Genomic DNA, 268,167 nt, shown 5'->3' on the forward strand with positions numbered 1-268,167 from the left:
GCATTCTGGATATCTAGAATCAACATTCTGGATATCTACAATTTAATTCTTACTAGGAGAAACTACTATTTCGGATATCTACAATGCAATTCTTACTAGGAGAAACTACCATTTCAGATATCCAAAATTACATTTGTACTAGTCATAATATGAATTGTGGATATCCATAATTAGATTTCTACTAGTCACAATGTATTTTTGGATATACAAAATATAGTTATGGATGTCTGGAATGTTTTTTTAATTTTGGATATCTGAAATGGTAGTTTCTCCTAGTAAGAATTGCATTGTAGATATATTAAATGGTAGTTTCTCCTAGTATGAATTGTATTGTAGATATCTGAAATGGTAGTTTATCCTAGTAAGAATTCATTGTAGATATCCATAATGTGGATTTTAGATAACCAGAATGCCGTTATAGATATCTGAAACTAATACACATGCAAGCCGTTTTAACATTTAATAGCTAGACTGGATATGTATTCCAGATATCTGTAATTCAGTTCTTCCTAGTCAAAACTAACGTTTCAGATATCCACAATGGCATTCCTCCTATCCAAAACTGTAATTTAAGATATCCACAATGACTTCTTCCTATCCAGAATTGCCATTTCAGATATCCATAAGCTCATTCTTCCTAGGAGAAATGACATCACTTTTTCCATTCATGTGTATTGGGCTTTTAGTTTCAGATATCCATAATTGCATTCTGGATATCTAAAATCCACATTATGGATATCAACAATTGAATTCTTATTGGAGAAACTACCATTTCAGATATCTACAATACAATTCTTACTAGGAGAAACTACCATTTAATATATCTACAATGCAATTCTTACTAGGAGGAACTACCATTTCAGATATCCAAAATTAAAAGAAAACATTCCAGACATCCATAATTACATTTTGGATATCCAAAAATGCATTGTGACTAGTAGAAATCTAATCATGGATATCCACAATTCATATTATGACTAGTACAAATGTAATTTTGGATATCTGAAATGGTAGTTTCTCCTAGTAAGAATTGCATTGTAGATATCCGAAATAGTAGTTTCTCCTAGTAAGAATTAAATTGTAGATATCCAGAATGTTGATTCTAGATATCCAGAATGCAGTTACAGATATCTGAAACTAAAAGCCCCATACACATGAATGGGAAACGTGACGTCATTCCTCCTAGGAAGAATGAGGTTATGGATATCTGAAATGACAGTTGTTGATAGGAGGAATGTCATTGTAGATATCCAAAACGTTAATTGTTACTAGGAAGAACTGAATTATAGATATCTTGAAATACAATTTCTACTAGTAAGAATATTACTATGGATATCTTTAATTACAATTATTACTAGTGAGAATGCAGTTTTGACTAGGAGAAATGTGGTTTTGGATATCTAAAACATATATTACAGATAGGAGGGTGGTTCGATTAAAAGTTCAAATGGCTTGCCATAAAAGTGATGCCATTTCTCCTAGGAATAATGGCGTTATGGATATCTGAAATGGCAATTCTGGATAGGAAGAATGTCATTGTGGATATCTTAAATTACAGTTTTGGATAGGAGGAATGTCATTGTAGATATCTGAAACGTTAGTTTTGACTAGGAAGAACTAAATTACAGATATCTGGAATACACATCCAGTCTAGCTATTAAATGTTAAAACGGCTTGCCATATACCTGGGTTCGAATGGGAATCCTGCAAAACATAGACACATTTTACCGTATATATCTATGCTGCAAAACTTCCACATTGTAGCTTTAAACGTCACCCACCGCCACCATGTTGGTTCAGGAAGTGAAGTGAACAGATAATCCAAGTTGTTGCAGCGTTAAGGGTTACAGACAGTACAGTAGTGACATCTGCCTACATGCTGCTGCCTTTACTCGGTTAAATTCACACCTTTAGTGTTTTAATCACTTTGATGCCGTGACGACAACCAACCATTCCTTGGCGACAGACAGACAGGCAGTTTTGTTTTGTTTTGTCTCATCGGACTGTGAGTCGTTCGTTATAATGACGAGCACTCTCACGCAGAGAACGTCGGGCCTCGTCCATAGGAGGACCACCGAGGCCGACAAGGAGAGGCGATCCGACGGCGAGGAGGACACGGTGACACCGGGGGAGGAGGACGGATACGGGGACACGGGGGGAGGCGACGCCAAAGAGACCAGACTCACACTCATGGAAGAAGTTCTGCTCCTGGGCTTGAAGGACAGAGAGGTTTGGAAGGTTTTGTTGTTGTTGTGGTGGTGGTTGTTGTTTTGTTGCGCTGTCGCTCGACGCCGAAACAAGAGCACATCTACAAGCTGCTTGTAGATCTGATCTGATCTACAAACTGCTTGTAGATTAGGCTACTTGTAGATCTGCTCTTGTCGGCAAACGACACCGAGCAATCATATTAGGCTTGTAAACTGGCTGATAGCCAGGGAAGTGGGACCTGTACGTTTACTGCTGTCTGGCAGCCAGCTGAGCCCAGCTCAACGCTGATGTTAATTATATTAATGTACCGTAGATTAATTATCAATTTGACGGAAGCTGGCAACGTTATTCTTCAAGTGTGTCAATAATGCGGGGTTATAGGTTATATAGCTGATTGTGATCGTTACGTAATCTAAGCACTAGCAGAGCAGCGTTCATTTTAGAATGTATTCGTAGTACGGGGCTTGCCTGCAGCTACTACAACGTCAACGTAAGTATGTCATACTGTTTATTGTTAGAGGGAGGCTCTGTGTGTTATTCATTTATTATTCATATTCTGGTACACCTCAACCCGGAACTGTGTAATAACACGTCAACTCTAATCCGCCTCTCTACATGTGTTTGGTTTACTCCTCCTCCTCCCCAGGGCTACACCTCCTTCTGGAATGACTGCATCTCCTCGGGTCTCAGAGGGTGCATGTTGATAGAGCTGGCCCTCAGGGGCCGACTGCAGCTGGAGGCCACAGGGTTGAGGAGGAGAAGTCTACTGTCAAGGAAGGTAATAGCGAATACATGAGCTATTAGAAAAAATGTAACAACACAAATCTGGTACTGGGGTCCCTGGCAGAAAATGTTTTAGATGGGGATATGCAGACAATTACATATTAATTTGGGTCTTTGAGTCTTTCAAATGTTTTAAAACCACTGGATTAAACTGCATTTAGCAAACAAAGCCCAGATAAGCAATTACTCTTTAATAAAGAATACATACACACAAACAACAAGTCGCTTATAATAAGCACACTGGTAGGGTATCTGTCCAGCATAGTACAGGGAGTGTCTTGAAAAAAAGATGCACTTTTGTTTTTGAGGGGTGGCACTAGCCCCTCCTATATCCAACTTTGTGTGTCCACAAACTTTGTCCTACACAAACATTAAAATCCCATTGTCAATGAATGGAGAATTTTACGTCATAGTGTCTGAGCAAATAGACATAGTGCTATATCCTGCACCACCCCTACCCCTAAACTTATTTGAGAAATGGTTCTTACTATTTTAAAATAGTTCTACAAGCTCACAATGTGTTGATGTAGATCTGCTAGTTGAACTATTTTAAAATGTTTTTTCAAGATAGGAAAATATGACAAAGAAGTTAAGGGATAAAGGGTAAGGAGCACCCAAGATATGGCCAATAGTGTCTATTTTACGTCATGATGATGTACGATGATAAGAGCACCCCTCACTTCACACAGGTGTGATTTATTTTTCTTCTCTCTATTGTGAACATTTTGTGCTTGAAGTTGAGCCTTGACCCTGTGTTCTGTATGGCTACTTCAGAGTCTTAAGACCTCAGATCAGCTTTATTATCCCTCACAGGGAAATTCATTTGGTTCTTTTATTGCTCCAGACATAAAACAAAACACCACAGTAAAACAATAACAGAATGCACAGTAGACATTAACTCATAAACACTAACTCGATTTAACGTGCAAATGCGCAAGTGACCAGTAGTTAAAATCCAGATTTTAAACTAGAATGTTATGCAGACTGAATAGTTTTTTTATATTATCTACTTTCTTTCTGTGTCAGGTTGATGCTTCGACTGAATTTGGAGTGAACCCCAAACGCTACTGCTCATCTGTATTCACGTGTGTGTGTCTGTGTGTCTGTGTGTGTGTGTGTGTGTGTGTGTGTGTGTGTGTGTGCGCAGGTGATCTTTAAATCAGATGCACCAACAGGAGACATGTTGCTGGACGAGGCTCTGAGACATGTAAAAGAAACCCAGCCTCCAGAAACAGTTCAGAGCTGGATAGAGCTGCTGAGCGGTATGATAAACTTGATTTTCTCACTACACAATATAGCACATGAAGTTAATATAACATCTTATTCGTATTACCAGTACTTAACTAATATGCTTTATAGTGCCCTCACTGATGTATCAAGTCATCAGACTTTTCAGCCGATATCGATCATCATAAATATGGAGGTGTTTCCACCTAGTACATCCCTAAAACCCTAAAGGAAGTTACGTTGATGTTGTGCAAATCAGTTTACAGGCCAGGAAAACCATGTATTGATTACACAGACTCACCTTTGACACAACTCCCAGTGTTTACTTTTAAAGGTGTGATCTGTTCAGCCACCATATGAGCTAGCCAGTAGCAGTTCAAGCCTCCAAGCGACTGTAGTGTTGCGTAACAATTCCTGTTTGTATTTGCATATGTTTACCATCATTATTGCGGTCTCACACTATTGTCAAGCAAATTAACATCACACACACCCAACAACATGTCTTAATTCCTGTTAACCATTCATACCTTTCAAAATAAGTTCAAATTGCAGCATTTACTCAGATTCCACCACATCGGGCAATGTTGATGTTTATTGAAAAAAGTTAAAGCAATGGGCAGTTGGCGTGATGTCACTGGTGTGCATACCTGTGTAACTATGGACCAGGGGTCATTATGGGCTTGTTTGTGGTGGACATTTTTGTCAAAACATTCTTTTTTGCCATGTACATACAAAATGAGTGGACAATAATATTACCAGAAACCGATAAAAAGGTAGCCCTTAAGGACCATAACAGGTCTGTAACTCTTGAGTGTACACAAATGGAACCAAATGGACCATTTGTACACTTATGGGAGTCCTTTTGAGAACCGCTGTCCTAGTGGACTCATTTGACAAGGGTTGTAGCAAATCAGTGCTACAACAGTGCTATTCTGAATAAAACCTGTAGACTTGACATTCAGTATTGGTTCTTTTATGATCAAAATAATTAAGAACATTATAATGTTCAGAAAATCTAAACATTTGCCACAGACACATTTGTCTGTGTACAGACATATTGATGACCCCTGGTATGTTTGGTAATGTTATAATATATTGTGTATCACGATATGTGAGCTGAGTGAATCGTCACATGCCCAAATTATGAAAATATTTGTGTACAGAAACGGAACATAATGCAAAAAAGCTGGTTAGAATGTCGTACTAACTAATGCATCCTATTTCTTGTGTTTTAGGAGAGACATGGAATCCGCTGAAGCTGCACTACCAGCTTAGGAATGTCCGAGAGCGTCTCGCCAAGAACCTGGTGGAGAAAGGTGTACTCACTACAGAGAAACAGAACTTCCTACTTTTCGACATGACCACGCATCCACTCACCAACAACAACATTAAAAAGGTGAGATACGCTGCTGCAGTCATTTATGAATGTGTATATGCATGCGAGTACACACGCATAACAGATAAGTAATGTATAAATCACATTTGTTACATGCAGCGACTTGTCAAGAAGGTCCAAGATTCCGTCTTGGATAAATGGGTAAATGACCCACACCGGATAGACAAACGGATTCTAGCCCTAATCCTCCTGGCCCACTCGTCTGATGTTCTGGAGAACGCCTTTGCACCACTCCAGGATGAACAGTATGACCTGGGCATGAAGAGAGTCCGTATGCTGGTGGAACTGGAGCCAGAGATGGAGAGCACCAAACCCAATGCCAATGAACTCATGTGGGCAGTGGTGGCAGCGTTCACGAAATGAGAACAGCTGACTGTTTGGATTGGAAGATCTGGCTTTGGACAATGGTATTTGACTGGTTAGCAGACTTCGCTTAATGGGACAATCTGTTTGGTCGAGATGATGAGATGTTGTTGGTGGCCGGTTACACCAAATGACAAGACCGTTTTACAAGCTGCCCTCACACAGGGAGAGATGTTCTGCCATGAGTAGAAAGTGTATTCTGATGTACTCTGACACTACAAACAGATGGGCTTCTGTTTACGATGTTAGATGACAACAAAGGGTAACTTCTGCCGTCTGCTCCATTTTCTTATTCAAGGATAAATAAAGCAAGTAACATGCAGTTTATGCTCTTACTGTTGATTAGTTGGGCGCCAGTGTCTGACACCGAAAATAACCAATCTACATGGTCACAATGCATTGCAGTGCAACGTGTTGTGAGCTATTAGATTAGCTATTTTTGGTGGGAGACAATGCATAACAAAGTATAAATGAGGCTGTATTACTCAGACTTGCTTCTAGTACTTGATTCCCACTTGAATGATGCTTGATTCATTATCTCTATGAATCCTATCCTCTGACTTTGCCTGTTAGGAGGACAGAGATTATATGAGGAACTCATTTCTTCCAATACTGATGGTGGGGAGGGTAATTAATTGGCCTGGAGCAAGGAAAAAAGTTTTGTTGAATTAAGGACTTAGTTCCTAGTCCTTAATTCAACAAAACTCTTATCTTCTTTGCCACTTTGATAGGGATGCATTCTATATTTTATAGAATGTGACTAGTCTTCCATTTATATTTATGTTGATAATAGCTGCTTTAGTAGCCTGCCAAATATTTTTGCACAGTGTGTGGCCCTATCATTGGGGTACAATTTAGGGGGATTTCTTTGGGTTGAATAACCCACTTCTGAAAAGGAGAATGGGAACCATTATGTTTAGCATCATACTTTCCAAATATAAAACTCCACACAATTTAGCGTTCTCCCTGTTTGCCTTATAATAAAGTTCTGTTTCTTTGATAAAGCCAACATGTCCTCAGTGTGAGACAAAGATGCATGTACACAGTATAACTCTGTATCAGATTAATGTGCAGGGATATCTCTGTACCTATAGCCTGCATCAGAACTGACAAAGGCCTGGAGTTGGTCATTGTTAAAATGGAAAGGTGAAATGGGCTTGTTTAGATTTTATAAGGTTTCCTCAAAGTGTAACCCTTCCAGTTTTTATGCCACATATTTAGGTACTTCTCATCAAGCCTTAATAAATTAGCTTGATGTATTTGTATTCATTGTAGTCTATTCTACTACAGTGTGCTATTTACAATGTTATTTTAGGCACAGATTAAACTCAAGACTGTATACAACTAAACATTTACCAATGTTAAACCGGTTTATGAAGTTTTATCTTTAGCTAAATCAACTCTCTGAATCAACCTCGGAAAACCTTGCTTATAATGTAAAATTCCCATTGTAAGGGATTGTATTTGGTCTGACTAATAAGATCTATATAATATGAAATCATGTCACCTTTATGTTCAATGCCTATAGGTGTGAAGAACTGCTTAACACAGTTTACACTAAAGTGACCATGCATGTCATTGGTGGAGGGCTGGGGAACTTGCGGATGTAGCTACACAGGAAAGAATAATATAATTAATAGACATTTTACGTGTAAGATGGAAATAAAGTCAGTGAAAGGGATCTTGTGTCCTATCCTCTACTTATGTATGCTTTTGTATTGCCACATAAAATAAAGGATAGATCCTTTAAGTGCCTCAATTCAGTACAAATTATCTCTGTTGTCCTGTTATTCTGTTACAGATTGTTTTGTTTAAAAATTAAAAAGGATAGTAGATGCTTAACTCCGTTCAGTGTTTTTATGTATTAGTCCTAAGCTAAGGGTATATGTGTGTGTTCATTGGGGATATTATCCACTTGACCATCAAAAGCTACTTTTCTAATAAGCCACAGTGGATTCACTGGATTGATTGACTATATTCTTGCTTCTGTCACAGAAAGACAAATTATATGACAAAAGAAAAAAACTAAGACGTATATAATCTGCAGATGAACAAAGGTCCTCCACAGTGGAACGAATCAATACCTGTACTTGAATACTATGTACTTCTGAGGCAATACATTAAACATACTAGACTATATCTTACCAGAGGACAGTGGAGAAAATAAAAAAAATATTTCCCATTAAATGAGAGAAAGTATTTCTAGCAAAGAGTTGACCAGTGGTCAGTTCGAAAACATTGAGACTTAAAAAGTGTTTCAAATCACTTTTATTGGACATAGCCCCACAGTAAATGAGTTTACAATTATATTGAAATGGAAAAATATATAATTGGTCAAGGAACAACTCAGACAAAAAAAACAAAAAACAAAAAGTCTTATTTGCTTCAACCAAATAAGTAAAGCTTCCAGAGAGGCTTCCACTACTTCTGTCTTCATGGTAGCATATACAGTATACATGAAACGCATGCAACACTATGCTCCTCAGCAGAAGTTCTCATTTCCATTCAAGTTCTCGCTGCAGTTCATCCATGGATCTGCGCTGATAGAGCCACATGGTACTCCTGATCCACCGTACTCCTGCAAGTTGTACTTTGATCACTTTTGTCCAGGGTTTGCCATTCCACCTGACACCTGCATTTCTCTGCAGTAGTGAAGAGGGTCCAATTCCACAACCACTCTTCTTGTTGTCTGGATGACTGTCATTGACTGTCACTATCATTTTCTCTTGGATTGCAGTTAGCTCGTCTCACTTGAATTTGATGACATTCTTATAGTTCTTGGTCAGGATTTCCAGTAATTTGTATCTCCAGTCGAGATTGTCCCCAACTTTACGGAGCTCATGTGCACAGAGCACAACTGTTGCTGTATGATCTGAGGAAAGAAAGAGCATTAATGAAAGAATGAATGATTTTGACATACATTATGACATTACACATTGTATGGATATCAACAGCCTACACATGATGCATCACTTAATCCATTTCCCACCAAAAAAGGAATAGGCTGAAGCCCAGGGCTTATTATTGCCTATCACACATAATCTATAAAATACAAAATAAAAATAAATGATTTAATCAAAAATATCAGCTGTACTCAGTAGGCTATTTAAAAAAAAGAGAAAGGTCTTTAAAAGCAAATTTCTTAAAGTTATAATAAGTATAATTCATGGATTTTTTATATTATCATCAACGTCTGTAGGTCTAGCTACACATAGACTAAACTGTTACACGGTATATAGGCAGGTTATATTAATTAAATCTGCTGATGTAGGATACTCACCATGGCCAGTCATTCTGAAGATCTGCTTTGCTTTCACAGACACAAAAGCACAGCTCAGACTTGTATATCTCTGTAGTTCTGTCTTGACAAGTAGAACAGGTTTGTACTATTGATAGCAGGGCAGTGTTATATACTGTACTGGTGACGTCATTTACACAGTCGTGGAACCCCTTCTGTCAGTGCCAAGTCCCTCCCTGTCTTGTTACACTGTTTACAATGTTATTACACTCACTGAGTCAGTTGAAATAACATAACAAAAATCCCTTATCACTCATTCATGTCCTGTTCTTTTTTTATGTGTACCTTCATATTCCATATTTGCTCATGTAATAATATGATAAAGCATGTTGTTTGATAGTTGTCCTGCATTACTGTACATGTGGGAGGACTTGCACATTTACAGTACAAGACAACAACAACAACAACAGTGGACAGGAAATTATGTCCCTATTCTGTGTCTGACGGGCTGGATGAACTGTTGAAAACAGTTACTCAACACTGTCAGATCAATCACTGTGAACTGTCCAGTAAGCATTATAACTACAGTATAAAACAGTGGTGAACAATATAGTTGTAGTTAAAGTGCTTGGTGTGGAAGGCCCTTTAGTCTAATCAATATTTGTCATTATCCCAGGTGCATGGCCGACATCATCCTTGTGTGACTTAATTTCAGGATTCTGGGTAACTTCACAGTTCGGGGCGACTGTGGCTCAAGAGGTAGAGCAGGTCGTCCAATGATCCATGGGTCGGCGGTTCGAATCCCGGTTCCTCCTGTCTACATGTCGAAGTGTCCTTGGGCAAGACACTGAACCCCAAATTGCTCCCGATGTGCTGGTTGGTACCTTGCATGGCTTCCGCCGCAATCGGTGTATGAATGTGTGTGTGAATGGGTGAATGTAATGCACAATCTATGTAAAGCACTATATAAATGCACCATTTACCATTTACAGTTCACACAATTAAATCAAAATAGAGTTAAATCTCTCTTTGGATTTGACATCAATTACAGGCATACGTACAATACAGGTCAATGGTTTAAAATCATTGATAAGAAGGCCTGTAATCTGCATGCATGTGCCATCTGGAAATGTTTTATGACATTGTTAACTTGTTGAGGCATGTCCAGACTATCAAAGTAGTAGTAGTACAAAAACATTACATGTATCTGGAACTGTTAGTTCAATTATTTTATCTTCATTATTTGTAACTGGTGTGTTAAATAGAGTCAGACTGCAGCTATTGCACCTGTTGCTACACTTATGAATGGAACAGAACCTTAGTTAGTTAGTAGCTATCACACCTGTAAAGGATGTAACATTAGTCTACTATTTAATGTCAATATGTGAAAAATCAGTCCATCAGTGTATGAATATGTGTGTGAATGGGTGAATGTAATGCAAAATCTATGTAAAGTGCTTTGGATAAAAGTGCTATATAAATGCACCATTTACAGTTTTAGGACAGAACTTGTACGGTATGCAACTTGAATTATGTTGCTCAATTTGTTTTGGGAAGTTGTTGTCAGCCAAGTACTGTAAATAATAGTATAAAACACAGATTTGTTTGGAAAATTTACACTTTGCATAACATGACACTGCTAATGGTGATAAGACTTTCATATTTAGGTTGACTAGTTTGAAAACAGGTCTCCACACAGCTGTGGCAATAAATGTCACATGACTAATTATGGATGTAGATACGATAGGAACTGTTTGATAAGGGTGCGATTAGCAACTAGGCCACATCAACTCTAATAATGCTTCCATAATTGTAACTGGACTGGATATCCAATCAAGCTCCAATTAGAGCCATAACCCGTTAAACCACACACAGTATGCACTTTGTTGACTGGGGTCCCACAGTGGCCTACTGTACGTCTTTGTGGCCTACTCGCCTTCTTTGTTCCCTTTACACTATGTAATGTGTTTTCATTTTTTAATTTGCTTTGTATTTCCTGATGTTTCTTTGAAGATTTTGTTTAGTATTTGTGCTGCCATGTGGTTGTGGGGGGAAACATATGTGAATAATTGCTTTGAAAATACTATGTTGTAAAGAATGATAGCAGATGTTTTACAAAAACAAAAAAACTCTTCACCTGAAAGCGGGCGGTGAGCTTGTAGATCTGCTATTTTCTCTGAATGTTTGCCTATTTTTGCCGAATGTTGTTTAACCCATTGATGCCTGAGGCCGAATCTGGGAATGCCTTCTAGGGCCTGACCTAAGGTTTCTAAAAACCTTCAAATTCTGATTAATTATTTTTTAAATAGTTATGTTGCTACATGTATAGCAATAGCTGATGAGACGCAGAGAGCGCGCCGGCATCAAGGGTAGAACAACGTATACGTTGCATCAGGCATCAATGGGAACCTCAACATTCATATCATGAATGAATGACTGCAGCGAAGCAGACATTAAAATGATGAAAATACAATTGCAGTACAAAGCTTTGAAGATTTTGTTTAGTATTTGTGCTGCCAGTATTTGTGAGGCCAAAACTCACATCACAGCTGTCACACGATCCTGTAGGTTCACACTCTATAACATACGACGAATTAGACCGTTCCTCACCCAGGAATCATCCCAGCTCCTAATCCAGACAACAGTCCTGTCAAAACTTGACTATTGTAACTCTCTCCTTACTGGCCTACCGGCATGTGCACTGAAGCCTCTCCAACTGATCCAAAATGCCGCAGCTCGCTTGGTCTTCAACCAGCCAAAATTCTCACATGTCTCCCCCCTGCTCCGCTCCCTGCACTGGCTCCCGGTCGCTGCCCGCACAGAATACAATTTACAATTTACAATTTAGGCATTTAGCAGACGCTCTTAATCCAGAGCGATTTACATTAAGCAATAACAAAAGCATGGCATACATCACATACAGGCCTGGAATTTCATCCTTTTAGGGGCAAGGCCACTTGGCCTTTAGTGTGGTCAACTTTTTAAGGGCACAAGGCCAAGTGCCAGGGCATGAAGGCCATCAATTAAAAAATGATTTTCCGATGAACATTGGTTCAGAACAGTGCTTCTTAAATAAATAATCACAGCTTTAAATAACAAAATATAAGTAGCTACTGTTGTAAAATATTGTAAACATGTTTTGGGGACCCAGTCCAGAGATGAAAATCATAATGAAATGGCCTAGGACCCTGTCAGGCTGTCACCCTAGGCTAATTAATATAAATTTAATTTGGGGGTCCTTGAAATTTAAATGGCTGAGGATCATTGGGTTAAACTGAGTTAATTCACATAAAATACAATGACAGCCTACATAACTTTTGAATAAGGGCTTGGTTTAGAAAAGCCTATATTTTGTGCTAAACTAATATATTGAATAACATGGCATTGTAGAGAGGTTAGTGACAGATAAGATAATTTCTCCATTGTGGGGCTGCACCGCTGCAGGACTGAGGACTCTGCAGTAAGTCAACACAAAGTGAAAGTGCAGCTTCAAATCAGTTTTTTGTTCTTACCTGGAGACAGTGTGTGCTGTGCACAGGGGAACAATTGTTTAATTATATCCATGGTGTCTTTCTGTCGCTATCCATAATGCGACGCAAAAGTACATTTATGTTTGTTTTGGTGGGCTAGATAGATTCGGTAGATCTCCTCCTTGTATGGACAGCCACGCTGTTTCGCATTAGACAAAAGGAAATCAGCTGGACCATGTCCGACCAACGTTAATACATGTGACGTAGGACCGCCACACTGTCGCAACTGTAGGAAACATTGTTTTGTTTTGAGTGATAGTTGCAGTTTGACCGGATAGCTAGATTAGCTACACTAGTAGGCAGCGTGTGGGCTAAATACCCTCTGTTTACTCTGTCAGTGCGTGTATGTGTGGCGCGGAGGAGGAGGCGTGCGGGTGTGTGTGTGTGTGTGTGTGTGTATGCGCGCGTCATGACGACCAGCGGCAGCGGGGGTAGTTATTAAGGCAAAGTACCGCAAAATAATCAAACCACTTTGCAAATGGCAACACAACTACAACACAAATTTGTTCTGCGCGGGACGTGAGGGGAACATTGGTTACCGTAATGACTGGAAAATTGCGATAAACGGTAAAATGAACTTCTGTGGGCGCCGGTCGGGGCACCACGGCCACTGTGGCCGTATGGGCATATACTTTTTCGAGGGGCACACGGCCAAAGAGAGGGGCAACGACGGCCATGGCCGCCGTGAAATTCCTGCCCTGATCACATATATAAAAAGTAGTTATCATGAATCATGCCTAGACTAAGAACGTAACAGTGGAGTATCTATGTAAACTATACATACTATACTATATAATATATTATACATGTGTACTATAAAGTGCTATGACTACATAAAGTGCAATTCTAGAGCTGTCTACCTAACAAGCTATAAGTCTGTTTAAAATACTATCTAAGTCTACATAATGTGCTATCTAAGGGGCTAGGCTAGGGCAAAACTCTGATGTTGGCATTTAAAGCAACCAAAGGTATGGCTCCCCCATATCTTGCCAGCATGATTGAACCCTACAAACCCTCCCGCGCACTCAGATCAGCCAACGCAGGGAAGCTGGAAGTACCCTCACTAAAAACGCCGGGACAACGCTCCACACGTCCCAAACTCTTCTCCCTTCTGGCCCCAAAACTGTGGAATGCACTTCCCGTTGCAATCAGAACTGCAGCATCACTCCCGATCTTCCGCCGTAGTCTGAAAACCCACCTTTTCAGACTCCATCATGGCCCATAGCACTTACCCTACCCCCCTTAGACAGCACTTCTTAGACTTATATAGCATTTGAAACAGACTTATAGCATGTCATGTAGACAGCACAATAAGTGCATTGTATGTAGTCATAGCACTTCATAGTATATATGTACAGCATAGTATAGCATATATGTATAGTTTATATGTATAGTGTCATTATATAGATATGTTCTAGTTATAGTTTATATGTATAGTGTCATTATATAGATATGTTCTAGTTACGTTCTTAGCTTACGCATGTTTCGCGATAAATGCATTTTACACATGTGATGTATTCCCATGCTTTTGTTCTTGCTTAATGTAAGTCGCTCTGGATTAAGAGCGTCTGCTAAATGCCTAAATTGTAAATTGTAAATTGTAAAGCTATTTAAACCCTGAATGGAACACACAACCATAATTAATAGCATTGGTTAATACTGTGTTTGTTTACCCGTGGGCCTAGGCCTATACAATTTCATGTCAATATGTCTGTTGGGAAAAAAGGTCTATTCTATTGTATGAATGAAAACATAATTCTTCAGAGGCTGACAGCCAATGACATCACAACTGTCCCTCCAGGTGTAGTTGTATCCATATGCACGTCACTCTGACGTGCAATAGACTGAAACACACATACAGTAAGATAAGGCAAGATAAGATTCATTTTTATTGAGCCCATTTCATGATTTCAAGATAGTAGCAACAGCAGTGAAGGAATATTTGGGTCAAGAGACATTTCAAAAGACACAAATAAACAAATAGTTAAATCATCTTTTCTATGGATTAAAGGGCAAAGCACAATTAACAGGCTGCTCAGGCTATATATGAATCAATATCATTGTAGTAGGCCAATGACTGGCCAATTATGTAGACCTACAGTGTAACTTGAATAATGATTGATTGAATACTTTATTAACAGTTTGCATGGACAAGCACAGGGAAGTACAGTACAATACAAGGTCTGCTAAAAGGATCTCAATAACCAGACAGTGGCCTTGTGGTTAGAGTGGTTAGAGAGGTTGGGGGTTCGATCCCCGGCCGGGACCCAATGCCTCCCTGCTTGTCACTCAGCATCAATGGGTTGCATTGGGGGTCAAATCAACTAATGATTCCCCCGCTCCAAGAGATGGGTCAAATGCGGAGAACAAATTTCACTGTGGTAACGTGTGACTAATCGTATGACTTTTACTTTGAGCTGGCTCGGAGCTGGCTCATTCAATCTAGGCGAGTTAAAGGGTAAATTTAGCCCAGGTCTGATGGGCTGATGTACCATGCATGTTCATTTTCTGCAATATTTCAAAGCATACATTTATTACGCACGTTTTTGTTTATTATTTATTTACATTTTGGGGAAAATAGCCAATTTAAAATGGCCGATTGACCAACAGTCATAGTGGTGGTGGTGGTGGGGGGGCGGGGTAGGCTTTTAAAAAGGCCCTTAAAGTGTCACTTTACTGTCATCTGGAGACCCCCCCCCAAATCATGTGGGAGTCCCCCTTGGTGGTCCCGACCCATTCTATGGGCCTCCATGGGAGGCTCATAGAACTATTAATGCTTGTTTTTGGTGCTTTTTTGTTTTTTGGAGTGTTTGACTGTACTCTGTTGCTGCTTACATTTCTGTCTAATAAACTATTCAATCAATCAAAAAAAATGTATTTTCTGTTTACTAAAGAGCCTACACACTAGTCTATAGCAATGATTACATGGGGAATATAGGGCTATTTAACATTTATATTAACAAAATAATATCACTCACAGAATACAACCTTTAACCCTTTAAAACCGGGAAAGCATCTGTCCTTTTACATTTAACGTTGGCTATTCAAAAATAGCATATATATACACACAACTTCACAGCCCGGCACAGCTTGTACATCTGCTATTTTTTAGTTTTGTAAGTTTTGCAAGTGTGAGAACTACTGATTTATTTGTAGAATTGGTCTCAGGTCTTAATGGGCTATGAGTTAAAGGTGAAATGTTTAGGGGTTAAGGCCAATAAATGCATTGAATGCTTCAAAATAATCCATCCGAGACCATTTTCCGGATGGCCTGCCTGGAAGAAAAACTTCTAAGAGACAAATTTCCATTCATACTGCCTCCAAACTGTTCTGTGTTCTCAACGCCAAACCCCACCCAGTTATTAATCTGATCAATGAATCGCAGCTGTAGCATCTTGCTCCGTCATCTACAGCCACTGAATCCTAGCCAGCAGAATAGATTTAATACCTGGATGTGGTTTCGACATGCTGTGGGCAATCCATCATGGAGTTCTGAATGACGTCAATTTGTAGTTATAACCTGTCCGAAGGATGGAGACCAGACCAGAATAGAATAGACCAGGATGAGAGCTAACAGAGCGGTCAGCAGGAAGTCATCAAAGCCCCTGATCAGCTGCTGCGACACCGACAGGCCGCCTGTGGGGTTACAGGGATGTTGAGCGGTTTGCAGGGAGCTGGCCGGAAGTACCCTCTGCAGGGGTGGGATCTGCAGGAGTGGGATCTGCAGGGGTGGGCTCTGCAGGAGTGGGATCTGCAGGGGTGGGATCTGCAGGTGTGGGATCTGCAGGAGTGGGATCTGCAGGGGTGGGATCTGCAGGTGTGGGAGCTGCAGGAGTGGGAGCTGCAGGGGTGGGAGCTGCAGGGGTGGGCTCTGCAGGGGTGCACTCTGCAGCTGCAAGAGTGGGATATGCAGGGGTGGGATATGCAGGGGTGGGCTCTGAGCTCTATCCGGGTGCCGGATAGAGCTCTTCCAGGAGTCAGGCTTGTCGTGATGGCGGAAGTAGGAGAACCACTGGTAAATGGAGGAAACCGCGATGTTGCTCTTCCCGCTGGCTTGCATGTCTGTCTGGGATCCTCTGCCATTGGCACCAGAGATGGAGACGTCACAGGGCAGTGGCCTGACCAGCCACTGCAGGCTGGTCAGGTCATCCATGTTGTCCAGTTCCTTGGCCCAGGTGGAGGTCGTCATCCCCTTGGACCACGGGACTGCACGACACAGCATGGCTCTACTTTGAAAATGTGTGTGTGTGTGTTACCAGTACTGGTTTATTGGTGTCCTCTCTTGGCTTGTCCTCCTTATTGTCTTCCCTGCTTCCTGCTGGAGAGATAAAGAAAGAGAGATTAACACATAAAATAGGGCTAAAGTAGTTGATTGTTGTTTTGTACTGTTATAATTTAAATCTGCAAAGCAACTAGTAACTAAGGCTGTCAAATATAATTGCAGTGGAGAACTCGCTAAAGCTCTGGACCAGGTCTAAGGGGTCCCTCAAATGATCTGCAGTACAGTCAGTACAGTGGGGCAACCAAATCTACCATAAAACTGGTCTGATTGGTGACCAAGGTGCAGATATAAAAACACACAGCGAGACAACTGCCTACAAGCAGGAGGGGAAACAAATGTCATTCTATGAAAATAATAATAATAATAATAATAATTATTATTATAATGTTTTAATCATCAATGTGGTGCTTGAAATGGAGAGGTTATTTTTAAACCAATGCTCCTACTCCGGAACACTTTGAAAATCAACAAAATATCAATGCAAAGCTTAACGGTTCTATTTGACAAGCGAGTAGCGACAGCACAGGACGACTTGAGTGATTTCATCTTTCATGTGCTCGTAGACAACATGTTGTGGGCATATGTATTTGACAAGCGACAGAACGATAGTTGAGTGATTTCCAACGACAACATGCTGTGGGCATATCACCAAAACTCAGCCAACATCGCCATAATTGACAAGCGACAGGGTGACAGCTGAGTGATTTCCAACTACACACCATTATTTTTCAAATGTAAACTATAGGCCATACGGTACTTTCAGACAGCCGTCGATTAACGTTGTCCTCTGGATCAACGACAGGTTTGATCCAGGTCTGCTCATGAGGGGCCGAGCCGCGCAACAACGCAAGCTAACATGGAATCTACTAGGCTTTAGTCTAAAAACGAAACGGTCTAAATGATCCACAATGAGTTTTGATTGATTGATTGAAGAATTTATTAACAGTTTGCAGAATTACAGTACATTTCAAGCACAAACTCAATACAAAGGCTGTTAACTGTGAGTGGACGACCCAATTAAGCATTACACTTGTTTCCAATAGGGTCCACCATGTTCAAATCATCAAAACATTTAGAGACGTACAAATAGACACTTCTATAGACAGAACAGGAATTCATCATAAAGGAGGTAAAAAGGGAAAAGAAATATATACAGTGAGGGGAAAAGGGGGGGGGGGGGGGGGGGATTCAGATTTTACGGGGGCCAGTTTCGAATTGCAGCCATCCGTAGGTGCCCTTTGAGAGCGGTTTTGAAGGAGTCAAGGGATTCGCATGTCTTAATGACAGTTGGTAGGGCGTTCCACATTTTGGTGGCATAGGAGCGAAAATAATTTAGTCCCTTGTTTGTGCCGAATCTGGGTTGTACATGGTTCGTTGCACTCCCTCTGGTGTTGTGGGTGTGGACTTCGTTAACATTAAGGAAGTATCTAGACAGGTACATGGGTATCTTGGTGGTGTATCGAATCTTGTGGACCAGACCCATTGCAAGATGCTGTACTCTGTCGTCGACCCTAAGCCATTCCAGCCTGTCGAAGTGGGCAGGGGTGAGGTGGGTTCGGGGGGCTAGATCAAGTAGGAGCCTGACCAGTTTGTTTTGGGAAGTCTGGAGCCTGGTTTTAAGGGCCTTTGAGGTGCTGTGGTACCAGGAGGTGCATGCATAGTCAAAGAAACCCTGTACAAGGGCTCCTGTTAAGGTCTTCAAGGTGTTTTTGTTGACCAGTGAGGAGATCCTGTAGAGGAATCTTGTTCTATGGTTGACTTTTTTGATTACGTTGGTGGCCATTTTATCACCGGAAAGATTAGCCTCCAGGATGGAACCTAGGTAGGTAATTTCATCTTTACGTGTGATAACATTGTCACCCACTCTAACCAAGAAGCCATTTGCCTTGCTGAGATTACTAATAGAGCCAAAGAGAATGGATTCAGTTTTTCCCAGGTGTAAAGATAGTTTGTTATCAGCGAGCCAGGTGCAGATTCTACCGAGTTCAGAGCTGAGGGCATTTTCAACCTGCAGTTTGTCCCTGTCCGAGACCAGCAGTGCTGAGTCATCTGCGAACAGGAACAAGTTGCAGTCACAAGGGGACAAGTAACGGTAGAGAACAAAGGAATCACCGTCGACACAGCAACACCAATGTCGACCAGCCAGGCGACGACCAACAACAACAACACCGCTGGCATCCTTCCTCACCACCAGCCAACCTGCACACCCATGCTGAATATACACGCTGACGTCCCGGTTGTGGATACTATATTCGCAAGAGCCGAGCGCGTCCCAGGCAACAGCAGGATACGGAGGAGTGATCTAACATCGGCGGCAGTCGAGGCACAAGACACGGACAACACCACCATCTACAGGCGTGAAGAGTCTCCACATCCAACCACGGGGGACAACGCGGCTGGAGACGGTCCCAATCGGCCACACCGTGATACTTTACCTGCTATTTCTCCAGTCGTCACCATGGCTCAATCAACCCCACCAGAGCCCTCAACAAACCTGGACGAGGGACCCCATCCCCCACTCCCGCCACCCCACGACGACCCTCACGCACCCCCCACCCTCCCCCCACGGCAACCCGCGGCTTCTACAGACAACAATGGCCCTCCGCTCCCCTACTTCACCACGTTTCTCTGAAACTAAACTTGATGAGTCAACCAAAGACCCAGAAGTTGAAATAGAGAACTATTCTTTGATCAGAAACGACAGAAACAGGCATGGTGGTGGCGTGTGTATGTATATTCACAAAGACACTGAATATGTTACTCGTACTGACTTACAGCATGATGAAATTTAAACTGTGTGGGTTGAATTAATTTTCAAAAAGGCTAAATCGGTATTAGTGGGCACCGTCTACAGACCGCCTGACCAACATGGGTTCTATGATATACTTGAGGGGTGCTTAGGTTCAGTTAGCTTCTTCATGTAAATTAAATCACTTCACACTACAATCAAACATTTTGCAATCGACAAACCGTTAAGATCAGATCAATCAACTTACCTCAGTCAAACTGGTCAACGACGAACGTTGACTTCCAAAAAGAGAAAGAAAACGTCGATAAACAAGAAGCAGTTGAAGATGAAAGGGCACAAATGAAGAGAAAGGACAAAAACGATTCCGTTAGGATGAAAACAAACAAGTGCCTCTGTGTTGTTGTGCTTAGTGTTAACGGGTTCGCTCGGAGCTGATGCGAGATGCGTCTGAGCCAAAGAATGTCTGGAGAGCATCTAACGTCTTCACTGCTGGACCTCAGCGTTCACCTGCTCCTTGAGAACCTCCTGCAACGCGATTGGCCCGCTGCTTATGCTCCTCGCCTTCTGATTGGTCCCGGCTCTGAAAACGCTGTGATCACGCTCTGTCTGGTCACGCGAGACTACTGAACGACCAACCAGCAGAGCTCCTTCCGCCTGGCCCCATACCTCAGAGAAGAACCCAGAGTCGAGAACCTAACTACTAAACTACCGTAAACTAGCTGTTCCGTGCACGAATGAACAAGGTAGCTATGTTGTTGATTTATTATAAAAAGATGCTGCTAACTTCTTATAGTTATCATGGTTGTTTATTAACTGTTTGTCTTTTCATTCAGTCACATATGTCTTCCTTCAGTAAACCGAGTGAAGCTGTTTGTTTACTCTTGAGTCTTATTTACTAACTGTAGTACTGTGTAATGTACTGTAAAGTGTACTGTTTTGCCAGGAACTACTTTATGTGCTAGAAGTTACTGCACGGTTCTATTAGTGATGTGATTCTCTGCTGTGGGGGAAGGAGTTCCCCAGCCATTATCTCTTACTTAAGAATAAGCCAAATAGCACCCACTGAGATTAAGGCTGAAGATCCCCTCCCCCTGCCTGGTCATTTTGTCACGTAGGCACACACCTTTACGGTGTTCACAGAACAGGTATTCAAATGCTAATACGGTGGCTTTGTTCCAGTGACCGCACGGTTCATTCACACTCCGTCTCCTGCAGCAACACAACACTAACACAGTCAGCGGCGAGGCTGCTGTCTGTGTAGTGTACCGTCGGCCCGTCTGTAAAGAGCCATGAGTCGGGAGGGGAGGGGAGGGCAGCAACACCGCCGGCCAATCTCCACACTGACTTGAGACTTGACAAACAGAGCCATCTCAGGCAAAATATCCCAAAACAATGTCCGGGGAAAATGAAATGAAATCTATATTTACCCAGGGTATCTGGGCTAAGCTCAAGAACTTGTTTCCAGCCAGGCCCTGCTCATAGAACACATTTCATCGTAGTGGTTCAATGCCTTGTTCAAGGGCACTTCAGCGGTGGTAATTTTAACGTGTCGGACAGCTGATTCGAACTAGGAACCTTCTGGTATCAAGACCGCGCCGCTATCCGCTCGGCCACCGCTGCCTTCTGGAACAGAACTGTTCCTTTTCCTCAGACTACTTTTACTTTAATTAAAAGGTAAGATGCAGTGGCTGTAATTGGGTCACCCACTGCCGTTATAGGAACCTGCCGCCCCTGATGCTATATATTGAAACAATTTGTTTTTTTATGTCCTTGAACTAAAGTAGGCCTACATCAAACTGTCCAGTGTCCAGTCTGGGACCTCTGAGAGGTCAAAAAGTGGGCTAAAGATTCATTTAGGATGTATTGTGCACCCATCCATGTTAAAAGGTTGACATTGTTGTTAAGTTGGTTGCTACAGGTCTAGTGGATTGGGTTTGAATCGTAGCAGCAGCTTTGGAGGACCAAACAGCCTGTTTGGAGGACTTGGGAGTGTCTGCGAAAAAGAAGGACCCCATACCTCTGCATGGCAAATCCCATGTACAGCAGTGCATCAGGAAGTTATGTGAGGCCATAGTAACTCTGATATCTTTCTTTCTTTTTTTCCCACTTAACCCATTAAGACTTGAGGCCAATGCTACAAATGTGATGTATTCTAAATCCTAACAGTTTTCTGAAAAACATGTGTTTCTATAATCAGTGGTTCTCAAACGTTTTCATGTCCATCACCCCCAAAATGATGTGGCCGCGGACTCTCATATCAATCAAATCATATCAAAATAGTTTGTTCCAGGGACCTCCAGAAAAAGAAGATTTGATCAAATGTTCAAATGACAGATGCTTTCCCGGTCTTAATGGGTAAAGTAAAAGAAGCAAAACTGCAATATACAAATACCATCTCAATTACCCCATTTAGACCTGTTGTAACCTATGCACAAAACTAGATGGTACAAAACTCAAGGGCGTTACTGTGTAAGCAGTAGTGTAGTGGTGTTTCGTCTGCTAACTTGGCTTGATTCAAACTCTCTATAATACCCACTGATGCACCTTGAGATTAGTTTAGTCTGCAGGCGAAAGAATACTATAGTGTCCACTCCAGAACAACTTGAATTTTAGTCTGCATGCATTCACTGATCCCAATATGCAAGTACAAACAGCTTATTCTAGCATTGTTCTGGTACTGGTATATATTAAAAAAAACATATGTCCACCCAGGTACATGCATTTTCCAATGAACCAGGCCTACATATGCCCTGGAGAGGTGCCCACAAATGATAATCTAATAAACCATCAAAAGGCACCTTTCTCCTGAAACAATGCAACAGTGGTGCTGTATAACAATGTTAATGGTTTTGTTCATCACAGGTTTGGCCAGTATTCATCTAAAGTTGATCCCAGCATCAGCAGAGAATGCCTGTGGACATGATTTTGACATACAGTACAGACCACATCCATGGATCAACCTGGTGCTATGGTCCAGTATATAGCACAGATACAGGTATGTAATCTATGGGTCAACCTGGTGCTATGGTCCAGTATATAGCACAGATACAGGTATGTAATCTATGGCTCTGAATCCATACTTTTATAAATCATTTGACTATGTGAAGCGACATCGATAGGTCAGCGGACTGGGCAAACAGACACCAGTCCACTGAACTCATTGCACGCTTGTCTGGTATCAATTTACTGTGTTTAAAGAATCATATATACCTGATACATAGGGTTCCTACACAAGTATGGAAAAGTATGGAATTTAATTTCATACTTTTCCAGGTCTGGAAAACCCACAGGCCCGAAATTAGAGTCTGGAAAAAGTATGTAATTTTGAAATTCCAAATGTGTAGGAACCCTGATATCTACCTTCAACAATGTGTTGTGTGTAGGAGATGGTACGTGAGGAGCAGAAATGCACAGTAGAGATGGATTCGGGTGAAAACCACCTGAAACTCATTGAGAAGGAGTTGCTTAATGGCCGCGATGACGCTATGCAGCAACTGAACACCACACAGCAACGGTTAGTGTTTTCCCTCACTGTCTTTACTGTGAAAACATATTGTATTTAATCACCTCACCTCAGCCCTATTTAAAAAAGCTTAAACTAGATTTATTTTTGAAGACATAATGCCCAAAATACAAGGTTGAAGTGATTAACGGAAGGAAAGTTTGTGTTGGAGAGGAGATTACGTTTTCTGTGGAGCCTGTTGCGTCACATCATCACAATATTGCAGTCTTGTATTATCCTAATTAAAATTGGCTAATGGGAGGGCTGACCGACCACATATGTCTCTCACTCAGACATAACCATAAACTCTGACCCAGACATAACCATAAACAAACCCAACAATACGCCCTAGGCAGGACCACGGCCACATCACTCTGACTCAGCCATTACCATACAGGCATATATGGAGATCTGGTTGTCTAGAGCCACAGATCCGACTGCCATGCCCATATATGGTCATTTGCATATATGAGACTGACTTCAAACTCTGTGCGGATATCGGCAAGGACACAAGGGAGTGCGGTGACCGCCGTGGAGTAGTCGGGATATGTGGTTGTTCCGAATCGTCGATTCCGAATTTGTACTGATGAAAATTCATGAAATCAAGGATCTCTGATTCTCCATATATGAGCATAAAAGTAACACACGTAGACGGACAGAGATCAAATCTGACAAATCGGTGGTGCGATGTAGGTGTGAGGGCCCAAACTCTAGATGTGAGGGCAGCGTATCGGCCTGAACCTCTATTATTTCAAAGGCACAGTTGTGGTTGAGGATGTACTGATACAGTTATGCCCAATCACTCACCCATGTCTGTCTAAAATGGAGTTGGGTGTGTTTAGAATTAGAATATATGTGTACTGATACAGTTATGCACAATAATCACTCACCCATGTCTGTCTAAAATGGAGTTGGGTGTGTTTAGAATATATGTGTACTGATACAGTTATGCACAATAATCACTCACCCGTGTCTGTCTAAAATGTGTTTAGAATACTTGTGTTCCTATCTGTACCTTAGGTACCAATGTGCAGCTTGAGACCAATGAGGAGAGACGAATAGTGCGTAACAACCTGGCCACTATTTTCATCGGTGCTGCCGAACACATGTCCATTTTGGAGGTACAAAATTGTGAACTATAGATATAGCTAACTTAATGACTTGACACTCATCTGAACCTTTAGACTAGATGGGAGACACTACAGTACAGTAGATCTGTTGAATCTATCTAAACCTGACTAGAGCAGTGGTTTTCAAACATTTTCATGTCGAGGACCCCATTCCCCAAATGTATTTGGCCGTGGTAGTATAAAATGAAGTGAAATCACAAACATCTGATTGTAATGCTGTTGGTGGCATAGCACAGGGGTTCTCAACGTTTTTGGCCGGGGACCCCCGGAAATGCTTTGGCAATGTCTCGGGACCCCCGCCTCGCCCCCTCCCGACCCCCAATATAAATTGACTGCTACAATAACCTTAAACCATTTTGGGCGGGAACCCCTTTTGGTGTTTTAAGCATTGTTATAATTTAGCTATTGAAAAATAGCAGATCTACAAGCTCATAGCGCGCCACCGAGTGGCGCGCTACGAGCTTGTAGGTCTGCTATTTTTGAAAAATCGTTTTTTTTTATTAAATAATTTGGGGACCCCCCGAGGGGTCGCGACCCACGGGTTGAGAACCCCTGGCATAGCAGGAGAACAAATCAGCTGGGCAATGTAAATGAATTTGGACAGTACAAAAAAAATACATGAATTGTTGCATGATGCTAAAGGTTATCTTGAAATGCAGTTATTGTCAACAATGACATAACAACACCCAATGGAGAAGCTATAATCTGTTTACGACCCTCAGCCACCAGGGGGCAGCATCCTCAATCAATTGATAAAGGGAGAATAAACCTTCTGTTTATCCATAATGCTTGGATAAAAAAAGCTTTTGTGGTGTTGTTTTGCAGCTATAAATAGAACACAAAAAGGAGTGATTTCTATTTTTGTTTATCCCTTTCTGGAATAAAAAGCTGATATAGCAGAAGCCACAATTGTGAACAAATTACTTTTGGTATAAGTATTTTGGGTAGGCTAGAACACGATATGACTATAGAGTAAAATCGGATTGAAGTCGGTTACTCTAACTCCAAGGGTGCTCATATATAGAACAAATTGAGAGAGTACAGTTTGTAACCTAGAAATGGAACCAAATGGACACTTTGCACATTTGGTTCGATTTGTACACTGAGGGTTAACACTGGACATGTTTCTAGTAGCCTAACAATCACAACATACTGAATATGGATGAGTCCCATGCAGCAGCAGCACCGCCCCTGGCTGACATACACTCCTTTCACTTTCTCTTTTTTCTCCTCCAGATCAACATGCACGCCCAGCTGACTGTATAAAAGGTCCACTCTCACACACACACACATACCTATAGGCTATGTCCCGCAGTGCCTATCCCTATATCTCCGCACAAGTCTGAGAACATTCGGAATTATCTGCTCTGCAGTTTGCACATTTAAGGATGAGAGACATTCATTTCAAGGATTACTTTTGGGTAAGCTGTGCTGACAATCTATCTGTGTGTGGGTTCACTCGCGCCTATTAATATAAACGGCTGAGAACGGAATGAAACATTGACATTGCATGCAGACAGAAATAACGTAGCCAATGAAGACCGGTAGACCACTCTACTATGAAAGGTGCAGCTGTTTTCCTTCCGACTTTTATTCACGACATGGTGTTGTAAAAATTGCAAATGGAATTATATTTACATTGTGGTCTCAGACTATAAATTAATCTTCCTCATTTCCCATGAAAAAGTAGGGTTATTCTGGAAGAAAGTTTTATAGGCAGCTTTTTATATACACAAGCGAGGAGTAGCTATAGATCTTACTTTAAATCACATAAAATACAGATTAGGTTGGTTAGCCTAATTATGGACTGTCACCCTCAGCAAACAAATTACAGGGAAATGGCACTCCAAACATCAATTTATATCTTCTTCCAAAGAAGTTACCTGCTGTGTTGACTCAGTTCAAATTGGAAGCAGTCATTTATGTCTGTCTGAAGGGTTGTCTGGGAGAGCTACATTATACACATTTCACACAGCCCATAGCCATGTTTATAGAACCTATGAAATGTTTGTCATGCAATTTTGTCTCTTAAAATCCTTAACCTACTGTACATCCATAGTAAATGATTCTAAAATGTTTTCATGTCATGCCTGGGGGCCCCCTGGCTCCCATGGAACTCCCTCAAGGACCCCTGGGGGTCCCTGGACCCTACCTTGAGAACCAGTATTCATACAGTATGTCAGAAACGAAATGAATGAAAAATGAACAAAATCTACTATTGCATCTCCATGTTGTTGACAGAACTCTGAGCTGACCAACACAGGAGGTTATGAAACCATCATCCAATATCTCAATGAAGGCAAGAGGACATGCAAGGAGGTGGAGGACTTCATGAAAGCTAGGTAAACGAGTTTAGTTAATACTACTGATGAGGATTAGGACATTATTTTAAGAAAGAACAGAAGATGGAGTGACAGATTTGATCTTTCACAAAAAACTGGACTATGCCTTAACCCAGCGGTTCCCAAACCTTTTTGGCCATGCACCCCCTGTTACCTCCTGACCTAGCTGACGCACCCCCCACATGGAAATATAAATTGCATAAGCTATATAGGGACATACATTTCCTATTTCCTATTTCCTATTTATATGAACCTGAATATGGCTTATAGGCTATATTCTGCATATACTTGCCATATATTGGCATAATATGTTAATATATTTAAAATAAAACCATATAGCACCACCATTAGACTTTTCATGTCGCGCACCCCCTAGAACAGGGGTTCTCAACCCGTGGGTCGCGACCCCTCAGGGGGTCGCCAAATTATTTTGAAAAAAAAAAGTTTTCACGATTTTTCAAAAATAGCAGACCTACAAGCTCGTAGCGCGCCACTCGGTGGCGCGCTATGAGCTTGTAGATCTGCTATTTTTCAATAGCTAAATTATAACAATGCTTAAAACACCAAAAGGGGTTCCCGCCCAAAATGGGTTAAGGTTATTGTAGCAGTCAATTTATATTGGGAGGGGGCGGGGCGGGGGTCCCGAGACATTGCCAAAGCATTTCCGGGGGTCCCCGGCCAAAAACGTTGAGAACCCCTGCCCTAGAAGGTTCTCGCGCACCACAAGGGGTGCACGCACCACCGTTTGGGAACCACTGCCGTAACCCAACATTTAGGAAGAAGGTAGGAAGTCCGCACACCGTTCTTTAAGCTCCCAGTAGTTTATTAGGATATCAGGAATCAACATTTCGACCCCTCCGGGTCTTCATCCTGATGAAGTCCGCACGGTGTGCAGACTTCCTACCTTCTTCCTGTATGTATATATCTTTTTTCTGCACCCGTCAACATTTTTGAGATGTGCATGCTTCCCGTTTGGATGTTAACCCAACATTTCCCACTCGCTGAGTCACCCCTACACTGTCAAATCTTCAGACTTTGGATGCTGCCGGTGGCTGCAGTGTCTTCGGTTGGTCGGTGTTGCTAGGCAATTTCTAGGAGGTTTATAGGACGTTCAGGTGATAACTGGGGTCATACAAGGCCATTCCTTGGGTGTAGTACTGTAGGCAGCTGTTAGGTGTTATTTGGTGGTTTCTAGGGTGTACTACTACTAGGTGGTTATTTTGTAGTACGAGGCCAACCACCTCAAATTATTGTCTCCACCAGGCCGAAGGCATGGGGAGAGTATGTTTTGCACTCCATCAGTACAGTATGTTTTGCACTCCGTCCGTGTGTGTGTGTGTCCGTCTGTCCGTCCTTCCTTCCGTCCGTCTGTGTACAGCTAATCTCCGGCACCGTTAACCCGGTCGATGCCAAACTTTGCACACACACTCCCTGGATGCCAACGATGAACCTCTGCCCCACATTTTCCAGAACGGCCTGTTATAGCGCCACCATGAGGCAGCTTTTCACATTTTTTACCTAAAACTGCACCGATCTGCGTGAAACGTTGCATGCACACTCCCTAGAGGCCACAGACAAACCGTTGACCTACATTTTCCGCATCTGCCTTTTATAGCGCCACCAGTTGGCCGACTTTTGTAAAACACATTTTTTGATATTACTCCTCCAGATTCTGTCCAAAAATCTCACAAATCGTTACACAGTATCTCTATGGTCATGTGCTCAAGTCGGATCTGTCCGATATTTCATATTCCATCCTAATTGGCTATAATTGGCTTTCACAGTTTGCAAGATTGCCCCGTTTTGAACAAAAGCCTCAAATCATGAACGCAGCATGCAATTTACGTGAAATCTTTCACACATTTTCTTACTAGGCTGAGGAATATATCCCACCCTTTTCACATTGGCCTGTTATAGCGCCACCAACAGGTTGATTTTTGCAAAACACATTTTTGGAACAAAATGCCTCAAAAACATGTATATATTAATCCTAAAAAAATTGCCAAACATCTCACACAGTCCTATCCTCCTGGTGGGGACCTGTGCCCAGAAGGGCACTTTTTCTAGTTATAAATGTTTTGAAGCATCTTCAATGGGAACTATCTCTTTCTTAAAGTCCCCTTGGAAGAACTTCTGAGTGTTACATTCACAACCTCCCTCTGCATTCAGACTCGGTATCCAGTTAAAGATTAGAGCTTACAAAAAAACAAAACAACACTTGGTTTTGAACCAATTAATGAATTAATGAATTTGTATCTCTCACACACATTGCCAGTGGGAATGAAACGACATTGTGAAAACTATTTTACCGTACATTATTCTTTAGCCTATTATGAAGAGGTTACTGTATAGTGTATAGACCTACAGTACAGTATGTTTTACAGGTTCACTTGTCAGAGTTAAATTAACAATGAAACATTGAGGATCTTACAGTGTAAGCTACATCCAACAAGCTTCAAGCTGTTTTACAGTTTATCAGGTCGCATGTCACTGCAAAACACACCTTTCACACCTTTCAGTTGATTGATTAATTGATTGAGTAAGGGATAATATCTGCCTAGGTGGTCATTGTTGGGAGATAATTCACCGACAAGGGGTTTAACCACCGACGATAATTCACCGACACGGTGTGTGTTTACATGGCTGTCATGTTGGAAACAGCAGTAAATCAAGCAGGGCGCAGCCGTGCAGCAGGTGCTCCGAGGGTTTGATTAGGCATCGGCCTGTTATAGAGTGGAGTGGTCATTATCCAGAAATAACAGACGGCTGAATTCGGCGATTGACCAATCAGAATCAAGCATCCAACCAAGACATGTAATAAAACTGAATAACATGTAGACTATTTAAAAACATTTGCTTAGGAAAAAAAAGAACTATTCATTGATCACAAATATTAAATAAATGTAACTTATAATTATACCAAGTGAACAATCTCAAGGACTGTGTTGGATATGGTAGATTAATTAATATTTTATGATAGTAAATATTTCAAGTCACATCACTTCTCATCAATACCTGTAGAAAGTAAGGGTTCTGGTGGCTCGGCCAGCTAATGAACCTTGTGAGTCACGAGTTGAAAACCAACTTGCGTCATCATGTCTAATGTCTTGCATGTCCACCCTCGGTCTCCTTTCTCTCTGCACTCTCATGGATAAATAAAAAGCACAAGATGCAAAGTTTACTGTCTTTGATATGTTTAGTTCCTTCCTTGTTTAATAATTACCCCCAACCACACACACACACACGCACGCACGCACGCACGCACGCACGCACACGCGCACACGCACACACGCACGCACGCACGCACGCACGCACGCACGCACGCACGCACGCACGCACGCACGCACGCACGCACGCACGCACGCACGCACGCACACACACACACACACACACACACACACACACACACACACACACACACACACACAATATGGAACAGGCTTAGTTGCAGTAAAGGAAAGGCATTCTGAAGAGCAAGGATGGATAATAGATAGACATGCCGATGAGACATGTTGGCCGATATCAATATAATGAATTGCTGTTATGGCCAATAACCCATATTACTGATGTCGATATGATCTAATTCTGTATTAAAACATTATAATAAAAAAATACATGTAACAGGGTATCTGCACTGCAGGCTTAGGCAAGTCAGATTTCACTTTTATACCTTATATTTAATATTGTGAGCTTGTAGTAACAGCTCTGTTCAAGCTGTTACTTTGGGCTTGTTTATCTGTAAAGACAATCAAACCAATTAATAAATCCGTCCGATTGATTAATCGGACCGATGCCGATTAATCCAAAAACAACTAGAATCGTCCGTTACCGATGTATTTGCCGATTAATCTCCCTAGTTGTGTGACAATATAATTGATTCATTGACACATACACACAAAATAATCAATAGTTGTAGGCAATTAGTTGATGTATCATTTGAGATCAACTCTAAAATGGCCTATTGTGGACTTCTCATTTTGGATAAATGTCAAGTTAACACTGGCTAAGGTCTTGTCAGTAGCATTGTCCTGTTTTCTGTCCTGCTCTTTGGATAACCAGTACATCGACTATATAGTGCACTACATTCTGTAGCTTGGTCCAGACTAGAGTGTATCTTCTAATAGTGACATTCATCAAGCCTTTCTATTAGATCATCTCTGATCACATACTGTATGCCACTGAGGTCAAGCTGAGTTCCAGTATTGGCTGTTAGACAAAATCATCTTTTGTCTTCATATCTTAATATGATCTTTGCTTGTCATCTGCAATGAGAATCAAACTATATGCCATGCTACCTGGATGCACACGGTAATACTGTACAGACAATAATAATGTAATCATTATATGCAATGTACTGTCTATTGTGTCTCTTTGGACTGACTGTGAGACCCGGGAATTTGCATCCTTTTTAATGTCGAGGACTCTCAGTTTTATACAGTTGGAGGCCATCGATATTGTCCTTTTCTTTTTGCTGAGGTTTGCGTGATCTGCGCAAAAGGACAGTTAACCCATTTTGGGCAGGAACCCCTTTTGGTGTTTTAAACATTATGTTATAATTTAGCTATTGAAAAATAGCAGATCTACAAGCTCATAGCGCGCCACCGAGTGGCGCGCTACGAGCTTGTAGGTCTGCTATTTTTGAAAAATCGTGAAAATATTTATTTCAGAAAACTGGAGGATTTAGAAGGATTTTTTAAAATGTTGAGGTCAGGCCTAAATGGGTCAAATGATAAGGGACAATATCGGTGGCACCCAACTGTATGCATTAGGCTACAGACGCCTATTTGATATGATTTTTCTCCAGTACCCTGATCTACACTGTAACCAAACCAAATGGGCCTGTAAGGGTCAGCGTTGTTAATGGTCATATCTCAGACAGGTGCACTTGTTTTATTTCTACAGATAAAAAGTGAGTGATGAGGGAAGAAGCATAGAAGCAATTTTCGTGCCTTATTCTACAAATGGCTAGACAGAGGGTGGGGGCCGGGGCGTGGGGCAGGATGACTTTTCTTTGTCCTTTCTTTTGTCTGTCTTGTTTGTCCCGTTGGTAATTTGAAAATCCTAATACAAATATTTGAAAAGAAAGAAAGAATAAAAGTTGCACATTTCAGCTTTAAAATGTATTTCTGATTCTTTCAGGGCTTCCATTGAAGAGAAGTATGCTAAAGACCTCCTGGGTTTGTCTAAGAAGGTGTGTGGACATAATGAAATGAAGTAAGTACATTCATAGACACATTCTCAATATTATTCTTTGTACAATGAACAAAAGGTACTGAAATGAGCTGATTTAGACTAGAGCTTTCTCTAGTCTAAATCAAACAGTTCTCAAACAGTTTCATGTCAAAATCCCACAAATCGATACATATTAGACCAAGGTCTAGTGACCCCCATAAGAGAAGATTCTTTGTTGTAGATTACATTTAGTAAGAATTCTACAGCTACTGTATCAATACTGTACTGTAGGTGGAGAAAGTTAAACCTGCAGTCATTCTTATACATTCTCCCAGGGGGTAACTTCTAGTTGATGAAAGGGACCCCCGCTGGAACCCCTCAAGGACCCCTGGGGGGCCACTTTGAGAAATCAGTTCATTGGTTTTGTGTACCAAGTAATTTATTTTCATATTGTTTTTCTAGCTCACTAAAGAGATCTCTGGACATGTTCAAACTACGTAAGAGCATGACATTCTTTGATGTAAATAAAAATACAATGTTGCAGTGTAATGCAGTCAGTTTCTACTGTATATTTATAAATGCTGTTTGTAAATCTTAGAAACAGAACATGTGAGTCTATCACATCTCCAGTTGGCTCAGACCATGAGAGAAGAGGCCAAGAAATTGGAAGATTCCAGAGAAAAACAAAAAGATGCAAGAAAAAAGGTGCTTTATTGTATTATTGTCACGTGATGTTGATTATTGCGTAACTAACTACTAACTAGTGACAATATAATATGTCATAAATGCTGTTAGTCACAGTCTTGTATAATTCTGGCATTACAGATAGAACAACAGATGGAAGCTATTCACAAACAAAAGTCCTCACAGTACAAGAAGACCATGGAGGTGAGTGTTTGCTGTTTATGTGGTAGATGGGAAATCATTTTCCAATCAACAAATGCATCGATATTGACAAATAGCAAAAACAGCGGATCTACAAGCTCACACAGCATGTTGCGGGCTTGTAGATTGTGTCAAATTGTGAAAGAATTTAAACATTTTAGAGACATTTTGAATCACTTGCCAAAAATAGGGATGCCAGGTTCAAACTTCAAAGAGTTTAAGCCAGGCATGCGTTTAATGTGATGCAATTCAGTCGGGATTCGGGAGGCACTATTCCTGAATGACACGGTGGAAACCAAAAATGTTTTAAAGCGCTGCGAAATTGAATAAAGCGTTCACGTGATTCTGTTTTAAAAGCAGTGAAGACACCATTGTTGGACCATTATGTTCCTTCTCCAGCTTAGAGAGAAAGAAGGAAGTTCCATTGAGAAGCCTAGGAGTTAGAGGCATAACTGCCACAAAAAGAGGAACTATTTATTATGGATTTTTAAAAAAAGGGGAAATTGCTAATGATATCAGTGCACATTGAGAGCTTATTTGATGTAGTCGGAAAGGTCGGAAGCAATGCAAATATTTACTGTCGCCGTTACAGTACATTTAACACTGTAGGCCTGCAGGGAATCATCTGGGTCACACAGGCTCAACGGCAAAAACACTAATAAAATAAACATAAATAAAAGTTCAGGCAATGAATAATAATACTAATAAAAAAGATATATCTGATATAGTGATATTTGCATATGGGCATTATGAGTATTTTCTCTCTGTTGGTTATGGATGTTGTAGCAATTTTCAGCGATGCATCATATTACTGGGTAACTATCAGGCAGGTCTTCAAGGAACAAATGCGCACTTTGTTTTGGCTGTGTGTTATGTTGCTATGACAACTGTTGGTGAGACTCTATGAACTGGACCTGGATTTAATTGGTTGATCAACCAAACAAATATGATCTGTGCATCACCTTCCCCAACTAAGAAGACATTATTTTCAATGTATGTACTTAAACTGAACTTTTTAAAGGTTCAAGGTTCAAGTTTATTGTTACATCTTGTGTACAGGTACATAAGAGTAAAACTTATTTTTGTTTGGCTTCCTAGACAATGCAGCAGCATATAGATAGCATAACAAACAAAGGGATAGAATAAAGAGTGCAATAAAGAGCATTCAAAGAGTAAAAATAAAATAAAATAGTAACATATGTACATGTGCATGTTTTCCCTGTAGCTGTCTTTTGTGTGTGTATACCGGTACTTCTGCAGCATTTTGTTTACTGTATGCTAAATTGAAAGAACTTTTCCACAGTCAAAGAAGACATATGAAGTGAAGTGTCGAGATAAAGAAGAAGCGGACCAGAATATGAACCGTAATGCCAGCACCACCAACACCAGGCAGATAGAGAAGGTACAGTTGATCTGCAGTAACAAATAGGAACTTAGATTAAAGCAATAAGCCACGAGAGGTCTCAGGTTACCGGGTATTTTACAATGGCTGGGGGCGTAGGCAGGTCTTCTACCCTCCCAGCCATTGTAAAATACCCGGTAAGCTGGGGCCTCGAGTGCAAGTAGGCTATGTGACGGGAGAATAGCGCTTGCTGTCTTTACGGGGCCGCCTGGAGCCACACATTCACAGTCATATGAGCCGGGCGGCGCTTAGACGCCCGCACAGCATGGGTTTGCAAGGCAATCAACAAGCGCTCCCCTTCCCGAGTACAGCTACAGAGATGCGGAATCAGCTGTGAATGATATAAAGTGATTGAAGGTGTGGGTTATCGGTGAAATGTACACCGGTCACGCAACGGTAACCAGCCAATCAGAATTAAGTATCTACCCGTTTTAGAAATAGCGGTATGTTAGCCATGAAATGAAATGAAATCTATATTTACCCAGGGTATCTGGGCTAAGCTCAAGAACTTGTTTCCAGCCAGGCCCTGCTCATATAGAACACATTTCATCGTAGTGGTTCAATGCCTTGTTCAAGGGCACTTCAGCGGTGGTAATTTTAACGTGTCGGACGGCTGATTCGAACTAGGAACCTTCCGGTATCAAGACCGCGCCGCTATCCGTTCGGCCACCGCTATCACAATAACCACTTCAACTCTAAATATAATTCATTGTACGCCAAATAGGCCTACTAAAAATAGCCGATCGACAATCTCACCAGGCATCACATCGCTACTCGTTGTGAGCTTGCAAATCGTCTGTTTGCCAGTTGTCGCCATTATGTTCATTGTTGTTATTATTATGACATACCAAGAGAAGGGAAGCTAGATGCAATGCAATTATTTTGATCACCTATGGTGTGAATGCATCTTTATTCTTATTATTCAAAACCACTATGGTGACATGTATTTTCCATGTTGTTTTAGCTCCACTCAAAGGCACAGCAGGCAAAACAGAATGCAGAGGAGGCTGGTAAGCTGTCAAATCAATGGCCGGTCATATGTTGGCTATTAAAAGTACATGTGGTGAGTGTAGAATGTGACAGGAACTCTCTCAGATTTAGGTTGTAGATCAGCTGAACCCAACACTCATTACGGTTTTAGGAAGTTGAAATATGCTGGAAACATTTATAGCCAAAGTCATAGCAATTATTTGTATCATGTTGATTCTTGAGCAGCTTTCTCCAAATTAAAGGCCCTTATTACTTAAGATATGATTCCAAATATACTTTTTAATTTAATTACTAACACATAATTTACATTAGAGGATTAATACAGTCTGTCTATCAGTCTAATGTTGAATGTTTTGTTCTGAAAGAATGAAGACAGACTCCTCTGACTCCTCCCATTGTGCTCATCAGATCTCTGATCAGATACTCTTAACTCACTTGGATCGGGAGGAAAGAAAACTTGATTGGGACAGCCCTAGATGAGGGTATAACTATATGGAACCTGCTACAACATGGTTATAGTTGGGTCTAGGTGCTATTCAGCCAGCTCTTTTTGGACCAATAGCTAATGGACCAAACCACTGCAGAGTCCATGTCGGTCTATTGGGCTGGTCCAGCCATAAACGGAAAATCATGTCTCAATCATAGCACATAAAAAATGCTGGGCCAGTTAGCACCTGTGCTGTGCAAGTTGCTGTGTTATTGTATTTAATTTAAAGTGTTGTTGGGTGTGTGTGTTTACGCATCTGTCTGATTGGTAGATAGGATATACGTGCAGAATGTCACCACTCTGGGAAAAACCGCAGACGAGTGGCAGACGGAGCATGTCAAGGCGTGTGAGGTAAGACTGGAGTCATAATGCATGAAAATGCACCTCTACCTGTGAACGTGACCTGATGACTGTGTGCACGCGTGGTCTCCCTGTGAACGTGACATGATGACTGTGTGCACGCGTGGTCTCCCTGTGAACGTGACCTGATGACTGTGTGCACGCGTGGTCTCCCTGTGAACGTGACATGATGACTGTGTGTACCCGTGGTCTACCTGTGAACGTGACCTGATGACTGTGTGCACGCGTGGTCTCCCTGTGAACGTGACATGATGACTGTGTGTACGTGTGGTCTCCCTGTGAACGTGACATGATGACTGTGTGCACGTGTGGTCTCCCTGTGAACGTGACATGATGACTGTGTGTACCCGTGGTCTCCCTGTGAACGTGACATGATGACTGTGTGCACGCGTGGTCTCCCAATACAACACACCTACCTGTGAACGTGACATGATGACTGTGTGCACGCGTGGTCTCCCTGTGAACGTGACATGATGACTGTGTGCACGCGTGGTCTCCCAATACAACACACCTACCTGTGAATGTGACATGATGACTGTGTGCACGCGTGGTCTCCCAATACAACACACCTACCTGTGAATGTGACATGATGACTGTGTGCACGCGTGGTCTCCCAATACAACACACCTACCTGTGAACGTGACATGATGACTGTGCACGCGTGGTCTCCCAATACAACACACCTACCTGTGAACGTGACATGATGACTGTGTGCACGCGTGGTCTCCCAATACAACACACCTACCTGTGAACGTGACATGATGACTGTGTGCACGCGTGGTCTCCCAATACAACACACCTACCTGTGAACGTGACATGATGACTGTGCACGCGTGGTCTCCCAATACAACACACCTACCTGTGAACGTGACATGATGACTGTGTGCACGCGTGGTCTCCCTGTGAACGTGACATGATGACTGTGTGCACGTGTGGTCTCCCTGTGAACGTGACATGATGACTGTGTGCACGCGTGGTCACCCTGTGAACGTGACATGATGACTGTGTGCACGTGTGGTCTCCCTGTGAACGTGACATGATGACTGTGTGCACGTGTGGTCTCCCTGTGAACGTGACATGATGACTGTGTGCACGTGTGGTCTCCCTGTGAACGTGACATGATGACTGTGTGCACGTGTGGTCTCCCTGTGAACGTGACATGATGACTGTGTGCACGTGTGGTCTCCCTGTGAACGTGACATTATGACTGTGTGCACGCGTGGTCTCCCTGTGAACGTGACATGATGACTGTGTGCACGTGTGGTCTCCCTGTGAACGTGACATTATGACTGTGTGCACGCGTGGTCTCCCTGTGAACGTGACATGATGACTGTGTGCACGTGGTCTACCTGTGAACGTGACATGATGACTGTGCACGCGTGGTCACCCTGTGAACGTGACATGATGACTGTGTGCACGCGTGGTCACCCTGTGAACGTGACATGATGACTGTGTGCACGTGTGGTCTCCCTGTGAACGTGACATGATGACTGTGTGTACCCGTGGTCTCCCTATGAACGTGACATGATGACTGTGTGTCTCCCAATACAACAGATGTTTGAAAAGCAGGCGATGGAGAGGATCAGTTGTCTGAGGAACACGGTGTGGACTCACCTGAACCAGCTCTCCCAGCAGTGTGTGAACAGTGATGAGGTAGATCCACACACAGACCCACACTGAGCTGTCCGCTCAGTTTATTCACCTTCACAGTATACTGTCTGCTTGCACCTAACCATTTTCAGCCTGTACTGGCGTCCCCCATTTTGGGCACGTCATTATAGGTGAAAAGATTTCCTGAGATTTTCAGAAATAGCGAAAATATCGGACCTACATGATCAAAGCGATATTTTAGCTATCTAGCACATTTAGGACTAAGGTCGATTCTAAAAACACCTTCTAAACACTGACCTAAGTTTTCTGAAAATGTTCACATTCAAAAATGTTATATTGCTATATACTGCATAGCAACAAGAACCCCAAAAGGGGTTCCCGTCCAGAAGGGGTAAAACACCAAAAGAGGTTCCCGTCCTGAATGGAGAAGATAGGGCTTAAATGGTTAAAAAGAACATATTAGCGTAAGATTTATCTCTCTCTCTCTCTCTGTGTGTGTGTGTGTGTGTGTGTGTGTGTGTGTGTGTGTGTGTGTGTGTGTGTGTGTGCACAGCTCTATGAGGAGGTGAGGAGGTCACTGGAGCAGTGTGACATTCAGGAGGACATTGCACATTTTGTCAAACTTAGACAGACAGGTGACAAAATACCAGGTAAAAGCATTGATTGTTTGTTAGGATTATTATATGGCAAATGTTACGCACGCACACACACCCACAGTCCACACACACACACACACACACACACACACACACACACACACACACACACACACACACACACACACACACACACACACACACACACACACACTCACTCACTCACTCACTCACTCACTCACTCACTCACACACACACTCACACACGCACACAGCAAATGTGTCTGTTATATGTGTAGGTTTACAATGATTGTCGTCATTTCACAGCTGCAGTTGTGTACGAGAACTTCTACAGTGGGCAGAAAGTGGTTACTGTTGCCCCGCCCTCAAGGCAGCCTCCTCCAATCAGCAGGTATACTTTCCTTTAAGCCAGATTCATACTTAGTTGTGTGCTGGTGCCACGCAATGAGGATAGTGGCTCTTAACCTCGCGTCACCAGGCTTTCCACCTCGGAGGAAAGCCTGGTTGGTCTGTGTTACTAAATTGCTGTGTGATCCGGTTCGGGAGCGGATTACATCGTTACGTCATGTTGTAGTCATTGTTTTGTAGTCATCAGGCTGGAAGCCTCTATTAATCAGAACATCCTTTCCCTCAAACCGAAAGAATAATATCTTCCCCAATAAAAGCCTTGATGTGGCGTAGTGCGAGTCACGCTTTTATTGGGAAGGTATTACTCTTCCGGTTTGAGGGAAAGGAAGTTCTGGTTTAGAGGGCTACGGCCTGATGACTACAACATGACGTAAGGATATCATCCGCTCCCGACCGGATCATAAACCCGAAAAGGAATGCTGCCCAGGCTAAGTGGATCTACAAATTGACTCTACAGATCTTCTGTTTTGCCACAGAACACTGGCATAGAACTAAGTATATGTACTGCTGCTAAGTCATGATCTTTATTTTATTTATTGTTTTGTTAATTCTCAGGAGGGGACCTATTCCAGTCAACATGAACACAAACCACAGTGGTACGTTTAGCCCTTGTACATCTGATCAAGCAACCTCAAATGATCAAATTCTACGACCTTGTATGAGTGCATGAGTGGATTGACTGGATTCTGCTCATGGATCATATTTCCACAATAAAGGCTATTTCCCTCACACCATGAAAATGAAGCCCAGAGCATGGTTCTCAATAATCTGGTTAAAGTACGTAGGAGAGAGAGCGCCTGTATTCTAATGATCCAACACTGTGCATTTTGATCTTTGCTCTGATTGCAGATGATGTGATCTACTCAACAGTGCAAGATCCAGGGTACAGTTTGATCCGCTACTAACACACACACGCCACTGTAGGACATACTACAGTATGACATATTGTGATTTCCAGTCTGGTGACATTATTTGTCAGACCTGGTTTCGTGTCATGTTGCCAAACGACCAAAGACCGCCGCCTACAGATACGTCTAGGAGAATTGGGACTGCTTGCTAGAACAGTAGTGAGAACTGCCACTAACAAACATACGCAGACTGCTTTGCAAACCAATCATATCACCCACCCAATATGAAGGTCCGCCCTAAAGACTTTGGATTGGTTCTGCAATCCAGTTATTTTTTCAAAAACTCTGCAGTTGTCTCCACCCAGCTTTAGCAATGAAAGCTAGCAGATTGTTCTCAGTCTCTAGTTGAGTGAAACATTAGGAGACTGACTTGTAGGTCTAGGCCTGGCTGGCCTGATGAGAAATGCTATAGCTGTATCCTTACTGTATACCTGTAAGCACAAACACATGTTTGATTGATGTGTGGTATTATGTAACTGTGTTCTAAACAGTGTTTGTCGGAGTTGGGGTATCAAGATGCAAAAATAACCCCGCAAAAAGGGCTTCAATACTTTGTATGAAACGGACGTTCCATAAAATGTATATTTATATAATATTTATGGTCTTTATAGAAGGAATAGAGACAAACTAATAATGCTACAGGTACAGTACATGCTTCCAGACACCAGGTCACTATCTGCAGATGAATTAAGCTGTTCATATCTTAATTTCTATTGCAAGTATTTGTTACATGCACAGCAATCTATTTATTTTCTCTGGATCTTTCCTTTTTTTTAACGGTAGCCCATGGATGATGTGACTTCTGCCTTTTCAGTTTCTCTCTGGTTATGTGAGAGCTGATCTTGTGATCATATTTACTCACTCACATATTGCATAATAGTTTGCAACAAAATGATTGCAAAATTGAAACATACCCTAAAACATGTGAAACTTAACTTGGGGATTGTCAGTTCACTTAGTTAAAATCCTCTGTTAATTTACCCATTTGTAACTCGGAGGGTAAATGTTGATTAGATTTGTACACCCTTGAGTTAAATTAACACTTTAACTTTGTGGAAGAATATATAAAATATATTTACAATCATGCCTACAACAACTTTGCACTTAATTAGCCTGGCTAATAAGCCAGACCGAATCAGCCGTTGGCAAAAATAAAGGCTAGCACTTAATGCCCACATTTTATTTGTGTGTTCCTGTTTTTTGGTATTCTAACGTGTTTTTTGAGCTACACACACACTGTCACATGTGACATGCCTTTCAAAATGTACTTGAGTAAAAGTATGTACTTTAAAGTACCAAAAGTAAAAGTACTCATTGTGCAGATCTGCGACGGTTTGTGAGCTTGTAGATTGTCTATTTTCAAATGGCCGAAATGTATATAGGGCTGAAGTGGTTAATATGGTGGTTATGTTTTGTAATAATAATACAATACAAAGGTAACTACAGTTTTCAAATGTACGTGGAGTCAAATTACAATATTTGGATCCGAGATGTAGTGGAATAGAAGTAAAAGTATTGGACATTGGAAATACTCAAGTAAAGTACAAATAACCTCAAAATTGTACTTTGAATACAGTACTTAAGTAAATGTACTTTGTTACTTTCCACCAGTGCATATGACTCGGGTGTAATAGTTAGCCACAAGAAGGAAATAAGAACAAGGGCCAGATAATGGCATGACGGAGGCTCTGTCTCTCTGAGCGAGGGATTAATGATTTATCCCAGGGGTTCTCAACCCGTGGGTCGCGACCCCTCGGGGGGTCGCCAAATTATTTTAGGGGGTCCCCAAATTATTTTCAAAAAAAGAAAAAGATTTTTTTTTTTAATTTTTTTTCACGATTTTTCAAAAATAGCAGACCTACAAGTTCATAGCGCGCCACTCGGTGGCGCGCTATGAGCTTGTAGATCTGCTATTTTTCAATAGCTAAATTATAACAATGCTTAAAACATCAAAAGGGGTTCCCGCCCAAAATGGTTTAAGGTTATTGTAGCAGTCAATTTATATTGGGGGTCGGGAGGGGGCGGGGCGGGGGTCCCGAGACATTGCCAAAGCATTTCCGGGGGTCCCCGGCCAAAAACGTTGAGAACCCCTGATTTATCCTGCTGTTATCCTGCATCCATTAGCTCGTAGCACAACAGATGTACACATACAGCTCTAATTTCATCCCAGTCACCCGTTTGCCACCAACATGACTGCGACGGAGTACTATGATTAGGAATACATTTATAGAATGGATATCTCCATTAATAGCAACGCTATGCCCCTGTGTCATACATGGAAGAGGAAGTAATAATCAGACTGTTAGTATGTCTAACGAACATGTATGTACCCTGAGATATACTTCACTGACGGGGGTCCAGCGGAAGTCTATGCTTCGCCCATCCTTTTCTACTGTACACCAAATCTCTGAGCTGAAAACAGCTGATATTACAAGCCGTTGCGAGGTTGTAGATCCGCTGTTTTCACTTAATGTTCACCTACTTTGAAATGCCCAGAATAGGGATGTTATGCTTAAGAGGTTAAAGCAGAAAATATTCCTAACATCAGTATGTGATTTACACTTTCACCATGGTGTCCCGGTGTCATTATGCATGTCATTATACTGTAGGGGTGAACATTTTAACAGACCCCAAATCAGTGCCTTGTTGTTTCAGAAATATTTGTTTTGTCGTCTCACTGATGATCAAATCAGACAATTCATGTACAGACACGTATCTCATTCGAATACTATTCATTCTAAACCAGCGACTGTCTCACAATAGGGTATGTTGTGTGGTTTCCAAAGAACTCATTACTTGACAGTACTAAGATGACATACCGTCTGTACAGTATGCAGAAATACAGATCAGCCTACAACAGTGTCAACAACAGAATTTCAACTTTATAATTGCAGTATTTCTACATCTCAAGGGATCATCTGTACACACACACACACACACACACACACACACAAACAACTTTTGGCTTGGCAGGAAACAAGCAGTTTATGCACAGTATTTCCACAAATATATCAATTGTTCTTTTTGTACAAATGGAAACTGTGGAAGCCATATTGGTGGCTGAACTGCATGTGTGACACTCCTGTCACCAGCGCCCAGAGGGCGGCAGACGCTGAGAATTGTCATGAATGAATATTACTATAATTAGGAATGTGTTGGGAGTCAGGACAACTATTGTTATCAGATTACAGTTTGGGTGGCACCAGGGGTGTAGCTGGTATGTCGACAGAGAACCCTGGAGGCCATTATAGTCTGTTCTGTTATTGTGGCTGGAGAAAAACAGCACCGTCAGTCTGTAAACTTTCGCTAACTTGTAAACAATGACTTCAACGGACAACAAAATAGGGGCAACGCTGAATTTAATTCAGCAATTTACTCATAATAATAAAACATTGCTCAACGATTATGGCATGGACGATGGACCATTATGTTTGTTTGCTTGTTTCAATATCTCGTTTGTGTCGTGCTGCCCTTAGACACTGTGGGCCCTATTATGCATGTCTTAAGTACCAGGTCTTATTACTTAACTTAAGACCTGGAGGCGTGATCAATGCCATTTGGCTATTCTGAGTGGCCAAACAGCATTGACCACGCCTCCAGGTCTTAAGTTAAGTCATAAGACCTGGTACTTAAGACATGCATAATACTGCCCTGTGTGTTCTTTATGATACACAACCCATCACTAGAAACAATGGAGATGAAGTCGTTTTTCATTCTTCAGTTAGATTAATAGATTTATTTCAGCACATGAAGCAAGATCCGTATTTCCTTTGTCCTTTAATTATTTGCTTTTCTCTTAAAAAATCATGTTGTACAGTTCAGCAGCAATCGCTCCAGGTGTCCAGCACGACCAGCAGTCCACCCGTGTCCCCCGGTACAGGGCTCTTTTCTAGGCACCCTCCTGTTTTTGCTCTACACTACATATCTTAAATAGCCGATCTACAAGGTCACAACGCGTCGGGAAGCTATCCAGAGAACCGATTTGAAAACTCTCCAACTGAATAATGTATCATAAAGCAGGACACTAAAGGTGTCTGCACACCGCTGTGTTTTTCAGCATCCAGTCTGTAAGGACCTTTACAATGGGAAAAATGTCGTCTAGTTCTATAGAATGATTTCTGAAACGGTGTCTGTGTTCGATCTGTCTCCAACCTCTTGCATTCCAAGATCAGCTTGGCCCAATTCAAAAGGTGTTGAAATTCACAATCACTTTGTTTATGGAAACGCAACGCATTGTGAGCTTGTAGATTGGCTATATTCGCCAAATGTTCACCCCAGAGGAGGGACGCTAAGGTTCAAGTGGTTAGTTAAACCTTCATTTCCTCAACTGGTAGTGCTGACGCAGCCAATCCAGCCTGCCATGTGTCCACACATTGACTGAACACTGGTAGTCAAAAGGTGAACAGGATTCACAGTCACTGTTCAGTTCTATATTATGTGACAACGTTGATGATGTTCTTGGTCAGTCAGACATCACAAAGTGCTCTCCTTTTTGATCAAGTCCAGTATCAACTGAATGGTCTTCTCATCTGTTGGGACAAACAGAAAATCAGATACTGATGGTTAGGAAATAGACAGAAAACCACATACCGATGGCACCTCTAAGCCAAATCTTTAAGAGCATATTATTTTGGAAAGCATAATGTGTTACTACGTTGCTCGCTGCCTCATGAAAAGAACAGATTTTCAATAAATCATTCTCTCTGAGCAACACAGTCGTAAAACAAAGCAGGCTTTGGCTGCTTATTAGGGGTGTAACGATACATTTTAACAGCGATACGATACGTATCACGATACATGATTGACGATACGATGCATGGACGATATTGGTTCATTATGGCGATCCGATACGATGATTTGAAATCGATACAGTAACTATTTATTCTTCTATCTTCTCAAAATTGCTAAATACCATGCACAAAAATGTAGTATTGGTACAATCGATTATTTGCATAGTAAAACGATTCGATACAGATTATTTGCATTGCAAAACTATACAATACGATACATAATCAATGTTGCCGTTTTCATTTGGACATACATTTTTTTTTGGATTTTGAGTGCTTATGATTTAAAGTGTTTGGTTGAAGGTTTCATAATGATTTTGTTAAAATAATTTAGGATGTGTTACATATTACAAACGTGTACTTCACTAGTTCTCATAGTCCCTCTCTCCAAGGGGCAAAGAAAAACAATGTTACATCATTTGATTTGGGTAGCTAAAGGGAAAGGTAGTATCCGAACACTTCATGCAAAACTTGTGTTTACCTTCCAGTTGCATCTGGGGATTCTCCAGTTTCTTTTCAAGGAGTGCATCCATCAGTTTCCTCAGGTGTTTAAAGATCACACCGATCCTCACCGGAGCCTTACAGAGTGAACAGACATTGAATTAAACAATAACCTAAATCAGGGGTTCTCAACCCGTGGGTCGCGACCCCTCGGGGGGGTCGCCAAATTATTTTAGGGGGTCCCCAAATTATTCAAAAAAAAAAAAAAAATATATATATATATATATATATATTTTTTTTTAAATCACGATTTTTCAAAAATAGCAGACCTACAAGCTCGTAGCGCGCCACTCGGTGGCGCGCTATGAGCTTGTAGATCTGCTATTTTTAAATAGCTAAATTATAACAATGCTTAAAACACCAAAAGGGGTTCCCGCCCAAAATGGTTTAAGGTTATTGTAGCAGTCAATTTATATTGGGGGCGGGGCGGGGGTCCCGAGACATTGCCAAAGCATTTCCGGGGGTCCCCGGCCAAAAACGTTGAGAACCCCTGACCTAAATCAAACGTTGCGAGTAGCTTTTGCACCAGTGCTTTTGTGGAGTGAACGAGTCATATGGAGCAGCCCTCGGCCCCACCCACTGACCTGGAAGTAGATCCATCCATCCAGGGCAATGAGACGCTCTCGGTGGTGAACGTCGATCTCTCCTCCAAACAGCAGCATGGGGTAGGGTGATATCAGAGTAGTGTCTCGTAGGTAGATCTTACCATACTTAACCTGAAAATAGACGTTCAGGAACATACAGGTGTGACACATAAGTAGAGTGCAAAGACAACATGTTGTGCATCGGATTAGCCTGATATAAATCTAGCATATGTCTAAACTTGCTATAGTAGTCTTACCCATGTGTAGTCAATTAAAACAAATCTAAATAACAAAAACGTGGACAAGTAACCAATATACAACATATAGGCTCTAATGCAGCCTGACAGCAAGTCGCAGGTTTGACTCCCGAGCCAGACGACCTTTGCTGCATGTTACTCCGTCTCTCTCTCCCGGTTTCCTGTCACTCTCCACTACTAACATCGAAATAAAAAATAAAAAAACGAGCATCTCTCGAAAACAACCTAACACAAATATATATACAATATATATATAGAGAGCATCCTAGAGAATATATTAGTCTCAAATTGCCAGACGGTCAGAGATCTCTGCCAATTTTGATTGATCGATGTATTTATTGACAAAAAATAGCCTACATATAGTACCTCACCATATATTTCTACATATCTGTCAAAAGGATAAAACACAAAAAGCCCCAGAGCTTATGTCTATTGTGGCCTACTACCAATACGTTTGGAGAATTCTAAATCCAAGTTGGTGGCTAAAACAGCGATGAAAACCTTTAGCAACCAAAGTAGAGCGAAGCCTTCAGAGACTGAGGTGTGAGTCTAGAGATCAAGTCGTGTACACTACTGTACTCTCCCATCATACCTTCTCCTGGTAGAGCAGCCAGCCGTGCGTTTGTAGGTTGCGGTTGACGGAGGAAGGGTGGACCTGGGCCTTGCCTTGGGGAGTCTCCACTGTACAGGCCACCTTGTCCAGGACGTCGACAGAGGGGGTGCAGAGGACACGGGCCACGCTGTCGTACAGCCCGGCCGTCAGCGCTGCGTTCAGGACGGGCATCTGCTCCTTCCGGAGCGCGCCCGTCTGGGGCTTGGAGCGAGAGGACCAGAAACCAGCCTGCTGCATCATCTTCATCAGCTCCTGTTTCACCTCCTGGTGAAGGGAGACAATTCAAAGAGGGTTTTAAAATGGAGGAAGAGTTTTCTCTAATGGGAAGAGAATGAGTTCTGTGTGTGTTTGATCTCTTTTACCTCTATGGTAATGAGAGCAGTGCGGTTGAGGAAGTGCTTTCTACAATAGGACATCTCTGCTTTGTATCCCTCAATGCGCGAGTTCCTCCATCTGACACATGATAACACAACATAAATCAGTGATTACCAACCTCTTTAATGTCAAGATCAATTTAATCAAAAGAAAATTCAAGACTGCTTGAGTGAAGCAGTCACACCTGGCCTGAGTTGGAGTCAAATTATGGACTCATATGGATAGATGAATCAATGATGCATTAACCATTAACTGAGTTAAAAGTAAACACATCGTTGATCTTGCTCAACCAATTCAAAGAATTAGAAGTTTAATATGTACCCCATATATGCATTATATATAGTGAGGTGGTCAGAGTTGGCCAATGCCAAGGCTGCTTTGGCCAGGTTGGCCTCCTCTTTCCTGTGCATCGGTGTGGAGAACGGAGACTTTTCAGCGATGGCCGCCGCAATGGTTGCCTGAAATGGTTGCCAAACACATGAAAATGTTATGCCTAGTTTATATTCAGTTGTACAACGTTGTCAGACAGTTGTATGACGCGTATAAATCAATCATCAATTTTCAACAAATATCGGTAAAAATCAGTAATCGTTCAGGTCCTTCTTTAACCCATTCAGGCCTGACGTCGAAATTTAAAAAAAAAAGTTTTCTAAATCATGACAATTTTCGGAAAGATTTGAGGCACATTTTAACGATTTTTCAAAAATAGCAGACCTACAAGTTCATAGCGCGCCACTCGGTGGCGCGCTATGAGCTTGTAGATCTGCTATTTTTCAATAGCTAAATTATAACAACGTTTAAAACACCAAAAGGGGTTCCCGCCCCAAAATGGGTTAATGGTTAATGTGGTTAAACGCTAACGTGACATGGATGCGTTCCAGGTCTCAATGGATTAAATAACCTAAATGCCTAATTTAGAAAGATAGCAGAGCTGTTACCTGCATGCATGCAAGACACACCGGAAAGGAATGACATGAATCTAATAACGTATTATGGCCTGATGTTTGTGGGTCGGAGGCGGAGCTACTGGCGATGACAAATACTATGGCATGTTTTCTAATAATGTATTGTACTGGGATGAGTGTGCCGGTGGTGGTGGTGATACATACTATGGGGTCCAGGCAGCCCAGGATGGCTCCATAGATGAGCATCTTGCCGATCTTCACGTTGACAGGCAGGCTGGCCAGGTGGTGGCCCAGCGGGGTCAGGGCGTGATTGTCAGGGTGACAGGCTCCGATCCTCCGCAGCAGACTGACGGCGTTACTGACCGACTGTGGCTGGGGCGGGTCCAGGGCACGGCACAGGAAGTCCTCTGGGGAACCGTACTCGCACTTCTACAGAGGGCCAGAAGACAGGTGAGGGAGGAAATGTTATTAGTAAATGATATTTATTTGTAATGGTATATCTGCATTTATTTCTTTAATTCAAACACAGTAGGGAGATGGGACACTCATTAAGTCTGCTTAATGTGTGTTTGCAGGGGTTGACCGACTCATGTTTCGACAATCTTGGCGTTATTCAGTCACCCCTACAGTGATCAAGTAAAAGTAAATGTTTTGGTAATAATATGAATTTATTTACCATTATATGAAGACAGAGTTCCTCTAGTGGGACTCTGAGTATCTCTGGGATGGAGTACTCCATGAAGGCATTGAACCTGAGATCATCCATATGGAGCGTGAGGGAGAGAGACATCCACTTTAGTTAGCAGAAGAACCTTTCAATAACGGAAGGTTAACTTCTAATCTGTAGGTGAAGGCAGGGGTTCTCAACCCGTGGGTCGCGACCCCTCGGGGGGGTCGCCAAATTATTTTAGGGGGTCCCCAAATTATTTTCAAAAAGAAAAAAGAAAAAAGAAGATTTTTTTTAAATTATTTTTTCACGATTTTTCAAAAATAGCAGACCTACAAGCTCGTAACGCGCCACTCGGTGGCGCGCTATGAGCTTGTAGATCTGCTATTTTTCAATAGCTAAATTATAACAATGCTTAAAAACACCAAAAGGGGTTCCCACCCAAAATGGTTTAAGGTTATTGTAGCAGTCAATTTATATTGGGGGTCGGGAGGGGGCGGGGCGGGGGTCCCGAGACATTGCCAAAGCATTTCCGGGGGTCCCCGGCCAAAAACGTTGAGAACCCCTGCAATAACTGAAGGTTAACTTCTAATCTGTAGGTGAAGGAACCTGCACGGCATACTGCAGGATTGAAATTTCAGGTTCATCTTTCATTGTATTGCTTTCGGATGCTGCCACATGGAAAGTGGCTGTGCAGGCCACTTGTTGTAGTACATTTTAAAATAGTTTCTTCCCTCAAATCAGACACATAAATGACCTGGACCGAGACAGGAAAAAAATAGGCTTGTGAAACACCAATACACCTTGAATCTTGAAAAATATGTGAACTTTTTTTTTTGGTGGCCTGTAGATTTCAGGTCATTTCTGTCGGTTACTGAACATGTTACAAGTACTGAATAAAGGAGTTATTGTCCTACCTGTATTTGGGGTACAGTCTGAAGCAGAAGCCGTTTCGGACACGTCCCGCTCTCCCCTGTCTCTGGAGAGCACTGGCCTTAGAGACAAAGGTCTCCACCAGAGAACTCATCTGGCTGCTCTCATGATACCTGAACAACAACAACAACGACTGAAGCTCAGTGCCTGACACCAGGGTCTAAATGTCTCAATGGAAGACCTCCAACAACTATATGTACTAGTTATTGCGAACGCAGTGAGCATTTACTATGAGACCCAGCAGATCCTGTCTGTCTGTCCGTCACCAGAGGGCGCACCTTTAGCTGCTTAACGACGACACTGTCAATACTAGCCCAAAACAATAGTGCACGCACGCACGCACACACAACTTAACTTAAAAAAAACTTAACTTAAAAAAAAAATTAAAAAGGAAAAACACGCACGCACGCACACACACACACAACTTAACTTAAAAAAAACTTAACTTAAAAAAAAACTTAACTTAAAAAAAACAAATTAAAAGGAAAAACACACACGCACGCACGCACACACACAAAACTTAACAAAAACTTAACTTAAAAAAAAACTTAAAAAGGAAAAACTTTAAAAGGAAAAACTTAAAAAAAAACGTAACAAAAACCTTACAAAATTACGTAATTTATTCTAATTGTTGTTTTTGCAATTTACGAGCTGCGTTCGCTTCCCGCGTTCGCGCGTCTTACTTGTATTGAATTAACATACTCTACCACTAATGATGTTGTACTATATGAGAGGCTATGATTGTCATTGTTCAAGATAACCTACTTGTTTTCTTTGGTCTTTCCAGTATCGATGACAAACACGACATCAGGGATTGTCACACCCGTCTCAGCAATGTTGGTTGACAACACGATCTAAAACAGAGACCCAACAGAGCAGAACAGTTCACTATACAGTACAATTGATGGTATAGAATAGGCTACTATTCTACACAGGATAATATTGAAGTTTGCAAGAAGACATACAGTATGCGCCATGTTAGCTAATGTACTGTTCTGCTAGTCTGTCCATCTATCAGTACATCTAGAATCCTCCTGAATTGTGATTCGAAGGGTTGCCAATGTTTCAGTAATACTGGGCAATCCTTTGAATTTGAATTTCCATATCATTTTAACCAAATTAATGAAATAATCAATAAGACTGATGTAATTCTAAGCATTGATTCAGAATGTCCACAGAACACAAATTTGATTTGAGATATTTCCAAAACCAGATAGCAACTAGGATATAACCACCTGCAGGTCTCTGAACCCCTTTTTCTTGACTATTCTGGTAGATCATCTCAGGCTAGTCACCCCAGTACTAATATGTCTCAAATAAACCCAAATGAGTCTAAACACAACACAGTCACTTCTAGCACTGTGGTGTGTAAAGTATTCTGTAGCATTACCTTCCTGACACCTGCAGGGGGCACTATAAAGGCAGCAGCTTGGTCCTTAGACGAGAGAGTGGAGTGGAGAGCCACTATCCGGTATCTATGAAAGGGGAATCAATAAAACCACTCAAAAACAACATTTTTAGAATCGCATTCTCTACTTAATCCCCCCTTTTTACCATTATTAGACATTTGCCTAGATGGACTTATTGATGCCTTGTGTGATTTTAAACTTGTACATTTTAGAGTACCGGTAGTATAGTTGACCATTGATCTGAATGATATTCATTTCATTGTTTTCAATATTTTTGTATTGTTTTTAAATATTGTTTTTTTTTCTTGCAATGTAGCACTTTGATATTTTATGTCAAATATAAAGTGCGTTACAAATACAATAAAATAATGATTATCATTAATGTGACTGTGTGTCTCACTTGTCTTTCTCCTTGAACCTCTTGTCGGTGGACAGCAGATCGTAGAGCTGCTGGATGTGAGCCAGGCCCGGTAGGAACACCAGAACTGCACCGTCTGCTGAAGTGAACTGAGGAGCCTTGTCTGGCAGGAGAACACCACAAACAACAAGTTACAGTAAAGAACCATTCATACTGACCGCATTGAGACCTGGGGCCCATTCTAAAAATGCTTTCTAAATCAGTAGTTCTCCAAACAAATTGATTACAAAAGAAGGGGAAAAAAGTACAAGCTCACAGCCTGGCACAAAGTGATATACAGGTATAGCTTAAATGGGTTAAATATGCCAGGGGTTCTCAACCCGTGGGTCGCGACCCCTCGGGGGGTCGCCAAATTATTTTAGGGGGTCCCCAAATTATTTTCAAAAAAAGAAAAAAAAAAAAGATTTTTTTTTAAAATTTTATTTTCACGATTTTTCAAAAATAGCAGACCTACAAGCTCGTAGCGCGCGCTATGAGCTTGTAGGTCTGCTATTTTTCAATAGCTAAATTATAACAATGCTTAAAACACCAAAAGCGGTTCCCGCCCAAAATGGTTTAAGGTTAGTGTAGCAGTCAATTTATATTGGGGGTCGGGAGGGGGCGGGGCGGGGGTCCCGAGACATTGCCAAAGCATTTCCGGGGGTCCCCGGCCAAAAACGTTGAGAACCCCTGGCTTAAATGGGTTAAATATGCAATCGATCCTGTGCAGTACGGTAGGACACCTATTGGTAGACAAGTGGTATTGCATGACACCAAAAACAGACTTTCTGTAACCTCTACCAATGTCATTCTACCCAGAGAGAGGGAGAGAGAGCTGTGATCTGTCTGACTATTTGGACTGAATGTTGTGTGCAGTGGTGGAAAAAAGTACTCGTAAGTAAAAGTATCAATACTGTAATCTAGAAATACTCTGTTACAAGTAAAAGTCCAGAATTCATAATGTACTTGAGTAAAAGTACAAAAGTATTGGCATCAAAATGTACTTTAAGTACCAAAAGTATGCAGAATGTTTTTAAATTTATACATCTTTTGAAAACAGCGAGCCTGTAGATCGGCTATTTTCAAATGGCTGAAATGTATATAGGGCTGAAGTGTTCAATGTATGTTTTGTAATAATAATCAACATCTACAAAGTAACTAGTAACAAAAGTTTTCAAATAAATGTAGTGGAGTAAAAGTAAGTGTTGAAAATTGAAAATACCCAAGTAAAGTACAAAATGCCTCAAAACTGTACTTAAGCACAGCACTTAAGCAAATGTACTCATTGACTTTACACCACTGGTTGTGTGAGACAGACAGATCCAAGTGAAGCTGGTACTACCCAGGTAGTGGATGAGGTCCATCATCAGCTCCATGTTGATCTTGTTGGGGTTCATGTACTGCAGAACGTGAAGGGTTCTGCTGCTGAAGTGGTCCAAGTCTGGACCCAGGTCCCAACCAGCACCAGAGTCCTTCAATATCATCTCCTAGATACGCACGCACGCACGCACACACACGCACGCACACGCACACACGCACACACACACACACACACACACACACACACACACACACACACACACACACACACACACACACACACACACACACACGAGGATAGATGGTGATGATATATCTATTGTTCCATATTGGACCAACAACACACACACACGTCAATGTTAGTTACAAACACAACGTGACACAAATGGAAAACAAACAGCAGTACAAAGTATGGAAGATCCCCATATGTACATACATTGGTTGTTTGTTGGTCCAATATGGAACAATAGATATATCATCACCATGTATCCTCAAAACTGTCTGAAATAATGGCCTTGTCCATTGTTTCTCAAATAGGGGTATGTGTATCCCTAGGGGTAGGTGTAGCTACTACAGTACTACTGCGAGTATGTGAGAGAAAGTAGAAAATGGAGGCCACAGATAAAAACATCTGCTCAGGATGGACTAATTGCAACTCTTTCACTCCGTTTCAATATTTGTCATGTTATATTCTTCAAGTTGGGTTATCATTCATCAAAATATGCTAGATATGAAGACAGTTAAAGGGATATAAACAAAATCATGGAAAGTGGGTAATGAAGTAAAAACATTTTGAGAACCACTGTACACAGTAGAGTAGTAGGACACTGCCGCTGATTTAATTTTACACAGATGTATCTGTAAGGAGGATCATATTATGGAGACCCAGGATTACCTGGTACTGTAAAGTCTTGCCACCTATCTGGCTGACCGAGATATTGACTTCCTCTTCCTCTTCAAGAATCTTCTGACTGTACTCGGAGTCCTTTTCTAGAACGTAGCCAGTCTGCTCCACGATGTCCTCCAGATGGAACACCTGGGAGTAGAAACACAGCATCATGATGTACCTGAACACAGCCTGTCCTGTACGCATTGTCCACTCAGCTGAGAAGTGAGATGGCAAACACACCTGCATGTATTTCAAAATAGTCAGAAGTGATATGTACTAGGGTTGGATCCTTTAGTATTTTAGCGATTCTGGTTCCTTAACGATTCCCTCGTAACGGTCCGATTCCTTAGCGATTCCTATGTATAGGGGGTTCCAAATGGACCCTTACAGGTCTGTAACTTTTGATTGATTGATTGAAGAATTTATTAACAGTTTGCAGAATTACAGTACATTTCAAGCACAAACTCAATACAAAGGCTGTTAACTGTGAGTGGACGACCCAATTAAGCATTACACTTGTTTCCAATAGGGTCCACCATGTTCAAATCATCAAAACATTTAGAGACGTACAAATAGACACTTCTATAGACAGAACAGGAATTCATCATAAAGGAGGTAAAAAGGGAAAAGAAATATATACAGTGAGGGGAAAAGGGGGGGGCGGTGGGGGGGGATTCAGATTTTACGGGGGCCAGTTTCGAATTGCAGCCATCCGTAGGTGCCCTTTGAGAGCGGTTTTGAAGGAGTCAAGGGATTCGCATGTCTTAATGACAGTTGGTAGGGTGTTCCACATTTTGGTGGCATAGGAGCGAAAAGAATTTAGTCCCTTGTTTGTGCCGAATCTGGGTTGTACATGGTTCGTTGCACTCCCTCTGGTGTTGTGGGTGTGGACTTCGTTAACATTAAGGAAGTATCTAGACAGGTACATGGGTATCTTGGTGGTGTATCGAATCTTGTGGACCAGACCCATTGCAAGATGCTGTACTCTGTCGTCGACCCTAAGCCATTCAGAGTGTACAAATGGACCCACACTCTCAGAGTTATGGACTGGTCCTTATATTAAAAGGTCTGAGAACGGCCCGGCGGCTGGCATAGATGTCTGGGCACCTAGGCTGCTAATACTGACAGCATGTTGCGGGTTAAAGAAAAATATCTAAAATAAATAAAAAATAAAACTTTGTATTGTAGCAGATGTTCTGTCCTCATAGTCATACTGATTACGGAACAGTTACGGAACCAATTCCGGTTCCTTTGGTGCCGGATCCCAGTCCCAGCCTTAGTACCCATTGACATTTGAGCCTTTCCTACTAACTGTACCTCCACAGGGAACGTCCTGCCAGGGATGGAGACGACGGGACAGTGGTTAAAGTAGCTGGAGAACTTGTGACAGTCCACCGTGGCGCTCATCAGCACCAGACGCAGGTCCGACCTCCTCATGACCACGTCCTTCAGGATGGTGAGCAGGAAGTCTGACTGGACGCTGCGTTCATGGACCTGCACAGAACAAGATAAGAACTCTGTCATGTCTTTTAAATATGGATAAAACCGGGAAAGCATCCTTGTCATTTTAGATTTCTTTGGCTATTCAATAATAGCAGATGTACAAGCTCATCACTTATCACTTACAAGCTCATCACTTAGTGCCGCGATATGAGCTTGTAGATCTGCTATTTTTGAAAAATCGTGAAAATGTGTGCTAATCTTTGAATATATGTAAAGCGAACATTTTTAACTCAAATCTTTGCTTCTGGTGGTCCCCTGAACAAGATATTTTGAGAATTTTGGGGGTCCTTGACATGAAAGAATTTGAGAACCACTGATATATATAACTACATACGTTTTTCAGAAAACTGAACTTCAAAAAGTACCTCGTCCACGAAGATGTGCGTCAGGTTGCTGAGATGTTTATCCTGTTGGAGCTTCCTAATTAGAACGCCGGTGGTACAGTACAGCAGACGGGTTGAGTCTCCTGAACATTTCTCCATCCGAATCTGGTAGCCACACAGCGACGACTGGAAGATACATTACAAGACCCAGTTAATTAACATGGGTAGCTTCTGAACCCAGCCTAGTTGCATGATCAAAACTGGTTTTATGTTGGCAACTTAAACCCCAAGGCCTTTTTTATATTTTCTATCCAGATTAGAATGAGATTTGCATTGTCAAGTCTGAACAGCAAAAAAACAATATTGAGTGTTGGCGATTCGGATTTGAACCACATTCCTATGGCTTTGTTCAGACTGCAGGCAAATCAAAATTATTTCTCAAATCTGATCTTTAGGACTGACTGTCCACACTGTTATTTCTTTTCAAGTGATCATATCGATATAAAGATAAATTCAAGGCAGATTCCATTAAAACATGTGTTTCAATGTGTTTTTCTTGATAGGCCAAAACTTTGTATTGGGATGCCAGTGTGAACAGAGCCCATGTCTCAGCCAACACAACATGAACTCAACAGCAGTTGTAAATAACAGATGATTACATAATTACAGGTACTACATGTCACCCTGCCCCTTTGCTTCTCAGCCCATTTTTGGACCATATAATTACACAGTTGCACCAAAGCTGTACAGTATATCGTTGATTGTCGGGCAGTAACCTCGTATCTCCATGTTTCGTAAATGAATGCCCTAGTTCACTTCAACAGTGTGCGTTGCATGTCCGAGTGAGCTTGGAGTCGGACATACAAGGTTTCCACCTGACAGCGACGATATCATTCTTAAGGGCTTTTATCATTTCCACCACACCTTGGAGCCGGGTGCATCCTCACAGCCCAGCTCTTGGTTGACTCGGGTGGCCAGACTCATGGCTGAGATCCTGCGGGGTTGCGTCACAACGATGTTGCATGGCTGTGCCACGGCGCTCCCCATCAACATCTGGTCCAACATAAACTGTGGGATCTGTGTGCTCTTGCCGCTGCCCGTCTCGCCGGCTATCACCACCACACGGTGGCGCTGCAGAGCCTCCAGGACGCGCTGCCGGTGTTGGAAGACTGGGAGCTGCTCTCGTTCTGCCTGGGGGGGGGGTGCGACATATTCTGAATACTGACTTGGAAAGAGTGAAACATGAATATGTCTACGCATTATGGGGAAACATGAACTGAAGTGTATTTAATAGTCAGAACCATATCGGACATATCACATATGGGATATCCGTCTGGCAGATATGTCATTATTTGACTTTTTGATTACATAGATTTTCTTTTCATATATTAAAATGAGTTTAACATAGTATATACTTATATTTTATCTGAATTTTGTTTGTTTATTTTAATTTGTTTCCTTATAAGTTATATGTTCTCAATATAATCAAATCTAAGTTTTCTCAAATTGATTGATTTTGCTGGCATTGGTCATGTTATGGGCCAGACTCTGGCATTTACCAGTAGCTTGTGGGCCAGTGAGGAGCTCCTCAGCTTCAATAGGAGCGCCCTCGCCGCTTCATCTGCTCCTGCCGCTTCTCGCCTCTCTCCTGCCTCCTTAATCAAGCTCTTATCGTCTCCTCCATCTCCTCCTTCTTCAATGTCCAGACCAGCCAGGCTTTCCCAGGACTCTTCAGGCTCATCGTCACCAGCGTTTTGGAGGCCGGGGTGAGTCTGGGACCTGGCCTCCTCCTCCTCCTCCAGGCTCTCGTTGTAGTTCTGGTTCTTCTGCTGTTTGAGCCGCGTCAGTAACCGGGAGATGAACTGATCTCGGGGTTTGTTGGCGGCAGTGCGGTTCTCATCGTGTCGTCGCTGCTCGTTGTCTCGCCAATCTAACCACACATCTCTGTATGTAGAAGGCAAGAGCTGGTGCACTGACTGTGAGCAACAAGAAGACACAATATTGGATATAGGAAAAATGCATACTGTAACTATAAGCTGCCTGCTGTAAGCAGGCCAATTCGCAGCATGTACTGTAACTAGGAAGTTAGCGATAGCATACCTGTCCTTTGCAAAGGTTGTAGAGTGCCAGTGTGGCTCCAAGGTGTTGAGCCTGCATACTGTCCTCAGTCAGAATGGTGGGACATACCTCCAAAATATCTTCCGTTCTCTGAACACGCACCCTAAAAGATGCAAAGCTTCATCAGTACACTAATATAAAGTTATAATTAATCAATAACACACTTATGATGGAGCTCCTCCATTACATTTATTATAGTGCTAAATCATAACAAGTCCCAAGACATTCACTAAGGCGAGGTGTGACTGCTTAAATCAGCCATCACCCACCCCACAAACTAACTAGAAAAAGTGCCCTTCTGGGCACAGGTCTCCACCAGGAGGATAGGACTGTGTGAGATGTTTGGCAAAATGTTTAGGAGTAATATAAACATGTTTGCCTTTGATGGCAATTGGATGATTTGAGGCATTTTATTCCAAAAATGTGTTTTGCAAAAATCAACCTGTTAGTGGCGCTATAACAGGCCAATGTGAAAAGGGTGGGATATATTCCTCAGCCTAGTAAGAAAATGTGTGAAAGATTTCACGTAAATTGCATGCTGTGTTCATGATTTGAGGCTTTTGTTCAAAACGGGCAATCTTGCAAACTGTGAAAGCCAATTATAGCCAATTAGGATGGAATATGAAATATCGGACAGATCCGACTTGAGCACATGACCATAGAGATACTGTGTAACGATTTGTGAGATTTTTGGACAGAATCTGGAGGAGTAATATAAAAAATGTGTTTTACAAAAGTCGGCCTCCTGGTGGCGCTATAACAGGCCGTTCTGGAAAATGCGGGGCAGAGGTTCATCGTTGGCATCCAGGGAGTGTGTGTGCAAAGTTTGGCATCGACCGGGTTAACGGTGCCGGAGATTAGCTGGTAACGGACGGACGGAAGGACACACACACGGACGGACACACACACACACACACAGACGGAGTGCAAAACATACTCTCTCCCCATGCCTTCGGCCTGGTGGAGAGACAAACATACTCTCTCCCCATGCCTTCGGCCTGGTGGAGAGACAACAAGAAAGCATGTAGCTTTCTGCAAGGCATCGATATTAAAACATCCCTCTAGCTCACCTATGTTTTACTGTGTATATACTTACTTGCATCTCCAGTATTTTCCAGCTGCGACCTTGTGAAAGGATGGCGGGGGGCTCTTGGGCAGGTTCTTACGCACCCAGTCTATGAGAAACTGTTTAGGCGACTTTCCTGTCCAGCTGCGAGCCGTGTAGTCAAAATTCCTAATGTCTTTTGGTTCATTCTTTTTCACTACTGAAAAGAAACGTACATTAAAATAAACTGTCAGTAACAATGTGTAAATAGCTCATCTACAAGCTCATAATGACACAAAAGCAATGTTTATTCTAATCTAATTTCTATCTATTTCCTTGCCTTGTACTGATTGATTGACCTTGATGCTCCTTTTTCTGTGTCACATCTTCTGTGGCACAGCAAACGGCATTTAAAGAGAGTTGTACCTTTTTCCTGGGGAGGGGGTTTTGCAGCCTGTTCAAACAGACTGAAGTTGAGTTCCTCTTTCTCCTCGGTGACAGGAAGTGCCTTGTTTTCTTTTGGGGGTGCATCCACTACCTTCAGAGCCGGGTTGAACATGGGGTGAGACTCCAGAGGCTTCATCTCTACAAATAGATAAGTCGAATAGTCTTTTGTCATTTGCTGGTCTAAAAAATAATACTCATCGCTGTCAGGCAGAAATCTGTTCATGCATTTAAGACCTTGCTGTATGATGCGGATCCTGTCCTGTGCCGTTCTCTGGCTTGCCTTGTCTCGCTTGTTCTTAGCAGCAGCTGCAGTCTCCTTTGCGTCATACAGCTTAGCCGTCAGTTGCAGGTACCTGTCATTCTACACAAACATAACAGAATAACAGGACATACTGTTTTGCAACTGCAATATCCCACACTTTCATATAGATTATAGATTGGCTATTGCAGTTCATCATATGACAAAGTGTTGATACAATCTGTGTATTAAATCTCCTTTACATATATGAAATATGTCATTATAAATCAAAGTCCTCATACTGGATCAAATTTCTCATCCAGTTCTGGATTGTGTGATGCAGCCTTGGTCCCTGCATTCTCCTCCAGGTCACTGTCCTCGTCACTGGACTGTTCCGCATATCTCAGTATCCAGTCCTTCATGTTCGCAGCCTCGTCCTTCACAGGGACCTGAACAACAGCAATACGTGGAATTAACGGCTTTATCCTATGGTTTAATTTGTAATGATACAGATACAAGTACGTGTATTGGAAAAGCCTCTGATACGGTCTAAAATACTGGATCTGGTGATTGGTAATTATGCAGCTGATACCCTACACAGGCTAACACGTGCAATAGAGAGAGCAGAGAGGGTAATGTTAGTTGGAGCAAGCAAAATATCAGAAGGTTGGCTATATTTATTTTGGAATATCCCAGCAGAGTAAATGGTTACGTGTAGGCCTACAGTATGCAAGGGTTTTCGTTTTGAGGGGTGGCAGACTGTGGCACTAGTGTTGCCAATTTCAATTTCCCTGTATTTGTTCATGTTTTACAAAGCATGTATACTTGAGTCAGGCCATGCAATCGTACAAGTTCAGGTATCGAAATCGGGATTGGGATTTGGGAAGTAAAAAATTGTATCGGAACATCTGTAAATGTACCAGATTAACCCAAAGGCTGTCCTCGGGCAGGCTTATGTTAAAAGGTCAAGGAATATAATATAATATTAATATAATATAATATATATAATATTTAGTACAGCACATAAAACACATTACAAGAGGCACATAGATCAAATGAGTGCGACAAGTGTCTTGCACAGGGAGACTTCAACACAGACTTGGCAGTCGAACCGGTAACCTTCCTGCTCCCAGATGGTGTCTCTACTCACTCAACTACGGTGACCTTACACAAAGCTGACGGATACCAATAGATAGAGCCAAGCCTTATAAAATGTCATAATGTTGAGTGTTGATTGGCCAAACATATACAAACCTTGGACGTCTCATTGGGGGGTTTGTGGACTGCTTTGGGGCTGGGTGGGTCTGGCTTTTGTTGGGTAGGGGGCTGGAACCTTGGCCTGTTGCAATGTTGGCTCTCCTCCTGCATCTTCTGGCTAAAACCATCCGGAAGCTCGTCTGTTGTGGACAAATTAAAGTAATGTTCATGTAGTATAGTAGTTACAGTAGTATAGTGCCGTTACAGTACAATAATCAGTACAATTACAATAGTATACTGCAGTTACTGTGCTGGATAAGAGGGAAACCAGTGAATGTTGTGTGACTTTGGTGAATGTGGACACAAATAGCACCAGTGAATTCTTAAGTTGGGCTTCCGGGGCACCCAGCTAAATGACTGATAGTCAGGCTTTACTGGCCCCTGTAAAATCGGAATCCCTCAAACACGAACGACCCAACGCAGCTCCTCCAAGGAAAACAAACAAATTAACGGAGCTGAACGTGAATCCCCCCCACCGCCCACCCCTTTTTTCCCCCTCACTGTATATGTTTCTTTTCCCTTTTTACCTCCGTTATGATGAATTCCTGTTCTGTCTATAGAAGTGTCTATTTGTACGTCTCTAAATGTTTTGATGATTTGAACATGGTGGACCCTATTGGAAACAAGTGTAATGCTTAATTGGGTCGTCCACTCACAGTTAACAGCCTTTGTATTGAGTTTGTGCTTGAAATGTACTGTAATTCTGCAAACTGTTAATAAATTCTTCAATCAATCAATCAAAGATTGCGGTCCCAGACATCCCCAGAGAAAATAAATCATATCAAATGGGGGTCTGTAGCTTAAAGCAGTGGTTCGCAAACTTTTCTGATCGACAACCAAGAGAGATTAGACGTTTTCCCCGAGACCCAGTGAAAATAGCATATCTACAAGCACACAACCTAATTTTTGTTTTAAAATGTATACAATTATTTTACATCTTCTTATTTTTTTAAAACTACATATTTTGAAATATATATATATATATATTATTTTTTTTGTATGTAGGATAAGAAAATGTTTTTTTTTTTACTGACACATACAAATTGGTTTGTGACCCACTGTTTGGAAACAGTGGCCTAACCCTAAAGCATATCATAGGGGTCCTTGAACTTAAGCTAAATAGTGGCTCTACATGATATGGTATGGTACCATCTTTGAGGTTGAGGCATAGCCAGTCGAGGGCAGAGACGAGGTCTCCTCCATAGAGGATACTGCTCTTCATGGCCTCCTCAATGTGTTCTGTCTTGAAGTTGAACTTCTGCAGATTTGTGTACAAGTCCTGTGGTCACAAGAAAGCTACTGTCATAATTAACTCAATACAAGAATGAATCACAACAAAAAGGCATTTTGTTTGTTTGTTTACTGCTTGAATTTCTTGTCCTTACCACCAGCTTCCTGCTGGTGAGCCGGCCAGAGATGGGTAATTTTTCACCGTTCTCCTGTCTGAAGTCATTTATGAGCTTGATGATCTTCTTCTCTAAGTCAGTTTGAATGATAACCTGTGTGTTAAACAAGAGAGATTGTCAACGTTCACTACAAAACAACTTTAATCCTCTTAAAAAGGGGTACACTACACTGTACCAAACATAAACTGGACAGAGAAAGAGTCACTGCAGCAAATTAATGAATAGTCTGAATAGAAGAGTAGCCCCTCCAACCAGAGCAGATGTGCTAGTTATATTGTATTGAACCCTAGCATCCCTATTATATTTATATTTACATGAGCATGTAAATGTTTGTTTCATGGTCTGATTTGATTCATCATCATTCATCATTTGTATCCTATAGTGTGTGTGTGTGTGTGTGTGTGTGTGTGTGTGTGTGTGTGTGTGTGTGTGTGTGTGTGTGTGTATATAATTCTGTTTAGACTGATGATAGGTTCTTTGTTTACCTATGATCCTACTTACTTATTACTATTTTTATGCATTTGACTTGTGTTTTCCTTGCTTACTGTCTGTAAATCGCTCTGGATTAAGAACATCTGCTAAATGCCTACATTTTAAATTGTATTAACATACTTTAAGAATTGATTTGTCAGGTGCTCCACCGGTGTCAACATGGGCCGTGTTGCTGAGACTGTAGGTCTTTGGACCTGAGAGGAAGACCAGAGAACATGACATTTATAATCCTTTAGTAACTCTGAGCATGTACAAACGTACATTTGGTGTCCTGTCTGACACCTGGGTCTAAATGTCTTCATGGAAGATGATTAGGGAGACCACCACCAACCACTGTATGTTGTACTGACTGCATGGTTATAAATATTGTATTAACATACAGAATAGATTGATTCAAATATCGTTTTATTCAATACAATAACTGTCATATCTTTCAGAACCATGACTTTTTGATCTACTAGTATTATTACAGATTGGGCCTCAAACCCAGACAAAGACATCATCATTCATTTCCTTGATAACATTTTCTCTGCAGATAGTCAGACATTATAGTCAACATTAAAATTACTGATTTATATGTTTGGATTACTCTGATTAGTGATTAGAGGCATAAAGACGTATTCTGTCGACTTGGCTGGGGATGGTACAGTATCTCTACAGTAGATCACGTCATCATGCCCAAAAGGGTTTCCCACCCCTGGTGTGGTGGAGGTAGACAATTATGCGACAGCCGACAGGAGATCATGCAGTAAATAACCGTGTGAAGCATGGGACGAAAAGAAGCAGCAGTGTCCGTGATGAGACCTTTAGGTTTGGGTGGTTGTTTCTTCCCGGGAGGAGGATCTCCCACCACGCCGTTCCCTGGTGCTGCTGCTGCTGCTGCTGCTGCCGGGGGGACCACCACCACAGGCGCAGCCGCTGCGTTCTTTTTCTTCTTTCCACCCATGATGAAGACAATATTATCCCGTAATGTGTATGACTGTCAATGTGACGACAAACATCAATCACCCTGCCATTAACTGTCTGACATTAACCTGTGTGTACAGTCTGGGAAGGTGTAAACACACTCACTGGCTACACACTACAGCTACACACACCGCATCAGACTAGTCCAGGAGGAGGTGAGGACGAATTTTGGAGAATTCGGCTGCCGTAGCGGAAGAGAGTCTGGCAGTGTTGCCATGTCTGGGTTGCGGGTTTGTTTTGTCTTGTTTTTCAAAATCTCATGTGCTTCCCTAATACTGTATTAATATACGAGTATACCAGTTACCGACATTACATTTGGATGCGCCCCCCTCCGTATGAAAATGTGTTGTGCCAGGGACCCATACAAGATTTGTGTAATGTAAATTGGACAATTGGTCGCTTCTTTTGAGCTTGTTTTGTTTTGGTAGACCTCCTTGCTTGTTTCTATTGCTGAATCTGGCAACACTGTTGACTGGGAGCTCCAATCCTTTGCCAGGCTGCATATAATGATCCGGTTTAGAGAGAATCAGGCGGATACGGAAACGGCCTCTATGATGTGCTTCTTTTAACTGTGGAAAGTACCGGATACAGTCTTGGAGGAGGCTGGTTCTACTGGTAAAATAGAAACCCCACTTATCCTTTCTTGTGGCGACCCATGACCGTCAGCGGAAGAAGTTAGTGTGTTGTTGCATTGTGGGAAGCACGCATCACACTAGCATCATGGCGGACCCGTTTGGAGAAGGACTGTTCAGCGTGTTTGATGATGAACAAACCGCTTCTGGCAAGAAGTCTCCTGCGTCTTCCACAGCCCAGACAACAGGGTAAGTAATGAACATGTGTTCCTGCTTCACGTCTGGTGTCACAATAGCTTAAAAGAGAAGAAATGAACGTGCTGTCTCAAGTCAAAAACCACCGAGCGCCGGGAGTGTCATCATGCGTTCCGAAAACTGCCGACCTACAAGCTCGCAAGGCGGTGCGACGCGATGCGTTCTGAGCTTGCAGATCTACTGTTTTCGGCGAGCGATACCGTCGTATGACGAAGTAATAAACCAGGCTAGTTAGTTTGTTTAGCATCGATATTATAATCCATTATAGATTGATACATATTCTCTATTATTCTGACATATGCTGTTTTAAATACGACACTGGCTTTTCACCATTATATTTAAATACGTACATTACCTAGTCTTCTAGTTTATTGTTTACAACATTGATTTGACTCTGACGTTTCTACTGGCGAAATGTACCGCGTTTTACAATGATAATAGTTAACTTGATGAGTTACAACATTAATTTGGCACAACATTATTTTGGCAATTATTGTAGCTGTATTACATCCAAAAAGCTAAAAATTAAACCGAACCGTACATGACAACTATTTGTAACACAAAATGGACAGCTATAAAATAAACATGTATTTGTGTTCGTTGTTTATATAGTCGGTGTTACTGACTTCACTTGTTATGTGTTTTGTACCTCTGGGAACTCGGATTAGGCCTATGTGTTTTGTAACCTCGCATCACCAGGCTTTCCACACAGAAGAAATTTGTATTGTCAACAATGTGTTTTTGCTTGCTTGAGACAAGACATAATGGTTGCAACTGCTCTTTTATTTGAAATAAAAGAGCCGCTATTGTTTAGCTATATCTAGGCTAGTTTTAGGTTGTGTAAAATAAATTATTAACTTATTAATGACTTGCTAAACTGTCAACAGTGAGCATTATATTCTTTCCCTACCAGGCAAGTCCTTGGGGGTAAACATGGCAGTGAGAGGGATGGCAGCCCATCCTTACCTGCCAAGCCCAAGAGATCAGCTGACCCTGATCCTACTGAGGAAGTGATGTTTGGGAAGAGACCTCGACCTGACGCTTCTTATGACATAAAGTAAGATAATTGGTCGATCCCTATCAAACATGTTCAAAATATCTAGTGGTGTGTTCTAGTTTTTTTGAGAGGGTATACCATATGATTCCCTCCCACACGTGTGGTCACCGGATGAAATAACCTTAATATACATGTGTGAACTACTTCGAAACCCCTTTTTTCCATTGATTACTCACCCCCTGCACTTAATTCATGGATATTGTTTTTGTCCAATTGATTTCCTAAGCCAATAATTTGATGACCAGAAGTGGTTCCCTATGGAGACTGTCAGTGATGTAAATTGGTTTTCAATGTAATGGGTCTCAGGGACATTTTATGAGTCTTACTTCAATGCCGTATTGCCGTTAGACCCCGGAGGGTGACATGATTGCGTCCTTTCTCATTTTAGTGAGTCTAAGGATGCAGGAATCAGATGCAGGCTATTTGCATCACTTTTGTATCAACGGGTAACCACTGCTGGTCATGCAGTGGGTCATGCATATCCCTTTAACTTGAACTTTATAGAGTAGATATCAGGTGATCCTTAGTTGATAATGTTGCTTATGCAGCGTGTTGTGCTTCTGAAGTTAATGTCAATTTATTTTATCCATTTTCCAGCAGCATTACTGATTTTATGCCCCAGGTGAAGGTGGAGGCGGTAGAGACAGTGGAAGGATGCACGCACGAGGTAAAGACAGATGAAAGACAAATCAAAAGGTTTTATTACATTAGTTCTAAATGTACATTTAAGTTGTACTGCTGCGTTTCCCCAGGTTGCTCTGCCTTCCAATGAGACCTACATACCACTGAAACCTCGTGTGGGGAAAGCTGCTAAGGTAGGTTTGATGTTTATCCGCCATTCTAGCTCATTTGTATCTATCATTTGTTTTCTTAGCATTCTAATAATTACATAACAACTTACTGATGTCCATATTTTGGGTATGCCATCATGGGTGACAATTCTCAAAAATAGACATGGCCTACATGTTTAATAATTTACACTCCATCGTACACCCTGGTGTCGGACTTCGAAAGTAGCAGATCTACAAGCTCACAATACATTGCAATGTGTTGTGAGCTTCTGATCTTGAATTTGGTGTTTTTCAAAGTACATTTATTTTGCCTTGATTAAATGAAAGCGAAATTATCCTTAATGTTGAACTTGAAATGCATCAGTTTTCACTTAGAAATGCGCTTGCATATACTAGCTATATAGTTAAATGTAAATTGTTGTGTAATTTTATAGAAACATCCAATTCAAGTGTACGTAAAACAAATGCAGCGACTCTGCACATCCAGTGTATTGTGTTACAAAATACTCAAGCTGAGAATTGTTATAATGGAATCCTCTGTCTTTGCTTCTGTTGTAGGAGTATCCTTTCATCCTCGACCCGTTCCAACGTGAGGCCCTCTCATGCATCGAGAACAACCAGTCTGTCCTGGTATCTGCACACACCTCCGCTGGCAAGACTGTCTGTGCAGAGTGAGTCTCACTACTAACCCATTCAGGCCTGACGTCAAAATAAAAAAAAAAAGTTTTCTAAATCTTGACAATTTTCGGAAAGATTTGAGGCACATTTTAACGATTTTTCAAAAATAGCAGACCTACAAGTTCATAGCGCGCCACTCGGTGGCGCGCTATGAGCTTGTAGATCTGCTATTTTTCAATAGCTAAATTATAACAATGTTTAAAACACCAAAAGGGGTTCCCGCCCAAAATGGGTTAATGGTTAATGTGGTTAAACGCTAACGTGACATGGATGCGTTCCAGGTCTCAATGGGCTAAGTGCTGCGCTTTGTGTGAATCAAACTATAAATTCCATAAACCTGTGTGTTTGTCCCGGGCGTAACTCCGACACCGTCTGACCGATCTACTTCAAACGTGTGTGTGTGTGTGTGTCGCTGATGACCCAGTAGGGATGGTTTGTGCCGAGAACCAACGATCTGTCTTTGGAGGACACACTGAATCTCTGTGTGGACTAGATGGGCTGCCTCTGAAATATTGGCGGGTAATAATTTATATTCTGTGCCGGGTTGCAAAACTGGGCTGAGTCGGCTCTAGCGAACTTGATCCACGAGAGACACCACCGAGCGGGCTAAAGCGCACAAGTTGCGGTGCCCATCCGTCGTGGTCTAAAACTATGCTTCATCTGCAAGAAAAACTGGTCTGTGGTTGTTGGAATTAGTGACGGCAGTGGGATTTGAACCCGGGAGGAGTGGGTTGGGAGTCTAATGCCTAACGATACATGCTACCAAGCTGGCTGCGAGTTGTGCTTTTCTGGCTGTATTAGAATGCCTGCCCCACGCCCACGGTCACCATCCGAAGAGGGTTAGGTAGCTAGAAGTATTTGCTGCGGTCCTCGTGAGAGACTCCATCGCCTTCCGTGCGAGACAGGATATTTGGCCTTACAACCCAGATATCCTCGGCGATATTTGGCCTTACAACCCAGATATCCTCGGCGATATTTGGCCTTACAACCATTGTGTTAGAAGTTTCAGCTCCCCGGTTAAGTTATAATCAGACACCACTGCGGCGGGTCCTAGCCCAGACCACCAGCACTAGTTTGAGCTATTTATAGTAGGCATTCGGCTTTGCCGGATTGGCTAACGATACCCATCGGCTTCACGGATTGGTCAAACTTTGCTACATGTTTGTGCCGCCACATTAATATAAGTGGTAGCATGCCATGCACAAACTCTATTTCAGTGCTGAGCAGATGAAAAGCTCTTATGGAGAAGCCACACAGAAAAGGTGATTTTTAAGGCTGTACTGATACAGATTATGGATTACCAAGGGTGTCCAACGTGCAAAACAACCAAGTTCAGTAATCCATCCCTGAAACTAATGGTGAACATCTGCGGTCACACGCTATGCGAGAACTGTGTGAACTCCAACATGTTTGAGCACGGCACGGGTAAATGTACACAGTGCGACACGCCCCTGAGGAAGAACAACTTCCGCGTGCAGCTCTTCGAAGATCCTGCCGTGGACAAGGAGGTGGACATCCGCAAGAAGGTGATCAGAACATACAACAAGGCAGACGTGGACTTCCACAGCCTGAGAGAATACAACGACTACTTGGAACAGGTGGAGGACATTGTCTACAACTTGACCAACAACATGGACGTGGAGAGCACCAAGCAGGCCATGGAACAGTACCAGCGGGAGAACCGAACGCTCATCCAGGAGAACAAGGCCAAGCTGACACGAGAGCAGGAGGAGTTGGAGAAGCGGCTGCTACTGGAACAGCAGGGCCAGGAGCAGAGACAACTGGAGGTGGTGCAGGAGAAACGGCGCCACCTGCAGGCCAAGAGGAAGAGCAAGCAGGCTCTACTGGACGACCTGGAGTCCTCTCATCTTCCTGCCTCCCTCTTACTGGCACAGCACAAGGACAACGCTGCCCAGCTGGATTCGGACATGTAGAGCAGGGGTTCTCAACCCGTGGGTCGCGACCCCTCGGGGTCACCAAATTATTAAAAAAAAAAAAAAAAAATCTATTTTGACGATTTTTCAAAAATAGCAGACCTACAAGCTCGTAGCGCGCCACTCGGTGGCGCGCTATGAGCTTGTAGATCTGCTATTTTTCAATAGCTAAATTATAACATAATGCTTAAAACACCCGAGACATTGCCAAAGCATTTCCAGGGGTCCCCGGACAAAAACGTTGAGAACCCCTGATGTAGAGAAGCAGACAGCCAAGGTCTGTCTGACATTTATGCCCACGTACGTCGTCGTCATCACGACGTCGGCTGTTTTTGCTGATCCCAGTATCTCCATATTTAATCCATCGATTCTGTAGTGGATAGCGCACTTGGAACTCTGATGACAAATGTGTGGAGCATGCACTTGCAACTCATTGTTGGCAGACTTTAATAAAACTAAACTTGATTATGAATGTGTATTGCAGGTATGCCATAGCGCTTGCCTTGAGGGAGAAGCAGAGGGTGATCTTCACCAGCCCCATCAAGGCCTTGTCCAATCAGAAGTACAGAGAGATGTACGAGGAGTTCCAGGATGTAGGACTAATGACTGGCGATGTCACCATCAACCCTACTGCCTCCTGCCTCGTCATGACAACTGAGGTAGGCATCACTATTTTCTCAATGTCTGGTCCAGGGGCCCAAATTAACTTTCTGGTCTAACTATTGAGAGATATGTGTCCATTTGGTTCCATTTGTACACTCCTACTTAATTGAGTGTACAAATGAAATTATGTGAACTCACTCTGAGCAAATTGTGTCTATTTTACGTCATGATGATGTACGATGATGAGAGCGCCCCACACTTCACACGGGTGTGATTTCTATGTTCTGTTTATTCTTGTGTTGTGATTTCTGCTATGCCTGTTATGTGTATAGGTTTGTGTTGTTCGGATCCTATACGCATGCATGTATATGTAAGCTACAGTGCTGCTCATGACATGAACCATGCAACTCTTGCACCTTATGGATATGCGTTTCTGTATCTGTAAGGTTTCAAAATGTGCACAAAGACGGACAAAATGTATGCAGAGAACATACATAAGTATTGTCTCCACAGAGCATAAATGGGTCTTAACACCCTCCACGCCATTGCCGACGATTAAAGTCAATTGAAGCTTAATTTTGATACTGGCGCTTAACGCCATTGCCGACGGCCTTCGGCAATTGAGCTTTTTTATAGCGCGTTCGATTGCTCGAGCCAAAATGCTACTCACGTTAGCCGGTTAGCTAGCTGTGTTGTTAGCACAGCGCTGGATCGCCCATCTTAGATCGTCGTCGCCATAAGCATCCATTCTATCCATTTCTTTCAATCGCCTGTAACTCCTATTCCTTGTCCCAGATGGCATTTTTGGTCAAAACAGCGTTTCTTTGACGGCACAGAGCTGACAATCTAGAGCTCTCTGGAGCTCCGGCCTGGATTCACATTGTAAACAAGGCCCACACAGCTGTGTGAAAACTCCTAATGTAGGACTACCGGTTGTGGACCGGAAATGGTGGCTTTTCAAAATAAGAGCTCAAATTTAAAAAATGCTGGCGTGAATTAGATCCTAATTTTTCAATAAATGATAGCGGTCTAAGTGTTAATCACCTTTTGGTCATGTATGTATGTAATGTTATTAACTCATTATAGGCAAAAACTTTAAAATAGCCGATCTGCAACAAGCCATCAATGCAGGGTAAGCTTTGTAAATGTTTCAATAGGGCTCAAGTGGGTAAGGCGATAGTATTGGTTGATGCCATCTACAGCAGTGGTTCCCAAAGTGGGGTCCGGGGACCCCCAGGGGTCCTTGAGGGAGTTCCAGGGGGTCCTCAGCTAAATGATAGTTTGGAACCAAATGGACCTTTATGGGTCTGTAACTCTGAGAGTGTACAAATGGACCCTGACGTTCCATTTGTTTCCATTTGTACACTCAGAGTTAAATTAACATTGATTTTACAATATAAATTGGGGGTCCCAGAGAGAAAGAAATGCCATTAAATGGAGGTCTGTAGAGGTCTGCATGTCAAACTGGGGGTCCTTGAAAATCAACGGGTTGAGAATCACTGCTAGAGCCGTAAGGTCCTGGCGTAAGTTTTCAAATGGGGGTCCGCGGGCTAATAAGTGTCAATTTGGGGGTCCTTGGCATACATTTTTGGGAACCACTTATCTACAGTAGTAATTTCCTCAGTCAGTGTGTCATAGCTATGTTTGATATTATGTCCTCCTTCCCAGATTCTGAGGAGCATGCTGTACAGAGGCTCTGAGATCATGCGAGAGGTGGCCTGGGTCATCTTTGACGAGATCCACTACATGAGAGACGCAGGTGCATGCATGGATACTAAAAGGAAAAACACATGACTGCATGATAATGGCCCCATGCGTGTCGGGATTGGAAGTGAGAAAACTAATAACATTTGTACATTTCAGAGCGTGGCGTGGTGTGGGAGGAGACCATTATTCTCCTGCCTGACAATGTGCATTACGTCTTCCTATCCGCCACCATTCCCAACGCCAGACAGTTTGCTGAGTGGATCTGTCATCTCCACAAACAGGTGAGCTGGTATAATATGGCACCACAACCAGAATGTTTGTGCGAATGTATTTTGTCTATGTAAATGTATGTATTGTTGTTAAAAGAATAGTTTTCAGTTGTTTTCCATCCGTTTTTTGACTGTGCTCTAGTGAACTATTCCTGTCTAATTTCTCTCCATAGCCCTGTCACGTGGTGTACACAGATTATCGGCCTACTCCTCTGCAGCACTACGTCTTCCCATCAGGGGGCGATGGACTACACCTAGTGGTGGATGAGAATGTAAGGCCTGGTCTAGTGTCCATGTTTACTCTGCTTTTAGTATGCTAATATGATTTTAGTCTTCAACAGAAGTTCATATAGTGATCAACATGTGATATAAAGATCATCCCAGGTGTCTTGTATCTTTAGTTCATTTGAATTGCAAATAACCCACAAATCATACATGTTTGTTAAAAAGCATTTGAGGATAAAAACTAATGTCCAGGACGTCTTTCCATTGTGGTCCTCTCACAAACAGAAAACTGACAATCCATTTGTGTCTGTCAGCTCACTCGGCTGTAATAAACAAAACCAATTTACATGAAAAATGCCACACATCTGATGAGAGCTATACCATATTGCAACCTGTTTTTGAGTGACAGTTATAGAGCCTATGTGCTTTCCTCCAGGGTGACTTCAGAGAGGATAATTTCAACACGGCGATGAACGTCCTGAGAGACACCACTGGCGATGGTGCCAGCAAACCGGGAAAGTGGGATCCAAGAGGGAGGAAAGGGACTAAAGGTATGTTTATCTTTGTTCAGACTGCAGGCAGATCCAATTTGTCTCTGTGCTGTATCTGATCTTTAGGACTGACCGTCCACAATGTTATTTGCAAGTGATCAGATCTATCTGTGTACGGAATATACATCGTCCACCTGTCTTGCATTGTTTGATGTGGTAACAAAAGTGTGAGTAATGCTTATCTAAGTTATCTTATACACTGTTGTAAGACTGTCGAACGACACCACTAGAACTTATAAAAGTTCTATAAAGTCTAACTCAGGCTTGTCCAGACTCCAGAGTGAGAGTCATCTTTAGAAATCAGATTTGAATCGCATTTCAAGTCACCCTGGAAATCTGATCTACAAAAATCTGTTGCCACGTGTTTTTTTCTGCTGTTCATACGTAATAAAACAAATCTAATTCCAACCCCGATAGCCTAAAATCAGATTTGACACATAGTCTGTGTTGGTTGTGATTCTGTAAAAGAAAATGGTCACATATGGTGATTAAGAGATGTCCCGATACCTGGATCGGTAATGTGCCAGTCTGTCGGATCCAATTAACGGGTTGACACTAACGGTTGCCCGACTGCCCGTGGCAGGTAAATACAACTTTTGGGGGAGGTGGACTGAATTTGCTTGTGAGTTGCCCGACTGGGCAAGTGCATGTTTGAGTGATGTGTCTGAGGATGCAACTGCCTTAAGTTCGTTATAAACGCAACACGAGATATCTGCCTAAACTCCAGAGTGCTCTGTTAAAGTATGTGTCGTCCCCCCCCCCCCCCCCCCCCCCCCAGGTCCATCCAGTGTGTTCAAGATTGTGAAGATGATCATGGAGAGGAACTTTCAGCCAGTCATCATCTTCAGCTTCAGTAAAAAGGAGTGTGAATCTTATGCTCTACAGGTGTCCAAGCTGGACTTCAATACAGGTACTTTTAGCTTTTCCAGTAAATGTACCACTCCCAGATGTCTTTAACAGGTCACCATCTCGCATAGAAAAATATTTTGCGATCATGTTTCAGTGACTTGGCTATAATGCCTGGCCCTGCAGTGGTAAAAGTGTGCAGTTTCGCTTTGTATGGACTCTAGTCCTAAATTGCAGTTGTAGATAATTCATTGAAAGTAGAATGTAGTTAGTTACAGAGAATATAACTGGGGGTTAAACATGGTTCAGCCGGAAATTGAGTGTGAGAGAAGAATCGAGTTAAAGTGGTGACATTCACAAAAATTGTCATCTGCCAAGACAGATTGGCGGGGTCGCATTCTGACTCGTCTCCACTCTGATTGCAATGAATATGGCTCATTGTGCCAGCCCAGCTGTTCTCAACAATTTAGACAAGTGATAGGATTCTTTATGGAGACGGCTCTGCGTATGCTGGCAGATAATGTCGCTTTAACCCATTCAGGCCTGACGTCGAAATTAAAAAAAAAAGTTTTCTAAATCATGACAATTTTCGGAAAGATTTAAGTCACATTAACGATTTTTCAAAAATAGCAGACCTACAAGTTCATAGCGCGCCACTCGGTGGCGCGCTATGAGCTTGTAGATCTGCTATTTTTCAATAGCTAAATTATAACATAATGTTTAAAACACCAAAAGGGGTTCCCGCCCAAAATGGGTTTATGGTTAATGTGGTTAAACGCTAACGTGACATGGATGCGTTCCAGGTCTCAATGGATTAAATTAGACTTGGCAAGCCAACGTCTAGATCTAAATGCGGAAGATTTCATCTATCTGTATCTGGTTGTATTCAGTGAAATAATACACCCACATTCGAAGACGCATTTAGACAGTTATGAATATGCTCTTTCTAACTTAATTGGTGGTAACTGCTGTGGCAGACTCATAAATAAGAGGCATTGTGCGTTTACCTAGATGTGCCAATTTAAGATGATTTTATGTATCGATTTCACAAGGCCTCTTTATATTATGATGTCATATGCACACAGATGAGCCGGGTCCACCAACAATTCTAAATAACCAATGTGTACTTGAATAATAATAAATAATTTATTGTGAGGGTATTTGCTACATTACTTTGCAAAACATCTGTCATCTGCATTTCCCCATCCTAACTATTGGGAACAGTGGCTGTGTCAATACAGTGCCCGGGGACCAGTTGGGGTAATACGTGTTTTGCTCAGGGACACAGAGGAGGTGAAACAGTGACCACACAGCCAGTATTGATAAAAGGGGCAGGCGAGCCAAGTGCTACGCATGCCCATTTCATCAATACTGCAATTTTGATTTCCAAATGGAATTGGAAGCAATCATTTATTGTGTGGGATTCATTTCCAGACATGAATCCACAGCCCTTAAACCAACAGACATTAGTGTTCCAGGACCTGTATATTTACAAATCTCACAATAATTCAACAATTTATTCATGAAGTTGATACCTGAAAATTCCTCAAAACTGCTAACCATATCTCCTGTAGGCTTGATTTTAACCTGAACCACCACTCTGGTTATTGACCTGTAAGTCACTATTTTACATATTTTCCACGCAAACTAGGCAGTTTATGTCTCCGTATAATAGTACTTGGTAGTTGCTTTGATAATCGAGGCTGCCTTTCCTCGTTGGTATTTATAGACATGCTGTTGCTGGTCTGGAGTTGTTCAGAGTCGGACCCTCCTGTCTGCAGGGTCAGCGAGGAGACGCGACACGTGGCTCCTTCTCTGTTCCTCTCTCTCAGTCCTCCTCTCCCAAACAACCTCTTTCCTTCTCTGGACTTTCCTCATCCTCCTCCATATCTTTTTGTGATTCCCACTTCTCTGCATGCCCTCTCTCTCTCTCTCTCTCTCTGGCTCCCTCTTCAGCCCTGCTATGACACATAGTTTCTGGGCAGTGTTGGAGGTGCGAGTGGAATGGACCATTAGACTGGCTGAGACAAACCAAACTGACAGTCTTTCTTTCTTTCTTCCAATCATTTTATTTTCAGTTCATACAGAGTACACGTTTAACCACTTCAACCTAGCTACCTAACCCTATTCTGAGCCCAACACATTCTGCGAAAATAACGGATCTACAAGCTCACACAGCGGTAGATGTGCTATTCTTTGCAAAGAGATTTGGCGTAGAGGGAAATACTAGCAGACCTAGTACAGAACTATGTTCATTTCGACAACCCAAAAAAGTTCACCGTCGTTTGAAGTATGCTGCAGGCTAAAGGCTAAGCAGAAGGGATTGCATACTAGACAGGATAGAGATAGAATGTCATTCTACAAATAAAGTGAGATATGTACACCGAGTCACATTATGTTATTGTGGTGATTTTGTCGCAGTGATGTAAATAGTTTATCCATTTTCTGTGTGTGAGATGTGCAGCAATATCTGCTGTGCAATGTTCTCTGTCAGATTGATTTACTGAAGCTGTTGTGCACCCAGGTACCTGGTTCTTTGGGCTGTGTGTGTACAGATACGGATACAAAATAAATGCAAATGACATTTCAAATGGTTAATTATGTTTGTACCGTGTTTATTTGTTTTCTTGTCCCAGAGGAAGAGAAGCGGCTCGTAGAGGAAGTGTTCAACAATGCGATTGATTGTCTTTCTGATGAAGATAAGAAACTACCTCAGGTCAGGAGGATGATTCTCTATCCATAACGATTTTAAATTGTCATTCCTTAATGCATTTATTTATTGGGTGCAGTACTTAGTTTAGACAGTTTTTGGTTTAGACTAGTCATTGGTTAGACCAGTCATTAGTCCTACAACTACAACCTATCTCAAACCCTAACGTCCCACGGGGCAGCACACCTAAACCTAACCTTAACTAAGTATGCGCCCCTATTTATTTTCCCATAAAATAGTTTCAGAACCCATCTCTACCACCACCATGTTATATGTAATGTTTTTGACATCCTCATCATGAGTCATGTTTATGTTGTTAAGTAGATAGTTGTTAGGTAATTGTTAGTAGGTTAGTTGCATGTCAAATTAATCTATCATGGTGGACAATCTGAGATCTCAGTTTGTTAGCCTCTGCTGTTCTAGCAACTAACAGCAGAGATCTCTGATTGCCTGGCTAAAGCAACTTGTGTGCATTTTACAGGTGGAGCATGTACTGCCCCTTCTGAAGAGAGGGATTGGTATCCACCATGGGGGGCTCCTACCCATCCTGAAGGAGACTATCGAGATCCTGTTCGGTGAAGGTCTGCTCAAGGTAGGACAAGAAAAGATCCTGGACTCTGTCTAGTCTACAGATAAAAGTAAAGATTATAGAATAGATCCAATCCATACCCTCCATGTCCTGCCGGTGATTGGAACCCAGGTTTCCTGCACAATAATGCACATGTTTACCACTCATGCAAGAGGCAAGCCCCACTTGGCTTGGCTAAAATATTGCACTTCAGGCAGTACTACTCAACCAGTAGTTGTCCGACCCAACACCAGGGAGTAGGGACCACCTCCAACAAATGATGTGCTAATTCTATTGTATTAGAACAGCTTTAATGCCGTGATTAAACAATCGTGATCCAGATTAAACAATGAAAACATAACTCTGGCAACCCCCGAACGGGAGGGAAAGTGTTCTACAGTCAAAGTGTTAACATACTAAACAAATAAGTTATGCATTGCCGTTTTAAGCTGGAGAACTAAGAAAATAACAGTCCGCTCCTCCTAATATTAAGTGACATTTCAATGTCAAATGTCAGACTACAGTTATCATAAGGAGTAGTGTGTTGCTATTTTCACAATTTTTTATCACAGTCATTGTTGAGGAAAATTCAATGTCATCCATGCTGGGCTTGTGAGGCCCGCAACTTAATGCACACCTGAAATAGTTTTATTTTATTCTATTATCGTTGTTTATTATTCATGATGTATTGTGCTTGATGTGCTGTCTTAATGATTCCAGGTTGATCATTACTGAGAAGGGAGTTGGTTGCTGCTTTTAGGGCATAATATAATCTATGGCAGGGTTGGGCAACTGGCGGCCCGTGGGCCACATGCGGCCCCCACCTTCACTTAATGCGGCCCGCAGGTTAATATCAGAATACTGATATAGTATTGATTTCAGCTGTTGCAATTCCAAACATGCAAACATGACCTGCTTTAATTATACTTAATGACTACTACTTAACGACTAGTATTAGTAGTATTGTCTTTTTGTGTACAATTTGTATTTAGTTCATAAAGTTATCACAACTAAAACTAAATCCATTTGAAAATCAATAAAAAGGTTACTTTTCAGGTTTCTAATTTTAAAAAAAAAGCAAAAAATAATTCAGTATTTCAATTCAAATATAGCAAAAATAGCTGATCTACAAGCTCAAAACGCGTCGCAGCGCGACGCGTTTTGAGCTTGTAGATCGGCTATTTTTGCTACGACAGTAATATGCAATGCGGCCCTCTGGAGTGAGTGTGGAAATATAGTGGCCCTCTCCATCGTCAAAGTTGCCCATCCCTGATCTATGGACTCAATGTTCTGATTGTCTGTCTGCCTCCGTGTCTTGCAGGCCCTGTTTGCTACGGAGACCTTTGCGATGGGCATCAACATGCCAGCACGCACGGTCCTCTTCACGAGCGCACGCAAGTTTGACGGGAAAAACCACCGCTTTGTAAGTGACAACACAACGACAACACACAGCCAGTCCTGGTTACTTTGACCACTTAAAGGGGCATTCCACTCATTTTCAACATTTTATTATGTCATTAATATACCTTAGAGCCGTTGTGTGGAAATAATAAAAAAGTCCCCCCCTTCTGTGTTTCCTAGAACTGGAGATCTGAAAAAAAATCATTAACATGGTGAAACACATCTTGATGATGTCATCAAGATGTGTTTCACCATGTTAATGATTTTTTTGATACTTACAGTTCTAGGAAACACAGAATGGGGGGACTTTTTTACGGCTCTAAGGTATATTAATGACATAGTAAAATGTTGAAAAGTAGTGGAATGCCCCTTTAACCCATTTAGGCCTGACGTCAAAATAAAAAAAAATGTTTTCTAAATCATGACAATTTTCTGAAAGATTTGAGGCACATTTTAACGATTTTTTAAAAATAGCAGACCTACAAGTTCATAGCGCGCCACTCGGTGGCGCGCTATGAGCTTGTAGATCTGCTATTTTTCAATAGCTAAATTATAACATAATGTTTAAAACACCAAAAGGGGTTCCCGCCCAGAATGGGTTAAGACCTATGCTTCAAATTCAAATGGCAAAAACAGCAGATCTACAAGCTGACAACGTGTCGCTGTGAGATTGTAGAGCTGCTATTTTATTGATCTGTGAAGCTACCGTACGAAGAAACGAGAACATAAACACGTGCACAAAACAGTCCTGGTTGCTTTCTGAAGCTATACTTAGTACATCATCAGGTGAATGTTCTCCCCGCATCCCTTATCTGGAATCGGTATCCTCTGGCTACGTTGGTGCCTTGTCCTTTATTTATAAAACCACAACACTGACCTGAGTGCAGTGTGGAGCAGGCACACTGCCGCCTGCTGCTTGAGCCCTTTAGAAGGTCTTGGAACCGGATGGTTTATGTCATTATATAAACAGCCACATATTGTTTATAAGGGCCAAGGGCCATATATCAAGCTGCCTTCACTTAGAAGCCCAACTCTTCATCATCACTTTGTACACGTGCACACTCGGGGTCTTGCGCGCACACACATGCGCACACCAGGTCCCATAAAACACTCACTGAAACGCACACCAAGAGAATGCGAGAGCAGAGGAAGCTGCCCTCCAAGAGGTTCATGAGGAACATCTGGTGACTGTCTCTGCCAAAGCTCCACGCAGGCACACTCACACACACTCATTCCACCACACTTAGAGCAGAGAGCCCTGTAAACATACCTGAATTACACATGAGATTCTTTCTGCAAAGAAATGCAACAGTAACGTGTGTTTCATCAGTTTAAAACACTTCAGTTCATAAATCCAAACTGGGATTTGTCAGAGGCAGGTGTGTTGGCGCAGGGAAAACTAGGATCGCAGCAAATCATGTTTTTTTTCATGAACCTCCTTAGAAAAGACACTACATTGGGAACCAGTGAACTAGACTATATTGGATTGTTGTCCTTGTCTGCACCACAGATACACGGCACATTTCTTTTAAAGAAATGTATCCAGTATACACTGCATTTTCTCAGCATCATGTCTGTGGGTGCACCTGTTCTAGATCACGTCAGGTGAGTACATCCAGATGTCCGGGCGAGCTGGGAGGAGAGGAATGGACGAGAGAGGCATCGTCATCTTCATGGTGGACGAGAAAATGAGCCCATCCATTGGCAAACAGCTGCTCAAGGTACCCGTCTGTAGCTGTTAGCATTTTGTTTGTATATCGTACAAGAGTGTCACGCAAAAATACTACTGAAAATACCTGCGTTGTGAGCTTGTAGATTTGCTATTTTCCAATCATTTTTAAAACGCATTGACTGCGGAATTAATTAATGAATTTGTATCCCCCTTTAACTGCTGGAGTTTTTCACTAACTTTGAAGACTGCACCCAATATTGTATGTCATTCCATTCCACCCACGGGTGCCTTAAAATAGCGTGCACGAGTGTCGGGAAATAATCCATGATCGATCCGTGGAAAAAAGTTAGAATAACAGGCATTCGTATTACGCTGCATCGTCCATAGGAATCCATTGTATGGGGATGTTCCATCGGCCCACGGGGGGAGACTTGTTTTTTTCGGTGTTCCTTGTGACGTGTCACAAGGAACCCCCGGAAATGTCTCATAAGTTATCAAAAGCACCCTCCAGGCTCAATAAAACAAACTCTGACTTCTCGTGTTTAGCAGGGAAAGACTCAATTATCTCAAGAAACTCGGGTTGAGCAGTCAAAGTGTAAAGTGAAGATTTGTACATTTTTGACCAAAGAAAAGTATTAATGATTGGAACAACGGGGTCTTTTTTCCATTTCTTGAAAGGTGTTTTGGACATAACGACAAGGTTTCTTGCCTGTCAGCGATAATGTGTGATACTGTTTTCCAAACTTTGCTTTCCTATTTCTGCTTTACCTCGATGAACCGTAGAATATTTCCAAGAGCCAGTTCTTCTCAATATTTTACCAAATCCCCACTCTTCAGAGATGCCGTAACCGTGTTCCTACTGCCAGAATGGTCCCAAGAGCATCTTGCGAAAACACTTGACACTTGACAGTTCCTCTGAATTACTGAATTGAGCTTGCCAGATAACAGACCCTATAATTGTTCTCTTTCTGGGTCACTGGGACATATGTTGCTCCATCAAAATATTCACAACACGTGTGCGTAGACTGCGTACACTTCAGAGGAAGCCCAGGATTTGGACCGTGGCCAGTTGGGCTCCTGTCCTGGGTGTGGCACGGTGCCCAAGGCATCTTTTGTACGCCGTTTGAGTGAAATTATTTGGCCCGTTCTTTCTTAGTGAATCATATTTCTCTGTTCTTGATGTACAACCATTGGCTTGTGAAAGAGGTTGTGTTCATGTGAAACCGCTTGTTGGCTTACTAGTGTCTGAGATCTCTCCCAGGGTCTCTTGGGTCTCCCTTTTTATATCCAGGCGGCGCCTTAAAGGGATAGTTCACCCCCCAAAAAACGTCTATCGATTACTCACCCCATGGACCCATTAAAACCGGTTTTAGTGTTTGCTATTCAAAAATAGCAGATGTACAAGCTCACAGCGCCACACGAAGTGGCGCCCTGCGAGCTTGTAAATCTGCTATTCTTGAACATTTTAGAAAATGTGTGAAAAGTGTCCTTTATCTTCTTGAATAATTTTGAATGACTGATTTAGAAGGCATTTATAGAATCGGCCTCGGGTCTTAACCCATTTTGGGCGGGAACCCCTTTTGGTGTTAACATTATGTTATGCTTTAGCCATTGAAAAATAGCAGATCTACAAGCTCATAGCGCGCCACCGAGTGGCGCGCTATGAACTTGTAGGTCTGCTATTTTTGAAAAATCAAAGAACGACGGACATACAAACATAGCTTTTTCAGAAAGCTGTCAGGATGTAGAAGACATTTTTCTCAGGTCAAAATGGGTTAATTGGTTAAACTCTTGTGCTGTGTGCAGGGCTCTGCAGACCCTCTGAACAGCGCCTTCCACCTCACATACAACATGGTGTTGAACCTGCTGCGTGTGGAGGAGATCAACCCAGAGTACATGCTGGAGAAATCCTTCTACCAGTTCCAGCACTACAGGGCTTTGCCCGGCGTAGTGGAGAGTAAGTTCATTCATGAAGCGTACATACAGTACAGTCAGGGTCCCAACTATAACTACCGTAATTTCTGGACTATAAAGCACACCTGAATATAAGCCGCACCAGCTAAATTTAGGGGGAAAAACAAGCCGCACTGGACTATAAGCCGCAGGTGGCCGTGGACCGGCCATAGAGATAGATTTAGAAGGTCCCCTAGTGGCCGTTAGCTGTAAAAATCCATAGATTAGCTGCACCGTTGTATAGGCCGCAGGGTTCAAAGCATGGGGGAAAAAGTAGCGGCTTATAGTCCTGAAATTACGGTATGTAACTATATGAAGTTGAACATATATTTGTGTTTTTTTGGCATTTTTATGTCAAAGATCCCTAAGTAAATCTGAATAATTTCCTGTCAAACGCAAGCATACTGTGTAATTACATCAGCAAGCCCTTGTGAACTATTATGAATCATGATTTAATTTACCTGTACAGGTATTTGTCATTATAGAGACACTCTTAGTTCTGCTTGTCTGTCTGCTTAGTCAAAATATTCTCATTTAAAACTTAAACGGTATTAAATATGTATCTGACAACATTTGAGGTGAGAAATAAGCAATGCAGTAACATTCATGAATGTTTTTTTTAAATTTGTGTTCTGGTTAAACTGTGTGCAGCGATGAAGAAGTTGGAGGAACAGTATCATGCCATCGAGATCCCGAATGAGGAAGTCGTCGTCACCTACTTTAAGATCAGACAGCAGCTCGCCAAGCTGGGCAAGGAGATCCAAGAGTTTGTCCACAAACCCAAATACTGCTTACCCTTTTTACAGCCTGGACGATTGGTCAAGGTATAACACACACTTACATGCATGAAATAACCGTCATCTTTATTCTCACATGTTGCAGAATAATACAAAATTGCAATCCTCCAGGTGAAAAATGAAGATTCAGACTTTGGCTGGGGCGTGGTGGTTAACTTCTCTAAGAAGACTAACGTGAAGGTACAGTATTATGTCGCAACACATTGCGTTTCATCGCTGTCAGGCAGAAACCTCTGATCCCCATACTTGGTGGCCTTTTCTTTTTTTGGGTAAATTAATGCCCTAATACAGGGGTTCTCAACCCGTGGGATGTGACCCCTCTGGGGGTCGCCAAATTATTTTAGGGGGTCCCCAAATTATTTTCAAAAAAAAGTTTTTTTTTTTTTTTTTCACGATTTTTCAAAAATAGCAGACCTACAAGCTCGTAGCGCGCCACTCGGTGGCGCGCTATGAGCTTGTAGATCTGCTATTTTTCAATAGCTAAATTATAACAATGCTTTAAACACCAAAAGGGGTTCCCGCCCAAAATGGTTTAAGGTTATTGTAGCAGTCAATTTATATTGGGGGTCGGGAGAGGGCGGGTCGGGAGGGGGCGGGGCGGGGGTCCCGAGACATTGCCAAAGCATTTCCGGGGGTCCCCGGCCAAAAACGTTGAGAACCCCTGCCCTAATAAACATACTACAGTGTAACACAAAAGTAGCAGATCTGCAGGCTCAAAACGCGGCGCAGAGCAATGCATTTTGAGCTTGTAGATCTGTTTACATCTATGGAGTGTGGATGCGTTTGTGACAGGGATATTATCGTTAACAAATAAAAAGAAAAAAAGAAAAGAAAACATTCTGTTAACGGAAACTAAAATGTAAAATTAACAATTCAAAAACTAAAATAATAATAATAAAAACGCTACATGAATATTTAGAACTTTAACTGTGGTGTGATGGTAATTTGGTTGTGTAGGCCGGTTCAGACGCAGAGCCTCTGTATGTGGTCGAGGTGTTGGTCCACTGCAGTAAAGAGAGTGTGAAGGACTCGGCCACCGAGGCTGCAAAACCTGCTTCTCCGGGAGAGACTGGAGAGATGCAGGTGGGTGTAACACACACAGTCGCACACAAACATCAAGATATACACACACAGCACACACGGACAAAGACTGGAGAGATGCGGGTAGTTGCAACACATACACGGACAAAGCTGAATTTAAGAGGGCTACTTTCAAAATTGCCAGCTCAATAAGATCTACCCACCATTGCTGAAAATAGTATAAATATAGAGGGGCTTTAGAATAGCGGCGCTTGCATTACATAAGACAAATGCACTTGGAATGGGAAGTAGAGGGGGAGAAATGGAATAGGTAGGATTTTTTTGTATTTATTTGTAATGCTCCTGATGTTTATGCACAGCAACACTGAAAACAAAATATTGCTTTTATTGTGGAGTTGAGCTGACGGGCCCTTTTTGATGTCAAACAACTCACCTTTTAATTCAAGTGGCATATACCAATTTTATTTTTTTTAATATATATTTAAATTAAATATTATTTAGGGGCATGTCATGTAATCTACCTCAGCCTTTGTGAAGGGTGGGCACCCCTGGTGTGGTATAACCAAAATGTTTTTCTTCAGCAGTGTCTCAAGTAGCTTCCCTATTCTAGGGCAACCATTCTGCGAAAAAGGCAGATCTACAAGCTCAGGTGTGAGCATTTGAGCTTGTCGATGGCAAAGAGATTTGGGGCCCTATCTTGCACCACCCCATATCCCTGAATTTGTTTTGCTATTTTAAAACATTATAAAATAGTTCAACTAGCAACAATCTACATCAACACGTTGTGAGCTTATAGATCAGCTATTTGAACTATTTAAAAAATAAACGTTGTTTATGTTCATGTTTAGGGGTAAGGGGTGGCACAAGATATAGCTGTTGGTGTAGAGGCAAATACTAGAGAACATCGTGTAGAGCCCTGGTGGACTCCGTGCAGCTCACTGCCTCCACAATGCCATCTTTCTGATAAGTATTTTTTCTTAGGGTGTATATATATTCAATATGTTTTTTTTAATTATTGTCCAGGTGGTTCCAGTAATGCTGCATCTCCTGAACTCTATTAGCTCAGTCCGGCTATACATCCCCAAGGATCTGAGGCCCTTTGACAATAGACAGCTCATGCTCAAGGCTATACAGGTATTTATGGCAAACGTATGTTTTTGCATACATCTTTTCATGTCACTTTAACCATATGCACATGGAACTATGATTTTATTTATCTGCAGCTAGTTTATATGTTGGATATGTTTTTCTATCCTGGAAACCAGGCGAATCTACCACAGCCTGCATGTTATTTTACGAGTTCGCTGTCATGTGTTCCTTTCTGCTCTATTCTCTAAATTTCACACACACTTTTTTTAGTTTTTAACACCTGCAATGGTTTCTTGTCGTCTCCCCCCCTCTCAGGAGGTGCAGAAGCGTTTCCCGGACGGCATTCCTCTGCTGGATCCCGTGGATGACATGGGCATCAAGGACCCTGCCCTGAAGAAGGTCATCCAGAAGGTGGAAGCCTTTGAGCACCGCATGTACTCCCACCCAATGCACAGTGACCCCAGCCTGGAGTCTGTCTACTCCCTCTGTGAGAAGAAATCCGTGGTAAGATGGAGTTTTATGTCATTAAAAATGTTGTAATAATGGCTTATTTTACCCGTGGTTGCATGCTGAAAAGAGACGATTTACAACCTCACAATGTGTCGCGCTGTGAGCTTGTAGATCTGCTATGGAACACCCAAGCGCAAGTAAACATAAAATGACTTGTCTTTTAGTTCTGCTGGATCTCTTCTCCGCTAGTCTCAACTGTAAGATTGGCATCTCAGAAGCTCACAATGCGCCAGCATGCAACGCATTTTGAACTGGTAGATTTGTCTACTTTCAGTGTGTGATACTGGTTTGCCGATGCTGAAATGCCAGCCCCATTGAAAGTAAGGGTTGGAAACAATAGGCTAGCGTTGGCTCTTACCAGTGAAATGTTGCTTTCTTTTATCTTTACTGTTAATGCTGAAATAAATCAAATCGGCACAGTTTGTTAGCCACAAATGACCTTACGCTATGGCTTCCTTTAGAAGCAGGATGGGCGGTGTACTTGTACAGACAAACGCAGGAAGCGCTGAAGGACAATATATAGACTTTGCTGTGTTCATAGGCCAACTGGCAGAACACCCAGAGATCCACCTCTTTTGGACTTTATAAAAAAGGCTATCGGAGGAGTGCATGGAAATGTTTGAGAATTAAAATAACCGTCTCTAAGTCTTGACAGAAAATAAATTGAGATTTGTGAAATAAAGTAAAAATATGAGTATAATTCAGTTCCTCAACATTGTAGCAGCAATAGCAACGATGACTAATGAGAGAATTAAGCATGGCACACGTTGATGTTATTTGTTCCTCTATGTGATCTGGACCGTGAGTCTGCAATAAAGATTGAATTGAATTATTTGAAGGTGCTGTGTGCATGGGTCCTACTTATACAGTAAATATTACATACATAAATACTGTATGTATGCAGTGTGTATATATAATGGAACGGCTGGCTTTGCTGTGTTCAATCAAAGCCGCAATCTATCTTAGTAATATTAGCCGCAATCTATCTTAGTAATATTAGCCGCAATCTATCTTAGTAATATTAGCCGCAATCTATCTTAGTAATATTAGCCGCAATCTATCTTAGTAATATTAGCCGCAATCTATCTTAGTAATATTATGTCAAGTGTCAGGAGCCTGCATGTAGGATGTTTGAATATTAAGGAAGGTGTGTGATTGTGTGTGTGCATATAGAGCTGGCTGTGTGTGATAGTAGGTAAAAGGCCAGTAATAGCAATCATTCATAAATGTTAGGTAGATGTTTGGAGCTCAGCCTACTGCCCGTGGTTTTATGGATGCGGAACTGCTTGCAAATGGAACCAATGGGACCCTAACGGGTCCCTTGGGTTCAATTTGTACACTCATAGCATCTGAAACGGTCCATGGCTGAAGTCTTTGATAATCCTACAGGCTTTACTGACACAACTTGTTGACCCAATGCCCAAAACAATGGGGTGTGTTTGATTAATTTGAATGAAGCAATAATTCATGAGGGGGAATGCGATCCCTGAGCTACAGCCGTAGGCCTTGTGCCTATGAGTCTGAGCACAACACAGCAGAGCCAATATCTCTGAGTATAGTTGAGTATGGGTTGTTCCGTGCTTACAGATGAAATAAATAAGGTAGATTCATTTGGTATTTTCATCATGAGGTTTCGGTACTCATTTGCCTCTCAGCCAAGCGAGGTCGTAACCAACTGTGGTATGCTGGAACGTCACATGAGGGAAATGAAATCTGCAAGATGCACCATAGTCAACAACATACCTGTACATAACCTCATGTTCAGGAAATTAAATGAGCTTTTAAACAGAAATGCTATCTGTATGTTTGCCTATGTACAGTACAGTACAAGTGTGTGGGTGTATTGGGTGTCATTGTGCAAAGTGGTAACTCTGATGGGCAGTGTGGAGTTGTGCCTGATTTATGCTTAGTTCTGCACCAGTGTCGCATGCGACAATGGCTACTCTAAAGCAGGGGTTCTCAACGTTTTTGGCCGGGGACCCCCGGAAATGCTTTGGCAATGTCTCGGGACCCCCGCCCCGCCCCCTCCCGACCCCCAATATAAATTGACTGCTACAATAACCTTAAACCATTTTGGGCGGGAACCCCTTTTGGTGTTTTAAGCATTGTTATAATTTAGCTATTTAAAAATAGCAGATCTACAAGCTCATAGCGCGCCACCGAGTGGCGCGCTACGAGCTTGTAGGTCTGCTATTTTTGAAAAATCGTGAAAATAAAATTTTAAAAAATTTATATATGTTTTATTTTTATTTTTTATTTTGAAAATAATTTGGGGACCCCCTAAAATAATTTGGCGACCCCCCGAGGGGTAGCGACCCACGGGTTGAGAACCCCTGCTCTAAAGCACACAGTGACACAATGCGTGAGGATGCATTGTGTGATTGTAGATAAGCTATTTTTGTGGTCGACACTGGCATGCAACTAAGTAAATCAGGCTTTACTCTGTTCCGCTCCTGACCTTGGTTATCCATCTGTGGCTAAGCCTCTTTAAGGTCTCCTTGGTTACTTTGTTTCCTGCAACAGCAGTGTACATTTCCCCTTTCAGGCATACAAACCTGTCGCCTTTCTGTAAATTCCTCTTGTTTTTTTTTTTAAATCTGAAATGGATCCACTTGATTTGTGCAGATCTGCTGAAATTGAATGAGTGTGCTGCATGCCTAGAGGGGCCTGGGGTATGTCATATTTGGATTGAAGGCTGCAGTGCTGGCTACACTGCCATTTATGACACCAATACACACCATACACTTTCTATCCTGTCTTTCCCCTGTTCTCGCATCCTTCTCACCTTTTCACCCTATCCAGTTTGCATTCTCACCTAGCCACTTATGTCTTGTTTAACATAAACTTTTCAAATGGTCTGGAAAAATCACAACCATGTGAACTGAGGCAGGCTGCCCAATAAAATGGTAATTGGTAAATGGTGCATTTATGTATCACCTTTATCCAAGGTGCTTTACATAGATTGTGCATTACATTCACCCATTCACACACACATTCATACACCGATGGCGGCGGAAACCCATGCAAGGCACCAACCAGCACATCAGGAGCAATTTGGGGTTCAGTGTCTTGCTCAAGGACACTTCGACACTAACTCTGGGGGAGCCTGGGTTCGAACTAGCAACCTTGCGGTTACCATCCGGCCACTCTACCCCTGAACCACCGCCGCCAATAACCCCACTGGCTGGCTGCAGTTCTAGTTATACTGCTCAGTGTGAATGGCCCTTGAGGCTGCTCAACAGTGTGGCCCGAATGCGACCCCAATCAGTCAATGGGTCGTATACTACAAACCGACATACACACTCGGTCGGTATTGCAGTTGTTGAGGCCGTACTCTAGACAGACATACACACACATGCAGCCAGTCATTGAAGTGGTTAGGCACGTATGTTGTAGTTGGATATAATCATAAACACATTTGTACATTTATTCACTGTTTGAACAGCTAAATTCTTCCCACCCCACATACGCAGGCCGCCAGTTAATTGGCCCTGGACTGTAAATATCAGAAGTTGTTGTAACTTGTCTCTTATCTGTTACCCTACCTTTTTAAGGGACAGTCAAATTGCGCTGTTTTCTACTTTTGAGTTTTCATACCATTTTGAACAGACACATCTGTGTCCACTTAAAACGTGTTTTCAACAACAAAGCGTTCTATTCCAATGCAGAGCCTTCGTTGTTATTTGCTCTCTAATAATAGATACTGCTTGTGTGTGTGTGTGTGTGTGTGTGTGTGTGTGTGTGTGTGTGTGTGTGTGTGTGTGTGTGTGTGTGTGTGTGTGTGTGTGTGTGTGTGTGTGTGTGTGTGTGTGTGTGTGTGTGTGTGTGTGTGTGTGTGTGTGTGTGTGTGTGTGTGTGTGTGTGTGTGTGTGTGTGTGTGTGTGTGTGTGTGTGTGTGTGTGTGTGTGTGTGTGTGTGTGTGTGTGTGTGTGTGTGTGTGTGTGTGTGTGTTCGTTGGTACACCAGCATGTTGTGGTGATTAGAGGTAATGGTTAAATTGGATAATGGACTCAGCCAGGGCACAGATAAATAGGTGGATGGATGGATGCGTGTTTCCACATTCTTGAGTCTACAACAAATGTAACCAAATGGACCCTTACGGTTCCATTTGGTTCAATTGGTTACAGTTGTACACTATGTGCCAGCGCGATCTGAGTGAGACACACACAAACCGTACATTTTGAACGAAGGCAGACAGCGATTTATCTTTGGCCAGCATTGACCATGTTTTTTTCCATGCTGGGCAGGTTGTTGCGTGTTGTTGTTTCTCCGTCTGTTGTCCATGTGTATTGTTTGTTACTTGCCACTTTATTATGGGTCGAAAACGCAGAGGTAAAGTCAGTGACGTATTACGGCCACAAAGCACAGGCGTATACCGCGCATACGTCCTGGTCTAGGACTTGGCCACCCGAACGGCACTCAAAGTTGTGCTCTTCTCAATATATACAGTACATGTATGCTCAAGGTCTGGGCTAATTGGACTCGACTACAATATTACTGCTAACTTGATCACTTGAATGTAACCGTTGGATGCAGCAGAACTGTTGGAGACAAAACTTGTGTGTGTGTGTGTGTTAGATCGCAGCAGATGTCAGAACAGCCAAGCGGGAGCTGAAGAAGGCGCGGACGGTTCTGCAGATGGACAAACTCAAGTGCAGGAAGAGAGTCCTGCGACGCCTTGGCTTCGCGTCTCCCTCTGACGTCATCGAGATGAAGGGACGCGTTGCCTGTGAGATCAGCAGGTAGATGCACACCCCTAACACACACACACACATGACACATACTTGTGCACATGTTGATTGTATTTTCAGGACTAACGGTTGTCTTGTCGTATTTGTGCAGTGCTGATGAATTGCTCCTGACCGAGATGATATTCAATGGTCTCTTCAACGATCTGACGGCTGAACAGGCCACTGCTTTACTGTCCTGCTTTGTCTTTCAGGAGAATGTAAGAACACATACACACACACATACTATACATGCATGCATGCACAGACACACACACCATACATATCAGGCATACATTCAGAGTGTACAGTGCGTGGATATGAGTTAACAGTCGGCACAACAACTAAACACAACTCTAAAGCATTCTGTTAACAGACGAAGTATTGTCCTACAGACTAAGTTTATTGATACGAGAACAGATCGCCTGGCTGTATAGCCCAGGCGCGCCTGCTGGGCTCTCCTCGGTGACGCGCAAGACTGAGACGTCATCAAAAAACTCCCTCCTCTGTTTAGCTGATGAAAACGAAAATCTTAAAACGTTCATAAATCGCGATCTAAATCATCCCGTCTTTTTCTGAAAAAAGATCCTGTGTTAGACAGCGCTCCGCGGTCCAGTCGCTAGTCTCGATAGATTTATTCTTGTCTCCCGTTGTTGTCGATCGATTCTAAAGTGCTGTGGCTATTGTTAGCTGCTACACAACATCATGAACTTCCGGCCGGTCCGTCCGGAAAAGGTGTCCGTGTTTATAAATCGACTGGGCGCATGAATGTAATGGATTAAATAGTTCCGGGCAATTAAAGTGTTAAACAACTGAATACCAAAAAAAAACTACACACAAACCGTAAGTGAGGCATGAATAAAAACTGTGATGAATAGAGAAGGGATGAAACGCTGCAGGGTGGCACCAAACCAATAAACAAACACAAGTTTCTTCCTGACCCGGCACATCCACAATAACTCACTACAACAAAATGGCTGAAAGGAACAAAACTACCTGTCTATACTAACCTGACCTGTGAAACATAACATTCACACCTGTTCAGCACGGAGTGTTTTTGAAAGTCAACAAAATCACAGGCTAACATAAAAGCAGAGGCCGCAGCGCAGATATGGACTTAACCCATTCAGGCCTGACGTCGAAATTTAAAAAAAAAAGGTTTTCTAAATCATGACAATTTTCGGAAAGATTTGAGGCACATTTTAACGATTTTTCAAAAATAGCAGACCTACAAGTTCATAGCGCGCCACTCGGTGGCGCGCTATGAGCTTGTAGATCTGCTATTTTTCAATAGCTAAATTATAACAATGTTTAAAACACCAAAACGGGTTCCCGCCCCAAAATGGGTTAATGGTTAATGTGGTTAAACGCTAACGTGACATGGATGCGTTCCAGGTCTCAATGGGTTAATCATCAGAGTGATGGCTCGGGCAGGCTTGTGATTAATTCCACGTAACCGTTATTGGGCCTTTTTCCAAAATTCGCAGGTGAACAATGCCTTCTTGGCTAGCTCCCAACCACTGAAACTAAAGTACTGTACAAACTAGTGATGTAATGGTGCCTGTTTTGTCCATGAGGCAACCCTAGCAACAGATGTCTTCATAAAACCTTTGATCAGCCTCCATATCGGCACGATCCTCTTCACACAACAAATGAGACAATGATTGTGCGTGTCAATGTGAAACTGTGGCTTTTGTCTCATAGGGGCTCTTTGGCTCCTTGCTGTTGTGCTTATAGTTCTCTTGTTCTTCGTTTCTCATCTTTGTCACTGACTTACTCGGCAGACGTGCAGCTGTTCCACCATCTAGTTCCACACAAAGGCTTTTCTGTTTATTATATACACCGCTGAACTCATTATTAGTTTCACCACTTATGTCCTTTTTTACAAACACTTCATCGTGTGAGGGTGTTGTTTCGATGCCTTGTGTGCTTTTAGATCTGCTAATTATGCTATTTCAAAAACATCTTTGTAAATGTTTGCCTATACTGATGAAATCAGTTTGGTTAACCACATAAACCCTAGTGTACCGTACCTACTTTGGGGCAAACATTAGGCAAAAATAGCCGATCTACAAGTTCACAATGCGCCGCTTTGCGACGCCTTCTCAGGTGAAATTAATGCTGTGTTTTATTCTCTAAATCAGGCCAGCGAGATGCCAAAACTGACTGAACAGCTTGCTGGGCCACTGAGACAAATGCAGGTAACGCAGACAAAATACAAAGCATTTATGCTTAATGTATGATTTGTTGTACAACCGTGTCACTTTGCCATGTCACAGGAAAACACCACATTTACCCCTGTTGCAAATAATAGTTTTTCTGCCATTAGCCATGCAGGTTTTAAAAACCCAATATACTTCGTTGACTGGGGTCCCCAGTGCTCTAGTCGTCTATTATTTTCCTCCACACAAAATCTCTTCAACATTTTATTTAATGTCCTTTTCTTTATTTATTTTTTACTTTCAGAAGATGGTATATTCTAATAGTAGTAGTAGTATTAAATATAAACAGATGTATGAATGAAGGGACCTTTGTAAGCGCTTTGAGTAGGCATGTAATGCAATCCATTATTAGACATTATTTTGTGCTACTTTTCTGACCCTCAGGAGTGTGCAAAGCGCATAGCCAAGGTGTCAGCAGATGCCAAGCTGGAGGTGGACGAGGAGTCCTATCTGAACCAGTTCAAACCGCACCTCATGGATGTGGTTTACACCTGGGCCAACGGAGCATCCTTCGCTCAGATCTGCAAGATGACCGATGTCTTTGAAGGTCAGATATAGACTTCTGCAGCATCACTTCCACGCTTTTTTGTTTCAATTTGCTCTGTTGTGACCATGTACAGTATATGTAATTGTATGTAGTACAGTATGTATACTATTTCATATGCTTGTGGTGTCTGGGTGAAGGTTGATTTGAGCGGTCACACCTGGACTGAATCCAAACTAATGATGTCGATGCGCAACAGCAACAAGTGTGCTGTCACACCCAGCTCTGTCCAAATAGCAGCTCTACAAGCTCACATGTTGCAACATGTTACATATTTAATAAGTTAGAAATAGGAAAATCACTGATCTGGCATAATCTGATAACAGTTAGTCAGTTTTAGACCTCTAAAGTAAGCAAAGGGAGACGTTAGTAACCCACAAGTAAGCAACTAATTAATAACACATTCTATGAAACACAATTTCTGCCAATGTATCAGTTAAGCAACACTGCTTTTGTCAGCCTAATGATTGCCACATTATTTTAGTAGAGATTTTGTAACATTGTAAAATGTTGTGTATTTCTATGAAACCGGAATATAAACGCAATTTCTGTCAATGTATCATTTAAGCAATATTTCTTTAGTCAGCCCGAATGAATGAAATAATTGTAGTTTGGTTAATGTTAATAGCATGTTTGTAACATTGTATCTCTGCAAATCTACGACAATGTTATTTTTAGTCCATTGATTGGATACACCAATTATTTTTGTACATAGTAGTATCTTAACACATTGAGAGCCCACACTTAACTGCCCAAAATCACTTTCACCTAGAAAATCCATTCACATTTTTTATAATTCAGCTGACTGTGGAGACACATGCTGGAACTTTTTACTTTGAAATGTTTTATAGTTTCTGAGTTATTTAATTTAAACGCCAAATGCATTCTCAATGGCGAAAAAAACAAACTTTGGCACCACGTGTCAATACCCATGACGTCCACAGACGTTTTGGGCACAAAATGTGTTAAGTTGAAGTAGAATTATCTATAAAGCTGAGTAAAAATGTATGTACTCCATTTTGGGGTGCATACTTAGTTTAGACTAGTCATTGGTTAGACATGGGTTAAGGTTAGGTTTAGGTGTGCAGGCAGAATCAACTCGGATCACGTGATTACAGGTGTATAAGAGGACGTTCTCAACAGTGCAGTTACAGGAAGAGTTAGAATATGGAAAAGAGAATCGAGAGGAAAGAAACACAGAACAGGTCAAGTAACAGTCAGGAAGGCAAATCAAATATACAAAGTCCAACATACAGTAAATAAGGTCCACTACAGAAGACCGATTGCTATGCTACTGTGTTTCTATACATGCATTATAATGTGTGTGTGTGTGTCTGTCTGTCTGTAGGTAGCATCATCCGCTGCATGCGACGTCTGGAAGAAGTTCTGAGACAGATGTGTTCAGCTTCCAAGGCCATCGGCAACACTGAACTGGAGAAGAAGTTTGCTGAGGGTAAGACGCCTTGAGCATGATTCACACTCTATTATACGACGCCTTCATACTATAAATTAAGTTAATACTTAAACCCAGTAGTCAGCCATTGGTCCGCGCCACAAATTGTAGTTTATTAACATTATGATCTGTTCTACTGGAGTGAGTAACATGATGCCGCTCAAACAGATTGTGAGATGTTATCCCAAAACATGTGTGTAAACATCAGTGTAGATGTCAGACAAAAGTACATCATCAATCAAGTCTGCATGAGAGAAATTGAAGTTTCCATCCCCAGGCAAGGTGGGGAAGGGAGGGGGGAGGAGAAAAGAATAGGTTGACGTTACCAATGTTTGGTTGTTGGTAAAAAGCAGTTTTTGTTCAAATGTGGCGTAAAGACATAGTATTAAGTTGTTTGATTTATTCATTGAACACTTTATTAGGCAGAAATGTAAACGGTACGGAGTACAGTCAAACACTTAGTCTAAAAGGATAGCACTGAAAAAAGCCCTTGTGGTCTTGTTTCCTTTCAGGTCCTGGGTATTCAATTCTTAAAACCCTTAGACTGCTACTCCCAATAGCAGATTTTCTGTGACATATATTCATATTTTTAATTCATAATTTTAATGCCAAAAGAAATCTGCGATATACACACTATCTCATTTTGACGGGGCAAGACTATAGTATTGGGACAATCAGTCCTGATGGTGGCGGTAACGTCACCATTATGCCGATTCTGACCAAATGAATAGAGCGAGTGAGCGATGACCACTTCCGGTTTGCGATCAAAATATCCGGTAGTATCTTTGCTACTGTGCAGCACTATCAGATGTCCGGAATGCTAAGCTATCATCGTATTTTTCATAACTAAGTCAAATTAAGCTCTAATCAAGCCCAAAACATCGCATTTTACCCAGCAATGCATGCGCGATCACGCACGTGCGTGATCGACCGTGCACGTGCAGATTTCGGCCGGTTTTAGGAAGATTACATCGGCTGTTAGCCAAATTAGCCAAAAGATGCTACATTTTGTTATATTAAGCTCCCGATTATAGGGAATTAAACCAGCCCGTCAATTCCGTCAACGGAAGGTTTGGATTTATTAATCCAATCCGTCAATGGTAGTTCAAGGGTTAATCATGACATGAAAAATAACGACAAAATTCAAATCACCAAAAATCGGCGGTTGTGGAAAGTCCTTGTGCAAACTGCAGGTGTTGGGAATTCAGCAGGAGTAGGTTGGGAATTGTACAAGTGTGGGGACTTAGGCTCATTAAGTTCACTGGCAGAGCCTGACCATAGCCTTTTCTGGCGGTTCTGGGCAACCATGTATCCGACCGAATCAAGGTCGGCCACTGCACTCCCTGTGGAGGTGTGGAACCCTGTGGTGGTGTGGAACGCGTGTCACTCCCTGTGGTGGTGTGGAACGCGTGTCACTCCCTGTGGTGGTGTGGAACGCGTGTCACTCCCTGTGGTGGTGTGGAACGTGTGTGTCGAATTTCAAGGCGGTGGGGCGAACAGTTCTAGAGTTACATGGATTACAGACATACACACAGATGTACGTACAGCGATTCATTGCATTTATTGGGTAACAGGACAACTCACCCCTTTTCCGTTTTCCTCCTGGAATTGTCCCCAGTAAGGGGTGGGAGAGGCTGGATGGCAGATGGCTGTGGAACTTGAAGGACAACGGACGTGCGCTTATGAGAAATAACAAAAATAAAAACTTTGGCAGAAGCCAACACGAGGATAAAGGAAACATTCGGTCCAAAATGTCCGCTAATTCACAACAACTACTACTAGGCTACTTTGGTGTTGACATTTCTCCAACTATAAAATTTCACGACAGCAGTACAAATATAATTTATGAAAAGGCTACTACAGTGAAGTCGGTTCACGGAAGTTGTTGTAGTTTGAGCTCATACACTAAATTATACTGAATTGTTTATAGGGTAAATATAAGTAAAGTAATATAGCCTTTCCATAGGAGTATCTTTTTATATTTTTCCAAAAAGAATACAAACAGCCAAAAGCATATTACAAGTTGTCCCCCTCACTTGGGAAAATTCCGGGAGGAAAAACGGGCAAGCGGGTGAGTTGTCCAGTATTTGTGGACATCAGTGAGAATCATTGCACTTTTCAATATTGAGCCTATAATTCATTTCTTTCTCTCTCTCTTCAGGAATAACAAAGATCAAGAGAGATATTGTGTTTGCTGCCAGTCTCTACCTATAAACACCTTCCTCATGCACCACAGCTCGCATTGGAGGACCTTTCTCTTTTTTTACTCTTGTAATAAACTGTTAATGGAGAAAATGTACAGACATGGTTGTTCATGTACGGTGTAATCAACGTTGAGCCGTGTGGTTGTTGAAAAACAATACAAGTTGATTATTCCACCTACATGGCCACTTCCCACACAATACTAATACTATTGTGCAAGCTCATCTATTGGAGGATAACCACCACCCTATTTTATAATAATAGTGTTACTGTTACGGCACGGAAATAGACGATCTACAAGCTCACAACTCGTCAAATCTAACTGCGTTCAATGATCTGTGAGCTTGTAGATTTTTTCGCAGGTACGCTACGCAGAAAGTCGTTTAAGTTGCATTTTAAGGTATGGTCTTATCAAGGATAACGAATACTTAGTTTTATTCAGAAAGAAATCCTTTGTACTGAATGCTAAGCTGTTGATGCATTTATGCATTAAATGCATGTTTCATGTTGTTAGCTTGGATTTCTGGGCCAGAGTTCACAAATCCCTACAGTAGAAGACTTCATTATGATTAGTGAATATTTCTGTTTACTTGTTTTGTTTATTTCCATTGTAATAAGTAAAGTGGTTCATTGTGATTTTATTTTGACTTTGCAAACAAATACAATTTAAGACTTTATTTGTACTCATGGCTTTATTTTTTTTATTTTTGGTTTTATTCAAAAACCAGGACATCAATCAACAAGACATATGTACATATCTGTAACACGCTTTCAATAAAAAAAAAAAAGTCTATAATTTCTTTTTACTTACAGATTATACAAAAGTATGGTATTTTATCAGTTTGCTTATCTTACATTTATATTAATTCTGAGACACGGGTAGCTGTGCTAGCAGCAGTAAGCAGTACAGCGAAGGCAACATGGGACTCAAAACTGTCGATCTAGTTTCCAGCTGACTAAAACACGAGGCAAGTCACATTGATTTGTGTAGGTTGGATTCTGATTGCAGTGACGTTTTATTTCAAGGTCAGCATCTCCTGCTGGACACTAGTAAGACTGCCCTCTAGTGTTTGTCTCTATGAAATCCTAGCCATATGAATGATTTCCTTATTGTTTAATATGCTTCTCTACTCATGAACAAGGGGGAATTATTCATATGATTTGCCATTGTTTGAAAACAAGTTGACTCCCCATACCTTGCCTATGGCAGCTGAAGCGAGACCATCTTTGCTACTACTGTCTGGAAAGCTGTTTCATTTTGGTTTTGTGAAGAGGTATTTGGTAAATGTATCATTTCAATGGGTTATCACTTCTTGCATGGATACGGCTAATTGAAACGGCCATTTATGATTTAACCGAAGTGCATCTTGTGCTGGAATTTCCCCCATAATGCAGTAGTGGGAAACATGGTCTGTCGGAGGGGGTGAGCAGATGACTGATGACTAGGCACAAGTCGTTTCAACAGTTCTGGCAGGAGCTTTAAGGGGCAGAGACCCAAGTCTTAGGCAGAGTTTAGAGTTCAGTCAGATGCTGACAACACGCTTCAGAAAAGAGGAGAAACACGCACACAGATCTGTTGTGTTATGAAATCTTCATACTGTGCAGATTATTTTCATACCCTGTGATGAAAAATGTTGCACAATGCAGCTTTAACACTGGACCCAACCGACAGACATTATTTGCAGTCAGACAAAATAAAAAACTCAAATACATTAAAATCATAGTGGTGCAATTAACTTAATTAAGATTGAGTCTAGATCAGCAATTGATGTGGAGTTGCTGACCCCAATAAAAGAAAAGCACAAAGCGGGGTTACATTCACAGGTTTCCCTCACCAGCAGTGGTTTAAACCTTTAGTGTGCGCATGCATTAAAGTCTTCCCACTGGCTCAGCAGGTACATGCTAATATGGTTCCTGTCCGTCCAAAACCTTCATCCCCGATATAACTGTCAGCCACTTCTGTTGAGCTTGAAGGCTTGATTAAGCCCCATTCATACTTAATCACATGACGGTGTCGCACACTCAAATAGCCAACCTACAAGCACACATCTTGTTGCGCATGTGACATGTGAGCTTGTAGCTCTGCTATTTCCGGAATATGATTCTATTGGGTGACGGAGCATAAATTAGGCATTTAGGCGCTTATGTCATAGTCACTTTACTCCTGGTAAGACTTTGTCTTGTCTGTACCTTTGCAGCCACTTAAATCTAATTGAATCTGGTAAACAGCAGCCAGAATGTAAATGCATTCTGGCTCCCCCTCCCCCTTTTGTTTAGTTTTTTGTAAATAAAGATGCACATTCATCCTCTGGCTTATGTGGATTTAAAGCAAGGACAATGAAGCACTACAACACACATACTCCATCAGCAATGCTCTATACTGTATGTCCATGCAGAGTATATGAGAATAAATGGAGGGCTAGAGAATGTGTTTGATCTCTGTTTCCGTGTGGCTTTTTAGTTGGGGCTGTCAAAGTTTGCGTTTGTAGCTGACTCCTGAAGGGTTGTATGGGGGTTGTCAGATTCCTTCTGTGGCTCCACTCTGTTTTTGAAGAAGTCTGATACGCAAAACACCTGTAGAGAGACAAAGAATAGTGTGTCATTGTTAATGTGTTCCCTTAATAATGTCTGTCACAATAAACTTAAATCCCATCGTTCTGATGAGGTGATCATTGAAATGATTTGGTGTTTATTCATTTAAGCTTTGTCCACGACTAATTGACGTCATTGAATCCCATCAAACTTCCAGCTCCATTTTCGATCCCAGAACCTGACAAACTGATGATTTTTCTCTGAATATTCACCCTCAGAATAGGGACGCAAGGGTTCAATTGGTTAGTAGTTCAGCAGGCCTACTTACCACCAGAATGGCCATAAGAGCGCCCTGTAGCAGTCCGGTCAGCACATCGCTCCAGTGGTGCTTATAATCGGACACCCTGGACAGTCCTGTGTACACCGACGCAGCGATCAGGAAAAACTGAAGAGTAGGTCGCAAGAGCCTGGCCCATTCAACCTGGAGTCTGGCCTGAAGGTACAGCTGAGAGAGAAACATGGTAACGGTTAATACAAACTAATCTATTCTACAAAATATATATAATTGGTCTGACCAGACTCCCAGCACAGAGATGCCATGTCCTCATATAGTTTGTTTGAAACGGCTTCCTCATCGTTTCAAACAAACGTGTTTGAAGCGCTGAGGAAGGCCTGCGTGCCGAAACTCATTCGTTTCTCTAGGTGGACTGCTGCTGATTGTGTTTTCATGAAATAAAGAAACTCAAACTTTTGTTTTAATATAAAAAAAATTATCCCATGATTTTGTAACCCATTTCTCACCCCTGTGTCAATTATCTAATGTGATCCTGGGCTCTACACACCCTCCGCCAACCTAGTCCCCATATATGGGGACATCAAACTGGGGTGAGCACTGGCATACAGTAGCGCTCATATATTTTACATTTGACCTCACCTAGCAGTTATTAATCTATGAGCTGGATAGTAGTCATTTACTTTTCCTTTTTACCTCTTGGCTTTAAACCGTATCTGCCAGAAAATACAAATTGATTGAATAACTATGAATCATAGGTTTCTTCTGATACTTACAGCCAAGAACAGCATGCAGTACATGGAGAACGAGGAGTGTCCAGAGTAGAAGGATAACCTAGAACAAGATCAACAGGTATATGTTTTAAGGCTCTGTAGTGACATAACCACTTAAATACATTGTTGAGCGGGTGTATTTTGTCCCCTCCTTTTTTCCCTCTACAGTAGGGGTTCTCAACCCGTGGGTCGCGACCCCTCGGGGGGTCGCCAAATTATTTTAGGGGGTCCCCAAATTATTTTCAAAAAATAAAAAAAGATTTTTTTTTTTTTTTTTAAATCACGTTTTTTCAAAAATAGCAGACCTACAAGCTCGTAGCGCGCCACTCGGTGGCGCGCTATGAGCTTGTAGATCTGCTATTTTTCAATAGCTAAATTATAACAATGCTTAAAACACCAAAAGGGGTTCCCGCCTAAAATGGTTTAAGGTTATTGTAGCAGTCAATTTATATTGGGGGTCGGGAGGGGGCGGGGCGGGGGTCCCGAGACATTGCCAAAGCATTTCCGGGGGTCCCCGGCCAAAAACGTTGAGAACCCCTGCTCTACAGTACACCAAATGTGCTCACTGAAAAGAGAGATCTACAAGCTCACAACAACAAGCACACATTTGTACCGGCCTGGAGAAAGATTGATTCATTTAAATGTCACTCACTTTTTGGTTATACAGTGAGGTTTAGCCAATTAAGACTTTTTATTCTGGCAGGTTTGATGTTTTAAAGATTTTGGAGAACATGGAAAATCATAAAAAGCAAGCCAATAATGGGAAAATAGTGGGTTTGTATATGATATATGGCTGAAGCTTTGAATAGACAATAACATGTATCAACAGCAGTATTATGTTTTTCATAAAATAACACCCTACTTGATCATACTACAGTGTTACACAAAGGCATCAAAAGTAGCACATCCACAAGCTCGCAATTTGAGTTTGTAGATCTGCTAGTTTTGAATTTGAATCCTGAAAAGTAACAGTTTTGGACATGAGGTTTCCACCCGGCAGAGATGATATTACAGACCCATCTTAGCTGATCTCATATATATATATATATATATATATATATATATATATAATGTATATATATAATCAATTACAACACATGCAGTAAAGGGAGCTGATAGGCCTGCTTTATCAATTATCATGTAACAGCTTATTGTGTAACATTTTGAATCATGTCCTGTCATATAATTCTTACTATGAGGTATTGTGTAACTAAAGTCTTGTGTCAAGCTGTCGCCTTTCACCCAGAAGTCAATGGTGACAACTTGACCATCTTTGACAACTGGACGAATGGACGCCAATGCGTGTCACACTCACCCTCTGTTAACCTATGGATTTGCTCCACGGTTTACCTGTCGTAATTGCATCTGTCAATCATTATAAAAAACATTGTAATTTCCTGATTTGTTAGAAAGGAGGACATATTTTTGGACTTTGGGTCTTATCTTGAAGAAAAATCTAATCCACCAGGAGTGGATTAGATAGATTAGATAGACCAATTAAGGAACTGAAAGATAATAATTCATTACAGCTATTGTTCCATTGTTCTACAAAAAACACCACAAAGACTTCCTGACAGGAGGAAACGCATAGACGGCAATGGGAAGCGCCAATGAAGATGTGCGTACTGTGTGAAAGGACCATAACCTATTCATGAACACCCACGCAATGACGCAACCCCCCCCCCCCCCCCCCCCCCCCTATGCACTCTGACACACCTTATGCACTGTGACACCTTATGCACTCTGACACACCCATATCCAGGCTATGGGGTCCATGGAAGAGTTAGTGTGTTTATGTCTCTGAATAATGCAGTGGGGTGTAGACTGTAGTTACTTCCTGTTTATTTAAGAAGCAGTGTGCAGCGCTGTCTATGTATAGACTAGTGACAGGACTAGGCGGGTTACTCCCATAAACACACACGCACGCGTGCACACACACACACACACACACAGAGAGGGGTTGGGGTATAATATTACAGTACACATTGATGCAGTAAGGCACCATTCCACTGTGGGGAGTGCCTGGCACAGATTGGTTAGGCATTCATGTTGGGTTTGGGTTTCACATTGCTATCTTCTTCATTCATCAAGAGATGTACAGAATCCGGACAGCACTATGGGCTAGGAACCTGCACCACCATAACCTCATATCGTTAGTCGTCGTCATCATTCGAGTATACCCTCAACATCTGCGACACAAGCTGCTTCCTGGTCTTGTTCCTCTTGTATCGTTAGTACAGCTATCAACAAGTTGTGACTAAATACTCACTTCTACCTTGGCCATTAGTGTTGTTGGCAAGAGAAGCCTGGGCCCAGGTTGAGAAACACTGCTCTATACCAGGGGTTCTCAACGTTTTTGGCCGGGGACCCCCGGAAATGCTTTGGCAATGTCTCGGGACCCCCGCCCCGCCCCCTCCCGACCCCCAATATAAATTGACTGCTACAATAACCTTAAACCATTTTGGGCGGGAACCCCTTTTGGTGTTTTAAGCATTGTTATAATTTAGCTATTGAAAAATAGCAGATCTACAAGCTCATAGCTTGTAGGTCTGCTATTTTTGAGAACCCCTGCTCTATACAAATACTGCAGTGGTAACAAAAGTATTTGTGTCAGACAGATACAATATAGCCTCTAGGGCTTTAGGGCCAAACTATGTCATCTTTCCATTACTGCCTAGCTTCATGCTAAAAGTTACAGTACACACTGTAATAAATAGATTATAATAGACAATACAGAATAGATAAAGATTATATTCCTAGTATTGTATAATATGTTATTATTGTAGTTATGAATAATTTCTATACAGTATATACACTATCATTTTAATATCTTCTAGATTATATTACTATGGTCATACTTTCAGTGAGACCTGCGCCGCCCAATCCACAGTGACACTCATGCCCCGTACAGCTCTTTGCTGTCTTGACTCTCACATGAGAGAGAGAGTTGCGAGTGTGCGTGAGCGAGGGTCACACGTGTGGGAGGGTATGCCGTTGTGTAATAATAAATAATAATGAATTGCATTTTTATAGCGCTTTTCCAAGTGCTCAAAGCGCTTTACAATGGTTCATTCATTCATACATTGGGAGTTGAAGCGGCGAACAGTCGACGCCAGCGTCCTCACTTCCCACATTCACACACCAATGGTGGCGAGCTTACACCGACCGACTCATTGGAGGCAATGTAGGGTTCAGTGTCTTGCCCAAGGACACTTCGACATGTGGACAGGAGGAGCCGGGATTCGAACCGCCGACCCAGGGATCATTGGACGACCTGCTCTACCTCCTGAGCCACAGCCGCTAATAATATACCATATTCATTATGTATATTACATTTTGAAGTGTGATGTAATCACTGTCAAATTAGTGTAATCTTTATTCATTTATTTTTTGTGAAATGAGCCAGTGAAATAGGCTCTATAAGCATTATGCTTCTCCCTGTCCCCTTTTCCAGCATCCTGGACCGTATCATGTCAAATGGACTTGACAACTTGTGCTTTAGACTTTCCTCTTCCTTTCCTTTTTTGTGATTATATCATGACAAAACTGCACCAATGCCCCATGTACAGTATATACGTACATACCCTGTTGTCCAAAAAAGCTGGAAATAAATAAACTGAACTGAAAAGTTACTATATAGCTCTACTGTCAAAGACCAGTGTTGGAAAGTAACTTATTACTTAAAGTAATATTAATTTTTTCCAGTAACTAGTAATAACTAATTACTTTACATTTTGAGTAATAATATTACTAATATTGTACTATTTTCCAAAAGTAACTTGTTACTATTTTCATGAGCCTTGGTGGTACTACTATGGGCTTGAGTGTTTATTAATGGTAGACTGGGTTGGGATGGAGTTGCTTTGCACGCTGCTGATCTGGATCTAGACTCTAAAGCGGATACTGAAACTGCACAGTCACACTTAACTTCTCTCTATGTGTGAATTATCTTATGCGGAAGGGCGGGCCTTAAACCGTACGGAACAAACTGGGTAGTGTGAGCCTTTTGGGGACAAAAGATGCAATTACTGGGGGCGAGAGACAAAAAGTAACTACCGGTAGTTACTTTTGTCAGGGAGTAATATGTAAAGTAATAATATTACTTTAAAAGTAACAATTCATATTTTACAATTTTTTAGCAACTTTTCCAACACTGTCAAAGACAATGCACTGGGTATACACTATACAGTAGATGCAATATTCAACATGTTTAGTGTTGGTGGAGAGACACCAGTCAGACCCAAGAGACCACAGTACCCAGTAAGTCTCGGCTACACGTAAGCAGCCGACCCAATAAGTCTCGGCTACACGTAAGCAGCCGACCCAATAAGTCTGGGCTACACGTAAGCAGCAGACCCAGTAAGTCTGGGCTACACGTAAGCAGCAGACCCAGTAAGTCTGGGCTACACGTAAGCAGCAGACCCAATAAGTCTTGGCTACACGTAAGCAGCCGACCCAATAAGTCTGGGCTACACGTAAGCAGCAGACCCAGTAAGTCTGGGCTACACGTAAGCAGCAGACCCAGTAAGTCTGGGCTACACGTAAGCAGCAGACCCAATAAGTATGGGCTACACGTAAGCAGCAGACCCAGTAAGTCTGGGCTACACGTAAGCAGCAGACCCAGTAAGTCTGGGCTACACGTAAGCAGCAGACCCAATAAGTCTCGGCTACACGTAAGCAGCAGACCCAGTAAGTCTGGGCTACACGCAGCCTATGACATGGCACCCTAGACTTGGTGCACCAGTATGTGTGTGTGTGTGGTAAACTGTCTCAGGTTGTGTCAGCAAGTGAAACCACATTAGCACTCAGTGTTCTACCACAGTGGATCTCAACATATCGCGGTCCCCGCATGATGTTTGGTGCTCCCCAGATGACAGTAAAGTGACAATTGAAGGACTTTTAATACTACCTAAAAAATGAAAAAAGAAAGAGATTCAATTACATGAAATAATATAAGAAATACTGGTAGGTGAACAATTTGAAAGTAGCTGATCAACTATTTACCAAGCCAACTCATCTCCTACAATTCCAATACTTGTTAGGACAGGAAGCACCATCTTGTGAGGTTCGCCACTATTACTTTCAACTGTGACGTCACGTTCTCTTTCTGTATTGTTTTATGGAGTAGGGTGGGTGATGGTCTAATTAAGACTCAGAGCTGGGTGCGACTGACTACTGCCTACACACCTGTGTGCACACAGGATCAATTAGTCATCCCCACACACTACACGCATACTTTACTTAGGTCGAAAGAGACAAAGTCGCTGTCGTGACAAGTTTGATGTAATGCTAAACTTTTTCAGGCCGTGACCCCCCAAGATAATCATATCTGAACTGAGAACCCCCCTTTTCTTACTTTCTTTCTTGCTTTCTTTCGTTTTAGGTATTAAAGCGATCTTAAAAGTCCTTAAAGTTATATTCAGTGATTTCACTTAATTCAAATATCACTTATTTGTTCTTATTTTTTGGATAATCCTCCCTACTATAAAGTGTGCTGACCATATAAGGAGTTCCTCCCTGTCCCCAGTGAGCCCCTGGGGTCAAAAAACCCTAGTTTCGGTTTGGGCTTTGGGTGGCAAAGCCTTCATCCAATCAGGATGAGAGGGGCCTTCCTCCAATCATGATCGAGTGGGGCGGGCCTTGGTGTGCATGCTGTTGGTCTGTTGTACTTCCCCCACTGTAGAGCGTGTGCATGTGCACATTTTTTACCGGGGCGGACTGGGTGGTTTTTCCAAATCACCCAAATCACTGAATGCTCCTTTAAACTGTCACTTCATCTCATCTGGGAACCCCCCTGGGGGTCCCGAGCCGCAGGTTGAGAACCACTGATGTGCATAACATTCTCTTCTGACCTCTGTACCTATTCTTCCATGAAGAGCTCACATTACAGTCAGACGATCCAGACTGGAGCATGTTACCTTACACTCTCTCCTCTCTTGCAGCCTTTATTTATTTTATGATTAGCAGACAAGGTTAGACCAGAGTATATAGTACTATACGGTAGCCATACTTCAACATAACATGAACCAAGAGTCCTCACCGAATATAAAATTAATTAGTATTAGACCCCTAGATTTTCTTCTCAGAATGTTAGTAATAGTATACTTTGATGAGGTATCCCGGTTCCACCAGAAGGTGTTTCGGTGCCAGTCTCACAAGCTTGGTTGTGGACTGTGCAAACAAACATACACAGGTTGGTCTGATCAGTGATGTGTCCATGCAGGCCAGGGTCTAGAAGTACATCTGCACCAGATCACACTGGAACAACACAGTCTCTATACAGTACATTCTAGTTCAGGGGTTCTCAACCCGTGGGTCGCGACCCCTCGGGGGGTCGCCAAATTATTTTAGGGGGTCCCCAAATTATTTTCAAAAAAAAAAAAAGAGATTTTTTTTTAAATTTTATTTTCACGATTTTTCTAAAATAGCAGACCTACAAGCTCGTAGCGCGCCACTCGGTGGCGCGCTATGAGCTTGTAGATCTGCTATTTTTCAATAGCTACATTATAACATAATGCTTAAAACACCAAAAGGGGTTCCCGCCCAAAATGGGTTAAGGTTATTGTAGCAGTCAATTTATATTGGGGGTCGGGAGGGGGCGGGGCGGGGGTCCCGAGACATTGCCAAAGCATTTCCTGGGGTCCCCGGCCAAAAACGTTGAGAACCCCTGTTCTAGTTCATACCCAGCAGTGTGCAAGCCCCAACTACTGTATGTGTAGGTTTTCCAAACCTTGTAGATTGTCTATTTGCCGAATGTTTGCCCTCCAGAATAGGGGAGGGTTCATGTGGTTATAACTCTATGAAAAGAAAGTGCATAGCTGTATACAAATGTACATCACAGAGAACCAGAAACATACCTGCCCTCATTGACCATCCTGGTGTTTCCGGTGCAAGTGAAGGTTTCGATGTACCCTGCCGAACAGTTGATTAGGTTCCAGTCCGGTTTGCAGACATCCAGGAAATGCGGCCTGAGCCGCCCAATAGAATACTTGGCTATGTCAGTGAGCGACTGGCTCATTGCAGCGCCAAACAGGAAGGTACCAACAGCTTTGTAAAGACATGCCACATAGCTGTTGGTGATAGACGACTTGGATTTGATGCGCTTTAGGTAAACTGAAAGACACTCCCCAAAGATCATCTGTAGGTAAGGGAGATACGGATACAGAGGTATAGGTTAGTTAACAAATATCGGACAGTATGAAGAGCAAAGAATCAAATTATTGGACAAGTACTCTTCGTTGCTGTGTGGGGAAACCTTGTATGTAAAAAAATAAACAAAAACTCTTTTCAGGAATGGAAAAAAATAACCTGTGTTCCAATGTAGTTATTATTTAGTCACAAATCAATCTCTTAAAGACAGTCTTAACCACTTTCTTACAAGCTTGTGAGCTTGTATGTCCGCTATGTTTGTGTTAATTTATGTAAAAAACATAACAAAGATGAACTATGTAGATACAAGGGTTCCTGGCCAACAGCGACGACTTGTAACCACAGTTTTACTTTTTTGATTGCTCTCAGTACAACAAAGCAAAGTATGAAATATCAAAATAGAAATTAAACATAATTGATGACAGTAGGTAATGTCAACATAGTCTCTGCAAATACATATATATATTTTGTGTTCTTTTTTATGTTCTTAATATCCACAAAGTTGGTACTTTCTTACATTGTTTCTGAAATCATATACTGTAACTGTCAATTACAGCATGGGTAATGGAGTATGACTATGAATTAACTTATGTGGAAAAGGAACAACTAGAAGGAACAAACTATGTGACATATTACATTTTAGAGGAGTGCCCACCTGAACAATATTAATCTTCACCTGTAATCTTTTATTACACTTTTATTACCCTGCTAGTGTAAATACTCCTGAACTGAAAACATGAATAGATGGTCATAGGATGATGTCCACTTAAATGACAAAATTAAAAACAAAACGGAAAGGGGAAAAAAGAGGTATTTTTCAAAGCAGATCCAGTTCAAGCTGAAACATTACCTACTTTACATACAGTATTTGTGTGTGCGCTCATGCACGCGCATGTATATGAAACTCAATAGAAAACGTTACTGTTTCCAAGTCCTTGAGGACATTGATTACTAAATGTTTGTTTTGCAACATTTCTAATGCAATCAGTCTGGAGGGCTCACTCTATCCACTAGGAGTTGATGACACACTCCTGTTATTGCCTTCATCAAATCTACTAAATCTACTACTGACTCAAAAGTTTGTCTAAATTTGACAAATAACTGCTCAACCACAGGGAGGATAATGGGACAAGTTGTATGACACAAATGTATTCAGAAGTTTCCGTCTGAGGTACATTTGCGTCATACAATGTTGCTATATCAGTGGTGCTCAAAGGTTTTCTTGTCAAGTCCCCCCCAAAATGATATGTATTTGGTCGCGGACCCCTATCACAAATGTTTACGATTTTTCAAAAATAGAAAATCTACAAGCTCATAGCGTAGCACGCAATGACGAGCTATGAGCTTGTAAATCTGCTATTTTTAAATAAAATAAAAATCTAAAATGACACGGATGCTTTTCCGGTTATTATTTTATTAATGGCACTTCCCCGCCGCTTCCTAGTCTCACAAGACAGAAAACTATTCCACAACTGTCGAATGCTTTATAATTACGCTCCCTGAAAGCCATACAAAGGAAGTTGTCAGCGTTTGTCGATTCCATTCAAGAAGATATATTTTAAAATAGATAAGCAGCAACCTAGATCAGGGGTGGGCAACTGGCGGCCCGGGGGCCACATGCGGCCCCCACCTTCACTTAATGTGGCCCTCAGGTTAATGTCAGAATACTGAGATAATATTGGTTTCAGCTGTTTACAATTCCACGACATGCAAACATGACCCGCTTTTATTACTTCAGTCTAAATTAGTAGCTCATTGCTCAACACAAGTATAATTAAAGGCATTTGAAATTACATAAAAATGTTAATTTCAGGATTCCAATTCAAAAATAGCAAAAAAAAATCAAGATTTCAATTCGAATATAGCAAAAATAGCCGATCTACAAGCTCAAAACGCGTCGCAGCGCGACGCGTTTTGAGCTTGTAGATCAGCTATTTTTGCTACGACAGTAATATATGGCCCTAGGGAGTGAGTGTGGAAATATAGTGGCCCTCTCCATCGTCAAAGTTGCCCACCCCTGACCTAGATCATTATGCTGCGACTACTTTTGATTAACCATAGGACAAGTTTATCTAAATGGAAGTGGGGGTGAGATCTAACTGTTTCAGCACTTCCAATGTACTGTAACAGACTGCATGATGTACAGTAGGTGTTACAGAAGCATTTGTCTCCAACAGTCTTTAGTCTTGAGACTACATTGCTCCTAATAGTTAGGATGGGTAAATGCAGAGGACAAATTCCACGTACAGTGACTACTAACCCCGACATCAAAAGGGGACTAAATTATTATAATTATAATAATTACACATGCTCCGTTTTCTATTCATAAAGTTAAAACGTGGCATTAAAGAAGCCGCTTGTATTGTTGATAATGAACACTGTGCTTTGGCACGTCATCCTGCAATTTGATGAGTAACGTGTGGCTTGAGTGTCTACGTGCATGTTCAGACATTCTCTTTGGCCTATGGTACTAGACATCATTTGGTTATTATCTAGGCCTATGGTACTAGACATCATTTGGTTATTATCTAGGCCTATGGTACTAGACATCATTTGTTTATTATCTAGGCCTATGGTACTAGACATCATTTGGTTATTATCTAGGCCTATGGTACTAGACATAATTTGGTTATTATCTAGGCCTATGGTACTAGACATCATTTGGTTATTATCTAGGCCTATGGTACTAGACATCATTTGTTTATTATCTAGGCCTATGGTACTAGACATCATTTGGTTATTATCTAGGCCTATGGTACTAGACATAATTTGGTTATTATCTAGGCCTATGGTACTATAGACATCATTTGGTTATTATCTAGGCCTATGGTACTATAGACATCATTTGGTTATTATCTAGGCCTATGGTACTAGACATCATTTGGTTATTATCTAGGCCTATGGTACTAGACATCATTTGTTTATTATCTAGGCCTATGGTACTATAGACATCATTTGGTTATTATCTAGGCCTATGGTACTATAGACATCATTTGGTTATTATCTAGGCCTATGGTACTATAGACATCATTTGGTTATTATCTAGGCCTATGGTACTAGACATAATTTGGTTATTATCTAGGCCTATGGTACTAGACATCATTGGTTATTATCTAGGCCTATGGTACTATAGACATCATTTGGTTATTATCTAGGCATATGGTACTATAGACATCATTTGGTTATTATCTAGGCCTATGGTACTAGACATCATTGGTTATTATCTAGGCCTATGGTACTATAGACATCATTTGGTTATTATCTAGGCCTATGGTACTAGACATCATTTGGAATCCAGGATTAACATCAAGAGAACTCTTTCTGAATAAGTACAGACATAGGGAAGTTCTATTGTGTACTACTGTGTTTGCTTAGTCACACATGTTGGTTCAGACCCAGAGGACTCTGACCACTTTCTAAGCAAGAGGTACGTGCATTATTTACTTTCTTTTTTGCAAGAGGATCCACAAATGGCTTCTTAGCAACACAGATTGTCACCAGGTCAACAGATTGATAAAGGAAGGGAATGACATAAATGGAGAATAAAACAGTGGTTCTCAACGTGGGGTCCTTGGCGAGTTAGGGGTCTGTAACCCCGATACTGAACAAATGGGGTCCATTTGGTTCAATTTGTAGAGCCCCTGAGTCAAAATAAGGAGGATTGGGGTCCCAGAGACAAGAAACTATGAAATGGGAATCTGTGTCCTAAATAGGTATCAAACTGGTGGACCTTCTGATTAAAAAGGTTGAGAATCACTGGAATGAAAGTTAAAGCTGTGGCCAAAGACAACTGAAATAGGAGCCAATAAAAAGGGGGGGGGGGGGGGGGGTGAAGAGGACAGAGGTGTTATTATTATATTATCACAACAAAACAGATGCACTTACAGTGAACACTGTGACTGGAATCATAATGCCCCCTAACAACTGATAGGAAATGGTGTCTTCTTTAAGGGGGTACTTGATCGAATCATCGCTACAGAAAAAGCCCCGGATGAAAGGTTTGTGTCGCACTGTGAGTATTGCAAACGGGAGTCCGGCTAGCAGGGAAGCAACGAGAGAAACACAAAGAAAATACAGGTTACGAACATGACGCAACACCACTGTTTGTGAAGACATGATGGAGGAAGAACCCGAGACCCAAAAAGACAAAGACCAACGTCAGAGATTTAGTAAAGCTGCCATCCAACCACTTTTTTCATTGTCCACGTTTTTATTTTGACCAATGTGTTCTTTATGGTAAAGTGTGTTAATACAATGTTACTGTATACTGTCAAATGTACCTGATAAAGGTCTAAGTTAAACGTTGCTTTTTCCATCAAGGAATAATTAGTGTGCTGGAGCTTTTTCTTCCAATACAATGTAATTAAGACAATACAGTGGTTGTAGATGGTCTACCTGCTCTTCTATTGAGAAATGTGTAGTGTTGGTCGGATAGGACCACTACTGGTTGACAAGTGGTATTGTGTGAAGCTCAAAATGTAATTCATCCTCTGCCCAAACGGGCTTGCTGTATTAGCTCAGCAAGTTCCCGCTTGTGCGAGGGACCCAGGTTCAGATCCTGGGTTGGACATGAAAGTTGCGGATTGCAGCTTTAAAACATGCATGGGTCAAGCTAGACTAGAGAAATACCCAGGAAACAGGAAGGTTGCCGGCAGGCGGGTCCTTCCTGGCTTTCAGGAACAGGAGGAATGAGAGGTTAATATCAGTACGGTTAGTGATAGCATGCCAACACACATTTAGACATTGGCCAGAAGTGGGTGTTATAGCTTATAGAAAGCCCAAAATCCCAAACTCACATACATACACAAAATATATAGTGTTTTATACATATCCCAAAATACACCTTTGGGCTCTTCAGTGTTTCCACTTGGATGAGGTTGTACACAGCAGTGTGGTGAACAACTGAACAACAACCAAAAAAAGGGAATATAACAACTGTATTTTGCGCTCAAACACTAGCATACCGGTACACACACAGGAAAACCTGTCTAGTTTAAATATGAATTGTCTCAAGATGTATGAAAATAATTGTGTATTATAATAAAATGTCACAAATATTAAAGACATATAATATGGAACCATCTTCCATTGCAAAAAAGTTATAATAATAAAAAATAGTTTACCGAAAATTAAGCTGTGGTGCTCAAATTTAAGCAGTGTATATAATTGCATTTAGGGGAAACACTCATGCTTTACCCACTGGCTGTGTTCCAGCTGCTCAGGGGGCTTTACCTGTACTTGTGTCTGATACGCTCTTGTGTAACACACTCACTTTATCTGCTCTTTAACAGACTGACCAGTACTTTCTCTATCTTCATCTCTCTCCCACAGAGTTTACTGTGTGTGACCAATGCTGTTCCCTTAGGCAAACTGACAGACTTTAATCTTTAACTCATTGAGCCCCGAGGGGCGATTCTACAAAATGCCTTCTAAAAATCAGTAGTTCTGAGTAGTTCTCAAGATGTTTTCCAAAAATTATTCAAAACCAGCAGATGTACAAGCTCGCAGCGCAACATGAAGTGATGCGGTGTGAGCTTGTACATCTGCTAATTTTGAATAGCTAACTTTATATAGTCTCAAATCCATAACGGTGGAGCTACCAGATGATGCGAGAATCATATCTCACTTGATTTTGTAACCCATTTTTCACCCCTGTGTCAATTATCTAATGTGATCCTGGGCTCTACACACCCTCCGCCAACCTAGTCCCCATATATGGGGGACATGGGGAGAGCAACAGACTTGAACTCATGCTTCCTTCATGCCTGAGTGTCCAAGTTGCTCCTTTACACCTGACAGGGGGGAGTTTCCCTGGTTGGACGTAGCGCATGGAAGGAACACGTTATTCCAACCAGTTCCTTTCCCCTCCATCAGGCACCCCGGCTGGCCAGGGGGAGGCAGTTTTTACTGCATGTTTTTTGTGAGGGTACCTACTCTAGGGGACACGGGGAGAACATGCAAACTCCACAAAGAAAGGCCCTTTCGCCAACCCCGCCTCGGGTATGGGCACTGATGACGCGACAGCACCACCAACTGTGCCACCGTGCCACCCCCCCAATGTATTTTCAATCAGTGGAACGATTTCTTTTTAAAATAATGATCATATCACCTTTATATCCTTAAGGCAATAGTTGCTTTGAGTCTGTATGAGAGATCAATGGGCCAAACAAGCAACTTGACCACAGTGGCTATATGATATAATGAACAAAACATCTGCACTCTCGAAAAGGTTTATTAAACGTTTTTGTTTGTGTGCGGTTGTTCCTTTAATGTTCATAATGTTAACAATCTCTTGAGCGCGCCATAGCCTTTGAAGTATTTGTGATATTACACCCATTTATTATGGCCATAGAGTTAGGATTATGGCCAGTAAACTTTGGTACTTCCTCATTTGGTTGGTCTTTATGAATAAATCAACCAGTGGTTAGAGAATAGGATTGGAAGGTCATCGGTTGGTCTCCCCAAGTCCTCCCAGCAAGTGTCCAAGTGTCCCTGAGCTAGGCATTTAACCCGTAAAGACCCATGGCCATTCTACAAAATGTCTTATAAATTCTGTTTGGCATATTGATAACCATGACATGATGATTGTCCACTACTGTATTGGAGGGACTGACTGTATGTGCAATATGATATGAGATGCATGTTTGTTCCTGCTCATTCTGTTCTTATCTTTGTTTGCATAATCTGCTAGGGACGTCTTTGTTCTTACTGTATACTAGACCTGTACGTGCCCGTCGAAGTCGGCCACCAGCCTGCTTGGTAACGATGCAACTTTGGAACCTAATGATATACGTTGTCATAGCACCCGTTTTAACTGTCAGCCAGTGTCCCACATGGAGATCTGTGTGTGTGCATGTGTGTGAGACTGCAAACTGAAAAGTGTACTTGACAATCAATTCGGCCCACTGGCAGAGCCTGATTGGTTGAGCCTCAATTGGCTGAGGCAGAGGCTGGAAATTGCACAGGTGAAAGGAGTTGGCCTCATTAGGCCCACTGGCAGAGCCTGGCCCTGGTGAAAGGAGAACCGTGGGTCCGACCGACTCGATACCTGGCACTGCACTCCCTGCGGGGGTGTGGAACGCGTGTGTCGAATGTGAAGTCGGTGGGTCAAGCGGTTCTCGAGTTACGTGCATTACAACCGTACACACGCACGCACGCATGCACGCAGACAGACAGACAGACAGACAGACAGACGTGGCGCATTTATAGTAGGATATTTCTCTGTGTGTGTAATAAACTTTAGAAGATATGTGTAATACTTGCTGTGTTGGCATATGTTCTCCGCACCTGTGACTTGACGGATCCTCACCCACCACCCCAAGGTTAAAATCACAACAAATCCTAACAATTTTCTGAAAAACATATGGTGCTATATCAGTGGTGCTCAAGCTTTTTCATGTGAAGGACCCCCAAAATTATATTTATCTGGCCGCGGACCCCATCTCAACATATTTTGTTCCAGGGACCCCCAGAAGCAAAGATTTGAGTAAGAAAAATAGCTTTAAGAATATATTATATTCAAAGATTTGCACAGAATGTCACGTTTAAAAAATAATTGCAGATCTACAAGCTCACAGTGTGACAGGAAAGTCACGAGATGTGAGCTGGTATATCTGGTATTTTTGAATAGCCAAAGAATACAATAATGCTTGACACAATAATGCTGTGACACAGATGCTTTCCCATTGGTTAACCACTAACTGCTTCCTGGACTGAACGGGATTTGTAAATGCAGAGGACAAATTCTAATCTACAAGTGAATGTGCAAATCCACTGCAGCCAATACCGCAACAACAACTAAAGAGTGTACAATTACTGGTATTTATCATTCATTCCATCCGCGTTTTGGTTCAATCCAAAATGCAGAACATCCCTGTACTGTTCGTCCCTGCAAGGCCCCATTAACTGGGCGAAATGGAGTTAAACCAGAGAGTGGTCTCACTCTCTGTTATTGATCTATGACTATGATCCAACGTTTGTGGAGCCAGCTAAATCGGATGACGACGAGTATTAGCAAAAAAGAAAATGGACATATGGATGGATTATTTGTTTTTAAGTGGACATCTTCCTTTGCACATCTATGCATTTTTGTACATAACCCAAAAAACATCTTGGTGGAACTCCTCAGCAATCATGTCATCTGTGTCATTTATCACACCATGACAGAGCAGGACAGCTGGTTTGAGCAATATTAGACATCTCTGGCTAGAACGGGGACAGCTGACCCGTTGTAACAACCATTATGCAGCTGTTGGTTGGTGAAGATAGCAGCCAGCTGTCTCCTGTCTGGTCAGAACATTTAATATGATGATTTGAGGAATGTTGCCGTTTCTGCCAGCTCTGTGAGCTTTTTCCCCCAATACGTCTATAGAGCGTCGCAGTCCCGCCTCCTACCCTGGACCAGGAAATGAAACCCAATGCATTATTCTCATAGACATTTCTTAAAGTATTTATTTAAAGACGGTTACGCCGCGGACAAAGCCAACTCGAGTCGTGACAACTCATGACAACACAAACAATATTTTTGACCAAACAAATAATTACAAAGAAGAAAAAAACGGCAGGTTACAACACTTTTTTTGTTGTTTTTCTTCTTTGTAATTATTTGTTTGGTCCAAAATATTGTTTGTGTTGTCATGAGTTGTCACGACTCGAGTTGGCTTTGTCCGCGGCGTAACCGTCTTTAAATAAATACTTTAAGAAATGTCTATGAGAATAATGCATTGGGTTTCATTTCCTGGTCCAGGGCAAGGACAGTCTAAGAAGGACGAGACGCGAAGACCGTACGGGCGACGCCATGTTGCTTATGGTGCTCCATGGAAGGAAAGAAACATGCGCAATGGGCTATATGCAGCCAACACTTCCGCGTTCAGCTTCCTTGGTCTCAACTGCGCATGTTTCTTTCCTTCCAAAGCAACATGGCGTCGCCCGTACGGTCTTCGCGTCTCGTCCTTCTTAGACTGTCCTTGGTCCAGGGTAGGAGGCGGGACTGCGACGCTCTATACAGCCACTGTGCGGCAAACAAATGTGAACTGTCGTGGAACTCCTACACTCTTGTCTACTTACGCAGCTAATGGGCAGGGTGAAGCCCACGGTGTAAAGCACTGTGGAGGTGACTGTGCTGTGGTGGAAAGGGTACTTGATGCTGTCATCGTTACAGTAAAACCCACTCTGGTAGGGGCGGATCTTACCCAGCTTAAACGCCGCCAGAGGCAGACCCCCTGTGGAGGGAGAGGTCACGACGGGTTAAAGGCGGGAGTCAATAGGTGGGGGGAGGCGGAGGGGTCACAGGTCAAAACAACAAAGCACAGAATATAAACAGCTTCCCAAAGGACTGGGGTAACATTATGCTTCAGTTCTGTCTCATTTCGTAGAATATTTCAAGTAACACAAAAATGTAAATACTACAGTATAGACCAAAATGAGAGAAACATCAATGCTTTTCCCCCAGCCAGGTGGAATGGTGAGCCTTAACGCAGAACATTGCTGAGGTCAGCTGTTGTTGCTTTGCACTATCATCTATGTGTGACATGACATCATTATCTATTTGTGACACAGCAACATCAGGGTAAGGATTTCACACGGTGAAATCCTTAGTGTTCTGTTCATTTAATCCAGAGAGTGCAAAGGTCCCGTGTCGGGTCCATCTGACACTGAGAGAATATACATCGAAAGGTCCTTCACTGCATGGGTGGAAGGGTGCAGCGTGCTGTGCCCTTTAGGTACCGCCTATAGAAAAACATCATAAAGATAGCAAATCACGCTAAGTGGTTTTGACAGTCCAAAGTCTGAGCGTAATGCTTCTGTCTTATGCCTGGTTGGCTTGCCTCGTTTACCCCTTTGTTATCACGACATGCAAAGCATGACGGGAAAGGATCGCAGCAGTTCATTCATGTGCTGGTGTGAAACTCCTAGCACAGGGGTTCTCAACCCGTGGGTCGCGACCCCTCGGGGGGTCGCCAAATTATTTTAGGGGGTCCCCAAATTATTTTAAAAAAAAATAGCAGACCTACAAGCTCGTAGCGCGCCACTCGGTGGCGCGCTATGAGCTTGTAGATCTGCTATTTTTAAATAGCTAAATTATAACAATGCTTAAAACACCAAAAGGGGTTCCCGCCCAAAATGGTTTAAGGTTATTGTAGCAGTCAATTTATATTGGGGGTCGGGAGGGGGCGGGGGTCCCGAGACATTGCCAAAGCATTTCCGGGGGTCCCCGGCCAAAAACGTTGAGAACCCCTGTCCTAGCAGGACATCAACAATGAACATGAAGACATGCACTTCCATCAGGAAACGGTGCATGTTCATAGAAAATAGGAACAAAACCAAAGACAATGAAAGACATCAAATAAAAGCATGACTGAACACACGCATGCACATGCGCACACAGTACACGCGCCATACAGCATCAATAGGGGTACAGTATAGCTAAGGTTGGCAGAACAGAAGCATGGCTCTTGAGAGGAAACTGACTATAATGAATGGTGTTTTGAACGTAGGTCTACTTCATCATCAGTCATCTGAACAGCATTGTGAGATGGCCAATAGTTATTATTAACTTATTATTATTAACAGGCTGTACAAATGGAACCACATGGACCCTTACGTGTCCATTTGGTTCCATTCGTATAATCTCAGAGTTAAATTAACCCTCGGGATTGTAAGAGTATAGTAGTCTAGTGTGGTGAAGACAGCTGTAGCTTCATGAGTCATAGTCTCCATCATACATAATAAGATTAAAACAATCTCAGACTAAAACCCTGGAGACAATGAATGCCTGTGTGTCGAATACAACTGGAAATAGACGGGATGATTATAAAAGCAAGGGATGCATTTAAAATACAATAATTCACATGTTGAAATCATATATGCAAAGCCTCTGAAACGGTCTCGGGCTGTCAAAGATATGACACAGCTGTGTAATTACACTGAACTTCTTGCTTTATGGTTAAGTATTTATTTTGTACCTAACCTTAGCTATACATAAAGTACATATCTTGATAATAACTTAACGATAAGTGTTTATGACTGCTGACGCCAAACAGAGATGTTTTCAGACTAATTAATAGGCATGTAGTTACATGAATCGTGTAGTTATATGAGTCATGTGGGCTGGGTTGAGTGACAGTGCAGGTTTATGGTTTTCAAAACATTGCCTGCAGTGTAATAAACTCAGTTGTCCCATCATGTCTGTGTACCGGTATATATGGTGACAGTTGGTAACAGTTCAGGCCCACTATTGTGCTCTGAGCTTGCCTAATGTTTTTCACATTTAGCCCAAAATGAACATGAGAAAATGCACAACAATTTTCAGATGAGACATAAGAAACTCATTTAGGATCGCTCCTTGAAATACATCACTATTGATCATTTATCGTTTATCATTGCAGTGCTCAAAATAAACACTACAAAACAATTAAAACATTTTAAATGTAGTTATTTCTAGAGGTTCTAGTATAATAATTTGACATTCCGTTACTATGTCCAATGTGATGTAGCCTACTAGTAGACAAAATAATTATTTTATAGCTAAACAATTACTGTGATATGTATGAATATCAGAAGGCAGTCTTCTGGTTCATATCAGCTATCATATCAGCTATTGATGAAAGGCAGTTTCACAGTAGTGTTTTAGTATACTAGCAGTATAACTAGTATAACTAGTTATAGACTACTGCCAGCAGTTATACTAATTTAGTATCCCAACACAATAGTGTTGTAACACAATACTTTATTTGAGTTGTTGTTTACTTGTGCACCTTTAACTAGGATATAGCCTACATCTACATTAGGCTATAATATATTATATCCCAGTATTTATATAGCATACCATTTATCATTAAAGGAGCATTCAGTGATTTGGAAAACCACCCAGTCCGCCCCGGTAACAAAATGTGCACATGCATGCTCAGTGGGAGAAAGTGCAACAGGCCAACAGCATGTGCACCAAGGCCCGCCCAAAACTGAAACTAGGGTTTTTTGACCCCAGGGGCTCACTGGGGACAGGGAGGATTTCCTTATATGGTCAGCACACTCTATAGTAGGGAGGATTATCCAGAAAAAAAAGAAAAAATAAGTGATATTTGAATTAAGTCAAATCACTGAATATACCTTTAATGTAGGCTATATTTAACATGTATTTACTTTAACACAAGTTACATTTAGACTACTTATTTCTAGGCTAGGCTAAAGGAAAAGAGGGGGGAGCTATTTTTTAAAGGGGACATTTTGAACAAATTGTATTTCATGTAAAACGTTGCAAAACATCAGGTCAATTAGGACCAAAGCAGCAGCAGCACGCCTCAAATTAGATATGCACAGGACAGTCAGACTTGGTTTATATTAGACTCTATGTCAATAGAAGCCAATATAGCTCATTGGCCAATACATATTGTAGGCTAATTGTACAGTAGCCTATAGTTGACCATACAAAGTATCATAGGCATAACAAAAGTTGCAGTTATAAATAAGACATACATCATCATGGGCTGTTTTTTATGACATAACATCACATGTAAAAATATGTGCAAAGCGAACACAAAGCAGCCCAGCACGTTTTGCATTCAATATTTACATATTGATAATCCATGGCCTGGCTGTAGAAAGTCCACCACTCCCTTCACGTGACCGCACATAATAATGGCAATGCAATGTCAATGACAGCTGGCTGGGGAAGGCTCTCTCAAGAAGCATTTCAATAATACATACCTAGAATTAGACATGCCAGGTCCAGAAGAATAAACGGGATCCCTTTCGCATCGAACATGTTTGCTGTGTTTCCTCAGTCTCTTGTCCTCTCTTATATTCGGTTCCGCTCCCCTCTATAATAATAATAAATAATAATAATCCAATAATAAGGTGCTCCTCCTTTTACGACGTCGCATGCGCCAAAGACCGAAAAAATACTGAATAACAGGCTATGTTTGAAAAAGACAACAGCGGTGTCCTCTTCATAAAGAGGTGGTCTATCCTTAGACAATAACGGTTAAGCGCGTATAGAATAATAAAACACCTTATTGACAACAATGACACACTGAAAACACGGAGCGGAGGGCGATGATGACTCGACCGGAGATCTAATCATGATCGCCGGAGAAAAACAGGCCCCTTCTGGCGGAGGAGGAGGACCGAGCATTTGGGATCCGCGGACCCCCGGAGTGTTGCTGGTCTGGTGGTCTCAGCAGAACAAGAAGAAGTGTCCCTCTCCAGGCTTCGACCACCAGCTTTCATGGTCGATCATGCCCTTATTTAGCTCCTCCCAAGTAGCCTACTTTACTTTCACCGACGATGACGAATTAAAGGGGTGATTGATCGTGGTTGGTTGCGCGCCCGGCGCCGCGCACCGCTAAGATAGGCGATCTACAAGCTCACGCCCCATCGCTTGACGCGTTGTGAGCTTGTTGTAGATCGGTTCTTTTTTTGCCGGCGCCGCGTAACCGTGAGCTAACTCCTATGGCTAACTCCCCTTCTGTTCAGTATACCTACTCAGATCCGGTCTTGTTCAACCACAATACACTACACTAGAGCATTGGCTCTGCACTGTCTGCACTACACTATATGCACACTCCGGTTCCGTATCCGGTCTAGACCCAGACTGGATCAGTAATGTGCAGAGTGAATTGATACCAGTTTAGTAGGTCAAACCCTGGTCAAGCTACCAGTGCTCGGAACGGGCAAAAAGGACGCATTTAATGGTGGAGGGAGGTCGATACCATAGATATGGTCGATACTCGATACAGCTTACATTACTAAGTTGTCTGTCGACTCATTAAAAGAACATTCATAATTTTCACATCAAATTGCGTTATAAATTTAAAAAAATCTCACAGGAATTAATATGACAGCTGTCTGCTGCACTCAAGTGAAGTGGACCAGTGTCCTATGATGATCATAGGTCACTGTCTACTTTCACTTCATGATCTAGAGTTCTAGACTACCAATATAAAAACTAAAGAAGGAAATGATGACATAAAAAAGAGAGAAGTATTTCTGAGAAATACTTCTCAAAATTAATAATCAGTCAAGGGAAATAATTAAATGTAACACAATGCTAAACTAAGGGAAGTTATAATTCTCAAAGGGCTGCTTGTTCAAAAATAATTGGAAACCTTAAAAACTTGACCGGGGCCAGTTTCGAATTGCAATTGCAGCCAGCCAGCCACTTGTTTTGAAAGAGAATAGGGATTCACACTTATAACTGTTGGTAGCCATTATATTTATTAGGATAAAATAATTATTGAATACTGGATTTCTTCTTCTCTTTTTTTTGTTGCACCATTGCAAACAATAAAATGCAGTTGAGTTAGTAGGGTAGAGTGGGGGGAAAGGCCCAGCAGCCCCCCTGGGGTAAAAAGCCCCCCAGCCGCCAGCGGTATATTTGTGTGGACAGGCAGTAGGCCTCAGTGAAGTTGGCTGGGGTCAGGTCAGGGGAATCGAGAAAAGCAGCCGCTGGTCAAGGTTCAGGGGCCGGTGACTTCTCAGGACAACCCTCATCTGAGGGAGGGGCCGCCTCTCCAGCATATGACGCAGTCTTAAATGGTAAATGGTAAATGGTGCATTTATACAGCGCCTTTATCCAAGGCGCTTTACAGAGATTGTGCATTACATTCACCCATTCACACACACATTCATACACCGATGGCAGCGGAAACCATGCAAGGCACCAACTAGCGCATCGGGAGCAATTAGGGGTTCAGTGTCTTGCTCAAGGACACTTCGACAGTAACTCTGGGGGAGCCCGGGTTCGAACTGGCAACCTTACGGTTACCATCCAGGCACTCTACCCCTGAGCCACCGCCGCCAGTCTTCAAATTATGAGGAACATTTCCCCAGAATGCAGACCGGGCGGCCCCAGAGCAATGAATATGGGCATTGGGGTCGCAAGGCTTATAATGTTTACCCAAGGGGTCGTGAATCTCCTCCAAGGTGGACCCATTGTGAGACTCTACTGCAGGAACGGGGACTTTTGAAGTTCCACACCAGGCCCACTGATATATCAAAGAAGTCGGCGATGTAGGGGTGATTGATGTCATGAGTGTGATGAGATCATTGGTGTCGTTCGCCAAAGTGTTTTTGTTTAAATCTATTAATCTATTTTTGTTTAAATCTATTAATCTATTGTAAAGTTTGTATGGTCAAGTTTATATGGTTACTATGAGAAGATATTTTATACCCCATACGATAAAAGGGAACGAAACAGCAGACGTGCATGTTGTCCTCCATATTAGGAGATTAGTAAACTGTCTGACTGACCTATTGTGACCTCCCCTGGTTTCCCAAAGTCTCTAGGAGAGATTTACACCCCCACCCCTAGTTTCACCCCATGTCAGCTGATGTGGCAGACACTATGAGTTCATTTTATTGTGTTTTGATTTTGTTTTCGCCTCTGAATCTGATAATATGATTAGTAACCGTTTTGTTTGTAATGGTTTACAAGTTGAATTGAAGAAGGGACGATTGTTTTTGCCTACTAACTAACTACTAACTACTAACTAAGTAGAAGTTTGATTCCAGGTTGCTCATGTTTTCATATGACAACATGTGGTGTAAGCTAAACATGTTAAATGAAATACAAGTTTTAATATAAAATAGGGATGATGTTATTTTAGCCTCCCTAGATCTTTAGAAACAGTATTGTGTTTTAATTAGTTTTTAATGCTAAAATGTAATGTTTGTAGGAAGTGTGTTTGTATATGACATGGTAAAAGGTCCTTAGATCTCCTTAGTTGATAAGTAAGGGCCCATAAATAATTAGGAGTTGGCATAAGAATGCGTGTCTGTTTTCCCCTCACTAAGCCATAGTGAGTTATTTGGCGCCAGCCGTCTTCAAAAATATCAAAGCATGGTAAAAACAAAAAACAAAAGTTACCTCCCCCTCAGTAACACAGTAAACAGTATAAAACCCCTCAGAGCAGAGGGCCGGGGAGGGCAGTCTTCAGACCGGAGGGGAGAGGAGAGGTACCAAGACCGGAGGATGCTCTTATCCTTTCAAAGAAAGTAGATAGCCCAGTTTAGAAACTTAGAGTTATTACTTCTATCTACCGTATATCTCCAGTTCTTCTAAACAATCTTTTTTTCCTATTTTCTTTTCCTTATTTTTATTGATTATATCATTTTTGTATGCAACTACAAGTTTATAATAAATCTTCACTTTTGGAAAATCAACGCCCTGGTCTTGTATCCGTCTATTTTGGTGAGTAACTGTAACTGTAACTGTAACTGTAATTAATGTTCTGCACATTCTGAATTATGTTTCCAGGGTATAATCATGCACTTTTGGGTGAGCGATATGTCAGTTGCCTCCATTGCCATGCACGGTCAGGACAAAGAGAAGACATCTACTAAAGTCTGCTTTTCCTCTCAAACTCATGTCACAGGCGAGATGCTATGACCTCTGTGTTCAACGACCGGACTCCTCAGGCGAGCCGCTGAAGGTGTCCTTAATAACAGAGGCCGCTCTATCCTTTAGGCGAGACGCTGGGGGTATAGTGCGGTGCTCTCTCTCCGTCAGCAGTTCAATAGATACCCAGGCCTTACAGGCGAGTCGCTGTAGGGTCCTGGGCTGGGGTCTGACTGACTGACTTCACCGGCCAGCCGCTGCGCCACTCACTGGATCCTCCAGTGACGTGGTGGGAACAGTTAAGGAACAAACAGTACACAGAGATTTGTATCTCACAACCGTTCGGGTGCACTACACAAGGCAGAAGGAGTGGAAGGACAACTTGAACCCTGTATATATGAGGTCCGATATTCCTGAAAGGCTCAACCTGTCAACATGGCCAGGGGGCGGCTCTGCTCTCTATGCGAGTCATATAGTGGTGCTCTCTGACCCAGCAGTACAATACTTTTCCCAGGCCTTACATGCGAGCCGCAGTATTGCCCTGGGATCTGACTTCACCATAAAATATACCTGGAACCTGGAACAATTCAACTCAACTCAACTTCACCGTACTATAACAGACAGAAGGAGTGACCGACCGAACTTGAACCTGCAAAAGGGGGACAGATTTTTCCTGGTACACTCAGACTGTCAACAATTTGTCTACATGTGGTTCCCAAAGTGGGGTCCAGGGACCCCCAGGGGTCCTTGAGGGAGTTCCAGGGGGTCCCCAATGATAGTTAGGAACCAAATTGACCCTTATGGGTCTGTAACTCTGAGAGTGTACAACATTTGTACACTCTCAGAGTTAAACTAACAGTGATTTTACAATATAAATTGGGGGTCCCAGAGATAGAAATGCCATTAAATGGGGGTCCGTAGACTAATGCATGTCAAACTGGGGGTACTTGAAATTAAACGGTTTGAGAATCTCTGCTAGAGCCGTAAAAATCTTCTCTTATGGGGGTCCCTTGCATGGTATATATTTTCAAATGGGGGTCCGCAGGCTGATTAGTCTGAATTTGGGGGTCCTTGACATGAAAAAGTTTGGACACCACTGGTCTACACTATACGGATTTGATTTCAGCACATTCCTGGCATCCTTGAACTCTTTATGGATAACATTTCATTGTCTCACCTAATCCAGGTCATCATTTTCCCATGAATCCCACTCAAACACATTTAAGATAAGTTGATCTAATTCTTTGTCATCCTGAAAAGGTTGCAGTGTAAATATGTTAAACCTCTTCTCTTATTTCTTTGTAAATCAAGGAAGGCCTTATGATAAATGATCAACTTGATGACACTCTTTTGCAATAACAGCTTTGGGGGTAAGCTGTCATTTTACCCGACAAGGGGTAAAAAGCCTCCAGGGCCCTTTTACCCTTGTTTATAAAATACAGGTTTTAAGACTTAAATACTTTAAATTGCCAATATAACACAAATACAACCATTTTACACCACCATGCGGAATTACATTTAATTTGGGTCAAATCTATCATGGGGGGGCTTTTTGCCCAGATGGGAAATATTTGTTTCCTTCTGTACTATAGCATCAAATGGATCTGATGTTTCAACATGGTGCCCATATAAGTGCATTGGGTAAAGCATTGCTAGAAGAATTAATATCAAAATGTATTTTAATTGGCCATAAAAATAGACATTATCCATAAGGGGCGGCCTTTCCCCCACTCTATTCATTATATTTGGTCAAATGGTGATGGTTAATATTTAACACAATAAATGAGAATATCAAATTGTTACTTATACTTACTGTATGCTGCCACCTGTAGGTAACAACACACACACACACACACACACACACACACACACACACACACACACACACACACACACACACACACACACACACACACACACACACACACACACACACACACACACACACACACACACACACACACACACACACGCACATCCCTACCATCATCCCTACCATCTTTCAAAACCAGAACTGTCCCCAGTAAAAAAGTCATTACTCATGTCCATGCCACACAAACAGAATACCCCAAAAACCCCAAAATGAAGACATAATACGTAATAATGTAAACAATGTGCTAAAAATAACTTTTATTCAATTTATTCAAGTGAAGAATAAACCCAGAGACATCAAACACAAAAATACTTACATTTCAAAAGAAAATAAAAAAATGTCAATGGCTATAATAACACATATTATTTAAAAGTGCCTCCTTTTTTCATTGCTTTGGTCATCAAACAAATGTACTGTTCAGTTTATTTGCTTCTAATGGAATGAATGAAGTGCTGGAATGAGACATCAAGTCAGTCCAATATGTTTGTCTATAGAAGATTATATGAAATATATCTTTGCTGTCAGGCAAAAACCTTCTATCTCCATATTTCACCTTTTTGTTTTAAAAATAAGTAAATGAATGCCCTATTTTATAGTTTGTCCCGTGACAGTGTTGTGCAACAGTTGCGGAAATAGCCAATCGGCAAGCTCACAACGTCTGTCTGTGGGTTTTAATGAACCAATGAAAAGTATTAACAAGAGCTTGTGACTAAATAATTACATTGGATCTATTGGTACAAAGGATATTTTTGTTCTCCATTTCCTGAAAAGTAAAGGTTTTGGACAAGGTTTCCACCGACAGTGACAATATTATAACATACTAATCTTTGTTGGAAGGTGAAAAGGAAGGTTATATTTATAGGCATTTATTCTTAACAACAAGGGGAATAGTCTAGAACACTAAACCCAGGTGATTTTCAACCGGGCAATTCTGTTTATGTGATTTTCATAATTGTTGCTGATGTCTGAGGTGGTTGTGGGTAGCTTCATGATGCTCAGTGACATCATATAGAAGGTATACATGCCTGTTTTTTTCTACAGGCAGTTGTTCAGGTGAATTTCACCAGGGTTTAGTGATATTGGGACCAGTGAAAAAAAACCATACACCCACAATGGGCTTTTTCTTTTTTTTACCCCCACTGGACCATTCTCACGTGTCCCCATGATAGGGCCCCTATGATCTATTTTTAATTTATTTTGATGAGAAATATTTTTTTTATCAGGTAAAATATACCTGCGGGTTTAGTGATGGTTTGACAAAAGTTGGGTTTAGTGTTCTAGGGTTAAATACCCTTTATATCACATTTACCGTACTTTGTCTCTGTAGCAATATCCGCCACACATTTAATATTCTAACATTTTGAACTTTCTCAATCTGTGTGTGTGTGTTGTGTGCGTGCGACGTGCGTACGTACATGCACACGCTATGCAGAGGAAACATGAGATAATGAAAAATAATAATAAATGTTAGACTTAATATGGCTCATTCTGACTTGTTAACTCAGTCATCGTCAATATAACCTCAGTAAAATAATCATCTTCCTGCAGTCTTATCATATAAATAACTATAACTAGAAAATAATATACAATTCAACTAATCATAATAAGCTCATAACTTTCCTCTTAATTATTTGTAGCCAGATTGTGTGGAAAGATGTCTAAATAAAAATAGATGTAAAAATAGAAATGAATAGAATAGGGAGCACATATAATACTGCACAGGTAAAGTATCACATACCGACGCGTAGCTTTATGTTCTTTATAAATTGTCATAATATTGCATATGATCTCTGAAAACAACATGAAAGCAATGAATACAAAATCTATACATTAATGGGCTCTATGCACACACACCATTTTGGAAAGAACTTGGGCCCCTTCCCTACTTCCTTCACAGGTGTTACCGCCATAGACATATATACATAGACGCCTCATTTGCCGCTGCAGTTCATTGGAGCGACGTGTATCCCAATGAAGGCGGAAGTGCAGTGCTGAAGGCTTTTTTTTTTTTAACAAATCTTTATAACAGTCATGACAATATACATTACAAAACAAGACAAACAACAAAGTTATTAACAATACAACATCAGAGCCAGGGGGGATTAGATTACTAACAGAAAACATTAAAAGAGTGAACACAAAGCAACAGTTCTCCGCAGCTTTCTTATTTAGAAGTGCTGAAGGCATTTGCTGAAGGCGACTGCGTCGCTGCCCGAGTGACGTCACTCATGTGAATCCTCCATGTCTCTCGCTGTCACTCAAGTGACTACTGGCCAATCACAGCGCGTCTTTTCCGGGACTTATGTTACGCACGCGGAAGCTTGACAAGCTTCCGCTTTGCTTCCGCTATTCTTCGCAAGGAATGTCGGGAAAATAGTGCCTTCAATTTTGACACACGCCTCAGAGCCGGAAGGGGCGTCTATGTATATATGTCTATGGTTACCGCTGCTACTAATGAAGGCTCTGTTCCATCCTGGTTGGACCCATAAGGGTCCATTTGGTTCCATTTGTACAGTCCCAGAGTTATGGGGGTCCTTGAAATTAAAATGTTTGAGAACCACTACACACTAAATGGAACAGAGCCTTAATTAGTACAATCTGTAACACCTGTGAAGGAAGTAGGGAAGTGGCCCGGAAGTAGGAAGAGTTGTGTGCATATAACCCATTCACAAGCAAACATTTAACAGATCCATTACAGGCTTGTATGGAAGTCCTTCATTTTAATCACCAGCATGTACTTTTTCAGTCCACTAGGTGGAGCTGACATTCTGAGAATATAAATGTACTGTAGGCCAGCCCAAAGTTTGTCAAGACACACAAGGCACATCATTTAAGAAAATAAAATGTGAGGAGCACTGAGTCTTTCTTTTGACAATTTACTCTGATATTTTCTGCATACTGTAGGTACCAAGAAGAAATTATCTCTCTTCTGATTGTTTTGTTTGAGTATGACTGTAGCCTACTCTGGTTCTGCTGTGAGCAGGTACAGACAGTAAAACAAGCACAGTAGAGATGGCAGTAGAGATATCATGGTGGCTGGATATGTTTAGTTCAGTGTTCCAATAAAACACTGTGCTGATCCAGGCACTCTCAACGTGAACAGAACCTTATCTGTCTCCTCAAGAGTAATGCCAAATCAATTAGGTATCGTGAGCTCTTGACATCATGAAAAGTCCTCAGCATCATTTGATTATCAATGCTTAATCATCAGCCATCATGATGCTAATGATTTCACTATGCATCATGTCTTTTTGGGGCTTGGGTTTTGTTGTTTTTGTTTATGAAGGTGAGCCTCAATCTCATGTCTAAAGAAGAGCATTCCCAGTTGGCCGTGGGAGGCCTCGTTCATGGCTTTGGACTGCATGCACATGCGATACTGCTCTGGAGGGAGCTCGTCGGCACAGCGTTTCTCGTGCCACAGGTGGAACAGGCCCCTCGACGGCGCACGGACTACCAGCAGGTTGCTATGGAGATATTTTCTGTAAAGATGGACGTCTTCACCACCCCAGCCTTTAATGTCCACGTCAAATCCTCCTGTAGACAGTGGGGCACATTTGAGTTGGAATGGAGAAATTAGAATTACACAGTAGTAAGTAGCCTTGCCGAGCCATGAGGCCCATGCAGACAGTGGGGCACATTTAAGTTGGAATGGAGAAATTAGAATTACACAGTATAACGGGTTAAATCCTGGTGAAAGAAAAAGGTGAATAACCATATGATTGTTGTTTGCGCTTCACTTCTAGGGCTGCAACTATCAATCATTTAGCTTTTGATTATTCTATTGATTACTTAGGCTATTCGATTCATTGAATGAGCGCTTAGGCTTAGACTAATGACATTGATTGATTGATTGATTGATTGATTGATTGATTGATTGATTGATTTATTAACAGTTTGCAGAATTACAGTACATTTCAAGTACAACTCAATACAAAAACTGTTAACTGTGAGTGGACGACACCATAAAGCATTACACTTGTTTACAATAGGCCCCACCATTTTCAATTCATCAAACATTTACATTTAGAGACGTACGAATATACACTTCTATATAGCCAAAAACAGGAAATCATCATAGAGGAGGTAAAAAGGGAAAAAAACATATACAGTGAGGGGGGGAAAGGGGTGGGTGGGCGATTCAGATTTTACGAGGGCCAGTTTCGAATTGCAGCCGTCTGTAGGTGCCTTTTGAGAGTGGTTTTGAAGGAGTCAAGGGATTCGCATGTCTTAATGACTGTGGTGGCATAGGAGCGAAATGTATTTAGTCCCTTGTTTGTGCCGAATCTGGGTTGCACATGGTTTGTTGAACTCCCTCTGGTGTTGTGGGTGTGGACATAATGACTTACACATCGTTGTGTCACGCAGCAAACAGCAAAAATACATAATCTACAAGCTGTCAACACATTTCTTTATAATGATTTAAATCATCGATTAGTTTAATTTACTGTTGCACCCTCAGCTACTTCTATAACATTCTGCTGTCCAATCACAACATGTTTTCTAACTGCACGGCTTGCTTGGCTATGTCAGAAAACAGGAATGATAAGAGAAACATGGTGTAGCTAGACATGTTTTAACCTGCATTCTTAGAGCAGTCAACATCACATATCAGTTCCACTCCATCTAGTGTATTTACCCCTTTAGCCGGGAAGTCACGCTTTACTTCGCTTTTATTTCATGCTTTATCTACAGTTGGTGAACTTGGTGCTCCTAAACCCACAGGACAGGACAAGCACAGACTGAGAACATGTTGGGTTTTTCTACACATACAGTATAGCATCATTTGTTGTTGTGCTATCCTACTATCCCTATCCTACTCTCCAAGTATATACAATCTGACTATAAAATGACTAACCGGCCTGTCCTTCATCCATTTTCTCCTCAGTGGGTGCATTTTTGAGAACTCTAACTCAGTTAAGGCTCTGCTGTGGGTGGAAATGCCCTCATCCATTTTTCTTTTCTTCTTTTTGACCAAGAAATATCAAATTTGATACAGGCAACATTGTCCATTTGCATTGTGTAGGGAACTTTTCCCAAGTTTATGCTGTTTATTAGCATTTCTGTGAACTCTCAAGTTGATTAAGACTGCAGTGGGCGGAGATAGGGGAGTGACTTATGGGAGGCACACACACACACACACACACACACACACACACACACACACACACACACACACACACACACACACACACACACACACACACACACACACACACACACACACACACACACACACACACACACACACACACACACACACACACACACACAAACACTCACTCACCACTGCTGCTATTTTTCAGCCCTGTTTCCATCTCTATATTTCCTCTTACAGTATTTGCTATCTGAGAGTGGAAGTACTGTAGAAGCAGATTGCATTGTCAGTCAGTCCATATAATTATTCACAAGTGGCAGTGGAGAACGCCCTCAGAGAGAGCTGGCTTCATGGCACAAAGTTACAGCATAAACTAAAGGATTTGGATTAAAATGCAGCAGACCCACCCAGCAAGGCTGGGCTACACATAGCTTAGTTAAATAATACTTGATGCGCCAACGTGTGCTTGTGTGTGATCAATAAAGCACAGCAGCTTTCATTACAAAACAGTCTCATCAATAATTGTGCCACCAGCAATATAGCACTCGGCGTGCTATAGTCAGTGACATAACGACCAATGGGCCGACGGGGACTTTTATACAGTTACGTGGGTGTTATGTAAGCTGTATATTAGCATTTTTAACACAGGATATGGGGAGATCTGTAGTGGCAGTTGTGGTCCCAAGTCTCAAGTCTGCACATAATGTTGAAAAAAGTGTACACTCTCAGAGTTAAATTAGCTCTGAGGATTGGGGTTGCCAGAGATAAAAGTGTTCTCAAACTGAAATGAAAAGGGTTGAGAAGCATAGGACTAGTATAGTTATAGTTCACCTATGTTGATGAAGTCCGTTTTGTATTGGCAGGTCATGCCAAAACCAAAGTCCCTCCAGAACCCTGTGTCCTTCTTAATCACCTGAGGCAAAAAGAAACATGTTAACAAATACTGGACTTCTCTCCTTACAGTAAAATGTAAAAAAAGAAAAGCTGCATGAAATGTGTTCTCTCACCAGTTGCTGTTCCACAGGTGGGATGCGGTCGTGGTTTCCGTAGATTAGTGATGGGTTGTATTGGCTGAACAACACCGGGTAGAAAACCTTTTTACCTGAGAGACAGAGAGACATGGCGGTTAGACCAGGGGTTCTCAACCCGTGGGTCGCGACCCCTCGGGGGGTCGCCAAATTATTTTAGGGGGTCCCCAAATTATTTTCAAAAATATATATATATATATATTTTGTTTTTTAATTCTTTTTTCACGATTTTTCAAAAATATATTTAAATAGCTAAATTATAACAATGCTTAAAACACCAAAAGGGGTTCCCGCCCAAAATGGTTTAAGGTTATTGTAGCAGTCAATTTATATTGGGGGTCGGGAGGGGGCGGGGCGGGGGTCCCGAGACATTGCCAAAGCATTTCCGGGGGTCCCCGGCCAAAAACGTTGAGAACCCCTGGGTTAGACCACTGTGCTGTGTGTGTGTGCGTGTGCGTGCGTGCGTGCGTGCGTGCGTGCGTGCGTGCGTGCGTGCGTGCGTGCGTGCGTGCGGCCACACCAGGTTGTGCGTTGAGGCGACATGTGTTGAGGAAGTCTGCAGTGAAGTAGATGTCCACATCACAGAAGAACAGCAGCACGTTGCCTCCCTTCCATGCTCTGGCTCCCAAATCGAGACCACGTCCGCGGGAGAACTCTTCGTCCAACTGAAGTAAAGTGTAGTTCTTAAAGTTCACCTCCCTGAAGAGCCAGATGGAAAGAATTATTATTATTACATAACATATCTAACTAATAATTTTAGTAGTGAACGCAAAATGACCATAGGGCACCGAAATTGAGGACGGAAATTGGCTCTGTGATTGGCTGTAAGATCTGCCATCATTCTGCGCTGTAATTGGCTGAGCGCATAGCGTGTGTGTCAGGAGTTGCTTGTTCAGTAACAAAGATCTCCCTCCCAACCTGGCTTCCCTCCCACGAACACGGCTAATTATGTTTGTATGATATATTCCTGAAATTTCATCCTAGTCTTTTTCAACCCTCCAAACATGACCCATATTAGATTATGTCAACATCTACCCAATTTGGCACTGCCATTACATAAAAGCAGAAGCTCCACATTCTTCACTCTAACTTAATCTTGATTCACAATCAAGAACTTCCTGCTGCAATCATTTATAGCCTATTTAAACAAACCTCATGTGTCCAAAACTGTTACTTTTCAGGATTCAAATTCAAAAACAGCAAGAGTAGCAGATCTACAAAGCTCAAAATGTGTTGCGTTTCGAGCGAGTAGATCTGCTACTTTTGATAGCGTACCTTTGTGTGATGCTGTAGTACAGCATCACACATTTCTTCCACGAAACAGTGCACTGTTCCGTGGAAGTGCGTCAATGTTGTCAGTTACTGGGAAGTTAAAAGGGAATTAGAATCTCAAGAAGGGTAAGTGTACCAGCTTGCCTGGTTGAGTCATCATTATTGACTCATTATTGAAATGTGCCCATATAATCATGTCATCATGTGTCTGCTCTATCAGTACTGTATGTCAGTTAACCTGAGTTTAATGGAAGGTTGGATAAAGTAAGAGAATGGAATAAGGATAACCATGGGATAGGAATAGGGATTCTCTATTGCACGCACGCACGCACGCACGCACGCACGCACGCACGCACGCACGCACGCACGCACGCACGCACGCACGCACGCACGCACGCACGCACACACACACACACACACACACACACACACACACACACACACACACACACACACACACACAGAAAGAGAGACGCTCCCACTTGCATCAAAGCCAGCAGTTACATCACACAGCAGTTACAAATTCACACAGAGGTAGAACTACTGGTTTCCCCTCACTGACCCTGAACTAAAAGGATCAGGTACATTACAGCATGACACTCTATAGTAAGTCTTCTAGGATGAAGAGAGAGAGGAAGAGAGAGAGAGAGAGAGAGAGAGAGAGAGAGAGAGGTTGGGTGGATATTAACACGTGCGCGACTGCTCGCACGCTCGAGTGCGTGCGTGTGTGTGTGTGTGCAGAAAATATGTCTTGTTTTGTGTAGTTAAACCACGGTCATTCATTTTCTGTTGACAAGATTTGATTATAGGGGGAGCTGTGGGGGAAAGCATGTTAGCAATAGTTCCAGGAAGTGAGGTACCAGGAACATCTATAAAAGTACAGGAAGTGAGGCCGCCAGGGGTTCCATTTTAGGTATCAAAAAGAGTGTTTGGGGCTGGTTAGTCAAATAGAATCTTTTAAGTTTTGAGGCCAATACTAAACCAACATTTAAAATGGATAAACCATAGAGTAGTGGGGCCGGAAAACTTTGAGATCTGGAAGAAGAAAAGTTTGGTCAAGGAACATTTCTGAGGGTTTAACTCTAAATCCCTTCAGAGCTTTTGGACAAAGGAGAACGCAAGTTACGAATGTAACTATGGTTATGTGAATTCCTGGATGACTGCCAGTAGGCAGTAAACAATAGTGAATATACCTCTCGCGCTCCGCGTAGGTCGAGTCTTAATATAAACAAAGTCATGTGACGTGTAGGCTGACCGTGCGTCCCGGTAGGCTATATAAGCACGTGACAGCCCACACCCGGCCTCTTAAGAATCTTCTCGCCCTGAAAGATTCCGAGTGACCGTTATTACTGGCAGTCATCCAGGAATTCACATAACCATAGTTACATTCGCAACTTGCGTTATGTTTCATTCCTTACTGACTGCCAGTAGGCAGTAAACAATAGTGGATGACTCATACCAGAAGTGTCACGAGGAATCGAACCCACCTACTAAACTGCCGTAGCAGCCAGTGGCAGGATCGCTGACGTCAGTGAGGATCCAGAGGCCACATCAAGGCGATAGAACCTCGAGAACGTGCAAGGGGCTGTCCAAGACGCCGCCGCACAGATGTCCGCCAGTGACACCCCTCTCATCGCCGCCCAGGACGTGGCAATGCCCCTGGTAGAATGGCAGATGACCTCGGAGGGGGCAGGTTTACCAGATGCTTCATAAGCCTTCTTAATCGCATCCACTACCCAGTGGGATAGCCGCTGTTTAGACAGCGTGCCTCCTCTATTCTTTCCGCCATAGCACACAAACAGTTGCTCTGAGCGTCTAATATCCCGTGTTGCCTGAATGTACAGTTGCAACGCACGGACTGGACACAGTAAGTGGGCCCTTTCCTCCGCCTCGGATGTAACCGGGGGAGGATGGAATGCCGCCAACTCTATGGCCTGGTTAACATAATCAGGGGGCAGAACCTTAGGCATGAATGACACATTTGGCCAAAGTGTGACCCCAGTGCCACTAGCCTTCCACCGAAGGCATGTGGGGCTAATAGAAAGTGCGTGGAGCTCACTCACACGCTTAGCTGTCGTAACTGCCAACAGAAAGGCAGTCTTAATCGATAACGAGCTCAAGGACGACCCAGCCATAGGCTCAAAGGGCGCCCTGCTCAATGCCTGCAGGACCAGAGGCAGGTCCCAAGCTGCAGTACGCCTCACCCTAGGGGGGCGTAACCTCTTGGCACCGCGCAGAAACTGTGTCACCCAGTAATGCGCACCAACTGACCTGCCATCAATATGGCTATGATTGAAGGATATAGCGGCCGTGTGCACCTTCAAGGTGGAGGCTGCACGGCCGGCATCCAGTAGACACTGTAAATAATGTAGTACGTGTTGTATAGGGCAAGAGACTGGGTCCAGACCCCTGTCGCTGCACCATAATGAGAAAGCAGCCCAGCAATTAGAGTACACCAACCTTGTGGAAGGGGCCCTTGCATTTCGCAAGGTCTCACATATTGAGGGGCCTAGCCCACTCAAGAGTGACTGATCCCTTTCAGTGGCCATACCCAAAGCTGAAGGAGGCTCGGCGATGGATGCCACACCTTCCCGTCCAGCTGGGACAGGAGGTCTATCCTCACTGGAAGCTGCCATGGATCCCCGTCCAACAGACTGAGGAGCGTTGAATACCATATTCTCGAGGGCCACCTGGGGGCCACCAAGAGAACTCTGTGATCTGACGATCTCACCCTGTGAAGCACAGGCAACAACAGGGGGATCGGGGGAAGGAGCGCTCTCGGCCAAGCGTTGGCGAGAGCGTCCATCCCGAGTGGGGCACTGGTCTCTGCCAGGCTGAACCACTGAGGACAATGAGTCGTGCCTTCTGAGGCGAATAGATCTACGTAGGCTACCCCGTGCCGATCCCAAATCAACTGTACCACCTGGGGGTGCAATCTCCACTCCCCAGGGGGCAGTCTCTGACGAGACAGATAATCTGCCACAGAGTTTAATCTGCCTGGCAGGTGCATAGCCCTCATCGAGGAAAGTAGAGGATAAGCCCACGTCCACAGGCGATGGGCTTCCCTCAGGGACTCCAGAGACCTGGTCCCTCCCTGATGGTTGACATGAAACACCACTGAGGTGCTGTCTGTCCGAATGAGCACGTGCTTCCCCCTGAGAAAGGGCAAGAAGTGCTTCAGCGCCAGAGAAACAGTCCGGAGTTCTAGCACATTGATATGGCGTCCTCTCCATCGAGAGCACCATACCCCCTGGACTGACCTCCTCTGCCATACCGCGCCCCAACCTTGAGGCGAGGCATCTGTTGTCACCACCTCTCGTCTCGCCGGGACCAAGCCGAGAGGGACTCCACTCAGCAGGAATGCATTGTCCCGCCAGCGGCGGAGATAACCAAGGCACCTGCGAGTGACTCTGACCTTGACCCCCCTGTGTAGACAGGGGTCCATGTGAAGGCCATTGAACCACCTCTGTAATGGGCGTAGATGTAGCAGCCCCAGAGGAGTGATTGCTGAGACTGCAGTCAGCATGCCGAGCAGTCTGAGCCATGTTAGGACGGTCAACCTCGCCCCCAGGCGGAAAGACCGCAGGAGGTTCTGAATTCTCCCCACCCTCTGTGCAGTCGGTCGTGCCTGCATCGATACCGAAGCTAGGGACATGCCGAGGAAGGTGGTCTGTTGCGTTGGGAGCAACGAGCTCTTTTCGAGGTTTACGGTCATGCCCAGTGCCTCGATGTGAGCGAGGACTCTGGACGTCACCTGTTCCGCCTCCCTGAACGAGGGGGCGCAAATGAGCCAATCGTCTAGGTAGGGAAGTATCTTCACTCCCGACAGGCATAGCGACGTTAAGGCTGCCCTCATACACCTTGTGAAGATGCGGGGAGCCAGAGACAGGCCGAACGGCAGAACGGCAAACTGGTAGACTTTGCCTTGAAAGGCAAAGCGTACGTACTTTCTGTGCTCTGGATGTATAGGCACATGAAAGTAGGCATCTTTGAGGTCTATTGTGGTGAACCACTCCCCCTGTGTGATAGCCTGTAGGACGTCGACTGTGCGAAGCATCCGAAACGGAAGGACCTTGAGGTACACATTTAACCCTCTTAGGTCTAGTATAGGCCTGAGAGACCCATCTTTCTTTGGGATCAGAAAGTAGGTGGAGTAAAACCCATCGTTCTGTGAACCTGGGTGAACCACTGTTATTGCTCGTTTGTCCAAGAGCTTGGCTACCTCTTGAGACAAACACTGGGCCTTCTCGGGGTCTGTGACTGAAGTCACCCTGACCCGTGAAGGTGGTGGGGGTCGGCGGCGGAACTGCAGCCTGTAACCTTGGGACATTGTTGTAACGACCCATGCATCCCTGGCATGGTCTGCCCAGTAATTCAGGTGCTGCTGTGAAAATCTGCCCACCGCCGGCCCCAGACCCTCAGGCTGTGCCTGGGGGGTTATATGGGGGCTTGGGGGGGCGCCGGCTATGCCCTCGCCCACGCTGGGGCTGGCGAAGCCGCTGCCCACCTCTGGGCTGATGTTGCCCTCTGCCTGCAGCCGCCTGGTCACGTTGCCAGGTCTGAGGCTGAGGATTCAAGTAGCCCAGGCGTCGCGGCTCCCGTGCGCCACGTGGCTTAGCGGGTCGACCGGGCGGTGCCATCGAGCCTCTGGCCCGTTGACCCCAGTCCTCTGAGGCCTGCCTTGACAGCTGCCTACGCTGCAGTGCCTCGTTTGCCTCCGGGCCAAACAACTGGCCCGGTACCACCGGAAGCTTCCGTAGCGCCTGTCTGCAACTGTCAGACATAGGCGCCTGAGCAAGCCACACCTGACGTCGTGCCACGACCAAGGTGGACATCACACGGCCAAGTTCGCTTGACATTAGGGCGAAGGACTCAAGAGCCACATCATTAAAGTCGCCTAACTCACTCCCTGGCCCACTCCCCAGGATCTTGGACTGGGCGAGGAGGAGCACAGAGAGAGAGTTCCCCAAACGGGCCATTGTGGCAGCAGAAGCATATGCCTTTGTCAGCAGGTCATCAGTGACTGCACACTGCGCACTGGGACAGCGGGTTCTTGCCTTCAGTGCCTCATCTGGGGAGAGAACCAGCGCCGCAATGCACTGGTCTACAGGAGGCATGCGAACCAGTCCATGCGCTTCTGCCTTGTCCATGGAGGCCAGGGTCCTTGCATCCTTGCCTCGGTGGGCAGATGCACCCGGCTCAGCCCAGCACTCCTTCAGCTGACTTAGGTAGTCAGGCGAGGGTGGGACAGCAAAGGGTGGCATTTTAGCAGCGGCAGCCCGTTTGAAGAACGGGTTACTCGCCCCACGAGCAGCTGACGGGTCGTCCAGCTCAATCTTAGCCAGGGCAGCACGCAGTGTTGCGCGCAATGTGCAGGGCCCGATCCCCAGCTCAGTGCTTCCCGAGCTTCTGCGGGAAGTCTCTGAGCCATCCTCCGCCTGCACACTATTCACCTGGGGATCATCCTCGTCATGGAACATAGAGTCTGAAGCTCTAGTTGACATGGCGTCATCCTCCTCATAATCGTAATCTAATTCTAGATCATCATCGCCCTCCGGCTCCTGGACCGCCTGTGGCGGAGGAGGCGGTGGCTGCTGGACCGCCTGTGGCGGGGGAGGCGGTGGCCGTACTATTGCCTTAAGGCGTTCTATTTCAGCCCGCAAATCGTCCATTTCTTGGCGATATGGAGCAGTCGTGACAGCCGCCGTTGACCTCTTCTGGGCCAGGTGACCGCGCTCGGCGCGAGACCCGCGTTTGCGCTTCACCTTCCCATCAGAAGGGACCCCAGCGGGGACCCCAGAAGGTGGGAGGTTTCCTTTGACCAGGAGGTTCTCCACCTCACGCAGCCTAGCCTCTCTCACAGAGAGTGGTAGAGTGCCACAGTTCATACATGGGTCAGTCAGGGCTTCCCTGAGATGACCGACCCCCAAGCATGTCGGACACAAGTCATGTCCATCGTCGACTTGGAGCTGAGCGCTACAGGACGTACACGCCATAGCTCAGTAGTCTCAAGCCAGTTGTATAGCCAGGCAATACCAGCGAGAACTGTACGATCACAGAACGCGTCAGTAACCTCCAGCAAACAGAGTAGCTAACCGGTCAGGCTAAGATGGCCTGCTGTTAGCTTAATGTCAATTTGACACTTAACTGGGCAATCCCCGCGAGAGCTGTGCAACCACAGAATGCGTGGGAACCTCCAGTAACCAAAGGTTTTTTTTTTATTTTTTTAAAGTTATTTAGATTGATTAATTAATTAAATTAATCAAACAAAAATGTCAATCAGATATTTAACTAGGCAATCCCAGCGAGGACTGTGCAGGCACAGACCATGTGGGAACCTCTAGTAATCTGAATTGTCTTTAAACAATTTAAGTTATTTAGATTAACTAATTAATTAGATTAATCATCAAACAAAAATGTCAATCAGATATTCAACTAGGCAATCCCAGCGAGGACTGTGCAGGCACAGACCGCGTGGGAACCTCCAGTAATCTGAATTTTTTAAACAATTCAGTTATTTAGATGAATTAATTGATTAGATTAATCATCAAACAACAAATGTCCATCAGATATTTAACTAGGCAATCCCAGCGAGGACTGTGCAGGCACAGACCGCGTGGGAACCTCCAGTAATCTGAATCTAATTATATATTCTTAATCAAATTAAGAATTAATAATATTAGTTTAATTATCAAACAAACAATATAACTAGGTAAATTAGGCGAGTGCTGTGGGAAACCGGCAGCACGCGGCCAACACCCAGTGTGTGGAGGAAGCCCTTTAACAACAATACATGAGAGTGTTTGTTTGTAGCTAGGGATCCTCAAGACAAACAAAGAGAAATGGTGATAATTTTGACAACCACAGCCTTGAGAGGACAACAATTTGCGCTCTCGGCAATAGCCACAGGCAGGATGTCAACACCACGACACATATAGTGTCTTAACAACTCTTTGGACCTGCAATACAGAACTGATGTACAGATTCTAGGAGCTACACTTACCTACGATACTCACGTCAGGTAGCGAGAAGAAAAAAGAGGCCGGGTGTGGGCTGTCACGTGCTTATATAGCCTACCGGGACGCACGGTCAGCCTACACGTCACATGACTTTGTTTATATTAAGACTTGACCTACGCGGAGCGCGAGAGGTATATTCACTATTGTTTACTGCCTACTGGCAGTCAGTAAGGAATGAAACATAACCTGCTGTGGCCTCCTGACTTGAAGGTTGGGTGAGGAATATACTTTTTTCCCTTTTAGAGCAATGCATAGCCTTTTTATTTGATGATTTTATGGATTACTTGATTTTAGGAAAATAAAAGATCTACAATGTTTGGTTCAATTACGTTTGGATTACTTTTGGGATTACTTTTTTGATAGTTGACTCATTGGAGACATCGAAAATAACTTTACGTTGCGGAGATTGAACATTTTCATTTGTACTTTGAAATATTGTTGTTCAATTGAATTTAATTATTATTTTGGTTGATCAAGTTTAAATCGGATAAAAAAATATGGCAATTTAACTTCAAAAGCAACAGTTTTGTGTTTTCCTTTGGGTCTGCAAGAATTATAGCCCTAGAATGGCTCTTGTTGTTTCATACAGTATGTACAGTATTTCACATACAGAGCCATAGAACGGTCCTGCTTAATTTCTGGTCGGACGTAAAATGGGCGGCCTAAATGTGATAAATGCTCCGTTTGTACTCACCCATTAAATAATTCCAAAGACTTGGAGTGAAATATGGTCCTCTAGTTTCATATCCATGTGAAAGTTCTGGCACAAAACGTGTATTTAGTCAATTATCTCCACTTTTTCATGAGATGCACACGGACGTCTTTCTCTCCAGGCAAAGGGGCCACATGGATATAAAACTAGAGGACCATATTTCACTCCACGTCTTTGGAATAATTGAATGGGTGAGTACAAACGGAGCATTTATCACATTTAGGCCGCCAATAATTCAATTCAACCAGGAACAGTAGGAAGGGATCTTAGCCCCTCTCTTTCTGTCAAGAAATTCTGTGCAGGTGATTCTTTTTCTAAGTGCTGGAGTTTGGAAGCACTCGTCATAAGTCACTGAGCGGCCCTGCGTACCACCTGTTTTTAACATAATGCAGGAGGCAGCAGTGCGACCCGTTAACAAAAACGAGTGCTTCCAAACTGCAACACTGCAGAGGATGTCTTGACAGAAAGTAGCTCATAACATGTCTACGGGGGATTTGTATGAAAAACAAGCTCGGCAGATTGAAATAGGATAATTCAAGCTTGGACTATACAGCTGCAATGTTGGTGAGTTTAACGTTGTGTAAGACAAGCAGATCACAAACCAAATTGGATGAGTGGGGAGTCAATGGAGGGTATTGCAACTCTAGATTCATCCCATTGTAAAAAAAATCTAGAGTTGCAAATTGCGGCTAGTGTTACCATGTCTCATTGTCTGCCAAGACTGCCATCCTCTAGTCTAAAACATCTGTAGATGAGAATGATATAAAGCCTTGTTTTTCTACTCTTAACTGCCTTAAATAGCCACAGGACAATAGAGACAGGCATCTGTGTGCTTGTTCCCCAAGAATTAGTATTTATCCTTCTGTATAACGACCCCCATGGGCCAGCCTGGCAAAATACCGTTTTTCAGCTTCCAAGAATAGCTGGTGACGCTGGTGATTTTGGAGACTAAATGGGAACAGTTGAAGTGCACTTATAAGTGTGTGTGTGTGTGTGTGTGTGTGTGTGTGTGTGTGTGTGTGTGTGTGTGTGTGTGTGTGTGTGTGTGTGTGTGTGTGTGTGTGTGTGTGTGTGTGTGTGTGTGTGTGTGTGCACGCGCCATGTAGCTGTAGAAAAATACTTGCATGCTTTAGCAGAGACACATACTATAGCGGCAATAGTAACAGTAGCAGTATTTATACTAAAACAGCTAGTAATCACAAATAGTAGTGACAACTGTGCAAGATACCGTATCCATTTCCCTGTATTTTCATACTATAGCAGCGCTGATAACATTCAACATGTATATGTACAGTACATTGTGTAATGTTGCGTTGCTAAAAACGCCTGGACAACGCTCCACATGTCCCAAACTCTTCTCCCTTCTGGCTCTAAAACTATGGAATGGACTTCCCATTGCAATCAGGACTCACTCCCAATCTTCCGCCGCAGTCTGAACACCCACCTCTTGAGTCACCTTAGCCCGTAGCACTTGCCCTAGCCTGGATGACCTAACAGGCGTACAGTATGCAAAGGCTCAACTTATGTAGACATAGCACTCTATAGTGTATACACATAGGTTCATTATATATAGATATTCCACTCTTTGGTTCTTAGCGTACGCATGATTCTTGATGACAATTATTTTTTCCTTTTATAACTCAAAAAATTATTTGTTTTTCAAAATCGTACAAGATCTAGGTTCAGTACAAAGCAGCATCAACATTACAAACCTTACAAATAGCCAGTCCAAGAAACATAACAGTCAAAATGAAAATAAAAAATAACAGCAAGGAAATGAATGTTCATTTAAGGATCATATACATCCAGAATTCATCCCATGTCTCTTTCATTTTGCTTTCTGCATTTACCCTGCCCAACATATATTCATATGATGTTATTTTGATCATTTCTTCATTCCATTCTTTAAGCCCAGGTGTTCCGGGCAACAGTATTCTGGCAGCGGTAACAAGTCCAACCTTTATAATAGTGAAATCATTTTTAGATATGCCAGGGACAGCAGTTCTGTCCCCTAATAGACAGAGCCGCGGCTCCCTGGGCAACGTCAATCCCACCCATTTCTCAAGGAATTCCAGTGCCCTACACCAGAAAGGGTATACTATGCGACGGTCCCAAATCATGATGACAATTTCTTTATGTATTTGATGTATTACCATGTTTTGTTCTTGCTTTCTGTAAATCTCTCTAGATTAATCCATTGAGACCTGGAACGCATCCATGTCACGTTAGCGTTTAACCACATTAAACATTAACCCATTTTGGGGCGGGAACCCCTTTTGGTGTTTTAAACATTGTTATAATTTAGCTATTGAAAAATAGCAGATCTACAAGCTCATAGCGCGCCACCGAGTGGCGCGCTATGAACTTGTAGATCTGCTATTTTTTTAAAATCGTTAAAATGTGCCTCAAATCTTTCCGAAAATTGTCATGATTTAGAAAACTTTTTTTTTTAAATTTCGACGTCAGGCCTGAATGGGTTAAGGGGCACTAGCCCCTTCCATAAACACCTTTTGTCCCCACACATCTCAATATTTGCCATTGACAATGAAATGGGAATTCAGGTCAAAATTCTGCAAAATATGACAAATAAATTAAACATCAAAACATTAACATTGACATTGAAGAGAAAATGTATGTCATATGTAAACGAGCAAATCAGCTAACCAATCACAGGCAACAGGCATTCTGATTGGCCAGTATGAGATGATTCATGATGATTTCTGATAAGAGATGATAATTCTACTAAATATGACGTAAATTAAACAACATCAATTCAAAACATTAAATGCCATTGACAATGAAAGGGGAATTGAGGTCAAATGTCCACTAAATCTTGTCCCCACACGTCTCAAGATTTGACAATGAATGGAGAAATTAGGTCACAGGCAACAGGCATTCTGATTGGCCAGTATGAGATGATGCATGATGATGTATGTTGATGAGAGCGCCACCTCACTTCACACGGGTGTGATTTTTAATTCACACACACGCAATTAGGGGTTCAGAGTCTTGCTCAAGGACACTTCGACACCAACTCTGGGGGAGCCCGGGTTCGAACTGGGAACCTTGCGGTTCCCATCCGGTCACTCTACCCCCTAAGCCACTTATTTAATCATTTTTTTATTTCAAGGACCCTCACATTTATATGCGCAAGGCCACAGACCCCCCCATTTGATTCATTTTGTTTCATCTCTGCTGTCGGGAAGAAACCATCTAACTCCAAAATTAACGTTAAATGCCATTGACAATGAATGGCCAGTTTTGAGTTTTTGTGTCAACACAAACATTGTGTAAACACAAACATTGAAGACAATGTGTGCTTGAGCACGCAAATTGTGATTGGCCGGAATGAGATGATGTATGATATTTATATATGATGATAACTTGATCACGGGTGTGATTCTTTTTAACCAACAAACAGACGTAAAGGGTGTTCAATAGCACTGATTTATGCACAAAAAAAAACAGCAACGATATGCAACACATTGGACCAGGAGGTGGAGGGACACTAACAGGAATGTAATAGAACTTTTTTAAATGATTTAATTAAGTATCCTTAATTATAATTCTATGACTAGCTCTTATTAAGGTACTATGAATAATAACACACACACACACACACACACACACGCGCGCGCGCACAGTGGCTGCTTCTATATTAGAGACTAAAACACGCTAGAAAATAAAGATAACAATAAAGTTGTTTATGTGGTTAAAAGTGTCTCGGACAGGGGATTTGTTGACAAAATAGAGCTTGTTATGTCTGGAGTAAGAGACTGGAGTGCAGCATTAAGAAAGAGATTTATTGCATCTTGAAGAGCTCATGCACATGCACTGATATGATACTCTGAGGTGAGTGGTCTATATGCAAAGCAAGTTGCACCATAAATGCACCATTTAGCATTTATGGTGCATTTACTAGCCTGAAGGAACGCTCCCTGAATATACCAGCTGAATATAAACACAGCGCACGCACGCGCACACTCGCACGCACGCACGCGCACACTCGCACGCACGCACGCACGCACGCACGCACGCACGCACGCACGCACGCACGCACGCACGCACGCACGCACGCACGCGCACAGTCCAAGGGGAAAAGGTCCCAATGAGGAATGGATAGACAGTGGGAACATAGACTACTTTTGTCAAACAATACTTGATGAATAAGTTGCATGGTCTGGGTATATAATTACGGAGACGTGATTTGATTTACAATGCACATCATAAAGGGTGTGACCTAAACGCTTCATTCAAAGGCTGAAAAGTTACTCTAAATTGGAATGCAACCAAAAGAAATGTCTCTTAAGTTGTCAGGGGGAGTTAGGAACTGTTGGAAAGTTCAGAGGGGTGTCTTTATCGCTGAAGAAACGCATAAATTAGTAGTACATGAACATGATGATGTTCTGTGTAAGATATGCTTTTCTTTCAAATGATACGGAGCCTGCAAGTTAGTTCAGTCAGCATACACTCGAGACGTTAACACACTTGTGCATTACTATGTGGGTGTATACAGTGTTCTGCAAATCCCATACGTCATACGCTGATGTGGCAATCAGCTGACCAATTGGGCGGGGTATTTAAGCTCACCTAAGTCTGTGTTCTTTCTGCGTTCCTTCTGCATTCCTGGTTCCTGGTTGTTGTTATGAGCTGTTTGCTCCCACCGCCACCCCAGCATCACCAGTGGGCTCTGCTATTAGTTCTGTTCCCCATGGGAGTTCTTATTGTATATCTATGTCCCTGCTCTTAATGGTTATTGATGGCTATATAATTGTGCTGAGCAGGGAGAAAAATATATACACACTTGTATTCACATTCTATAATAAAATATTGGTTTATTGGATTTGTGAGTTATCTGATTGAAATGCTTTAAAAAAAATCACACCCGTGTGAACTGAGTGTTGCAAATCCCCCCCCCCCCCCCCCCCTCTGTCTCTCTCTCTCTCTCTCTCATTAGCAGGCAACATGCAGCACTATCTCTCTCTCTCCGTTTCTGGCACAACAGCGCCACTTTTGGTACTCATTGGTACTGGTCACACACATAGTCACACACAAACGGACATTGCTGTCTGTTGGAGTGGTTGCACCACTCAAAAATCAACAACAGGAGATGCATTCACATCTGTGTGTAATCTTTCAAAATGCTAAGCCGTTCAGCATCGTATTTCCTTGTGACATCAATGCTTGAATATTTTTCCAAATTTCGTAATAACTGTATACAGTATGTCACTTTTGTGAATTTGTAATAGCTACGGCCGGGATACATGTCCCGCAAGGCTATGGACTGGACAACTGTCTGGCCTATGGGATCGATTCACTCCTGTCCTTCCACCTTATGGGATGTGCAGCTAGAGAGAACTAATATGCGCTGCATATCTCTGTGATCTCTTTCTTTCATAGTCAGATCTGTAATGTACAGTAGGTCATTGACATTATGGCTACACAAAGTTGACAGTCAACTGCACGTGAAAATGTAGTATGAGACTAGTTACACTACTACATGATCTCTTGGTGGCGATAATAAGATAAATGTGGAGGTCCATCACAGCAGAGGCGCCTAAACTTACTCGCTGTGTGATGAAAAATAGTACTGAAATATTCCACGCTTCATATTCAATCAACAATTGTGGTTATCCTACGTAAAGTACTGTACCACATTATTAGGGATGCTATGTATCACAGAACGAAGAAAGAAGAAATTAAAATACAATATTTCATGGATTAATGAAGCTCAGCTCGGGTATGAATTATTCAGGGTAAATGTTATGGTGTCTGTATTTTAATGATTCACTTTTGTATTCAGGGATGATTGTGGATGTATATGTGTGTTCTGCACAGCAGTGCACACATGCAGGCAAGGCAATAAATACAGTAATATGTCCTATATTGTCCTTGTAGAGTAAATCAAATTGTTGAGCAAAATGGGTTGCTCTTGATGTATTTAATTACATTTGGTCACCAAAAAATAAAACGTTTGTATTCAAGGAAAATGTTTAATTGTGACTCCAGAGACGAGGCAAAACTGGTGATGTATTATTCATCCTAATAGCTGCTGCACCATGTGAGAACATTAGCTATTTAAAGCATGCATCCCGTGTGTGTGTGTGTGTGTGTGTGTGTGCGTGTGCGTGTGTGCGTGTGTGTGTGTGTGTGTGTGTGTGTGTGTGTGCGACGTGTGTGTGTGTGTGTGTGTGCGACGTGCGTGTGTGTGCGACGTGCGTGTGTGCGTGCGTGCGACGTGCGTGTGTGGCGCTGTACAGCGTATCAGGCTAGGAACTTAATTCTCCACCCTGCAGTGTCCTTAGTATCTTTATTGCTTTCCATGTCTAGAATACACAAACATAATCTACCGTACAGACATCTTCTCTCTCTTCTCTGCCTCTCTTCTCGCTGGTGCAATATCACATACTTATTAAATATGAGTAGGAGCTAAAGCGCTGCAGAGGTTCACATTTTGAAAAAGTGTCAAAACAACAAGCGTACTAAAGAAGTGTCATGTTCCCACACAGCAGCAGACCAGATCCTGTTAGTTCTGCCAGGGAGAGACACATTTTCTCTCTATCTACAGCTTAGGTTTTACACCGTCGTACGGCTGTGTCGCTCACTGAAAATCTACAAGCTGAAAACGTATCACGATTCACGATGCAACGCATTTTGAGCTTGTAGATCCGCTATTTTCAGCAAGCAACGTACTGGTATTCATTTGTACACCAGAGTGTACAAATGAACCATCTCTCTCTCTCTCTGAATGAGTTTTTATAGTGTTTGTATTTGTAGGTAGGTATACAGTATGACAACAACAACAATTTGACAGGCATTGTAGTTAGAAAAAGTACAATTATTATATAATTACATACAACATGGATGATACGGCTGCATCCAGCTGGTACTACACCACGTCTCCAGAGACGTACTGTATCGAATAGTTTTTTTTTAAGGTCTGTACGAGACACGGTTTGTTCTTTGACCAAAGTCTGGAACAGCAATGAATCTTTTTTTTTTTTTTTAAGATATTTTTTTGCGGCTTACGCCTTTTATTGGTTTTTGAAGGGACAGACAGTAGGCTGACAGGAAACGGGAGAGAGATGGGGGAAGACATGCAGTAAAGGCCGTGTCGGGCTCGGGAGTCGAACCCGCGGCACACTGCGACTGGATTACCAGTCGGGTGCCCAGACGGTTACGCCACCGCCTGGGCAACAGCAATGAATCTATCCTAAATCGACTGGTTGCTTCATTTCCTGTTCTGAGCTGCCATTAAATCAACCAGCTGCCATTCCAACTGCAATCCATAACGTTTATGTCATCATACCATTACCCGGGAGGCCAAACATCTAACCACCCGTCCAAGAGGGAATTAGCCTGGTTAACCACTCCCCCTTGAAAACATGAAATCTTTTCAAGGGGGAGTGGTTAACCAGGCTATGAGGGAATCCCTGCGTTGGCACTTTTGACCTTCAGGCAATACTACTTCTCTACCAGTGGGTGTCCGACCTACCTTACAATGGGTTCTAAATGTCTCAATGGAGATTTTAAGCTATACCAAACCGTATACAGTAAAATACAGAGGTGCTGTATATGTCTGTTCTATACTCTCCGTCTGTTATACACGTGTGTCTTTAAAGGCCCTGTTGATTGTACCTGATTCAGTGGAAACCGTTACAAGACCGTCAGACCGCTCTGCCTGGATCGTGTATATATAGAGCCAACAAATGGACAGTGAGGATGACTGTGTACTGTGATGGTTCCAAGGGGAATCAGTTGTGTGTACAATACAGAGAGAGACAGGCACTAAAGCATTAAACATTTAGACTTTTTATGCCCCTCCGACGCAAGACATTTACAGCCCAGTTGTCAAACCCAAATCTGATTATTCTGGTGTGAAAAGATCAATAATAGTGTGGCAAGAATATGTTGTGTCTTCTGTGTATTTCTCAGCGAAATGTGACGTCAAACATTTCACAGCGCCAAGCCTATATTCTGTACGTGAGTAGGAGAGAAAGAGTCTTCAACACTTCAAACTGGGGACTTTCTGATTCCTAGAGCGCCGCTCTACCTCCCGAGACATTTGATAAACAGCTTGACAGTCCTCTCTTCTCACTCTCTCTCTTTTAAGATTGTTGTCTGTATCCTGTTTGACAATCTGCTTCAGATTTGATGGATTCCTTCCTAGTTCACTTCCACTCCTCAGCAACCTGCTCTGCCCTCTCTGAAATACAGTAATCATGCATGTGTATTGATTTATATCAAATGACTAAAGCCCTAACTACACCAAAGGGTCACCATGTAACTCCTTGGGTCCAAACGGTTGCAAGGAGTTAACGCTAAAACCATCTCGACCCTTTGGTGTGGTTTGGGCCATTGAATTCCATCACTAGGGTCAACGTGGGTCAACATGCAACAAGACATATCACACCGCAGGGACAACGCAAAAAACGTCTTGACCCTTTGGTGTGGTTAGGGCTTAAGACTGCATCACTAGACCTTACCATGCACTGTACTCTCTCAATCATACGAGCACGCGCGCACACACAACACACACACACACACACACACACACACACACACACACACACACACACACACACACACACACACACACACACACACACACACACACACACACGCACACGTGGTATCAGATCACAAACTAATGATCCGCCTTGCTACTGGAAATAGATACTGAAGTGTGTATGTGAGTGCGTGCGCAAACATGTAGGCCAATTTGTAAACAAGCGTATGCATATTGTGTATGCGTGTTACATCATGTACCTCTACTGACATTTGTATGGGTAATTGGGTATCATGTTGGGTATGCACGCGCACGCTCGTGTGTCAGGGTACATCATGTGGATCTGTATGTGTGTGTGTGTGTATTCATGGATCATGCACGCATCCCTTTACGTGTACCAGCATTCCTATGTAATCACCTAAAGATAGCAATCGTCCACAACTAAACAAACGCATAATGACAGCATTCACTCAAGCCAGAGAAAGATGCTCAGATGAAGGGAGAACGAGAGGCTAGGGAACAGGCGCTGTCTCTCCAGGCAATCGGAGCTTGTTGACAGTGGCCAATTCACACTAACATAAACAGTTATATAAGTGTCTAGTGCAGCTACAGTTATTGGCTTTGAGCAGAAACTTTAAAAGCTTTAAGTAGTTCAACGCTGGGGGCGTGTTCTCTCCTCCGCGTCATCAGGGCCCATACCCGAGGCAGGTTTGGCAAAAGGGCCTTTCTGTGTGGAGTTTGCATGTTCTCCCCGTGTCCCCTCACAGGGGTACCCTCACAAAAAAATGCAGTAATCCTGGTCTCTAAACTACCTCCCCCTGGGCTGGCCAGCCGGGGCGCCTAATGGAGGGGAAAGGAACTGGTCGGAATTACGTGTTCCTTCCACGTGCCACGTGCTCCCCTGTCAGCGCCCAGGATTACATTAGATAATTGACACTGGGTGAAAAAATGGGTTGCAAAATCGTGGGATAAAAAAAAAAAAAGTAGTTCAACGCCAGAAAAAAACCCTCAAATCACGAAGGTATTACCCGATAGAGAGTGTGTTTCAAGGCTACTGAAAGCTTGGAGACATGTGGAACCGAACAGACCAACATCGTCATGGCAAACCCTGCTGGCTCTGTAGCTCAATAAACAGCTGACCTGATCAGCATGCTGCTGCATACAGTATAAGCCAGGGTAGCCTGGCTAATAAACCAGACTAATATCACACAACACTGTCGCGGTATATTAGTCTGGGCTGGCTCCACTTGGATTTCATTTCCCGGGGGGCGGGTTCAAACATTTTCTCTTTGACGCAATTGGTCAGAGCTACTGTCAGTCAAAGGTCTCAAGCATTGAACGTCACTGTACCAAAGCCCGCCCATATTGCATACCGTGTCCCGATTGGCCCGACCTGTTCTCGGTTGTAGGAAAGAGGCGTGCTACTGAGCCTCGCCAGACCCTAATCCGCTGGCAGGCAAATATCTTTTTGCCAACGGCTGATTCGGTCTGGTTTATTAACCAGGCTAAAGCCAGGGGTCAATGTGAACGCAGTGTGTGTCAAGGCTGACCTGTGATCAGCATGCATGCACAGACACTAGGGTTCAATGTGAATGCAGTGTGTGTCAAGGCTGACCTGTGATCAGCATGCATGCACAGACACTAGGGGTCAATGTGAACGCAGTGTGTCAAGGCTGACCTGTGATCAGCATGCATGCACAGACACTAGGGGTCAATGTGAACGCAGTGTGTGTCAAGGCTGACCTGTGATCAGCATGCATGCACAGACACTAGGGGTCAATGTGAACGCAGTGTGTGTCAAGGCTGACCTGTGATCAGCATGCATGCACAGACACTAGGGGTCAATGTGAATGCAGTGTGTGTCAAGGCTGACCTGTGATCAGCATGCATGCACAGACACTAGGGGTCAATGTGAACGCAGTGTGTGTCAAGGCTGATCTGTGATCAGCATGCATGCACAGACACTAGGGGTCAATGTGAACGCAGTGTGTGTCAAGGCTGACCTGTGATCAGCATGCATGCACAGACACTAGGGGTCAATGTGAACGCAGTGTGTGTCAAGGCTGACCTGTGATCAGCATGCATGCACAGACACTAGGGGTCAATGTGAACGCAGTGTGTGTCAAGGCTGATCTGTGATCAGCATGCATGCACAGACACTAGGGGTCAATGTGAACGCAGTGTGTGTCAAGGCTGATCTGTGATCAGCATGCATGCACAGACACTGTAGCAGTGGTTCCCAAACATTTTCATGTCAAGGACCCCCAAAATGATACTCATCAGCCATCAACCCCCTATTTGAAAATATATCCCAAGGATCCCATAAGAGAAGATTTTTGCAGCTCTAGCAGTGATTTTCAACCATTTTTTATTTCAAGGGCCCCCCAGTTTGACCTGAATTATGCTACGGTCCCCTGTTTAATGGCATTTCTATATCTGGGACCCCCAATTTATATTGTAAAATCAAAGTTAATTTAACTCTTAAGAGTGTACACATTTGTACACTCAGAGTTACAGACCCATACGGGTCCATTTGATCCTAATTATCATTTAGCTGGGGACCCCCTGGAACTCCCTCAAGGACCCCTGGGGGTCCCTGGACCCCACTTTGGGAACCACTGCATTAGAGGTCAATGATTGTGAACGTAAGCTGCATCGGGGCTGACCTCTGACCTCTGCGCTGCCGGCAGCGGTGACTGAGCTCTCAGACTAAAATTAGCTATACAAAATGTTGAAATATTCTGTCCTGCATTCACATTTAAATTTATATGCCGTCATTTTGTAGTAATTTCTGAAGAAAGGCTCGGTCTAGTGTACTGAAGAAACGCTCGGTCTAGTGTCCTGTCCAGGAAGTGTACTTGTACATCAAGGTGCCTCGCTAGCTCTGGAAGCGTTGGTTACCAAGGCAACCTACTGTACTTACTGTACTGCTGCGCTGAGGTCTCTGAATCAGCATAGGTAGCACAGAATACACCTTTCTATTATTCATCAGGTAGAAGACACCTAGGGCACCTCAATGAGGTAGGAGCGTGTGTGTGTGTGTGTGTGTGTGTGTGTGTGTGTGTGTGTTCGTGTGCATGCGTGTGTGTGTGTGTGCGCTCGCACCTGCCAACACTCCAAAGATTCTAGAAGGAGTCTGCAATGCACTCTGCATACTTCTAAGTTCTAACCCTATCTCAAGCTGTGCTCTCGATTTATAATTTATACATCCTGTTAATCTCCCGATTTCATAAGTCATGCATGGGCACATAATGCTTCCCTCTGTGCACTGCAGTCGTCGAAACGGTACTTTTCTTTTACCTAAGCAAAAGTATCAATACTACAATGTAAAAATCCAGAATTCAGTACAAAGGTATTGGTAATTATGCAGATTGTCCCTTACCTTACACCACTGCCTATATACGACGCTAGTTCGCTCAAACCCGCTCTGTTCACTTTGTTGCTGAAAAGTGGATGAAGTACTATATCCCTATATACTATATCCAGAAGAAATGAGGGGGGGGGGGGTGCCTGCATGTGTGTGAGTGATTGCACCAACCTGGAGGTGTTCTCAAGGGTGCTGCGGACTTCACTCATCTGCTCCTTTCCAAAATACACCACTGTCAGATGAACACGACCGTCCTGACGCACACACACTTCCCTGGAAACACACACACACCATTTTTACACAAGAGTTATACTTACTGTATACTATATACTGTACAGAGCAGATCTACAAGCTCACAGTCCGTCACTTTGTGCCGTGCTGCAAGCTTGTACACCGGTAAAAAAAATATATATACCGGTATTTGAAAAATATCAAATGTTTGGAAATATTTGAATCGTTTTGGGGATCCTTGGCAGGAAAAAGTTTGAGAACAACTGCCCTATTCAAAACTTTTAAAAAAAGTTGCAAATTGCTTTGAGAATAGCTTTTGAAATGTTTTGCCCACAATAGGGACACCAGGTTGGAAGTGGTTGAAAATCGGGACATTCGGTTGTATAATTGTCGATACCGAATCCCAATGTCATCAAATAATAATAATAATAATAATATCTGGGATTTATATAGCGCTTTTCTCAAAGTACTCAAAGACGCTTTACATGTGTGGGGGCCAGGGGAGAGAACATGAAGTTGCCGGACCGACATATCGGTTGGGCTCCACTAGAAAATGCCCTCAAAGGACACATCCAGAGAAAGAGACAAGTAAGACCTAGTGGGACATTCCTATGTGCATTTTAATGGAGACATGTCAAATACACCACACACATGCTGACCCTCCCTATGCATGCATAGATGCACAACACACAAACACAACATGCACGCACACACAAGCACAACGCACACATGCGCATGCAGTCATGCACACATGCATGCACGTGGTACAGTATGCGCACTAACATGTGTACATTGTCCTGTTGCATCACACAAGGACATGTGTGGGCCCACTATTGTATGTTGAAACATGTGCGTGGGTGACAGCAATATACAGCCCAACTCATGATGGTTCTGTGTGCAAGTGGGTTGTTTTTGTAATGAATACAAATGTGGAAAAACACATTTAAATGATTGTGCAGTACAGCATTAACCTGACTCCGCAGCTAGAGGCGGGATAGCTGCTGCTGATTGGCCAGGCCGTTTTGTGGCCGGGCATCAAGTCTGCCTGAGAGTTCCCAGATGGGAGCAGGAGGGGGGAACCCAGTGTACTCTCTGCTGCCCCATCTGGCGGAGTCAGGTTAGTATAGCATGGCTTAACAGCTAAAAGACTCACCAGTTTAGGTGGTGTTGTCTCATTTTTGGTTTCTGCTTTGAAAGGTCTGAACAGTCTGCATTATTAGAACTAAATTGCTTTTCACTATAGGGTGTGACATTATGTCATCTTTTCAGTCTACAGAGCAGGAAAATTAATTTGATATTCATCTGACGTAGACTATTAGTAGCAATGAAGGATTTTTCAGTGCCTGTCTGGCCAATTGTGTGGTCTACAGTCTACACATGTTTGCTTGTTGTAGCTGTGCAATGTGCTGCGGGAATTGGGAAATATATCTGAAACACAGAAAGCTAATACAATCCGCAAGTGTGAAACGTCACGTGGCGTGAAGCGACACATTTCGAGCTTGTATATGTGCTACTTTTGATACTTTTGATTTTGAATCCTGAAAAGTAAAAGTTTTGGACATACATAAGGTTTCCACCCGACAGACTATAGGCAGGTGTCTGAAACGTCCACAGCCCACCTCCGAGATGCAGAGCGCGACGGAAAGGGTACCACCTGAGCATTTGTAGGACCATATATGAAGTTAAGGTTGAACATGGGTGCTCCTTTAAGCCCATTTTCAGCCTCACAACGCGTCGTGACCTGCTATTTTCACAACTATAGAAAATCTTCAACTACAGTATGAGGAAACATGCCCAAAATAGGGACACAAGGTGAAAAGTGCAGGTTAACTATGAATGAGGGTAAAGTGTTAGCTCAGCAACTTTTCTTTATGAAGTGGGAATGCTAGCTGTGCTGTACCGTATATCAAACACTGCTCTTCCCAGGGGGCATTTTAATGTGCTACAAGACTGCTACTAAGCAGGTTTTACATGTAAAAGAGCTTTGATAAGCAGCAGCAGGCATATAACAAATCAGACTTCAAGGAGGATGTTTCTCTACTGATGATGCCAGACTGCTGAGCAATGAGGAAATAGTGGTATTAGCTGATTAGTTTGACTCTCTCGTTTGTCTCTCTCCCCGCCACCCATCTCTCACTCTCTCGTCCTCTCTCCATCTCTCCCTTGCTCTATTTCTCCCTCTCCCTCTCCCTTCTCTCTGTCTATATAGGATACAGCAGGGTTCCCCAATAGGCGGCCCGCGGGCCATTTGCGGCCCGCGGAGCGCCCCCTTGCGGCCCGCGGAAGAATTAAAAAAATAATATAAATGGAATTAAATGGGGGTCAGTAGCCTATGCATGTCAAACTGGGCATCCTTTTCAAATGGGGTCTTGCCCTGAAAATTAATTTTCAGGGCAAGACCTCGACCTCACACGTGCGGACTCGGCCCCCAGCCTGGTACCCTAGTCAAAATATGGCCCTTGAGAAAAATGAATTGGGGAACCCTGGGATACAGTATGTGCATGCACGCATGCGTGCTGTCAGTTTGTGTGATTGTAATATTAGGGCTACAAGCTAACCACTGTCCAGACACAATGATCCCAGCTCATCCAAGAAAGGACACTGATTAAACATGATTACTTTCCCCCCAAAAGCATCTATGATGTTTATTCTGTCCTTTCCCTTGTTTACCCAATCCCTTCTCTTGGTGTAAATGTCTGCCTTCCTGTCCGTGCCTCTGGCTTCAGACATCTCCCCAAACAATATGACTCAACCATCCTACTGTTTCCAAAAAGGATTGCCATGCACATCCATATAGCTGCTGGTGCAGGACAGAAAATCTACATGTGGTGTTGCCAGTGACCTCAGAAGACCGCTTGTTGGTCATTAAACTTATTCGGAGCCGCAGCTGTTGTGCGGAATTCATTATATTATTATTATTTATTTATTTATTAGTTATGGTAAGTTGCCCCGGTCAATATGGCAGCAACATTGATGTATGATGCAGTCGCCAATGCAGTGTTGACTCAATATATAATATATGGATTAAGTGGCTTGCTCAGGACCACTTTGACACGTAGACTGGACCTTTCTGATTATTAGATGGCTTTATAGCAAATTAAAGCCGTTTATGAATTAGATATTAAAGTAAAAACGAACTAGTTGAGACTGACCTGAAGTTGTGCATGAACTGCTTGAACTTCTCTGTGCGCTTGGACAGTGGGACGATGATATTGATGAGGACATTGGATGTGTCCACTCTCTCATTCTTCACCTTCATCAGTGGACCAAAGGGGCGGAAATACACTAGGTGACGAAACTCTCTGCTGGACTCTCCTTTGAAGGTTAGCTCATACAGTGTCCCTTTGTCCTTCTCCGTACGGGCAATTCCTGTCCAACAAGACAGACAGATGTTAAATCCAGTGGTTGGAACAGTTTGGACAGTGAGTACCATATGTAGTGTCTTGTACTGTACATTCTGTATACTGTAAACACCTCTGGTGCCTGAACAAAGGATTACTGAAAGTAACTCCACCATGAAAAACGGACATGGACAATTACTCCCCCATGATGAAACCATTGACTCATAATCAAAGCGACGGTGAAGAATAATTACATCCCTGAACAAATCAGTGCCTGACAACACAGAACATAGATCTGAATATACTGCATGTTAGGCCGCTTGTACCATTAAATAAACAGTCTGTTCTATGCATCCTGTTTCTATGTGCAGCTAAGCTTGCACCTGTTACTGGCTGTCTTACTAGCCTGCCAGGGGACATTCATTGTTGACATCCTCTGATTGTTTTAAGAGGAAAAGATGACCAGCCTGACAGATGAAGGAGCGAGGATGACCAAGTTGTAGACTATTCATAACACAATATCAGTGAAGTTAAAACAGGGAAGTTAACTTTAAGCACTGATTTAAACGAGATTCATTATATTGACAGAAGTGTGCTTCAAACGGTGTGCATTTCTGATCATTTTAATTCAATTCCTCTAACAAAACAAAACATGGTGTGTAGTCTAGGCTGGGACGTCATTATGAATGGCTTTTGTGTATTATGCTCTGGTTAACAACAGTGGTTAGAGGTACTGCTTTACAACCACGTGGCAGCTGTTTTATGGGAAATGGGTGCTAGGTCAGTGTATACTGTAGGTCTCCTGAGAAAGGTACGTATATGCACTGTACACAGTACACTATAGAAGGCTTGACACCCACACAATATACACAGAATCAGACAATAAAGGAATTCAGTGACAACCAACAGAAAAAACAAACAAACCTGAACCTTGAATTAATTTGCAATTGTTGCATTATCAATGCAACAATTGCAAATTAATTCAAAGCTCTTTGTTTCTAGAGTCAGTACAGGAACAGTTTTAAACCAGTGGACCAGAACACTCAAAATGTATTAGGTATACAATAGATAGATAGATGGATGCACCGGATAATGTATTAACGCCAACGTAACCTACATTGTCCTTTGTTACAAGGCACATTTAGAAAGATGCATTCAGTAGAGCGCAAATCTCCACCAGGAGACATACCCTAATAATAACAGTGATGTATGCAGTGAAATGTCTACCTACAGTCATGACAGAGTATAGAGCAGCATGATTACCAGGTGTACACCATCTCTACTGTCTTCCTTCGTCTCCTTCCTCCTCTCTCTCTCTCTCTCTCTCTCTCTCTCTCTCTCTCTCTCTCTCTCTGTGATGGCATGTGATGACAATATTTTGGGGTTGGGCGCAATTATGAAATGGTACAGGCCGATGGGGGGGGGGGGTTGCAACATCAAAAGTGCAACCAGAGTAGGTAAAAAACTAATCTTTTGGACACTGAACTGAAGTCATTGAAAATAATAGGTGATGTATATTGTCATCACAAGGACAAATATGAAGTTACAATATTGTAGCCGAATATATCGCAAGTGTGCGCGGCCCTCCCAGCTCCAATGTCAGTAAGGTCCTGCACGTAATTCTGAACAGATTCGTGCCATTCATGGTTGTGTTCAGTTCCCTCCCTGCGTAATGAATTCCTTATGACACTGGTTCTCAAAGTGGGGTGCGGGGACGCACAGGGGTCCTTGAGGGGGTTCCAGGGGGGCCCCAGCAAAATGAGGAACAGTTTAACCACTTAAAGGGGAAAACCACCCATTTTCAACATTTTACTATGTCATTAATATACCTTAGAGCTGTTGTGTGGACATAATACAAAAAAGTCCCCCCATTCTGTGTTTCCTAGAACTGTAAGTATGAAAAAAATCATTAACATGGTGAAACGCATCTTGATGACATCATCAAGATGTGTTTCACCATGTTAATGATTTTTTTTCAGACCTCTAGTTCTAGGAAACACAGAATGGGGGGACTTTTTTATTATTTCCACACAACAGCTCTAAGGTATATTAATGACATAGTAAAATGTTGAAAATGGGTGGAATGCCCCTTTAAGCACTATTTAAAATCTACATCACCCCACCCCCACCTACTAGCACTGCAACCATAACCATGCTGTTCTCAGAGACAGGTGTGACATGAGAGAAATGGTGTGTCAATGTAGAATGTCGACACTTTCAGGTGGAAACGTGGTATCTCTTTATTTTTTATAGCTCAATGTTCCAGTTACACTTATGTATCGCTTTTAGTTTTACAAATATTTAACCACTTAAGCCCTATCTCTAACTTTCTCACAAGGACGGTGTATCTAAACTTATATGAAAGAAAGACCTCTCACCGCTCAAACATAATGCTTGAACAGCAAAGTATAGAATACCAGAAGAAATGAACTGGGAAATCATCTGGAGAGCTCAATATACAGTACTTCATAAAGCTGACACATTTCTACTTACAAAATTAAGGTTTTGTAAGTGTTGGTTTTATAGCGAACATATGCACATATACAAATGCATGCACGTACTCAGATACTGTGTGTGTGTGTGTGTGTGTGTGTGTGTGTGTGTGTGTGTGTGTGTGTGTGTGTGTGTGTGTGTGTGTGTGTGTGTGTGTGTGTGTGTGTGTGTGTGTGTGTGTGTGTGTGTGTGTGTGTGTGTGTGTGTGTGTGTGTGTGTGTGTGTGTGTGTGTGTGTGTGTGTGCGTACATACGTGCACATGCACACAGGCACACAAAAACAAACACAAAGACAGAAAGAGCACACTATAGGGAGGGGGAGAGAGAATGAAAGAGACTGTAAAGAAATGCACTTATACATTTTGTCAGAGTTCAAGATCTTTTGGTCAACTCTTACTTGAGGCTAGATGTGATACTCTTTACTCGAGTCACTCTGCAGGCCTCGGGACTAGCATGAAAAGGAAGAATGCGATAAGGAGCAAGACGGAAAGAAAGAGGAATAGGAGAGATGGAGCAAACAGAATAACAAAGAAGACAGTGCAGGATCGGGGACAGGAAGAGAGAAATTAAAATAATTGAGGTCAGAAGATTAGCTTCCTGTGTTGTTAGGCTTCATCATTGAGAGGGGCGGGGCTTGGCTTACATGTAGTAAAATACTGTATATTTGATCAGACTAGGCTAAACATCATCACTTTGTTTTACTGATGCATTGCATTCAGCCTCAATTTTGAGTGTTTACTCCTAGCCTATCTGGTATGTGTCAGTGTCGTGTGCAGAGCCGAAACCCATTGTGAGCTTCAAGAATCAAGTGCTTGTAGATCTGCTATATTCGGCACGCGACACTGAGACGCAACAGATTATAGGCTTAACCTTTTGTGTAGCTGCATGTACTGTGTACCAACCTCAGCACAACAGTGCTGGTGGTACAGTAGGCTACTGGCCAGGCTACTTTGTGTGCTTCCATTGTTCTAGTCTCAGCTTGCAATGCTATTTTATACTGTAGAACAGGGGTGGGAAACTGGCGGCCCGGGGGCCACATGCGGCCCCCACCTTCACTTAAGGTGGCCCTCAGGTTAATGTCAGAATACTGATATAATATTGGTTTCAGCTGTTACAATTCCACAACATGCGAACATGACACCGCTTTAATTACTTCAGTCTAAATTAGTAGCTCATTGCGCAACACAAGTATAATTAAAGGCATTTGAAATTACATAACAATATTAATTTTCAGGATTCCAATTCAAAAATAGCAAAAATTCAAGATTTCAATTCGAATATAGCAAAAATAGCCGATCTACAAGCTCAAAACGCGTCGCAGCGCGACGCGTTTTGAGCTTGTAGATCGGCTATTTTTGCTACGACAGTAATATATGGCCCTAGGGAGTGAGTGTGGAAATATAGTGGCCCTCTCCATCGTCAAAGTTGCCCACCCCTGCTGTAGAAGACTATGGGCTGGCGATTGTGGAGTTTAAAAGCACCCGTAATCCATGCCAAATTAGTGCGGCGCCCTACCAGATGAGGCACAGGCTGCCTCATCTCTCCTTATTCTCCTATTGCATCTCTTTGTAATTTTCTCTATAATCAGCAGAAGTGAGTGCCTGCCACTTCCTTGTGTCCATTGTGTTTATATAATTGTATAGTCAAAGAAGTTATTTGTGCCAGGCATTGCGCGGCTTGCATTTGCTCGTTCAGTTCATCACGATCTATATACCAAATGAAAGCCCTCATTTCGTAGTTTACATAGAACTTTGACATTGAGCGAGTTGTGATTCAATGAAAAGACGAGTGTTCTTGGCTCTGTGCGGGGTGGGGGAAAAAACTAAAAACGGGATGGGTGGGGGGGGGGGGGGGGGGGACGACGATTGCAGCACAAGTGAGACTTCAAGGCAGCAACATCACTCTTCCATGGGCTATAGACTGTAAGGCTATGAAGCAATATAGAACTGGGCATAACGGGCAACGGATATGGGATCTCTTAAAGGCAATGGCACGTGGACCGGTGATTGGTTTAATTATTGTAACGCCCAAACCACACCTATGCATAATATGACGGGTAACGGAGGTGTTTTAGGGATTTAGACAGGTAACAGAAAATACCAACTTTAGTGGGGGAACACCCCTTCCCCACTGCTAAATCCCCAAACAGTGTATTTAGAAAGATCGAACGAAAATGGAGCCCTATAAGTATACAGAAAGTAGCAAGGCTACAGTACATTATAAACCTCTACATTGTGCTATAATAGTTTAGGTAGAAGGTTGAAAGAAATGTCACTTAAACCTCAATCCTTTAAAAGGGATATTTCACTTTCAAAACAACTTTTGGCCATTTTATCATCTACTCAGGCTTATATGTACACCACAGGCAGATTTTAAGTTGCTTCAGTTGATTCAGTATTTAGATATTTGATATTCATTTTAGCTGCCCCGCCCCCTTCCTATACAAACCCATTGTAACTTCAAACTCCATTTTAACCATGATAGATTCATCGAAAACACCGTCCTTCTTTCTGGTGACTGATACTACCCTCGTGAGGGGGCTGTGTTTTTTCATTTACTGTTTTCATTTATTTTCAATAATGTCTTGAAAAGAATCGGGAGCAAGAGGAGGCCGGAGGACACTAAAACATTATTAAAAATAAATGAAAACAATAAATGAAAAAACACGGCCCCCTCACGTATTAGGAGGGAAGTATGAGTCACCATAAAAAAGGACGGGAGTGTTCGATGAATCTAACATTAAAATGAGTTTGAAGCTACAATGGGTTTGTAGTCTCTAGGGAGGGGGCAGCTAGGGCAGCTAAAATTAATATCAAATATGTAAATACTGAATCAAGCAACTTCAAAACTGCCTGTGGTGTTCACATAAGTCTGAGTAGATGATAAAATGACCAAAAGTTTGTTTGAAAGTGAAATATCCCTTTAAGTAATGTAAAAATACAAGCTGATGATGGGAGATGCCATTTCCTTTTAAGCAGAATATACTGTTATGGAATGAGTCTCTCTCTCTCTCTCTCTCTCTCTCTCTCTCTCTCTCTCACACACACACACACACACACACACACACACACACACACACACACACACACACACACACACACACACACACACACACACACACACACACACACACACACACACACACACACACACACACACACACACTGAGTTACTTCACTTGGTGATGTCCCCCTGTAAACAAGGAGCAGCTGTGTTCATGTCCTACGGCTGTCATGTGAGTACATTACTGTCTGCAGGATATCCTGACTTCAGGAGTCTCTCTCACTCTCATAAAACATTTACACACTAAAGCCCTCAGTGTAGAAATTGACCATTACTACTGGTCTCCAGGACCCCAATCTGTCATGATCATTCATGGCCTCTGCCCCTACCCTGTGTCCACCTTCCCTGTCATTTATGCCCATTCCTGTTTTGACTGACCTTGCCCATTCTGTCCCTTGACCTCTTCTCTCTCCTCTCTCCTCTGTTATGCTTGACTTGATTGTACTTTGGGTACTGCATGTTCTAGTTGCCTTTTTGTTGGTCTATGTTCCTGAGAGTTTGTTCCTTAGTTTCAGTGAGAACCTATAGTTGCTGTTTAATTGCCCTGTGAGGTGCACCTAGGTCTGTAGGTTTGGTTGGTTCAACTGAAATTCTTGGTTTCTTGTGTGTATCTATCTACAGTGTCAAGTCCTTGGCATTAATACAACTCTGAGAGAGTATACATGGACACTAATATTTGGTTTCCATTTGTACACTCAAGAGATACAGCCTTGAAAACCCTTACTTATCAAACATTAAGCTGGGGAACCCCCACCCCCTGGAGGTCCCCATACCCCACGTTGACAACCAGTGGTTTGTGTGTTGAGTTGACGTATCCTCACCTTCTATGAAGTCAGACGGGGTGTAGACCTTGCCCGTCTTGCCCCCTTTCCCCAGACTCTCCACCTGAGCCGGCGGTACCATATTGAGGCTATGGAGGGCTGTCTCCAGTACATCCCCCAGCTCGTCTCTCCTGTCCTTCCTGACGGGCTTCTCCTCCGGGTGGCGGGTTAGCCCCGTTTCCAGCTGGTACACCCTCTGCAGCGTGAAGCTCTCGAAGGGGACCACCGCGTACTCACTGGGGAGGCGGGTGCCGGCGTTCACCTCTGCCTTCAACAGCTGGCTCCTCAAGAACTCCTGGAGGTCGGCCTGCTGGCTCTTGGCCCCTTGTGCCTCCCCCAAGCCCCCCCCACCACCCCGAGCCATGGCCAGCACCCCTCCTTGTCCCTCCGCGGGACCCCCAGGTCCGGCTGCCGCCCTCTCCAGGGTCTCCTGTACTCCTTTGAGTTGCTGGCTCCTCTCCTGCAGAGCCTCCTTCAGCTGCGCGATCTGTTTCTTCAAGGAGGCGATGTGGAGGCGGTGCTGCTCCTCGCGCTCCTGGAGAAGGGCTTGGTAGGACTGGGCTCCTCCTGGGGGGCCTCCGCTCTGGACTGCTCCGGTTCCTCCTGCTCCTCCCCCTCCTGCCGCGGGCCCCACCCCAGCCCCGGGCCCCGTGCCCCCCAGAGTGAGATGGTTGGGTCCGGCGTGGGGCAGAGAATGGCTCAGTGGCGGCTGGTCAGAGTGTGGGGGACTGCAGGTCATCACGTAGAGGAGAGACAGCGAGCAGCAGACCAGGACGAGTACCCCTCCCACGCGGGACGCCCAGGAGAGGAGCCCACGGCGCAACATCACAACGCACTTAATGCAAGCCTTCCGATTTAAACAGCCATGCACCCAGATGGAACAGGACACGACGACGCACACACAAACACATGAGCCTATGTGCGCGGGTACGCACGCATGCTGAAATGGTATAGAGTATATTATAACCTTACACACTAAGATAACGCTTGCATGTGTCACTTATTATCTTTAAGCTGCCAGCGAGGGTGGGCAGAGTAGTTAAGATATCAGTGTTCGGTCATTGTATCAGAATTAGGTCATTGCGTTTCCATTGACATGCTAGACATTTCGTTTTATCACTGCTATAATATATTTATCCACGTCGAACGGCAAAAAGTGTAAAACACTTTGCGTTCCCTCCCGTTCCATTCAGCTCCACAGGCCAGACCGTGGATCTATCAGTCATCTGCGACTCATATGTACAAATGATGTCATAGTCTCTCAGTTGGTCCAGAATAATATCCTTTTCCTGTCTGCGTTGCAGTCAACAGCTCTGAGATACTGTCTAAGAATGTGGCCAGGATATTGAACGGTGTGTTGTCCCCCTGTCTCATGGAATGCAGAATGCTCCACTGGTCTCGTGTGAAGGCTTGATGTCACATCCAGCAGGCTGGATGTGCAGGGCATGAGGAAACGGATCCTCTGTGGTCACTGGCGGTTTCGTCATGGGCTGCACAATCCCCCTGAGAGCTCTGAGGGCTGAGACAGACAGACAGACAGAGAGGGAGAGAGGGAGAGAGGAAGGGACATTTTTATAACTTGATGATTCTTAACATCTTGCACCATCATCACATACTTTTACTGTTGTATTGTTTAAATTAAGTCTAAGAGAGGAGGAAAACATGCCAGAGCACTCTGACATGCTAGTTTAGAACTGCGTGCCGAGCCAAAGCCAAACTAAGCATTCCTCCATGACTACAGCTCCTGACAAAACACTGAAGTGTCACCGAAGTGTGAAAGAATGAAGCAATGTGCGAGGGCATGTGTTTGTGGCCGTAAAGTCTATACGGACACGCACGCACGCACGCACGCACGCACGCACGCACGCACGCACGCACACATACACACACACACAGTGAAGTGTAGCATACTACAGTTTCTGGATTGTGTGCACACATATTTGAATTTGAATATGAATGGATGGATTTGTGTTTTTCTGTTTCAGTATCAGAGTTAGAGTGTGTGTGCGTGTGTGCGCGCGCGTGAGAGTCTATTGACTTAGCGCACAGTTCGCTCTTTGGCAGGGCTAACTGAAGCCGATCCTAATGAAAGGATTAGTTTATGGCAGTAGTGAATACTGGACTGTGCTCTAACTAACAGCTGAATGAGGGAAGACAGGACATCTGTTCTGCCAGACCTCCACTGCTGAAAATGTTTGAAGCAAGGACGATTGGGCTAAATGAGATCTTATGCAGTTATGGTAAAAAATAAAAATGATTTGATGTACAGTAGTGTCACTCTCATGTAACAGTCAGTCTCTTAGTCAATATCTTAATGAGGTCATAACTCATAACATAAGGGTGACTAAACCTCGAATTAACCACTTAACCCTAGTTTGTCCTTTAATTAGAAGATATCAAGTTGGCATAACACAGAATCTAAACAAAATAATGTGATGATTGTGATCAGTTACTATGGGACATTAACATCAGGTTAACTTGCGTAATAGAATAGAATAGAATAGAATAGAATAGAATCACAGTTGCTGTAAGTGTTTTTGAATCAGCAAGAAAGAGAGGGTAGCCCTTTGGAGAACCTGATTTGGTTAGTGACACATGAACTGATGCAGGAACATATCACTAAGAGAGAAGATGGGTCTGCTCCAAACCAAATACTAATATCACTAAGAGAGAAGATGGGTCTGCTCCAAACCAAATACTCTGTTGCCAGTTGCCACACTTGTTCACTTCACGCTGTAAGTCCCAATGGAAGTGGGAATCATTTATTCATTTATTTTCCCATACATTTCATTGGCTCGGCAGCATATTTGAAAAAGAAACGCACATGAAATGTAATTTGTGTTTCGTGTTCAAATCTGGTGCAGAGCCAATCAAACAAAGCAATGGAACGATGAAGTGAATGAAGAAACAGGAACAGGAAATGTGTATTTCCCCAGGTTGTTATGCACAGGCCATACAAACCATGGATGGATAAAGCTTATCAATTAGATATAGCCACATAATATGATATCTATGCCATGGTAATAATGTCTCTAGATGTATTCATAATCACTGCACAATCACTACTAATCACTGCACAAATCAAAAATCGAAAGCTTCTATGATAATGATTCTAAGATGATGTTTCAGAATTGCACCAAACTAGTTTTGTATGTCTAAAAGCTGCTATCCATTATGATGATTGTGATTTTACATTCTGATGTCAGACTCATCGACTCATTACGGTGGTATGCAATTATGGTCCCCTGCACCTAGACTTAGCAACCATTATCGTCATTCTAATTATGCTTCTAGGCTAAACCTCAGGGCTTAAACACATTGTGGTGGAAATGTAACATCATTCTCTTGTTCATTCACCACTGGTTTCCATTTATTTCATATTGCTAGAGCTATGGAGTAACTGGAAAATAACCGTCTTCTTTCAAATTATTATCATCTTGCAGATAGTGACTCTGACTTTCCCGGTTTAACCACTTCATTATATATATTTTTTTATCCCACGATGTTTGTAACCCATTTTTCACCCGGTCCCACTGCCAATTGCCTAAGCTGTAATCCTGGACGCTACTCTCCCTCTGCCAACCTGGGGAGAGCCCTGAACTGAGCTCATGCCTCCTTCAATGCATGAGGAGTGAGCAGGCCGCTTCTTATCACCTGACAGGGAGGAGTTTCCCTGGTAGGACGTACCGTGTGGAAGGAACACGTTATTCCAACCAGTTCCTTTCCCCTCCATCAGGCGCCCCGGCTGACCAGTTTTTTGTGAGGGTGCAAACTCCACACAGGGTTTGGGCGCTGATGACGCGGACAAGAGAACACACCACCCAAACCCGGGACCTTCTAGCTGTGAGGCGATAGCGCTACCGACTGTGCTACCGTGCCCCACCCTATATACTTCATTGACCGGGGGCACCATGCATGCATCATGTTGTGAGCTTGTAGATCTGCTATTTTCACCAATGTGCACCACAGAATAGGGACGCTATAGTTCATGTGGTTACATGCATGCTTCTTTTTTTTTTGCGGCTTACGCCTTTTATTGGTTTTTGAAGGGACAGACAGTAGGCGGGAGAGAGATGGGGGAAGACATGCAGTAAAGGCCGTGTCGGGCTCGGGAGTCGAACCCGCGGCACACTGCGACTGGATTACCAGTCGGGTGCCCAGACGGTTACGCCACCGCCTGGGCCACATGCATGCTTCTTGTTTTGAATAAGACCACAATTTTGATATTTAAGTGGATGAAATCATGTATGCTTTTTGTATGGGGCAGCATAAGACTCCAGTGTGTTCATTCCACCTTGAGTTTCAATAATAGAACATTGGTTGATATTGAAAATATGTTTTTTTTTTAAGATATTTTTTTGGCTTTTTCTGCCTTTATTGATAGGTTGAAAGTAGACTGACAGGAAATGGGGAGAGAGATGGGGGGAAGACACGCGGCAAAGGCCGTCGGGATCGGGTGTCTAGTCCGCGGCACGCCGTCAGGCTGGCTTAGCAGCCTAGGTGCCCAGACGGTTGAGCTAACCGTCCGGGCCTGAAAATATGTTTTATGTGGCAATACATTGTTAGCCATGCGTATGAAATGTCTGTTTGTCCATTAAAACATTTATATTTAGTTTCTGAACCGTTTCTGATTTTCAGAGCCTGGGTTAATTTGTTAAGCGGCATGAATCAAGTGTGAAACTTAGTTATTAATGACACAGTCTATCTCTGTGTATATAATTGATGTGTGTCCCCCAGTCCACAAGTTTGTCCACCATTTGGTACTGCAAATACCTAAACAAACTTTAGCCCTGAAACACACTAGCCCACTGTGTCTTAACGTCATGTCCGAGGAACAACCAGGAGTCGTCCTGGACCCTTGACGTAACTCTCAGAGTAAAATGACACTTTACAGTGTAGATTGAGGTCCCAGAGATAAAACATATTATAACTTTGGTGTCCGTGGCCTCAAACTGTGGGTCTTAAAATAAGGTTGAGCTGACCAGCTGACAGTTTAACAGGGTTGTCACAATTAAAACATTTACAAAAATATTTGGGGCTTTTAGGCTTCATAAACAAAAGTTACACAAGGCAGATATAGGAATTAACCGAGTAGAAATAGACGATCTACATTACAAGCTCAAAACGTGTCGCATCGCGACATGTTTTGTACTTGTAGATCTGCCATTTCCACTATTTTTGAAAAAATATATATTAAACCTTTTAACATGGTAATGATTGATCATGACGATTATGCAAAACATTATTACGATTATTAAAAACAGAATTATGGAGGCATATTGAAGTATGATTAATGAATGGTGACTCCATCAAACTGCTAAGCCTGTACGTTTGAATAAGTTGATTCACATATACCTAAGGATTCAAATTAAGGCACAACTTTCAAATGAAAGCACAACTCCTATCTAATGAATAAAATATTGCTGCATAGCTGTCAACTTTTTATGAAAACGAATGTCCTCTTGCCCACAAACCCAGAGGACCATCACTTCCAGTAAATCAAACTGGCATTGAGTTTCACACAGGAAATGATGTAATTGGGGTACGTTGTCTTGGCAACTCTTGCCTCAGAAGTAGTCCCTGACTGTGTCCTTAATTCACCCACAAGTCAAAAGAATATACACAATTCTAAATTAGCCTAGTGAAATAACACTGTCTTAGCATTTTAATGTATCTTCTATTTCACTGTTTCTCATGCTGGTGGGCCATTAACTAAAATATAGCAGGATGAAGAACAGTTATGTTTTACAATCTTTTGAAAATAGACAATTTACAAGCTCACACAAGGCATCGCGATGCGACACATTGTGAGCCGAAATATGAAATGGGGCTTAAGTGTACTAGAAGTATAGAATAGTGCATTAGTTGCGTTATATCGCATTATCTTCGGGATTTTCTTTTAGCTTGGTACAGCCTGGTATAGTAGAAAGACAAGAAACTCTGAAAAGGTGCATGGGAGTCACTTGCAGCAAACGGTCTGGGCGGCCGGGAATCAAACCAGGTACTTGCTGTCAGGCATTAGAGGACATGTGGTACACAGGGAATGACGTGTATCACACCATGTCCACATCAATACGATAAGAGTACATTACTACACCAGAAAAACGACATAAACAAACTGAAACAAACATTACTGCAACATGTATTATGATATTGCAAGAGTTCCTGTTTCTGTGTGGTTTTGTGGCACAGTTATAACTTCCCCATTTCTGTTTCTATTGGTTTACACACTCTGGTCTTATTGATTAGACTCAGTCACAGATTCCATCACAAATCTCCCACATCTGTGTTTGCATAATGTTGTTTGGATTGAGGGCCGAGAATCTACAGAGCGTTATTTTAGAGCAGTGTAAACAGTTTCAAGCTCATACACAAACAGAGAAACGAGCTTCAGTGCCCACGGCTGGGCCGGGGATGCATTTCCCTTGCTTCCTGAAATGACAGAGCTGATAAATGGTGTTTTTCCCATTTCTGACACATTGAATTCCCATTTTGCCCGAAATAGAAATAGAACTAATAGTTGCAGGGATGAGAAAGGGAGAGTGAGGAGGAAGTGGGGCAGTTGAAGATATGAAATGAATACCAAATGAACTATCAGAAAGGAAAGAGAGGGAGAATGCTAATGAATTTGCATGGCTCTTTTCCAAACAAGGTTACAAAATGCTTTACAGAACATGGTAAACTAGAAAAAGTTCCTCCACCAGGAGGATAGGAGAGTGTGTGATGTTTGGCAAAATGTTTAGGAATTGTGTGTGTGTGTGTGTGTGTGTGTGTGTGTGTGTGTGTGTGTGTGTGTGTGTGTGTGTGTGTGTGTGTGTGTGTGTGTGTGTGTGTGTGTGTGTGTGTGTGTGTGTGTGTGTGTGTGTGTGTGTGTGTGTGTGTGTGTGTGTGTGTGTGTGTGTGTGTGTGTGTGTGTGACGCGACTTGACTTGATTTGCAGCATTTTGTTTGAAACGGAGCACTTTGGAAGCCATTCTTAGCTAATCAGGATGGAGTCTGAAAAATCTGAAAGACATGTTTCGTTGAATGACTCTAGAGAGACTGTGTACCAATTTGCGTGATGTTTGGACAAAATCTGTAGGTGTACTGTCAAAACATATGTTTTGCACAAAGCGGCCTCCTGGTGGCGCTACAACAAGCCAATGTGAAAACTTTTGGGCAGAGGTTCAGCTCTGGCATTCAGGGAGTGTGTTTGTGCAGAGTATGGCTGCGATCAAGCCAACGGTGCCAGAGATTAGCTGTTCACAGACGGACGGACACACGGACGGACGGACGGACGGAGTGCAAAACATACTCTGAGACAAAGAGCCACAGAGAGAGAGAGAGAGAGAGAGAGAGATGGGTCTAGAGATCAGAGGCACCTCCTGTGTTGATCTCTGGGGCATCTGGTTCAGACACAAAATGCACTTCCTGTCCCTCCTTCTGCAGCTTCCTGCCTAGAGGTGTGTGTGTGCGTGTGCGCGCGTGTGCGTGCGTGTGCGTGCGTGCTGCACCTACATATTATAGGTGAGGAGAAGGAGGTACAGACAAAATTGACAGATGATTTCACTATGTGGGTGCAAGAGATAAGAAGGACAGACAGAAAGAAAGGACAGAAGCATAGTTCTAATTCTCAATTCCCCTGTTCCATTCATAGACAAGCGTCACACCACTGCAGCAGAAGTCACACACCGATGGCATATTGTGTTTGCATGTGTTTGTCTGTGTTGCAGTGTGCAGACCATAGCCCTTCATGTGTTTGTCTGTGTTGCAGTGTGCAGACCATAGCCCTTCTGTGTCTGAGGTATAGACCTTTTACACCGCAACAGCACTTGAAATAGACTGGTAGGATAACTCGCGGGTCTAATGATACTAGATTCAACATTCCAGATTTGTAATGTATTGTCACAACTTATAGTTGTGTAGATGACACATAGTGTACACCGATGGCGGCAGAAACCATGCAAGGCACCGAACAGCACATCGGGAGCATTTAGGGGTTCAGAGTCTTGCTCAAGGACACTTTGACACTAACTCTCGGGGAGCCCGGGTTCGAACTGGCAACCTTGCGGTTACCATCCGGCCACTCTACCCCTGAGCCACCGCCGCCGCTCATATTAAGGAAGGTATTGTGCATTTGACTAGTTTCTAGCCTACCATGTTTTTTTTAGACATGGAACCACTTCAAAAAACAACTTTTTCTTTTTTTTGTGGACCCTAATTAATCCCGCAGGAGAATTTAAGTTTCAGCCAATCATTTCAGATTTCGTTCGAGAACTATGAGCAGCTAAGGTTTAAGTGTGTTGCTCAGGGACACTTCTACACGTATTACTGGGCTCAGGGCCAAATTAGCCAGTGGGGCCGTGGCCCAGGGGTCCTTGGCTCTCTGGGGCCCTTCAAGGAAACTGGACCACGCGGACCACTGGGTTTGAGGCCCTGAAATTGGCCATTGATTTAGTTAAATTAATGTCAAAAAGATGATAAACACAAAAAAACCCCCACAAAAATCTTGCGCGCTCGCTCGCTATGGGGGCCCCAAAAACATTACCGGCCCAGGGGCCCTTGTGGGTGTTAATCCGTCCCTGACTGGGCTGACCATGACCTTCTGATTACCAGACCGCCTCTCTACGCACTACTAAGCTATATGGCTGCCCATAAGCAAATAACAAACAAATAATACTTCTAACTATTATACATGAATGTGCGTACTGTGCAGAATTTGTGTATTATACAATTAATATTAACCCATTTGGATCTGAGGCCGTTTCTAAAAACAGTTTTCTGAAATATGAATAGGCCTAATAATAATAATGTATAGCAATGACACGGATGCTGTCCCGGATTTAAAGGTATAAAGTTGTATAGGTTCAAAGGGTCATGTGTCAATGTGCGTGGCATATTATATTATATTGCATTACAGTGTTTTAACTAATTAAGTTTGTGCTCCAATCAGGTCAAACAGAGACAGGTACATGTTGGCAACTTGGCTCACTGGAAAGACTGCTATAGTGCTACACTAAATGGAATCGAGCCATTAACCACTTAACCCAGGGGTTCTCAACCCGTGGGTCGCGACCCCTCGGGGGGTCGCCAGATTATTTTAGGGGGTCCCCAAATTATTTTCAAAAAAAAAAAAAAAAAAATGTTTTAATTTTATTTTCACTTTTTTCAAAAATAGCAGACCTACAAGCTCGTAGCGCGCCACTCGATGAGCTTGTAGATCTGCTATTTTTCAATAGCTAAATTATAACAATGCTTAAAACACCAAAAGGGGTTCCCGCCCAAAATGGTTTAAGGTTATTGTAGCAGTCAATTTATATTGGGGGGTGGTCGGGAGGGGGGCGGGGCGGGGGTCCCGAGACATTGCCAAAGCATTTCCGGGGGTCCCCGGCCAAAAACGTTGAGAACCCCTGACTTAACCTACTTGTCACATTGTGATGCCATCACTATATGTGAAATTATTTTCACTAAATGTTCAGTAGTATGCCCAGAATAGGGATGCTAGGGTTCATATGGTTAATTACTTCAGGCATGTGTTTTGTTTTCTTAAAAAAAACAACCCACAATGTTAAGAATGTCATTTAGATTCGTTTTGTTTCATTCATTGTCCTATAGTTTCAACGTACAGTACATATAATTATTTTTGATACTGATAGTATTGTTTCGACTGATGCTAGGTTCTTGGTTTTCCTGAGGCACTACACTCTGTCTCTTTGTATTCTATTATGCAAGTGATTACCTTTCTTATTGTAATCACTTGCATTTAGTTGTCTAAATTGTCATTGCAATTAGTGTCATTGGTTACACCTATGTTTACCAGCTACTATTTCAGTGGCTGCTGTGAAAAGGTTTAATCCCAGGTAAATCCCTGCATGTTTTCTTTTGTCTGAGAGGTGAGGTGTTTTAGACCTGGTGGTATCTGATATGGTTTGTCGTCTTTGGTATTTCGTGGTCTGATGCCCTTCCAAGTAGCAGCCTGCTGGAATTCATAATAAACAAATATATGCTGTACAGTAGACGTAGTCTGAAGTGGAAGTACAATACAAAAAAATGATGGTTGCCCCAAGTGCACGCACATACATACTTGCATGCACACACATTGTGGGCTAATATGTTGAATTTTACATTGTGACAGGTACATTTTAATGGGCCAAATTCAATAATTAGATATTGCAAATATCCTCCATCCTCTGTGGAGAAAGGAGAAAACAATTAAACTAAACCATAACCCGTCTATGTTGCCTCTGTTTCATCAGTGTTGACAAGTCTGATTTCAGTAATAAATATGGAGGTACATTGTTGAATAATGTGATCAAGGGAGTTTAGACATAAATGTGTCAATATTGAGAAATACTGATTAAGGACCCACCCTTCATTATTTGGTATGAGTCAGTGCTGTGTGTGTGATCTATACAGTATGTGCACATGTTGGCCTGGACTGGAGGAATGTCAGGTGACAGGTCTGTTGTTTTTGTTTTGTTTTCTCAGGCAATCTGTCTGAACTTGACCCTTGGACACCTCACTTTAACAAGAAGAATGTCCTGAAGGCAGAATGAATTTGACTGGATTCAATGGAGAAGAGAAGGTGGCAAAGAGACCAGCACAAAAGCTAACCTCAGCTATTACTTACAGTGAGTGAGTCACTGCTGCTGTATAAAAGAAAACACCTAGTATGAGAGTTGTAAATGAAGAAAAGCAAAGCTAGAAAGAGAATTAAGGAGAGACAGTAATAAGAGTTGCATTTGACTCTAATACTGACAGAAAGGGGGGTAGGAGAAAAATAAGTAGAGAAAGGGTCCTTTGATGTCTCTAGTTCCCTCAGGTGATTTCCTTTACCATTCATTAGAGACTGGTTTCCCCTGCCAGACCTGCCATCTGGAAGACCCTTAAACACACTACATGTTTCTCTCTCTCCTGTTTCACTTCTACTACAAGGCACACACCTCATATTAACATCACGTTTGCTCCCTTTTCCTCTCTTCCTCTCTATGCCTAGTAGTGCAAAACAATAGACAGTATACAACAGTGGCGTGCACAGATAGACACTAGGGGGTGCTAGAGCACCCCCTGCCCTTTTGGCAATGTGCCCTTTTGAAAAAGAAAAAAAAGAAAAACCTTTTTTTTTTTACTTTTTTTTTTTTATTTAAAAAAAATAGCAGACCTACAAGCTCGTAGCGCGCCACTCGGTGGCGCGCTATGAGCTTGTAGATCTGCTATTTTTCAATAGCTAAAGCATAACATAACATAACTTGAGCACCTGCCCCTCTAAATGTCTGTGCACGCCACTGGTATACAACCTTACAGTCATGTGAGCTTGTAGATCTGCCATTTTTGCAGTAAGTATAAAGGAGCTTAGCTCGCTTGACTTTTGAACAGTGAACATGAGTGTGTCACACTAAATTCATTTAAAATGGGCAGCAGCCAGCAGGGAACACAAACGTTTGGGGTTACTGCCTGCAGTACTAATTCATTCATGATTTATCTGTGGCATGCAATGAATCAGGCAAGTGATCCAAATGGAACAAGAAAACAGATTGATCTCCTCCATAAAATATATAAACCATCAATGCAGTCACCACCCAATTCCACAATGTCCTCATTCACATTGTGCAGTGAAGGAAAATTAACGACTGCTAAGTACTACTCATTTTGTCAGTGATTTATTCCCATAGTGCTCTCTCTTATTCAGTGAACCACGAAAAGGCAAAGCAGAATGCTAAGCATAGAGCATCTATATGTAATTATTGGTAAAATAACTTAGTTTGTGTATAATGAATGAGAGATACGTAGTGTACAGTTGTGTTACTCATTTTCTCGGCTGTTTCAGAACAATTTAATGTCTTTACATGGGGGGAGATTGTTAGAATTAGATGATAGAAACGATCAATGGTGAAAAGGGTCATATATAACAGACAAGAGTAAACATTAAGGTTTAGTTGCTCATAAAGATACAAATAGAAACGGAACTATTACACACATACTGCAGTGTGGACATACAGTACACAGATGGTTAATAGGAAGGAACCCTAAACACAGCACATTCAAGCACTTCAAAGTGTGCTATAACCAATGTAGGCTACTGTACATACTTAGATATGTTTTTCTGCCTATCGTTGCTATTCTTTATTGTCTCCACCAGGCCGAAGGCATGGGGAGAGAGTATGTTTTGCACTCCGTCCGTGTGTGTGTGTGTGTGTGTGTGTGTCCGTCCGTCCGTCCGTCCTTCCGTCCGTCCGTTACCAGCTAATCTCCGGCACCGTTAACCCGGTTGATGCCAAACTTTGCACACACACTCCCTGGATGCCAACGATGAACCTCTGCCCCGCATTTTCCGCATCTGCTTTTTATAGCGCCACCAGGAGGTCGACTTTTGTAAAACACATTTTTTTATATTACTCCTCCAGATTCTGTCCAAAAATCTCACTAATCGTTACACAGTATCTCTATGGTGCTCAAGTCGGATCTGTCCGATATTTCATATTCCATCCTAATTGGCTATAATTGGCTTTCACAGTTTGCAAGATTGCCCCGTTTTGAACAAAAGCCTCAAATCATGAACGCAGCATGCAATTTACGTGAAATCTTTCACACATTTTCTTACTAGGCTGAGGAATATATCCCACCCTTTTCACATTGGCCTGTTATAGCGCCACCAACAGGTTGATTTTTGCAAAACACATTTTTGGAACAAAATGCAAAAAAAAAAGGCAAACATGTTTAGATTACTCCTAAACATTTTGCCAAACATCTCACACAGTCCTATCCTCCTGGTGGAGACCTGTGCCCAGAAGGGCACTTTTTCTAGTTTTGTCTTTGTTATTGTTTATCATTGCTGCTACAAATTTTACTCTTGTGGACTCTTACATCAAATCTAATTATAACAATCTTCAAAACTTAGTTTGAATCAAAGATATAATGTAAGAATGAGACAATAGAAATAATCGACGGGTAAAAGCGAAGCCAATAATAGACAAGAGTGCTTGTTAATGTGTAACCCAAGCCAAGAGAGTGAGCTCTTCAGAATGTGCAGACAACATGAGCTGGTCTCATGGGTCCTCAAGTCAAAGCGCACGCACGCACGCACGCACGCACGCACGCACGCACGCACGCACGGACAGCAAAACAGAAACAGAAACACGGATATACTGTATTTGTGCACACATTTTATCCTGGCAAAACACAAGGTGAATCCCCAGATACTAATGTTTGTATTGACACCAATCTAGTGAAAAGCTCAAACCAGTGCCAGCCAGTACAGTACAGACCGTGACGACAGATCCAGACTTAGTTCATTGCATCCCTCTGCCTCCTGGACATCCAGCTATAGGGACAACTTTACCAGGGAAGGCAGAGCCAACCGCTGTCCCTAACGTGGATGGATAACATGCAGTGACTATTAAAGCCAGAGGATTGGCTTTGTAGAGCCAATACAACTCCTTGGATTGTCTCAGGCAACTGAACCCTCTCTGTTACACTGGATAATTTATGTGGGCAATTTCTATTGGTTAACTTTATGTACAGGTGAAAGACAGGTGATTTAGCATATAATGCCATGCCCAACATAGGGGCAACAGGGATGGTTAATGTGGTTATTAAAGCCTCCGTATAATATTTCTATATCCTTGCCTAAACAAGACAGCACATCTGTTATATAATTCGAGGTGAAGTATTAATGAAAGAGGGATGTTACATCATAGTTTCACACCAGCCCGCAGCATACACACGGACAAATACACAAGGACAGGACACACACACACGCACACATGCCCACTAGCCCGCACACACTCACACACACTCACACCCTGGCGCACGCACGCACGCCCACACGCACACACAGCACAAAAGCACAAAGCGGCTGCTGTACTGAGCATCTCAGAGGAGGAAACCTTATCTTTGGGGCAGAGAAGGCACATAATACGTCATGACATATCATATCGCATTACAGTGTCCCATTAATCATGTTGATACCATACTGTAGGCACTATAGGCTGATAATGACACTATAACAAAAAAGCATACAGTTGGGTGCCACCGATATTGTCCCTTATCATTTGACCCATTTAGGCCTGACCTCAATTTTTTTTAAATCCTTCTAAATCCTCCAGTTTTCTGAAATAAATATTTTCACGATTTTTCAAAAATAGCAGACCTACAAGCTCGTAGCGCGCCACTCGGTGGCGCGCTATGAGCTTGTAGATCTGCTATTTTTCAATAGCTAAATTATAACATAATGTTTAAAACACCAAAAGGGGTTCCCGCCCAAAATGGGTTAACTGTCCTTTTGCGCAGATCACGCAAACCTCAGCAAAAAGAAAAGGACAATATCGATGGCCTCCAACTGTAGGCCTACTGCTGCCCATTTTGACAGACTGGAATGGCTTAGGGTCGACGACAGAGTACAGCATCTTGCAATGGGTCTGGTCCACAAGATTCGATACACCACCAAGATACCCATGTACCTGTCTAAATACTTCCTTAATGTCAATGAAGTCCACACCCACAACACCAGAGCGAGTTCAACAACCCATGTGCAACCCAGATTCGGCACAAACAAGGGACTAAATTATTTTCGCTCCTATGCCACCAAAATGTGGAACGCCCTACCATTAAGACATGCGAATCCCTTGACTCCTTCAAAACCGCTCTCAAAGGGCACCTACGGACGGCTGCAATTCGAAACTGGCCCCCGTAAAACCTGAATCCCCCACCCACCCCTTTTCCCCCCTCACTGTATATGTTTGTTTTTTTTCCCTTTTTACCGCCTATGATGATTTCCTGTTTTTGGCTATATAGAAGAGTATATTTGTACATCTCTAATTGTTATGATGAATTGAACATGGTGGGCCCTATTGTAAACAAGTGTAATACTTTATGGTGTTGTCCACAGTTAACAGTTTTGTATTGAGTTGTGCTTGAAATGTACTGTAATTCTCCAATCTGTTAATAAAGTAATGAATCAATCAATCAATCAATCAATCAATCTCCACTAAGAGCTCATAATAAACATAAAATAAAATAAAAATCATACTACAATGGAATCCCACATAGGCCTGATCTGGTCCCATTGATCCAACATGAGAAAACCAACTGGAACTATAACCAAATATTTCAGGGAATGAGGCACTTTAGTTGTTAATGTCTGTTAAGCTGGATTAGAACTATTTCCCTGATAAAACCCCAGCTCTTTCAGTAAGTGTGTGTGTGCGCGCGCGCGCGTGCGCGGAAAGGTTCAGGAGTTTGTTAAAGAAGAACAGTAGCGGTAGCCTACACGTCCATACTGCATTCATTAAGAAAAAGTGTCATTCTGACCCAGAATGACACTTTTTCTTTATAAGCAGCCGCCCGTAGCCCTATTAAAATGTCCAGTGAAAGCACGCGCACGCACACACACGTGCGTTTTGTCTTGTTAATGTTAACTTATATTAGGCTATACGATATTTAAGTAACTTGTAGAACACCATGCAGCCATGCGATTTATTGCTGATTTTAGAAGCTGTTTCCTGCAGCTATTTCTCTCCTTACTTTTAGAATAGGCTACTTACCAAACCCCGTTGCTATTCGGCTGTTCATTCAGGATGGTCTGGTCTCTCGACTGACTAGCGTGCGGTCCTGGAGGATGGAGCTGTCCGGACCGGTCCGGGATTCACTGAGCGCAACTTGCGGTGAACAGGATAGCGTTATTAGGTCTGCTCTGAGTCTGCACTCTCTCTGCTTCTCTCTGGTCCACCCCACCCCATGTGCCCCCGCCTAGTTCTCACTCAGCTCCACGCGCATAAAGGCAGCGTTTGTTACCTGATTCAGCACGCCGTTATAGCACCCACCAACACTACTGCCTTTCATTCTACAAAATCCCACTGACTCCAAATTTAAATTCGACATCGACATGCTGACCCGTCTTTCTTTCGAACTGAGCTCATGGATGGTTGACAGAAAATCTGCCTGTGAAACGAGATTGTTTTTGCTGTTCAACAATAGACTACTTATTTTCATGTCAGTTAGGTCTAATGTGAGTTCCCAGAAATTCTCGCCAGCTGAGCTCTCCCCAAACGGGAGGGGCCACTAGTTCTTTTTATTTGATTTGATTTGACACACAGACCTGCCAAAACCCTGAAACAAGTTTTTTGTCCCTTCTTCTATTAGTCAGACTAATTGGTTCTCAAACACCACCATTTCTTTGCACTGTAAAAAGAGGATCTGATCTGGGTCCTGTTGTGGTTGACACCTCAACAAGCCAGAAGGCATGCACCATAATAATGTACAGATGTACTGTATAGACTAATATGTGTGTGCGCTTTAGTTGAATTTATGACCCTAACTAATTAGTTGATTGATTGATTGAAATGTGTATTAACAGTTGAATTACAGTACATTTCAAGCACAAACTCAATACTTGTGTGTGAGCTAGATAGTGAGAAGGCAACATATTCTCCTCATAGTGCTGTACACTTGCAGTGGCTAGCTAGTCCATCCGTTACAAGGTAAATAGTGACCTCTTCTGGTATGATGTGGCAGTAAAAGGAACACAAGACAATAATGTAAATTAAAACTCATGGTTTTTACTGGGCAGAGATGCAAATTAGCCCTTCACTAAATCCCACCCCAAAAAGCGATTGTCCAATGCCAATCCAAATAGTTTAGCAACGGTTGCTATGCAGGTCAACCTTTCTTCGCTGCTAACGTGCCTATTGGACAAGGATGGGTTGGGGAGGGACTTAGTGAAGAGCTATGCAAGCAATGGTTAGAAAGACATACATTCAACACTTTCCCTTGTAAGTCAAGCCAAAATGGACTCTGTTGAGGCCTTTTTGGAAGGATACAGATTCTGCCCATACTACAAAAACCCTAACCCAGTGACCAAAGTATTTCCGAAGCCTCCAAAAGTATCACACGTCACGTCACACCAACAGGACCCAGATCAGATCCTAATATTAATGCATAACTCCACACAACAAAAGGGGGGGGGGGGTCTCCAGTCAAATGAGAGTTTAATTTCAGTATTATTTCACCAGGCAAATGAGATGACTATTCAGATCACATGATTTCACTCTCTCCACCAGTGGCGTGCACAGACATTTAGAGGGGCAGGTGCTCAAGTTAAAAAAGGGCACCTTGTGCAGCGCGTGGAACCGGCCGGTTGCCTTAATCCATTTTGGGCGGGAACCCCTTTTGGTGTTAGCATTATGTTATGCTTTAGCTATTGAAAAATAGCAGATCTACAAGCTCATAGCGCGCCACCGAGTGGCGCGCTACGAGCTTGTAGGTCTGCTATTTTTTTTAAAGAAAAAGAAAAAAACCCTTTTTTTTCTTCAAAAGGGCACATTGCCAAAAGGGCAGGGGGTGCTCTAGCACCCCCTAGTGTCTATCTGTGCACGCCACTGCTCTCCACTGTCATCTCCCCACTAGTCTCTTGAGACAGACTGTTGACTCAGTCAAATTCATTGGGTGCGTTAATGACACCACAGGAGAATAGATCAAGCCTCTGTGTACTGTTTAAGTACACAGAGGCTCCATGACACCATAACCAGACAGTAATGGGAGACTAGGATACACAAGAATACCCAGTTCATTTCACCTCATAAACACACACAATCACTGACAACAATCAATGTCCAAAATGTGAGCATCGTCTTTTAATAATCAATTGTAAAAAAATATTAAAAATATACAAGAAGTTAAAAAAATATTGAAATGCTTAAACGTTTTAGCCCTTTTTAAAGTAGAGATATGGTAGCTAGATATACATTGGAAGACTGAAGTTTGTATTTTATTTAGTAATGCATAAAAGTAGCCCAAACTGTCCTTTTTAAATGAAGTATTCAAATAAAAACGGTACTGTACTTGAGCTCACAAAGCCCTGGGCTCAAGGCTCAGAACGTTCCCAGAGTCTATCAGAGCCCTGAAAAAGAAAAACAAAACAGCATTCAATTTGTACCCCCCTTTGCAGGTTTGCTCACACTGTTGCACTATACTGTATATATGAGTTTATTTGTGTATACCTGCATATACCTACTGCATATTCTATAAATGCAGATACAAGATTATTAATAAATAACATAAACTAAAATAAGGTTTAGCAGCAAAGGAAAATATCCTTTGCTGCTAAACCTAATTTTAGTTTCTTATTTTATTACATCCAGTATTATCAGCATTATCTTGTGTTTTGTCTTTTGTAACACTACACCAACATTTTGCTGCTTGTATGAGTGAGGGACAAATCTTGAATCTTGCCATTATAACACGATGTTGCAGAGTTGAGCATACTTTAAAGTTACCATGAAGCAGATTCACACATAACAGTATAGGCCTACAGTCCTGTCTATTATGCATATGTTAGAATAATTGTTATAAAAACATGTAGTATTCCTTCATCCATTTGTGTTTGTTTTTTGTTCTGTAATGTGAAACATTTTCACGCAACTCCGCACATTTTGTTCTAATAGTCTTATGACCCAGGCAGAGATGCTTGACTTGACATCTATGTAGTTTACTAGCCCTTGAAATTCTGAAAGACCTCCGCAGCCTCCAGCCAGGTCCTGAAGCAGGACAGACCCTTGTCTCGGATCTGTTTTCTGCCCTTGTCTGTAATCACCTCACCATTCTCCTTCACTATTACCAGCCTGGGCACTGCCGTGATCTTATAACGCTGCTTCAACTCACTGTCAGGTGGAGAGAAAGACAAATAGAACACACACACACACACACACACACACACACACACATGAAATCATCTACTTGAAAATGAAATCATCCAGATGAGTACATTCATTGAGCAGATGGCATCAGTGGTGAAACTCAAGGGATGCAGACTAAGGATATAACCATACCTGACATACAACAAATAAATGATTATTGTTGTCATTAACTTGAGTCTTAGGCTACTCTTGTCTCCATCTGAGGTGATCAAAATGTGTTAGAATATACAATTACAGATGTTTTGTGCTACAGGTCATCTCTGGCAGTGTGGCTATATTTGAAAATACAAAATAAAATAGCCCTATTTTATACAATATTTGGCACTGGTATATTCACTTGTTTTTGGGGGTATTTGTTACTTAGTAATAACATAAATTTAACATTTTGATGTATTTTCCCCCTGCCATCCTTGTAGTCTGTGTCAACTGTCAAACTTAGAAAGTGGGGAGGACACTTTGGCCTGTACTGGACATAAGCCGTATGAGCAGATCGACGCTCCTAAGCATCTTATAGGCCTAACTTGGAGCGTAATAAGCTGTTGATGTAGGCTACTAACAGTGAAGATGAATATATTGTATAGCCTAAGAGTACACAAACTACTCCACTTACATACAGCAGCCTGCAGCCTATGTATGACATCAAATCATAATATCTCAATAATAATGTAGACAGTATCTTCGTTCACTTACAATTTATAATCATCTGTCCAGGGCAGAGCTAACCAGTCTCCATGCATATCATGATAATATTCAACCATATCATCGGCCGACTTATCAGAGGATACAAACACAATTTCAAATTGTGCGGGAGGGTCGCTCTCATCCACGAGTTCCGTGTAGAAATCACACAGGATTGGCGTGAAGTCTCGACAAGGTGGGCACCAACCGGCAGAAAAATAGATCCCAACCACTTTATTCTTCAAAGCCTCTTCGGGATCGACAAGATCACCGTCTTTATTCAGAAGAGTTTTCCCAGAAAATACTTCGACCATGGCTCCAGAAAAACACGCACGCCAGAAGATGACAAATCCTGCACGTTTGTCTGTCTGTGTTGATGATTCAGTTGAAGTTCACATTTCAGCAGCTGGATCTCTTGAATTCTCTTCAGGAAGTCACTGTCGTTTTGTTTACGTTTGCTAAAGCTGCTTCATCATCACCACCAATCGACCAATAAGCATACAGGAACTTGTTGTCGTAATTCATTAGCCACGTGGGTTGGTTTCGCCCTCCCCTAGCCCAGAGCCTTAGATATAGACAGAGTTGCGCTGTTTGCGCAAACTCCGTTCACTTCTTGGGGCCGGTCTAATGGCGGCCTCTAGCGCTCCTGGGGAAGCAGCCATGGGACCAGAGCCATAGAGTAAGTAGATGGCTCTGGCTGGGACCAGCATAGACATATCTATGGGGACATCTCCCGTTCGTCCGTTAGTCACCCCACGCCTCCAAATATGGTCATGCCTCGTGACATCACATCTCCATATATGGTCACGCCTGGTGACATCACACCTCCTTATGGTCACAACTTGTGACATCACACCACAATATATGGTCACGCCTTGTGACATCACGCCTCGTGACACGTCGCGCGGCACGCCATATATGGCCATATATGGCCATATATGAAGATCACGACACTGACATCTAACCTGGATAACCATACATGGAGAAGACTGGATCATCACCTAGATCTGCATATAGAGCCGACCCATAGAGCTGACCTGTTCTGACATTCCATATGTTGATCCTTCCCCACCCGTCCTTCCTGTTCTGACATTCCATGTGTTGTGTTGATCTGACCTCATCAAACCCTGTACACTCAAGACACGCTCAATATATGGCCAGTACAGAATTGATTCCATATGTTGATGCCAAAGCGCCAGTGCTCGCCCAGCAGTCTTCCGTCTGCCCACTCTGCCGTCACCCAGGTGGATGCATGCACGCTTCTCGCCCTCAGGGTGTCTTACTAGTCTATAGTCTATTAATATTTATTATAATAAAACTGGTTAGACTGAGCTTGCATTTCAATTGGTTGATGTCAAGTGCCAAGGCATATGCGGGCTGTTATCATCATCATGGAGAGGACAGAGGAGAGGCAAGCACCTGTCCTGTGTGTAGATAAGGAGGAATAGTGGAGAATGTAAAATAATGTATTAACCCATCCAGGACAGGAACCCCTTTTGGTATTTTAAGCATTACATTATATTATACTGAAAAATAGCAGCTCTACAAGCTCATAGTGCGGCAGACTGCGGCACTACAAGCTTGTAGATCTGTTTTTGAAAAACAGTCGCCTAAAAACAGGAATAAATCGAAAGAAGTTCGACATGTGGGTCCATATAGTAGAATAGTTAAAGCCATGATAAGAATTAGAAGGGGCAGAAGAGATTCAGTGATAGTTGCCAGGCAGCTTTTTCGATTTTTCCGTTTAGGGACGCATTTTCACTCAACTTTTCTGTAAACCTTTTCTGGATTTTGGACCTTAATAACTTGTCTTGTTTGTGCTCATTATCTTTTCACGTGTGTATTCTGGTGAGTACTTTATCTTTCATATAGATAGCCATTTTTCAAACTGTGTACTAGCCTACTATTATGGTTAATAAGACAATATCATGATAGTGATCCGGATACTTGAAATTAAATGAAATTAAATGATTACTATATTTACCCAGGGTATCTGGGCTAAGCTCAAGAACTTGTTTCCAGCCAGGCCCTGCTCATAGAACATTTCATCGTAGTGGTTCAATGCCTTGTTCAAGGGCACTTCAGCGGTGGTAATTTTAACGTGTCGGACCGCTGATTCGAACCGGCGACCTTCCGGTATCAAGACCGCTCCGCAATCCGTTCGGCCACCGCTGCCACCGCTGCCACTTCAGAAGCAACAGTGGAAACAAAGAGAAGGCCGCTTTCCAGTGTCGTTCAGAATAACACAAGTGGAGTCACCTGTGTTCCGTAATAAGTTTGGAAAGCCGAAAGGAGGAAAGTCCATTGTTCACAGCCATTTGGAAAGCAAGAAAGGTAGCGGATTCCATGTTATCAACCCATAAATACCTGTAGGTTATCCTACTTGTATCAAGAGTCTCAAGACATGCATGCGATGGAGCCTACTGGACATTTTCTACCAGTGTGACCAGAATTGACTGAGAGCCTGTCATCGTGCAACCTCCAGCTTTTCATTTTCATTTTTATCCAAAATGAGTTAATAGCACTAGAGCATAACCGAAATGTCAGAGCTGAAATCGACATGTAAATATGAAATAAATGCTTAAACATGTAGCTAGGTGTAAGAAGTGAACCTTTCAAGCCTGTGTTCTCAACTTGCTGTTTTCTGCAAGACATAAGCCAGATATCTCTACAACTGGTGGGTCAAACTGAACAAACAATATGTCAATTTGAAGCTAGATTCCCTGCTTTCATATGACATGAAAAAATTTAAAAGAATAGTAATCCAATGACTGTGTCCCATTCATGGTGGGTCACTACTGATGTTGTTGACAGCCATTGTCGGACGGTGTTTGGCGCGTTGTCCGACTATTAACCCTAAATCTAACTCTAACATCAGTCTTAACCCTTAGGACTGAGGCCAATTCTAAAAACGCCTTCTAAATACTGACCCGTTTTCTGAAAAACTTCAGTATTTATTCAAAAATTACAAAAATGTTATGCTATATACTGTAGGCTACATAGCAACAAGAACCCCCAAAGGGGGTTCCCGTCTTGAAGGGTAAAACCCCCAAAAGTGGTTCCCATCCTGAATCGGCCACGTAATAAATATAAAGCGAAGATGTTGTAAAGTGCAGTTACAAGATTTTTTCGTTTCGGCAGCAGTAATTTAATTTCATGTAGGAAGTAAGTGGGAGTCAAGTCTTGATAAGTAACCTAGAGATTATGGGTTGATAACAATCGAAGTGGGTGAGAAGGGAGTCTAGAAGGGAGTCTCTTCCCTATTCCAAGAAGTGTAATCTGAGAGTGCATCGCAGGTTAGAGCTGGACGGTGACCCTTTCTTGCGGAAATGTTCTCTATCCCATTTGCTGTAAAGCCACTGAACAGAAAAGAAAAGAAACCCACAGAACACAACAGAGAAAGCAAAATTGCCCTATAGCGTCACCAGGAGGCAAATCGGCACACAGTATCTCACAGTCATGTGATCAAGATGGATCTGTCTGGTATTTCATATTCCATCCTAAATGGTTAACATTGGCTTACAAGGTTTGCAGGGTTGGCCCATTTTGAACAAAATGGGAATGGGAAATTTGGCATGCACATTCCTACTAGGCAGAGGAATAAATCCCTCCCTTTTCACATTGGCCTGTTATAGCGCCACCAGCAGGTGGACCTTTGCAAAACACATTTTTGGAACAAAATGTCTCAAAACATGACTTTTAATGTTGAATTGCCATCAAAAGTGTATGAAGAAATGGCACCCTTTTCACATTGGCCTATTATAGCGCCACCAGGAGCTCACGATAACCTACCTGGCTTGGCAGGCCTGGTATGCTTAGAGGAGCATTTTACTTGCATGTCATGCTCTATCTTTACCTGTACTGTTCGTTTATCCAAAAAGTAAATTTTACGCAGTTAAACATTTTAGGCATGTTTCTCCTCCACTTTCTTTATGAACAGAGAAGCTATTTCTCATGGACTGCAGAGTTACCCCACTGATAACAAGATTAATATGAGATCAGAAGCCTGTGTTTACATCCAGAGTGTACCACGGACATGTGTAATAATTTCCGACGCAGAGAGGCTTAAACACAAACCAAAAAAACACTTAAATAAAAGAGGAACACAGCTTTTTGGATTACCACTTGGTAGCAGAGGCCACGCCCAAAGCGGAGGTCGTGTCCGAAGGGGAAGATCCTCTGGGAGGTAGTCTGGTAGATCTGTGGTGTTCTGAACCTCCACTCCAGTGGAGTTCAGGGGGACAAGAACCTCTTCTCCTGCCTCATTCTCTACCACCTGCTGTGCTGACATCACCTTGGTGGCAGCGATGACTGATGCCAGGCTCTCAGTGGGTAGGTCTGGGCGAATGCAGACCGTGCATCTCTTAGAGGCCATCTGGAACGTGAAGCTGATCACTCCTTTGACTCTCAGAAGAGCTTGCTCACATAAGGCTCGCTGGTCAGTGCTGTCCAGCCCCTGGATGTGTAAAGTGACAGACTTGGCATTCTTGTTGGTGGAGTTGAAGAACTGGGGCTTCTTCCTCCTCGGCATATCTGGTGTGTGCGCTACAGGGTTGTCAGGTGCATTCAGGATACTGTACACCTCTTTGGCCAGGGTCACAATGCCAACAGACATACTAGTGCTCTCCATCAAGTTCTCCAGGCTCACCATCATACCCAACTCATTCTTCATGTTGGCAATGTTATGGGTCCATTCGGCCAAGTATCGTAGGGTCTGCAGGGTGGCAAACAATACTTCGGGGTCCTTCTTGTCCAAGAACAAGACCAGACCGGGCAGACAGCCCTCTTCCTGGACTATCACCTGTCTGTTCCGTGGGTCAGAAACCAGGTCCCGCACTCGAGAGATCACATTCAGAGTAGTATTCACCATCTTTAACTCACATTGGAACCAATTCTGAAACACATGCCTTTGTGCTAATCACTTCTCATTATAAGTCAAGAGACAAACTAAATAGTAGGCTACCATGGATGAAATGATTAATGTAAAAACAAAGGGTTTACAGGAACTGGCCTGCAGCAGAGGTGTTTATTTCCGTCTTTACAATTCAGGAATTGCTATGCGGTCTCACTTACCAGAAGAATATTGTGTATGGGCCTGACGTAATCGTGTCAAAAAGTTATTTCTTGAAGACCTGTGGACGTTGGAAATACTTGGTTGGGGTTTGATGTTCTGTAAGTCGTTGGAGGAATTTAAAATTATTCTCAAAGGTCAGCAACTCATGCGACGGGTAGACTGCAGTCGGTTATAAGCCGGTTATGATGCTCTCGACATGATGAGGACACAATTAATCCCAAATATGGCATTTTGGCTCAGTCTTGCCGAGATATGGAGTTCCATAGTGTCAGACATGGCCTCTGGGTCTGACACACACAGCCAGGAGGGGAGCATAGGTCTGTGCAGAGCCATCGAAAAATTGCATCACCATGGACAAGCCCTGTCAGCTGAGTGTGCCTGTTCACATTCTCATTCAGTTTGAAGTGATGACGTCTATGGTCTGATTAGGGAAGTGCTGCCTTAGGCTATAAAAGCTGAAAGTCTCTCTTCAGAAGGTGCCGGCTGCAGAAGAGTGTCTGTAGTTTATGAGGCAATAGGGTTATATTTGGGTCAGTAGGCTGGGGAGGAGTTGCTATGAGATGATCCGATCCCCATAATAGTGTCTGGTATTTGAGGGGTGATTGTTCAGCTGTTTTACATAACCTAGCCCAGCAGTGCGTCTTCCACCAAGGAGAGTGCACTGACCCAAACTCAGCCCACCTCACCGACCATACTATACCAGCCAGTTACCAGACCTGGTAGTTAAAAGTTAATGTTAGATGTTGTGATGTCATTGTGGACATCATCAATGACATCCATATAGGGTCAACCACTCCACCATAACCATATACTGTATATAATGTGCACCACTTCCTGATCACTGATTTGTTGCACAATGGTAGCAGAAATGCTCCAGGTGAAATGGAGCTCCTCTTTCATGGAGCCATTGAAGGATTTCTTGGTGACTTATTTCATGCCAAAGTCGTGCTACAACAAGTTCTTCCTCGACTTCAACTTTCTCAACGTACCATGCTTGAAGATTGTGTTAAGCAAAGGCCTGGGGATTGGCATCATCCTGGGCTCTGTGCTCGTGAAACTACCTCAGATCTTGAAACTGATAAGGGCTAAGAGTGCCGAGGGACTGAGCTTTAACTCTGTGCTTCTGGAGCTGTATGCGACCACAGGGACCATGGCCTACAGCATGGCTAACAACTTCCCTTTCAGTGCATGGGGTGAGGCGCTCTTCCTCATGCTGCAGACGGCGACCATTGGGTTCCTCATCCAGCACTATGCAGGGAAATCCGCCCGGGGTCTTCTGTTCCTGGTTGTGTATTTTGGGCTGCTTGTCATGCTCTTGTCCCCCGTCACGCCTGTGTCGGTGATCACCAGCATGCAGGCCTCTAACATGCCAGCAATAATCATCGGCAGGCTGATCCAGGCAGCCGCTAACTTCCGAAATTGCCACACAGGCCAGCTGTCGGCCATTTCCGTGTTCCTGCTTTTTGCAGGATCCCTCGCTCGCATCTTCACCTCAGTGCAGGAAACGGGAGACTCGTTGATGGCCCTTTCCTACGTCATATCCTCTGCCTGTAACGGCATCATCGCCCTCCAAGTACTCTACTACTCGAACAGCATTCCAGAACAGAAGAAGAAGAGGTAGATGGATACAGACAGGATGATAATGAAGATACTGATACTGTCAGGCACATCTTACATTCCAGTCTAATACGGCCAGTAACAAAGCATCAGCGATTGGCAGTCACAGTTGGTTTAAACTGCTAATCCATCATTCTACTCCCCAGCTGGGTCAAATGTGGTTAGGAGGACCGAGGCCTTTCACATTTTGAATTCACAAGAGATTTCTTGTCTTAGACTAGAGGGTGACATCAGATTATAAAGACATTTTTCATTAAACATTCTTCAAAAATAATTCATAAATTAAAAACGAAATCCATAAAATAACATAATACTTGAAAATAGCAGATATACAATCTCACAATCTTGTAGATCTGCTATTTTCATTATTAAATATGGCTTAATTCATACTGCATTCGTGCTCAAGACTAAAAATCTAAGTAAAAAGTATCTATCTATCTATCTATCTATCTATCTATCTAAGTAAAGAAATTCAAGTGTCCGTGGGTGGGGTGAGTAACTTTTTTGGGTGAACTATCCCTTTAAGATGGAACTAGAACATTAAAGTATAATACTGTAAGAATGTTGCTGTGTCAATACTGTTGGGTCGTGTTTCATTTCCACCATTGCCTCTGTCATTGTACACAACTGTGCTAAAGGGAAGTGGACCAAAGCAGGGGTCATTTGGAAAGAAACACAGCCAGCCTGGGCTGACTTTATTTGTGAAGTCAGCCAGTGTGTTCTATAGCAGAGCAAAGCCACGGCATCACAGCGTGTTTCCTCTATTTCTCCTTCAAATAAAATAAATGACTACTACCATGACCTCTAATTCCAATCTGTCCAACATGCGGAGACTTGTAGAACAACTGAAGCTTGAGGCCAGTGTGGACAGAATCAAGGTAAAAGAAACCAAACTGAAAACGTTATCTTTATTGAAAGTATAGAGGCTTGATGTTCTTAGGGTTTACTTGTGTGAGGGTATGCTATATTGTATCTTTAATATTATAGCTGTGCTGAATGTTTACAGTATATACAGTATTGTCTAATGTACTGTATATTGGTTAGGCTCTACTGTACAGTAATAATGACAATTAAGTGATATTGTGATACCTACATTCATGATATTCTGGAAATAAATCTTTTGTTCAGCTATAAGGTGGATTTGTGACACAGCAAAATACACAGCAAAATATGATTTGTTTCAGATCCAAAACCTTTTCATAGCATATCCCTGCAAAGACAATAATGGGGCGTTTCAGTTACAACTTAACCAACCTTAAGCCCCATATGTCGCATTGTGAAAGTAGACGATCTTTGTGAGCTAGCCTATTTAAAAGAAATCTCACATTGTCACCTATAATGACATGCCCAAAATAGAAATGCCATGTTGAAAGTGGTTAATTGGTTACATTATGCTGCAACTGATACAGTGTGTATCTAATTTGTTAGTGGCCCCCCAGATTAATATGTATTTGGCCGCAGACACCCATCTGAAAATAATTTGTGCCAGGGACTCAACAACAATTTGGAGAAGTTGTTATAATTGGTTCCATTTTCTAAAAGCCGATGTTCTGTATTCTGTAGGATTAAAGTGGTTAAAACTGGGACCCCCTGGAACCCATCAAGGTCCCCTGGGAGTCCCATGAAACCGAATTTAAGAACCACTGCAATACTGTATGTAGTATTAAACTTAAACCCCAGCATTTTCCTGAGGAAAATACCAGATTGTCAAGCTCATAACGTGACACGACGCGTTGCGTTGTGAGCTTGTCAATCTGCTATTTTTCAGCGAAAGCTTTCCCCACAATAACAGAAAACAGAAAATACACTAGTATTGAGTTACCCATTTAAGTGTTTAGTAGCTTTTCCAGTCTCTCCCTCCCCTCCCCACCAGGTATCCCAGGCTGCTGCAGAGCTGCAACAGTACTGTCTGCAGAATGCAGGCAAGGATGCGCTGCTGGTTGGCATGCCCACAGGGCTGGGCAGCAACCCTTTCAGAGAACCTCGATCCTGCCATGTTCTGTAGAGCTCACGTCAGCCAAGGTTCACAACAAGGCTTAATAACGACCTTTATGCATAATGAATAGAACCTGTTGTTTAGCTTTTCTTTAAGCCTTGAATACCCAAATGACAAAATAATGCATTTGTTTGCAGGAGAATGTCAGCATGCGATCAGCAGAAGCAACTTACTGAAGATGAAGAGTTTTTCGCCCATGTCAAGGGATTTTCATTTTTGTGGACGGGATGGATTTTTTTAATAACATGACTAATTTTGTACTAAAAATGTGTTATTGATGATGATGATGTTGATGATAATAATATTAATATATTGTATGGTTAACTGGTGCCAAGTATTTGTTTCCAACTTTTGCTTTTACACTTTATCACTTCAATAAGTGGACTTCTATTTCAGCTTTTTATAATCCACAATAAATATCTTCACTTGATCAAAAATGCATATATTATCATTATTCATATATCACTTTGATAACTAATTTGTTGACACAATTTCATAGAATGGATATCTATGGATCAGACAGAGAGGATGTTTATAGGCTAGCACTGCTCTAAATGGCCACATTTGAGTTTCCTGATGTTGAGACTAAAGTTAGGAGCACAGCCAACAAGAGGAAGCTGCGTCTTCCTGTTGGAAACTGCAGCACAAACTCACATGTTGAAATTACACTCAAGCCATGTTAATTTATTCACAAGGAACAGTTAGTTCACAATGTAAAAAAAAAGAGAAAGAAATAAGTACAAATTACTGACAGCTAGCCTATATTAACAATGACTATAGTATAGTGTCTGTTTGCTTTTTATTTCTTTATCTCTGCATTGACATTGCCGTTTTAGAAAGTTTATCAATTAACACATGAACCTATAGCATCCCTTTTCTGGGGAGAACATTAGGCCAAAATAGCAGATCTGTTTGAACGTTTGAATGTTTGAACATTTCCACCTATATACTGTAGATATGCCAAAAATATGGATGGCGTGTTGAATGTGGTTAAGATTAAAGAACGTCAACAGAAACAAATAAGCCCAAACTGGGTTTGAGTTGTTAAGCCCCCATGCAGTCCCCTCTGATCATGAGATGGTTGTCTCTGTGTGGTCACTTCCCTTTCCTCTGGCCACTGTGCTGGGCTGCGTCTCAATCCAGCTGGTCACATCCTTTCCAAACCTCCTGTCTAAGACGTAGGCTATACTGTATGAGAGGATCAGTGCAGGGTCCTGCCCACTCCTATTATGTGTGGGAACGTGGAACGATTTAAAATGTAATTATCTATAACACATGGCACTCAGTTTACTATGTGTGTATACGGGAAATACAATTGTTGTTAATTTTCCCATTTTCAATAGTTTTACTGCTACTCTACATCGCGTTAGAAGGAGCTATGGAACAGTTACTTTGTAGATTGTGATTATTATTATTCAGACTTTTTCAAAGGATTTATATATTTTATACATTTGAAAACTTGTGAAATGGGACCCTATTTCTACAATAAGGTATTGATATTTTTACTTCCAATACCCTTTTACTTAATACTAAAACAAATCTAGTAGTTATAAGGCCAGTCCACACCACACCAATGCAACTCCTTGCAACATGCAACTACTTGCAACCATTATTGCCAAATGTCCCATTTGACAACTTTTCAAATGTAAATGTATTTAATTTAAAATGTATTTGAACTGTCTGGTTGTGTAAAACATAATGTAATCTGACCCATGGCCATGATAGCTGCAGGTGAGTTCATTGATTCCTAATTACTCTTGTACTCATGTCTTGGCTGCATCTTGTATAAATGGGAGGTTGAATGAGCTGTGGTTTAGTTTGCATTGGCAGGGCTAACAGCCAGGGATGAAAGCTGCAGGGCTTTCGGAGAAGGTGTAGACTGTAGCCTGACTGACAGTCCCATACAATTGGATAAGGCTGCAATGTCAAATGGATAATGTGTCCCCACTTAAAGCAGTGGGGGGGTCCCCAGCTAAATTATTGATACGGTAGTTAGCATTAGCAACAACATATGCCCGCCCCTTAATGTCTGTAACTCAGAGTGTACACATGATGATGTAACCAAATTGACTGACCTAAAGAATTATGCTTTTGTCCATGCTCAGAGTGAATGACAGCGAATCAGGCAGCAGGGGGCAGTGTCGCACAGTACGGCTTAGTGCAATCGATAGGATGTGGATTTCTATTGATGAAACCATTGATTTGCCAAAAAAACAGTGCCGAAACCATGGGGAACCCAGGCTACCAGGTAGGACAGTTCTTCTAGCTTTTCCCATTCTTATTTGGATGTTCTGTTTTCGCTGTCAAGTTTCCTATTTAGACTTGTGGATAGCCTACAAACCTTGAAAACAAACAAACTAATCTATTAGGCAGGACTATGCCTTAAAATGTGGCTTAACATGAAGACCGTGGCTTGAACAATGAAAGTTGTTGTTCTGAGTTGAGCTCGCTCAGCTTGTGTGTCAGTGGGACTGCTGGATAGCAAATGTTTGGAGAGTAGGAGGAGGAAGTATAGCAATCATGGAAGAATTTGGGGAGGTTGAAGATGGTGTTAATAAGAACATTGTTGTGTCTTAAAACAACAAGGCGTTTGATTCAATTTGGAACACAAGGCCCACACCAGTTTTAGGTGATAGTAGCATTCTGTGGCGGTGTATAGCCTGCACCAAAAAAGTATTTTATAGGTATAATACATGGATATTTCCTAGGTGCTGCTAAATAGGTTATGTAGTCTGGTATTGTTGTTTTGTTTTGATGCATGGATCAGATGTGTGAGAAGTACATTTTAATGTGAGAAAATGATCCGCACAGACAGAAGTACATTTTTAAGCGCCTCAGTTGAACTTGACATTTCTGCAGGTAACTTCTAAACAGCTATAGGCCTATACAGCTAACTGCTATGGAGTTTTTAACCACTTTAACTCTATTGGGCATGTGATTATTCAATTTCAATTTTCCAAAAACTCTGCAGATATTCTCTGTGAGCTTGTAGATCAGCTATTTTCAAAGAAAGTACATTTTCCTCCATTACATCTAGTTTACTTTAAGCATATCCTTTTCTAACAATGAATTAAAATCTTTGGTAATACAAGCCCTTTAACATTTTCTTTTAATATCCCGGTTCATTTCATTGTCAATTTGTCAGCACTTCCTAGAAATGCTGAGCTTTTCATTGACTGTCTCTGTCTGAACCTTTTGTCCTCTAGACTAGAGAACGGCTGCTGCTTTTCAGTGCTGTGTGGGGACACAGTGTGCCCAGGGCATTATTCATCCGACTTAAATTATGTTTCAAGAAGTTCCAAAGGCCCAAGAGAACCCTGCAGTCAAGTGTATTACTTGCCGGTATGCAGTCTAAATCACTGATTCGCACCCCTGGGGGGAGTTCTAAGGGGTACGTCCCCAGCTAAATTATTGATAGTTAGGATTAGGAACCAAATGGATTGTTACAGGTCTGTAACTCTGACAGTGTACAAATGCACCAAACGGACCCTTAACTATAGATTATACAGTGTAAATTGAGGCCCCAAAGATTGTACATCAAATGGGGCCTGCCTAATGCATATCAAACTGGGGGTTCCTTGAAATGAAAAAGGTTGTGAAACACTGGTCTAATTGATCATTCATTGTCTCCACCAGGCCGAAGGTATGGGGATAGAGTATGTTTTGCACTCCGTCCGTGTGTGTGACTGTGTCCGTTCATCCGTCTGTGTACAGCTAATCTCCGGCACCGTTAACCCGATCGATGCCAAACTTTGCACACACACTCCCTATGCCAACGATGAACCTCTGCCCCAAATCTTCCAGAACGGCTTGTTATAGCACCACCAGGAAATGCAAAATGTTACACAGTATCTCTATAGTCATCTGCTCAATACAGATCTGTCCGATATTTCATATTCCATCGTGATTGGTTTATAACATTGGCTTTCAAAGTTTACAGGATTGACCTTAAATCATTGCGTGCCGTGAAATTTCTCACAGACGTTCCTACTAGGCTGAGGAATATATCCCATCCCCATATATCCCACATTGGCCTGTTATAGTGCCACCAACAGGTGGATTTTTGCAAAACACATTTTTGGAACAAAATGCCTCAAATCATCAAATTCACCCTTTGTCAAGTCCCGCCCTTGGTTGTGCCCCTCTTCACACCCATTGGTTGCCGTTTCGTGGTTGGACAAAAATCCTCTCTCTACATCCACTACCATTGAAATAACATGTTTTTCAGTTGCTTCATATTGATATTCTGTGCACTCAATTCTTATTTTAAACTTGGTGTCAGTAAAAAGGAACATCACAGGTGCAGCATGGTGACTGGGTATATCATGTTTGTTTTTAGTTTTTTCCAAAAACAATGTTTTTGCAAATTCAATATAAACAAGGCGGAACCAGGGCGGAACAAAGCAGAAAGAGCCTGCTGGTTAGACAGTCAGGAACCAATCAGAAGGCTGACAAAGGCCTTTTCACATTGGCTTATTATAGCGTCACCAGGAGGCCACAACCTGACCTGCCCTGGTGGAGACCTGTGCCCCGAGGGGCACTTTTTCTAGTTCTAATTAGGGATGCACCGAAAGGGAAATTCTTGGCCGAAACCGAATACCGAATATAGGAAACAGTTGGCCGAAAATCGAATACCCGAAAATGATTAATATTATATATATTTTTTCCTACCATTGCTGTCATGGCCGTACCTTAAAGCTACCTGATTTATGGCAAAACTTAACTTAAATAATAATCACTATTATGGGTCCATAAAACATTTATTCAGCTCTTTTGAATGCATTAATTGCATACACTGTTCGGTGATATATTTTCTGCCTTTTCGGGCCGAAACCGAATAGGCTGAAAATGCATTTTTAGCCCTTTTCTGCCGAATATTTTCTGCGGACGAATATTCGGTGCATCACTAGTGTTAGAATTATGTTAATCTTCATTATTCTTTTACTTCTGACCACCAGGAGTTCTAGGCTGGGTATACTGTATTTCATTTTATAGAGCAGGAGGGCAGGGGGGCAGGGGGCCTAAAATATAGTTGGCCCAAGGCCCTGTGTGAGTCAAATCCCTGCTTTATTCCCAGTACCACTGCTGTGTTAACCGTGGCTCAAAAGTAGTAGTGGCAGAATATTTAAAATGTCACACACCTGGACCATTCATATGCTGACTGGGTCATTCCTGTGTTAATTAGCGCTATGCCGCTCCCCTGATCATTTTGGACAAAATAGCCAATTTTACATTTTACCTACCCTATTATCCTTCATTGATAGTATCATTCCCCGCCCCTGTCTGGCTGTCAATGGCATTGGCCCGGTTTCCCAAAGGACACATGGTGTAAGAGGTATGGTGTTGCACATGCTCAGATGCCCTCTAGGCCGCACACAGAAGCCTGTGAACATAGACATTTCGTGCATAGATGTGCCACGCAATGGTAGGCCTCAGGTCTGAGGCCTGGTATGGTAGGCCTCAGGTCTACCATTCTGAAATTGAATTTAATAATATTTGGACTGCTGGACAGCTGACAGTAGACTCTATTTACTCTTAAAAACAATAGAAAAACAAATATATATATAAGTATGTGTGTGTGTATATATATATATATATATATATATATATATATATATATATTTTTTTTAAGAGTGTCAGCTGTCCAGCAGTCCAAATATTATTAAATTAAATTTCAGAATGGTAGACCTGAGGCCTACCATACCAGGCCTGAGGCCTACCATTGCGTGGCACATCTATGCACAAAATGTCTATGTCCACATGCTTCTGTGTGCGGCCTAGAGGGCATCTGAGCTGAGCAACACCATGGGCAGTATTATGCGTGTCTTAAAGGACCACTTCACCACTTTTCAACCCATCTTCATATAATTGGTCCTCACTAATAAACATGATAAAATGGCACCATTTTTTCTACTCAGTCTGCTTCTCATATGAGGACTGGGCAGTTCAGAAACCCGTCCACCAGTGACATCATCGTTAGGCATGTTTTTTTAAAACAATATTTTTTTACAAAAATGTTTAGATTTGTATTATCATGAGAACGATGGCTTCCATTTTCGCATTGCAACTTTTCAGTACTAGAAAGCCTGCCGTTTCTAATAGCTTGGATTCCCCATCGATGATGTCACTGGTGGACGGGTTTCTGAACTGCCCACAGTCCTCCTATGAGACACAGACTGAGTAGAAAAAAATGGTAGCCATTTTATCATGATTATTAGTGAGGACTAGTATATGAAGATAGGTTGAAAAGTGGTGAAGTGGTCCTTTAAGTACCAGGTCTTATGACTTAATTTAAGACCTGGAGGCGTGGTCAATGCTGTTTGGCCACTCAGAATAGCCAAATGGCATTGATCACGCCTCCAGGTCTTAAGTTAAGTAATAAGACCTGGTACTTCAGACACGCATAATACTGCCCCATACCTCTTACACCATGTGTCCTTTGGGAAACCGGGCCATTGTCTCTTTCACCTTTATCCTTCCTTATGTCTGCCCTTATTCCCTTCTTCTACCTACACTGCAGGCTCATCTGTCTCATGAACATCTTGTTTCCAGTCTTTCAGTCATTTCAGAGACTCAAAAGACCTGATCACAAGGTAAGACACACAGGTTATGTCTAAATTGTATATGGCGTGTGAACATCCTTCACACGCACACTCTCTTCACAAGCAACGAAACATGTCTGGTCATGATTTCATACATCAGACGGGTTTGTGAGTCTCACTTTCTCATGATGCAGCTGCAGTTTATGGTGCATTTCAGTATGTTTACATTCAGTGTAGGGATGAAATTGAACATTTTAAACCACTTCTCTAACCAACACATTCTATTTTTTGACAGAGGCTGACATTATCAATATGGCATCTGGCCTTTAGTATTTTGTGTTTGCACTGTGTTCATCTAACAAATACGGTAATAACGTATCTATCTATGCCACCGGCTTATAACATGCTTAAATGAAGTGGTATTCTCCTTTAAACTTGTGGGCGGGGTAGTGGTAGCAGGGTTTATGGGTGATCAGCTTTAGGTTTCAGTCCCACCCCTTTTATTTCTCACTCTCTCCACTGCAGTGCACAGTCCAGGCAGGCAGGGCAGGCAGGCACCTTGGGCTTCATGTCTGCTTTGGAGGACATCAAACTTGGCAGGCTGACTATGAACTCAAATGCTGTCCATGACAGAACACAGCCTATCATTGGACAACTCCTACAACACAGACACATGGATTTGGATCTTGACATTTGAGAAAATAAGGTCCGGATCAGGTTGACCTATATTAGTTTCAGACTCTATCTTGTCTTGGACAAGTGGTTGTATTTAGTGTGGAGATGGCAAAGGCATACAGGCTGTATTTGGGCATACTATCAGGTAAGCTAAACAGTTCTACCCAGCGTTTGGGAAATGTATTCCAAGTTCATCTTGTCTATCCCACTGAGTGTTAACAGAATACCTGTTTGTAATGATTATAGAAGCTTTAATGTCCAACACATATTATTTACATCAGGTTTACAGGAGGAATGTTGTTCTATTAAGTGATGAAGTACATTCTCTTTAGCAGAGATCACTTACAAAAGTTACACGTTTCATGTAACAATGTCACTGTATCCATTAAGTTTAACATTGTTTAGTTTGAGTCTTGACCCACTTTCTACTAAATTAATGCTTTCAAAGATGATAATGGGCTTAACCATTTTGATGTAATGCTATATCTAGCGTGCTGTTGATACATTTCTGGACTAAATGCTATAGTTAACAATTGAATAAATACTGTGCACGACAGGAATACTGTAGCCTGGAATTGGTAATACATAATGGCAGAATCTGTAGTGTTTAGTTGTGAAAGTTCTATAGCTTAAGCGTACACACACTGCAACCCACTCCTGCCCAATCAAACCTATGAGTGACCACAGCAATTGGTGGGCGTGGTGGGTTCTCTCTCTGTGTGTGTGTGTGTGTGTGTGTGTGTGTGTGTGTGTGTGTGTGTGTGTGTGTGTGTGTGTGTGTGTGTGTGTGTGTGTGTGTGTGTGTGTGTGTGTGTGTGTGTGTGTGTGTGTGTGTGTGTGTGTACAAGACGGAATGGGATGTATTATTTTTGTGCAAGAGAGCATAGGTTATCGTGTCTTGCACAGGTATTTTCCATTTGTGTGTGTGTGTGTGTTTGTTTATTGTGTGTGTGTGTGTGTGACCAGAGCTTTGTATGTTGTTTCTGGCTACAGCTTTGGCCCTATGCAAATACTCTCTGGAAGAATGGAATGCCACTGAGGAGCCTGCCAATCGAACTGTGTCTCCCTGTCATCACCATAGCAACAGAAACAATTGCACAGGTAGATATGTGTGCCGGAGGAGGGGCGAGTTAACTTTTGCCGCGTCATAAAAGTTTGCTTTAAAGTTGGAATCTAGAATACCACTTGAACGCCAGTGTCTGGGGCAAACATTCAGTGAAAATATAGCCGATATGCAAGCTCACAACGTGTTGCAACGTGGCGCACTGTGAGCTTGTAGATCGGCTATTTTAGGCAAAGAGATTTTGGTGTAGAGTGAAAAGTATAGAGCTGACCTCAGTCAACTAAGTAGTCGTTAAGTATAGAGGGTTTTAAGTGGCTAATGAAAGAGTGATAATGTATACACACACACACACACACACAGGAAAAAAGAGAGCAAATAATAGAAAAGCGGTTAATGAAGGTGCAGAGGTGTCATATTCCACTACGTTCAGAGAGCCCCGTGCTAATTAAAGTGGCCTTGCCAACGAGGGGCCCGGCCTGGCTGGTCACCCCTGCTCTGTGTGTGCAATGGAGAAATACAACACCGACTCTTTATGAAGACAGCCTGGGACAAATTACTTTGTTGTTTCATACCGAGGGCTGTTTCCATCATTGGCACGGCATTTTAATTCCCTTGTGTTGTTTGTTCTTTCTTTACTGATCTGCCGCTCTAGCCGAGGAAGGCCGGGTTGTTACTTTGTCTTTTAACTGTTTAACACATGCACCAATGATTCTGTCGACTGCCATTCCACGGACATTCTTTTTGTAATGAGATACTTTCTTTTCAGGACTAAAGGTCATTATAAAGGCCCTGTTCTCATTGTGCTCATGTTTCAGCGTACAATAGAGTCTGTCGCTTTGATGCGAGTTAAACAGCACATTCTTTTACAGGCTCATATACAAATATAAAACTCCTGGGAAAAGGTAGTAAAGCATTGCCGTAGCCTTGAGTGAAACAGGGAGGGAAAAGGTAGGGATAAACCTGGATGTGTCTGTAATCCAGTGGGATGGAGATATGGTTCATTCTCTTTTTGTGCGAAAGAGAACAAAAGTAGCCTCGGAAACCCAGATGTTTTTATTTCCAGGGAGAAAACAAAAGCGACTGACAGAAGCCCGAGGAGGAGAAAAAATCACATCTGTAACTGTAATATATAACGTGTGTGTGTGTGGGGGGGTTAAGCTTAGAGTTACGCCTGATTTACTACTTATTAGGGATGCACCGATGTATCGGTCAATATCGTTATCGGCAAATAAAACTGACTGACATAAACCGATGGCATTTTGCGTTATCTGCAGCCATACCAAGCTGTAGATTTCTTGTATTGAAGATGTATTTGTTTCCCTGGCACAAAAGGGGGAAATAAAAACAACACAAACTAAATAAACATATCGGTATCAGTATCGGCTATCGGCTAAATTGTTATTATAAACATCGCTATCGGCCAAGAATGTCCATATCTGTGCATCACTGATGCTTACAGTAGCTGCGACGCGGTGTGAGCTTGTATTTTGTCTGTGACACAACTAAGTATAACTCGGGCTTTACGCTTAGGGTTAAAAAATGGCAAAAATAAATAGTAAGTGTTATTTATAAAATTGGCATCCTACAAGTTTGATGTCCTTACAATCACAGTAATACATTACAAACGCGTGTGTGTTTCTAGAGAAGTATGCTGCGTTAATTGACACACATCATGTATTACACCCTCGCAGCATGATGATGCCACCAGGTCTTTTCCAGGCGGTGTTTAATTCCTCCAGATCTATTTATATATCGGGCTATTCCAGTGTATGAGGTCAGGTCAACAGAGAGAGAAGCATGAGAAGTATCGGGGCGTCCGGGGGGCACGGGGGTAAAGTTCCTGCCCACCACTGGGCATGGAGGGAGACCATGGATTCAAAATCCTTCACGGTGCATCAGGGGTTGGAGAACCAGGCAGCAGGGAGGGCGATGTCTGTCACTGCATTGTCTCCTACAGCAGGGGTTCTCAACCCGTGGGTCGCGACCCCTCGGGGGGGTCGCCAAATTATTTTAGGGGGTCCCCAAATTATTTTCAAAAAAATAAATAAAAAAATGTTTACATTTTATTTTCACGATTTTTCAAAAATAGCAGACCTACAAGCTCGTGTAGATCTGCTATTTTTCAATAGCTAAATTATAACAATGCTTAAAACACCAAAAGGGGTTCCCGCACAAAATGGTTTAAGGTTATTGTAGCAGTCAATTTATATTGGGGGTCGGGAGGGGGCGGGGCGGGGGTCCCGAGACATTGCCAAAGCATTTCCGGGGGTCCCCGGCCAAAAACGTTGAGAACCCCTGTCCTACAGCAGTGCTTCTCAACCTTTTCAGGCCATGACCCGCCAAAATAATCACATTTGAATCTCACCCAATAAGCACTTGGAATTATAGGAGCTGAGGCATAACATTTAGTGGAACTCGGTTCCACAGATACGTAAATATTGTGAAAACTGAAAATAGTTGTGAGCTTGTAGATCGGCTATTTTCACAATGTTTGCCTCCTTATATTATTTGACAATTTGGCCAATGTTGGACCAGTTTTGAGTTTGATGATTACCCTTCCTTCCTTCCTTCCTTCCTTCCTTCCTTCCTTCCTTCCTCCTTTTCTCTTTTTTTGTTTTTGAGGTATTAAAAAGGTCTTAAAGGTCATTAAATTGTCACTTCACTGTCACTTGGAGACCCCCATAAATCATGTGGGGGTCCCGACCCACAGATTGAGAACCACTGTCCTACAGGTTGGTTGGGACACCATGAGAGGGACAGTGAGTTCCTTCCGGATGTGTAACTCCCTCCAGGTGAAACTCTACACTGTCAAGTGAAAAGAAGCCACTGGTGGCGTTGCGTGTATTGGAAGAGACACGTTGTCTCTACACCAGTGGTTCTCAACCTGTGGGCTGGGACCCCCGGAAATGCTTTGGCAATGTCTCGGGACCCCCGCCCCGCCCCCTCCCGACCCGCCCCCTCCCGACCCCCAATATAAATTGACTGCTACAATAACCTTAACCCATTTTGGGTGGGAACCCCTTTTGGTGTTTTAAGCATTATGTTATAATTTAGCTATTGAAAAATAGCAGATCTACAAGCTCATAGCGCGCCACCGAGTGGCGCGCTACGAGCTTTTAGGTCTGCTATTTTTAAAAAATCGTGAAAATAAAAAATAAAAAAAATCTTTTTTTTTTTTTTTTTAATAATTTGGGGACCCCCTTAAATAATTTGGCGACCCCCCGAGGGGTCGCGACCCACGGGTTGAGAACCCCTGGTCTACTGTACCTGTCCCCAAGACCAACCAGCAGTGACAGACTACACAGGGGGACGACATGGGGAATAGAGACCCCTTATCAGACCATGTCACACTGACAGCCCATGCAGCCAGGTTGCAAAAGAACCCAACCACTCATAAGACGCAATGGAGAAAAAAAAGAATGTAAAAATGCATTCCATGATTTCCATCCAACCATTGGCAGCAGTTTGCTGCGGAGTGGATTAGAAGGCTTACTGTGTGAATCCTTCTTCATACTCCTTGCTTTCTTTTGTGTGTAAGCGATTCCAAAACCAGTTGTTCTCAAACCCCCACCACCCCCCCAATGGGCCCAGTCGCAGTGGTTGGCTGAGACGCACAGAGGGAGCGCTTGCCAACGCGCAAGGCCGCTGGCTGCTCCGCTCCCCTGAAAGATGGGTCAAGTTTCTCAAATGTAAGACGACGTGTCAATGTTATACAAATAATTGATATTTTGGCATAAGGACTACATTGGGTGAAAAGGCAAAAAGATCAATAAAAACAGAAGAATTAGTAGTAAGTGAATAGAATATGACAGTGAATAGGCTACATCTTATAAAAAAGAAATCTCTCACTTTTCCTCTTACTAAAACACTTTTATCCATAGATTTTCAATGGACTTTAACCACTTATAACCCCTATATGGTATATGTTGTTGACCCTAGAGGTCGATACCTGGCCCCCTCCTGTCTTCCCTCTTAAAGACACCATTCAAAATAGCAACAGATTAGAACAGGGCAGCCCTGAAGTGGCATTGAAGTGGTGCCATGTTATATTCGTTGTGAGATTGTAGATCTGCTATTTTCACTGAATGTTCGCCCCCAGAATAGGGACCCTGAGGTTCATGTGGTTAAAAAAAAGCCTATGAATTGCTGTTATAGAAATATTTGCCTTGAGTGTTACTATACTCCCGAAATAAATTAAATGTAGTTTTCTTTCCACAGCAGACTCTAATAAAGAGACAGGCCAGTGGAATGGCCATTTCACCAAGTGTCCCAAAGCACTGAAGCACTACTGCATCAACGGGGACTGTCGTTACATTGAAGAACAGAAGGTTCCCTCATGCAGGTACCACACACTACGTACAGGGACGGATTAGCCCCACAAGGGCCCCTGGGCCGGTACATTTTTTGGGGCCCCCCTAGCGCGCGTGCGCGCAGAAATTTCGAGGTTTTTTGTGTTTTTATCATTTTTTTTACCTAAATTTAACTAAATCAATGGCCAATGAAGGTCCCCAGGAGCTTTTTTCAGGGCATCAAACCCATTACAGGGCTTTACATTATCCCAGAAGGGCCCCTCAGAGCCAAGGGCCCCTGGGCCACGGCCCCATTGGCCCAATGGCTAATTTGGCCCTGACGTACTGCCATGTTGTAGGACAATGGTTCTCAAAACACTTCATGTCATGTCGTCTTCATGGACACCCAAATGAATGTATCGTCTTTGACGGCAAACCCATAGGGTTAAAAGTGCTTAAACTGATTTTTTAAAATGCTATATTAACTAATTAATGTATGTTAATTAATTAATTATTAATAATATATATAATGCTATATTAACACATTTTCCACACTATGACGACCACTGATGTAGGACATGTTTTGTAATTAGGTTGCCTGGGAGGACAAGACAAAACATTACAAACTAGAAAAAGTGCTCCTCGGAGCACAAGTCTCCGTCAGGTCAGGTAGGCCAGCAATGTTCGGCCTCCTGGTGGCACTATATTAGGCCAATGTGAAAAGGGTGGTATTTCGTCCTCTGCGCCTTTCAAACCAATCAGACCAAATCTCAGGATCCATCCAATGTGATGTGCTAAATAATATTTAAAAAGAAAACATAATCCTTCTACATATTTCTATATGACTGACTTAGAGCTGTTGATTATCACTACAGTATTTTTAAATAGTGCTTAAGCTGTTAAAGTTGTATTCCTGAGCAAGACACTCAACTGCTCCCCCCCCAAATGGAAATTGCTGATCATGACCATCGGTGCAGCTGCGTGGAACTGAAACTGAATTTCCCACACAAGACAAATAAAGGCCTAACTTTAAAAATGAGTAAGAATTGAATCATGGAATGACAGTCAAGAAGGAAGGAGTGGTAGAATTTTCTCTGGAATCATCTTTACTTTGTACTATGTATCAGCCTACCATTACAACATGCTAAGGGCCTGTTTTCCAACAAAATATTGTCTCTCACTGCAATCATGTTCTGAACAAAGTTCCATGATGACACTGAAGCATTTCTTTGTCTATTATTATATTGTAATGTTACAGTATGTTCAAAAGTGTGTAAATCTGTTTCTTGTATTTGGTGTTGCATGTGCTGAGGATGATATGCGAGGCAAATTTCGGACCAGTGCACACAATCGCCTCTGATACTGTATATGGCCATCTTTGCCAGTAGGCACGCAAGCTGACTGACTGACTGACTGACTGACTGTGGACTGGAGAACTAATCTATCCACTGATTTGCAGATTTTTGGTGTTTCTAGTTTGGAATCAGATTGGTTTTTATCAAGTCTGAGCAGCAACAAAACGCGTGCGATGTGTTGTGAGCAAGCATGTACATTAGCTATTTTCATAAATCGGGCATCATCATTTAAGTGATGATTCATGATGTATTCTTGTATGTTTGGGTCCCAGGAAGACACAGAATTTCTCTTTTGCGTCTCAAACTAAAAATGTTTGGGGCCCCATTCTGTGGAGACTACACAAAATAAATATATATTTCAAAAGTAATTTTTTTTTTTTTAAAACAAACAAACCTAAGAAATTCCATGAATATAAAAAATAAATGAATTAAGAAGTAGTGAAAATAGCTGATCTGCAAGCTTTCAACGCAGCGCCAAGCGACACATTGTGCACTTGTAGATCTGCTATTTTCACTAGTTTGGGTTCCGGGCAAATGTCTAATCTCTCTTTTGGGTCTCGACCTGAAAAGTTTGCGAACCACTGCTGTAAGACCGTCTGGGATCCACCATTCTTCATTTGTGTACTCATTGTGGAAGTGATGTTTTTGAGTCTTTTTGTTTGTGATTCTTCGCCCCTAGGTGTGAACATGGTTTCATAGGTTCCAGATGTGAGTATTATGACCTGGAATTGCAGATTGGAGAACAGCGTCAGATCATCATCGCTTGCGTCATCACAGGACTCGTCTTCCTCATTCTCCTCATCGTTTTCATCTGCATGTGTTCACAGTGAGTGGAAAGAAACCATCATACAATCAATGCCTTGTTTTATTGCATGACTGTCGCCGACTCCCCATATTGAGTAGCTCGGTCTATTATGTTTGATACTATCACAATTATCACAATCACAACAAATAAAATTACATTAACCCTGGTGTCCATATTTTGGGCATATTTAGTCTTGTTTTCCCCAAAGAGTAAAAATTGCAGTTGTACGAGATCACAACACATCATCACAACATGACGTGTTGTGAGCTTATAAATCAGCTACCTTTGCTATTTGTAAGAAGTATAGGGATTAAAGTGGTATTTCACCTTCAGGGGTCACATCACATACGTATACTCTGTCTTTTGTGTGCACCCCCAGTTGCTGATTCAACATTTATATATTATATATTCATTTTTTATCAGACATGCCCTTCCTATATAAACCCACTGCACTTCAAACTCCATTTCAACCATGTGTGAATTCAGCGTCCCTGCTTCTGGTGACTGATATTGTCCTTCCATATACATATATACTGTATCCCAAAGAAAAACAATCCTAATCAAAACATGCTGTGTAGACCAGGGGTTCTCAACGTTTTTGGCCGGGGACCCCCGGAAATGCTTTGGCAATGTCTCGGGACCCCCGCCCCGCCCCCTCCCGACCCCCAATATAAATTGACTGCTACAATAACCTTAAACCATTTTGGGCGGGAACCCCTTTTGGTGTTTTAAGCATTATGTTATAATTTAGCTATTGAAAAATAGCAGATCTACAAGCTCGTAGCGAGTGGCGCGCTACGAGCTTGTAGGTCTGCTATTTTAGAAAAATCGTGAAAATAAAATTTAAAGAACTTTTTTTTTTTTTTTTTTTTGAAAATAATTTGGGGACCCCCTAAAATAATTTGGCGACCCCCCGAGGGGTCGCGACCCACGGGTTGAGAACCCCTGGTGTAGACTGTGAAGCCGATTTTATTTGTACAATGATGTTGCTTGCACAATGTTGTGCAATGAATGGAGTACACGTTTAACTAACAGCATGGTTTCCTGTGGTCTGTACTCAGGGACATGGATAGAATGTATCTGCATTTTATTGAATGTCTTGTGAAACTGTAAAGGCTTATCACACACTTCACCCGAATTCCTGTTTCTACAGCACTGTTATACAGTGTCGGGACCCATTTGTGGATCGCAGATCAATTTTTGTGGGTCGCGAATCTTGCGATCATTGTCATTTCTTTTCTTTTTTTTAATATATTTATTGGGGGCTTTTTCTGCCTTTATTGATAGGATGAAAGTAGTCTGACAGGAAATGGGGAGAGAGATGGGAGGGGAAGACACGCGGCAAAGGCCGTCGGGATCGGGAGTCGAGCCTGCGGCACGCCGCCAGGCTGGCTCAGCAGCCTAGATGATAGAACCTGCGGCACGCTGCCAGGCTGGCTCAGCAGCCTAGATGAACCTGCGACACGCCGCCAGGCTGGCTCAGCAGCCTAGATGATAGAACCTGCGGCACGCCGCCAGGCTGGCTCAGCAGCCTAGATGAACCTGCGACACGCCGCCAGGCTGGCTCAGCAGACTAGATGCCCAGACGGTTGAGCTAACCGTCTGGTCCCGATCATTGTTATTTCAAAAGAGTTTATTATAATAAGAAGAAGAAGAAGAAGAATCAGTTTTTCATACATAAAAAAATGCTAACATTTTTCAAAAGAATTTCATGAAATAAAACAAAACTGATTAAAATAAATTCCACAAATGTAACTATTTTCACTAGTTTGGGGAGACATCAAATTCCTATATTGGGTCTCCAACTAAAACCCACTGCTCTACTACTGTACTGTAGAGTCTACAGTATATTCAGGTTTTGTGGACTTGAATTGTTGAAGGTTTATTGAGAATATACTACCGTTTCTTATGGCATAGCACAACACATTAATGCCACAGTGGACAAATACAAAGAAACCCATGTTATGTTGTAACAAGATAACAAGATATTATCTCATATTAGCACGTTTCTTTTAGTGCAGTGCAGTTCCATGACTGGGCTAGCTGCTCAGTTTCCATGTGGTGTCAATCATGTGACTGTCCCTTGGCCCTGATTGTTACTAGTACAACGTTGGTGCAAACTTTGCACTTGAATACTGTGGAGCAAAAGTGATATGCAGAGAAAATGCCTGTGAATAATGCAATCCACACAGCATCTCTAGCACATATAGTAAGAGACCACAAAAAACCTTTACAAAAATGCAGATTATATAGAAAATGTTCTGGAAGTTTTCAAAGATGTTTGAAAATGTCAGATAGCCTATTTATTTTAATGTATTTATTCTGTTTTTGTAGAAAAAAAGCTTACGTGGTTAAACAAGTCAAGGACAGACCACAATATTTTAACTCTCCACCTCGCCTGGCAATGTTGGCACTTTGGTTACGTTTTCCACAGTTGATAAAAGTGATGTCTTGTAACGTTTTCATTGAGCAGAAACATTTTCTCATGTTTCTTTTCTAATGTTTTGAATGCCCTATATTTGGCTCAGGAATCAGCCAAAAGTGAAGTAAGAAGAAGCAAGGCATGGATAGTCATATTTATATGATTAACTTTTGTAACTACACATATGGACCATTCTACAGATCTGTTATTTTTTTTGCCAAAAAATCATGTCTGAATTTTTGGAATGTTCCAAAATGTGTCCCGAACAAAACTCCTTCTCTAAACTTTGCTGAAAATTGTTGTCAAGTATATATTGTATTTATTCTACTCAAAATAAAAAATAAAATGTTTGTTTTCTGAACTATTTCTCGACTTCTACAGATCTGAAGGCATGTGATCATTTCTGACTGATGTATTGATTGACATATAACTGTCTAAATGTATTCCAGTCGAAGGTACACACTGTGTAAGCGGAGACGGAGGAGCACAGAGGAAGAGCCTCGGAACGGAACAGAAAAGTTGAACATGATAGACACTGGTGGAGCACACGGAACACTGATGCCAGATTCAACAGAACACACCAATGATTTATGAGGTGACTGCATGTTTGGGTGTGGGTGACTGTGTGGGTGTGTACATGTATCACTAATACTTGTGAGGGCCAAGTCTCCCCACAAACAGGGGCGAATCTACGGGTGGCCTGGGTGAGCCCAGGGCCTGCCCAGCCAGATTGAATAGCTGGGCCCGCCCAGAATGACCAGCTTTCCCCACCGTCGGAGATGAAAAACGACAGATTCCAGGTCACAATGTTTCAATGCATCAGATAAGTTTCAGACGCGAAAGAAAGAAGGAAACTTCTAACATCAGAAGCACATTATCCTTGTGCAACGATGAACACATGCTGTCCATTCTGGAATGTTAAATATTTTGGCTGATGATCTGAAAATAAGCAGTTAATTACAGTGACCTATGGGCATAGAGTCAGGAATGGAAATTTTAAGAGTAGACTGGAATGTGGAAGCACCTTGCAGTCACCAAAAGCAACAGTAATCACAAATTACGTATTGTAAGTGGCAAGCGTACAAAACATATGTGCCTGGTCTCTTTTTTCGCAGAACGCAGCCAAATGGACAGTGAGAAAAATTGCCATATTGACATCATCCGCTATTCATTATATAATATCGAAGCTTACAAACTCAGGACCCAGATTCTTCCGGGCCGAGTCATTATAAACGTTCTGTATCCACCACTGCACAAGTATAGTAGAATTTAAGAAATGGACTTTGTGAGGACAAAATGTCAGAGTTTCTTTATAGTTACAAAAGCTTTTTGAGTTAAGGGCCGTTCACGGTAAGCACTGTAACTATAACTAAAAACTATTATACTTAGTTATAGTACTTGCTGTGGACGGCTCTTTAGGCTTGCAATAAGGAAAAGATTCGGGTAGTTGTTAGGATTAGGCATTGCTTGATAGTCTCATTTATACCTAGTTGATAGGCTATTTTCAGTGCCACATCGGCAGTCAAATGTTGATGCCCTTACAAGTATAGCAATATAAACGTGTGTGTGTGTGTGTGTGTGTGTGTGTGTGTGTGTGTGTGTGTGTGTGTGTGTGTGTGTGTGTGTGTGTGTGTGTGTGTGTGTGTGTGTGTGTGTGTGTGTGTGTGTGTGTGTGTGTGTGTGTGTGTGTGTGTGTGTGTGTGTGTGTGTGTGTGTGTGTGTGTGTGTGTGTGTGTGTAATATTAAGTTCTGTTCACAAACATTGGGTGGCATCCAATGTAAGAGTTGGGTAAAGCTCTGAGATTGTCTCATAACTCAACTCACATGAATCCAGATCAGACGGAAACATTCCAAACCGTTTCCACACCCTATATAGAGTTCTTTGGGCGTGTGTGTGTGTGTGTGATCTCTCGCTGACGGGGAATTGTTTGGGTATGAGAGATAACTATTCTTCTTCATGGCAGCTGTTGCTCTTTGTCTTACAGCGATGCTGAGATGTGATACAGAACACAGGGCAGCGTTCTGCTGGACAGAACCGAGGCCTGCTGCAGCAGAGAGCAATTAAACCCTCTCTGGGAAGGACGTCAGTATTGGACTCTGGTTGGATGTATCCAAAGTGGTTTGAAACCAAAGCAGTTCTTTTAGGTGTATTGAATGAAAAAAGAACAACTACAAATGCGATGAGTGGGAGTTTAATCTTCCACCTGGTTACTTGCTGGAGAAAGAGCATTATCTTCACTAATAGAGGAATAACCTACCCTTCATTCACTCTCCCAAAGTGTGACTGCTCAGAACCAAATAATGATGGTGGGGAAAAAAGTAATTTTGTACTACCAGTGGACTGATTCCCAATACAACCAGATAGCCCACTGTCACGGCTGATTATCAATCTCCCCATTCAATTACTAGGTTAACCACTTAAGCTTTTTTTATTTATTATTATTATATTATTTGGAAAATAACCAGTCTACCAAGCTCAAATTATTTCGGAAATATACGATCTACAAGCTCCCAATGCGTCGCACGTTGTGAGCCTGTAGAGCGCCTGTTTTAGAAATACTTTTCACCTAAAGTAAAATGACATGACCAAAATAGGGAGCCCAGAGTTAGGGATATTTCACTTTAAAAACAATATCTAAATACTGACTCAAGCAAATTAAAAACTGTCTGGGGTGTTCACATACGCCTGAGTAGACGATGGAATGACCAATTTTTTTTTTTTTAATGAAATATCCCTTTAAAGTGGTTAAATACCGTGTAGGTTCGAATCTCAACATCCTCAATGATGAGAGGAGAGAAAAAGAGATTCAGACAACAATTATATGCTGGTTTTATGGTTCACATAATCACATTTCATGTATTGAACGTCCTGCTAAACATACATGTAAAAACAAAAAAAATAAGCTTATGATATTTCAATATATCCTTCCTATTTATACTTGTGTTCTGTTATAACTAATATATGCCACAGTTTGCAACAAGTTTCCCATTCTTCCTCACATCTGTTTTGATCCTTATACAAGCAGTGGTTCTCAAAGTGGGGTCCGGGGACGACTCCCAGCCCCCCAGGGGTCCTTGACGGAGTTCCAGGGGGTCCCTGGAAATGATTGGTATAGTTTTGGTAGAACCAAATCGACTGTAACTCTGAGAGTTAACCCTGAACAGTGGTTCTTATGAACTAATGCAGTGGTTCTTATGAACTAATGCAGTGGTTCTTATGAACTAATGCAGTGGTTCTTATGAACTAATGCAGTGAACTAATGCAGTGGTTCTTATGAACTAATGCAGTGGTTCTTATGAACTAATGCAGTGGTTCTTATGAACTAATGCAGTGGTTCTTAAAGTGGATTTCAGGGAGTCTGTCTGTTGTTGAGATCATTTAGGGGGGCCTAAATTGACCCATACAAGTCTGTAACTGTATTCTGTCAGAGTTAAGGGGAGTCCTTGAAGTAAAAGCAGGTTTGAGAACCACTGCCTTCATAGAATATTGTTACTCATCAATGTCAGCAATGCAAGCAAACCTTTCCACTACTGTGTGCGCTGCTGCTGCTGCTCTGCAGGACGACGGCGGCTGGCTGTGGAAGAGGCACAAGGTGAACTTTATACTAAAGAGACTTTTTGATCCGTATATTTGGAGCCACGCTGACTCTGGGCTCCGGAGGGCCGAACAGCCCTGCCTGTGTGTGCAGGGCAGAACTGAGGTGAAAGTGCTTCACTGTCCCAGACACTCTCCAGACTACCAGCCTTTTACAAGGTGTAATGTGTATCTATATATTAACTCTCCACTCTAAATGGGGAGAGTGAGTAGCACGAGGGGAAAAAAAGTCTGTAAAGTCGGTGGTTTTTCAGTTTGCGCTATTTTAAATGTCACCAATTTTTTCAATAAAAGATTCTGTGTATTTTGTCTGCAATCCTGAAATTGCGTAATGAAACCTATTGAAATGTTAACTGAAATGCCCATTTTATTGTCACAAGTCCATGAGGTTACCAATGATAAAGCTGCAAACTTTACATATTTCAGTGAATAAAACATTATTTTTGACCTAATATAATCTACACAACTGCAGTTTTTGGAGGAGGCCCTATCTTCTATTACAGTATATAGGGCCGCTACTGTTTGAAAAGATGGAAATTACTCCTTCCCAAACATGCTCTCTATCTCTACAGTAAAAATTTTGGTGCTTGGGTGCGGGACCCATGCAGCTTCACATCCCAGGTAGGACATGACACTTACAGATTGCAGCTTCAATTCATCGGAAATGTCCAGATTGTCCTTTAGAAGACCGGTTGTTGTGGTTGCTTATGTTTCTCTGTTAAAGATGCAATCAGTATTTTATAAATGCACCATTTACCATTTACCCACGATTGGAACCCAGGTCTCACGCATGATGAGATGCAGTGGGGAAAGAGGTAGATTTGTTAAGTAAAAGTATATCAATTCTGCAATGTAGAAATATTCTGTTACAAGTAAAAGTCTGCTATTAAAAATTTAAAATGTGAGTAAAGTATAAAAGTATTGGCATAAAAATATACTTATGGGGCGCCCGCTGGCCTAGTGGTCCAGGTGCACGCCACATACGGTATAGGCTCTGGCCTGACAGCGTGCCGCGTGTTTGAGTCCCGTTCATGACGACCTTTGCTGCATGTCTCTCTCTCTCCCTCTTTCCTGTCAATCTCCACTTGAAACTATCAATAAAGGCAGAAAAGCCAAAAACAAAAGTACTCATTATGCAGAATGTCCCATGTCACAAGTTTTAAAATGTATAGAAATCATTTTAAAATTCCAGATCTGCAAGCTCACAATGCATTGCATCGTGACGCATTTTGAGCTTGTAGATAGGATATTTTTAAATAGCCAGAGCTGAATTGGTATCTTTTGTAATATTAATCAAATTCTACCGTATACCGTACTAGCAAGCAACTAAAGGTTTCAAAAGTCCTTGTGGAGGTGTAGTGGAGTGAAAGTATTGAAAATAAAAGATACTCCAGTAAAGTACATGTTACTTTACACCACTGAGTGGGAGCATAATGTGCTTATGAGTTTCATGCAGTATACTACTTGTCAAACCTGGCAATCTCCCTGCTCAGGACTAAAGTTGCCACAGGTGTGTCACTCGGTGTGGGAGAAACAGTTTGCATGCTGGCAGCAGCTCTCAAAGACAGTGTCCAGCACTCTGCATTTTTTCTCTACCTGTTTTTTTATTTTGATCATTTAAGTGGCTCGAGTTGGAGCATGTTTTAAAAACAAATTCACTCACTGCATAAGCAGACCTGCCGAGATTCTTCCAACTCCACTGTGCTGAAATCCAGGGAGGAGAAGTAAACTGAGGAGGAGGATTGTTTCCCTATTTTGGACTGGAGTTGACTTATAGTGGGACCCTAAACGACTCACAGGTAACCCACTGTCACTGACAACAGGAGACATTCAAACACTTTAACATTTGGATTTCAACCACTTAATTAACAGCAAGAGGATCTTTCTTAACCACTCCCTACAGCAGGAGGATCTGTGTCCCTTTGTTTTGTTTGAACTGAACTCCCAAAGACCAATTTAGCTTTATTTCAAAAGGAATGGTGAATTGAATTAATAACCTCATTTGTGCCCAAGGTTTTGAGTTGAACATTTATTGAATATATTTAGTTGGGGTTTCGTTATTGGTTGATTTTCGTTCTGAATATTGAATGCCATTTGATGCTTTTGTTGTTTTCATTGAAAAGTAAATGTTGTAACCTAACCCACCCCTGGTTTCAATACAAAGACTGTTCCAATCACATACAACACATTTTGATTGATTGATTGAAAACAGTTTACAAACTCAATACAAAGACATTTAAGGGTTCTTTATCTTATATTGAGTCCTTTGTTCGTTTTCCTTGAAACCACCTGGCTACACAAAAAAAGGAGCGGCTAAGTTCCTCTCTGGTAGGTACACGCCTACCTGGCACCCCAAATATATTACAAACTATGTCCTATATGATAGTTGATTTGTTGATGCGTGGATATCATTTTAATGTATTGATCATCTAAAATATTGGTCATTTAAATGCTGGGAAGTAGTAATTTTATCTGTTTATTTTGAATTTCCATCATAAAAGAATAGTCAAAGTATCTAAATCTACATGTGTCAACTATCCAGTGGATACTGCTAACATCAATATTCTGTATTTAACTAATAGCACACAGACAATTGCATTTGATTGGAGTTTGTGTGGTGAAAATAGCAGATCTACAAGCTCACAACACATACCAATGGGATCAAGTCCGAGTCGAGTCGAGTTATATGAGTAAACCTCTCAAATTGACGTTTACCATTAATTGACAGACAGGCCTCCATTCTCGGGTATCGTTTTTTTTTATGAATGTCGTGTGATCTTTGACCTCATTCCAGGTGGCCTGTGTGTCCAGCAGTCTTCAAAAGAGCCACCGTGTGTGACATCACTCTGTGGAATGCAGTTTCTATATGAGGGGCGTGTCTGGAGCTAGGAATGGAACAGATAAGGACAGATACCAGCATAACTGTTACACTTGGTTGAGTTCAAATGTGAGACAAAGGCCTAATTCCTAGCTGTTCTCACATACGATGCTGTGAGTTAAGGATAGTTCCAGAACAGGGGTGGGCAACTGGCGGCCCGGGGGCCACATGAGGCCCCCACCTCCACTTAATGTGGCCCTTAGGTTAATGTCAGAATACTGAGATAATATTGGTTTCAGCTGTTTACAATTCCACGACATGCAAACATGACCCGCTTTTATTACTTCAGTCTAAATTAGTAGCTCATTGCTCAACACAAGTATAATTAAAGGCATTTGAAATTACATAAAAATGTTAATTTTCAGGATTCCAATTCAAAAATAGCAAAAAAAAATCAAGATTTCAATTCGAATATAGCAAAAATAGCCGATCTACAAGCTCAAAACGCGTCGCAGCGCGACGCGTTTTGAGCTTGTAGATCAGCTATTTTTGCTACGACAGTAATATATGGCCCTAGGGAGTGAGTGTGGAAATATAGTGGCCCTCTCCATCGTCAAAGTTGCCCACCCCTGTTCCAGAACTACTTCTTACCGCAGAGTATAAGTATTGGCTTGGTTGATGAGGATGTACATAAAGATGCGGCATACAGTATCTTGTACTCAAAGTCAAACAAAATCTGTTTATCTAAAATGTGCTCAGGAATGTATTTGAGTATTATTAGATTGATAGATAGACCTTTCTTTATCTATGCAGTGGGGGAAATGTAGTTGTCAAAGACTCATATTGTAACTGCAAAGTGCATAAATACTGGCACTATACCAGTGGTTCTCAAAGTGGGGCCTGGGGACCCGCAGGGGTCCTTGAGGGGGTGCCAGGGGGTCCACAGCAAAATGTGTTAATAGAGCATCACGATCGTTTAAACCACTTCATCCACTCATGCGTTGGCTATTCAAAAATAACAGATGTACAAGCTTGCAGTGCGGCACGAAGTGAGAACTTAAAAATATTGAATAATTTAGATTGTTTTTAAAAAATATATAAATCTTCTCTTCTGGGGTGTCTTCTGGGGTGTCCGCAGCCAAATTGAAGTTGGGGGTCCTTAGCACGGAAATGTTTGAGAACTACTGCTATATACAGTGCTACTAAAAAACAATTGTAAGTAGGCCTATGTATGATCCTTTCTAATACTGTAACAACCCTTACATCCTCCATCTCTCATGTATGATCCTTTCTAATACTGTAACAACCCTTACATCCTCCATCTCTCATGTATGATCCTTTCTAATACTGTAACAACCCTTACATCCTCCATCTCTCATGTATGATCCTTTCTAATACTGTAACAACCCTTACATCCTCCATCTCTCATGTATGATCCTTTCTAATACTGTAACAACCCTTACATCCTCCATCTCTCAACAGAGACGTGTGATGTTCATGTTGCATACTTCCCCCATCTATGAAGCAGAACTCGGGGAATGGAAAGTTGAGTTTGTCTTCCTTTGATTCCTACGGAAACAAGTTTGTTTGTGATTTCAAATTCCAGTAAGCTCTTGTTGACCAACCGCAGGAGTGTGTAGCAAAGTTGTAGCCTTATGCTGAGTTTTCTCGCAAGCATGATTTTAAAAGCTGGCATCACAGAAGAACACAATGTAGCATAGGCTACCAGGGCTGGACTGGGACAAAAACTCGCCCCGGTCATTTTCGCGCGAATTTGGCCCAGACCAGCCCACCACAAACGCAGATAGCAGAAACTATACCGCCCGCTCTGTCGCGGCACACACAAACAAACAAGCCCTAATACCACCACTTTTACAGAACAACATAAATGGTACAAACCAACAGTGGCGTGCACAGATAGACACTAGGGGGTGCTAGAGCACCCCCTGCCCTTTTGGCAATGTGCCCTTTTGAAAAAAGAAAAGAAAAAAAAAACCTTTTTTTTTTCTTTTTTTTCCAAAAATAGCAGACCTACAAGCTCGTAGCGCGCCACTCGGTGGCGCGCTATGAGCTTGTAGATCTGCTATTTTTCAATAGCTAAAGCATAACATAATGCTAACACCAAAAGGGGTTCCCGCCCAAAATAGATTAAGGCAACCGGCCGGTTCCACGCGCTGCACAAGGTGCCCTTTTTTAACTTGAGCACCTGCCCCTCTAAATGTCTGTGCACGCCACTGCAAACCAACAGACAACTACACAACCCTTTGTTGCTCTCACAAGAATGCTGGCAAAAGGATTCAAGATAGAAGATGGTTTATTTGTCACTCACTGCTACAAGTACAGTGAAATTATCATGATGTTCAAATGTTACTCTTTAATGGGCACAGTGCTCAATGCTGACATCATGTGGTAATAGCTGCTCCAAATCAAAAGGAAAATGTCTCCACCACCACAAACCGTTATCTGTCCTATTGGCTTCCGCTTGATCACATCATTAGAAACAAGTGTGACTCTGTGAACCATTTTGAGTTGTGTGTAGCCACCTGTGTTGTAGTTGTAACACGGCTTGGCAAACTGTGACGTACATACACTACTGGAAAACCACAAAATCCATATTACACTGAAATCCTCCCCATTAACTTCAATACGGTGCAGATGGATGATACGGCGCCGGTGTTCACAATCGTGCATAATAGCCTATTGGTCTGTGATAACAATAAAAAAGCATATCGCTATTACTGTAGCGCACTTTTCGTTTTCAACACTGTGATGGTCAGGCCGTTGTGTGTATTTATGATTAGTACATTTTAATAACAGTTGGGCCATTGTGCTTTTATTACGATTATTCAATTATAATACGTTTTAGTTTTTTAAAGCTGGTTCCTTCCTTTCCCTATGTAAAGCAACTTTGGGTTGCATTACAGACAACTCGCACACAATTAAAACTGACCCTGTCACAATTTCATGTTTTTCTAGTTATTATTATTATTATTGAAACAAGAAAAAAGAATCACACCCGTGCAAACTGAGCAGTGCAACTACACTTTTATTGTGATAGTTACTGTACTCTGTATGGTACAGTTTTATTGTTAGTTATACTTTTATTGTTATAGTTATAGTGCTCAGTTTGAAAGGCCCTTTAGGCTGCTCAACAGTGCCAGTTTAGGTCACTCAGCGGTATTGCAGCTGTTCGTACCCCAAATAGACATATGACACACGCGGCCAGTTATTGGAGCGACGTGCACCGCTCAATGAAATCTTCAGGAGAATCCTTAAAACTCAACCATATTCCACAACAATAAAGACTCACACATTATTCCACCTGTAAGTCATGTATTCATAAAAGCTGTAGGCTAATAAAATAAGCATGAGAAACAAACAATGAAAAGTTATATACAATCTTTATTTAAAACATCATTCTACAATAATAATAATAACAATCTCAAAGGCCTAATCATTCCACATAGGCCTATCTGATGAAGAGTGCAATGAAGAGACAGCCGAGCAAGGACGTGGCCGAAGCTGAAACGACAATGACGATGACACTTCCTGCGATGTTGACCAGAGCGCCAAGTCCTGCTCCTACGATGATCTGGGCCAGCTGGACCATGCAGGTGAGGGCAGCGCAGTCCACCCCGGTGCCGCGGCGCGTGCCAGTGCTTCCGTTTAACTTGATCTGCTCCTGAAGTTGTGGTCGGATGGGGGAAAGGAACATGCAGGTGCAGAGGTGGGGTGGGAGAATAGAAAGGAAAATAGAGAGGAACAAATAGCAGTGGTGTAAAGTGACATTGAAGTACATTTACTCTTACTGTACAGTACAATTTTGAGGTATTTTTATTTTTATTGTACTTCACTGGAGTATTTCCAATTTTCAGTACTTTTCCTTCTACTCCACTACAACTCAGACAAATATTATACTCCACTACAATTATTTGATAACTAGGTACTATATATTACCTAAAAAGAAAGAGCACCCACAGCAACCATTATTTAATGGGATGACATTACCACGATGAATCAGTAAAGTAATCCATGATGAACATCATTGATTCCATTAAGGTTTGATGTGCTTTGTGTGTGCGTGCTCTCTCGGCTCTCACTTTAACTGATGGGGAAATGACTTTGTTCCCCATACAGTATATTGCGCTGCAATAATAGTAGCAACACAGCAGCACTTGATTCTAGCGTGGACTGCCCATACGTCAGACATTCAGACCCTTCTGACCGCCTAACTTGAGATGCAAAGCATTGGGAGCTTGTAGATCTGCTATTTTCAGAAGATTGTTAATTTGTTATCCATTTTATCCATTTGAAAACTTGTGAAATGGGACATTCTACATAATGACTACTTTCTACTATTGGTACTCTAAGTATATTTTAATACCAATACTTTTGTACTTTTACTCATTTTGAATTCCGAACTTTTACTTGTAGTATTGACTTTTACTTTTAAGTAAAAAATATAAGCACTTTTTCCACTATTGACAAATGGGTGGTAGCGATACCATTGAATGGTTGGAATGGACAGTAGCCCATTACATAAACAGGCTTTAACCCTGTTTTACTTAGCATCCCTATTTTGGGCATGTCATTAACTTTCAAAATCACTTTTTTTCTGTTATTCAGGACATATTGAGGATACAAAATCAGCTGAGTTTGGTTTTGTTGCAATTAGTGTGAGGTTGACCCCCATTTTTCAAAATCGAAAATAGTTTTTCATAAATGTTTAATCATTAAAAAAATAAAAATAGCAGATCTACAAGCTAAAAACACATCAATATGTGACATGTTTTGAGCTTGTTGACAGGCTATTTTCATTTTACGAACAAGGATTATAATAGGGCTTATGTGGTTAAATTGGTTTGTCTTCTAAAATAGAATGAAAGAAACGTGCGAGTGCGTGCGTGCGTGCGTTCACACACCTCTTCCTCTAGCTGGTACTCTGCTATAAGGTTGAATGGGATGGTGTAGAGGGTGCTGGACATGACTCCAAACACAGTGCAGAGGCTGAGCACGGCGATGACGTTTGGGAACAGACCAATGAGACTGGTACCCATCCCAAACACAAAGTAGCCCACGAAGTAAAGCCCCTTCAGGCCGATGTAGGGCAACAGCAGGCGCTGTACATCTGGAGAGACACACAGATAATAATCATAATAATCAACACACTTACCATAACGATAACTATACTATATCGATATCGCTCACCATTGTATTTCTTTTATAGGGTGTTGGTGTGAACTTTGCCACCCACTTTTTATTTTATAGTTTGTACAGTGTATGAAGTACATGACCAGTGAACACTCATACATGGACGACAAAGAGGAACAGAAATAGCTCTTGTATTGTACTGTAACCATCTGTCTCCTCCAAAACGACGTCGTCGTTCGTCGAGGAATGATCTTGCTGTCTCTCCGTACTGATATTTTATTGTTTCCTGTTTTCTGTGGTGTACAAGGTTTTAATTTACTGCTGTGTACCTCTTATTTTGAAGTAAAAGCCCTAGTGTTTCCTGTTGTCCTTGTAGTTGTTGTCTTTCCTGTCTCACCTACCCAGTGATTCTTGTTCATTTGAATCACTTGTGTCCTGTTTTCCCCAGCCAGGCAGCCAATCCCTATGTTAATTGTCTTTGAGTTTCACCTGTGTATAGTTAGTTCCTAGTGTGTGTATATATATATATATATATATATATATATGCCTGTTTGTTTCTTATAAAGTGTTTGTCGGATCATCTGTGTGTTACTTGTACGCTGTCAGCTTTGCTGCACCGAATATAGACTTTGTTGGTACTTTGAGTATTCAGTCCGATTGAGTGTCCCTGTAATTCAGTGGTTTTCAACCCTTTTAATATCAAGGCCCATTATTTATTCAGCATTTGAGCCATGGACCACAATTTGATGAGATTTAGCGTCTCAACAAAACTAAAGACTATTTTGTTATCGTTGGATAAGATTTTGTGCTATATTGATGTGGTACCATAGGAGAGAACAGGCAAACGATCAAAATAACAATTCTCTAATTGTGTAGACTTCTTGTAAATGAAGTAATGCAGATGTTTAACAATAATGTAACTCTTGAGAGCATAAAATGAAATCAAATGGACCCATATAGCCACATGACTGCGGCTCTGTGGAATGCAGAGCCATCTAGAACAGGGTCTGCTGATCAGCGCCAATATATTTCCGTCTATTTTTAAAATAGAAGCCAAAGAAGTCAAAGAAGGCTTCTATTTTAAAAAGAAGCCAAAGTGTGTAACTACGTTTTTGCACTCTGGCTTTGTAGGGCAGAAGAATAGAGCTCTGATAGCACTGTCATACAGTCTGGCCACGTGAGGTCAGAGATCCACATGGGAGCCACACCGTTCCCTTGTGAATCCCGAGATCCACATGATCCCCCCCCCCCCATACACAACCATAGTGAAGCACAGGGGTTCTCAAACCGTGGGTCGCGACCCCTCGAGGGGTCGCCAAATTATTTTGGGGGGTCCCCAAATTATTTTCAAAAATGCAACTGAATGGCTGTAAAGTGGAAATGAAGAGTTTACATATAGTACACATAGTACATGCATACACCTTCCCTAATGATGGTTTCAGTATTTATTTATGGTGTATTGTCTCTATTATTAAGGTTATTGTAGCAGTCAATTTATATTGGGGGTCGGGAGGGGGCGGGACGGGGGTCCCGAGACGTTGCCAAAGCATTTTTGGGGGTCCCCGGCCAAAAAGGTTGAGAACCCCTGGTGAAGCACATGGTGAAGCACATGAGAGAAGGTCAAGGTCAAGGTTATTTATTAGTGTCCCCGAAGGGCAATTGGTTTTACAGCAGGTCATAAGGCTTGAAACACATATACAATACATCAATCAAACCAAGAAGGGAAACGCAGACAGGCAGACTTACAGGAGAAGAGAGCTGAAGACACGGCATTAATACACAGGCCCCAGCACCCCACCTCCACACCCCGCTCATAGGTGACGTAGGCAGTAGAGTTATGTTCTGCATATGGGTTCCCCTTGTATACAATCTGCAGGAAAAGAGGACAGGAGATGAGATGAAATTGGGAAATATCAAATTGTCAATAAGTGCTCAAAAGAAGAGCTCAAGTTTAAGTTCCTTTCCTATGTAGAAAACCTACTTCAAGTAGGATCCCGTGTGCGTCGTTGAGCTCAAATGCATTGGTCACCATGTGTTTCTTTTCTTTGCCAAGTCATGCTGAAATACTTTAGTCTTAGAGTAGAGTGTTTCTATGTCAAATAGCCAAGTTGTTGGTGGAAAATTATAAACATTGAATTAATAGTAGGCTACTGCAACAACATTATATACCGGTAACTACCCAATGTAACATTGTTTGATTTAATGCGATCTTATTTCCATAAAAGAAATCTCTATAGTAATCCCTATAATAATCTAGATATTTCAACTAAATAAGTGTTGTCATGTCATCCACCATCTACTTTGTATACTGGTGCCTATTCTGCTACAGGAGGACAGGCACAGACAGGTGCTGTCTATAATAATAATAAACCATTATGTTATACGGTATCGCAGCAAGCATAAAGTATGTCCTTTGATCAGCATTTATGAACTCCATAACTATATCAGGCTTTACGGTTTACAGTACTCATGTGCACTTTCGCACTCACACACACACACACACACACACACACACACACACACACACACACACACACACACACACACACACACACACACACACACACACACACACACACACACACACACACAGCACCTGACATCACAAACGTGTCACTTGTTGCAATTGTGAGAGAGAAAGAGGTAGTGAAAACCAAAACAATCAAAGAGAAGAATGTATATCAGGAGTTAAGACCATAAATGGTACAGAACATTAGTTAGCAAATTGTCATTGCCTAGAAGAAGGATTGCAGACAGGTGAAACTGTACCCGAAAAGGTCAGCGCATGACGGTTATGACAGACACACAAATTTGGAAATTGGCAAAACAAAAAAATATGGAGATAAAGGTGGGGGTCATTCAGCTACTCTAAACACGCACACACGGCCCACGTTATACGCTGTCTCTGTCTCTGTCTCTCTCACACACACACACACACACACACACACACACACACACACACACACACACACACACACACACACACACACACACACACACACACACACACGCACGCACCTGTGGACAGCCTACACATACATACCTGGCCCATGAAATCGGTGAAGAAGAGCATGTTGCAGAGGAAAGCCGTCCACCCCAGTAGGTGGCTGATACATAGGCAACGGTAATGACCTGGCATGTTCATCATAGCTCTCAGCAGTGATCTCAACGTCATTCTCTTCTGAACCTGACCCTGTACACATACACACGGACATGAACACACACTTAGGGCCCTATCTTGCGTCACACCTTAGCCCTTATCCCTAAACTTATTTGCCATTTTTTTATTATTTTGAAAAACATTTTAAAATAGTTCAACTAGCCGATCTACATCAACACGTGAGTTTGTACAGTATATCAGCTATTTGAACAATTTTAAAAGGTTTTTTAAAATAGTAAAAAATGGCAAATAAGTTTAGGGATAAGGGATAAGGTGTGGTGCAAGATATAGAGCACCAAAGTCCTGACGTCACTGTCAGTAGAGGGCGTCAATCCACAGGTTCATGTACTTTTTATTTGCATTGTAATCTCCATAGGGGGATTTTAGATCGCCTCATATAAGAACTGTGTTTGAAAAATAAACCGATCACCCCGGCCTTTTCACTCATATGGATATGAAGCATCGACTGAAGGTGGAAATGTACAAATATACCCAAAGAGTAACAAAATATGCGTTAGAAACGACTCAAACAACCCAGAGACTACATTTCCGGGTAGGCGGGTGGCTGCATCTGCCCATCGCACAACAGAAACTGAATGTTAATTACGTTTATTTTTATTTTATTGATATTTAATGTTTCGAGTCGAGTCACCACCAGCTGAGCTTACGTCAATGAGGAATCTCAGGAACGCAATGTGTTGACAGCTGGGCGTTGACGTATATTAGCAGCGACATTGCCTTCATATGTAGTTTCAAGGCTTTTGCGGCCACATTAATTCAAATATCAAATATGAATGGACATCATTAACGACGCACAGCCACTCCCCTGACAGAAAGGCCGGGGTGGTCGGTTTATTTTTCAAACACAGTTCTTATATGAAGCGACCTAAAATCGCCCTATGGAGATTACAATGCAAATAAAGAAATACATGAACCTGTGTATTGGCGCCCTCTACTGAAAGTGACGTCAGACTTCGGTGCTCTATAGCCCTTATGCCAATTGTCTTATAACTAAATATATCCATACGATGAATCTGATGAAAGTGTGTGTTGTGCCAATTTTGCCGCACTGGACAACAGCTGTGTTTATATCATCTTTTGCCTAATGTGCTCAATTATTTGCATCATCAAAGGCTGCCAGCATTAAAACTCAATTTATGCCACATAAATGATCGGTGTTCCACGAGCCACAAATATGGAACATATTATTTTAGGTTGAGGCTCCTGAACTGTTACCTTTACCCAATATGTCCACAAGCTCTGAATGCTACCTCTATTTGACATGTTTTGCTTCATTTATATGCTGTGGTACGACGGTGTCAGATGCCTAAAATTGCAGATCTGTGTGAGCTTGTACATGTGCTATTTTTGATACGCAACACTAGCATACCACAAAGTATAATTGAGGCTTCATTGAGGCCCCATCTGGGATTGATGCAGTAGCATCAATTGGGATTGGGATGGGACACAATTATCCTAACTTGGCATCCGGCCCTGTTCCAGGGCTAATTAACTCTGATCCTGCAATCCTGCAATCCGTTGATCCTGAGACTCTGAATCACCTCCTGAATGTTTCCTACTTTTAATTCATTCTAAGATTGAAAAAACTGTTTCAGAGCAATTCTGTCTCAGGCTATAGGCCTAAACCTAATTTGATTTATAAGGAGCGTATTGCTCTCAATAAACTTTCCCCAAAAAATGATTATATTATTATTTGGATGGCGTGACAGGGATTTCCTCTAAGACCAATATATTTTAGAGACTATAAACAACTGTTTTTCCTTTTTAGTCTAGACTTAATAATAAAACAAGTTCTCTCAGTTACTGTAAATTAACCCTGGTCAATTTAATTATGTTGTTACTTCAACCCAATGTTACTTCACATTGTTCATCAGACTAGACATGCATGTGAGCATCGTGAGAATCACATACCTCATTGACCGGCTGCTTTGTTTTGCTGGAAGTCACAGCGTTGGCTTCACCCAGGGCTGAGAAGGACCTGGGCCTCAGGTCTGCCACTAACGCTGGAACTGCTGGAGGGATGGGTTCTTTAGTCAGTGACCCATAGCCATTGCTATGAGACCCCAGTAAGCGCAGCGCACTCGGGGCTGAGAGTTCTGAGTGCTCTGTGATCTTGCCAAGAGGTACCTCTGGGATGCTGATGAGATGTACTGTGAGGAAGATGCCCCAGGTCAAGGCTGAGAAGAAGTAGATGACCTGGTACTCTGTGCCCAGCAACTGGCCAAGCGATGAATGGCCCCAGTCCATGGCTCCTACTAGATAACCACATGCTCCACCCAGACCTGAAACAAGTTTACAGGCTTGTGAAGCATTATTCCAGTAGTCAAACCCTTTTCATGTCAGACTGAATGAACGGAATGAATGTATTTATACTAAGTACTAAATGTATTTCTGAAAGCATGTTGTGCCAGGGACCTTCAAAAAATATTTGTTTTCAAGATTGTTTGAAAATACATATAGGCCTACATATACACAAATCAGCTATTTTCAAATAGTGAATGCATCTACGGTTTAAGTGGTTAAACTGATACTAAGCTACTTTTTTTTTTTTATCCCACGATTTTCCAACCCATTTTTCACCCAGTTCCCCTGGAGGTGGAACACGTTATTCCAACCAGTTCCTTAGTTTAGAGACCAGGATTACTGCATGTTTTTTTGTGAGGGTACCTACCCTAGGGGACACGGGGAGAACATGAAAACTCCACACAGAAAGGCCCTTTCGCCATGCCAACCCCACCTCGGGTATGGGCACTACTAAGCTACTCCCCCTGGAACCCCCTCAAGGTCCCGTACCCCATGTTGAGAGCCACTGCATTAAAGATTTAATCTCTGAAGGTAATTGCCACCCTGTGTTTTATCAATTTCAATTTGGGCATTTAGCAGCCTTACAAGCATAAGATCCGAGTAAATGGCATGAACCCTATAGTCAGCAAATAAAATGACAGGGTAAACAGTCATAAGTAGAGTCGGACTTTCCTACTAGGTTTAGGAATATATCCCACCCTTTTCACATTGGCCTGTTACAGCGCCACCAACAGGTGGTGGAACACATTTTTGGGACAAAATGCCTCAAATCATCCAATTGCCATCAATGGTGTAAGAACAAATGGCACCCTTTTCACATTGGCCTATTATAGCACCACCAGGAGACCACAACCTGACCTGGCCTGGTGGAGACCTGTGCCATGAGGGGCACTTTTTCTAGTTTAAAATGTTTTGCTTTTGATTCACCAGTTTGGATTTTACCATTGGCTTTTAAAAGGTTAACAATATGACAATTGTATGGGGAAATAATGCATTGCTTAAGGAAATAACCTCCAAATAATATTGGATAGAAATGTGTTTTTGTAGGTTTTCCTAATCATGTGCTAAACAGCTAAAGTATGGCGACGTTGAGCGGTGACTTCTGAGACAGCTTACACTAAGCTGAGGCCAGTGCCATGTGACAGAAATAATTCATCACTACTCTTAAGTTATATTCTCCGTATTTAAATGTAGAAATATTTTTTAAAACTATAACTTTGCTTTGAATATATTCTGTGAAATAAACTATTTGTTTTGCCAACTAAGCTGCTGTCCTCACCTTTTACTGTATTTGTGTGACACAGGTGAATTAATTAGCTATACATGAAGAATAAAAACACTTTTGTAAGTAGATATGAGCTGTTTCATTGCCACAGACATGTCAATTGATGTGCATAAAAAACCTGTACATTTTAAATCAGAGTAGCTGAGGGAAATGGATTTCCTTACAGTGCTTATCTATTAGTGCCAATGGATTTGATGTGCTTACACATTCTTGACTTAACCGTCAAGCCCCTTTTTAAAAATAGCTTGTAAATCTGCAATTATTGCTGTTTTTTTGTTTTGTTTTAAATATAGGGAAATATTCGCCTATAATGACCCAAAATAGGTACACCAAGTTGAAAGTGGGTAAAATCAAGGTGCACACAAGACATGGTTTCACATATTAGCAAACAATGAATATTATTGTTTTTGTGTTTGTTATGAATGATATGCAGTTGTCATGTTCTTGATCAGGGCTGGACTGGGACAAAGATTCGGCCCGGTCATTTTCGCATGAATTTGGCCCAGACCGGCCCGCCACAACCAGCGCGCAGATAGCAGAAACTCTACCACCCACTCCGTCGAGGCACACACAAACAAACAAGCCCTAATACCAGGGCCGGTTCTAGGCATAAGCGGTATAAGCGGTCGCGTAGGGCCACAACCACTGAGGGGGCCACATCACAGGGAGAAGATTATTATTATTTTTTTAATGTATCCCCTATCCCATACATGGGCTACTGGCGGCCTGAGGGCCACATGTGTCCCCCACCTTCACTTAATGCGGTCCGCAGGTTAATATCAACTGTAGGCTGGGGGCCACATGTGGCCCCCAGCCTACAGTTGAGGGATGTTTATACCATCCCTCTACACTGGGGGCGCTGTTTATACCATCCCTCTACACTGTGGGCGCTGTTTATACCATCCCTCTACACTGGGGGTGCTGTTTATACCATCCCTCCCCACTGGGGACGCTGTTTATACCAGTCAGTCTGTCATACCATCCCTCCCCACTGGGGACGCTGTTTATACCAGTCTCTCTGTCATACCATCCCTCCCCACTGGGAGCACTGTTTATACCTGTCAGTCTGTCATACCATCCCTCCCCACTGGGGGCGCTGTTTATACCAGTCTCTCTGTCATACCATCCCTCCCCACTGGGGGCGCTGTTTATACCAGTCAGTCTGTCATACTATCCCTCCCCACTGGGGGCGCTGTTTATACCAGTCAGTCTGTCATACCATCCCTCCCCACTGGGGGCACTGTTTATACCAGTCAGTCTGTCATACCATCCCTCCACACTGGGCCCCACATGTGGCCCCCACCTTCACCTAATGCGGCCCGCAGGTTAATATCAACTGGCGGCCTGAGGGCCACATGTGGCCCCCACCTTCACCTAATGCGGCCCGCAGGTTAATATCAACTGGCGGCCTGATCTAAAAAAAAAAAAAAGGTCCCTATGGTCGCGGCCCACCGGGAAAATGCCCGGTATGACCTGTGGCCAGTCCAGCCCTGTTCTTGATGAACATTTGCAGCCACATTTGGACGATCTACAACCAAACGTTTAACGTACGTGGCCAATTCTTTATTTTTTTTACCCAATTTAGTCGTTAGGCCAATTGATTTCTCCCCACACACATTTCTGTGTTTGTGACTGACTCACCTGCCACTGTCTATCTTTGTTTCTACTGTAAATCAAGATGAAAACTTTATGCACCATTTGAAACAATGAGGTCTGGCTGCATATGTCTTGATGTGCTGTTTTGTCCTGTCCTGTGTATCGAAAACCATATGCCATGTTTATTTCTGTTATTTTGTAACAGACTTTGCTCAATTTCAATTTATTTTAATGTAGGCTACTTTTTTAAAGATATATTTTCTGCCTTTTCTGCCTTTATTGATAGTATACAGTAGACTGACAGGAATGGGGAGAGAGAAATGGAGAGGGACACACAGGAAAAGCCGCTGGGATCGGGATTCGAACCCACAACACGCTGTCAGGCTGAAGCCCAGGTGCCCGGACCGCTACGCCAGCCGCCTGGGCCTTTTTATGTACTTTATGAATAAAAGTACAAAATGAAGTTCAATTCCATTTTCCACATTTTGTTCAACCAAATAATTTGTTTATAATTTGTTTATAATAAGAATTTGTTTATAATAGCCTATACGTTTGCCTGGGTCCAGACCATAGACTCTGCACACTTCTCTGAGTAGAGTACGTTTCTCTCTTCTGAAGCAGGAAACAGCTAGGATGATAGTTCAGTCCGAGATCAAGCTACAATAAGTTGTTTTAGCCCGATGTTTGGTAGAGCATCAGCAGCATGGGTCTCACGTTTCAAAGTCAAAATATGGCACTTTCTCACAGCAAAGACTGAAACGTAAATGAAATGTCCTTTATCCAGCACGTAGTCTCGCGTTACCAGACTGTGCCTCCGCGATTTCCAAACGCTCCGTACAGTCTGGGCCAACGGAAAAGGTCTCATGAGTATCCGGACACAGCGGAAGTGGAGCCTCCTCGCCACTTCCGTTTCATCTTCGCGCATATTTATCCTAATATAAATAGAAAACATCTAAGGCTATAGCTTGTTGCTTAGCAGAAAACGGAAATGGCAGCTTCCGTTACTCAGCTCATGGGGGCTATAGTCCCAGACTCTATATAGCATTCGGAGATTGTGGCATAGTTGTCTGTTAACGCGAGACTATCCAGCACGTGTCACATGGTACCGACTTCCGAGTCAAATCCCCCCTCTTGCCATCATTGTGAAACCTACACTATAGTTCCACTCCACTCTTAAGGTCTTACACCCTGGGACCATTTTTACACCATTTAAGTTGTCTTAAATGGTTGTCTATAACAGGGTCTGTGTCTGATCTGTCTAATCTTGCAAAACGCGAACGATCAGCACCTAACTTTGTACACACACTGCCAGTAGGTCACAGGACCTCCATTTATGTCCCCAGAATCCCCACATTATGTTTTATACTTTAAATATTTGTAACTTTAATTAATGTAACAGTAGCCAAATTTGTTGCGGACTTTCTTTCTCTTGTACTGCCATTTGTCTAGCACCTGGGCTAGAGTGGATGTGCATGCTCTATTACCTTTGCAAATTTGGATTCATGTCCTACTGTATATGTCACAGACGGCTGACGTCTTACTGAAGTCACACATGACGTTTGAGAACCAAATTGGAGCTTGCTTCGCCATCTCCATGTTGATCCCAAGATCCACATAGATCCACATTAGCCTATTTACCATAGAAGGAGTTCCCAATGCAGCTACACCCAGCTATGGAGTGTGTTGTCTAACCTCAATGTATCATCATGGCATCGGGCACAAACAAATCAGCTCCATGTATGGGCACAAAGGGGGCATGCCATGGGACACGGACTGACAGATAAGAGATCTCCATATATGGGCATATCAGTCCGATTGGCAACGGATGTGTGAGGGCCTCTATGCGGTCCAAAAGCTAGATGTGAGAGCCGTCTATTGAACCGAACCTTATATCATTCCCTTGTTTTCATACGATTAATTCACTCCAAAACATATTTTTTCCGTGAGTATCTACTTAATTATTTTCCTTTCCCCTTTTCCCTTCAGGGGTCGGCATAGCGAATCTTCTGCCTCCATCTTACCCTGTCCTCTGCCGCCTCTTCTCTCACACCAACTAACTTCATGTCCTCATTCATTATAAATCTTCTCTTTGGTCTTCCTCTAGGCCTCCTGCCTGGCAGTTCCAACCTCAACATCCTTCCACCGATATACTGTACTCACTATCCCTCCTCTGTACGTGCCCAAACCATCTCAGTATGGCCTCTCTGGCTCTATCTCCAAAACATCTGACATGAGCTGTCCCTCTGATGTACTCGTTCCTGATCCATCCTTCTTACTCTCTCTGCTACCTCCAGCTCTGCTTCCTGTCTTTTCCTCAGTGTGACTGTCTCTAAACCATACAACATAGCTGGTCTCACCACCGTCTTGTACACCTTCCCTTTCATTCGTGCTGATATACTTGACTATCACACATCACACCTGACACTTTTCTCCACCCATTCCAACCTGCTTGCACCCGTTTCTTCACCTCTTGTCCACACTCCATTTCTCTGAAATGTTGACCCTAAGTACTTAAAGTCCTCCATCTTCTTCACGTCTACTCCCTGTAACCTCACTGTTCCACTTGAGTTCCTCTCATTCACACACATTCTGTGTGTCTTGCTGCGGATAACCTTCATTCCTCTCCTTTCTAGGGCATATCTCCACCTCTCTAGATTTCCCTCTACCTGCTCACTGCTCTCATTACAGATCTGCAAACATCATGGTCCATGGGGATTCCTGTCTAACCTCATCACCTCACCTCATTTCTTTCGTGAGTATACTCATGAGTATATCCACACAGAATGAAACCACCATGCAACCAACATCATTTTATTTCAGAACAAGATAAAAATGTCACCACAAATAATGGCAACATATCAGTATGAATAAGGAGGCATCAACATGCTGTAAATAGTTTGTATCGTTTATTCACCCCCCCCCCAAATCATGACACCCCATGGCACGCCAAAAATAGGGATGCCACGGTTATACGTGCGTAAGATAAACAGACGGTCTGACCTTTTGGATCAGCTATGGACAGCAGCGTGCAACAAAGCATACTGTAAATCAGGCTGGATCTCTCTCTCCACTCACCGGCCTCACATACCAACGGTACGCACTGGCATCATGTGAATGGCCTCTCTACTCTCAGCCCAGACCCATGACTGCAGCACATGATTTGCTCTGGGCTGGATTACTGCCTGCCTGGCTGGGTAACACGTTCACCACACACCCTGCGGGCCTGCAGTCAGCTGAGCATACAGCTGCTTTCACATAATACCACACACACACACACACACACACACACACACACACACACACACACTGACACATGGTACTCGACTCGCAGTGCTTCAAATAATTATATATATATATATATATATATATATATATATATATATATACACTTTCGTGGACATTTTGTCCGATATTATAGGAGAGTAGAGTATGGCTGCAACTATCAATTCTTTTCTTAGAGATTATTCTATCTAATACTCTTTCGATTAATCGATTATTTTATCAAATACTTTTTTGATTAATCAAATAATTGAGAAGCACTTTATTTATTTGTTTAATTTTGTTTGATATATCAATGAAACAACACCAAAAAAAGTTTAACAGAGTTTAGACTTAGTATGATTAACCGCTTAAGCAAGTCCTATTTTATACTTTGTCATACAATAGTGTTGGCACACCATGTATAGAGCTTCAATGACTCAATTACCGACTCTTTGTCATGTTGTAAGCTAAAGGTTGTGTAAGGTGGTGTTATTTTGTTAATCTAAGTGTTAAATAGTTGGAAAGACCACTATTACTGAACAAACACTTTAGCGGAATATATCGTAATATAGCTTTAACCTTTTAACAAAAAAACTTTATGGTGAGAAAATATTGATATTCTAAATAAGTAAAACCAGCAGAAGGCTTATCAAAAGGTTCTCTGTGTATTTCAAATTCACTGATCTTCCTTAGTCTTATTTAAAAGGTCACTGGAACTATGTTTTCTTATCAGATAGTGGCTTGTTTGGAAGTGTATTACATTAAAGATTGTCGTCTACCTATAAAATATATCGGTCATTGGAGAAAATCACTGTCTTTTTTGGAAAGTTCATAGAGAGCGATACGCCTTTTATTAGTCAAATTGGGTTTAGGACCATAGTCTGAGGCAGAATTTAGTTAGAATTTCGATATTGCACACTAATATTGATCACAAGGAAGGTTTATTTGCTTTGAAATATTTCCTGTCTGATAGGCTATACAGTAGATGCTATTGATTTTTTTGTATCATTTAAAGATTGGATTATTCATAATAATGGTTTCATATTTAATGATGAAATTAGCAAACAATGCATTAGTGTTCCAATGGGCTCTTGTTTCTCACCTAAATATGCATGACATTGACATGTCTAATTAGTGGTCTCTGGCCCAATTTGGGCTAATTGTGCTATGAAAGTGTCCCTTTAAGTGTTCCTGAACGTGCCATTTTTTTCCTTTCAGATTCTGAAATTAAAAGACCATAGGCACCTGCAGACCTGTAATGGATCATCTCATGTACAGTATGACCTCACAACACACAGCTTGTTCAAGTGATCTTCAAGTATGGGAATTTTGTTATGCAAGAATTCTCAAACATAACCTAGGCCTATAGTTCGTTATTGTACAGTCATCGTGTCATGCTGCAGAAATAGATTTTCAGACTTAAGTGGTTAATGTGGTTACAATTTAATCTCTGTTCTGGTATGATTGGTAAACTGGAATTTGAGTCATTTTTCCTCAAATTGAATCACATTTCACTACCGTTGGCCTGTGTTTACCCTTTACCAATTACCAATGCAAACTATGAACAGACAGAGGACTTGACAGACTGTGTTTGTGCAGTTTTTGACACCATTTATAAAATGAGAGAGCAAGCTAGTGAAGCCCCAGCAGAAGTTGAATAATGATGGTTTATTATGGCTAAGAAAAGGTGTGTGTGTGTGTGTGTGTGTGTGTGTGTGTGTGTGTGTGTGTGTGTGTGTGTGTGTGTGTGTGTGTGTGTGTGTGTGTGTGTGTGTGTGTGTGTGTGTGTGTGTGTGTGTGTGTGTGTGTGTGTGTGTGTGTGTGTGTGTGTGTGTGTGTGTGTGTGTGTGTGTGTGTGTGTGTGTGTGTGTGTGTGTGTGTGTGCGTGCTATACCTGTGAGTAGAGCATGGTAGTGCAAGCCTCTCTCCTTGTCGTTATATGAACACACATCAAACAGGTAGGCTTTGACGGGCCCATCAATGAAATCTGCTGCAAAGTCAAACAGCACGACTCCAAGCATCACCACCACGATGGCCCAGACACTCTTCAATGCCTTGTCGCTGACTATTGCTGTAAGACAACATAGATACACAAGGTTTGTCCTGACAAAAAGCTACTTAAACACTGTTGGCAGATGTCACCTGTATGACATAACACATTGACATGAACATTTCATGATAACGTTGTTATACAATGGCTTTTGATTCATTAACTTGTGACTACAAAGTCATAATTGGCCTTGAAGACATGTTCAGTTTGTCAGGAAGAGAACAAGAGTTAATACACAATATTGTGTATTTCTTTGAAAATCACAACCCACCATTATTTAATATCATTATTAACCACTGTCTGATCACATTAATATCAAATATATAAATATTGAATCAAGCAACTCAAAAACTGTCCGTGATGCACACACAAGTGCCTGAGTAGCCCAGATGTTCGAATTACACCAAAATGAGTAAAACACCGCCCTTTAAGTTGTTAAGATCCAGTGTTATGCAAAGGTCTTCCCCAAATATGACTGTGAGCAAGCTGGTTGAATTTCATGGCAATAGTTCAAATAGGTAAAGAAATATTCTGATATGATTTTGTTCCCATGGAAATGAAAACAGTGTAAGACCACACTCTGTGCTCTTTGGTACACTTGTATACTAAACAAATAATGTCCACAGAATCGTGCGGTGATCAGAACAGCATGCAATGGAATTGTCTTTCACAACATTGTTACAACATGAAGATGAAAGTATTACTAAAAGGAAATACTGAGAAATAATATTTAACATAAACAAGATAACAAGTGTACAGTGTTTTTTTAGATGAAATAGCATAGCTTCTGGATTTTGTTTTTTATCCTGATTTGAAATATTTTAAAAATGATTATTTCCCCCTCATCAGTTTGGGTGCGTTTCCAGTGGCACAATTATAATAGAGGAGGAGATAATCATCTTATCCATAGTAGCCTACTCCAGGGGTTCTCAACCCGTGGGTCGCGACCCCTCGGGGGGGTCGCCACATTATTTTAGGGGGTCCCCAAATTATTTTCAAAAAAAAAAAGAAAAAAAAAAGATTGTTTTTAAATTTTTATTTTCACGATTTTTCAAAAATAGCAGACCTACAAGCTCGTAGCGCGCCACTCGGTGGCGCGCTATGAGCTTGTAGATCTGCTATTTTTCAATAGCTAAATTATAACATAATGCTTAAAACACCAAAAGGGGTTCCCCCTCAAAATGGTTTAAGGTTATTGTAGCAGTCAATTTATATTGGGGGTCGGGAGGGGGCGGGGCGGGGGTCCCGAGATGTTGCCAAAGCATTTCCGGGGGTCCCCGGCCAAAAACGTTGAGAACCCCTGCAATAGAGGAGGAGATAATCAGCTTATCCATAGTAGCCTACTCTAAGAAGGAGGGCTTACAGTATATACAGTACTACATGAGTATTATAGTAAATTCCAGAGTCCTGCTAAAACAGTGAGCAACTGAAATAATAACAATCACAACATTCATCTCATAAAACGTTACGTACATATCTAGTGGTCAGCATTTCTTTCTGAATATCTTCTGGCTTAAGTATGAGATTTGAAAGTTCTCACAGTTTGAGCAGAACATTGTATTTTCAGCTTCACAGAAGCCTTAAGGTGCTTACACACGCAGAATATTTTCTAACTCATTTTGGGAAATGTATTCACCCCTAGTGTGTAAAGACCTCAAAGGTTTCAGTTGGTATCAATAACCATCATGCATTTCATCACAGCATACTGTATCTCATCTCTCAACATTTTGTTTCAACAAACATCCACTCATGCCTTTATATGGTCATGGTTAGCGATACTATAAAGACTATAAAGGGAAGCAGTATTCTGCATCACTGGCATTTTTTCTCAACGTGATGGTCCAGGCATTCCCCGGGGTCCTTGAGGGGGTTCCAGGGACAGGGGCTTCCCAGTTCAATGATAGATAGTTCCAAGTCCCAGACATAAAATCACACCCGTGTGAAGTGAGTGGTGCAACTCCGTGTGGGGGTCCCACACGGAGTTGCACCGGAAGTTCCAGACCCACAGGACCACGGCCAGGGTGCCGGCCCGGTTCCGGCAAGCCGCCCCACGTCCGAAACGGTAGAGAAATGAGAGAGTTACCATGTGGGGGTCTCCCGGGGAGTCCTCGGGAGGGTCCCCGGAACATCCAGACCCCCAGGAACGTGCCCAAATTGTTGCTGTAAGTGTAAATATGTAATTTGCCTATTTAAAATTAAGTGCAGATATGCTCTCTGTCTGCTTCTGTTGACACAAAAGCTCTTCAATGTTAAAACCTTGCTTGAGCATGGTCAAAACAGTTCATAGTAGTAGTCAAATGGTTACTGTTTTGTTTACTTGCATTCTCAAATAATGAAATAAAAAAATAAATATTGGGGTAATTTAGCCACTTCCGCATCCCTTTATATTTTCAAAACAATTCACACATAGTTCAATAGTTCATACAAGCTCACAATGTTGTGAGTTTTTATGAACTATTGAACTATAGCTATTTTCACTATTCGTTGTACAACAAAGTAAATAGGGACTTAAGTGGTTAATACGCTTTCATTAGGCTAGTTGATAATCTAGGTCTCCAAAACAATAACCACCTCGCCCCACGACATAATAGTAGCCTACCAGCTCCCTCTCTTCTGTTTATCTTCCCAAAAGTATAAAAGTACTCCAACCTGTTCAAAATGTGTCACACATAATTCTTTTTTGCAGATCTACATTCAAGTGTCGCGTTGTGAACTTGAATATCCGCTATTTTTGAATAAGTAAGTAAATAAGTAAGTAATTAGAGAGGCGTATTGTCGGTATCAGCCAGGGTGTGGGAGTCTATCCCCATTTCAATGCGCTATAGAGCTCTGGGCGATGGAATGCTGAGGTGGAGCACAAGACCTACCATCAGCTCTGAGTACTTGAGTAAATGTAGCCTACTTTGTTAATTGCTTTCCACAACTAGTCCCAGTAGTCAAGTGACAAGTCTCACCTGAGATAACTGCGTCTCCGTTGAGGAACAGAGTAATTCCAATCAGCATGAGGATACCCAGCGCCAGGATGTAGGGCCTCCGCCTTCCCCACGGTGAGCGGCAGTAGTCGCTGGCCGAGCCGATGATGGGCTGCAGCAGGAAGCCCAGGACAGGGCTGATGAGCCACACCAGGCTGTAGAGGCTGCGAGGCAGGCCCACGCTCAGAAGCACCGGCGTGACGAATGCCGCCTCCACGGCGTAGCAGAACTCCCTTCCGAACATGACCAGGCTGTGGAGGATGAGGCGTCCCCGCGAGCGCCTGGGGGGCTCCACCTCCCCGAACACGAGGTTCTCGTCGCTGTCCAGGTAGCCATCCTTGGATCCCCCGTAGTCACTCGAGCGGTGGCCCGTGGAACCGGCAACGCGTGTCCCGGCGGGCTCCGGGAGCCGGCAGGGTTGGGGCCTCGAAGACTGGTCCTCTGATAAAACAGTCATGGCAGAATGACAGAGAGAGGTTTAGAGGGAGAAAGAGAGAGAGAATTGAGTGGTAGTAGTGTCTCTCTCAGTTGACCTGGGGCCGGATCGTAGGCTCAATGCCAAGTAAGTCCACTCATGCTCAGCTTGGGATAATCCTCTGTTCTACTGCATAGCTGAGCAATGAGACCAGAACACACTGACACACACATCCATGGGTCTACCTCGCCGTCTGACCACGGCAGAGAAGGGCAAGATGAAGAAAAGAGTCTGAGGGGAGGATAAGAGAGAAGGGGGTGTGTGTGACCGAGACATGAATGAACATTCCTTGTGTTTTTCGCTCCTCCTCCAGTCTGTGAGGTCCAAAGAAATGGCCCTGCAGTGGTTCCTGGAAGTACCGTACAGTGGAAGTGACACATGAGTAGGTAGCCTATATGTGTGTGTGTCTGCATGTATGTTTTCCTTTTCTCGTGTGCTTCTTCAAATGAAACGCACACCATTTTCATGCTGTACACCTAACTGGTGCAGCATGAAATGTCACAACACACTCTTTGTGCCCAAGGTCATCATAGGTCAACATCTCACAAAGGCACAGCTCTATTCATAATGTCTGTGAAAAATAGCCTCTATAATATATCACTCGTATCAGTTTCTTTTTCTTTACTAATGCAATCAAATTTAATAAGAACACTTATTTCATACTTCGTGATGCAACATGTTGTGGGCTTGTGCTTTCCCCCATTGAAGCAAGATTATAAAATATTTTGCCTATAATGACATGCCAAACACACACGCACAGGTTGTGATAATATACGAGTACACACAAAGTACTGATACAGTAAATTAAAAGATAATTCATAACTGTTCGTATAGTTGGACTGTGTGGTTGTTACAAAATCCCAAGGTACACCTAGACATGCCTCGTCATGGCACACCAGTGTGCCTACATGGCAAACCGTTTGGAAACCACTGCCCAAACTACGGATGAAGATACCATGTACAACGTGAATGTTCTGATACTTTCCTTAATGAAGGGCACAAATCAGCAGACCATCATGTGGTAGTTAAAACAGCTTGCATGTTCTGCCTCTGGGTCTGGTCTGTCCGTGAGGAGGAGAGCAAAGCATTAGATTGGAAGAGTGCACAGTTGCACAGTCAGTTACAATTGTTGCCTTCCAGGAAACATGGAATGAATCAGACAGGCATTCACTATAGCCGTTTAGACATCTACTATAGTGATTGCGCACACTTTTTACTTTCAAGGACACCCATTTTGATACACATGATGATAGGCCATGGATCCCCGTATAACTCTGACAGTGCACAAATTCCATTTGTGCACTGTCAGAGTTAGAGAACCGTACGTAGAATCCATTTGGTTCCTATAACTATCTAAATCATTTTGTTAATGTGGCGCTTCGCACCTCATTATCAGCCCAAATATATATAGTAAGGCCAATTGTGGACAAGGACGGATGCATGTGTAGCCAGTCGGAAATGTCCCTCCTGGGCTACTGTTGAGATACAGGCCTTAGCTCCTCCCACTTCCTGCTCCCTACATTGTTTGGCCCACTATAAAAGCCAATTAGCATGGGTTTTTAGGACTCATTCGGTCCTGGTTGACAATGTGACAGGTTGCTGGCTGTGCAATGCCCTTGGTAGGTGAATATTGTATATATTATAGATGAAAGTGCAGTATATTTGTTTATTTGCCCTTGAGACTGACATTGTTTGTCACTTAGGTACTGCTCCTAAACTCTGCTCCCCTGTGTGGAGCCTCCCTATTGTGTGCAATGGTCATGCAGACAGAGGTAAATGTCATATTTGTTTTATATAATGGATAGGTTTGTACAGTGTATTAATGTGTATTATTTGTTTCCTTTGTAGACCTGACTGCCACTTCTGTTTTGTTACGTTTTGTTGTTTTACATTGATTTGAGTTTGTTTCTGTTCAACTTCTTCATTATTTGGTGGCCCAAATTGTACTAGCTCTACATTCTTCTGATCTTATTTCCCCAAAGAATGATTAATATCTAAACTGTTGCTATGAACATACTGTAATCATCTTCTCTCTTCTGCTGCAGGATAGGTGCAGTGACTTGGGTGGCTAGGTTCACAGCGTTGCTCCCTTCCCCCCACTTACACTTGGTATTGTGCACCCCATCCTCCTTGCATGTTTCCCTTATAGGCCTACTCTGTGTAGGTCTTCTGTAGCTTGAATGTTTGATATGCATTTTAGCTTCTCTTCTCTGTTTTATGACTTTTTAATTATTTTGTACAATAGTGTTGCTTTTATTTTTGACTAATTGCTTAATAAACTATTGTAATCTTGGGGGAAATCCTTGTTGCTGTCCATTTTGTATTGTCACGTTCGTATTTTGAATCTTTTAAGTAGGTTGATGTGAAAAAAAAATCACACCTGTGTGAAGACATCATCATCATACTGTACATCTCATTCTGGCCAATCACAATTTGCGTCCTCACTTTTGTCTGTGTGTTTGTTTACACAGACCTTCAAAGCTGGACATAGGAGGGGCTAGCGCCCCTCAAAAATATTGGAAGCATTTACATAGGCTACTCCATTTACATATAAGTGAACTCAAATTTAAATAACATTTAAACAAAGCCTCAATTGTACAGTGAATGTCACTTTCACCACTGCTGAGAGCAGAAACACCCTTCATAGAACAAAAATCACACCTGTGTGAACTGAGTGGTGTAAGGTATTATATAGCCTGATCAGCTCTGACGTAATTAAATCAGCTCTGACGTAATGAAATCACACCCGGGTGACCGTAGCAACCATGCTCATTTTTTGCGCACAAACAAAGCCAGTTGGAGTGGTTTACACCACTCAAAAAGCCAGTTGTAGGAGTGGTTTACACCACTCAAAAAGTGTGTGTGTGTGTGTGTGTGTGTGCCTGCAGAATAGGGGGTCTCTGGCACAAAATATTGTCAAACGGGGGTCTGCGTCCAAACACATTAATGCAGGGGTCATGATTGACATGAAACGGTTTGAGAGAAGCAATGCAATGGATCAAGGGTTTAAAATCTCACTACACCAGGGTGCCTGCAGCATGAGCTCGTCATCTAACGGTACAGAGCTCAAAGGAGCTCTATTGTGGTGTGCTGTGACTTCACTCTAAACTGATCAAGTGAAAGAGCATGTGACTCCTAGTGGGAGAGGGGCTTAGGTTATAGGAGCAACAACAGAGGAAAAGGTCAGGTTTTCTGCAGGTTTCATGTACAGTACACCAGTGATTCTCTCAACCTATTGAATTTCAAGGACTCCCATTTTGTAGCCTACATCAGGCCAGGGCTCCTGACCCCACCTAATGCCATTCAGTAGCCTATCACTTTGCGCTGTGATTGGCTGAGCTTCGCATGACGTTTGTGCCACTGTGCCAATTCAGTATTTAAGTCCGACGTCATTTTAGTGGGAAAAAGTCCCGTTGGGGAAAAAGTCTCGTTGGGGAAAAAGTCCCAAAAGTCCCGTTGGGGAAAAGGTCGCGTTGGGGAAAAAGTCCTGTTGGGGAAAAAGTCCCAAAACTCTTGTTGGGGATGGAAACAAGTCTCTGGCTCTTCTGTCATTATCTATTCAGCAGGTTCAGTGTGCTAAGTCACTGATCTACTTGCTACCTGCCACAACGCAGTCTGCTGTTCCCTTTGAGTACAAAAATAAAATACAAAAAATAAAATATCTGGAGATTTGTCTATTGTTTCTTTTGCTGTTGTTTATCTCTAGACGTTCGAATGTTTATGAACCACAATGGAAACACGTCTCTGGCTTTTCTGTCATTATCTATTCGGCCTTTTAAGAACATCATGCGCAGTGGCTCACTGCGTACAGAGCCTGCCTGGGAATCAGGAGGCTGCAGGTTCAAGTCCTGGCTCTGACATAGTCTCCCAAATTGATGAAAATATGACATAATATAGTATGCCGTCCGAAACCATGAACTATAGTATGTTGTTTTTTCATGATTTTAATCTTTTTTTCAAATCCTCCAAAATCACAAAAAACGACATGCTATAGTATTTCGTCCGAAAAAAATTATAACTTTGGCATGCTACTAGTCCTACATACGTACACCTAGAATCCCCATTCAAACCTATTTAGGTTCATCTTACGGTGGACATGTTTGCCTGAAAAATAATCTTTGAAATGTTTCATAGTTTTAGAAATATAGTGCTTTTAAATTTGAGAAATTCAGAATGGGGGTCAATGGCAGATTTTGGCAAGTTTAGATTTGAGTGTGGTTTGAACCCACAATCTCCAGATCATGCAGCCAGTGTGCTAAGTCACTGATCTACTTGCTACCTGCCACAACACAGTCTGCTGTTCCCTTTGAGTACAACATTGATACAAAAATAAAATAACGAGATTTGTCTATTGTTTCTTTTGCTGTTGTTTATCTCTAGACGTTCAAATGTTTATGAACCACAATGGAAACAAGTCTCTGGCTCTTCTGTCATTATCTATTCGGTCTTTTAAGAACAGCATGCACAGTGGCTCACTGGGTACAGAGCCTGCCTGGGAATCAGGAGGCTGCAGGTTCAAGTCCTGCCTCTGACATAGTGTCCCAAAATCATGAAAATATGACAAACCATGAACTATAGTATGTCGTTTTTTCATGATTTTCATCTTTTTTTCAAATAGTCCAAAATCACGAAAAACGACATGCTAAAGAAAAAAATTATAACTTTGGCATGCTACTAGTCCTACATACTTACACTTAGAATCCCCATTCAAACCTATTTAGGTTCATCTTACGGTGGACATGTTTGCCTGAAAAGGAATCTTTGAAATGTTTCATAGTTTTAGAAATATAGTGCTTTAAATGTGAGAAATGTATAATGGCAGATAGTGGCACGTCAAAATCACTTTCACCTAGAAACTCCATTCACACGTTTTATAATTCAGCTTACTGTGGAGACACATGCTGGAACTTTTTACTTTGAAATGTTTTGTAGTTTCTGAGTTATTTAAGTTAAACGCCCAATGCATTCCCAATGGCAATAGCACAAACTTTGGCATGCTACTAGTCCTACATACTTACACCTAGAAACCCCATTCAAACCTATTTAGGTTCATCTTACGGTGGACATCTATATTTCTAAAACTACAAAACATTTCAAAGTAAAAAGTTCCAGCATGTGTCTCCACAGAAAGCTGAATTATAAAAAGTGTGAATGGAGTTTCTAGGTGAAAGTGCTTTTTTGACGTGCCAATATCTGCCATTGAGTCCCATTGTAAATGTCTCAAATTTGAAAGCACTATATTTCTAAAACGATGAAACATTTCAAAGATTCCTTTTCAGGCAAACATGTCCACCGTAAGATGAACCTAAATAGGTTTGAATGGGGTTTCTAGGTGTAGGTATGTAGGACTAGTAGCATGCCAAAGTTTGTGCTATTGCCATTGGGAATGCATTGGGCGTTTAACTTAAATAACTCAGAAACTACAAAACATTTCAAAGTAAAAAGTTCCAGCATGTGTCTCCACAGTAAGCTGAATTATAAAACGTGTGAATGGAGTTTCTAGGTGAAAGTTATTTTGACGTGCCACTATCTGCCATTATAAATCTCTCACTTTTAAAGCACTATATTTCTAAAACTATGAAACATTTCAAAGATTCCTTTTCAGGCAAACATGTCCACCGTAAGATGAACCTAAATAGGCTTGAATGGGGATTCTAGGTGTAAGTATGTAGGACTAGTAGCATGCCAAAGTTATAATTTGTTTCGGACGGCATACTATAGCATGTCCTTTTTTCGTGATTTTGGACTATTTGAAAAAAAGATGAAAATCATGAAAAAACGACATACTATAGTTCATGGGTCAGGGGACCTTAGTATAATTGCCTTATTTGAATCTGAATCCAACATATAAAAAACATATTTGTGATTTTTGTTCGTTTAATTTGATTCCAGCAAACAGAAATTTGCTAGTTTTTCCTTTTTTTGTTCAGAATTGAAAAACCTAACCGAAAAATCACAAAAATGGTGGTGCCTTAGTATAAGTATGTTTGTTCAATTTAATCCAGCAAACAGAAATTTGCTATTTCTTTCCTTTTTTTTGTTCAGATTTGAAAAATGTGAAAACTCAAAGCCAAAACCCAGCTTTTAAAAGCTGCCCCAAAGTTGAGTTTTCAGGAGAAAAAAAGCACGCAAAAAAAAGCTGTTTATTCCAAGCTTCAAAACGAAAAAGCTGGTATACATAGAGATAACATGGGAGCACGAAGCAAGAAGCTGCTTGATTATGCCTTTGGTTTTTTTGCACTACTGATTGTTACCCGTTTCCTTTCTTGTCAGTTAAAATTATCATTCATCATAACTTCCATCTTGTCCATCACCTAACCCTAACCCTTACCCTAACCCTAACCCTAACCCTAGTTGTCTGGTACGATTGGTTACCATATGGTACCAGAACAAAACCATCAAAAAAGCAGTTGAATTATCTTGAAACAGTGGAGCAGTGTGTTAGAACGCTCCCACATGATCGGGAGATGGTGAGTTCAAACCCCACTCAAGTCATTACTTTCAAGACCGATTTCAGAAAAGAAAACCAACGACCTATCAACCAACACATTCAAAGGCATATCAATCCCATTAATCCGTTTTCTTATCAAGTTGAAGGCATCCCGGATTTTGTTGAGGGTGGGTTGGGTGTTTCACGGTTTCTCATCAACTCCATGTTAAATCACCCAATTACCCGCCAACGGACACTAGCCCTAACCCTAACCCTAGTTGTCTGTTACCAGATTGGTTACCATATGGTACCAGAACAAAACAAACAAGAAAGCAGTGTGAATTGTCTGGAACCAGTGGCGCACTGTGTTAGAACGCTCCCACATTATCGGGAGATGGTGAGTTCAAACCCCACTCGTCTTTACTTTCACGACCGATTTCAGAAGAAGAAAACCAACAAAAAAGCGGTGTGAATTGTCTGGAACCAGTGGCGCAGTGTGTTAGGACGCTGCCACTTGATCGGGAGATGGTGAGTTCAAACCCCACTCAAGTCTTTACTTTCATGACCGATTTCAGAAGAAGAAAACCAACAAAAAAGCAGTGTGAATTGTCTGGAACCAGTGGCGCAGTGTGTCCACATGATCGGGAGATGGTGAGTTCAAATCCCACTCAAGTCCTTACTTTCAAGACCCATTTCAGAAGAAGAAAACCAACGACCTATCAACCAACACATTCAAAGGCATATCAATCCCAATAATCCAATTTCATATCAAGTTGAAGGCATCCCGGATTTTGTTGAGGGTGTGTTGGGTGTTTCACGGTTTCTCATCAACTCCATGTTAAATCACACAATTACCCCCCAACGGACACTAGCCCTAACCCTAACCCTAGTTGTCTGTTACCAGATTGGTTACCATATGGTACCAGAACAAAACAAACAAGAAAGCAGTGTGAATTGTCTGGAACCAGTTGCGCAGTGTGTTAGAACGCTGCCACATGATCGGGAGATGGTGAGTTCAAACCACACTCGAGTCTTTACTTTAGAGGCCGATTTCAGAAGAAGAAAACCAACAAAAAAGCAATGTGAATTGTCTGGAACCACTGGCGCAGTGTGTTAGAACGCTCCCACATGAGATGGTGAGTTCAAACCCCACTCAAGTCTTTACTTTCAAGACCGATTTCAGAAGAAGAAGACCAACAAAAAAGCATTTGAATTGTCTGGAACCAGTGGCACAGTGTGTTAGGACGCTGCCACATGATCGGGAAATGGTGAGTTCAAACCACGCTCAAGTCTTTACTTTCAAGACCGATTTCAGAAGAAGAAAACCAACAAAAAAGCAATCGAGTTGTCTGGAACCAGTGGTGCAGTGTGTTAGGACGCTGCCACATGATCGCGAGATGGTGAGTTCAAACCCCACTCAAGTCTTTACTTTCAAGACCGATTTCAGAAGAAGAAAACCAACAAAAAAGCAGTTGAGTTGTCTGGAACCCAGTGGCGCAGTGTGTTAGGACGCTGCCACATGATCGGGAGATGGTGAGTTCAAACCCCACTCAAGTCTTTACTTTCAAGACCGATTTCAGAAGAAGAAAACCAACGACCTATCAACCAACACATTCAAAGGCATATCAATCCCATTAATCCAATTTCTTATCAAGTTGAAGGCATCCCATATTTTGTTGAGGGTGTGTTGGGTGTTTCACGGTTTCTCATCAACTCCATGTTAAATCACACAATTACCCCCCAACGGACACTAGCCCTAACCCTAACCCTAACCCTAACCTTAAGCCTAGTTGTCTGTTACCAGATTGGTTACCATATGGTACCAGAACAAAACAAACAATAAAGCAGTGTGAATTGTCTGGAACCAGTGGCGCAGTGTGTTAGAACGCTGCCACATGATCGGGAGATGGTGAGTTCAAACCCCACTCAAGTCTTTACTTTAGAGGCCGATTTCAGAAGAAGAAAACCAACAAAAAAGCAATGTGAATAGTCTGGAACCAGTGGCGCAGTGTGTTAGAACTCTCCCACATGACCTGGAGATGGTGAGTTCAAACCCCACTCAAGTCTTTACTTTCAAGACCGATTTCAGAAGAAGAAAACCAACAAAAAAGCAGTTGAATTGTCTGGAACCAGTGGTGCAGTGTTTTAGGATGCTGCCACATGATCGGGAGATGGTGAGTTCAAACCCCACTCAAGTCTTTACTTTCAAGACCGATTTCAGAAGAAGAAAACCAACAAAAAGCAGTGTGAATTGTCTGGAACCAGTGGCGCAGTGTGATAGAACGCTCCCACATGATCGAGAGATGGTGAGTTCAAACCCCACTCAAGTCTTTACTTTCAAGACCGATTTCAGAAGTCGAAAACCAACAAAAAAGCAATCGAGTTGTCTGGAACCAGTAGTGCAGTGTGTTAGGACGCTGCCACATGATCGCGAGATGGTGAGTTCAAACCCCACTCAAGTCTTTACTTTCAAGACCGATTTCAGAAGAAGAAAACCAACAAAAAAGCAGTGTGAATTGTCTGGACCCAGTGGCACAGTGTGTTAGGACGCTGCCACAATTTCGGGAGATGGTGAGTTCAAACCCCACTCAAGTCTTTACTTTCAAGACCGATTTCAGAAGAAGAAACCAACAAAAAAGCAGTGTGAATTGTCTGGACCCAGTGGTTCAGCGTGTTAGGACGCTGCCACATGATCAGGAGATGGTGAGTTCAAACCCCACTCAAGTCTTTACTTTCAAGACCGATTTCAGAAGAAGAAAACCAACAAAAAAGCATTTGAATTGTCTGGAACCAGTGGCACAGTGTGTTAGGACGCTGCCACATAATCGGGAGATGGTGAGTTCAAACCCCACTCAAGTCTTTACTTTAGAGGCCGATTTCAGAAGAAGAAAACCAACAAAAAAGCAATGTGAATTGTCTGGAACCACTGGCGCAGTGTGTTAGAACGCTCCCACATGACCTGGAGATGGTGAGTTCAAACCCCACTCAAGTCTTTACTTTCAAGACCGATTTCAGAAGAAGAAAACCAACAAAAAAGCATTTGAATTGTCTGGAACCAGTGGCACAGTGTGTTAGGACGCTGCCACATGATCGGGAGATGGTGAGTTCAAACCCCACTCAAGTCTTTACTTTCAAGACCGATTTCAGAAGAAGAAAACCAACGACCTATCAACCAACACATTCAAAGGCATATCAATCCCATTAATCCAATTTCTTATCAAGTTGAAGGCATCCCATATTTTGTTGAGGGTGTGTTGGGTGTTTCACGGTTTCTCATCAACTCCATGTTAAATCACACAATTACCCCCCAACGGACACTAGCCCTAACCCTAACCCTAACCCTAACCCTAACCCTAACCCTAACCTTAAGCCTAGTTGTCTGTTACCAGATTGGTTACCATATGGTACCAGAACAAAACAAACAATAAAGCAGTGTGAATTGTCTGGAACCAGTGGCGCAGTGTGTTAGAACGCTGCCACATGATCGGGAGATGGTGAGTTCAAACCCCACTCAAGTCTTTACTTTAGAGGCCGATTTCAGAAGAAGAAAACCAACAAAAAAGCAATGTGAATAGTCTGGAACCAGTGGCGCAGTGTGTTAGAACTCTCCCACATGACCTGGAGATGGTGAGTTCAAACCCCACTCAAGTCTTTACTTTCAAGACCGATTTCAGAAGAAGAAAACCAACAAAAAAGCAGTTTAATTGTCTGGAACCAGTGGTGCAGTGTGTTAGGACTCTGCCACATGATCGGGAGATGGTGAGTTCAAACCCCACTCAAGTCTTTACTTTCAAGACCGATTTCAGAAGAAGAAAACCAACAAAAAGCAGTGTGAATTGTCTGGAACCAGTGGCGCAGTGTGATAGAACGCTCCCACATGATCGAGAGATGGTGAGTTCAAACCCCACTCAAGTCTTTACTTTCAAGACCGATTTCAGAAGTCGAAAACCAACAAAAAAGCAATCGAGTTGTCTGGAACCAGTGGTGCAGTGTCTTAGGACGCTGCCACATGATCGCGAGATGGTGAGTTCAAACCCCACTCAAGTCTTTACTTTCAAGACCGATTTCAGAAGAAGAAAACCAACAAAAAAGCAGTGTGAATTGTCTGGACCCAGTGGCACAGTGTGTTAGGACGCTGCCACAATTTCGGGAGATGGTGAGTTCAAACCCCACTCAAGTCTTTACTTTCAAGACCGATTTCAGAAGAAGAAACCAACAAAAAAGCAGTGTGAATTGTCTGGACCCAGTGGTTCAGCGTGTTAGGACGCTGCCACATGATCAGGAGATGGTGAGTTCAAACCCCACTCAAGTCTTTACTTTCAAGACCGATTTCAGAAGAAGAAAACCAACAAAAAAGCATTTGAATTGTCTGGAACCAGTGGCACAGTGTGTTAGGACACTGCCACATGATCGGGAGATGGTGAGTTCAAACCCCACTCGAGTCTTTACTTTAGAGGCCGATTTCAGAAGAAGAAAACCAACAAAAAAGCAATGTGAATTGTCTGGAACCCCTGGCGCAGTGTGTTAGAACGCTCCCACATGACCTGGAGATGGTGAGTTCAAACCCCACTCAAGTCTTTACTTTCAAGACCGATTTCAGAAGAAGAAAACCAACAAAAAAGCATTTGAATTGTCTGGAACCAGTGGCACAGTGTGTTAGGACGCTGCCACATGATCGGGAGATGGTGAGTTCAAACCACTCTCAAGTCTTTACTTTCAAGACCGATTTCAGAAGAAGAAAACCAACAAAAAAGCAATCGAGTTGTCTGGAACCAGTGGTGCAGTGTGTTAGGACGCTGCCACATAATCGCGAGATGGTGAGTTCAAACCCCACTCAAGTCTTTACTTTCAAGACCGATTTCAGAAGAAGAAAACCAACAAAAAAGCAGTTGAGTTGTCTGGAACCCAGTGGCGCAGTGTGTTAGGACGCTGCCACATGATCGGGAGATGGTGAGTTCAAACCCCACTCAAGTCTTTACTTTCAAGACCGATTTCAGAAGAAGAAAACCAACGACCTATCAACCAACACATTCAAAGGCATATCAATCCCATTAATCCAATTTCTTATCAAGTTGAAGGCATCTCAGATTTTGTTGAGGGTGTGTTGGGTGTTTCACGGTTTCTCATCAACTCCATGTTAAATCACACAATTACCCCCCAAGGGACACTAGCCCTAACCCTAACCCTAACCCTAACCCTAACCCTAACCCTAACCCTAACCTTAAGCCTAGTTGTCTACCAGATTGGTTACCATATTGTACCAGAACAAAACAAACAATAAAGCAGTGTGAGTTGTCTGGAACCAGTGGCGCAGTGTGTTAGAACGCTGCCACATGATCGGGAGATGGTGAGTTCAAACCCCACTCAAGTCTTTACTTTAGAGTCCGATTTCAGAAGAAGAAAACCAACAAAAAAGCAATGTGAATAGTCTGGAACCAGTGGCGCAGTGTGTTAGAACTCTCCCACATGACCTGGAGATGGTGAGTTCAAACCCCACTCAAGTCTTTACTTTCAAGACCGATTTCAGAAGAAGAAAACCAACAAAAAAGCAGTTGAATTGTCTGGAACCAGTGGTGCAGTGTGTTAGGACGCTGCCACATGATCGGGAGATGGTGAGTTCAAACCCCACTCAAGTCTTTACTTTCAAGACCGATTTCAGAAGAAGAAAACCAACAAAAAGCAGTGTGAATTGTCTGGAACCAGTGGCGCAGTGTGATAGAACGCTCCCACATGATCGAGAGATGGTGAGTTCAAACCCCACTCAAGTCTTTACTTTCAAGACCGATTTCAGAAGAAGAAAACCAACAAAAAAGCAATCGAGTTGTCTGGAACCAGTGGTGCAGTGTGTTAGGACGCTGCCACATGATCGCGAGATGGTGAGTTCAAACCCCACTCAAGTCTTTACTTTCAAGACCGATTTCAGAAGAAGAAAACCAACAAAAAAGCAGTGTGAATTGTCTGGACCCAGTGGCACAGTGTGTTAGGACGCTGCCACAAGTTCGGGAGATGGTGAGTTCAAACCCCACTCAAGTCTTTACTTTCAAGACCGATTTCAGAAGAAGAAAACCAACAAAAAAGCAGTGTGATTTGTCTGGACCCAGTGGCTCAGCGTGTTAGGACGCTGCCACATGATCAGGAGATGGTGGGTTCAAACCCAACTCAAGTTCAAACAAAAAAATAAAGTTCCAGGTTGCAATCCCACCCCACTATTTACTGTGACACTTTGCTTTCCACACTGACATCAAGTATCACAGAAAAGCTGTGTTGTAGTAACCATCAGTTAGCTCAGTGTGATGAGAGGCTGTCCTTGGGAGCCACAGGTCCAGTGTTCAAATCCCACATTAGTCATAATTGTGACACTTTGCTTTGCACACTGATTTCCAGAAGGACAACTTTAAAGCAGCCCAGAAATTCACCATGATTGTGTGCCGGTAAGTGGCCCAGCGGATAAGTCAGATGATATCCGTAGTATACCTAGTAGAAGTGTGCCGGTTCAAACCCGACATACTCCTAGTAGGCAGTGATGGTTCAAATCACTGACACCTAGAGTAGGAGTGGCCCAGTGGATAAATCAGATGATATCCGTAGAATACCTAGTAGAAGTATGCCGGCCGACATACTCCTAGTAGGATGGTGCTAGTTCAAATCACCAACACCTACAGTAAGTAGGAGTGTGTGCAGTTAAGTGGCCTGGTGGATAAATCAGATAATATCCATACCTAGTAGAAGTCTGCCGGTTCGAACCCGACATAGGATGGTGCTGGTTCAAATCACCATCACCTAGTAGGTAGGACCGTGTGCCGTTAATTGGCCCGGTGGATAAATCAGATAATATCCGTAGAATACCTTGTGGGATGGTGCTGGTTCAAATCACCATCACCTAGAGTAGGTAGGACCGTGTGCCGTTAATTGGCCCGGTGGATAAATCAGATAATATCCGTAGAATACCTAGTGGGATGGTGCTGGTTCAAAGCACCATCACCTAGAGTAGGTAGGTGGTCAGGTAAGAGTATGTAGGGGCAGAGTAGGTTGAGGTGTAGATAGTGGGAGAGTAGGCGAGGGTTGGTCAGTTAGGGGGAGGAGTAGGTGAGGGGGGTAAGGTAGGGTGAGATTAGGCAAGGGGGGGGGCAGGCGAGGTGGAGAGTAGGCGAGGGGGGGGGCCAGGCAGGGGGAGAGTAGGAGAGGAGGGAGGCCAGGCAGGGGGAGAGTAGGAGAGGGGAAGGCCAGGCAGGGGGAGAGTAGGAGAGGAGGGAGGCCAGGCAGGGGGAGAGTAGGAGAGGAGGGAGGCCAGGCAGGGGGAGAGTAGGCGAGGGGGGCCAGGCAGGGGGAGAGTAGGCGAGGGGGGCCAGGCAGTAGGAGAGGAGGGAGGCCAGGCAGGGGTCTTCCTGACTTTTTTTTTAATAATTAGTAAATATGTTAAAAAAATCTTTTTTTATAAAAATATTATAATTATTTTATTATATTTTTGCCTACTCTCCCCCTGCCTGGCCTCCCCCCTCTCCTACTCTACCCCTGCCTGGCCTCCCCCCTCTCCCCCTGCCTGGCCTCCACCCTCGCCTACTCTCCCCCTGCCTGGCCTCCCCCCTCGCCTACTCTCACCCTGCCTGGCCCCTCCCCTACTCTCCCCCTGACTGGCCTCCCCCCTCGCCTACTCTCACCCTGCCTGGCCCCTCCCCTACTCTCCCCCTGACTGGCCTCCCTCCTCTCCTACTCTCCCCCTGCCTGGCCTCCCCCCTCGCCTACTCTCCCCCTGCCTGGCCCCCCTCACCTACTCTCCCCCTGCCTGCCACCCCCCCGCCTACTCTTCCCCTGCCTGGCCCCCCCCTCGCCTACTCTCCACCTCGCCTGCCCCCCCCGCTCCCCTCACCTAATCTCCCCCTACCTGACCAACCCTCACCTACTCTCCCCCTATCTACACCTCAACCTACTCTGCCCCTACATACTCTTACCTGACCCCCTACCTACTCTAGGTGATGGTGATTTGAACCAGCACCATCCTACTAGGTATTCTACCGATATTATGTGATTTATCCACCGGGCCAATTAACGGCACACAGTCCTACCTACTCTAGGTGATGGTGATTTGAACCAGCACCATCCCACTAGGTATTCTAGGGATAATATCTGATTTAACCACCGGGCCAATTAACGGCACACAGTCCTACCTACTCTAGGTGATGGTGATTTGAACCAGCACCATCCCACTAGGTATTCTACGGATATTATCTGATTTAACCACCGGGCCAATTAACAGCACACGGTCCTACCTACTCTAGGTGATGGTGATTTGAACCAGCACCATCCCACTAGGTATTCTACAGATATTATCTGATTTATCCACCGTGCCAATTAACGGCACACGGTCCTACTTACTCTAGGTGATGGTGATTTGAACCAGCACCATCCCACTAGGTATTCTATGGATATTATCTGATTTATCCACCAGGCCACTTAACTGCACATACTCCTACTGTAGGTGTTGGTGATTTGAACTAGCACCATCCTAGTAGGAGTATGTCGGCCGGCATACTTCTACTAGGTATTCTACGGATATCATCTGATTTATCCACAGGGCCACTCCTACTCTAGGTGTCAGTGATTTGAACCATCACCACCTACTAGGAGTATGTCGGGTTTGAACCGGCACACTTCTACTAGGTATACTACGGATATCATCTGACTTATCCGCTGGGCCACTTACCGGCACACAATCATGGTGAATTTCTGGGCTGCTTTAAAGTTGTCCTTCAGGAAATCAGTGTGCAAAGCAAAGTGTCACACTTAAGCCTAATGTGGGATTTGAACCCTGGACCTGTGGCTCCCAAGGACAGCCTCTCATCACACTGAGCTAACTGATGGTTACTACAACACAGCTTTTCTATGCTACTTGATGTCAGTGTGGAAAGCAAAGTGTCACAGTAAAGACTGGGGTGGGATTGCACCCTGGACCTTAATTTTTTTGTTTGAACTTGAGTGGGGTTTGAACTCACCATCTCCCGATCATTTGGCAGCGTCCTAACACACTGCGCCACTGGTTCCAGACAATTCAACTGCTTTTTTGTTGGTTTTCTTCTTCTGAAATCGGTCTTGAAATTAAAGAACTCACCATCTCCCGATCATGTGGCAGCGTCCTAACACACTGCTCCACTGGTTCCAGACAATTCAAATGCTTTTTTGTTGGTTTTCTTCTTCTGAAATTGGTCTTGAAATTAAAGACTTGAGTGGGGTTTGAACTCACCATCTCCCGATCATGTGGCAGCGTCCTAACACACTGCTCCACTGGTTCCAGACAATTCAACTGCTTTTTTGTTGGTTTTCTTCTTCTGAAATCGGTCTTGAAATTAAAGACTTGAGTGGGGTTTGAACTCACCATCTCCCGATCATTTGGCAGCGTCCTAACACACTGCGCCACTGGTTCCAGACAATTCACACTGCTTTCTTGTTTGTTTTGTTCTGGTACTATATGGTAACGAATCTGGTACCAGACAACTAGGGTTAGGGTTAGGGTTAGGGTTAGGGTTAGGGTTATGGCTAGTGTCCGTTGGGGGGTAATTGGGTGATTTAACATGGAGTTGATGAGAAACCGTGAAACACCCACCCTCAACAAAATCCGGGATGCCTTCAACTTGATAAGAAAACAGATTATTGGGATTGATATGCCTTTGAATGTGTTGGTTGATAGGTCGTTGGTTTTCTTCTTCTGAAATCGGTCTTGAAAGTAAAGACTTGAGTGGGGTTTGAACTCACCATCTCCCAATCATGTGGCAGTGTCCTAACACATTGCCCAACTGGTTCCAGACAACTCAACTGCTTTTTTGTTGGTTTTCTTCTTCTGAAATCGGTCTTGAAAGTAAAGAGTTAAGTGGGATTTGAACTCACCATCTCCCGATCATGTGGGAGCGTTCTAACACACTGCTCCACTGGTTCAAGATAATTCAACTGCTTTTTTGTTGCTTTTCTTCTTCTGCTTTCTTGTTTGTTTTGTTCTGGTACTATATGGTAACCAATCTGGTACCAGACAACTAGGGTTAGGGTTAGGGTTAGGGTTATGGCTAGTGTCCGTTGGGGGGTAATTGGGTGATTTAACATGGAGTTGATGAGAAACCGTGAAACACCCATCCCACCCTCAACAAAATCCGGGATGCCTTCAACTTGATAAGAAAACGGATTAATGGGATTGATATGCCTTTGAATGTGTTGGTTGATAGGTCGTTGGTTTTCTTCTTCTGAAATCGGTCTTGAAAGTAAAGACTTGAGTGGGGTTTGAACTCACCATCTCCTGATTATGTGGCAGCGTCCTAACACACTGCTCCACTGGTTCCAGACAATTCAACTGCTTTTTTGTTGGTTTTCTTCTTCTGAAATCGGTCTTGAAATTAAAGACTTGAGTGGGGTTTGAACTCAACATCTCCCGATCGTTTGGCAGCTTCCTAACACACTGCGCCACTGGTTCCAGACAATTCTCACTGCTTTCTTGTTTGTTTTGTTCTGGTACTATATGGTAACCAATCTGGTACCAGACAACTAGGGTTAGGGTTAGGGTTAGGGTTAGGGTTATGGCTAGTGTCCGTTGGGGGGTAATTGGGTGATTTAACATGGAGTTGATGAGAAACCGTGAAACACCCAACCCACCCTCAACAAAATCCGGGATGCCTTCAACTTGATAAGAAAACGGATTAATGGGATTGATATGCCTTTGAATGTGTTGGTTGATAGGTCGTTGGTTTTCTTCTTCTGAAATCGGTCTTGAAAGTAAAGACTTGAGTGGGGTTTGAACTCACCATCTCCCGATCATGTGGCAGTGTCCTAACACATTGCGCAACTGGTTCCAGACAACTCAACTGCTTTTTTGTTGGTTTTCTTCTTCTGAAATCGGTCTTGAAAGTAAAGACTTAAGTGGGATTTGAACTCACCATCTCCCGATCATGTGGGAGCGTTCTAACACACTGCTCCACTGTTTCAAGATAATTCAACTGCTTTTTTGTTGCTTTTCTTCTTCTGAAATCGGTCTTGAAAGTAAAGAGTTAAGTGGGATTTGAACTCACCATCTCCCGATCATGTGGGAGCGTTCTAACACACTGCTCCACTGGTTCAAGATAATTCAACTGCTTTTTTGTTGCTTTTCTTCTTCTGAAATCGGTCTTGAAATTAAAGACTTGAGTGGGGTTTGAACTCACCATCTCCCGATCATGTGGCAGCGTTCTAACATACTGCGCCACTGGTTCCAGACAATTCACACTGCTTTTTTGTTGGTTTTCTTCATCTGAAATCGGTCTAGAAAGTAAAGACTTGAGTGGGGTTTGAACTCGCCATCTCCCGATCATGTGGCAGCGTTCTAACACACTGCGCCACTGGTTCAAGACAATTCACACTGCTTTCTTGTTTGTTTTGTTCTGGTACTATATGGTAACCAATCTGGTACCAGACAACTAGGGTTAGGGTTAGGGTTAGGGTTAGGGTTATGGCTAGTGTCCGTTGGGGGGTAATTGGGTGATTTAACATGGAGTTGATGAGAAACCGTGAAACACCCAACCTACCCTCAACAAAATCCGGGATGCCTTCAACTTGATAAGAAAACGGATTAATGGGATTGATATGCCTTTGAATGTGTTGGTTTTCTTCTTCTGAAATCGGTCTTGAAAGTAAAGACTTGAGTGGGGTTTGAACTCACCATCTCCTGATTATGTGGCAGCGTCCTAACACACTGCTCCACTGGTTCCAGACAATTCAACTGCTTTTTTGTTGGTTTTCTTCTTCTGAAATCGGTCTTGAAATTAAAGACTTGAGTGGGGTTTGAACTCACCATCTCCCGATCATTTGGCAGCTTCCTAACACACTGCGCCACTGGTTCCAGACAATTCACACTGCTTTCTTGTTTGTTTTGTTCTGGTACTATATGGTAACCAATCTGGTACCAGACAACTAGGGTTAGGGTTAGGGTTATGGCTAGTTTCCGTTGGGGGGTAATTGGGTGATTTAACGAGAAACCGTGAAACACCCAACCCACCCTCAACAAAATCCGGGATGCCTTCAACTTGATAAGAAAACGGATTAATGGGATTGATATGCCTTTGAATGTGTTGGTTGATAGGTCGTTGGTTTTCTTCTTCTGAAATCGGTCTTGAAAGTAAAGACTTGAGTGGGGTTTGAACTCACCATCTCCCGATCATGTGGCAGTGTCCTAACACATTGCGCCACTGGTTCCAGACAACTCAACTGCTTTTTTGTTGGTTTTCTGCTTCTGAAATCGGTCTTGAAAGTAAAGACTTAAGTGGGATTTGAACTCACCATCTCCCGATCATGTGGGAGCGTTCTAACACACTGCTCCACTGGTTCAAGATAATTCAACTGCTTTTTTGTTGCTTTTCTTCTTCTGAAATCGGTCTTGAAATTAAAGACTTGAGTGGGGTTTGAACTCACCATCTCCCGATCATGTGGCAGCGTTCTAACATACTGCGCCACTGGTTCCAGACAATTCACACTGCTTTTTTGTTGGTTTTCTTCATCTGAAATCGGTCTAGAAAGTAAAGACTTGAGTGGGGTTTGAACTCGCCATCTCCCGATCATGCGGCAGCGTTCTAACACACTGCGCCACTGGTTCAAGACAATTCACACTGCTTTCTTGTTTGTTTTGTTCTGGTACTATATGGTAACCAATCTGGTACCAGACAACTAGGGTTAGGGTTAGGGTTAGGGTTATGGCTAGTGTCCGTTGGGGGGTAATTGGGTGATTTAACATGGAGTTGATGAGAAACCGTGAAACACCCATCCCACCCTCAACAAAATCCGGGATGCCTTCAACTTGATAAGAAAACGGATTAATGGGATTGATATGCCTTTGAATGTGTTGGTTGATAGGTCGTTGGTTTTCTTTTTCTGAAATCGGTCTTGAAAGTAAAGACTTGAGTGGGGTTTGAACTCACCATCTCCCGATCATGTGGCAGCGTTCTAACACACTGCGCCACTGGTTCCAGACAATTCACACTGCTTTATTGTTTGTTTTGTTCTGGTACCATATGGTAACCAATCTGGTAACAGACAACTAGGCTTAAGGTTAGGGTTAGGGTTAGGGTTAGGGTTAGGGTTAGGGTTAGGGTTATGGCTAGTGTCCGTTGGGGGGTAATTGGGTGATTTAACATGGAGTTGATGAGAAACCGTGAAACACCCAACCCACCCTCAACAAAATCCGGGATGCCTTCAACTTGATAAGAAAACGGATTAATGGGATTGATATGCCTTTGAATGTGTTGGTTGATAGGTCGTTGGTTTTCTTCTTCTGAAATCGGTCTTGAAAGTAAAGACTTGAGTGGGGTTTGAACTCACCATCTCCCGATCATGTGGCAGTGTCCTAACACATTGCGCAACTGGTTCCAGACAACTCAACTGCTTTTTTGTTGGTTTTCTTCTTCTGAAATCGGTCTTGAAAGTAAAGACTTAAGTGGGATTTGAACTCACCATCTCCCGATCATGTAGGAGCGTTCTAACACACTGCTCCACTGTTTCAAGATAATTCAACTGCTTTTTTGTTGCTTTTCTTCTTCTGAAATCGGTCTTGAAAGTAAAGAGTTAAGTGGGATTTGAACTCACCATCTCCTGATCATGTGGGAGCGTTCTAACACACTGCTCCACTGGTTCAAGATAATTCAACTGCTTTTTTGTTGCTTTTCTTCTTCTGAAATCGGTCTTGAAAGTAAAGACTTGAGTGGGGTTTGAACTCACCATCTCCTGATTATGTGGCAGCGTCCTAACACACTGCTCCACTGGTTCCAGAAAATTCAACTGCTTTTTTGTTGGTTTTCTTCTTCTGAAATCGGTCTTGAAATTAAAGACTTGAGTGGGGTTTGAACTCACCATCTCCCGATCAGTTGTCAGCTTCCTAACAAACTGCGCCACTGGTTCCAGCCAATTCACACTGCTTTCTTGTTTGTTTTGTTCTGGTACTATATGGTAACCAATCTGGTACCAGACAACTAGGGTTAGGGTTAGGGTTAGGGTTAGGGTTAGGGTTAGGGTTATGGCTAGTGTCCGTTGGGGCGTAATTGGGTGATTTAACATGGAGTTGATGAGAAACCGTGAAACACCCAACCCACCCTCAACAAAATCCGGGATGCCTTCAACTTGATAAGAAAACGGATGAATGGGATTGATATGCCTTTGAATGTGTTGGTTGATAGGTCGTTGGTTTTCTTCTTCTGAAATCGGTCTTGAAAGTAAAGACTTGAGTGGGGTTTGAACTCACCATCTCCCGATAATGTGGCAGGGTCCTAACACATTGCGCCACTGGTTCCAGACAACTCAACTGCTTTTTTGTTGGTTTTCTTCTTCTGAAATCGGTCTTGAAAGTAAAGACTTAAGTGGGATTTGAACTCACCATCTCCCGATCATGTGGGAGCGTTCTAACACACTGCTCCACTGTTTCAAGATAATTCAACTGCTTTTTTGTTGCTTTTCTTCTTCTGAAATCGGTCTTGAAAGTAAAGACTTAAGTGGGATTTGAACTCACCATCTCCCGATCATGTGGGAGCGTTCTAACACACTGCTCCACTGGTTCAAGATAATTCAACTGCTTTTTTGTTGCTTTTCTTCTTCTGAAATCGGTCTTGAAATTAAAGACTTGAGTGGGGTTTGAACTCACCATCTCCCGATCATGTGGCAGCGTTCTAACATACTGCGCCACTGGTTCCAGACAATTCACACTGCTTTTTTGTTGGTTTTCTTCATCTGAAATCGGTCTAGAAAGTAAAGACCTGAGTGGGGTTTGAACTCTCCATCTCCCGATCATGTGGCAGCGTTCTAACACACTGCGCCACTGGTTCAAGACAATTCACACTGCTTTCTTGTTTGTTTTGTTCTGGTACTATATGGTAACCAATCTGGTACCAGACAACTAGGGTTAGGGTTAGGGTTAGGGTTATGGCTAGTGTCCGTTGGGGGGTAATTGGGTGATTTAACATGGAGTTGATGAGAAACCGTGAAACACCCATCCCACCCTCAACAAAATCCGGGATGCCTTCAACTTGATAAGAAAACGGATTAATGGGATTGATATGCCTTTGAATGTGTTGGTTGATAGGTCGTTGGTTTTCTTCTTCTGAAATCGGTCTTGAAAGTAAAGACTTGAGTGGGGTTTGAACTCACCATCTCCTGATTATGTGGCAGCGTCCTAACACACTGCTCCACTGGTTCCAGACAATTCAACTGCTTTTTTGTTGGTTTTCTTCTTCTGAAATCGGTCTTGAAATTAAAGACTTGAGTGGGGTTTGAACTCACCATCTCCCGATCGTTTGGCAGCTTCCTAACACACTGCGCCACTGGTTCCAGACAATTCTCACTGCTTTCTTGTTTGTTTTGTTCTGGTACTATATGGTAACCAATCTGGTACCAGACAACTAGGGTTAGGGTTAGGGTTAGGGTTAGGGTTAGGGTTATGGCTAGTGTCCGTTGGGGGGTAATTGGGTGATTTAACATGGAGTTGATGAGAAACCGTGAAACACCCAACCCACCCTCAACAAAATCCGGGATGCCTTCAACTTGATAAGAAAACGGATTAATGGGATTGATATGCCTTTGAATGTGCTGGTTGATAGGTCGTTGGTTTTCTTCTTCTGAAATCGGTCTTGAAAGTAAAGACTTGAGTGGGGTTTGAACTCACCATCTCCCGATCATGTGGCAGTGTCCTAACACATTGCGCAACTGGTTCCAGACAACTCAACTGCTTTTTTGTTGGTTTTCTTCTTCTGAAATCGGTCTTGAAAGTAAAGACTTAAGTGGGATTTGAACTCACCATCTCCCGATCATGTGGGAGCGTTCTAACACACTGCTCCACTGTTTCAAGATAATTCAACTGCTTTTTTGTTGCTTTTCTTCTTCTGAAATCGGTCTTGAAAGTAAAGAGTTAAGTGGGATTTGAACTCACCATCTCCCGATCATGTGGGAGCGTTCTAACACACTGCTCCACTGGTTCAAGATAATTCAACTGCTTTTTTGTTGCTTTTCTTCTTCTGAAATCGGTCTTGAAATTAAAGACTTGAGTGGGGTTTGAACTCACCATCTCCCGATCATGTGGCAGCGTTCTAACATACTGCGCCACTGGTTCCAGACAATTCACACTGCTTTTTTGTTGGTTTTCTTCATCTGAAATCGGTCTAGAAAGTAAAGACTTGAGTGGGGTTTGAACTCGCCATCTCCCGATCATGTGGCAGCGTTCTAACACACTGCGCCACTGGTTCAAGACAATTCACACTGCTTTCTTGTTTGTTTTGTTCTGGTACTATATGGTAACCAATCTGGTACCAGACAACTAGGGTTAGGGTTAGGGTTAGGGTTAGGGTTATGGCTAGTGTCCGTTGGGGGGTAATTGGGTGATTTAACATGGAGTTGATGAGAAACCGTGAAACACCCAACCTACCCTCAACAAAATCCGGGATGCCTTCAACTTGATAAGAAAACGGATTAATGGGATTGATATGCCTTTGAATGTGTTGGTTGATAGGTCGTTGGTTTTCTTCTTCTGAAATCGGTCTTGAAAGTAAAGACTTGAGTGGGGTTTGAACTCACCATCTCCTGATTATGTGGCAGCGTCCTAACACACTGCTCCACTGGTTCCAGACAATTCAACTGCTTTTTTGTTGGTTTTCTTCTTCTGAAATCGGTCTTGAAATTAAAGACTTGAGTGGGGTTTGAACTCACCATCTCCCGATCATTTGGCAGCTTCCTAACACACTGCGCCACTGGTTCCAGACAATTCACACTGCTTTCTTGTTTGTTTTGTTCTGGTACTATATGGTAACCAATCTGGTACCAGACAACTAGGGTTAGGGTTAGGGTTAGGGTTAGGGTTATGGCTAGTGTCCGTTGGGGAGTAATTGGGTGATTTAACATGGAGTTGATGAGAAACCGTGAAACACCCAACCCACCCTCAACAAAATCCGGGATGCCTTCAACTTGATAAGAAAACGGATTAATGGGATTGATATGCCTTTGAATGTGTTGGTTGATAGGTCGTTGGTTTTCTTCTTCTGAAATCGGTCTTGAAAGTAAAGACTTGAGTGGGGTTTGAACTCACCATCTCCCGATCATGTGGGAGCATTCTAACACACTGCTCCACTGTTTCAAGATAATTCAACTGCTTTTTTGTTGCTTTTCTTCTTCTGAAATCGGTCTTGAAAGTAAAGAGTTAAGTGGGATTTGAACTCACCATCTCCCGATCATGTGGGAGCGTTCTAACACACTGCTCCACTGGTTCAAGATAATTCAACTGCTTTTTTGTTGCTTTTCTTCTTCTGAAATCGGTCTTGAAATTAAAGACTTGAGTGGGGTTTGAACTCACCATCTCCCGATCATGTGGCAGCGTCCTAACACACTGCTCCACTGGTTCCAGACAATTCAACTGCTTTTTTGTTGGTTTTCTTCTTCTGAAATCGGTCTTGAAATTAAAGACTTGAGTGGGGTTTGAACTCACCATCTCCCGATCGTTTGGCAGCTTCCTAACACACTGCGCCACTGGTTCCAGACAATTCTCACTGCTTTCTTGTTTGTTTTGTTCTGGTACTATATGGTAACCAATCTGGTACCAGACAACTAGGGTTAGGGTTAGGGTTAGGGTTAGGGTTAGGGTTATGGCTAGTGTCCGTTGGGGGGTAATTGGGTGATTTAACATGGAGTTGATGAGAAACCGTGAAACACCCAACCCACCCTCAACAAAATCCGGGATGCCTTCAACTTGATAAGAAAACGGATTAATGGGATTGATATGCCTTTGAATGTGCTGGTTGATAGGTCGTTGGTTTTCTTCTTCTGAAATCGGTCTTGAAAGTAAAGACTTGAGTGGGGTTTGAACTCAACATCTCCCGATCATGTGGCAGTGTCCTAACACATTGCGCAACTGGTTCCAGACAACTCAACTGCTTTTTTGTTGGTTTTCTTCTTCTGAAATCGGTCTTGAAAGTAAAGACTTAAGTGGGATTTGAACTCACCATCTCCCGATCATGTGGGAGCGTTCTAACACACTGCTCCACTGTTTCAAGATAATTCAACTGCTTTTTTGTTGCTTTTCTTCTTCTGAAATCGGTCTTGAAAGTAAAGAGTTAAGTGGGATTTGAACTCACCATCTCCCGATCATGTGGGAGCGTTCTAACACACTGCTCCACTGGTTCAAGATAATTCAACTGCTTTTTTGTTGCTTTTCTTCTTCTGAAATCGGTCTTGAAATTAAAGACTTGAGTGGGGTTTGAACTCACCATCTCCCGATCATGTGGCAGCGTTCTAACATACTGCGCCACTGGTTCCAGACAATTCACACTGCTTTTTTGTTGGTTTTCTTCATCTGAAATCGGTCTAGAAAGTAAAGACTTGAGTGGGGTTTGAACTCGCCATCTCCCGATCATGTGGCAGCGTTCTAACACACTGCGCCACTGGTTCAAGACAATTCACACTGCTTTCTTGTTTGTTTTGTTCTGGTACTATATGGTAACCAATCTGGTACCAGACAACTAGGGTTAGGGTTAGGGTTAGGGTTAGGGTTATGGCTAGTGTCCGTTGGGGGGTAATTGGGTGATTTAACATGGAGTTGATGAGAAACCGTGAAACACCCAACCTACCCTCAACAAAATCCGGGATGCCTTCAACTTGATAAGAAAACGGATTAATGGGATTGATATGCCTTTGAATGTGTTGGTTGATAGGTCGTTGGTTTTCTTCTTCTGAAATCGGTCTTGAAAGTAAAGACTTGAGTGGGGTTTGAACTCACCATCTCCTGATTATGTGGCAGCGTCCTAACACACTGCTCCACTGGTTCCAGACAATTCAACTGCTTTTTTGTTGGTTTTCTTCTTCTGAAATCGGTCTTGAAATTAAAGACTTGAGTGGGGTTTGAACTCACCATCTCCCGATCATTTGGCAGCTTCCTAACACACTGCGCCACTGGTTCCAGACAATTCACACTGCTTTCTTGTTTGTTTTGTTCTGGTACTATATGGTAACCAATCTGGTACCAGACAACTAGGGTTAGGGTTAGGGTTAGGGTTAGGGTTATGGCTAGTGTCCGTTGGGGGGTAATTGGGTGATTTAACATGGAGTTGATGAGAAACCGTGAAACACCCAACCCACCCTCAACAAAATCCGGGATGCCTTCAACTTGATAAGAAAACGGATTAATGGGATTGATATGCCTTTGAATGTGTTGGTTGATAGGTCGTTGGTTTTCTTCTTCTGAAATCGGTCTTGAAAGTAAAGACTTGAGTGGGGTTTGAACTCACCATCTCCCGATCATGTGGGAGCATTCTAACACACTGCTCCACTGTTTCAAGATAATTCAACTGCTTTTTTGTTGCTTTTCTTCTTCTGAAATCGGTCTTGAAAGTAAAGAGTTAAGTGGGATTTGAACTCACCATCTCCCGATCATGTGGGAGCGTTCTAACACACTGCTCCACTGGTTCAAGATAATTCAACTGCTTTTTTGTTGCTTTTCTTCTTCTGAAATCGGTCTTGAAATTAAAGACTTGAGTGGGGTTTGAACTCACCATCTCCCGATCATGTGGCAGCGTTCTAACATACTGCGCCACTGGTTCCAGACAATTCACACTGCTTTTTTGTTGGTTTTCTTCATCTGAAATCGGTCTAGAAAGTAAAGACTTGAGTGGGGTTTGAACTCACCATCTCCCGATCATGTGGCAGCGTTCTAACACACTGCGCCACTGGTTCAAGACAATTCACACTGCTTTCTTGTTTGTTTTGTTCTGGTACTATATGGTAACCAATCTGGTACCAGACAACTAGGGTTAGGGTTAGGGTTAGGGTTATGGCTAGTGTCCGTTGGGGGGTAATTGGGTGATTTAACATGGAGTTGATGAGAAACCGTGAAACACCCATCCCACCCTCAACAAAATCCGGGATGCCTTCAACTTGATAAGAAAACGGATTAATGGGATTGATATGCCTTTGAATGTGTTGGTTGATAGGTCGTTGGTTTTCTTCTTCTGAAATCGGTCTTGAAAGTAAAGACTTGAGTGGGGTTTGAACTCACCATCTCCTGATTATGTGGCAGCGTCCTAACACACTGCTCCACTGGTTCCAGACAATTCAACTGCTTTTTTGTTGGTTTTCTTCTTCTGAAATCGGTCTTGAAATTAAAGACTTGAGTGGGGTTTGAACTCACCATCTCCCGATCGTTTGGCAGCTTCCTAACACACTGCGCCACTGGTTCCAGACAATTCACACTGCTTTCTTGTTTGTTTTGTTCTGGTACTATATGGTAACCAATCTGGTACCAGACAACTAGGGTTAGGGTTAGGGTTAGGGTTAGGGTTAGGGTTATGGCTAGTGTCCGTTGGGGGGTAATTGGGTGATTTAACATGGAGTTGATGAGAAACCGTGAAACACCCAACCCACCCTCAACAAAATCCGGGATGCCTTCAACTTGATAAGAAAACGGATTAATGGGATTGATATGCCTTTGAATGTGTTGGTTGATAGGTCGTTGGTTTTCTTCTTCTGAAATCGGTCTTGAAAGTAAAGACTTGAGTGGGGTTTGAACTCACCATCTCCCGATCATGTGGCAGTGTCCTAACACATTGCGCAACTGGTTCCAGACAACTCAACTGCTTTTTTGTTGGTTTTCTTCTTCTGAAATCGGTCTTGAAAGTAAAGACTTAAGTGGGATTTGAACTCACCATCTCCCGATCATGTGGGAGCGTTCTAACACACTGCTCCACTGTTTCAAGATAATTCAACTGCTTTTTTGTTGCTTTTCTTCTTCTGAAATCGGTCTTGAAAGTAAAGAGGGATTTGAACTCACCATCTCCCGATCATGTGGGAGTGTTCTAACACACTGCGCCACTGGTTCCAGACAATACACTCTGCTTTTTTGTTGGTTTTCTTCATCTGAAATCGGTCTAGAAAGTAAAGACTTGAATGGGGTTTGAACTCACCATCTCCCGATCATGTGGCAGTGTCATAACACACTGCGCCACTGGTTCCAGACAATTCGCACTGCTTTCTTGTTTGTTTTGTTCTGGTACTATATGGTAACCAATCTGGTACCAGACAACTAGGGTTAGGGTTAGGTTTAGGGTTAGGGTTAGGGTTAGGGTTAGGTGATGGACAAGATGGAAGTGATGATGAATGATAATTTTAACTGACAAGAAAGGAAACGGGTAACAATCAGTAGTGCAAAAAAAACAAAGGCATAATCAGACTTAAGCCGCGTTAACACCAAGGAAGCTAGAAGCAGCTTCTTGCTTCGTGCTCCCATGTTATCTCTATGTATACCAGCTTTTTCGTTTTGAAGCTTGGAATGAACAGCTTTTTTTTGTGTGCTTTTTTTCTCCTGAAAACTCAACTTTGACGCAGCTTTTAAAAGCTCGGTTTTGGCTTCGAGTTTTCACATTTTTCAAATCTGAACAAAAAAAGGAAAAAAATTGCAAATTTCTGTTTGCTGGACTCAAACAGAATTATACTAAGGCACCACCATTTTTGTGATTTTTCGTTTAGTGTTTTCCAATTTTTCAATTCTGAACAAAGGAAAAAAATAGCAATTTTCTTTTTGCTGGATTAAATTGAACAAACATACTTATACTAAGGTCCCTTGACCTTCATGGTTTCGGACGGCATACTATAGCATGTCGTTTTTCATGATTTTGGAGGATTTGAAAAAAATATGAAAATCATGAAAAAACGACATAATATAGTCCATGGTTTGTCATATTTTCATGATTTTGGGACACTATGTCAGAGGCATTGTTTCCATTGTGGTTCATAAACATTCGAACGTCTAGAGATAAACAACAGCAAAAGAAACAATAGACAAATCTCCTGTTATTTTATTTTTTGTATTTTATTTTTGTATCAATGTTGTACTCAAAGGGAACAGCAGACTGTGGCAGGTAGCAAGTAGATCAGTGACGTAGCACACTGGCTGCATGACCTGGAGATTGTGGGTTCAAACCCCACTCAAATCATTACTTGCCAAAATCTGCCATTGACCCCCATTCTGAATTTCTCAAATTTAAAAGCACTATATTTCTAAAACTATGAAACATTTCAAAGATTCCTTTTCAGGCAAACATGTCCACCGTAAGATGAACCTAAATAGGTTTGAATGGGGTTTCTAGGTGTAAGTATGTAGGACTAGTAGCATGTCAAAGTTTGTGCTATTGCCATTGGGAATGCATTGGGCGTTTAACTTAAATAACTCAGAAACTACAAAACATTTCAAAGTAAAAAGTTCCAGCATGTGTCTCCACAGTAAGCTGAATTATAAAACGTGTGAATGGAGTTTCTAGGAGAAAGTGCTTTTTTGACGTGCCAATATCTGCCATTGAGCCCCATTGTAAATGTCTCAAATTTGAAAGCACTATATTTCTAAAACGATGAAACATTTCAAAGATTACTTTTCAGGCAAACATGTCCACCGTAAGATGAACCTAAATAGGTTTGAATGGGGTTTCTAGGTGTAAGTATGTAGGACTAGTAGCATGCCAAAGTTTGTGCTATTGCCATTGGGAATGCATTGGGCGTTTAACTTAAATAACTTAGAAACTACAAAACATGTCAAAGTAAAAAGTTCCAGCATGTGTCTCCACAGAAAGCTGAATTATAAAAAGTGTGAATGGAGTTTCTAGGTGAAAGTGATTTTTTGACGTGCCAATATCTGCCATTGAGCCCCATTGTAAATGTCTCAAATTTGAAAGCACTATATTTCTAAAACGATTAAACAAAGATTCCTTTTCAGGCAAACATGCTTTTAAATTTGAGAAATTCAGAATGGGGGTCAATGGCAGATTTTGGCAAGTAAAGATTTGAGTGGGGTTTGAACCCCCAATCTCCAGGTCATGCAGCCAGTGTGCTAAGTCATTGATCTACTTGCTACCTGCCACAACACAGTCTGCTGTTCACTTTGAGTACAACATTGATACAAAAATAAAATACAAAAAATAAAATAACAGGAGATTTGTCTATTGTTTCTTTTGCTGTTGTTTACCTCTAGACGTTCGAATGTTTATGAACCACAATGGAAACAAGTCTCTGGCTCTTCTGTCATTATCTATTCGGCCTTTTAAGAACAGCATGCACAGTGGTTCACTGGGTACAGAGCCGGCCTGGGAATCAGGAGGCTGCAGGTTCAAGTCCTGCCTCTGACATAGTGTCCTGAAAATATGACAAACCATGGACTATAGTATGTCGTTTTTTCATGATTTTCATCTTTTTTTAAATCCTCCAAAAACATGAAAAACGACATGCTATAGTATGCCGTCCGAAACCATGAACTATAGTATGTCGTTTTTTCATGATTTTCATCTTTTTTTCAAATAGTCCAAAATCACGAAAAACGACATTCTATAGTATGCCGTCCGAAAAAATTATAACTTTGTCATGCTACTAGTCCTACATACTTACACCTAGAATCCCCATTCAAACCTATTTAGGTTCATCTTACGGTGGACATGTTTGCCTGAAAAGGAATCTTTGAAATGTTTCATAGTTTTAGAAATATAGTGCTTTAAATGTGAGAAATTTATAATGGCAGATAGTGGCACGTCAAAATCACTTTCACCTAGAAACTCCATTCACACATTTATAATTCAGCTTACTGTGGAGACACATGCTGGAACTTTTTACTTTGAAATGTTTTGTAGTTTCTGAGTTATTTAAGTTAAACGCCCAATGCATTCCCAATGGCAATAGCACAAACTTTGGCATGCTACTAGTCCTACATACTTACAGCTAGAAACCCCATTCAAACCTATTTAGGTTCATCTTACGGTGGACATGTTTGCCTGAAAAGGAATCTTTGAAATGTTTCATCGTTTTAGAAATATAGTGCTTTTAAATTTGAGAAATTCAGAATGGGGGTCAATGGCAGATTTTGGCAAGTAAAGATTTGAGTGGGGTTTGAACCCCCAATCTCCAGGTCATGCAGCCAGTGTGCTAAGTCACTGATCTACTTGCTACCTGCCACAACACAGTCTGCTGTTCACTTTGAGTACAACATTGATACAAAAATAAAATACAAAAAATAAAATAACAGGAGATTTGTCTATTGTTTCTTTTGCTGTTGTTTACCTCTAGACGTTCGAATGTTTATGAACCACAATGGAAACAAGTCTCTGGCTCTTCTGTCATTATCTATTCGGCCTTTGAAGAACAGCATGCACAGTGGCTCACTGGGTACAGAGCCTGCCTGGGAATCAGGAGGCCGCAGGTTCAAGTCCCAGCTCTGACAGTGTGTCCCTTGTGATTGTGACAAGTCAAATAGCTTCAACTCAGAATTGCAGGGAAAATGAATCCTAGTACAGTCGATCTACAAAGATAATAGTTTTCTTTAAACTTAACCGTAATTATGAATCAGTACTGCAAACGTTACGTAACCATATTCATGTTATGAATCAAAAACACTGCTAAACTTAACTGCTTGGAAGCATGCCAATTTCATATTGCCAGTATCATTAAAATAAACATTTTTTCATCAGCTTTGCAAATTTGTGTCATGAAAAAACACTCATAATCGGCAAACGTCATGACCAATATTTCTTCTGTTAATTATACCGTGAAAAGTATATACAGAGACATTTTAATTATACCATATAAAGACATTTTAATTATAGGCCTACCATATAAAGTATACAAACACATTTACACTAAAGAACCACAGCTGAAATAAGCTCTCCAGCTTCTTTTATTCTTTTGACAGATATTTACATACGTATGGTTATGTAAAATATATTGTTGCTGTCAGGAAGAAACCACCTAACTCCATTTGAGGTTTTTGATTATTTTATAAATCGATGATATTACATGATACACCCTTTACGTCTGGTGTTGGTTAAAAAATAATTAAACCAATGGAAAGTATTAAAAAGGTCTTTGGCGAAAACCTCCTAACACCAGTGGCTCCTCAAACTATCTGACAAACCAGCTAACCCGTTTAGCTATCTTTGGAAGTCTGGACTCTGCAGCACTCTGGAGTTGTTGCACTCGCGACCCGACTCCAAATCAGCGGTTGAAGATGGATGGAGGGAGTATGAAAAGTATTAAAAAGTGTGTTGACAAAAAACTCCTAACTCCACTTGAGCTGGATGGGTTTTTTTTCTTTTTTTTTTTCTGAAAAAATTTACATTTTGGAGTTGGGTGGTTTCTCTTCCAGACAGCTGATATGCATTTTTATTTTACTTTTTGTATTAATAACCTGAATCACTCAATCAATGGCCACTTTAGGCATGGTGATACGACACAAGAGGCACAGTAGGCTACTAGGAGAAACCTAGTGTACCTAATGTACTTTTTTTTTTCGTGGCTTTGCTCAATCTTTTTCCTGCCTTTTTCCCTTTCTTGGAAAAAGGACACTATGGCAACGATGCACAAAAACAAATTTCAGCCACTTTTTTACCCGTAAAACTGTGATTTTACAGATGATTCTGCTGAATGAAATAACTTGTACTGTATATAAGAGAAACATTTATATTGCTGAGCCTTTGTAATGAAAACTAAACTAAACCCTGTCATTCATACTGAGGCTTCCATCACTGGTTCTCAAACCTTTCAGGTGGAGACCCAAAAGAGAGATTAGACATTTGCCCAGGACCCAAACTAGTACTAAAAATAGTAGATCTACAAGCACACATGTCGCTTCGCACCACGTTGCGATCTTGTAGATCGGCTATTTACAGTACTTCTACCTCATAATTAACTAATAATCCATTTTAATGGAATTTCTTAGATTTGTTCGTTTGTTTTAACATAATAACAACCTTTCAGGACTGCTTGGTCCTTTAATAATTTTATATATATAGTGGAGTCTAGCATAAATACCCCTGAGCTGGTAAGAGATGGCAGGGCCACCAGCACAGTGGAGTCAGAATCTGTACCCAACACTCTAAAAAGTCCAAACGTCCAACAGCGCCGCCGCTGTTGGACGTGGCCAGGTACCGTATGTGACGGCAAGTACTTCCCTAATTATCTCCTCACTCAGGTTGAAATAACAGCAGGTGCGTTATGCCAGGCACGTCCTGTATTTGTTGTTACTGGCAGAGTTGTGCAACATTATATGCCTCTTCGCTTGTCCAGTTCACACTCAATGTGTTTTTTACTGGTTAAATAAAATAAATAAAAAAATAAAATTTATAATACATTACAATTTAGGCATTTAGCAGAATGACTTACTACTAGTGCCAACACTAGGAGTAAGCAGAAAACAATCAAACCAGTCAACAAACAACAAGATACAGTTGGGTGCCACTGATATTGTCCCTTATCATTTGACCCAATTAGGCCCGACCTCAAATTTTTAAAAAATCCTTCTGAATCCTCCAGATTTTTCAAAAATAGCAGACCTACAAGCTCATAGCGCGCCACTCGGTGGCGCGCTATGAGCTTGTAGATCTGCTATTTTTCAATAGCTAAATTATAACATAATGTTTAAAACACCAAAAGGGGTTCCCGCCCAAAATGGGTTAACTGTCCTTTTGCGCAGATCACGCAAACCTCAGCAAAAAGAAAAGAACAATATCGATGGCCTCCAACTGTAAGTTGAGCGAGCGCCTTGTGGTTTTAGATAAAAATGAA

General features: G+C 42.4%; 14 protein-coding genes and 1 long non-coding RNA gene across 25 annotated transcripts; 8 read left to right on the plus strand and 7 right to left on the minus strand.

Moving 5' to 3' along the window:
• The first annotated feature begins 1,786 nt into the window (after positions 1-1,786).
• Positions 1,787-7,819, plus strand: LOC306939926 (Golgi phosphoprotein 3-like). The gene is made up of 5 exons (XM_079524746.1): positions 1,787-2,229; positions 2,855-2,986; positions 4,139-4,253; positions 5,454-5,614; positions 5,714-7,819. Exons 1-5 carry the CDS (start codon positions 2,023-2,025, stop codon positions 5,975-5,977), a joined length of 879 nt encoding a protein of 292 aa, XP_079380872.1. The 5' UTR covers positions 1,787-2,022; the 3' UTR covers positions 5,978-7,819.
• Positions 7,820-14,646: 6,827 nt separating this feature from the next.
• Positions 14,647-20,272, minus strand: LOC306939311 (uncharacterized protein). Its single transcript, XM_079523901.1, has 2 exons — positions 20,024-20,272; positions 14,647-17,063 (listed from the first exon to the last, which is right to left on the minus strand). The coding sequence occupies exon 2, from the start codon at positions 16,965-16,967 to the stop codon at positions 16,248-16,250; it is 720 nt and encodes a 239-aa protein (XP_079380027.1). The 5' UTR covers positions 16,968-17,063; positions 20,024-20,272; the 3' UTR covers positions 14,647-16,247.
• A 5,431-nt stretch (positions 20,273-25,703) lies between these two features.
• Positions 25,704-40,227, plus strand: pstpip2 (proline-serine-threonine phosphatase interacting protein 2). 4 transcript variants are annotated; one of them, XM_079523648.1, is made up of 14 exons: positions 25,704-25,829; positions 26,650-26,750; positions 31,890-31,964; positions 32,385-32,419; positions 32,521-32,627; positions 32,748-32,810; positions 34,111-34,209; positions 35,174-35,219; positions 35,958-36,037; positions 37,601-37,699; positions 38,211-38,307; positions 38,580-38,664; positions 39,237-39,277; positions 39,531-40,227. In XM_079523648.1, the coding sequence occupies exons 1-14, from the start codon at positions 25,797-25,799 to the stop codon at positions 39,584-39,586; spliced, it is 1,017 nt and encodes a 338-aa protein (XP_079379774.1). In that variant the 5' UTR covers positions 25,704-25,796; the 3' UTR covers positions 39,587-40,227. The 4 variants fall into 4 exon arrangements, with proteins under 4 accessions (XP_079379774.1, XP_079379775.1, XP_079379773.1 ...); XM_079523649.1 differs by having other exon boundaries at positions 39,237-39,274; XM_079523647.1 differs by lacking the exon at positions 39,531-40,227 and having other exon boundaries at positions 39,237-39,402.
• A 2,960-nt stretch (positions 40,228-43,187) lies between these two features.
• Positions 43,188-63,176, minus strand: dhx29 (DEAH (Asp-Glu-Ala-His) box polypeptide 29). The gene is made up of 28 exons (XM_079523612.1): positions 62,860-63,176; positions 62,176-62,249; positions 61,543-61,656; positions 61,307-61,436; positions 60,155-60,297; positions 59,203-59,349; positions 58,897-59,023; positions 58,642-58,800; positions 58,267-58,435; positions 57,153-57,273; positions 56,612-57,028; positions 55,977-56,243; positions 55,095-55,238; positions 54,544-54,720; positions 53,233-53,373; positions 52,360-52,504; positions 51,021-51,141; positions 50,602-50,686; positions 49,977-50,065; positions 49,196-49,324; positions 48,288-48,363; positions 47,816-48,040; positions 47,028-47,164; positions 46,694-46,784; positions 46,311-46,595; positions 45,462-45,593; positions 44,858-44,954; positions 43,188-44,118 (listed from the first exon to the last, which is right to left on the minus strand). Exons 1-28 carry the CDS (start codon positions 62,999-63,001, stop codon positions 44,063-44,065), a joined length of 4,140 nt encoding a protein of 1,379 aa, XP_079379738.1. The 5' UTR covers positions 63,002-63,176; the 3' UTR covers positions 43,188-44,062.
• A 474-nt stretch (positions 63,177-63,650) lies between these two features.
• Positions 63,651-96,081, plus strand: mtrex (Mtr4 exosome RNA helicase). Its single transcript, XM_079525060.1, has 27 exons — positions 63,651-63,842; positions 64,762-64,905; positions 65,503-65,572; positions 65,658-65,720; positions 66,255-66,367; positions 68,793-68,967; positions 70,580-70,670; positions 70,775-70,899; positions 71,061-71,159; positions 71,549-71,663; positions 72,442-72,573; positions 75,146-75,225; positions 75,701-75,811; positions 77,109-77,210; positions 78,784-78,909; positions 80,667-80,817; positions 81,465-81,637; positions 81,722-81,790; positions 82,568-82,693; positions 83,675-83,785; positions 84,056-84,244; positions 88,829-88,992; positions 89,093-89,198; positions 91,122-91,178; positions 91,584-91,746; positions 93,092-93,196; positions 95,358-96,081. Exons 1-27 carry the CDS (start codon positions 63,742-63,744, stop codon positions 95,408-95,410), a joined length of 3,114 nt encoding a protein of 1,037 aa, XP_079381186.1. The 5' UTR covers positions 63,651-63,741; the 3' UTR covers positions 95,411-96,081.
• On the plus strand, positions 67,667-68,308 carry LOC306940267 (CDK-activating kinase assembly factor MAT1-like; the record flags this gene model as incomplete). The annotated part of the gene is made up of 1 exon (XM_079525289.1): positions 67,667-68,308. The coding sequence occupies one exon, from the start codon at positions 67,667-67,669 to the stop codon at positions 68,306-68,308; it is 642 nt and encodes a 213-aa protein (XP_079381415.1).
• Positions 95,659-119,409, minus strand: plpp1a (phospholipid phosphatase 1a). 2 transcript variants are annotated; one of them, XM_079525062.1, is made up of 6 exons: positions 118,850-119,409; positions 110,030-110,181; positions 105,853-106,133; positions 98,999-99,056; positions 98,259-98,435; positions 95,659-97,972 (listed from the first exon to the last, which is right to left on the minus strand). In XM_079525062.1, exons 1-6 carry the CDS (start codon positions 118,905-118,907, stop codon positions 97,856-97,858), a joined length of 843 nt encoding a protein of 280 aa, XP_079381188.1. In that variant the 5' UTR covers positions 118,908-119,409; the 3' UTR covers positions 95,659-97,855. The 2 variants fall into 2 exon arrangements, with proteins under 2 accessions (XP_079381188.1, XP_079381187.1); XM_079525061.1 differs by lacking the exon at positions 110,030-110,181 and adding an exon at positions 115,211-115,365 and having other exon boundaries at positions 118,850-119,404.
• Positions 119,410-126,797: 7,388 nt separating this feature from the next.
• Positions 126,798-176,959, minus strand: csgalnact1a (chondroitin sulfate N-acetylgalactosaminyltransferase 1a). Its single transcript, XM_079524140.1, has 8 exons — positions 176,825-176,959; positions 161,304-162,822; positions 154,739-154,955; positions 151,527-151,628; positions 130,997-131,175; positions 130,456-130,550; positions 130,280-130,361; positions 126,798-127,887 (listed from the first exon to the last, which is right to left on the minus strand). Exons 2-8 carry the CDS (start codon positions 162,127-162,129, stop codon positions 127,595-127,597), a joined length of 1,794 nt encoding a protein of 597 aa, XP_079380266.1. The 5' UTR covers positions 162,130-162,822; positions 176,825-176,959; the 3' UTR covers positions 126,798-127,594.
• A 1,938-nt stretch (positions 176,960-178,897) lies between these two features.
• Positions 178,898-181,142, minus strand: nxnl2 (nucleoredoxin like 2). The gene is made up of 2 exons (XM_079524440.1): positions 180,665-181,142; positions 178,898-179,938 (listed from the first exon to the last, which is right to left on the minus strand). The coding sequence occupies exons 1-2, from the start codon at positions 180,964-180,966 to the stop codon at positions 179,770-179,772; spliced, it is 471 nt and encodes a 156-aa protein (XP_079380566.1). The 5' UTR covers positions 180,967-181,142; the 3' UTR covers positions 178,898-179,769.
• A 2,846-nt stretch (positions 181,143-183,988) lies between these two features.
• On the minus strand, positions 183,989-185,522 carry LOC306939435 (armadillo repeat-containing protein 1-like; the record flags this gene model as incomplete). Its single annotated transcript, XM_079524023.1, has 2 exons — positions 183,989-184,011; positions 184,775-185,522. The coding sequence occupies 2 exons, from the start codon at positions 185,520-185,522 to the stop codon at positions 183,989-183,991; spliced, it is 771 nt and encodes a 256-aa protein (XP_079380149.1).
• Positions 185,523-186,582: 1,060 nt separating this feature from the next.
• On the plus strand, positions 186,583-187,347 carry LOC306939437 (mannose-P-dolichol utilization defect 1 protein-like; the record flags this gene model as incomplete). The annotated part of the gene is made up of 1 exon (XM_079524025.1): positions 186,583-187,347. One exon carries the CDS (start codon positions 186,583-186,585, stop codon positions 187,345-187,347), a length of 765 nt encoding a protein of 254 aa, XP_079380151.1.
• Positions 187,348-188,023: 676 nt separating this feature from the next.
• On the plus strand, positions 188,024-190,297 carry gng10 (guanine nucleotide binding protein (G protein), gamma 10). The gene is made up of 3 exons (XM_079525191.1): positions 188,024-188,221; positions 189,217-189,365; positions 189,477-190,297. The coding sequence occupies exons 1-2, from the start codon at positions 188,129-188,131 to the stop codon at positions 189,346-189,348; spliced, it is 225 nt and encodes a 74-aa protein (XP_079381317.1). The 5' UTR covers positions 188,024-188,128; the 3' UTR covers positions 189,349-189,365; positions 189,477-190,297.
• A 1,152-nt stretch (positions 190,298-191,449) lies between these two features.
• On the plus strand, positions 191,450-209,393 carry btc (betacellulin, epidermal growth factor family member). Of its 7 annotated transcripts, none has more exons than XM_079524562.1 (9): positions 191,525-191,587; positions 195,860-195,932; positions 196,407-196,701; positions 197,550-197,657; positions 201,158-201,308; positions 201,838-201,961; positions 203,943-204,089; positions 206,940-207,085; positions 208,476-209,393. In XM_079524562.1, exons 4-8 carry the CDS (start codon positions 197,586-197,588, stop codon positions 207,082-207,084), a joined length of 639 nt encoding a protein of 212 aa, XP_079380688.1. In that variant the 5' UTR covers positions 191,525-191,587; positions 195,860-195,932; positions 196,407-196,701; positions 197,550-197,585; the 3' UTR covers position 207,085; positions 208,476-209,393. The 7 variants fall into 7 exon arrangements, with proteins under 7 accessions (XP_079380686.1, XP_079380687.1, XP_079380685.1 ...); XM_079524563.1 differs by having other exon boundaries at positions 201,173-201,308; XM_079524560.1 differs by lacking the exon at positions 196,407-196,701 and having other exon boundaries at positions 191,450-191,587; positions 201,841-201,961.
• A 6,900-nt stretch (positions 209,394-216,293) lies between these two features.
• slc45a2 (solute carrier family 45 member 2) lies at positions 216,294-235,160 on the minus strand (the record flags this gene model as incomplete). The annotated part of the gene is made up of 7 exons (XM_079524787.1): positions 216,294-216,585; positions 217,826-218,031; positions 219,801-219,924; positions 221,098-221,241; positions 223,147-223,517; positions 231,576-231,752; positions 234,686-235,160. 7 exons carry the CDS (start codon positions 235,158-235,160, stop codon positions 216,373-216,375), a joined length of 1,710 nt encoding a protein of 569 aa, XP_079380913.1. The 3' UTR covers positions 216,294-216,372.
• Positions 235,161-236,757: 1,597 nt separating this feature from the next.
• Positions 236,758-237,472, plus strand: LOC306939541. Its single transcript, XR_013791875.1, has 3 exons — positions 236,758-236,797; positions 236,882-236,950; positions 237,224-237,472. It is a non-coding gene; the product is annotated as an uncharacterized lncRNA (long non-coding RNA).
• The last annotated feature ends 30,695 nt before the right edge of the window (positions 237,473-268,167 follow it).

Source organism: Electrona antarctica, assembly GCF_951216825.1.
Source record: "Electrona antarctica genome assembly, chromosome: 16".
Lineage (NCBI taxonomy): Eukaryota > Metazoa > Chordata > Actinopteri > Myctophiformes > Myctophidae > Electrona > Electrona antarctica.

Excerpts from the sequence above, each read along its gene's own strand:
- btc (XM_079524559.1), top strand. The coding sequence starts at position 195,873 with ATGAACATCTTGTTTCCAGTCTTTCAGTCATTTCAGAGACTCAAAAGA. Across the intron at positions 195,933-197,549 it reads TCAAAAGACCTGATCACAAG|CTTTGGCCCTATGCAAATAC; the intron begins GTAAGACACACA and ends TTCTGGCTACAG. Across the intron at positions 197,658-201,157 it reads CAACAGAAACAATTGCACAG|CGATTCCAAAACCAGTTGTT; the intron begins GTAGATATGTGT and ends TTTGTGTGTAAG.
- LOC306939311 (XM_079523901.1), bottom strand. The coding sequence starts at position 16,967 with ATGCTGTGTCGTGCAGTCCCGTGGTCCAAGGGGATGACGACCTCCACC.
- mtrex (XM_079525060.1), top strand. The coding sequence starts at position 63,742 with ATGGCGGACCCGTTTGGAGAAGGACTGTTCAGCGTGTTTGATGATGAA. Across the intron at positions 70,900-71,060 it reads TCTGTCATCTCCACAAACAG|CCCTGTCACGTGGTGTACAC; the intron begins GTGAGCTGGTAT and ends TTCTCTCCATAG. Across the intron at positions 88,993-89,092 it reads GTTGCCTGTGAGATCAGCAG|TGCTGATGAATTGCTCCTGA; the intron begins GTAGATGCACAC and ends GTATTTGTGCAG.
- dhx29 (XM_079523612.1), bottom strand. The coding sequence starts at position 63,001 with ATGGGTGGAAAGAAGAAAAAGAACGCAGCGGCTGCGCCTGTGGTGGTG. Across the intron at positions 55,239-55,976 it reads AGGATGCACCCGGCTCCAAG|TCGTCGCTGTGTGGCTACCA; the intron begins GTGTGGTGGAAA and ends TGTATCTTCCAG. Across the intron at positions 45,594-46,310 it reads GGCTGCTCTACCAGGAGAAG|GTTAAGTATGGTAAGATCTA; the intron begins GTATGATGGGAG and ends GTCTATTTTCAG.
- LOC306939926 (XM_079524746.1), top strand. The coding sequence starts at position 2,023 with ATGACGAGCACTCTCACGCAGAGAACGTCGGGCCTCGTCCATAGGAGG. Across the intron at positions 2,230-2,854 it reads TGGGCTTGAAGGACAGAGAG|GGCTACACCTCCTTCTGGAA; the intron begins GTTTGGAAGGTT and ends CCTCCTCCCCAG. Across the intron at positions 5,615-5,713 it reads CCAACAACAACATTAAAAAG|CGACTTGTCAAGAAGGTCCA; the intron begins GTGAGATACGCT and ends TGTTACATGCAG.
- nxnl2 (XM_079524440.1), bottom strand. The coding sequence starts at position 180,966 with ATGGTCGAAGTATTTTCTGGGAAAACTCTTCTGAATAAAGACGGTGAT. Across the intron at positions 179,939-180,664 it reads TGGACAGATGATTATAAATT|TGAGTTGAAGCAGCGTTATA; the intron begins GTAAGTGAACGA and ends TCCACCTGACAG.
- pstpip2 (XM_079523647.1), top strand. The coding sequence starts at position 25,797 with ATGAGAGACATTCATTTCAAGGATTACTTTTGG. Across the intron at positions 32,811-34,110 it reads AGTACAAGAAGACCATGGAG|TCAAAGAAGACATATGAAGT; the intron begins GTGAGTGTTTGC and ends ACTTTTCCACAG. Across the intron at positions 38,665-39,236 it reads CAGCCTCCTCCAATCAGCAG|GAGGGGACCTATTCCAGTCA; the intron begins GTATACTTTCCT and ends GTTAATTCTCAG.
- plpp1a (XM_079525061.1), bottom strand. The coding sequence starts at position 118,907 with ATGTTCGATGCGAAAGGGATCCCGTTTATTCTTCTGGACCTGGCATGT. Across the intron at positions 99,057-105,852 it reads AGGATGGTCAATGAGGGCAG|GTTATCCTTCTACTCTGGAC; the intron begins GTATGTTTCTGG and ends ATCTTGTTCTAG. Across the intron at positions 98,436-98,998 it reads ACTGCATGCTGTTCTTGGCT|CTGTACCTTCAGGCCAGACT; the intron begins GTAAGTATCAGA and ends TTTCTCTCTCAG.
- csgalnact1a (XM_079524140.1), bottom strand. The coding sequence starts at position 162,129 with ATGTTGCGCCGTGGGCTCCTCTCCTGGGCGTCCCGCGTGGGAGGGGTA. Across the intron at positions 154,956-161,303 it reads CCCGTCTGACTTCATAGAAG|GAATTGCCCGTACGGAGAAG; the intron begins GTGAGGATACGT and ends CTTGTTGGACAG. Across the intron at positions 127,888-130,279 it reads AACGGACTTCATCAACATAG|GAGGATTTGACGTGGACATT; the intron begins GTGAACTATAAC and ends CACTGTCTACAG.
- gng10 (XM_079525191.1), top strand. The coding sequence starts at position 188,129 with ATGACTACTACCATGACCTCTAATTCCAATCTGTCCAACATGCGGAGA. Across the intron at positions 188,222-189,216 it reads CCAGTGTGGACAGAATCAAG|GTATCCCAGGCTGCTGCAGA; the intron begins GTAAAAGAAACC and ends CCTCCCCACCAG.